At 43.2% G+C, this 288358-nt stretch overlaps 8 protein-coding genes and 2 long non-coding RNA genes across 16 annotated transcripts; 4 read left to right on the top strand and 6 right to left on the bottom strand.

The window, feature by feature from the left end:
• The first annotated feature begins 85693 nt into the window (after positions 1-85693).
• Positions 85694-87126, top strand: BHLHE23 (basic helix-loop-helix family member e23). Its single transcript, XM_031591379.2, has one exon. It carries the CDS (start codon positions 85748-85750, stop codon positions 86408-86410), a length of 663 nt encoding a protein of 220 aa, XP_031447239.1. The 5' UTR covers positions 85694-85747; the 3' UTR covers positions 86411-87126.
• A 33716-nt stretch (positions 87127-120842) lies between these two features.
• SLC17A9 (solute carrier family 17 member 9) lies at positions 120843-136098 on the bottom strand. Its single transcript, XM_031591570.2, has 13 exons — positions 135906-136098; positions 129836-130033; positions 128928-129067; positions 127727-127826; positions 127055-127185; positions 126239-126335; positions 125440-125536; positions 123777-123864; positions 123446-123480; positions 123245-123360; positions 122849-122904; positions 122509-122538; positions 120843-122427 (listed from the first exon to the last, which is right to left on the bottom strand). The coding sequence occupies exons 1-13, from the start codon at positions 136016-136018 to the stop codon at positions 122264-122266; spliced, it is 1365 nt and encodes a 454-aa protein (XP_031447430.2). The 5' UTR covers positions 136019-136098; the 3' UTR covers positions 120843-122263.
• Positions 136099-139551: 3453 nt separating this feature from the next.
• GID8 (GID complex subunit 8 homolog) lies at positions 139552-146164 on the bottom strand. Its single transcript, XM_031589993.2, has 5 exons — positions 146026-146164; positions 144790-144919; positions 143423-143619; positions 142726-142923; positions 139552-142419 (listed from the first exon to the last, which is right to left on the bottom strand). Exons 2-5 carry the CDS (start codon positions 144905-144907, stop codon positions 142246-142248), a joined length of 687 nt encoding a protein of 228 aa, XP_031445853.1. The 5' UTR covers positions 144908-144919; positions 146026-146164; the 3' UTR covers positions 139552-142245.
• A 3061-nt stretch (positions 146165-149225) lies between these two features.
• DIDO1 (death inducer-obliterator 1) lies at positions 149226-196551 on the top strand. Of its 4 annotated transcripts, none has more exons than XM_031589914.2 (18): positions 149226-150195; positions 160772-160959; positions 162253-162451; positions 163813-163923; positions 164214-165120; positions 165415-165733; positions 168495-168707; positions 169389-169614; positions 180271-180730; positions 181582-181741; positions 182412-182528; positions 182746-182853; positions 183071-183206; positions 183333-183879; positions 184758-184911; positions 185581-185670; positions 186355-186550; positions 192179-196551. In XM_031589914.2, the coding sequence occupies exons 2-18, from the start codon at positions 160795-160797 to the stop codon at positions 195547-195549; spliced, it is 7479 nt and encodes a 2492-aa protein (XP_031445774.2). In that variant the 5' UTR covers positions 149226-150195; positions 160772-160794; the 3' UTR covers positions 195550-196551. The 4 variants fall into 4 exon arrangements, with proteins under 4 accessions (XP_031445774.2, XP_031445793.2, XP_031445784.2 ...); XM_031589924.2 differs by lacking the exon at positions 149226-150195 and adding an exon at positions 150207-150895; XM_090152129.1 differs by lacking the exon at positions 149226-150195 and adding an exon at positions 151589-153365.
• Positions 196379-198081, bottom strand: LOC116226939 (uncharacterized). Its single transcript, XR_004166435.2, has 3 exons — positions 197797-198081; positions 196948-197031; positions 196379-196553 (listed from the first exon to the last, which is right to left on the bottom strand). It is a non-coding gene; the product is annotated as an uncharacterized LOC116226939 (long non-coding RNA).
• Positions 198082-198335: 254 nt separating this feature from the next.
• TCFL5 (transcription factor like 5) lies at positions 198336-203266 on the top strand. Of its 2 annotated transcripts, none has more exons than XM_031589983.2 (6): positions 198336-199083; positions 199718-199904; positions 200882-201044; positions 201634-201874; positions 202289-202430; positions 203102-203266. In XM_031589983.2, exons 1-6 carry the CDS (start codon positions 198470-198472, stop codon positions 203246-203248), a joined length of 1494 nt encoding a protein of 497 aa, XP_031445843.2. In that variant the 5' UTR covers positions 198336-198469; the 3' UTR covers positions 203249-203266. The 2 variants fall into 2 exon arrangements, with proteins under 2 accessions (XP_031445843.2, XP_031445837.2); XM_031589977.2 differs by having other exon boundaries at positions 201631-201874.
• An 89-nt stretch (positions 203267-203355) lies between these two features.
• On the bottom strand, positions 203356-237971 carry COL9A3 (collagen type IX alpha 3 chain). The gene is made up of 32 exons (XM_031589966.2): positions 236443-237971; positions 235173-235241; positions 230820-230855; positions 230069-230140; positions 229251-229304; positions 225793-225828; positions 224561-224584; positions 224026-224079; positions 223323-223376; positions 222551-222592; positions 221130-221186; positions 220458-220511; positions 219932-219985; positions 219318-219371; positions 218499-218552; positions 217838-217891; positions 217200-217253; positions 216850-216903; positions 216149-216202; positions 215372-215416; positions 214708-214761; positions 214410-214463; positions 213018-213071; positions 212318-212389; positions 210120-210155; positions 209101-209145; positions 208512-208544; positions 208246-208392; positions 207586-207640; positions 206832-207014; positions 206531-206608; positions 203356-205243 (listed from the first exon to the last, which is right to left on the bottom strand). The coding sequence occupies exons 1-32, from the start codon at positions 236506-236508 to the stop codon at positions 205068-205070; spliced, it is 2028 nt and encodes a 675-aa protein (XP_031445826.1). The 5' UTR covers positions 236509-237971; the 3' UTR covers positions 203356-205067.
• An 87-nt stretch (positions 237972-238058) lies between these two features.
• OGFR (opioid growth factor receptor) lies at positions 238059-249225 on the bottom strand. 3 transcript variants are annotated; one of them, XM_031589945.2, is made up of 9 exons: positions 248911-249225; positions 246996-247049; positions 244585-244632; positions 243903-243965; positions 243525-243609; positions 243083-243161; positions 242550-242616; positions 242100-242248; positions 238059-241594 (listed from the first exon to the last, which is right to left on the bottom strand). In XM_031589945.2, exons 1-9 carry the CDS (start codon positions 249130-249132, stop codon positions 240232-240234), a joined length of 2130 nt encoding a protein of 709 aa, XP_031445805.2. In that variant the 5' UTR covers positions 249133-249225; the 3' UTR covers positions 238059-240231. The 3 variants fall into 3 exon arrangements, with proteins under 3 accessions (XP_031445805.2, XP_031445814.2, XP_090008256.1); XM_031589954.2 differs by lacking the exon at positions 246996-247049 and having other exon boundaries at positions 248911-249224; XM_090152130.1 differs by lacking the exons at positions 246996-247049; positions 248911-249225 and adding an exon at positions 248663-248882.
• A 362-nt stretch (positions 249226-249587) lies between these two features.
• Positions 249588-254914, bottom strand: MRGBP (MRG domain binding protein). Its single transcript, XM_031591583.2, has 5 exons — positions 254668-254914; positions 253823-253944; positions 253212-253293; positions 252123-252197; positions 249588-250872 (listed from the first exon to the last, which is right to left on the bottom strand). The coding sequence occupies exons 1-5, from the start codon at positions 254897-254899 to the stop codon at positions 250682-250684; spliced, it is 702 nt and encodes a 233-aa protein (XP_031447443.1). The 5' UTR covers positions 254900-254914; the 3' UTR covers positions 249588-250681.
• A 171-nt stretch (positions 254915-255085) lies between these two features.
• Positions 255086-260629, top strand: LOC116226946 (uncharacterized). The gene is made up of 4 exons (XR_004166438.2): positions 255086-255628; positions 257042-257207; positions 257482-257531; positions 257957-260629. It is a non-coding gene; the product is annotated as an uncharacterized LOC116226946 (long non-coding RNA).
• The last annotated feature ends 27729 nt before the right edge of the window (positions 260630-288358 follow it).

Raw genomic sequence — 288358 nt, 5'->3', positions numbered from 1 at the left:
GCTTCTTTGGGAATGTGCTGCACTGAACCAAACTGGTGGCAGGGAGCTGAGAGAAGAAGGCTGTGCAGAGCATGGGGCAGTGTTGGGCATCAGGATGCCATGGGCTGCTTGCCCACTAAACTTTAGCATCCGATGCAGCCTCCCTAATTCTCTCAGTGTGGGGAGAGGGTTCCTTGCTTGTCCCCATCCCTCAACCTTGCTGGAACCCTCAGCTCAGGTGTCCTCATGCACTCATTTCCCTACTGAAGAAAACACACTGCTGCACCTTCATACTCAGCCCCAAGCCTCTGTGGGGACGAATGGAACTTGCAGCCAAGTGCAGGACATGGTTGGGGACCTGGCTGTCACCCACACACCAGGACCAGCATCCTGCAGCCGCCCCGTGTGCTGGCACCGTACACTGCCAGGCTTCGTGCCAGGGAGATTTTCCTAATGGTTCCTCTGCCTGCTCTGCTGGCTGCTGTGCTCGCCTGCCAGCTGGCTGCTGGGCTCCTAGGCTCACAGACAGCTGGGGAGGGCTTTCATGGCTATGCGGGGCTGGGAAGCTGCGTACAGGTGGCAGAGCATCCCCAGTGCGTGCTGCATGCCTCTGAGGTGCTTTTGGGTTTCCCACTCAGAATTTAGGGTAAAGAGAAGCAAGAGGCTGTGATGGGGAATTGCTGGTGCCCAGAGCTTGTGATAGCACAGCTGGCAGAGAGGAAATTGAGAATTCTTACAAAGGTGCTGCAGAGAGAGGTGGCTCAAAGACTGTGGGCAACTCTTGGAGTTGGATGCACAGTCTGAATGGTGTTGGAGTGGGCAGCACTGCATACCTCTGAATCCAGCCCACCAGGCCTGTTGGTGCTGTATCATCTGGATTTGCTTTGCTTGTTGTCCACAGATCAAAAAAACTTCGCTTTTGCAAAGCATCAACGCAGCCATGTCTGGGAACGATGCTTTGGTTGCCAAAAGAAAGTGGCTGCTTCCAGGGGGGATCCTTCTCCAAACCTTCTGCTTGCTTCAGTCATCATGTCTTGCTCTGAGGTGATGCAGGAAGAGAGCACAAAAGACATGCAGGAGCCATGTCCCAAAGCACGGGTTCTTTCAGGGTACAACTTAAACTGCAGCAGAGCTTTGCTCTTTGCTCATATGGAAAAAAAGATTGTCTGTGGATGTTGCTTCCTGCACAGCTTCTCTGACCATCCAAGAGGTCTGTCTGTGCAATATCTGATTCCACACTAGCACCAGATTTTCTCCTGACCTTTTCTTATTCTCATCTTTCTTCTGCCTGCCTCTACAAGCTGAACAATTCATAGCACAAATATATGGGCTTCCTCCTACCCCTCCCCAGCTGGCACGCATCGTTATGCCAATTGCATGGCAAATTAGATGCACAAGTGTGTGTTAAATGTTTCTGTGACTCCAAGTCCTAATAAAAAAGCTAACCTCCAGGTGACATTATTATAGCTGTAACAAGTAGAGTGCCTCGGTAAAAAGACTTCATCTCAAAGGACTTTCACTGAAGCCATCTCCTTCTTTGTGTGTTCCTCCCTCGCAGCATGGGTAATTAAAGGACCAGCTCAGCTCAGAAGATTCCTCTGCTTTGTGTTTGAGGATATCTTTCATTCTATTTTTTCCCTCTCCTCTGATGGCATATTAGATCAAGCCATTAAGCAACATCCTCTGTTTCTCCTGAGAATATTCATCAATAATAATGAACAGCGCTTGCTCCAGGGCTGCCCCCTCCTTGCCCAGTTGCTGGCACATGGTACCACCCTGCTAGAGTAGTGCTGGCATGTGGTTTTATTCCTGAAATTCATTTAATGTGTGACTTTTTTCTCTCTCTGGGATGGTGGAGGCCCTGCACTGTTCCAGGTTTAGAAGCAGTTGGCCAAAGCTGAGATTTTATCTGTTCCAGGGGGAAGGAGGGTTTGCATCAAAGCGACACATGAGTATAAACTCCTTAATGCAGATGGGCTGCAGTGGTGTACAACCAAACACCCTTAATTACACAGCTGAATTGGTGCATGTTCCTTTTTGTCCCACCACAACACACTTATTTAACAGGTTTGCACAAAGGCAACCAAAATATTTTAAGCAAAACTTTCTACCAGTGGGCAGCCTGTCCTACTCCTGTCTGCCAGAGGCTGTGGGCACAGCCAGCAATGTCTGCAGTAGGCAACGTGAGGAGGCTTTGAGAAACACCTATTCTGCTCCTGTCCAACAGGGGAGGGACAGAGCCTTGAAATGAGAACTCCATCAGTAAAATAAAGAGTTGGATCCAAGAGAGGTAGACAGCACTGCAGAATGAGGAGTGGAAGCCCATGTTTACACCAGCTCTGAGCACCCAAGAAGTTCATGCTGCTCTAACTCCCTTCTGCTTGCCAATCTTGTTTGCCCTAATAATGTCCTAGATTCAATCAGACCACAAGCAATGCAAATCTTATCTTGCACCCTTGCACAGTGCCCTGCTACGTAGGGGATTTTCAGGGAAGTAGCTCCATCAGTTACACCAAGGGAAATTAAGGTAGACAACACCTTAAGCACTGTTCACCTTGCACTAGTCATTCCTTCTTTTCTCCCATAAGCTCATCAGGAGGCTTAACTCACTGCTGGTGGCACCATTCCCAGAGATGACTGGGAGCACATACAGACTCCCCATCCCACCCTGTGTGCTCACTGCTGTGGGCTCAGCCCCATCCCATAGCACTGCACTCCTGCTATTGCACAGCCATCCTCTTCCCTCTCCCACGGCCACCTGTTGGTGTAAGGATGTCTTCTTCTACCAAGGAAAATCACACAACTTGGACAGCTACTGTAAAGCTAATATACAAATCACAACTCTGAGGAGCAGAATAGAAACATCCGACCATATTAAATAAGTTTTGTGTGTGTTTGAAAGCTTGCAAAAATCTAGATATTAAATTGATGTCCTGGCACTTGTGCAGCGTAACAGGCAGATTCAATTAAAAGAAGAAAATATGTCCAGCTTGTAGTATGAGCTAAGCAGCAATAAAAAAGCAAATCAATTTTGCAGGAGTTTCAAAGCCTGGTGCAGATTTCCAGGAAGCAGAAGCCAAAAATATATTTATTAAAAAAGACCCTAGGGGCTCAACAGTGTCATTTTACCCAAATCCTGCACCCTCAATATGATGAACTGTCACAGAATTTTGAGCAATACTTTGTAAATAATCCATTTATATGTATAGATGTAACACGTTATATATGTATAGATAAATGCATATGTTTCTATTGCATATGTTCAATGTCATTGATTATTTTATAGAGATGCACGCAAAGGAGTACTGCAAAAAAAAAATACCGTGCCAAGTAATTTGTGTTCTCAGATTTGCAGTGTAACACTGGCATGTCTATTTGTGTGTACTGCTAAATGAGGGTGTTGTGTTTGCATACCTACATATATACATGCATGCATGAGCATGCGAATATAATATTGTATATAGTATATATATACTATAGTGTATATGGCATATATACTAGTATATATATATACCAGCATATATATATAGCTATATATACTATAGTTTATGGTATATGATATATATTCTATGTTATATACTATAAACTATATGTATATACTATATATTATATAGTATGCATAGTATATACATAGCATATAGTATATAGTTTGTAATTTATACACACACACATTTCCATGCATATGCTGATGGATTATTTGCAAAAGATCCCAGATGCAGGTGTGCTTTGAGGTTCTGAGGTTTGTCCCTGTGTTGTTTTCTCTAAATGAAAGCTGAATACAGCAGATATCATAGACTGAGAGCTTCTCCATCCCACCCAGCACAGAAGCAAGGCTGGCAGCCCCAGTGGCCTTTAGAAACCAAAGCTGGGTGAGTCCCCAACTCCATTGTATCTGTCATAGGGTCATAGAGTCACAGTGTCATAGAGTCATACAATCATTAAGGTTGGAAAAGACCACTAAGATCATCAAAACCAACCACCAACCCAACAAACCCATCATCTTTCATTACCTTCTGCATGTCTCCTACTTGCAACATAGGTTGCTCACCATCCAGCAGAGATTGCGTGCTCACACGAGGGGCTCTCTCTGTCTCTTTTCTTGCTTCCCATTGGTTTTGTCACTGTTGGTGCTAGAAATAGGTGTCACGTAGTGTTTCACTGTGTTCAGGCTGCAAACCAAGAAATAAATCATTTTCTTTTGTCACACTGAGCCACAGTTTTATTCCCCTGAAGACACCTAAATGTGACTGCAGAGGTGATCAACGGAGGTGAGCAGCATGGGGGTGATGACCGAGGTGCCCTCCCACGTATTCAACAACCAGACCCACACTTCCAGCACTTTGTGGGGCCTCACCACAGCACCCTGTGTGCTCCCATTGGAAGGAGCTGGCAGAGGGACCTCTGGGTGCAGAGCTCAGCTCCTCACTGTGGGCTTTGTTTGAAACAGCACCCAACATACACAGAGGGAGAGGAACCCTGCAAAGCCAAATTTGCCTCTAAATCTATTTGTGTTTTGCAAGGCTCAAGTTCACCTTGAACCGTCTTTACTGTTTCCTTGCCTTTTCCCTTTGAAGTTCCAGGTTCTACATAAGCACATAAGCCTTTCAGGGGAAAAAAAAAAAAAAAAGAGAGAGAGAAAAAAAAAGAAGGGAAAAGGATTCATATGAAGAAGCTATTTGTGATACGTATTTTTTAATACTGACATTTTAAAAGGTTGAAATATTATGGCATCTTTTGCAAAGTTATGCCATTTAAACAAGATAACATGGCATTTTACCATTAAAGAAAAGACCTTCTTTTTTACTGGTACCTTTGAATAGTTTATCATTTTGCAATAATATCCTTCAGCTATAAAGCTCTCTGTTCTCTTTCAAATGGAGGACAACTTCTCTTCTAATTGTGCTTATGATGCCAATTAGCATTGGGGTTTTCTGCTTTTATTAATAAACAGCCTTTCTAAGAGCACTGTGACTGTCCTAAATATTTTTTTCTCCTATATGGGATTCAGGAGGAAATTGTAATTAATTCCTCTTTCAGTGGAAAAGCAAAGCTATTTTTAAATTGCATGCCTGATTGAATTAACAAACTGTTAGACAATTAGCAGTCTTTCTTATTTATTTTTATGCTCTTTAAAATGCAGATTCAATTTAGTACTGTTTTTGCCTCCTTTCGTTTCATGTGTCCTAATTGTTAGCTAAGTAGTGTCAGGACTGCGTGTTATCGGCCAAGGCAGGTGTCAGCTTCAATATTATTAAAGATGCAATTATTCCTTTCTCAAGCCCAGCTTGTCAGTTTAGCTCATCAATGTATATATCAATACATTTTTAAAAGAAAAAAAAGAAAAAAATCTGTTTCCCATCCATAATTACCTCCTTGGTATCCTGCCCCTTGTTTTGGAGCTGTCTCTCTAACCACAGTATGCGGGAGTCCCAGAGAGCATAATGAGGTCTGACAGCCCCACAGAGTGTCAAGCTGCACAGCCAAAGTCTCCAATGTACAAACGGGTTGCCAAAAATGCAGCCTGCAGGATTTGGAGCAGCCCTGTCCTGCATCACTTCTCACTGGAAATGAGAGCACGTGAAGAAAAGGAGCTGCTGCATGTACATCACATAAGGGCAATGGGAAAACTGTAAGGGAAAACGGTAGGATGTGATGCTCCCAGCCACAAAAGTGACAGTGAAGAGCTGGAGATGTGCTCATATAGCCAAGCAGAGCTGCAGGAGACCAGCCCTGTGCAGGATACACATGGCATCAGGAGATGAATTCTGCCTCTCCTGTTCTTTAAAGCTGGTTGGTTCCAAATGCCACCTCCCTGCATTGCAGCTTTAGGGTTGGGGTTTTTCTCCAGTCACTGCTGGGACTGAAACTCCCAGAGAATGAGCTGGAAGGAGCGATTTGTTGCTCAAAATGAGGTTCAAAGTTAATCAAAACTATTCACTGGGTATGGATTGAATTCATAATTTGTTTTGGCAGACGAAAGTGGAATGACTGAAATAGCACATTTTTTAGAAATTTCCTACATGATGTAACTCCAGAATTTCAAAATGAGGTTTTCTTTTCCACCGTGCCTAAATTCTATTTTAAAGCAAGGTTTAGGATCTATGTTTCATTTTGGATTGAACACTGTGTTCTATTTGACCCAAAGAGCAGCACACATGCACACATCCCTGCAATTTGGCCACCGTTCAACAAATCAATTATTCTCAGAGCTTAAAAGGTGCCCCTTAAGGGAAAATGTGAAATTGTTCCCTGAACATTCCTGGTCAGATGAACCATATCCTGAAGGTAGATAAGCCATGAACAGACAACAGTTTAACAGATCAGGTTATGGTTTATTCACACATCTTCTTCCAGCATCAGCAGACCAAAAGTATTTGCACTGACACTTTCTTTTCCTATTAGTCTCCAGGAAACTCTTTCTTAAGGCAGGTGCCCAGCAGAGCTGCATTCACTGCCCTCAGCCACTTCAGCATCGCACCAATGCATGCCAAGCCAGGTTCCATCTCCTCTGGAAAGCTGCAGATTTGCTCTGCTGCAGAGAGAAGACGAGGAAAGAAGGGGCTGTAGTATTTAAAGAAAATTGATTTCCACTGAATTTTTATTTGGTTCAATAGCAATTCTCAACAATAGCGTTCTTAATGCAGAATTTCACTCTGCTTTCATGTGGTGTCAGGATCTGGTGGTGTGGTAGGAACTATGGCTGTAATTAAAAGGGCTGCACATTCATCTCCAACTTAAATTCTCCAGGCTTAATTCTCTTCTCAACCCAGTACAAATCAGGAATAATTTCATTTCCATTAATACATCACAGCCATGTGAATCTGATGGAATACCACGGTCCTTCCAGTTCTGTTTACACAGAAGGCACTATGTATGTATGGCATTGCTGAGAGTAGGAAAGAAAAGATCATGAGATCAAAGCAATCGAGCTGCACGCTTTAATTATTATTATTATTATTTTTTTTTTTTTTTAGAGGGAGAGAGAAAAAAAGGAAAGAAGAAAGATTACGACTATTTTAATGAGAGCCTTTTAATACAGGCACGGCAACTGGAGACGTGCAGATAGAAGCTCTGGGTATGGCCATAGGGAGGGAAGAGGCTGAGGGCTGAGGGGAGGGCTGAGGGCAGGTTCTGTTGTTGTCCCCACGCACTGCTGGGCTGGGGACACTTCTGAGCACTGGCCAAATCTGCAACATGTCACCATGCAAAGAGCAAGGAACTGCCCCGAAGCCTTGAACTGACTTTGTTCCATCCAGGTCTGTGAATTTCTTGTTCTGGAAACAGTCACAGTGTCTCAGTGTGATATGTTTCCCGTTCCCATAAGAACTGGGATGTTAGATTCTGAAGAAAGCCCACAAAACAAGACTTGTTGGGGAGCCTATGGCATTGTGGAAAGAGAAGCAAGATGTCCAACGTCTGGTCACAGACAGCCAGCATCCAGAGAGAGAATGAAGAGCAAGAACAGAGAATGGATGCTGCCTGCTGACCCCCAGAGCTCGTACACTGGAGGCTGAGACCTCTGAAGAAGAATTCGGAAGGGTTGGAGGCTCTGAGACACAGTCAGCATTCATTTTTGCAGGAGTTATACAGCTATATCTTCTCCTCCCCTTTGAAAATCTCCACCTGTGACCTATAGGTCTGAAATCTGATGTCGTGAGGCAGTCGTGTTGCCGTTCTGCTATAAGAGCAGTTGTGTTATATTAGTAGTAGCATTTGATTGTTGCACTTTGATATAACTGAATAGGTAATCAGACCACTCTTTATTTTAGCCCGAGGATATGCCTTTGATTTGTAGAGGTTGGCCATTTCTTATCTGAGTTTGAAAATGGGATTATTTAAATGTGTATTGATGTTTTTCATGTGGTCTAACTGTGCGGTTCAACATGGTAATTCAACTCATAGCTATACCAGATTGTTATCTAATCTGATAAGATATGAACAGCACAAAGCTGAGATGATGAAACAATCAGGATTGTTGACTCACTGGGGTCCTGCTAAATCCAGTCTGCTTTCATAATTATCCTGTCAAGTTCCTCGAATCTTTGCTACTCCAGCACTGTGATGGCGGTGGTAGTGACACCACTTGGTGAATACGTAAGTTGATCAAAACAATTTCAGCAGATACAATGGCTACTTATGCCTCTGCCACAATATGAAAAGCTACTGATTCAAATACCCCAGACTGCAAAATTGGCCCTCTTAGCATTCCTCAGATGACTGAAGGCCATTATTAGAGGCCTCTGTAAGTTGGTGTTTTGCTAACACAAGCTGCCACCTGACTGCTTCCAGCCAGAGGGGGAAGAGGAGGAGGAGAAAATTCACCCTGAGAGCATCACTAAGTCAGGATCCTGTGGCTGTGGCAGGCAGCAACACCAACCCGAAAATGCTGGAATCCTTAGCTCATTCTTGTCATGGCTCGTGGCATATTTTATTAGTCCTATGACCAACACTTTTAGGAAAAAAAAATTAAGCTATGTTAATTACATCTAAATGAGACATTCTAAAGGCTTTGCCTCCTTGCAGATAGCTCGGTTTCAGTTTGTTTCTCCACCATCTAAAGGAGTGCTCATATAAGTGCTGTAATGGCAGACACTAAAGTGCTGTAACGGGTCAAAACAGGCAATTCAGGTATTCAAGGAAACAATCATTAAGGGTTGAGCAGAAACAGTGGAAATATTGTGAAGGTCAGAATTGAAATCACACTCCTTTGCATTTTACAGCGGTCTTTGCTCTTAATTTGGGGTCAGCATTTTGATATCAGACAGTATTAAGCTGTAGAGTAATCTGTGTATGAAGGAGGTCCTTTGGTGGTGATGCTTTCAATGGTCAGAGAAGGAAAATAAACATACAAATGTCCATGGAAATCACAAAGATCAAAGTAGTGCTGTGTCAAGCATCTTTTGCTGATTAGCTCACTGTCAGTTTACCTGTGGCTGCAGCTGGAACAATCATCAAGAGCTTTGTTATGGCACAGAGTGACCAGTTAAGCATCCTTGTATTTAAAATCAACACTAAAATATCCAGATACTAAAAGATGCTGCTACATTCGCTAGGTGTATTTTAAAGGAGAAAACACTGCTTCAATGAAAACCATTACCAGCAGAGAGACGGAGTGATTTAGATCAAAGTAATTAATGCTGCCAAGTAAAAATGCTAAATTTGCAAAGCTCTGAGCTCCTCACCATGAAGGCAGGCACTGACCATGTTGCTCAGCATCCAGACTGTGGAAACTTTCGGCCCCAAGTGGTACAAGAGCCTTAATCCTCTAGTCCTGCCTGTTGGCCCTCTTGAAAATTGTAGCTATTACATTTAAATTAATTATGCCATTTTTTTTGTCAAAATTGCGGAGTGCTGCACTGGAGAGCCTTGCCCAGCCCCTGCACACACAGGGTGACAGGAGGCCTTGCCCTGTTCTTTCAGCAAGGCTGTAATTAGCATGGAAAGGAAAGACCAACTGTTGTTTGAAAATGTTAATGCTAAAGGTCTCAGTTAAGCCTGTGTCTCTCCTATAAGCCCATGTCTCTCATATAAACTGATGGAAAAAATTAAAACTTTTCCTTTCTGTCTCTTCCTTTCTCCTTGTGCCTCAAAGTGGCTCTTGGAGATGGGGCTGTGTAGGAATCCTGCTCAGTGCCCTTCTTGGCACATCCATGTCATTTCTCTGGCCTTCCAGCCCTTTTCCATGCAGCCAGGAGCCCTTCCCAGCTCCTGCTGCTGGTTGCTTCCCTCCATCCCCTCCCAGTCCTTCCTCATCCTTCCACCTTGTTGGTGTCCATCGGGGAAGGATGTGTCTTAAGGCCAAGACTATCTCATGGGAAATCAGAAGGGATGTATCAATAGCTGCTCTGAAAAATAAGGAAAATAAGAGAAACCTCCCTGTTTAGGCATACATTAAACAGTGTACCACACCTCCTCTTGACAGAGTTACTTCTGATGGGACTCCAGCCTTACGTTTGTCCATAAAGCTATAAACTCTCCAGACAGACGGACAGCCAAGCGGACAGATTCAGGAGGGTGATTTCTCTAGGCTGTCTCTAGGAGTATAAACTCAGAGATCCTGTACAGCACACATGTGGCAAGGCTACCCAACAAAGGGCAAGGATGGAGACATGCTTTTCTCTGTCTGCATTCTTTACACAGACCTCAGGCTTTGAAGGTTGTCCAGGGCAGGACCCAGACCAATACATTTTGCTGCAGCAGATCTACATGAGCCCATACCCAGCCATCCCTCTCTAACCCACAGATGGACACCAAGCATCAGGTCTCCAGGTGCTGGGGCTGACCAAACCTTGCTCTTTGGGAAAGTGATGAGTATTTATTGCCCTCTGTAATACCAGCCCTCCATTCACCAAGTTCCTCATCCTCCTGAACTCCTTTGTATGGTCGCATCCCACTGGGGCTGCTCATCTCAGCCCCCCATTACACAGCCCCAGGGCCACCCTGAATCCTGTCCACACCTGGGTTTGCTGATGAGGTTCAGAATGCCTTAAACTAGGTTAATTTAGAGGAAAGTGAACGAAATAAATTGCTGGCACTTTTGTGTGCTGATAAGTTTAACCTTTTTTTTTCCCCGAGCGGCTAAATTGCCAATCATCCGGAAACACACCAGAGTTCACCCATTACATAAAGGAAGCTGTTAGTCTCATTTAAAACAATATTGACCTTTTTCCCGTCCTTTCCATTTTGACTAAATTACAGGGTACATTTTTTGAAATGTGCCTTTTGTCTGACTGTAACCAGGTGACCCTGATTTTCTTCCTCTTCCCCCATCCCCCCACTTACATCTTTCAACCTTTTCTTTCTTCTTCTTCTAACAGAGTTCTTAGCTTAACCACTGAGATTTTCAAATCCAGAGATATTTAAGAAAGAGTGTTTGTGATACGTATATTTTCCAGTTACAAAATCCACGCCTGGAAGCAGAAAGAAGCTTCACTGGTGCATGCATGGTGTGGGGTTAGTGGTGGCATTTTGGATACATGCATGGTGTGGGGTTAGTGGTGGCATTTTGGGTATGACAGAGAAGTGTCTCTGCTCTGCCCAGTTCAGATCAGCAAGTGTGTGTGAGCTTCTGGTTTTACTCAAAATTAACTTCAAATTCTGCATTACCCATAGATTAGCTTTTCTGAGCACAACTGTTCCTGCTAACAAAGCAGCTGATTTTTTCCTTGTTTTTAGCTTTTAATCGGGCTGTGAATGTGCATAGCTCCCATGTAAAACTATTGTAACTCATTCTGAGAAACTTTCCCTGCACAGAAAAACTTTTTTACTTCACCTGGGGCCTTGGGCTGAGCCTCAGATGTCATCATCTGAGAATATTACAAACCAAGAGTGAAGCTCCAATTGTTTTTCTTCTATCCAAGCTCTTTGTCGGCCTTGCAGATCTATCTGCTTTTGTTTACATCATTAGATCTTGAAAAAACGCAAAGAGACAAAGCCTCCCTGCTGAGATTCCTTCCTTCAGAGCTGGTGTCAGTTGGCTACTGGGCACCAGAGGCATTTCCAGGGGCTGAGCTGCAGCCTCATCTGGGGCAAACATCCCTACGACAAGGGGCAGAGGCTCACTTGCATCAGCTGAGGATCAGCACCACCCCCCTGCACATTTGTGAGCGTGCTTATGGCATTTGCTTCTTGTATTAATTTTTTTCTGGCTGAAAACTAAAAATATTCCCATGTACATTCTGCTAGCTCTTGGCTCATATAAAAATGTCTTCTGGTGCCAAACTTTTCTGAAAATTAATACAAGCTTAATTTAATTCGGAGCCATGTTGCTTCTTTATAAAATGTTCTTTTTTAAATCCTTCAAGTGGGCTTTTGTATCCCAGTGACTACTGCTTGCTGTCACCCAGGTGCTTTTCTCAGGAAGCTTTGGGAAGTGCTGGGGTTTCCTGGCAGGAGAAGTGCTGGTGTTTCCAGGAAGCTTAGGAAATACAGGCCTCTTCTTTTGGAGCACTCATCCCACAGCACTGAGAGCCTGCAGAGAACAGGCTCAGCTTTAACCCTATCTCTTCAATAGTTGATTAATCTGAATCAGTGACATTGAAAATGGCTCAAAATGTTTAATCGTCTTCTGTAGGAAAGAGATATTCAGGAGCGAGAGTGCTGTTCAAATCAAACTGCCAAGAGAGAAAATGATTTCTTCAAGTTGCTTACTGATACAATGTTCAATCCATCTGTGAAAATATTTGGGTTGCATTCCGGGGTTTTGATTGACTCTCCTGCCAACACCAAAATTTTAATAAGCTTTGCAGGGACGAGCTCTTCCAGCTCCCAGTTCTGTGAGCAGGCTGTGCCAGCAGCTCGCACTCCAGGCTTGTGCAGAGGTGGGAATTAAACAGCCCTACCTGCTGCGTACGGTAGCGCAACTTTTGGGCTCTGCTTTTATTCAGCAGCAAGATGGGACTGCACATAAAACTGCCCCACGCAATTATTCAATCTCATGACAGTCCAGCAGTTTGCAAAGCAAAAAGAATCACCCTGTAATTTGCTGATGGTTACTAATCAATTGCAGTTTGCCTTACTCTGAGGAAGGGCTACATGGTGTGAGGAAGGCATGGTGTGGCCTGTGCTATCCTGGTCACTGGGCAGGGCCTGGAGGGTAAACATGGCCCAGCATCTTCACAGGAGATGAGCAGATGAATTGGGGCACCTCACATAGCAGATAGGGCTTCACAGGGGTTGGGGTAGGGCAAGCACAATTTCATTATGGAAGATGAACTTGGAGCAAGGGGCCTGCAGACACGTGTTTGAGTGAGGCCTGGCAGAGTGAAGACAACAAACGCATTCCCAGAACATTTGGATATCCGTCCTCCTGCAATTTGTCATCTCAAGGCTTAGTGCAGCCAGAGCTTCTGCATTTCCTGGGATGGAGCAGGCACAGAAATAAGCACAAAGTATTACATGTTTTATATACATTTATTTGCCCTGATATCCCTCTTTTTCTGAAGAATTGTGCATTACAATCTACGAACAGACAAAAAAAACCCAACATTATTGGCAATGTGAATTTGCTCAGGAAATAAGGCAGCAGAGTCAGCTGTCACTTTAACCCTTAGCAGCACAGCCTGGCAATTTTGCACTTCCTGTGAAAAACGGGATCATCCAATACCACTGAAGAAAGACAAACATCTGGGACAACCCCTAATCCCTGGATATACACCTGTGAGACTCTCTGAGAGCACCCATGGCTCGAGGAAAGGATTAATTTGCCATATAAGGAGTAGTGCTGGGAAAACTGAAGGGGGAAGTGGGGCTGCAGGGGGAGTTGGAAGAACTGTTTGATAACTATTTCTTCTGTGAAAGAAAAAAAAATGAATGAATGACAAAGTGAGAGGTGTGTCTGGTTACCTGAGACCTGACAAGGAAAACTGAAAAGCTTGCACACCAGTGCACCAATCCCCCTCACCAATACATCAAACCCTTCACCAACGCCTTGCCTGCATCCCTCCCTTTCTATCTCCCAAAACCGCCTATTAAGAAAGATCCAACAACACCATTAAAATGTCTTGCGTCGATTGGAAATTCATTGTTCACTAAAAGCTAATCAAAGTGCTGGTAAACACAATGGCCCCCTTCTCCCCAACCTGACGTTTCATTTACACAAGAGCTCGAGCAGCCGCACCGGCGCTCTGCCACGCAGCCGTCAAGCACTGATTGTGCTATTCAGCAGGATGGCTCAATAATTACAGTCCCAGATCTCCAAACCGCACCAAAGAGCAGGCTTACCACTGCTAGCCTTTGTTACTAATTGTCCTTCAGGATACTTGAGATGAATTACCGTGGCTTACATTTTCCTGTTTTTCCTTTCTCTTCTATTGGGTAAAAAAAAAAAAAGAGAGAAATCTTTTCCACTTAGCAGAGCTGGACAGATCAGACAAGTGTAGCGCTGACTGTTGACAGCACTTCATAAGAAAGCCCTCTGAATGCAAACTGTCTCATTGACATGTTCAGCTTGACACGTTGGATTGATTTTTGATTGTTTTACACAGCTCACTTGCGCATGTTTTCATTATCGAGGCTGGGCAGTTTTCATACTAACACTCACAAAATGTTAGAGATATTAATATAATTTGATACCATCTATGCTGCATCTAATTGTAAGCATAATCCAACAAATGAAGCCTCTTTCACCAAAGCTCTCCAAAATGGATTGCACTTCTGATCACTCTTTTAGTTTATTTTGTTTGGGGGTGCTTGAAATAGCAGCAACATTATTTGTTCCAACTTAAGACTGGTAGATCAAGATAGAACTTGAGTGCTTTAAGTTCAGTGCTGGATCCACGCCGTTCCTCTATGCCTTGAGCTGGATCAGCTCCTGATCTGCAGCCTGGGAGCATTGGGAAATGACGCTTTGACCAGCATCACTCACGTGCAGACAGCTTGGATCAATGCTTGTGGTTTGTTTATTAAATCCACAGCCTCAGGCTGCTAAATTGCCAGTGTTAGACTCAAGAGTGCATGTCCCCAGGCAGCAAATAGATGCTCTGGGGGGATGGGGGTCAGTTTCTGCTTGCTTAGCAGTGAGCCCCATGCCTGGATGATGGTGCTGCTACAGGACAGATCCCCATGTCCCCAGATGTCCCTGCCATCACCCATGCCTTCCCACTCCCCACACCTGCCTCAAGCTCCTGATCTACAACTACTTTGCTTTTTCTCATCTCTCTCATTAGTTCGTCTATCTCACCTGATCTTTCAGAAGCCCCAGGAAGGACACTGAAGGCTGCTTGGTCTTTTCCATATAAATATCACACTCCCTGTGACAACCCAAACAGCAGTAGCCCAGTGCTAGTCCAAACTCCTCCAGAAATGTAGGAGGAACTTCTCTCTCTAAAACAGCTGAAGGTGCAGTTTGTGGCTGTGTAGCATGGCTAGTTCACACAGAGAATCAGCTCCTTCTGCAGGCCCTATTTATCATGGTAACTCCTTTAAATTAATACAACCTGCATGTAGAAGGAGGAATGAAATCACCCAGGCTCAATTTTAGAAAGAGGAGCCCTTGGTTCACATGGGAAACTGTGACTGTGTTTACTTCTGCATTCACCTGACCTGCGTGTGTGGCCAGAGCATCCCAGGAAGCTGAGCAGCACGCACTGACCAGACAGCCTCCATTTCAGAACTTTGTCCTCTTTTTTCCAATCATAGCAGAAAAAAATCATTTCCCATCACTTTTTCCTCCTTTTTTTCCCCCCCAGTAAATGATATTAAATATGTTCTGATGCCACAAATCGTTTTTCTGAGCCCTGATTTCCATCAGCTGGGCAGGCATGGGAAGGCACTGGTAACAAAATGCCCTTGTTGTCTTTTCATCAAACAGCATGGCCCTAACTAGAGTGTAAGCATTCTCCTGTGTCTGTGCACTCTCTTCATAACCCTTCCACTCACACAAAGTGATTGTCTGAACTGCAATTTCTTCGCCAAGATGATTAAATTAGTTCCTACATGCCAGAGATGCACAGAGGTCTTGACATTTATATTTGGGTACTAGAGTCTGACATCCAAATGCATCCGTGTTTGAAAACAGCATAATTTAGAAAGTAGCATAAAATCCATTAATATAATAGGGAGAGAGGGCGATGCTTCCATCCACGTGGGGCTGTGCAAAAGGATGCTTACAGGGCTGCAGGAGGGCAGCACTGTGGTGGGGCTGCAGAGCATTCCCTATGCACGTCCCTTGCTGCCAGGGGAATGAGGAGACAGCACAGAGCAGGGTGAAGGCAGATTCATGGCTGAGATGCCGCTGGATGAAATCCATTTGTTGTAGCATCACACAACCCACAGTTTCCTCCCGCAGGTTGAAGCTCACGTGCACAGGCTGAATCTCCAAAAAGGCCAAATAAGCAATTAATTACGCTCTCAGTGATCCCAGCAAGTGAAAAGCAGCAATGCGTGTGCAGGCAGCTTATTCCAAATTCACCCCAGCACCCCTGTAAAGAGCATCTGACCCGACATTGTGCTCCGTATTATGTGATAAGGTTGCTGTAGGCTGTTCATTGCCATTATTTAGAAACCAAAATTATATGGTTTTTATCATTCTTAACCCAATTATACAATTACTGAACTTGTATATTAAAGACCTCTGCCGAAATCTGAATCCCATTGTTTTATTATGGCTCGGCTACCCAACAGACACTCTCTTTTGCCTGGAAATGTAAATTTTTACTTTAACACAGAGCTGCATTGCCACTTCTCAGTGTTATTTTGAATGAGCGAATGCAAATGATATTATTCAATTTCAGAAGCAGTTTCATTCATGATGTGACATTAGCATCTGCTACCTAAAGGAAACATTCTTCACCAACTAAAATTAAAAAAAAGTCTGATTGATAAATCCCTGCAAACAAATCCCCCACTTTTGCACCTACACACAGTGTCTGCTGGGATAGTCTGATTTTTTCCCAGGATGTCCCTCAAAAGTTGAGGTTGAGGGTGGGTGGAAAGGACTTCAAAGGTCTGGTTTCAAAACAGTTATTATCTCTAGGATAGGGGATTAATATTATTCTGCAGCGTCTGTTGGTAAAGCTTTGAATTTGCTCTTTTTCAAGATGTCAGAAGCAAGAAGTCTGCCCATCAGGCTGGACCCCATGCATTGGGGATGGGGCACATGGCTGTGAGGCTGCACTGCTGCCTGGTACCTGCTCGGATTTATTACTGTCATCTGCAGTATCGATGAGTGAGAACTGAGCTCAGTGCGCATGCCTCTTTCTCCCGGTATCCATTTTCCTCAACTTGCACAGCAGAAAAACATTTAAATTTTTTTTCCTTTTTTTTTTTTTCTAATTATTTTTAACCACATGAATGAAATACCTTCATTCCAATTCATTTTCCCAGGTGGAAAAAAAAAAAAAATAAATCCAAATGGCAAACAGAGGGCGCTGGGCAGGACACTGAGATCGATAGCGAATAGGGCTGGGAGACGTTCTGGCTGCTGGCGGCGGGTCAGCAGAGTGGAATAGTGGAATACATTGTGAGTGCTGAGCCTTGCCTTGTGCAGGGGAAGTCTAATTTGAAAAGGAAAAAGCACCTTAGGAATTGAGATCTGCCTGCAAAACAGTGGAAACGGCCCGCATCATTAGGATGAGTCTCGTTTTGGAAAAATACCTCCTAATTAATTGAGAAAAAAAATTGGCAGAAGAATAAGTGAGGATATACATACGGGTGTGTGCACACATACGTATTGCACTTATTTTATTATGCACGTGCTGGAGTGTGCGTAGGGGTGTGTGTATGTCTGATAAGAATAATGAGCTGTAACAAAAATGAGAGGACAATTATTCTGATCTTCTGTAACCCATCTCGGCTGCACAAATTATCATTCTGAGCAGACTGAAAACAGAAAACTAAGTATAATAGAGGCATATTTAAAAAATAAATTAAGGAATAAAATGCACAGAGACAGAGTGCCGTGTTTTGTTGCGTCGTTCCCTGCCTGCCTTTCTTCAGAGAGAGATTTCAAATTAAATTCAAAGCCTCTACTTTTAAATAAACAATGAAAATTGAAAATAGGCGTCCTTGTTAAAATATATATCTCTCTATTTCCTCTCATATTTTTTTAAAGTCCTGCAGTACCGTGCGACCGTACAGGAAAAAAAAGGAGGGCATTGGGTATTAGGATTCCAAACGGGATACTACATCTTTAATGATACATATGATAATTAAAGAATACAATAAACACAATTAGCATATGTTTTAAACAGTTTATTAGTGAAGCTTACCATAAAATCAGAATATATAGAGCTCCAGGGTTTGTTGGGATAACAGCTTCTAATCCTTAGAGTCATAAAATCTCTGGCTTGGAAGAAATGGGCATCTTTAAAATGATTGAATCAGCAGGCCTCAAGTGAAAACACACAAATTAGCCACCTCCAGCAGCCGGGCACTGCTGCGTGGGGTGAGGGCATCGTGGGCTGCCAGGGATGGAGCGGGCATCCCGGGAGGCGGCGGCTCCTTGCATAATGGGGGTACACCCAAAAGCCATAAATAAATTGAAATATCTCCCTTATTCTGCAAATATTCATCGTGGGGAGGAAAGAATGCGTAAAGAAGCGTGGGTGTGAAGGAGATGGAGGACTTGAGATGAGAAGGGCGCAGGGCTCCCGGCCCTGCTCGCTGCAGGATACAGCCCTAAAAAGCTGCAGCCAGCAGGAAAGCAGCTCTCTGCAGTGCCACTTCGTGTTTCTGGCCTTTTTTTTTTCTTTTTTTTTTTTTTAAGATGCCAACGAGCTTGCTTTCTCTTTCCCTTTCTTTCCTTCTGACTTCAGGGCAATGGGAGGAATTTGGGCTTTTTCTGCTGATGAGGAACATACAGGCTCTGTACATTCATTGGTCTACTGTAGAGAAAATTTTTCCCTCTTTTGTTTTTTGTTGTGTTCAGAGGGAGCGGGGGACATCTAATCCCCAACTCAGATATTTCAGGTTGCTTAAGAGCAGCTGGAAGGTTTGGGTGAGCCTCTGTCTGAGCAGAGCGAGGTCCTGCTGAAGGGAAGGGGAAAATTTTGTGATGGATCCCTGTCAGCAGTAATGACCTGTATTTCATACCCTGGGCTTCAGAATGGCTTTCTATGCCTGAACTGGAGGGCTCAGGTCCAGGAGATGGACCTCCTGGCTTAGCAACAATGCAAACACACAGCATAAGACATTTCTCCTCCCATAGATTGGTCTAAGCACAAATTTGGAGGAGAAATGAAGGCCTGAAAAGATGAAGTGACTTCCCCAAGGTCAAACAGCAGGACAGTGGCAAAGGCAGGAGCATAAACATGAATTATATTGTCACTCTGCCAGAGGAAAAGGTTGAAATGCAGCTCATTTTTTTCCATAGTTTAGACCCAGCTTGATGTATTTGACCTCTATTCAGCTGGCCAAGGTCCAGGGAACAAAATATGAAAAATAGTGGTGGGTGTCTACTCTGGGGAGAGAGGTCAAGGCAAAGGGGTGTGTGGAATGGGTTACCTCAATGGCAATGCAATGCTAAGCCATGGGTGGGTCAGGGTCTGGTCCAGCAGTTCCCCATCAAGGTTGGTGGGTTTGGGTCACGTTTGGAGGGAGAAAGAAATCTGGGAGGAGAGAGGAAAAAACTGTGGCTGCGCCCATTCTTTATTGCAGTGCTTCACTATTGACATTCCCATACTGATTAATAGCCCGGGGAGCTGCCAGGCACAGACAGTGCAGCAAGGAGAGCCGAGCACCAGCCCTGAATTTTAGCTCCATCTCCAGCTTTTAGCAGAATTCAGCAGCCAGTGGAGCATTCACAGTGAATCGCCAGGGAAGCGTAAAGCAAAGGCAGGCTCTTGGGGTGCTTCTTTCAGCCTGTAAGATCCATACCTTCAGAAATCCATCCCCATGAAGGTTTGAAGGCTCCTTTTGGGGTAGGGTGGGCTGATGGTGGCACATAACACCTGCTGGCATGGGCGTGCTAAAGAGCAGTGCATGCGTCACAACAGACAATGAATGTGCCATACTTGATGTCCCCCAGCTCAGCTGCTGGCAATGGGGGGCAGAGCCCCTCCTCCCATGTCCCACTGCTGTGCCTGGCTCAGTCCAGTGCCACCAGGGCAGAACCCCAGGGCTCTGCCTTAGAGGAGAAGAATGAATCCAGAGCAAAATTAAACCCAAAATTCAGCAAGTGTCAACTACCTCCCCTTGCTCTTGCCACAATAAAGGCCGTGACATTTTCTAAACCTGAGGTTTGAAACAAAACATTTTAAGTGATAATTTGTGCACTGCTTTCTTCCTCATTCAGATGCAAGTATGAACTCATTTCATTGCGTTTTTAAACCAGCTAAACAAGTGCCACGAGCATTTTTGCCATCAGTACTTACATGCTGATTAGAGGGTCAATTTACCCCGTGCAAAATACTTTCCTGCACGCTTTCCTTTACCATTTTATATTTATTAGTGAGAAACTCAGAAATGGTGGATACTGGATTCAGCTTAAAGCTGATCCTGCACCGAAGGTTTGGCCAAGACATTGACTTTAAGCTGTGCTGTTTTTATAAGTGATCCAAAAATAATACTGTAGGCTTTATTACTGAGCCCATATCACACATAATTTGAAGGCTGAGGACTCCTGTGTCTGTTAAAACAGAGAGAAAAGATACACAGAAAAATTTCAAGCTGCCTTAAAAATAAAACTGAAGAATCAGAAATTTATTATGTGGCCCAAGTACATTGCAAATTGAAAAACTGACAGTGGTGGATAGCCTGTACACTGACATTTATTTGCTCAGTTCCTCTGCACAGACTTTTAGGATGTTCTTTGGTGGATTAATGTCTCTCAGCTAAGAACGTGCTATAAAAAAAGCAAGGAATGCAGCTGATAAAATTAATGAAACAAATCATTGCTGAAAAGCAGTTGGTGAGGTGTGAATTTGAAAGCTAGTTTCCTAATACAATATTTGTAAAATAAACAGAAATTAATATCCATTAATATTAACATAATTATCTTAGCTGAGAACGTTGAACTGTTGCCTGTTTTGTGCTTTTCGACTGCAGCATCTCACTGCAACTGTGTTTGTGGCTGGGGAATAATCTGCTTGTGTATGCTGTAATGACACAAGAAATAAAATGTGATAAAAGGAATAAAATGTGAATTCCCATCTCAGCAAAGAGTAACTCCACCACACATATATTTTTTGTGGCTTTCCCATAAGGTGAACATTTCAGCATGGCTTCCTTCCCAGCCCCATTTACACCGCAACACTGAGCCCAGCTCACATGAGAAACTCATCCTAGTTAACACAAAAACTTCCCCAGACCTTAAAACGGCTCTGATCACTCCTAAATTTCCTACAAGCTCACCCAACCCCCATGCTGAACCCAGCCAGCCAGGCTGCAGGGCCAGGAGCCCCCACTGCAGTGCTGCTGGTGGCTCTGTGCAGGTTGGGATGCCACTGGGAAGCATCACACAAGAGGTGGCCCTGGGGATGCATTTCCAGGTGAGCATCCCAACTTTCCCATGCATGGCAGAAGCAAAATTCAGGTTCCTCACAGCTCCATGCATTGCTGCCTTTCAGGCCAGATACAATTTAAAAAAGATGGTGTTTTCCACGAGAAATGTCTTATTTTTAGTCCTGCAGATACCGCAGTGGCTTGCTAGTGAAACCGGGCACTCTGCATGCTGAAATAAAAATACCAGCACCTCTTAAAGACAAAGCACAGAGAGGAAAAAAAGGGGATTCATCCTTTAAATCACCAGAGCAATGTGAAGCATGTCCACGCCCCGGCAGTTTGTTGTTGTGCTTTGCTGGATGCAAACATCTCCGTGTTGAAGTGGTGCCACTGAGTGAAGGGGTGAGCAGCTCCGGGCAGTGCAGCAGCCAGGATCCATCCATGTGCATTCCAGACATCCCAGTTATAAAACCTGCAGCATAAGGGGTGCCCAGCAGGCAGGATGGGGTGAGTTTTGTCTTTGGCTTCTGCAAGATCCATCTTTAATTTGTAGTTTGTTAGATCCCACACAAAGGAGGGAACATATGTTTTATAAAGGAGTCCTTTCTTTGAAGCCAAATGAAATGCTGAAGGTTTTCTGAGCACATATTTCCTTTTAAAAACCTGTATTCATCCACCTCAAGACCCAAAGAGTTGATCTGCAGGAGCTGGAGTTGTGTGAAGAACTCAACTCATAGGCGGAGCCACTTCATCACTTTGGCCTAAATCAAAACATTTTACCCAAGCTGAAAAAAAAAAGATTGTACTTTGCTAGATATGAATTAACCAACATGTATTAAAAAATGCTTTGATTACTTTCAAGTGCAGGTTGAACTTAAATACTGCCTTGGGGAAAAAAAGATCCAAAACATTTATTTTTGGAAGTGTGGAAACGCAACTTTTCTCAGTCTCTTTCCCAGCCTGCCACATTGCCGTGTTTACCATGGCACCAACAGTTGTCAGAGAGTATCTGGCTGAGTCACAGCTTTTGAGGGCTCAACTCCGGTACCAGAGATGCAAAGCAGCTCCTCTGCAACCCGGGGTTTGTGTTGGCACCAGTGAGATCAGAATCCGCCCTTCTGTTTACCATTTAGCTGAATCACCCCATCACAGACCAACTGTCATCTGTCACTCCATACTTTTAATGGTGTGTTGCACTGATGCTGTCTATTTTTTCCCCTCTCTAGCAGCCCTGTCACTCTGCTGTGTGCTAATCTCTTCTTCCAGGCTTCTGTTGGATCTCTTAATGACTACGCGACTGAAGTTTAGCTCCAAAAATAAAAAATAAAAGCAAGAGAGATTGTGGGGAGTGAGGGGCAGAATCAGATTTGTGCTGGAATTTAGGTTGAAGGCAAAATGCCCTCAGGTTTTGGGAAGTGCCTCCCAAGATGCATTCTGATCCTACAGCTGCAGGGACAGACGTAGCCAGGCTGCAGTTGGGGCTGCACCTCACTGACCAAATGCATGGTGGAGAATTAATGAATTTCAAAATTGCTTCCTGTTCTTAACAAGAGGGCCTCACCACAGCTCTGTGTTCCTATGGTCAGCAGACCTGAGCCTTACCTCCAGCTTTGACTGTGAGATGCTTTCTTAGCATCTGCAAAATGAATTGTGCTTTGTTTCTGGGAGGAAAAAATGGGGAATGCACCATGCAAAAGGTAATGATGCTAGGGGGAGAACTGCCCACCAAGCAATATCTCAACATCTCAATATCTCAATGTCTCAATGTCTCAGTAATTGAATATTATGTCCTGTCCTCAGAGGGACGTACGTGAGTGGGGGGGGGAATTTAAGCTACAACACTTCAGCAAGGCTTCCCACTCAGTCTCCATTTGTATGGTTGAACCACTCATCTAAGAACTGTAGCCTTTTATACTTTGCAGTATCTACAAAGCATCCCAACTTCATTCCTTGCCCTTTCCAAAATTACCCATATGTATGTGAAACAAGCATGAAAACTGAGCAGTGAATTTTGTGCAAGCTATCATTTAGCCATGGTGTGCAACACCTGTGCATGCTAACCCATGTGGGGATCCACACGTCTCCATATTGGCAGAGGTTTTTGTCCCTGCAGAATGCAAGTCAATGTACTCACCATTCTGATGAGTTGAAGGAAAAAAATTGCTTTGCTCATTCAATTGCTGTATGTCTGTGACATAGAGTATACCTAACTTGTAGAGGTCCATCTGGTAAGAGAAATAATATTGTGTCATTGCATTATATGTGTCTGGGTATGGATGTATTTCTCTGCACTCCTTCTTTGTCATGATTCTGTGGTTTAATTTAAATACGTGTTTCACTTCTCCCCATATTTCAGGTTTATTACAGAGTATGAAAATCAGGAAGCTTTTTGTTCACTTCATACATCTCTTCCGACAAAGCCAGGCATCAGAACTCGGCACAGACTCTAGAGTGATTATTGTTACACATGATCTATGGAGCAGATAAATTACAGCTTGATTTTTATAAGGTATGTTGAGCCTGCAGGCTTCAGCAGAAACAAAAACAAAACAAAACGCAAAACCTTGGTTTAACTAGTAATTTGAGGAAATATGACAAACTTGACATGGAAGTCACAGAGCAAATAAATATGCACATCCATCATTTTGTAAAATAATGCCTTTGCTAGAGAGATCTCTGCTTGCTGCAGTCTGCACTGTGAAATTTCTTTGTGGTTTACTGGTCTTGTATCTGCTATATGAAGGATCAATTTAATTATATTTGAAAGAAACAATTGGATGTATACAAGAAGTAGTGCCATACAGTAAAATAGGGCAGATATCAATCCATGTAAACCAAAATTATGCTGATTTCAGGGCATATTTCAGTATTCCTGAAATGTTCAGATGTGCTTTTTGTCTTTGCAATATGATTACTAAAATACTGATCTGAGAGTCTTCTCCTTTATTGTAAAATAATCCAGTTCCTAGAAATAAAATCACCTGATGCTTAATGCAGATATAAAATCCTGCTTTGTACAAAACCCAACAAAGGACAATTTCAGAGTCATCTTCTGAGCACAATAGTTCTGTTGGTGCGCTGGAAAGAAATTATTTATGAATTTCTTGCTTCAGGAATTGGCATTTTTTTGGCAGTTTGCCAATATTTTGAAGAATTTTGTCACAGTGAGGAATGTCTTCAATGCCATTTATGTGCGCACTGCCTTGTCAGCAGTCCTGTCATGGAATCATAGAATCATGAAGGTTGGATGAGACCTCCAAGATACTCAAGTTCAACCCCAGCCCACCCTACCATGCCCACTGCCCACGTCCCTCAGTGCCACATCTCCATGGTTCTGCAACATTTCCAGGGACAGTGACCCCACCACCTCCCTGGGCAGCTGTGCCACTGCATCCCTGCTCTTTTGGAGAAGCAGTGTTTCCTAATATCCAACCTGAACCTTTCCTGGCACAATGTAAGGCCATTACCTCTCTCCATCCTGTGGAGTTGGGTTAAGGCCATTGCCTCTCTCTGTCCTGTGGAGTTGAGGAGCTGCAGTCATCACTGGGTTTGTGCTCACCACACAGCATGTAAGTATTGCTGTAGGCATCAGAGAACTTCAGCATCCAAAGCTGGAGTGCCAACAAGAGGAGAATTTTGAGTTGAGAGATGAGGATGTAGGACTCGCTTCCCTTGTGATATGCTTTGTTAGGTACAATCCTTGAGCCTGCCTGGGCGGGCTGCAGGAAACAACCTGTGTTGGTCTACAAGCCAAGAAGTCACCCTATGTATACAGGAGAGATGGTGATCAGAAAAATAACTCTAAGTCTGACATCTACAGAAAGCTGTTTTGGTCTCATCTTGCAGTTTTGTCCATGTATCTGATCCTTTGCTTTGGTCTGATACTGTGGAGCTGGTCAAACAAATGTTATTTGAGCTACTTGGAGCACAGCTTGTTTGAAGAGACCGTGATCTATTCTGTTGTGTCTTCTAAGTCACACCTTGCAATTTACAAGTAAAACGTATTCACCACTCTTAGCTTTGCAAAGCCCAAACCACGGTTTGTGCTTCATCCATAAAATTGCCAGCTAAATTTCCATTCTGGAATCGTTACTCTAGGTGTTTGTCAAGAAAGATGTACAAAGCAGACTGAACATGTTTAGCATTTTGTATAACAGGTTGAGCTGCGAGAATGACAGGTTGAAAAATCTTGTTTGGACTCATAGACTGAAACCATTTAATATAGAAGTCACAGGTGGACTATAAATACAGAAAACCAATGTGCCATATTTTTATAGTATCCCCATTCTGGATATCTTTTAAACATGCTATTACTTCAGAGCAGGTGTAGAAACTAGACTCACCCATTCGCTTTGAACATCTACTATTTTTCAACGGGTGAACCTTCAAAAACTCCAATGTGTACAATACACAATTCATTTGAATGTGCACTTGTCTTAACTGACCCCACAAAAGCCAACTGTGTTCATTTAGGGTAGGAATTACCCAATTTGCTTACATAATCTCAGCAATTACATGTTCATCTTCTTTAAATATCAGACTTACGGTGCCATTTGCATAGTATCTGATCTTTTTAGTTAACCTCAAAGATATTAATCTTTATTAAAGGGGCGAGAGGCAAAGAGATGCTGGTGACAGATATTTTGACAGATAGGAAAAGCTGTTTATAAAGTGAACATCAGTAAACACTAGGAGTGAGATGTTGATATTAGCAGCAAGTAAATGGCTGGCCAAGAATGGAGAAGGTATTACACCTTGAATAGTAGAAAACATTTTTTTTCCCTGGAGTCGATTTTTTATATTTTTAAAAGAGAAATTTACTATGATGCCTCCTGCTTCCCCTATGGTAAAATGCCAGAAATTTGACTGAGATTTACCTAAAGTGACAGCAGTGCTTCATTTTGTCCAAAGAAGCTGATCACTAAATGTCACGTCTATCGGCTCTCATGTGGATCACTTATTTGACATGTTCATGTCTAAGCCTTGTAGTGCTTCACAACATGTTTTCCATTGCTCTGAGGCAATTTGAGATCTTTCTGGCACGAACGTGAGCTGGCCAGCAGCAGTTCGTAAAAATAAATAAATAATGCTGCTGGGATTTGTTCCCCTGCATCCCAGGGGTGTCAGGACAGAAGCAGGCATCCAAAGCCCTTACAAGAACAGACCAGCAGCGTATGCTTCTGCTCAGGCTGAGAGAAGGCCTTGATGGGCGGGATGCCGTCTGCACTCAGCTGGAGTCAGAGCACACAGAAGATGCTGGCATTTAAACACAGAAAAAAACCTCGTGCCATTTGCTCTTTTATTTTATTTTATTTAAGCAAGGTGTGAAACGTTACAAAACTCTGGAATAGGAAAGAACATGGGTTCTCCCACCTGTCTGCTGAGCCAGTTTCTCTCTTTCTCCCCCATGTTTCTCAGAGCCCAGAGAGGGGCAGATGGGGGCTGGCAGATACATGGGCTCCTGCAGCAGGGGATGTGCTTGTATCACCCACTGGCCAAGCCTCAGAAGTGACCTAATGCAAGTGAAGTGGAAAGCAAGGTGGAAGGCTTTTTGCACAACATGTAGCAGTAGTAATGAATAATGAATGAGTTTTTACCTTCTTTGCTGTTTTAGCTTGCTTTCCTTGCTAGTTATTGCCTTCCCATCCAAACGAGTGTCTCAAGGCTGACAAGCTAATTTGTGTGTGTTTTGGAGCTCGTGACGTGGTGGGTCAGGAATTAAAGCAGTGCTGGAATAGAGGATCACATCAGACCCAGCCATCTGCAGCAGAGAAGGCGAAGCTCAAGCAAGAGCCATGATCCTCTACCCTTTTAGCAAATCTAAGGACTCTTTTTCCATCCTCTTCTAAAAATTCCTATTTATCTCATTCAAATACATCTACTTCTAGTAGAAGAGAGGGCTTAGGTTCTGAACTCAAGGACGTGAAGGCTTCTAATGAGAATTATATACCTTCCTGTCCATCCCAGCAGCTGACCTGTGCACTTACCCACTTATTTTCAAACACTCAGGTGCAAATTCTCTTATCATAAAATACTGCAGCAATGTTGAGTAAGGGCTTATCCTATCAACTGTGCAGTGTTCTCTGTGCAGATGTAACCCCAGACAGGATCACACAGTCAGACTATCCCAAATTCGTGGCAGCTCTGTAAAATGTTTTCTCTTGTAGCTGCCCAGTTGACAGCTCACAAATCAGCACTCGCTCAAGTCACAGTTTAACTCCCAGAAAATCTTCAGGAGCAACAAAAACATCTCTGAAAGTATCCTATGCAATATGAAAACATTTTTATCTTTATCATATGGTGTAAGATTAAAGTCAATCTACATGAAAGCAGAGTGCGTAACTGGATACAAGATTCCCAGATAGGTGGCACGTGTCAACAGGCATTACATGGTGTCTTTAGGTGAGCCTTTGATACAGCCTGTTAAATAGTTCAGTGAGATAGATGCAACCATGAGAGGGTTTCATGGCCTTGATTTGTTTTCCAGCTAAAATAAATCTGAATAGAACAGACTTAAATTACCCGTGATTTTTCTGTCTTTAGGAGGACACATAAAAGCTCATGAGATTGCTGTACTCCCTGGGGGGAAAAAAAATAGGGGGAAAAAAAAAAAACAAAACAGGAAAACTATGAAAGATTCATTTTAATGGAATCCAGGTTTAACTGTTTCATATTTAATAATATTTAATATTTCATTTACTACTGGGGACTCACCTTTTTCAGAAGAATGTAAGATTCGAGGCACTATCGTGCATTAAGATTTCATGTCTGACTGCAGCAATATTGTAAAGGCAGGCATTGGAGCTGCTCAGCCTGGGAGCCAGGAGGTTCCTTTCTTGTTTCCTACAGCCAAAACAGGAACCGAAGCCCCAGAACGCAGTGGGGTGCATCTGCAAATCCTAGCAATGTGTGGAGACAGAAAACCATGTGTTTCTTCATAATGCTGTGGCTTGCAATGAAAACATGAGAATTAAAAACTCTCTTCTGCACTTTGCATTAAGGAAACTTGGGCATGGGAGGACCTGTGGCCAGTCTGGGCTTAAGGACAGGTGGGTGCTGGCAATCATGCACTCATAGAACAACTGAGGCTGGAAAAGTGCTGTAAGATCCCCAAGTCCAACCCACCCACCCCACCACATCCTCAGTGCTACATCTCCATGGTTCTGGAACATCTCCAGCGAGCTCCACTTCCCTGGGCAGCTGTGCCACTGCACCACCAGTCTTTCCAAGAAGAAACATACCCTAATATCCAACCTGACCCTCCCCAGGTGCTAATGAGGCCATTGCTTCTTGTCCTATTAATGTCCCTGAAGGATCGCATCTCTGCCACCAACCTGGGTGCAAAGAGCAGCTCAGTATTCTCTCAGTTTTGCCAAGGATGAGAGTGATTCCACTGAATCAAGAATACCCATGTAAGGATATTTGGGCACTGCCACGTAGCACAGGTTTGTCCCCGCTGAGAAAAGGGATATCCTTGCTTCTGACTGATACTAAGTGTCACCTTCAGTGACGTGAACGCAGCTTTCCCAATAGGAGAGGCTCCTTTTAAACATGCAGCAGCTCTTGTATTTCCAGTATTGGACTTGCTTTTCTTCCTGGAGGGTCTGTTGATACATTTTTACCTCTTTCTATGGATATTCCTCAGAGCCCGTAGCTCTCAGATAATCTAAAATTCCCTCCTGACACCAACAGAGTAAGGTGGTTTTCAGTCAACTTCCATTGCCCTGACTTCCACACCAGACAAAGAGTAGGAAGGGGCCTCCACACTCCTTGGTCCCATCATCCCATTCAGAACTGTATCACAAGGGGGCTGGACTCGATGACCTCTTGAGGTCCCTTCCAACCCCTACAATTCTGTGATTTCCCAGCTGATGCAAGCTGGTTAGGTTTTGCCACCAGCTTCCCTCTGAGGAGAAGCTTGTAAATTCTTAGGAGTTTTGCTTGGGTGCAGCCTGTGGGAAGAAGGACCTTTGGAAGAGCTGGGATGCAGAGCAACAGAGCCTGCTTCTGTTAAAAGTTTTAGTTTTGTAGCACCGGCGGGCTGCTGCCTTGGACTGGAGCAGATGCTACAAGGATGAAGCACAAACTCAGAAAGAAGTTGCATAGAAGGATTTTAGCTGTGGGTTGTTAGAGTTAGGGCAGTACGGTTTGGTTGCAGTTAGGCTTGATGATCTTGAAGATCTTTTCCAACATGAGCAGTTCTATGGTTCCATGATTTGGCTCCCAGATGTCACCAAAGCAGAAGGTGGCTTCTGCAAGTCCTTCTGTCTGGGGGCATGTTCAAAATGCACCCTGTCAGCATCAAGGTTTTATAAAAAGATGCTTTTCCAGCAGGGGGCAAGCAGGTTTTTACCAGCAGTTTCAGTTTCAGATCTTACTGAGGGGCTCTGGCATTTGCATAACTTCCCACAGAAACTGAATCAATGCTTGACATCATGGAACAGAATTTCTGGCATGATTTAGCATTAGTAAGCCGCTAGTCATCAGCATACTGTCCTATCCCTGTATTTGACATCTTAATAGAGTCGGCCTCATGCACACACATGCTCAGCAGCATCAGATTCTTGTGCTGCTTATGAACTGTTTAACATGGGCTTGCACGTATGGACATCCAAACATCCAAACACACTGGTCCAATACGATCAATTTTCAGTGCTCAACATGCATTTTCCTTTTAGGCAAGAAGGGATTTTTAAGCCCTCTTAAATAATTGAAGATACTACTGATACAATCAAAAGTCAAGCTCCCCAAGATGAAAATGTCTAGATGATGAATAAGTTAATGGAACTAAAATCCCAGTCGTAGCTGATTAGGGGACCAGGAGAGTTTATCAGAGATGGGAATGTACAAGCCCAGTCACAGCCTGACCTTGTAACGAATGAGAGCTGAAAAGCAATTAATTGAGAAATTATCGGGGAAAAGCAAAGTTGTATGCTTGGTTAGGTAAAGCAATGTGTCAATGGGCCAGGGATTGATTTGGCTGAAATACCTCAAGGTCTCTGTTCTGATGATTCAGGACTTGAAGGAACTGGCCCGAGCCAAGCAATAAAAATAAAACAGGATCAGCAGAGGGAGTCATCCATCAGCATGGCGGGTCTGTGTTCATGTATTATTTAGCTGATAGTTAAGGGAAGTTATCAAATGAGTACAGGCTTTCATCCCAACTTTATTTTCCCCGGGGGTGGGGAAATGGAGGGAGAGAAAAGAAGATGCTTGGCAGTGAGCACCCACTGCACTGAGCTGGGCACAGCTGCTGGGCCAGCGGATGGCGAGGCTCTCCCACTCTCTTTGGGGCTGCAGGGAGGCAGCTCACTCCATTGGCTCCCAGCCCTCCTCTTCCTGTCCCCAAATCCCAAAAGCCAGCACTTGACTTCTGCTTCTGCTTTTTGCTTGCCAGCTGACTTTCTGATGTGCCATAGAGCCCAGGAAATGTAGAGGCTGTTATTAAATCTCTGCTCTCATTCATTTTGGCATCATTTTCTACTGTGGCTGAAAAGTTGCCTGAAAACTGCAGCATGCTTTTCTGTTCAGTCAATATTTTAAGTTCTGTTTTTCTGGAGTAAGGTTTCCTAAATATTTCAGTTTTACTATTGGCTCTTTTTGTGTTTTCCTTAACAAAATCTCAATGGCAGTCACCTCTATGGCTGAAAATAGCAATGTCATTTCCATATCTGTAGTGGGGGGAGAGGCAAAAGGTTTGGTTGATAGAGACAAAATGTCTGGTGATGCAAACATGAGCTGGGTACATTAATGTCAAGCTAAGGAGTGCTGCCTGGAGATAACAGCGTGATCAAAGTGTACAGCAGGAGGAGAAGCAAGGAGAGGTGGTGGCCTACTGGTGCTGTCCTGGAGGAGGACCCCAAGTAGGAAGAGAAGGGAACGAAAAACCCCACTGATCAAAATCAGAATAGAACAGTGATTTCTGCTCTTTAAATGCTGAAGCGACCACAGCATTTCACCACAGAGAGCCTCAGCTGCTGCCACATCACAGGCACGGGTTTGTAGAAGAAAACTGGAGCAGCAACTTGGAGAGAAAGGAACAGCTTTATCCCACTGCCCATGGATTCTCAACCTGTGCTCATTGCTGGGACACAGCACATCACAGTCAGTGCGTGTGTGGCTGCTGTGAATCAGGGAATGTTCCTTGAAAAATCTTTGTACCATTTTATGCCACCACAGCAACAAGTCTGGGGACTTAACCTGAGTCAAGCACTTGCCCAGCACTTTCATAGAGGTGAATTCCACACATTTTTTATAGAAGAGCCAGATTTAGCACTCCAGAATCCTTTCAAAGCAAGGCTTGTGGTCACTGTTGGCTATTAACAGAGGATCTCTCTGAGAAAGGAAGATGGGATTCCCCACACTGGTGGCAGCATGGACTTTTGGTTCTTTATGGGATTGCATTATTTTTCACCTCCAAGACCATGCTGCACAGCATTGGAGAGTTTATGTGGTGCTGGAAGTGGTGGCATGGCCCAGCACTAATCACATATTATCACCTTACTATAATTATCAAAGCTGATTGAGAAGAAATCCTCCTGGTGAAGCCTTTGTCCTGCCCTTTGCTCAGCAGAGCACACGGGATGCAGCACCCAGCAGGGCACCAGCACTGCCAGCAGCACAATCACTGAGCTCCAAGGGGCAACGATTCCCTGCATGAAGCAGCAAGAGAGATGCTATCCTGGTGATATCACTAATTCATGCTTTCGAGGAACGTGTGTCTAGGAATATACCAAAATTCAGTCTCAATGAATTCTGTGATCCTCAGCTGCTCTGCGTGCACACTCTACGATCTGCTAATTTGGGGATGTACATTTGCATGCTGTGTAGCTACAAGAACCCAGAGACTGATTCCTTGCATGATTTTTCTTTAACTTCAGTGCGTTGCTACCTGAGATTTTTTTTTAATTATTTTTTTATTTTTTTGTACTCTGAATGCCACTGGAAATAAGACAAATGAAGGCAAAACAGAGAGTGTCCTGATGCAAAGAGGGGCTGTGCCCTTCGATTCTCTGGGCAGAAAGGGTGCTGGATTGCCATGTAGGTGGGAGCGGATTCTCTGTGGAGAAGGAAACCCTTCAAGTAGCAGTGGATGTCAAAGGGGATCTTCCTTACAAAATGCTGTGTATTAGGCTCATACAGGGCTGCTACAAAAGGCAGGGTTAGTCGATCCATAAATCTCCCATTTGGGCTTTTTGTTGTTGTTGCAAAGAGTTAACAGGCACTGAAAAACATTTCTAGGATGAAGTGCTAAGATTTAGTGCACTGAATTAATTCTTAAATTAGAACAGGGGATTTGCACATGATTTCTAAGGGAAATTATCTTCTGGGTAAAATTAATACAGGAGATGTTTCAACATCTGGGCTGGCATTATTACGAGCAATGATTATCCAGACATTGCCAAAAGAAAGAGAACAGTAGACTCTTTCTGTTCCTAACCAAAATAAGCAGCTCACCCTGAAGGAAGAAGACTATTTGCAGAAGCAGTGGCTTATTTGGAAATGCACAAGAAATATTACATTCTGAAAGAAAAAATGAAAGCTGCATGCCTGATAATGGGAGGTAGGAAACCAAACTGTGGGCTCCAGAAATGGAACCTTTATACATGGGCTCTGGGCATCAGTCTGCCTCACCTTCACACTCCTCATCAAGAAAGGTGCTTAATACAGGGGTACAGCTGTCCAGGTCTTTCACGTTCAGAGGTAAAGGAGAGAACATGCTGGCAGATGTGAGCTGGAAAAACTCAAGGCATGCTTTGTTGGCAGCCTGCAAAACCCCTCAAAACTAAATAGGGCACAGAGCAAAGCCAAAGCAAGGCCTGCTTGAGTTAGTTTGTTGAAACAATCACACTCCAGGAGGAGCTTATAAATATTTATCTTGCTTCAGAATGTTTCATTCTGTAAAGGAAAGGGAGAAGGAGCTGGAGTGGGGAAAAGAAGACCGGTGGCATGCAGGGCCCTGCTCCTTTCATAGGAAAAAACATCGATGTTTAATTTAAAAGGCCATAAATATAAGACAAACGCCACTTTACTTCCATGTTAGTCACTGGCTATTAAATTACATCACAAGCACTACGTGTGGGACCAGGAGAGTGCACAGTTATTTCTGTCTTCTAAACCAGAGTGCAAGTCTCAAGGTAATTACTTTAGATCCAAGTGTAATTACCAGCTGATCTGCGGGAACAGACACAGTAGTCACATTCATTCACGGCAGCATTAGAGCCTGTGATAACACAGCATCATTAGCACAGCTTAGCACTCCATCCGTGGCTGCAGGCCGTGGCTTTCCCCGGGAAGCACTCGGGTCTGACCCACCAGGAGTCACAGAGATGCTGCCCCGGATCTGCACATGAGCAGGGCAGTGCAGGCTGTGTCAACAGCAAACATGAAATTATGTCAGAACAGAGATTTTCTGCATTATACTTCTCCTTTTAGTGCTATTTCTGCAGTCTGCCCTTACTTTTTCCTTTGCACAGCACTGCACATCCTGGGAAGGAGGTGCTGCTTCCCCCCAAGTCACTGCCTTTCTGTTTAGCTTTGCTCTGCTTTCCTCTGCTCCACTGTGACAGCGTCATGCTAGGATTCAGGAATGTTTTCTCTTGAGCTCACCCCTCATCCATCCCTTTTGGATTCGCTTTTCTTTATTCCTTTATCTTCTTTTTTCAAGGCTGCAAGCATCACAGTAAACAACCCTTTTATTCTGATGGTCTTGAAAGCTTTCTCTGTACCTCCAAGAAGGTCAGAAAAATTCTTCAGAAAGAAAAAAGGAGGAAAAAAAATCCTCCTTTCCTTAAAAAATTCCTTGGCTTGTTACCATGCTTTCCTAACATTACATTGCTCCAGGGAAAATACAATTAACAAACTAAGCTTAGAAATTAAAGCATTTTTTTTAAAATACATTTTTAATTTAGCATTTGCAGGTACCTTTATTTTTATCAGTTCTAGATGATAAATGTGAGCAAATGAAAAGATGACAGAGCACAGCTTGACATAATTTCCTGTAAGAAATGTGGGACCTCAGATGACACAAATAAGCCAGGCAATCTCTCCCCGTTCCTGTAGGTAGCAACGCATTTGCACACCGTTCAGGTTCAGTGATGTTAAAGTGAGATTGGCAGGGTAAGTAACCCCTGAAGGAGGATTTCCATTTCGGGCAGCCCTGCTAAGCCATGCCTGATGCTTCCAATGAGCTCCGTTGCACAGAGATGGCTTTTTCCCTGCTTTTGCTTCTATGCCGGGTTTTATCAGAGCAGCTCCGCAGATGTCAGTGAGACACATTTTGTTTTCAGTTACATCAGTGTAAATCACAACTGATCTAGTGAACTCAGAGATACCCACTTTACAGCGATATCTTTGACATTAAGAGTTTGGTGCCGTGGTATTATGACAGCTTAAAGCCCCTCCATGAAGAAACAAAGTCAAGATCAGCACTGTCCTGGAACGCATTACAAAGCACGTTTGTTATTGTAGAGAAGACAGCATTTGCCTTGGCTGTGAAAAAAAAAAACCCAGATCTCAGATCTATAGCAGCGAAGATTTCATCTCTGCAATTTATCCAATGAGATTTCCACTCCTCTTGCACAGATACCCTGCTGCTAACATAGCAGTCAAGATCAGAGCACTTAATCAATCATTCACCGAGGACAAATATGCGTAATCTAAATTAGAACAAACCGAGGCATATTTTATATGACAGCCATACAGATTTTTAAGAAAAAGCACTGGCAAGAAAACTGCATGAAAACATTGTTTGTGCATGTACTTCAAGCAGTAGAACTCCTACAAGTTTCTATGGAATTAGGTGGCCTTGAATATACTGGGGGCAAACTGCTCTCGCCCATTTCCCTGCCACATTCCCTTTAAAAGCTGGGGCTGGGGCTGGCTCCTCTGAAGCAGGAAGCTGCAGAGCTCTATGTGACAGAAGCTACTGCTTAAAAACCTTTCATATTTTATGATCGCTGTTGATTCTCTTATGATCAGTGTTGGTTCAAGCTCTCATGAATCAAAAATCAGTTCGTGGTATGCATCTTAGAGCAACCTATTTGTCTGCAGGTAGCAAAGGGAAATGGCACTTTGAAGAATAAAAGTCCTTTGCCTTTAGAATGATGCACAGGCTGCAGGGAAGGCTGGGCACCAGGGGGGAGCTTGGACCTCCCATTCAGGCTCAGCCCTGGGCATGCTGGGTGACCTTGTGTTCTTCCGCTTCCCTCTGGGTGAGACAATATTTATCCATGATAATAAAATGCAAGGTTCTTTCACTGCAGCTCATGGGTTCATCCACTGTAGCAACTTGCACAAGCTCCCTTTGAAAAAAATAAAATAAAATAAAATATCAGAGGCATTAAAAGGAGCAAAGAGCTGAGCCTCTTTCAGTGAAAACACGCAACTTTCCTCAGAGGTCGGGCCCTGGTTGCCCTGCCTCTGCAGGGTGAGAGCTCTGTGGAGGAGTATCCTGGCAATGGCTGCTCCTCAGCCCATGGTGCACATCAGCTTCAGGTGCCCTTCGACATGCAAGGCACACAGCACACAGCAGGGCAGGCAGGCAGCCTTCTGAGTGACTCCTAAAGTGACGACTTCTGCAAAAATGCTGGCAATGGCCATGCAAGCATCCCTTCACCACTGCCTTCTGCAGTCCCTGTCTTACCCCTGCTTCTGCTTTCCAGGAGGAGCAAATGCTGCCACAATAATCCACACATCTCCAAAACCTCCCATAGGGAGCAAATTTCAGTTTATTGCCATGTTTCGATACTATTACATATGCATTCCCTGGATGGGAATGGGTCTGATCTGGCATGCAGCAGGGTTTGTTTTCTCTCCACTGTTACAAGTTTTTGGAAGAACTGCTTAGGCTTTCCAGGGACAACCGCTGAGATTATAGATTTTTCTACCCAGCAACTCTCTGAAGCAACACATTGCTGTCGGTACTGCTGATGTCGGCAGATTTGTCCCAGTTGGTTCAGGAAATGCTGGTAGAATCAATGACCCAATATCACTAGAATTAAAGACAATGGTAAATAGCCCAGAAATGCCTGAAAAATCAAAGTCGAGGCAATACCAAGGGCTTTGGAAATACCTACTGTGGGTGTCTAAGCAGGAATTTATACGCCACCTGCTTATTTTTGCATCTGAGTACTTTACTAAGTTCTCTAAGCATAAGAATTGAGTTTGAGCCTCAAAGATGAATTTTGATGATTTCAAAGGATGACACATAGCCTTCCTTTTGGTCAAAGATCATCATAGGCTTGAGGGAACTCTTGTTTCTCTAAAGTCTCTTGGACTTAAAGCCAAAAGTGCAAATAACATCCTGTTTGCATAGAGCAATCCCATCTTGCTTTTCTCTCCACAACAAATGGAGAACTCCTGCTCCCTCCTACCCAACCCAGATATATTTTTGGAGTGATGAATTCCTCCTGGTTTGCATCAGCTGCAGTCTGCCATGTCCTGACAGTTCAAGTATAGGTCTGCCCAAGCCTTTGAGCCCACGGAGCACAGCTCAGAGTGATGGTATCAGAGTCACACTGCAGATCCTCACAGTTCATCGAGTACTGGGTCCTCACCTGTCCATCCTCCTCCTCCTCATGTCCAGGATGGGACCAAGCACCAGGAGCAGAAAACAACATCCCTGCAGGCAGCGGCGACCTGCAAGTATCCGTATACAATTTGGAGAAATCCCTTTGAACCACCATTTAAATGTAGGTGTTTGTTTTATTCCCCTGCAAATCTCTACTAAAGTACCTCAATGTGTGATTTATTTTTTAACTTTTCTTTGTATTTTACACTGAGTTTCAACTCGGCCCCTTGAACGGAGGCTGTTGCACTGTGGGGCACAGGAATGGGCAGGAGCATCCAAATGGAGACCCCCAGACCGGAGCGGTTTTGCCTCAGCCTCCCCTCACTGTTGGGGATAATAATTCCTCACAGGGCTCTTGCACAGCTGGATTCATTAAGGCATATGAAGTGCTTTTAGCTCCTGCCCTGGAAGGCTCTGTGAGTGTTATTTTGGACTGCTCAGGTGTTGGAAGGAGAGGCGCCACAGAAGGAATACGAATAAATCAAGAAGAGGAACTGCCCCTTGCTGCATGCAGCCCCTGCCCCCCACTGCTCTCCATCACTGCCGGTGTCAAGCAGTTAATTTACAAGCCCAGCACTTTACAAAGCCCCTGGAGCACCAATTGTCCCTTTCTCATGCAACATCAGCTCCTCAAACAAGCCAGCTGAGTCTCAGGGTCACCCTTCTCCTGCCATTCCCAAGGCAACTTCAGCCCCTCTCCAAAACCACCCGAATATTTATTCAGGGGCAAGTCAGATCCCTCGGAGCGCCATGCCAAAAGCTCTGAAATAACCCCAGGGTGCAGGGTGGCTCTGCTCTGTGCCCTGTGCCTGCCTGGGGATGCAACATTCAATAGGCAAAAATGATGAAAACCCCACAAGTGGCTGCAGCAAGGCCAGCAGCATCCAAAGTACCGTGCCAGAGCTGGGCAGGGACAGAGCAGTGCTCAGGCTGCAGGACAAACCAGAGAGCACTGGGGAAAGAAACCAGCTTGTGGATCAGAAAGCTAAAGGCGGTGTGTAACTCTCACATGGCTTTTTTTTATTTCCTCCCTCCCACCACCTCCCTCCCCTCCTCCAGTCTGTTGCACCGGAGCTGTCGGCCATGCTGTTCCAGTTCAGGGGCTCCTGCAACAGAAAAGATCAGCTGTTGGAGAACCCATGGAAAGCCCTGGGGGAGAGCCATGGCCGCAAGGTAATCAGCAGGCAAAGTTATTACCATTATGCTGCTAATTAATTCCCAGCTCATTACGTTTCCTGTGGCTAATTTGTACTCGCCGCTGATTTGATTAAACTCATCTCTATGCTAATAAATGTGTTTTCCATTTGTTTTAGCGACTGTAGGAAGAGAGCCCAGTATTTACATATTTTGACGTTTATCAAATAAAACGCGGTGCCTGAATTAATTCTGCTCTGATTTATAAGTGGGGGGAAGGGGAGCGCCGGGGCGCTGGGGGTCAGCCACAAAGTGTGTGTGAATGGCGGGGTGTGGGGTTGCAGGGGTGTGGAGATACGTGGGGATGCTTCCCTACCAGTCCCCATCCTGCCCAGGGATGGAGTCCCACAGGAGCATCCTGCAGCAGCCCTGCTGTGGGGCAATGCCCATGGGAGTGGAAAATCCTTCGCTTTCCTTAAAGTGACCTCCCAGCACCTCCTGGCCACCTTCTCCAGCTTCTCACCCACCTCATCAGCTGTCCTGCTGCTGTTGATTTCCCCTCCTAGCTATGTTTTTTGGGGGGGAATGGATACACGGACACTCGTTGGGTGGATTTTTCTTTGTCTTCCAGAAATTGAGCTAAATGGAGAGGATATCACACTGCAGCACCTAATTATAAGCAGTGACTTTATTTCTGAGCTCCCTGTGGCATGACTCGCTGCAGTAACCCCATGCTCCCATGGGTTGGGACTCTTAATCAGGCGCATACGTACTCCTTGTGATGCATACTCAAATGTATACATCACAGGCACCTGCCTTCTCCTCTCTCCCCATGGCAAACAGTGTGGCAGGAGGCACTGCCCAGTCCCCAGCAGCTGCCTTTAAAACTCAAGATGAAGTCTTTGGGACAGATCTTCAGCAAGTGCAACTCCATTGGAAACAGCATTCTCTTCCTTATAATTAATTGGTGTAATATCATTCTTCTCTTTATCTGGGGCAAATCCTAACAGGAAAATAATCTGAGAGTATGAGTCAGTGAGATCTGTGCTTTTAAATCACCCAAAGACTTGTGAAATCCCTTCTTTCCTTTTGCTAGGAAAACTAGCCATTATCACCAAGCAAATTCTCTGTACCTACATGCGTGCATCACATTATATTTGTGCACGCACATTTATCCCTCAGCTTCCCCTCTCACTCTCAGCAGAAGTTTCCTGGCAAAGCTGGCCCCAACACATTGCTTCTCACTCTGCGATCCCTTGCACTGCCACCACTCACCCCAGGCAATCTGGGAACAGCTTGATAGCTTAAGTAACAATTAACTGCCTTGTCTTTTGGGAGCACTTCTGGTGCACTGTGCTCATCTCCAGCTCCAGAGCAGCATTACCCAAACTGCTGCCTGGCTCCTGCACATCTTTATGTGTGGAGGGCACTTCTGAGCCCACCCTGAAGCCTCCAGGAGGCTCCCTTTGCTCTCTTATGAACATACCTGTTTGTGTCACTTCTCAAGGTAAATGGGACAAAGATGTCATTTCCTCGGTGTCTTTTGGAGCCCTTAGCAGCAAAACCTCTGTTGGTTGTTATGACATCAGCTTCTCTCCTTCGCTGCCAGTAGAAGCCAAAGGTGGTTTTCCTTGTGCTGGTGTCCCTGCCCCCTGTCTCAATGTCCACCATCTTTTTCCGTTGTCCATCTCTTTGTCCCAATGTCCATCTCCCTGCCCCCAAGTCCATCACTCTGTCCCCAGTCCATCTCTATGTCTCCATGCCCATCAACTGTCTCCAACCATCCTCATCTTCCTGTCCCCACGTTTCTCACCCTACCTCTACACCCATCACCCTGCCTCCATTCCCATCCCCATGTTCCCATGCCCATCACTCTATCCCCATGCCCACCACCCTGTCCCCATGGCCATCTCTCACGCCTCCTCCCTTGAGCTCACACAGAAATGCAGGTGCAACTGCAAGTTCCCAGGCCCTACACAGCATTTTCCCCATTTCATTAGAATAACCTGCTAAGCCACGTGATGGTGCAATCTTGGGACTTCTCCTACAAAAGATTTCAAGCCTTTGCAAAAATGGGAAGTATTACAAAAAAAAAAAAAAAAAAAAAAAAAGCACCTTGTTTCACATTAACAGTCTTTGCTTTTCCTTGCAAAGGTGGGACAATAGCCACACGCTGCATGGTATCAGTGTCACAAAGAACAGACCCAAAAGGCTTCAGCTTAGGACAAATAAAAGTAACATTGATTCCTTTATATTTTTTTTCCAGCTAGTATCAATACATTAAACAGCCGCACTGGAAAAGTGAAATTGATTCAAGGCCTTCAGTGCTCCCTGCCAAAAAAGCCTCCTGAAAGGATCTATTCTGTATTGAATTACAGTCTGGAAAAGTTCAATAGGTTATTGTACAAACAGAGAGCAAAAGCTCGTCAACAATGGAGCAAGAGTGATTGTGAAGCTCCTTTGTGCTTGCCAGCCCCGAGCCCCTCGCAAACTCGGATGTTAAATCAGTTTAATTAAAATGGTGGGCTTCAAATGCCTTGGGTTTTTTAATGCATATCTCTATGTGAAGACACGTGGGCTGAGAGATGTAAACCTGCCTGCACTCACAGCCCCTTGAACCTTTCCTCAGGACCTAAATCACAGATTTGTACCACTGCTGGCCCAGGTGTTGGACCTGAAGCATCCCTCATATTGAGAGCCGGGGCTGCACGTTGGATGGGCACACAGTGCGTGGTCCCATGGCTGGCATCTGCTGCCAGGCTTTGGGGCAGGGTGACAACAGGTCCCTGTGCTCTGAAAACCTCGTCTCACTGCAGGGAGGAGGCACAGCCAGAGCCCCCAGCCAACACCAAGCACTGCTCTGAGTGGAACTGCTGCTCCAGGCAGGTGGGAGCAGCCCACAGCGCTGCGCTGCATCACGGCTTCCGGATCCCCCTCTCCATCTCTAATTAAGATTCAAATTGAGTATAGAAATTATGTGTAAGTAAGATGCTAATTATTAAAGTCATTGATCTCCCAGACAATAAAGCAGCATCGCTTTCCTGCACTGCCTGTTTTGAGGTAGCTCTGAGCTCTCGCGATTGCAAATACCTGCGATATCTGCAATGCACATTTAAGTGTGTAAATGATTGATTTTGTGGGGAGGAGAAGTCCTCATCTTACTTTGAACAGAATCTCTTCACAGCATCCTCAGCCGCAGCCAATCCCAGCCACACATCTGACTCTTCTAATAACTCAGGCATCAATAACAGCATGCACTAAACTTTCTTTCCCAGACTCACTGGACAACTGCCTGATATCCTTGCTCATGCTGCACCAAAAGAGATTTCCCATCCTATTTATTTTCTTATCCAAATGAGCAGGATTTGCTAGACTGTGCACACAGAGGTCTCTCATAGGGATTTTCCAAGCCCCGTTTTGGGGCCATCCAGAAGGGGAGCCCTGAGGTCTGCATCCATCACTGCACACAATTGGGGTCTGCACCCATAGAATCAAGGAATCATTAAGATTGGAAAAGACCACTATGATCACCAAGTCCAACTATCAACCCATCATCACCATTCAAAGCAACACAGAAACTTTTAGGTTGGAGAAGACTTCTAGTTTCCCAGAAGCACCAGGATATAGTGGGCATCCTCCCAAGGATGCTATCCCTCCCACCTTCTCTGCTCCAAAACAGTCCCCACCATTGCAGCAAAGGGAAGCAGTGAAGCCTGGCTGGGCTGTGGGGCCAAAAATGTTTCTTTGGGAATTCCAAAGCAAGCACTCAGCACAGAATGAATCAAGATTTCATCCCCTATCCCCATGCCTTTGTGGCTGAGCATCCTACCCAGGAGGCACAGGGCTGGGGAAAATGGTGTGCATAGTTATAAAAGCTCTGTAAAAGAACGGCTGAGAAATTGCAGAGAAAGAAAACGATTCAGAAAACAGAGCATAATCCACACAGTGCCAGGCTGCAGGCAAGAGAGCAAAGGCACCAGCTGGGGGTCAAGGTGGCCAGGGCTGGAGCGGCTGCAGCAGGGAAGAAAGGAAAGGCTCGGGCTGCAGAAGAGAGGGATGTCAGCCTGGAAACACATCGTGCAGTACCACACTGCACCAAAACGCTGGAATTAACATCAAAGCAATTCTGGAGCAAATGAGATTACAGTATGCATGTTAATGAGGCAGCAGAGCTAATCAGCAAGGATGCCTCGCTAGGAGGGCTGCACTGCCAGCTCCTGATTTGTATTGTCAGCCTGGACTGGGCTCCCATTTGGAGAGAAGATTTTGTTTGGTTTAAAAACCATCAGTATTTTTGGGGGTTTTTGGCAATCTCCGATTTGAACTGATTCCTTCAAGTAGATGTCTGGCCCTCCAGGGTATAGAGAAGAACTTGGAAATGGGATTGAAGTGGTCCCCAGAGCCAAGCTGAAAACCACTCCAAAGCCAAGGACCGGATAAAATTTGCCCAAAATATACTTTTCTCTATTTTTAAACGTCGTTATGTTTAAGCCAATCCCACCAGTTTGCACAGAGCTGGATGCATGACTTTGCACACAGCAAGCATGGCTCTGTGTGTGTGCTCAGCTGTCCTAAGGAACACGAAGCCACTCTAGATCAAGGGGTTCAGTTCTGCTCACATTCATCACAGGTTTTTTTCCAGTGCCACAATGCTGATGTATGGGTTATCTTTCACCATCAGGCACCTTGCCCCTTTTAAGCGAAAGTGTTCCAAAATTGGAGCTTTTTGAAGTCAAGAGCCCTAAAAAAAGCACTTGCTTGGGAGTCATGTGGCTGCAGGAGAAAAGCTGCAGGAGGGGCAGTCACTCCTCTCAACACAGGACTGAGCTGGGGTGGGGGAAGAATGGCAGAGGATGGGGCACAAAGGGCATTGTGGAATGGAAGGGGCTGAGATAAGCAAAGGCAGCAAATCTACTCACAGGAGCTCAAAGGGCAGGGGAAAGGCATCAGCTGTATATCCGCTACTGCAGAGCTGCCTGAATCCTGGGATGCTCCCGGAACTTGTGAGCAGATTCATTGCAGTCAGGGAAGCTTTGGAACAGGGTCAGGAATAGGAAAACCTTTCCGGAGCCCCTCATCTGTCTCCATGGCAAATTAACCTCTGGGGAACAGAGGAAGCAGAGCACAGCTGCACAGGGGGCTGCTGGGCACACAGAGCAGTGCTGGGGAACCCCTTGGCCCCTCATACTGCTCCTCCTGGGCCCTTTCTATGGAACACTGCCATTCTGATCAACACCCTTTAAAAGGGAGCCAGGCTTGTTTCCATTTGTTTGGTTTTTTTTTCAAACAGCCTTTCTTCTTGATTGGAGAAATTGGCTGAAATTGGCTTTCGCTCTCTTTTCTTAAGTATGGCTGCATTTCATTTCTGCTTCCCTCTCACTGATCTGATTTGCTGAAATTGTGAATAAACAAGATTTGGGATATGTGAGTGTTTATAAAGAGGAATTACACCCTTTATGTGAGAGTTTGTGATGCAAATGTCCCTTCTGCAGGTGGCTCTGAGCAAGGCAGAGCACCAGGATGTCCACTGCTCACCTCCAGCTCCTGTCCAGCTCTAAGAAAGCACCTCATGGCCTCCAGCTTCAGAGAGGGTGATGGTGCTGCTCAGGTCACAAATATATATCATGCATCAACGTGGAGGTGCTGCAGGAATGGGAGCCCAGCGCTGTTTCTCACACACTGCTCTCACCCAGTGAACAGACTTGGGCAGACCAACAGAGCAGCGGGAACCAAACAGAGCCCTGAGCTGCTACAGATGCACCTCCCTTCTGCTTCAGTCTGACATGGCTGGGAAAAGAAGCTGTTCGGCAGCGCTTTCCGTGCCAGGGAAATCATTAACAAATTAATCATTTACTAATTAAACGGCATGATCCCCATGTAAAGGGAGTGTGATTATCCTCTTCTGGAAGTCAGGAAATAAAATCGTGTTTCTGATTTTAGACCAGATTTGCCCTTCTTGCAACCCTGCAACTGCTGTTGCCGCAGCCTTTGCTGATTTGCACCAAGACAGGAACACTGCTGCTCCCAGGATCTTTTTAGGAAGGGTCAGAGGTTTGGGTATTTTTTTTTTTGCACGCTCGAAGTCCCAGCCAAGGAAATGTGGCTGCATCACATCAGGCATCACAGGGGCTGCCCGGGTGTGTGCATGCCCCTCCTCACACCTCCAGATGAACCACAGCCTGCCAAAATTATCCATGGAGTCAGAAGAAGTAAAAGACAGAGGCTGATCTGTTTATTTGCACTCTTCCAATTTTATTTAGGTCACGCATGTGAGATTAAGGCTGTGCTTCATCCCAGATGAGCAGCCTCTGGAAATAGGCAGAATAGGTGAAACTTCATCTGTGACATATGAGTATGAATTTATTTAAAAAGCAAGAAAGAAGGCAGAGTACAGTGGGAAAGCCACTGATCAGAGACCTCATCACATGCTTGAAGCAAGTCATTGGGGTGCACAGCAAGAAGCCCCATAGCCAAAGTGCCAAGTTACTGCATCGTAGGGATGTTCATCCTCTCGTAACCCCACTGCCACAACACATAGCAATGGAGTGCTTAGACAGAGCAGAAACTCTCCAAAACTGGAGCCAAAATGTTTTCCTTTCCTTTGTGATCCAAGCAGTCCATAGAGTTGTCGCAGGTATTTACTTTTGCGAAGTGCAGCTCATTATTATTGCCTCCTCCTGAGCTGCAGCGCAATGGAGATTAATTCCCCATAGCCTTGCCCAAGAACTTTTGGAACAATATATTTTGCAGTCTTCTTTGCTTTGTGTTATGGTTTCATACACTCAATCAATTGCGAATGTCAAGCGGTGCAGTGGGCCTGGCTGCCACAGAGAGAACAGCGCGCCGGACCTCACCGTGAGGGTGTTTGCTTTGTGTTGTATACACAGAACAGAAGTCAATTCAGGAGCAGCTAGAAAAAAACAAGGGGATTAGGAGTGCAGGGATGTAACAGTCTGAAAACCAAAGCTTTGCTGACTCTAAGAAAGCAAGAGACTTCTAAGACTGTTCCTTTCCCCATCATAACTCAATACAAATAAATAGAAGAAAGTGGATGGAAATGGAGTAAATTATTTCACTGCCTATAGCGACAGATGAGCAAAACCAACTCAGCTGGTTTCTCTGGTCTTTCAGCATTTCTGTATGACTTAAAAATGCCATGGTCATCCAGGAGATCTTGCTCTGTGTGGTGGCCATCTATCCAAGGGCTGGGATCCTCAGGAGGATGAGGAAGCTCAGGAGATGACCAAGATCATAGAATCATTCCACCTATTGAGTTGGAAGGGACCCTTAAAGGCCATCTGGTCCAAACCCCCTGCAATGAGCAGTGATATCACATCTCCACCAGTGCTCAGAGCCCCTCCAGCCTGATTCTGAGCATCTCCAAGGATGGAGCTTCCACTGCGCCTCTGGGCAACCTGTGCCTGTGCCTCACCACCCTTACTGTAAAATACATCTTCCTTATGTCCAATCTAAATCTCCCTTCTTTAATTTTGAAAACATTTCCCCTTCTCCTTTCACAACAGACCCTGATAAGGAGTCTGTCCTCTTCCTTCTTTTAGCCCCCTTGTGGATTCTGAAAGGTTGCTATCACCTCTCCCTGGAAATTCCTCCTCTTCCTCAACCACCCGTTGCTCATGGGGGTGTGAGGAAGCTCCTGCTCTCTGGTCACAGCAGCAAAATGCAGCTCTGAATTTCCCATAAGAAGTGGATTTGGGATTTTGCTCATTCCCAAGGCTCCTGCCCCCAGCCTATGCCAAGGACCAGCCCTGTTTTTCTAAGTCAACGCACATCTCTAATAGAAACACAAAGTGAAGGGACGCCAGAAAGCCACTGGCCTTCATGGTTTATTAAGCTTCTTGTGCAGGCATAATGTTGGACTTTCTTTTTTTTTCTTTTTTGTAGATTAGAGCATTTCACCTCTGTGCTGCACTTCACAAAGCCTGGCCCTCCTTCAGAATGATGGAAGGAAGGTTGGGAAGATCCAGCATTTGTTGCTGAAAGATTTTTTTATTCTATTTTTAAAAAGAATAGCAGTCACATTTCTTAACAGCTCTTTATTAAACCGTCCAAACATATCATCTGCACTCGGGGGATGTAAGGGCTGACACAAGACAAAACCATCAGATTGCTCTGAGAAAATGCATTGGCTTGTCTTGACAATTTAGGGCTCTGCGGAATACTCTGTTCATATTTGCTGTTGATTTTAAGACTGAAATTTGCAGTATGAAAACAGACATGTCCAAGAAAGCATTGCTCAGCTTAAACTTAAAAGGACAGAGATGCAGGATTACAGCAGAGAGATGCAGCTCCTGGCTCGCAGCCCTTTCTTAGGAACCAGCTTTCACTTTGCCTTGGGCTTTTGGTCTATCAGCATCTAATGAGAGATGACAGTGCAGGCTCCCTTAGGGGCTAACGTGGGCAATTTCAGTCCTGGCATTTTAATTTATCTGTAACCAGCAGTTTTCAAAAGGGTAGAGCTAAAAAAGAACTTGGCTTGGTCACACACACAGACAAAAAAAGGGAGAGCTGTGACACAGAATGCAGGAGGAGGTTTTGCTTCGCTTTAACTCCTTGGGCTCCTGCAAGGCAGACGTGGTGCGGCCAAGCCCACAGCCATGGCTGCTGGATGCTGCCAGCCCCATGCAGCAGACACTGGGATTCCTCTCACCAAAGCGTGCTCCTCCGTGGTTTATGGCTGTTGGTTTTAGTGCCGGGCACATCTACTATAGTCATGACAGCTCAGGTCCTGACTTTTCCCATTTATTAATCCCCAAAGTTGCATTCAGACACCACGAAGGCAAAGGGTTAGCTGAGGATCAGCAGCGGCCGTAAATCCACAATTAAAGGCTGTGGGTTTGTCTCCAACCCACCCCACGGAGCTGGCTGCAGGCGCCCCGCACTCATTGCAGGCCTGCAGCCCCCGCACCACAGATCCAAGGTCTGGATGCCCCGGGGAATTTTCCTTGCTGGGTTTCCACGTGGTTGGGTGCACACGCAGCACTGAAGCTGCTCAGGACAAGATCGGTGCTGACGCAGCGGTGCTGCTGAGAGCAGTGTCTGGCACCGGCTCACATCCGACCCTCATCAGGAGCTGTTGACATTGCCTTTTATTTGTTCCACTGCATTTTCGATACACCCTGCAGGCAGCTGGCTGACCTCGGGGCACCTCACAGCATCTGTGTGCTCCTGAGGGATGGCTCCGACCCGGCCTGTGCCTCAGCTGGGTTGGAGTTGCAAAAGCTTTACTTGGGCTTGAAAGGGTTAATTTTATATATATATATATATATATATATATATATATATATTTTTTTTTTTTTTTTTACTTCTTTCCACGGCAGAATCTCACGTTGCCTTTTTCTCCCTGCTGCCTCTAGAGGACCAGGCGATTCCAGACACAGCTCGAGCAGATGGTTTTGGTGATGTAAAGCACAGGGGGATCACTCCCAGGAGCTGCTGAGGCACTGAAGTCAGAAATGAACTGATGCATGCAGCGTGCCACGTCCCCTGCCCCTCTGCCTTTGCACTGATCCCTCCTGCACAGGCAGCCCGTGTTTCACAGCATGCTGGTTGCTGGGTGCTGCACTGAGTGCTGGCTGCTGCAGTTCAGAAGTTTTACAAACCGTAATGTAACATAAAACCTCAACCTTTTGTCCATAGCAAACATTGTCAAAGTTGTCAAAGAGTGATGGAAGCAAATCTGTATTTTCTCAAAAATCTGAGATCCAGAAGCATTCTCTTAGCAAACGGGAACCAATTTCTGCTATATGAGAACCAACAGTCTCTCTCCAGGAAATTTTCCTTGCTTCAGTGAGATATACGGGATCCACATGGAGAAATCCAAACATCTTCCAGCAGAACTATGCATCCACTGCAGACAAGCACACCTGAACCACACTCAATGTTGCACACAGTCCATGCATCTCTCACCAGCACAATTCTCTGCAATGAAGCTGTGCTGTGAAACTCCCCCAGAAACAGTTAAACGCAAGAAAGCAGAAATGATCCATAAATTAGGTCTGGCTATAGGTTCAAAATCATAAGCTATGGCCTCTTGACCTCGTACTCTGAGGGGAAATCAGAAGCATTTTTCTGAACAGCCACCACTGGAGGAAGGGAGGTTTAATATAAGGCACAGCAGAGCACTGATGCAAATAAACACAGTGCTGCATAATTGCAGGGAAAATCAATAGGTAGCGTGTTGGTTAAAATGAAGATGTACTTATTGAGGTATTTGGTTTAAACGTGCGAATGGGGAAAGATTTTTTCCTACCAGTACAACAAAGGCAATGGCTCCTCTGTAAAATGAGCAAGTTTTAGCCATTGTCTTCCTCAAAGCAGCTATCTGAAGAGTCATGATTATTAGCATAATTAATAACCCCAGTTTGCTCATTTGAAAAATTCCAGCAATGTTTGCAGCTCAGACACCACGTCAGTGCAACGCACGTGAAATCGCTGTGACAACTGCTCTGCAAGTTAAGGCTTTATTGACGAGCGCCGCAAAGAGAGGAAGCCCAGAGCAAATCCCTTTTCACTTTAATATTTAAACCTCCTTTAAGAGTACGTCAATATTAACTCTCATAATTGATGCTGACAGTTGACTGTCTGGTCATAAAGAAGACAAAGTGAGACAATAAAACATGAATAATAGCAAACGCCGCACGCCGGCCAACGCGGCGAAGGGCATCGAGGTCCCCACAATGGCACAGAGTGATGCTGTTGGGTGGGAATGGGTGGGACCCTTCAGGATGCCAATGGGCTCTGTAGATGGACTTCCCCTGAGGGGGCTACAATGAGCTCAAGAAATGTGCCCTTGCTCAGCCCAAAGCCCGGATGGTGCTTTTAATAACCAAATACCATTTGTAGGTAGTTAACCTCCAGATTTCCAGCATTAAAGGTATTTCCCACAGGAGCCAGAAAACACTGCAGGAATGGAGAAAGGCAAAGTTCATGGAAGTCGTTGGGAAACAGCATACAGCCCTCTGCAAATCCCAGCGCGTGGGGAAAGCATCCAGCCAGCATCCAGCCAGCGTTCGGTGCACCGGGGTCTGGAGATATTTATTTATTGGGCAGAGCTTCCCGATTTCCATTACTCTTATTCTGCAAAATGAGTCCGTTGTTTGTACTTAAACTCTGGGATAAAAGTAGTAAAAAATGTAAACAACGTAATGCGGAGCTTTAATGCAAAGTGCTCATGAGGTGAAGTGTGGCTACTGGGGATGTGGTTTGTAACACGGGGGGAACTGTGCAGTAGATCTCCATCTCTGTTTTTTGAATTAGGTGTAAAACGGTTTTGTTGGCTTCGGTTTCTACTGATTCACACACAAAAAAATCAAAACCAAAGAGATTCTGTTGTTACTGAAGTTGATACAGCAGTTTTAATATTTATATTTTTAAAACTTTTTAAAAAATAAAGACAGGAAAACAGCTAAACTATCTTGTAGATATTAAAGAGTGGTTTAACCTGATACATTCCAGCCAAAAATATTCCATATATAGAAATTTGGTGTTTCGAAATGGTAAGGCTTAATTTAAAAAATTATCCACAAGAATAATTCCCTTTTTTCCCCATACATGTTCAATAGGTTTAGAGACAGAAATCTCCCTGGACAAGCATCCCTTCAGCTAAGCCATTTCAGGTACCTCTGCTCTTACCTCAGCCCTAATCTGATTCAGTGGGACTCCTCCCGAGCACTGCTCTTGCAGCACTTGCAGTCCCAACCAAGAGTTTTCCTTCTGTACCCAATGCTTTGTCTCTGTTCTTTGGGGCTCCCTGGGCACTTCTGCTCCTGACAGAGGAAGATGACAATGGAGGAACTGGGATTAAGGAAAAAATGAGGAGCCCTAACGGCTTCCATGCGGTGGAGAGCTGGTTACGGATCTAGCACAAACAACAGAAGATGGGAAAGCTTTGTACCAATTAAAGCTGGACAAAAGGCAACAAACACTGGAGAAAATAGGAGGGGGGGGGATGGGGAGGGGGATCATTGCACTGTTCTGAGTCTGAAAAAAAGAAATAAATTTCAACAAAAATCAATACCTTCATTGTTCACCACAAGAGCCGCGCGAGGAGCGAAGCGCCGTGCTCACATCTCATGGCTGAGTGCAACGTCAGACATCAGCGCTCAGATCCTCACCAGAAACAGCGATGGGAACCTTTTGTTTAAAATGTCTGTTTCACAGAAAGCTCTCCTGACTGATGACTGTGGTTATATTTGGAAGAAAGGCAGCCACTGACACCAACTAGCTGCGGTAATTGAAAGCACTTTAAGAAATTATATCACTTTCCACAACAAACGTCGCCAAGCTAGAACTGCATCTGTGTGCACACGTGTGTGTGTGTGTGTGTGTGTATACTGGGTTTGTACGCAGGAAAAAGGCTGCTGGGGAAAATTTGGTGATGGATGCATACAGCTCCATCCTTAATTGTGACACTGCAAATCAAACATCGTGTGCACTGAAATCTGCTCCTCCTTACAGTGATGCATTCGTTACCACCACGGCTCTTGTTTAAGCATCTGACTACAGTAATTGTTCTATGCATTAGCTATGTTCCCTGATGCTTGCACTGTTATCTGTATCCAAAATGGATGAGCAACCCAATTCCTTGCTTTGTGGGTTGCCTTGTGTCAGTCCCAGAAGGGGACAGGGTTCGGAGTTCTCCCATAAATTCTGCTCTGCACAGCTCCATGTGGAGCTCAAGAAGGCACACCCAGCCCTGCATGGGTTCTTATAGCTGAGCAACTCCCAGTGCTGGTGAATGTGAGCACAGGGTGCAGCATCCCTGCTTGTCCCCTGCAACAAAGACGGACACAGAATGCACTGCAAGCATGCAGGACCTTTCATAGGCAGCATCAGCGGGCAGGAAAGGTTTCTGCATTGTAACTCGCTCTGTGTGCTTGCACATGTGTCACGGAAAGTAAAACCAGAGCCCGATGCCACCCATTAAATATCTTCATTATAAGGGCATCCCTTCAAGCTGACTCTCAATTTTGCTGCATCTCAAGGCCGTGTGTTAATAACTGCGCGATAGGGCAAGCGTTCTTAAAAAACACCGACTATTTAAATTCTTACCAATAATATGCAGCTTCCCCTGCCTGACTGATGGATATACGGCTCAGCCAAGCCACCAGAAAGGCAATAAATATATGTACTGTTATGGGTCATGAGTTTAAAAATTAAATCAAATGCAGAAATTGAGTCTTGACAGAATCTGAAGGGATAATGCCTTAGCTTCTCCAATTACGCAGTTCAACATTTGGATAAATCATATGAAAGTAAGTATTTAGCCCCATTTTTCATAATCACTATTAATGAGAACAAAATGGGAGCTGAGGGCAGAGGGAGAGAGTTCTGACAAGATAAATAGCATATGGGGTGTGTTGTCAGCCACAGAAAATCACGGCTGTTTAAACCCCCTAAACAGCAGGAAGGGAAAATGCAGTAAAAAAAAAAAAGAGAGAGAGAAGAGTGGTCCTGCCTTCTTAACATCCTCTGCATTAGGGCGTTCAGGTCTGGCTTCCCAAACACAACACAGGGCTCCTCGAGCGCCCAGCATGGTGTGAGCAAGCAGTACCTGAAGCAATGGGGTGGAAGGTTGCCTGTCCTGCACTGTAAGAGGCATTTAAAGCCTTGCTGCAAAACTTCCCATACAAACACACAGCTTGGCTCCATGGGCAGGGCCCTGCAGGCTCAGGGCAGGAGCAAACCTCCTGGGACCGTCTCTATGAGTGGAAATAATGGGAGCAGGGAAGAGATGGCTCTGCCTGGCGCTCAGTGCTATAGCACACACAGGATGTGCAGAAGCAAATGAGGAGAAAGTGCGAATCCTGCAGTCATTTTCTATTATCCCCATCCTTCCTCCCTTTAATATCGAAATCCCTTTAAGTGCTGGTGCTGGAATTATTCTCAGAGATTCTCATATGAAATTTGATGTCGCCGAACTGAATTCCTTCCTACCCCATTCTGCCAGCTGGGGTGCTGACCGCTTGGCTCTGATTTTCCTCATCCTGTGTTCACGCATCTCAGGAGCATCTCAGGGTTCCTCCTGGGTGGGTGCTGAGCCCTACTGCCTCCATGTATCCGTGCTGGCTACCACCTCCAGGTACCCACAGCACCCCCAGCACTGGTAGTTTGTGCCATCAGACACACGCGGATCTGCAGCTCTGAAAACACGAGTTCTGCTGCAAAGCTCTGCATTAAGCTATAAATACCGCAGCAATCCAGGGGAGCAGGGACCGCTCCAGTATCTCATGCAACATTAGCAGTGAACAGATTAAGAGCGTGGGGCCTGGGAGATTATCTGCTCGGATCAACGCGAAGCGGGGAAGCAAACAAACAGCTGGCTGGGTTCCCCCCAAAATGCAAACGTGCGATGGTGGCGAGCTTCAAAGCGTTTGTTTGACACCAAATAGGTGGGGTGCCCACAACTGCCGCGCCCAGGGAGAGGGCAAATAAATAAACAGAGAAAGAATTCTGCTCCCTCCTCCCCCCTGCCGCAAAAGAACCTCCCATGGAAAAGCAGGAAAGCAGCAAAAACCGCCCCAGAACATATGGTGGAATCAAGCGCGGGATCCCCGTAGGTTTGGGATGTACAAGTAAATATTAATCTGGGGGGGATACGGGGGGCTGAGATCAAAAGAGCTGCTCTGGTTTCTATAGGGAAAAGGAGTTCTTTGATGTCCCAGCATCTTCCCCGCGCCGCCTAATGAACTGAAATTGTGACACAGTGACATCCTGCAAGGTTTGAAAGCGCTCAGCACAATGACACGTCTTTGGGGTTTGCTGCTCGCTTTTTCTCCCTCTCCCCAAACTGCGGAGCAGGGGGAGGCAGCGAGCAGATTGCCCACAGCAGGAGCAGAAAGGGCCTCATCCCACTGCAGACCTGAGGCTGGGGAGTGCTGGGTAGGGATGCAGAGGGGAGGAAGAGTAGGGCACACGAGAGGGGAAGGGGGCAGGAGCATCACCTACAGGTACCTGGGGGTGCCTAGGAATATCTCCTCATCCACCCTGCTGCACCCACAGCCACAGTGCAAACAGCCACCGCAGAGTTAAATCAAGATAATCCAGGGATTTTCTCCAGATTAATCCCAGCCCTGTGTAAAAATGAGCGGGTTTGGTGGCAGAGGGAAACCAAGCACATAAACCCAGCCGGGGGTCATGGGGATGCTGAGGGCAGAAGGTAGGGAACACAGCAAGGTGTGGAGAGTGAAACTTTATTCAGTCATCTGCTGTGCTTGTTTCAGAGTTGAGAAATTCCTTTTTGCCTTGGATTCTTTGCGCTGCAGAAGCTCTGTGTTGCGATGAGGCAAAGGAACCGTTGCAGAGAACAGAAATGGGGATGCTCAGCCACAACCCTGCAGCAATGTGAGGGATGAGCACAGGGACAGAAGACGGAGCCCCACAGCTCTCACCAAGCTGAGCCCGGGCTCTGAGCACTGCCAGTTCACCAGGATTAGGAAAGCATTAGCGGGAATGACAACTTGATGGGGTTTAGCATCATGACGCTGTGACATCTCCTTTCCAAAACACAGCACTGTTGTGCTTGTGTGTACAGAGAGAAAAACGCATACAGCAGCATGAATCAGTGCAGAAGGAAAGGCTGCAAGGACTGGTGGTGTCCCTACAGCAGTGAGCTTCCCAGGAAAGGACATCACAATGCCCTGAGTCGGGCCTGGGTGCCTCAGCAGCCATTTTCCCCATCCTTCTCTTACCACTAAACCCATTCACGACACATTAAAGAAACAGTGTTTGTGCAGCATTAAAGGTGTTGCACTGGTTCGTAATAGGAAAGCAGATGTTCACCTGCAATTTTCCACAGATGATAGTTGTATTTTACTAATGAAGTTCAACAATGAGTTTATCCATGAGTGACTTAAAGTAATTCCTGGTTATTTCATGCCTGCATTGGGCTGACAGCAGGTATGGCCATTCCATTTGCTGGGGCAGAGAGATGGGACAACAGAGGCCCCAACTCTCCACCACCTTCCTGGTTGGGTTGTGCTGGGTGCCCCACATCTGCAGCTTCAATTAAGGCTGAGATGCTCAAATTAAAAGTTCAAAATCGGGATGGAAGAGGAAGCTGGAAGTGATGAAGAACGGGTTGCATCACCAGGTGCTGACAAGTCAGTAACTCAGGCTTGATTCAGAAAACAGCTCTGTCACAGGAGGTAGGCTGCCTGCACCCTGCATGCATTCTGCCAGCACCTAGCCTGGATTCTGACTGCAACACACCTGCATGCTGCCTGCACCCACCCTACGCCAGGCTGCCTCCTGGCTGCACCCAACCTGCTTGCTGCCTGCACCCTACCTGCACCCTGACTGCATTTGCTTGCATTCCGCTTGCACCCTGCCTGAATGCTGCCTGCACCCTACGTGCAAGCTGAGTGCACCCTGCCAGCACGCTGTTTGCACTCTCATCACCCTGCCTTCATTCCGCCTACACGCTGCTTACACCCAACCTGCACGCTGCCTGCACCCTACCTGCACCTTGCTCTCACCCTGCTTGCATTCTGCCCGCACCCCGCTTGCACGTTGCACGCACGCTCCCAGCACCGTGCCCGCATTCCGCCTGCACCCTGCACGCATTTGCACAGCCCGCCCCCCGCAGCCCGCCCCGCTCCAGTCCCGTGCCGGTGCTGCCCCCTGCCGGTCCCGCCGTGCTCTGCAGCCGCCGTTCCGAGCTCTCGGCTCCGCCTCACGGCCGCGGTTGCCGCGGTAACGTCGGGGGATGCGGAGCCGGAGGGACACCGAGGTGCGGGGACCGGGAGCGTACGGGCTGCGCTGCGGCACCGCGGTGTGATCGTTGGGAGAGCAGGGCTGGAGGTGGGGGTGGTGGAGGTAACGATGATGATGGGGATGGAATGGTAGAATCGTGGAATATCCTGAGTTGGAAGTGACCCACTGGGATCATTGAATGCAACTCTTGGTTCAACATAGGGCTGAGCAAAAATCAGACTTTGTGGCTGAGAGAGTTGTCCGAATGCTGCTTCTGTTCTGGCAGCTCGGTGGTGGTGGTCACGGTACTGGTTCTGGCAGTGGTTATGATGGTGATGATGGTAATGGTGCAGGTGATGGTTAGAGTGCTGCTGCTGCTGACAAGAGTGATGGTAATGATGGTAATGATGGTAACAGTGCTGGTGATGATTATGATGGTGAGGATGCTGAAGCCCCCATGCAGCCCTACCAGGTGCTCTAAGGATCAACCTCAGATCCACAGACTCTCCAAAGCTGCAGCATCCCAGCCCAACACCGAGTGCTGGAGGCCCAGATCCCCCAGCTCCCCCTTCCCAACACAGGGGCTGCAGCCAGCACCCCCCTCCTCACTGCCTGCTCAGGACTCCCGCACACACAGCTGGACAGCTGCATATCCTGGCAGGCCTTGTCCCAAATCATGGACCAGACTGGCAAACAGGAGATGCTCATGAGGGTCTCGCTCAGAGTGAGCATCTCCCAGCTGCTTCCTTCCACCTAAAATCTCTTCCGTTTCTGCACTTATTGCTTTATATAAACAAACATGAGAGCGGTTCATTCTTAATAAAGTTATTTGTCTACTTAAATTAATATATCATATTCTCTCCTGAAATATAGAGAGCTATTTGTCTCCAGAGAAATCATGTTAAGAGTGACATAGTATAACCCTATTCATTTGCATATGCAGATATGTCTAATTATTCAACTTGCAATTAAAGGCTTGTGTGTCAGCAAATGAGACTAATTAGATACATTTATCTATGATAATCAGCTTTATTACAAACAAAATAGATTTCCCCTCTCTTCCTGGCCAATTGGGATGCGTTGGCTGGAGGTGCCCATGGACAGAGGTTGTGCACAGGTCCATCTCTTCCAGCCTGGGCAGAGGCACACAGTGGCTGGTTCCAATTTGGGATCCCAAGCACAAACACAAGACCAATCACTTTTAATTTTTTTTTTTTCTCTTGAAAACATCCCTTTGGTTCAATCTGTTCTTCACCATAGGACAAGGCCATAAATAATTACTAGGAAAGCCAGGAAAGCTTCTAAGTGATTTAGGTTCCATGTTGAAATAAATTACGAGCTCATCCCACTGCTTTCAGCAAAGGCTCAGCAAGGGGTGAGCTGCACAAAGATGGGCTCTGTGGGCTGACAGCAAACTCCAGGGGCACTGAGAGGAAGGGCACTGGTGGAGCCACAGAAACTTTTCACAGGTACAAAAGGCACAGCTGCAAGAAGGAATTATTTCTATGAGAAGTTGAAATGATCTCATTTCGATCATCTTCAAACCAGTGCCTTTTCAATGCCTCTAACCTCCAATGGAAGCTTTCCTCTCCTTAACTTCAGCCGTTCTCAGAGCAGGGATCACAGGTTGGTGACTCCTGGAGCTTCTCAGCAATGTGGGACAGCAAACCGTGCATTTCAGACCAGTATCCTTCAGTGAGAGAAGTTATTTTCTGGTTGCATTTCAATATAATTCAAAGAACGAATTGAGTCTAAAACAAAAGGAAGGGAAAGGAAGCGGCATCCTCAATACAAAGATTGTTCTATTCTCTGTTTTTCTTTCGTTGAAAAGAAGAAAAAAATAATTTATAAGTAATCCAAATCTGTTTTGTTTTATTTCTCTGTTGGGAGGAGGGAGCAGTGGAAGAGAGCTCTGCCTCCAGCAGAACCTGGAAGTGCGTTTTGTACTCATTGCTGCATTTCTAAACTTGCTCCAACATTTCAAGGTTGGAAAAGCACCTGCACAAAGCTGGAGGAACACTTCACACCCCACAAACCTGGCCTGGAGAATTCAGGATCTGTTTTTCCTAGTGACCCAAGTTTCCTCTTACGATGCTCAGTAAGAGCTCTGCTATCAAAAGAGCTCAACTTTACCTGCTCTTAACGTAACACTGATGGCACCTTTCAAAGCCCAGCAACCCTGGGCACTTTGGGGCTGAAAATATCCTTTTGTATTCCATATTTTCATACTACTCAGCTTGTTGGGATCTCCTCCATCCCCAAGGCTCTCAATGCTGTTGGCAATGGCCAGCTCTCCCCTACCCCCCCCAGCACTGAAGGTTGAAGGGCTGTTGCCCCCAGCATGATGAATGGGTGGGGGTTCAGCATCTGGGTGTCACTGGCAGGGATTAATAAGTACCATGTAGCCCCCCAAAAATCACAACCAAATAACAACAGGAAAGCAAGGTTCAGTGAAACCCTTTCAATAATGTCAGAAGCTGCTTTGAATCACTGAAAGCTGGGAAACTCAAGGTCTTTCCAGGTGATCATTTCATTTCAGCTCCATCCACTGCTGAACTTCACAGAGCTATGAGTGGAAGATGGAGCAGCAGATTCACAATGTGGCTGTAATGTGTTTTTTGTGTTTAATATTTGCTGAAATAGTTGACTTTGCTGGGTTTGGTTACGAAGAGGAATGATAGTTTTTTGTTTCATTGAAGCAGAAGACATAATTCCATTTTTTTTTTTTTTTTTTAAATATATATATATATATATATAACAGTCTGGAGAAAATAGAACAAAATGCGAGAATAAATGGTTCTATAGACCCTGTTAATTATGTATCCACCATATAAAGTAGCAATAATGGCATAACATTTTTTCATTAAACAGGGCATGGGAATATTTGCAATCTCAGTAACTAAAGAGAGCCTATAAACAGGAGGGGAGTCAAGTTGAAGATGGGAAGATTTAGGTTGGATATCGGGGGAAGTTCTTCACGGAGAGAGTGGTGAGGTGCTGGAACAGCTGCCCAGAGAGGCTGTGGATGCCTCGTCCCTGGAGGTGTTCAAGGCCAGGTTGGATGGGGCCCTGGGCAGCCTGGGCTGGTATTAGATATGGAGGTTGGTGGCCCTGCATGTGGCAGGGGTTTGGAGATTCATTATCCTTGAGGTCCTTCCCAACCTGGGCCATTCTGTGATTCTGTGATCTCGTTCTGTCAGGGAAAAATGGCTTTAAAAAATTTCACTTACATATTTCAATAATGCTAACTAACTTTGGGACAATTAACACCAAACACTGGTGTCTACTATGTAGCAAGAAAACAATTCTATAGTTCAGAATCAATTTAGGTGTTGGTCTATACCAGCATCCGTACCAACATGGACTGGTGGACATCACAGCCCTTTCTCATACAGATATATCCCACTTGTCTGTCAAGGAATGCTCTGCTCACGTGATGGGAAAATCCCCTTCCAGACACGCAGAGTTGTTCTCCCATTCAGAACAACCCCAGCAGTGCAGAGCAGACCCACACTACAAAATGGTTTGGTCTTCATGGAGGTGCAGCGTTAAAAAGGAGAACAGGTTTGCTGGTTGAAGCAAAGAGAGGCAATTTGATAAAGGGCATGGGAAAAAAGGGGGGGAAGCTGCTGCTGCTGCTGCTGCTTTAAATTAAAATGCTGTATCAGCCAGTCCCTCGGGACCTGATAGAAATCTAATTAGTCAGACAATCTGGCACCAAATGTCCTAATTTCCCCAATCCATGTGGGATTTGTGTATTCTCTTATTCACTGCAGTTCTAAATTTCAACCTGAGCCTTTCTAACCCCTCTCTCTTTTCTGTGCAGACATGGGACTCGAGAGAAGGTGATCCCTATCAAAACCTAATTGTTTTTCATAAACCTTTAATTAATTAGACTCGGGCTCATGAAAGACACTTAAAATATTAACAGTTTGTTTAGAGATGAGTGTTGGATGAGGACCACGGCAGCGCTGTATTTCCATAGGAAATCTGAATGTAATTACTGTGAACGGGTGCTCAGTGTGGGGTCCGGGGCTGTTTGCCCCAAAACATGTGGGGCTGAGGTGGGATGCACAGTGCTGCCCATGGCCTCCGAAGGACGGAGGGAATGCCAAAACAAAGGGTTAACCACGGCCACAGCCCCACGGTGCTGGGTTTAAGGAAAGCTCTGAAAAACAGCCCCAAAAGTTCACTATGTAGGGCATGATGGGAGCAGCAAACTCCATAAGGTTCCCTACATCCTAGGGGACCACCAGCTGCTGGCACATGGTGATGGGCATCTCTGCATCCCCCATCATGGGCTCACACAGGATTAAGCCGTTTGGGAGTAACAGATTTGATTTTTTTTTTTCTTTCCGGAGCGGCTATGACCTGTCATGTCAAAGCTTTTTATTAAAGTCTCTTAATCCCCAGATTATCACCACAATAGTTCCACAGGCCCAGGCCAGATAAGGCAGAGCCCATTGTGGAGATGAGCGTTGGAGGAGTTTTAATCTGCAAATTATTGGCATGCAGGACCACGAGGGGCTGCTTTGCTGTGTTGCGTCAAAGGGAATTGAATATTTATAAAGAAGACTTCAAATGGGCCACGCACTGCGTTCCTCCCACACATGTGCAATCCCTGCACAGCCAAGGGCCCTGGCTGGAGGGAAAAGCCCCCAGTGCTCCCAGAGCCGGGGGGGGGGGGGACCCCTCCAGAACCCCCCACTGCAGCCAGCAAAGATAAAGGATTGGATTTATAAGAGAGAAATTGTATCACAGAATCACAGAATTGGGTTGGAAGGGACCTTTGAAGACTATGTGGCCCAATCCTGCTGTGGTGAGCAGGGACAGCTACAGCTCCATCAGAGCTCAGAGCCCCTCCAGACCGACCCTGAGTGTCTGCAGGGATGGGGCACCACCACATCTCTGGGCAGCCTGTGGCAGTGCAGAAAGGCAAAGCTGGTGATGGGAACTCCATCTCTCTTTTGAATATGGGAGAAGATCAGCAAACAGATGAAGTTCCTGAGAGGGGTCCATTTCTTATCCAAAATTTACCTCATGGAGTGAAGGCTTGCACTGTATGCAAAATTAATTAGAGGTTACTTTCCAAATTAAGGAACAACTCAAGCATCTGTTTTGCTGTGACATTTCCTAAGAAAAGATGGATTTGGAAATGTTATCACTGAGGTCACAGACGAGGTGCTGGGGAGCCCATCCCTCTGCACAGCACTGCTGGGCTGCAGGGTGAAGCAGGATGGGTTCTCTCTCCCTTTCCCAATTCTTGTTGTCCCATCCCTGCAGGTGTTCAAGGCCAGGTTGGATGGGGCCCTGGGCAGCCTGAGCTGATCCCCATGGCAGGGGATTGAAATTAGAAAGTCTTTAAGTTTCCTTCCAACCGAAGCCATTCTATGGTTCTACAATTCTGATTCCTTTGCTTCACCCACCAGTCAGGCGACCAAACCAAAACGAACATGGAGCAGTTGTATGAGCAGATAGCAGCTGGGAGCATCACGAGATGCACAGCCCATGGCACAGGGCAGAACTGCTCCAGGAAAGAAGGTTGTACATGCGTATATATGTGTTCCTTTTGAGATCTCAGACCTCACTGTACACCAGTGCAAAGCAGCCTCAGCCTGCAGGAGCAATCTGGGACTCACTGTACCAGCACACAGGGCTGGGGACAGTCTGGGCAGTGGCTCAGCTCCCTGCTGCTCCCAAGGCCAGGACGTCGTCCGTCGCTGGGGATTTGGCTTCGGATCCTCTGCCTTGGACTTGGCAATGGCTCTGCCACAGCCTTCCTGTTCGACCTTGGGCCAGCTGCTTCGTTCTCCTCCATACCTGTGTCCCATCTGTTACAAAATGACTGGGTATATTAAAGGGATGGTGCGAAGATAAGGAAACCGCAAGGCTATTATTAGCTGTTACACTAATAGGACCCAAATGTTCCTGTTTTCTTTAGTAGCTCAAGAACTTAAGCAGGCAGAAAAAGGCTTCAGGAAAACAAAGCATTTCCTCTCAGGAGCCCCCTCACAGAGGAGAGGTGTGTCTGCCTCTAGAGCTCTTCATGCATTTTATGAAATTGCAATGCCCACATTTTCCTTAACGGCCTTCATTCCAGCCCGTGAAATGGCCCCAATAGCCTTTGGCTCATGGAAACCTTCCAACGCACTCAATATTACCTGCAATGCCTGCATTAATCATAGCACACAGGTGCCAGAGCCACCGGGGGGAAGAGGAGGGGAGAGGGCAGGTAATTTATCGCTGCACATCCCCAGCAGGAGCAACTGCATCAGTCCAAAAACTGCTCTGCTTCCTTGTTCCCAAAGTTCTTGGCAGTACAAATCAGGAGACTCTCTGTGACTCTCTGTGACTCATCCGTCATCTCTAGCTTCAGGCTGCAACCTTTTCGTGACTGGAGGGGAAAAAAAAATTATAAATAAAGTGTGAGGGTGGGGGAAGTGACTAAGTGCAAAAAGTGGAAAAGGAAAGCGGAGCGCATTCCTGCAGCTCAGCATCCTGAGCACAGGGTGGGAGTGCTTCTGGGATGCTGAGGGGCATCGAGGGGAGGGACAGCATCGTGCGGAGGGATGCAGGGTTGTGATTTCATGGGGTGCAGTCAGTGCACTGTGGAAATGCATGGGTTTTTAATGTGGCTTATGGATAGGGCAAAAGGGAAAAACGAATTTGAATTTGGGGGGATAAGATGGTTTTCTGGCTATCTGATAGGTCAGTCTGCAATCTCACAGTCCTGCTGTCCTGGGCTTTCTGGAAATGGTTACTAGACTGAGGCCAGCTCTGTGCACTTATCTGGGCCTCCAGATCTGTATCAGGGCTACCAGCCTACCCAGCACATCATGGCATGCACAAAGCTGGGTTCCTGCTTGGAAAGCTTCACCTCCAGCTAATAATGCAGACACAGTAAAATAAAAAATCAATAAACCCCACGTGCCAAACGTAACTGATTGTGCCCACTTGTCCCCCTTCGGGCCCATTAATGGAGGCAGCTGAAGAACGGTGAGCACATTTCCTTTCAGAAACGTCCCCAAACTTAGTGACATTTGGAACCACATAAGACAGCTGCACGGTGAGATAACTTAAATGATGTATTCAGAAAGGGCTCAGTTCGGAAGGTTGCATCTTTCATAGGAGCCTGGCAAAAAATTTGTGTTGTGTTCTTAAATGTGGAATAACTCTTCCTCCTGGTTTACATTTATTGATGAGCACACTTGAAAGATGGCTGGATTTCTGTACAGCGCAGTGCTTTCTTTTCCTGACACATGGATCCATCTGCCAACATCACAGACCTAATTAGTACTCTTATTTCTATTCACTGGCTGGCGAGCATGTGGCATCTTTCCACAAGCCTATGAAAACCTCACTCTACGCAGACATACACCATATTGCAGTGGGTGGGTTATGACCCCCACGAAGCTCATGTTTGCAGTTGCTTTTCCATTGAGGCTTAATGTCATGATAGCCAAAACAAGAGGGACCATCACCCAAAACACAGCCTGGCACAGGGACATGGATGGGAGCTACCAAGTCCCCGTCCCCTAACAGCCACACATGCTGCACCTGGGTCACTGCAATTGTTTATAGGGACCTAATTGAAATTGGGCTTATGTAATGATGAAAAAATAACCATAAAAACAGCACAGAGAATTGGTTGTAAGGGCAGAAGAGATTTGTGCAGTTTAATATGCCAAACGCAAGGGCTAGGAGAAGGAAATAACAGGGATATGGCAACCCCACAGAGGCCCAAATCTGAGAAAAGAGAATCAGAAAATGCCTTAAATAAAGCACAAAGAGGGTAGAGACATATCTGGCTCCATTTCTCCTCCAAGAAGAGCAATGCACACAGACCCCAACACGGTCAGCCTCACAGGCCAGAAATATTGTGTAAATATGCACGAGAGGTTATTTCTCTTCCCATGCTGGGGAGAGTTATTTGGCAGCCTCCTGCTGGTGTTAAATTAAATTACCCATATAAATAGCACTGGAGGTGATGGACAATAGCTCCCACCGGTTTACACACAGGCTGCCCCATAGCAGGCTGGAAGGTAGAGCTGCTGCAAAGTGCCCTGGAAGGTGCTTGTTTGAGTCAGAGCTCATCAAGCCTCCCCCTGGTTTACGTTACTTTGCAGACCTCCTCCTGCACCAATAAGCAGCTTCTGCTGTGCGAGAGCCCAGCTGATCCACTACCTGAGGAGTTGGTAGCAAAGTGCCTTAATTACTCTTAGTGTTATTCTGCATTTCCTCTAATTGTGCTAAAAATCCATAAAACAGTGCTTCTTGTGTACAAAAATTGCCTGCTCAATGACTCCCTTTCGCCTTCTTATTTTTTTTGTTAAGTATCTCTTTCTTTGCGGGGCTACTCCCTACCACTCCTGTTGTTAATTAAAACAAGCCCTTAACACAAATGAGAGAAGGAATTGTCCCCAGGGAAGCCATCAGAGCTCACATCCCACCGAGCTTACAGCAAACAGCATCTCAGAAACCAGTGATTCCAGGTATGTATGCATGGTGTAAAACGCATCATGAGGACTATACACAGTGTTTGGTTTGCCAGGAAAATAGCAGCAGAGAAAGGTTTAGCCCTGCTATTTTCTGGCAGAGCTGTGGGTGTCATTGCTGGATTTGCACCCAACAAATAAAGGCATGGATAGGATCAGAGGAAAACTGCAGGCTTTGTTTCTTAATATCAAAATCTCTCCAAGTGAAATGAACCCCTGGTGTGAGCACACTGAAGCTGATGGTGCTGTTGGGTGATCCAAGTTAACCTGACTTCTTGGAGTGCTCTGTAATTACTGTGCTCATACACTGCTGGCCAGGAGTGAGAGCATGAGGACTAATGGCCAGTTCCAGGCTGGAAAGTGCTACATTGCTATGAAGTATTTAATTTTTATCCTTTTTGTGTGTTTCTGGGGATGGAGCCCAAGCTATCTACAAGAAAAAAAAAAAACCAAAGTGCAGCCCAGAACCTGCAGAGTTGTTAAAAAAAGTAAAAAAAGAGAGAGAAAATAAACCAACAAAAACCCATCAGAGAGTGTGAAATTCACCTGGATCATCCCTGAAGGTTTGCACTTCTGTATGATGAGAGCCACGTTAATAGGAAAATCTTGCTGCTTCTCCTCAGCCTTTGTGGGTCTGCACGACGCTTTGGGGTGGCATGTGAGGGCTGGAGGAGCTGCAGGAAATAGAGGAGTGTGGGGTGGATGGAGCTGTGCAGGAGGGCCCCCATTTCTGCTGCAGGGCATCATTGCAGTGAGACACCCACATCCCTGTGCCAACTGCACTTGGATGGGGCTGCACAAGGTGAAAGGCTTCTGGGTGCCGCTCCAGGGGTTTTGCTCCCTGTCCTGAGAGGGAGCTGGGAACAGAGGGAGCCCTTATTCTGCCTCTGGCCACAGTGGTCAGGGCAATAGCACTGTCCAGAGGGTGGGGGGTGGCTCTTTTCTCACCTCAATGCATCCTGAATAAAGCATGAAAGCAGCATTTCCTCCTGGCACTGACCTGCAAGAAAACAGCTGGCATTAAAAATAATAATTAAAAAAAAAAAAAGAATAAACAAATACTATTATAAGCATATATGGTGAGGATGTCCAACAATTTAAATTCTCAATAACAGGATTTTGTGTGTTGACTTAAACCACTGTGGTCTCCAGAAGGGCTGCACAATGCAGCATGTGCTGTGGCTGGTGGCTCCCCAAGCACTGTGAGGGTTTGTGGATAAAGGGGAGCAGGAGGAGAGGTAAAGAGGTGAAATGAAGGAGAGGAGAGCCAGCCATCTCGCTGCTCATCTAAATTGATATTTGATTTCTGAGCGTACCCCAACGTGGCATTGACAGATCTATTTCTCTCACAGGGCTGTCTGGTTTTATACATTTCAGGTTGCTGGTGCTACGCTGAGAAACCTCAGCCGACCCATTTTTTCCCAGCAGGAGCTCCTCAGGCATTAAAAAAGGGGGGATTTCTGTTTCCAGTTGTGGCAGGGATGTGCCGGGCAGCTCATATATATACATTAAAAAAAGGGAGGGAGAGGGGGGGCATGCAGAAACCCACCAGAGCCCTGAACCAAAGATAAAAGCTTAAATATGTGCACTGAAGTGTAAGGTTAAACAGAAAGGGAAAAGCCATTAGGGACAGCAGAGCTTCAGAAAGGAGCAGGAATAATTCTCGAGGAGAAAGTGTTGGCAAAGTGTATCTTCAAGACAAAGAAAACAGAAGTCAGAAAAACATGGCGAGAGGCTGCTGGAGCTTCAGGCAATACAAATGTTTTTTTTTCTGCTCCAAGCTGACTCTGGATGAGATCTCTGGCTCTGGAGGACATTGGCATTCCTCACTGCTCTCTGCCCCATGAGGACCAGCTGCCAGAACACAAACAGAGCAACGGTGTCGTGGCAAGATAATAATAATAATAATAAAACACGGCAACCGTTTTGTTGGCTTGTCACCTATTGCAGCTAATGATTTAATTACTCTAATTTAAAGTTTTGCTAGATTCCATATCAAAGAATAAAAATGCAGTGATTGCAATGTCAGAAAGGAATAATATAATTAACGTATTTAGTGGTAACATAATAAACTGCTGATTGCACTGCATTAATCGGCAGAGATATGAAACATGGAGGCTGTGTAAGTGCTGGCATCGCCACAGGGCTGAGCACAGCTTTGCACCACCTCTGCAATGAGCCCCAAACCAGGGGGGGGTAGGAACCCTGCAGTGCTCTTTGCCCAGCTCAGTCCTGGTGTTTCCCCCACACAGATTCATGCCCCAGTTAAATGGATCAGCGTCTGATTCCCTGAGTTATCTGCAATGCACCAAGTCCAGAAGCAGTCACGTTCTTGAAGGAATAGGAATAGTTTGGTGATGTCCTCCACAACTTGCCTTGCTGGCCAGCAGCCAGCTAGAAACAGAGGAATTGTTTCTGCCTGACAGAACCTGATAACTTTATTTTTTAATTTCGTTGCTCCAGAGCCACACAGCCAACAGAGGGAGCCCAAATTCACAAGCAATCCACACGGAGCATGGAACCAGGGAGCTGGATGCACCATCATCAGCTCATAGGGCACCCACTGCAAGCAGCAGCCAAAATGCAGACAGGAAAGCAGAGCAGCACCTCAGTAAGGAGACAGAAGGCCAGGCTGGAAAGAAAGAATGTGAAACAGGGAGAGAGGATAAGAGTTCGTATTTTTAAGCTTATTCTGCAAAAGGCTTCCCTGCTCACAAAGGCGGAAAAGATATTGGATGACATACGCAGGCAAATATGGATGTATGTGTATAATAACTACATGGTGCATCAATTTCTTTCTTCGGATAACTTTCTGGCTGAAAAGGAAGGCTGTGTACCCTTCTTCCCCCGTCGGTGAGCATGGGTGCCTGTTTGCATCTGATGAGACAAGTTGCATCGTGCAGCAACGTGCAAAGACAAGCACACACAGATACTGCCTGCCCTGCCCAGACCCACATCGATCCCAAGGCATCTCTGTAACCACTCCATCGTATGGTAGCTTTCTTTTTGTCCCAGCTAAAAACACTGCTATGCGATAGTTGTACCTAAAAGCCAGAAATGATTTAGCTCACAGGCACAGCAGGTCTAGATTTCTCAGCACAGGGGCTGGGCTGCGATGCTCAGTGCTGAGCAAACTGTGGTGTTTCAGAGCAGCAATGGAGAGGTGTGTTGTGCAGTGCAGGGATGCCAGCTGATCCTCCATGCTAAATTCAGCAGCTGTGTGCTACATCTGACCCGAGCGCAAATGAGGCAGTGCTGCAAAACCAGCACCAACCATATCTTCAAATTAAAAGAATTCAGTTATCGAGTGCCATTTTTTCTTTCCCTCCCAAAATAACAGAATTTGAATATATTATTTGAAAATAGACATTTTTTTTTTTGTTTTCCACCTCGCTGCACCTAATGATTGTGGTGTGATTATTAAACACTTCATAAATAATAATGTGACATTTTCAGATGGTGCGTCTGATTAAGCAGCCATTCTTCTCCCCCCGACTGTGGCTGCGGACAGATGAGATTGCTGCAGACACAGCAATCTTTGCGCCTCCTTCCCTGGGGAGTGGGGATCAGAAGTTGGCCCTGTAACCCAATTAAATCCAGGAGGAGATGAGCTGATCGCATCAGGCCAGCTCCAAAACTCACAGCCATCGATGGGAAGACTTGGCATTAACTTCTCTGAACTGCAGATCTGATTCCTGAGCACAGCGTGATGCATTTTCTAAGAAGGGTGTTTTACACTGTGAGTCACTCCCTCTGCAGTGGGCCGTGGCTTTATTCAGTTCTGGTTTAGTATTAGGAAGAGTAAATTCGCAGTCCCAGATGGAGACAGAAGTAAATCCAGGGAACTCAGATACAAGCACGGGAAAGCAGCCTCATCACTGGAGAAAATGGGTTTCATCTGCAACCAAAATAGCCTGAGAGCTCTGCCAGTGAGCAGTCAGAATCCTTTGGGGATCAATGCACTGCAGAGACACTCCTGGAGGAGTTTACTCCAAAAAGCATTTAGTGAAGTTACTTATTAAATAAACAGCCCAAACCCAGTGGGGTTTATCCCCTGGTTATTCCAGTCCCCAAATACAGCTATGGTTCTCAGAGCCATCACACAAAACAGGGGAGGTATCAGTGAAAGGGACAATCTCCCAACCCACATTCTCTCCTGCCTTGTGCTGCATTAGGATGAGTTAATACCACACAGAAAACCCAAATGTTTTCTTTTTTCCTGAGCACAACCACCAGTTCAGAGAAATGACCAAGAAAAGCAGCCCTTTTCCGTGAGCCCTCCCAGCCATCTGCCTGGATATTGCTGACCTTTAATATTCTGCAGGCGGGAGGTGGGAAGGATGGGATAGAAATGGGGGGAAGGCGTGGAAAAAAGTCACTGCAGTAACAATGGCTTATTGCTTTTGGATAATCTCCCTCCTTGTACTGCTGCTAACATGGTAATATTTCTCCACCTCCTGGACGTCAATAATGCACTAACCCCTCTCTCCCCCTGCATCAATAACACAACAGCCACTCTCTGCTTTCAGTGGCACTGATGAATTTTGGATTGCAGCAGCTCAGATGGTCCATGCTAGCTCTTCCCTGCCTCCCACCCTCACTGCATTTTAATTCCACTTTAAAGACAGTTACCATCGGCATTGTTTGGCCACAGCTTGTGCAAAACAAGCTCATGCTGTATCCAAACTCAGCATAGCACAGGTGGCAGGATGTTTTCTATCAGTGTTGTTCCTTTATCTTTGTATATTCTCACTTGGTAAGATTTGCTATAGACTCTGTTCCATGTGTCCTCCAAGCTTTCTGCCCTAAGCTCAGTGCTTCTGAAAATCTGACACTTAGCTTCAAGACACAGGGAAGGTTCCCAGCTCACTCCTTGCATTGCAGCCAATTGCACTTACACCAGTTCACAAGTTATTGATTGATCAGTGTTGGTTTAAAACATAAACATACACAAGTGCTCTCCACAGGCAAGTTAAGAAAATTAGGGTTAAAGAAATCGATATAATAACAACAGCTAAAAAGTAGTTAAAGCAAAGTGATGGGGCAGGCTGGGGGGGGGAGAAGAGAAAGCACAATCGAGGGAGCTTAATATCAGAGAGCATATGGCAAAAATGTCCTGTAAGAGAATCCTTAATACTGGAGTGAGCTTCACATGCTGGTGAATATCACCTCCACTGTATTTCCAGCATGGTTGAATTCAGGAAGAGGCTGATAATTTTCAGAAACGCTGCACCTCATAATGATAGTAGATGAGGTTTTGTGAGTTATGTTGAGAATTATTGGCAGGGGTTAGGTGATTTCCCACTGGTGCTAGAGGGAAAACATTGCTTGCAAATTACCAGCATTTGTCAGTACTAATACCACATCCCCCAGCCACCCAAACTGTCAACATTAATAGGTGTCTGTACAGCAAAACAGGGTGAAGACAGTCAGACTCGATCAGACCTTGAACTGAGAAGAGGAGTGTGATACCAGGAATAAAGGGATGGGAACGTGCTCTCAGTGCTCCTGCCTCACCCCCAGCACCCACCCATCGCTGTGTGGGTGGCACAGCTCTGCCAATTAGCACATTTGCCTCCCCATTTGCAATCCTTCCCATCACTGTTTCATTCACCAGGTAGATCTCTGTAAGCCTCTGCCATCCTCCCTCTTCCTAGTGTTTTCCCCCTGTCTGTCATCAGCACAGCATTTCCTTTTCCACCCAAGAACCAAACACAGGGTGCAATGTGGGGAAGGCTTTCCGCTCCTGCTGGGCTCCTCTCCTGGTCCCCATGTAGGGCAGGCAGTGAGAAGAGGGATCCTGGGGACAAGGACCTGGCCAGGGCTCTGGGAATCTCCCTCCCAGCAGCAGTGATGTCTGCCCCTTGCAATATCTTAGCCCATACATGTTCAACCCAAGCCTGGTCTGGTGGTTGGCAGCCCTGCACATAGCAGGGGGATTGAAACTAGATGATCATTTTCAACCCAGACAATTCTGTGATTCTGTGATTCTATGATTTTCTGTTTTTCTTACATACGTTAAATATATTTTATATTTTATATGCGGCCCAAGGCAATTTCTCTTTACTCTGTGTGATCCAGCCAAGGCAAAATTTGAGCACCCATTCTGATAATTAGCTAATCTGAATCTTAAGAATTTGAAGTACTACTCTGGGTGTGGATAGACATGCAAATCCAGATAAAAGCGGCAGAGATGAAGGGTGGCTACAATGCTACACCATTGCCAGGATAGCAATATGTGTTTTGCTAAACTGTTGCTTAGAAAAAAAGATCCCTCTATATGTAGAATCATGGAATGGCTTTGGTAGGAAGGGACCTTAATGATCATGGGCTGTCCGGTGTCCCATCCAGCCTGGCCTTGAACACCCCCAAGGATGGGGCATCCATGTTTTACAGCAAAGGAGCTGCCATCCACTCTTCCAATCCTTGAAATTCAACTCCAACTCCAGCCTTTGTTTCGAGCAGGCAAAACAAACTATGACTTTGTTTCCTACATCTTCATCTTCCAGGCTGCACAACCCATGCAGATGGGGACACAGCTCATCCCTGTGTCCCTGTGCAGCCCAGATCCGGGCTGGGACCGCCATCCCCCACCGAGCATCACACTCAGAATGCAGACATCTGCTCTCCTGAGCCCTTCAGCACCAGAGGTAGCATTAATTTAGGTCGGCCACAACCAGAGAGAAAAATCATTTCCATTCGACTCCTCCTTCTGTCAAACTGCATAAAATATAGTTCACTTCTTCACCTCGCCTGGCCCCTTGGTGATTAACATTAGCAAATGCAATCAGCCCGTGGCCACGACGCAGCTCCGTATTAATGCAAAGCTGGGGGAGGGCCTCGGCTGCTATCAGCACAGAGAGCCTTACCTTGTAATGTGCTCATCCTTCACATGGCTGCTAGTGATAAAAGAAGCCATCAAAGCAGATGGACAGGCCGGCCTGGGCAAAGATAGGAGATTTCTGCTGATTTCTCAGGGAAAAAAAAAAAAAAAAAAAAAGACAAAAAGAAAAGCACTCAGTGAGTGCTATAAGCATCCCAAGCAGTTCCCACTCAAGCAGCAATCATGATTGCAGCAGAGCCCTGAGGGCTGTAAGTGGAAATGGGTGAAGGGTGCAGGGTTGTTGTCCCTGGAAGCGGCCGTGGGTCTGTGTGTGCAGCACAGCTGAGATAGCCATGTAGAAGCTCAGCCCATGTTTTAAAGAAATTTTCCTTAGAAACCTTTTCTTTGATCCACACTTGGGAAACAAAAGTTTGTGTTTTAAGGCAGCTGAAGTCATTATTCCTCTCATACAGTGTTAAATGCTCAAATATTTCTTCTTTTTCTCTTTCCCTCTTTTTCAGTAGCCCTTCTCTTTGGCAGACGGGGCTCCTGAGTCCCTTCTGATCACTACCAACATACCCTCTTGGAGCAAATGAAATTTCTTTGACATCTTAACTTCTCACAAATAGATTTTAATAAGGGAATATTACCTTGCCTTCAGCTAACTCTCTCTCTTTGCTTTTCCAAGGCTTTTACAGTCATTTCCTTACAACTTCCAGAACATTAAGGTTCAACACCACTGTACAACATTTCCCCAGGAACTCTGTTTATTTGGGAGGGATGTGCTTCCACAAATGTAATGTAAATCATGCAATGAAAGAACATCTTCTGCAGCCCTCCATTGTCCTGACATGGTCTTTCATGTCTGCTTGGTGGATTGCTTATAAGAAATACCTCCCAGTGGGTTACAACCAGGGTGATGCTGTTAATATAAACAAGGATCTGAAGAGGAGAGATGTGGGAAGCCCTGAGTATAACCTGAGCAATGCAGATGTGTTGATGGGATCAGGAGAGCAAAAATAGATATGGAAGAGAAGATCATAGAATCATCCAGGTTGGAAGAGACCACTATGACCATCAAGTCCAACCATCAACCCCTCCCCACCATGCCCACTAACCATGTCCCTCTGTGCCACCTCTTGCTACTTGCCAGAGGATGCATCAGCTCATGCTCAAACTTGCTATAACCTTAACAAAAACAACTAGGAAGGACATCAGTTTCCATGCTCTGAAATCAGAAGGATGTGAATCCAGAGGTAGGAAATATTGTGCTGTTGTCAATTTCCTCTCCATGCTTCTCCCAGAGCACGGAGATCAGACAACAGACAGAGGAGCTGTGCAATTCCCAGGCTGTTGTTTTGAAGAAGGCTCCCAGCAAAAACTAGCACCTGGGATGGATGTTCTTGGAGCAATTGTCTTCTGAGGTGGAGCAAAGTGTCACTGTGAAGCATGGCAAAGAACTGAGATCCTGGGCAGATCACTGAACCCATGAGTGGGATTCAGCTGTCCCCTTGCAAATTCTTCCCTTTGCTGATAATTTACTGTAATTAAACCATATGTAAAGTTATCTCACTCTATCAGAAGCAGAGACCTTCTGCTGCCCATATGCCAGAAAGACAAATGAAGGGCAAAACACACATGAAGAAGGCAAACTTTGTTTTCTTCATTAAGGGACATCAGGGACGCCTTCTATAATGCATCAGTTGGTGCTCAGATGGTGTTACAATATATGAGTGAGATCCACGTATTTGGACTCAAGGAGTCCCTAAGAACACTTGGGAGCCAGTCAATGACCCAGCTGCTTGAGTCACGCAATTAAATGAAAATTGCTACTTATGCTTAAAAGCAAAACCCTCTATTTGTTGAGTTCATGGCCTGAAAACCTTCAGAATTCTTCAGATTTAAAAATCAAGAGCATGCAAACCCTCACATGTGATCTCTGCTTCCAGTGTTCTTGAGCCTGTTCAGCCACAAGAAGGATAAGGGAGGATCTTATCAACACATAAATACCCATCTGGAGGCAGGGAAGAAGATGGAATCTGTCTTCTCTCAGTGGTGGTTAGTGAAGGAACAAGGGGCAGTGGACACAAATCAAAGTACAGTAAATTCCATTTAAACACATAAAATAAAAATGTCCCTACAAGGGTGGCAAATCTCGGAGCCATTTGCCCAGAGATGTTGTGGAGTCTCCATCCTCAGAGACATTCAAAGCCTGAAGAGATGCAGTCCTGGGCAGTTGGTGGCCCTGCTTGGAGCAGGAGCTTGGACTGGGTGATCTCCAGAGGTCTCTGCCTGTCCCAACCCTTCCGTGATGCTGTGAGATGAATTCCTGATGCTAGAGAGAGAGTACGATGGAGGCAGCCTGGTATTTGAGCATTTGGAGCTGTCAAAACTGAACTTATTCCAATCTCCTAAAATACAGCAGAAAGGTGTGTTCTTACCTACAGACCATTTATTTCCACAGACCTGCCAGGCAGGAGAGAGGAATTCTTTGCTGTTGTTGATCTAACTGCACTTCAACAAGGTAAAACAAAACAAAACAAAACCACAGCTAAATAAATCCAAACCTTCCACAGCAACTACAGTAAATTGGTAGCTGATATGTTTTTTTTTTCAAAATTGTAAATATATAAATAAGGGCAAGAATCTGGAGTTCAGTGCAATCGAAACAGAAAGCTGATTCAGCAGAACAAGGCACAGTCATAAAAGATTTATTATGCTTTATCAGCAATATCCACAGTCTTTCTGTGATTAGAGTTGCATTGTGTGTAATTATCTTATAGAAATTCTGCTCTTTGATGTGCTTTATCCACCATGCTGAAATACAGTTCAATTCTAGTGGGTTTTCATGGTTGGCTGGAATTTACATTAATTCCTTTGGGCCTGCAGGGCCAGCCTGGTCTGTCACTAGCAAGCTTGTCATAAATATTCATATACATATATATATACACAAACATTTTTCTGTACAGTCCCAGAGACTCTGGCCCAATAAAATAAGGGAAAACAGAGATTCTGACTTCCTAGAAAGGGCTTTTGATTGATATTCCATACTCCAGCCTTCTATTACTAGGAATTAGTGAGCAATGGAAATGTTTGCAGCAATTTGCAAACGGAAGTTACGCTCTGCTTTTTATTTAAAATGTCCAAACAAATTGAGGAAAGTTTCCCCCCATTTATTTAGGCTTGATTTTTCCCCCTTTTTTTTAATCTTTTTAAAGTTCACTGATTATTTCCGTACCCCCTAGGCCCATAAATGGTTGCTATCATCCAGAAAAACTACAGGTGTTTGCCAGCCAACCTGTATAGGATGCAAATGCTCAGAACTACCTTGGTCGTGTACCTGATTGTGCTTTTGTGGGTTTCAGCAGGGAGGAAATAATCACCTTCAATGGGAGCAGAATCAATTTTCTGAATAACTGCCGAATCCTTAGGAGATGCTCAGCACCACGCAGGAAGGAAAAAAGAATGGAGAGCAATGGGGAACAAAGGTTTGTTGGTTTTTTCAATAAGCAGAGCTCATTTTGTTCCCTTGTTTGATAACTAAGTGGAGGCTGCTCTTATTAAATATGTCAAATAACTCCTAGAATTGTAGCTTTGTGCTATTTCAGGCAGAAGATAAAGCGAATTTAGAAGATGTAAAAGTCTATCTGGCACCAGCCTCTCCTCTTAGTCCATCTACAGGTGTTGTTCTGTGAATACAATTTCAGTAGTTGATATTAGAAGAGATGGAAGACAAACAATTGTTATAATTCAAAGTCGCAAAAAAAAAAAAAAAAAAAAACAAAACACAATACTTATGAGAGGAATCCAGCATGAATTAAGAGACAGACCAGCAGCAGGTCTGATCACTTCCCAGACCCTGAGACATCACCAGAAACCATGACTGCGGTCCATAGAAGGCTAACAGTGTCATCACGGGGCAGACCTTGGTTTTGCAGGAGCCTCTCGCTGTGTTCAGGAGGACCAGCCCTTCGCCAGGCTTCTCAGCCCAGGGTGTGATTCTCCCTGTCCTGTGGCACTCCAGCATCTCCTTGTGCTGAGCCTGGGAGCAATCGCACAGCCAGATCTCACCAGCTCCAACATATGCTCAACCTCTTCCTTTATAGCTGCAGGGAACGCTTCATCATCCACCCATTGATTTCTAAGGTGTACATTGAATTAGATTAGATTCCAGGTCAGTTCAAGGAGGGAATAACATCCTCCATTATCCACTTGACCTGATCCTCCCCTCTTTCCTCCCAGCCCTTCTGGATTCATTATGTCCTCCTTTTCAATTCTTCCGATGACAGGTTTCCTAAACAACACAACATCATCAACACCCAGATAATTAATTTGCCTTGTTATTGTTGTTCACGAGATCTTGACTTGCTCGTGGGAGGGAGAATTCTAAATCCCATTTCCTAACTGTGCATCCACGCTGCTCCTCAAGAGCTGAGGGGCAACAGAAAGAAACCTTGGTGCAAATTCTCCACCCCGCAGTGTTTGTTGAGCTGAACGGAAGGCTCTGCAGCAGGGCAGGGAGGAGGGCTGACAACCAGGAGAGCCAGCGAAAGTCCTGTGTTGTGAGAAGAGAGGGAGAGAAGAAATCAATACATTTGAGTAAGAATTGAAACAAGTTAAGAGCGGTATGCTTATTAGCTCCTCACAGCAAAATAATCTGCCATTGAAAGCAGACGGGGGAGAATATCAGAACGACGGTAATGGAACACAGATTGGTTTAATGGTATCACAAACTCTTTTGAAGGCAGCCGTGTAGCTTAGAGCAGGTGGGTGCAACTCAACGGGGAGGCCTATCTCTAGGTGGTGACTTTGTTAAAGGGAAAAATGGGGGGGGAGGGAGGGCAAAATTGAAATTCTGTTGTCAAGTAACATCACGCTTTAATTTCATGCCACATTATGACAATCTGGTCTGCAAGGCACTCCCAGTGTGTGGCAGGAGGGCTGCTGTATTACAGCTCCTCTCACACAGCTGATAGGCCAGAGACCTGCAGCCCTCAGCTAATTGTAAACCCGATTAAACTGCAGTGTGGAGAAGTTTGATTAATTCAATCTATCTCCATGCATCAAGACCAGAACCAGACGTGGAACAAGACCCAAACCTTTGGATTTTCATGTACTTTGTTCTTTGTGCTTAAAATAAATTGTTGAAAAAGTGAAGCAAAGCAGAGGACAATGATGAAACTATAAAGCAGTGACACAGTGAAATGTGACAGTCCTACCTTTCTTCCTAGAAAACTCCCAACCTTTTATTATTAAAAAATAATGCATTAAAAAACAAACAAACAAACAAACAGCATTTCAATTAGCGTATTTATGTGCTTACCCAGATAAATTACCATACTAATAAACTTCTGATAGACTTTCAGGAGCTGCTTAACCAAGGCTTCTGATCCAGCAGCATTCATGATCTCTTGGATAGGAAGGATTTGGACTTGGTAAATTTCAGTTGTTTTAATGTGAACAAAACCATCAATTGCTCTCTCTGTTGTGAGTGCACATGAGACAGAAAAAGAGGATAAAAGAGGGGCTGTTCCCATTAGCTTGGTTGGCTCTTGTTCTTTCAGTCCCTGTCTACAGAAATTAAGACAAGAAATGGTTCAGTGGAAGATACTGGTTTCTGTGTCTCATGCACTGATCTGCATACAGGTGTCTATAACTCCCTCTGTTACAGCCCAATGCATCTGAAGTGTTTAGTTCCTCCTGCACCACGTATTAATGGAATGATTTGTAATAGCACTGGTAACACAAGTATACAAAGAGTAATATTAGATTATTTCTGTTGTTCATTGGTAACACAGTTGGACAGAATCCTCTTAAATCTACCTAAAGTGGCTTCCCATGGCTGCTAGTGCTACCACCAAAAAATAATACATTATGCACACACGTATAGCTTCTCAGCTACCCAGTGGCTGCTTTTTGTGAACGATTATAAAATACCTGCATGACCCTCCTAAACTGAATGCGATTTGATGGCAGAAGCTGAACAACTGCAGTGCTCAGAAACCTTAAATATTTCAGAAGCCTTTTCCCTCCTCCTACCAGCAAACACAGAGGACGTCCCAGGCCTTGCTACGCTTCTGGAATGCATTCACTTAAAAAAAACACACACATTGAACCCCAAATTATTATTCTGTGGTGAGAAAAGCAGTGAACAGTAGAAAATGACAGTTTACCCAAATGGAGGTGAAAATGCACTTTCTTCTGTACTTTAGAGAAATAACAGCTTTCAGCAAAGATCTAAATCCTAGCAACAAGCGCAACGTAAATGCAGGAAGGTCAGCTCTTTGTTAGAGGAAGGTTACTTTGCTGAACACATACATTTTAAAAATAATCTACTGGAAGAACTAAGCTTGGTAATACTTCTGCTGTATTTGTACCTGCAGAGAACAGATCTGTGCACTCACTTCCAGTGCAAGAACGCAAAGATTGAGTAGAAGCAACAGTTTTCTTCTTTGAGAGGCAGAAGGAGAAGAATCAGAGGTGTGTTTGAAACAGAATTTGGGCTCTGCTGAGCCAAGAAGTTGGTGTCACCTGATTTGCAAAGCCTTCTAAAGAGAGGGAGGACCCCACAGTTTTAGAAGGGCAGGGCTCCAGAGCCAGGAGCTTCCCGTTTGAACAGAAAAATAGGCAAGAGGTATGGAGAGAAACAGAGCACAGAGGGCTGAGCTGCTGAAATCCTTGTTAAGTGGGAAAGTACATAAGAATATGTTTAATCTTACTCCTAGTCAATAAAGTAGGAGGTTCTGTAAGCAGGTTGGGTGAGTTGATGTTCAGCAAGAATTGTCACGAGGAGCAGGGAGGAGTAAGATGATGAAGCCAAATTTTCAGGGGAGAAAGGAGAGAATTCATAGCAAAATAAAACCACTCAAAAATACCCAGAAACTCTGGGTCTTGAAAAGGAGAATATAACAAATTCTGGGCTGCATGAAGCAATTCTGAATGGATCCAGACAGAACTCCTGAGTCAAATTCAGAAGGACGGGAGTGGAGAAAATGAAGCAAGGAAATGTCCGAGTGGTCTGTCATCCTGTTTTAGATCCATGTAATTTTTATGTGCTTCAGTACAAAATCATCTTTCCATCACCTTCCCTTGGCCGAGGTGCATCTCCAAGACAACAGCTGTTTAGAAACAGCCAGGTTTAAATAGATATACACAGCACTGGTCTAGGCTTCATCTCTGGGTCTCTTCTCTCGAGTGAGACTCTGCTCCCTTGAAATCAGTCATAGACTTTTCCTGACTTCCCTGGGATCTCTTAATACGTCTTCTTTCAGGGAAATAGAAACACTTCGCTTCAAAGGCATTAAAATGAAGGAGGATGGAAATCTTCGGTCAGTAAGAAGATAAGCGGGGGGAAATAAAAATACAATCCTATGGCACCTTGGAAAGACCAAAATCATCCATCCTGCGGTGTTTACTCAGCAGAACAACAACAGCATTTGTGCTTTTACAGGGAAATGAAAGGACAGCGCGGCAGGAGGGGGGCATGGGGGAGATCTGAGCACAGGAATGTTCTGCCACTCCAGCCTGCTATCATTAAACCACATCAGAACTTCATAATCATGGTGTTTAATTAAACAACAGAGGCATGGGTTTATGCATTAATAATGAGGCCTAGCACTTTAGCATGTCAGGCTAAATACAGTTTTAAATTAATAATGTAGCACCACAGCATTAGTGAGAAAATGAAATCTTATTAACAACCCTTATTTGCTAAAGTTCTAGCTCTCAGGGAACAGTGTTACAGCAAAGCATTTGCTTCCCTTAAGGGGGCAGATGGGAGGAGGTGCTGCTTTCTCACACCCTCTGTAATTCCATTATATATAGCTAGCAGTCACTAAATATTGCCAAGTGTCTGCCAAGCAGTGCCGTATGCTGCTTCTAAACCTAGGTGTGACGTGGTGGATAATCTGCACAGTTTGTTTATACAACCAGGAAGGGCATTTACTCACTTTTTTTTCTATTACTGTACCATTCCAGCAGGCAGCACCAGAGAATGTCTATAGGGCATCATCACTATCTGCAGTATCAGTGTTTTACAAACATTTGTGTGCAATCCTCTCAGACCCCAGGACTGCAAACACTGCTATTTCGAAGATCATGAACCGAAGCACAGAAAGCAACTGAGAGGATGGGAAATAAGAGAAAGCAATTGATTTACTGTGGCTTACAGGGTTACCACCCATCAGCTGATCCCTAATAACTGTCCACACAAGCATTCTTGGACCACTCTCCAATGCAATGTGTTTTATGTTCAGAGCAGATGAGGAGTGCCTATGATTAGGTACTCCAGCCTTGCTGACAGACTGTCATTTGTTATGCCACAGAAGCTCCAGCACTTTATAAGCAGGGTCTCACAAACCTTTAGCTTCCTGACTCCCACTGATTTCAAGGACCTGGATGACCTCAGGCATGTAGCAAATCTGCAAAGGACTGAAAAGTGGAGCCCCATCTGCTCAACCCTACAGCAGAATCTGAAGCCCAGGGCATCCATTTCTTCATGTATTTGGCACAAAACACTGCCAAAAAAAAAAAAAAAAAAAGGAGCCAGCATCACAAAATCACTCCAGAATCCCCCACCAGGACTGTGGAAAGTGAGGAATCTGGTGCAACCTAGTTGCCTGCAACTGGAGCTTGAAGGCTGAGGGATGCCCATGAAATCTGCAATCTATTATGCTGTTCTTGGAAGTAAGAATGCTGCAATGATACAGGTTGACAGGGAAAGCAGTATTATTCAGGGAACCATCAAGTTCAGAGCTGGTTCCTGCAGTCTCACATTCTGAAAGCAGAATTCCCCTTTCCTGTGAATACTGCAAGTGCTCTAGAGACAGAAAAAGAAGGGGGGGAAAAAAGGAAAATATAACAGATTGTGCACAGATCTTATTTTATCTCTACTGTACAATGCACAGTGGCAGCATAAGCAACCTTTTAGGGTACTGGGAGAGATCATGAATGATGGGTGGCAGACAAATATATTGCTACAGCCTTTGCAAAAGACCCAAGCAAGCCCTAGCAAGTTGTTCATGATAGCAACTCCCTTAAAAAAGAATGGTCTTCCATATTTAATGCCTTCAGACTTTTATTTGCATATTCTATGTGTATCCTCTGCAGAAAGAATACTGAACTTGTAGAAGTTGGATGGGATATTCTCATCATGCTCTTTTTCCATTCATTTACTGCCCAGCTTGCCTGGAATAAGGAAGGAGATGAGGCATCAGGAAAACTGCAAATCTCGTATAAGCAGTTTTCCTTGCAAATTCTGCACATGTTAGAAGCCAACGTCACCTGTTCTCTCCTGCTTCAGGACCTCAAGGACATGGGTTTCACTTGGGAGCCACAGGGCTCGTGGGAAGCAGCAGCTCAGTATTTGTGAGAAGTGAAATGTCTGGGGCATAAAAATCATCTCGGTGTGCCTGGACATCCATCTCTTCTTGTTAAATAATAAATAGACACCTAATGGAATTTAGTCTGACTGCAGGGTGCAGTGTGAGTGAAGGCAGAGCAGACCTGCACGTTTCCCTTTACTTCATCACCAGTGAATAAATGGGTCACTGATGAATGGGATCTGAGTAAATCTCCATCCTTTCTGTTCTGTGGCAATGGGATGTGGCTCAAACTCACATGACCTTGCTACAAAACACTACAGAGAAATATTACAAATGATCTCACCACATGTTTCTACTCTGAGCTCAAGAAAACTTGAGGAAACAAAATTTTTCATGCTAGAAATCCTTCATTTGCTTTTTAATTGTGCTGCAGAATGTCTTGGGATCCGGTCTTCCCCCACCACCCCCTTTTTTTTTTTTAATTTTCTATTTATTAATATTTAATCTCTGCACGGTGCAGAAGAAAATCATTTCTGCAATAACATCAGAATGGGAGGGTTAGAAATCAATAGCCAAGCTCTCACAAGACACATTCAATCCCTTCTTAATCCATTTTCGACTGCTCCCCTGTCTTATTAGAACAGCCAACTTTTCCCACACTCGTTAGGTTGGGATATTCAGATTGCAGGAGGGAATTGAAAGCACCCAGCAGTGCAGAAATCTCCATCCTGTGAAAGTCAGGAGAGGGAACACATCATTTGTCTTTGGAAAAGAAGTCTAGACCTTATCCTGAACCCAAATCCCTACTCTGAAACTTTTCCGATAGATAGCTGTGCCCCATTTCTGTGAATAGGAACGAGTCTGGCATCCTTTATCAGCTTGGAGCCACACTGGGACATCTTTCCCTCTCCATTTTTCCTAAAAGACACCTGTCACATCCAGGCCTCTCAAGCATCACCTTTCCTAATGCATGGGTCAGTTCTGCAGAGGGGGAGAGCCAGGCAGGCACAGCTGGTGGGAGAAGTCAGTGTCTTAGAAACAACGGAGTGCTGCGCTTCCCCTATGGGCTCTAAGACTTGAGGACATGACAGAAGTCTCTCTTCAGCAGCAACCTGACAGTGCATGTATATTCACCTTGTATACCCCACTATCCAGACCATGGCTGCACCCTCATCCAGCTTGGCATGTCCCCTCCTTCTGCCTGCCATTGCAGCCATCAGTGCTTTTTCACCAGCACACTGGTGGCATGCAGCCCCTGGAGCCAGGAGAAGACCCAGGAAGGGACATCTAGTTAGAGCTTCCAAAAGCCAGTGACTTGATAGGAGAGCTGCTTGGAGGCAGCCAGATTTGCAAAAAGCAGAGGAAGGCAAGCATTAAAAAAGGGCTGAGCTTAGCAGTTGTTTTAATTTCCACAGAGCAACCTTTTTCTAGGGCTCTTGGGGTCCTCTGTGTTTCTTTTTGCTCTTTAGAGGACGTTTCGTGTCCTGGGATATAGCTTTGCACGAGTATTCAAACTTTTCCTGAAAAGTTTCCTTCTCCGTGCGGTGATGCGTGGCAATAAGCATGCACAGCCCTTTCCTTAGCAAAAGTAACGATGAGAGCTGTAGCAAGAATGCAGAAGGTGCGGCTCAGCCTGATCCTGCCTGCTGCAAGCAGACGTTTTGCCAGCAGAGGGAGCTGCAGACCGGGTAATCTTCCCCGAGCTGCACACCGAAGCCCGGAGCTGCGCACAGACTTTTCAGACACCATTGCTGCTGCACTGGGCGAATTTGCTCCGAGGGTGGTGTGTGTGCAGGGACGGCTCAATTAATGCATTCAAACAGGAAGTCAGTTATGAACTCTGTACGCTCTATCAAAAAAATAATAATAATTTTTTAGAAAGCAATCCTCCAAATTGTTATAGCCGTCTCCTTGCTGCCACCTAGCGAAGGGGAAGAACTATCTGAATGCACAAGTGAATTATTTGAGCGCGGAAGCAAATTGTATCCCAGAGGCTTCTACTTTTACAACAAATCTTGGAGGAAAAAAAAAAAAAAAAAAAGAACAGCCTCAAAATAACCTTCCAGGCTGCACGGAGCTCTGCTTGCTCACCCTGCTCTCCTGAGCTCACCCGAGCTCTCCTGCTCGCCCTTGGGGAACTGCTGCTGGTGCTCACTCGTGTCTGAAGAGTGACACAATACTGCCCATTTCGTTGCGTTGAAATTCTTCAGGGTGCATTTATTTAACTCTGATAATTCTGGTGGGCTTTCCAGGATCGAGTAGTAAAGGAAGATTTCACTGTCCTTCATAGTATTGTGAATGAATAATTAGCATAGCCGCCGTGGCTCTAAGCACAGACTCGTTGCACAGCATCAGACAGGTTTTACAGTCAGAATCAAACCTCTTCTTAGCACCTAAGTGAGCTTCAGGCAGGATCGAGATCAGGATCCTCATGCCCAAAGCCCTGTGCCTAAACCATAAGATCTTCCCTCTTTACAACACAAAGAGCATCCCTGCATTTTCGGGGATCTTTTCCCAGAAGACTCAGCAGCACAATGGACAAGTGATAGTTCAGAACTCAGCAGAAATAACAAACCAGCAGACCAGCAGGCCGAGCTCTGCCTGCTTTTTCCTGCTCTGAGTTTCTGTCCTCCGCTGACCCACAATTTGCAAATAGCCAGAACCAGCGCAGCATTGCCATAAACTGTGCTTTTTCTCCCGGATTTTTCTTGCCCATTTTCTACCACTACACCCGAGGGAAGAAGTGGACTGTATTCACTCAGCAGGGCAGAATGACTCCACTCATTTCAGTACAATTTTTTCTAAGCACAAGAAGATCTCAATCCCACACCTTGGTGCTCAAACACATTCTGCTGTCCATATATTTGTTTGAATAGAAGGAAAACCTTCAAAGACTGCAGTGACAGCAGCCACTAGGAACAGGGTCTTATTTACAGGGCAGGTATGCAAAATTCAGAGTGTGGAGTTCCAGCCCCAAACCACTCGTGGGGCTTGCTGTACCTGTCAGGCTTTTGGGTCTCTGAGCCTGCAGGGATGGGTGCTGCTGGGCTCTGCTGGTCGCTAGGTGTCACCGTGGGACTTTGCAGCGCAGGGCCATACCATTTCTATCGAACACACTTCTTTCCGGTCTCTTTTCAAGAGGTCCTGTTTTGTTACACTTCTAACACAAGAATCTGGCTGGTAAGGATGGACGTGGAATTTCTCTTTTCTAATAGAACAATATCCATTTGTGAACTGATCCCCTGTCAAAACACTGCTAATGGAAAATAACTACTGTTTGACTGTGGCAGTCACTGCAACTCTTTTAATCTCTTTAGTAATAGATCCTAGGCAAACCCTGAGGTCTATCATGTGCAGGTAACACGTGGCTCTGAGTAAAGATCTGTGCTTCATAGCTTAGCCCTATCTCACTTCTGTTCTCAAGGAATTCAGATGCTAGCCAACGTAACCATTTGGAAGAGATATGATTTTCTTCAGTGTTCTTCCATGAGTTACCCCTTTTTGCTATTTATTTTGTCTTCTCTTTTTGTTGTTGTTCTAGTCTGATGTGACTACAACCCAAATCAGATGTTCCTTTTTCTTAGATAGCAGCCAAAGCAGTTCTCAAAGAGAAAACACTGAAAATTTTCATATTTACATCTTCACAACTTTATTACCTATCTATTTACATATTCACAACTGAAGCTTCCATGTGCATTTGATTTCAGATTCATACAGGCTTCAGATGATTTCTCTAAGACATGTATTCTGGGATTACAGTAGACAACAATCCTGTTCTGTTCTCTTGTAGTTGATAAAATCCTTAAAGAACTCATCTATTTATCAAAGTACTACAGAATCTGCATGAAAAGCTTTTACTTCTAATTTTCAGCCCACTCCTTCTCTCAGCATTACCCTTGTTATACAAGACATGCTTAGAAAGTCAGCACTCTTGTCCCGAGTCTCTATCATTAGAATTCCTATAATGCTGTCACACGGCTAGTCCTTCTCATTGCAAGATCTCAGCACATTGCAAAAAAGGTAAATCATCTCCAGCAGGAGACAATCCGCATTTAGCAGTCCCTGCACATCATTTTCATGGGGATGATTTATGCCAGTGATAATTTTCTAGTACCTCCTCTGTCGTCTGTTGTCACTTGGAGTCTTGGAGTGATCCCAGAGGTGAACAAAGTTACGCTGTGCTCACCTGTATTTGAAAGTCACCGTGAATGTGTACAGTGATCTGTCCCAGGAGTAGCTGAGTGGTCCAAACCTCATAAAACAATTAAGTGACTAAAACCAGTAATTGGTCTTCATGGTCTGATAAGTCCGATAAGGGCAGCAAAGAAGAGACATGACTGTAGATTCAGACACCAAAGGCAAGGGAAGAGAAAATCAGTAAAAGTATGATGGTCAAAACATTTGTGCAGATTGAGGGCCAGGCTTCACAGCACCTAGTCTTACGTGCTCTGCCATTCTGAAATGTGGAAACACCATCTTCCAGATTTACATGCACAGAGGGAACAGCCTCATCCTCAGGAGGCAGCTCTGCTACTGCGGGTGAGTGCGCATCTGTCACTGCAGATCTCGGCAGTCCTGACTCTGATGTGGAGAAGGAAGAGAGAAGCTCGTCATTTCATGTTAGCACATTGCAGAAAGGGAGGTGATGGAAAGAGGACAGGCTAACTACACTAGGTAGAGGGCCTGATAAAAACAGAACACATTCTGGATAATCCTTGTGTCGCCTTAACACTCAAGCTTGTGTTTATTTCTGTAAATAACCCACCAGGTACATCAACTGGTTGCATCTGCCTTTGGGCAATATCCACCTGCTGTACCTCTATGTCAGCACACATGCTGCATCCCATCCAAGCAGGCACAAGACATGGCCTCAGAAGCCTCAAAAAAAAAAAAAAAAAAAAAAAAAAAAAAAAAAAAACACCAAAAAAATTGAAACTGGAACCTCTTCCTGGTGTAAAAATTGGGCTTTCTCTGTCATCTCAGTGCAGGAACACAGGACAAAACACCCTCCTTATCCCTCTCTATGCCTGAGGGTGAGGGGTCTGGAGCACAGGTCTTATGAGGAGCATCTGAGGGAGCTGGGATTGCTTAACCTGGAGAAGAGGAGACTCAGAGGAAACCTCATTGCACTCTACAACTTCCTGAAGGGAGATTGTGATGAGGAGGGGTTCGGCCTCTTCTCCCAAACAACAAACAGGACCCAAGGAAGTGGCCACAAGTTGTACCAGAGGAGGTTTAGGTTAGACATAAGGAAGAACTTTTTCTCTCAGAGTGGTCAGGCACTGGAATGGCTGCACAGGGAGGTGGTGGAGTCACCGTCCCTGGCAGTGTTCAGGAGGCATCTGGATGAGGAGCTATGAGATCTGGTTTAGTGCTTGTGGTAGCAGTGGTAATGGGAGGGCGGTTGGACTAGATGATCTTGAAGGTTGTTTCCAACGTTGTGATTCTATGATTCTATGATACACAGCTCTCATCACTGCCAGTGCCCACCTGGTATTCTCCAGAGGATTTCCCTGTGGACCAGACCCTCTCCCAGTCATGGCAGGGCTGATTTCTCTCACTGAAGGCCACCATGCAACTGAAACAGTTAAGAAAAAGGGAGTTGTTTCCTTTCTGAGCTTCACACTCAGTTACCAGCACTCATAACAGGGAAGGACAGAATCCCTTCAGAGTTGGACTGAGTCACAAAGGATCACATTTCTTTTCCCGGTACAGGGAACAAAGGAGCGCAGTGAGCCTTTGAAGAAAATGGAACTGGATGGGGGCTCTGCCTTGAAAACCTCTCTCCACATCAGGTGCCTCCTCTGTCATCCTCGCCCACATCAGAGCCACCAGACCAGCACGCCATGCCCACCGCTGTCAAGACCTTGCAAATTGCCTCCAATGCAACACCTACCACTTAGTGACTGGTGGTCCCAAGTGTGAGGATGGGGGGGGTGTTCACTTCTCTGGTTTTCTATGACCATGACACTATTTCTGTTCCCACTCACTTTTCACTGCCTTTTTTTAACCCCTGTTTTTCAGCCCAGGCTGTCCCTGGTGTGGGAGGACCTCCATCTCCACAAGTACACTTACCAACTCCTTGATAACACTCCACTTTGAACTCTTGAAAGGGTAGATAACTGCAGGACGAGGGGAAACAGCTTTAGGTTGAGGGAGGGAGGATTTAGGTTGGACATCAGGGGGAAGTTCTTTACTATGAGAGTGGTGAGGTGCTGGAACAGCTGCCCAGAGAGGCTGTGGATGCCCCGTGCCTGGAGGTGTTTAAGGCCAGGTTGGATGGGGCCCTGGGCAGCCTGGGCTGGTATTAAAGGTGGAGGTTGGTGGTCCTGCGTGTAGCAGGGGGTTGGAGATTCATGATCCTTGAGGTGCCTTCCAACCCCGGCCATTCTGTAAAGTACAACTCCCTTACAGCCACACAGTTGAGCGCAGCCTCTGGAGTATCATGAGCGCGGGGCTGGAGCTGCTTTCCCAGCTACGTACCCCGCGCGTGTGCCCTCCTGTCACGATTTGCGCCAGGGGGCACGGCGGCAATGCCACCACGGCGCCGCAGTCCCGCACGGGGCCGCGCTCCACCCACAGCCGCCCCGTCCCGCGCTGCCACAGGCGGCGCCGCCTCAGGGCTGGCGGCCGCGGGGCGCTCGGTGCCCGCAGCGGGGCGCTGCCCGCCGCCCCTCGCCGCCCTCTGATTGGACGGCGGGGGAATCCCGCCGGGCCGCTCTCCGCTATATAAAAGGGCGGCGGGGCCGCGGTCGCCTCACTGCCCGCCCTCAGCGCGGAGCGGCGGGGCCGCCTCCTCTCGGTTCTTTTCGGCGCTGAGGCGGCGGCGATGGCCGAGCTCAAGTCGCTGGGCGGCGAGGCGTACCTGGCGCTGGCCCCGGGCTACGGCCCGTCGGCTTTCGCTTACGGCGGCGCCGAGGGCCCGCGGGGCGCCTACGCGGGGGGCGGCGGGGCGGACTTCCACCCCGGGGCGCTGGGCAAGTCGGCGGAGAGCAGCGGCGAGCAGAGCGGCGACGAGGAGGACGGCTTCGAGGCCGGGGTGAAGGGCGGCGCGGCCTTCGAGAGGGAGGGCAAGCTGAAGGCGGCGGCGCTGGGCAAGAAGCCCAAGGAGCAGCGCTCGCTGCGCCTCAGCATCAACGCGCGGGAGCGGCGGCGGATGCACGACCTGAACGACGCGCTGGACGGGCTGCGCTCCGTCATCCCGTACGCCCACAGCCCTTCGGTGAGGAAACTCTCCAAAATCGCCACCCTGCTGCTGGCCAAGAACTACATCCTCATGCAGGCGCAGGCTCTGGAGGAGATGCGGCGGTTGGTGGCCTACCTGAACCAGGGCCAGGCCCTCAGCGCCCCGCTGCCCGCCACCCTCAACCCCTTCGGACAGACGGCCGTGTATCCCTTCACCGGCACGGCCTTGCCCGGCTGCCCCGAGAAATGCACTGCCTTCACAGGAGCCGCCTCCGCGCTCTGCAAACACTGCAGCGACAAGCCTTGACTTCTGCCTTCTCCGGGCTTCTTCTCGGGTTTATTTTGCTTTTTTTTTCTTTTACTTCCGTGCTTTCTTTCCACCACCATCAGCCCCGGCTTCCTGCCATCAGTTAAGTCTGGGTTTTCTTTTTTGTTGTTCATTTCTCTTATACCTCCCCCTGGACCTCATATTGGAAACATTTGGCCATTGCACCAACCCAAAAAGCACACCCATTACTAACTCCGTTTAGTTCTCCCCCTGTGCAGCTTCATCCATAGAGTCGTTTCCTTCCCGCGCTGTTAGTGGACTGTGCACATAACATTTCTGCTTGTGAAGTTCTTGAGCAGTTCTTAAACTGAACTCCAGAAACACAGAGTGGGGGGAAGATCTGGAGGCGGAAACCTCAGTGGGTTTTTGGGGGGGCTACGATTGATCTGGGTTAAAAACAGCTTAGAAGAAACAAAACCCAGCCCCAAAGCTATGCAATGTTTCGGAATCGCACATAAACTAGAGGGGTTTCTATGTAGCCAGATGGGGTTTGACTGTGCCCACAAATCCCAATGCAAATGTCATTTGCTCAGTTTGTGGGAAAGAGGAAGCTTGGTGCCCCTGATAAAATTACAGATGCTTCAAAATAAGATGCAGTCTTGTGCTTTAAAAAAAAAAAGTTCTTGAACTGAGGGGAGTCTTGATTGTATGCTAATGCCTGCTTTTTGCCTGTTTCTCAGCGTGGTTAAGTTTTTCCAGGTTTTCCAAAGCCTTTGCTCATCATGATAAACAAACAAAAAAGTCACTTAACATATTTATATGTATTTATAATAAATAAAAGACATGAATAACTGTTTTCTCTGTCCTACATGTCTCTAAAGCCAGCTGGTAGTTAGAGCACAGCCCCTGCTGAAGTCAGTTAAAGAGATGCTGCAGCAGTGCTTCCCAGGGCACCGGTGTGAAGTTAGGTGAACAATAGTACTTTGAAAAGCTTTTGGACATTCAGCTCCTTATCAGCAGAGATTTGGGATTTCTCTGCAGTTTGTTTCATGAATCCCACGCGCCCAAAAGGTGCTCACACCTGACCTTTACAGTTAAGCAGCCTGTAAGTATGTCGGATTTAGGTTGTGTATTTCAGCTCTTGCTGGAGAATGCCTTGCCCGCAGCACTGGAGCTGTGTTTAGAAGGGGTGCTCTAGCACAGAACTTAGCTCCTAGGGTGCTCGTGTGAAACGTGGCAGGGAAGGAAGGTGCTGAAAGATTCTGCACATCCCTTTGGCTTGGTTTTCTGTTCTGTTCGCAGCTTGATCCTAGACCTGTGTGTGGCTTGGGCCACTTAACGTCACGATTAATGAATAATCTTGCCAAGAACTGACTGTGTTAGTACAAGTTACCAAGTGGGTACATTGCTGGCCGAGTTTTTAATGTCGCCGTGCTGGTTTACTCTGGTTTTGTTTTATTATATTCAATGCTTTGGTGCCTTGTGTGCTTCACTAATCATTATATAATTGTAATTGAAGTACATTCAGTGATTTCTGTTCAGATTGGAATACCCGCCCTGTGTCAGAGCAAGCACATAAACTGGTACAGTTGCAGCCTGAGGGGCTCGAGCTGTCCGTGGCCATTTGTGTTAGGAGTGGGGTGTAACTATTTAGGGTTATTAAACCAATTTCCATGGCTGTCGTTAGTGTTATGCTAATTTGAAAAGGACTGCCGTCCCTCTCAAGCCACTTGTCTGTGGCACTTCATTTTAATTAATACCTATCCAAAAGACTTTCTGTTTTGGAAAATGAATGTGTGATTAAGCTTCATTCACAAACGCATACTTGAAATTAGTTCTTGCTCATTTCCATTTTTGTACCTTCGTTTCCTCTTTTTTAACAGGAAAGTTTCTGTTGTACCTCATTCAGAAAAGTCTTGAAATTATTCTTAAAAGGCATCTGATGAAGTGAAAGTCAACCAAAGCCAATACTGAAGCACAAATGACTGGAAGCTGCAAATCAGCAATGGTCATTCGATACTTTGCAGACTGAGTTGTGGTCAGAAACTATTTGGAGGAGAGAATCATGGTTTTTACCTAGACATTCATTAATTCTGTTTAAAATTGTTGAAAATTGAACAGTTGTGAATATTTAAATGGCAAATTGTTGAACTGTTCGGTTTTCACCAAAACTGAAATAGTTGGGGTGTGAAATACTCAACAGCTTCGTATTAAATATGAGTTTGTTTTGGTTAAAAAATTATAACAATGGAATTTATAATTGCTTTTTTTCTCAAATAATTATATTGAGAAGTGCTTCATTGTAATTTCTGAGCTGAGAAAAGTCTTCACAGTCTTACAGTTATTTTTGGAACAATGATTTTTAGTACGGTGATCAACCTCTGCAATTTCCATGAGAAAAAAAGCCTGCTTATATTACCATATCTACCTAGAATCCTAAAATCAATCTTCAGAGGGTCCTTGGAATATTCAGAAGGCTCTTTGAGAACCCACTTTGAATTAAGTGATTAATTAATTTCAAATGCAGAAGTTAAAGCCTTTATTTGAGAAGGTTTTAATAGAGAAAAAAATAGAAAGCTCAACTAAGTACAGTTAAAGGCAAGCCATTAAAAACAGAAATGTAGAAATTATCAAAGCAATGCTACAGAAACTCGTAAATAATTATTAAAATCTACTTTAAAAAGTAATTAATTTCAAAATGGAAGGAAACCCATTCATAGTCCTGCCTGTAACAAAGTACTGCTGAACTACAGCTAACTGGCTTCCAGCTTATTGTGAAAGTTCAGTTCTGGGAGTTGTTTCCAGCTGCTTTGGGCTTGCAGAATTTTCACTCTTATGCAGAGCTGGAGCCCATACAGAGCCCTTCGTGTTTCCTGCTGACAGGAAGGCATCTAGATGGGTATGATGCATGCTTTGTGTTGAGCTGCTGCTAATGCTGCTGCCAAATGAATGCCCAGTACTGCTTTGCTGAGGGGGGGTAAGCCAGGCTTCTGGCTGTTGCATTTGTGTGTGTGAAGCATCGGTGTTAACCTTGCAGGTGTGCATGGTTATTGTGAGGAGATCCCACGGCTTCTCAGTTGGTTTTTCCCCACTGGCATATGAAAAAAATATATTGTGTTCCACAGAAGGTTTTGTGTCTATTTTTTCAGTTAGTGCTTCAGAGGATATAAAGGAAGAACTTCAAAATGCTGAAATCTCTTCTTCTGTTCTCACATCCTTGTTAAGATTCCTGCTTGCTTTTTATAAAGGACTTACGGTGTGTGCTCGGATGGAACTGAAATACAGATCATGTGTTCTAATCTACTTGTTATCCTGCTATGTTCATACTTGACAGAAAAAGACAATGCCAACTGTAATTAAAGATAATATATTGTTTTCTAACCTCACTCAGTTTTTCTTTAAATTCCAAAAACAGCCAGATTCAGTCTCATTAGGAAGAGATGGAAGGAGATGCTGCCCTGCTTGTTGCTTCTGTAGTTCTTCCAGTCACCGACCACAACTAATGTTTTACCAACCAGTGTAAGGTTACTAGGAGGAACTTAGAAACTGCTGTCAGTTTGTCCTGCATCAGCCCAGGTTTAACATTAACAATGTGATGATGTCTTGAGCTTGTGAGATAAAATGTTGTTGAACCAAATGCTGCAAAGCAACGGGTTTAAGGATGCTGCACCTGCCTTTCTTATGTACCAGCAAAAAGTTAAATCAGTTGTTGTTTCTAGGAAGAAGCCGTGGGAATCCTGCAGTTTTCCGTGCTCTTCAGTCCTTGTGCTGTTTTTCTGATGGGCCATCATAATATCTGTGTTGTTGCTTTGCTGATCTCATTTCCCAGGCTTTACAAAGCAATTGATCGTTATTCTCAGATCATTTGCAGGGTCGTTCTTTACATCTACTTTTCTATTTTTTTTCCACTTTAGAAAAGAAGTTGACACATTACAGGAATGAAACAAATGCAGGGTCCAATTCTGCTGCTGTGTTACTAATTGGTGATATTTCTGGTGATGTTAGTGAAAATAAGATAGGACCTGATGCTGCAGAGCTCAGTGGCACTTTTTGAAACCAGCATAACGCTGCCCTCTGTAAGAGGCTCCACAGGACCAGAAAAATCTATGCAAGCTTGATCCCTTTACCGCATTAGCCTTGTAGCATAACTGTAAAGCATAGGGCACGGTGGATAAAGACTACACTTAAAAGCTTCCACAGCTCGTCAGCAAGCCTGCTTACTGCCAACACAGGAGCAGAAGAGCTGCAGTGCACGATGGAAGGCTGAGCTCTGGACAGCACTTTGTTACGACTCAAATTACTGTGCTTGCAATTCAGGAGATGCACTCAAACAAGTGTTTCCTGTGCGTGCTCCTGAAAATTTGAGCTCGGATGTTGCAGTGTTATTTGAACTTAGCAGCATGATTTTTACTTATGCTTGTTGCCTACCATACGAACCATCAGCAGAGCAAGCACTGCTCACATCTCAAAGGGAAAGATTTTGAAAGAACACTGGAATGCACCAAGCCATATTTCTAATTTTCAGTACTGCTGTTACTCCTTTGTAGTCTGGTAGAATTTTGATTAGTATTGTACAGTAAACTCTGTTTTGTTTTCTCTAATCCTGATTAAGGCTAGAAAAGACTCTTGATTACAGTAATTTTAGTAATGTAAATTTGGTTGTGATATGTCTTTATCTGTAATCCCCTTTGGCATCCCGTTCAAAGGGAGATGAAAAATTCAGGGATTTGTAACGTTTAAATCAGTCCTTCCACGAATGCTTCTCATTCAGTTGTTCTCCTCCATGAAATAAATTCATAACGCATACATAACAAAATGTTTTGCTATCAGAATAGGTATGTTTTCCTGCTGCAAAGGTTTTGATTTCTTTAGAAGAAAAATAGTTTGATAGCAGACATTTTCTCTTTATTAAGGAAAAAAAAAGAAAATGGAACCAATTATCAAAACAAAGAATATATCTGGAAGATCTCCACCATTCACTCAAATGTTTTGAATGGTTGCTCCCCCATCACCTCTATATATTCTTTTCAGAGTCAAAATTTTCATTTTACCTTTACTCTTTTACATTACCTCAAGCTCTTAATGTTTTTTATTTATAATTACACTGCTTTTAAATTATCCAATTTATTTTAAATGTTTCCTGCAATTATGAACATTAAAACTTGAGTTAATGTTTATTCCTGAAATGCTAAATGCTTCCCAGAGTAACTCCCAGCATTTCTTCAAAGCCAAATATATTAATCTTAAGTGTTAGTGATGACAGACAGTAATTTGCAGGGATCTTCAGCTGAGCTGTTTCAGACCAAAAAAAAAAAAAAAGGTTTTAATATTTACTCTACTTAAGACACTGAAAGCAGAATAAAGATTTGCAGCAGACAAACCACAAGTACATAGCATCTCATACATTGGAACAAGAGCAGGGCTGTCTGCAAACTGCCTGCCCTCGTGGAGCAGTTAAATGTATGTTTATTATTTAACAGCTTATTTTAACTGTAAATATTTAATTTCACCAGTGATTCATGTTCATTAGAGTCTGCCTCATTAATGCCAGTTGTGTTTGCTTAATTTCTGTCTCCTGACGCTGGCGCTGATGTTTTGTGTGTTTATATACAGCGATATGGAACTGTACCGTGAATATAACCCAACCTTCCTCAGCCACCAATGGGAAAAAACTCTTTGCTCTTTTGCCTGGAGTATTTCAAAGGGAAAAACATGGCCGAGCAAACAAACATCACCCAGTTTTTTCCTCCAAGCCCACTTTTGTCTAAAGTAATGAGGCCATAGTCAGTTGGCTCCAAAAAGCGTCGTGATTTAGTATGACGTACAGTGAATCATTGCAGATCCATTCGGACTGCATTCGTTATTTTAATGAGACAGAGGCAAATCTGTTTTTTGGCCGCAAACCTTAAGATGCACGCATAATGCGAAATGTTTGCTGATTGCCACAAGGCAACTGACATGACGGATTTTTATCGCCATCATTACGTGGCTTAAAAACTCACTGCCTCCCAAGATATTTAGCCCCTGCTATTTTCTCCTGCGAATGACACAGAAGTTGCTGTGCTGACATTTAAAAGCAAAAAATAAAGCTTATCTATTTAATTTCGGTGCTTGTTAAAGCCTCACACCACCTCCAAGAGTCTGCACTTCTTTATTCCTGCTTTCACATAGAAGTAGGGAAGCCCCCGCTGCAGCGCGGTCACCCAAAAAAGGTCACAGTCAGTTGGGCGACAGCAGTGCAAGGTCCCCACCAGCCTTTGCTTGATGTAGGATAAGACATGACAATGAGGCAGGCATATCTTTGCACAAGCAGTAATCACAGTAATGGTGTTCCTAAGAATTTACTAGTGCTGAACTTTTCTGTGCGCTGTAGTACTATTTCCTCTGCTTCTGCGGTACCAGTAAGGAAATTTATTGTGCTTGTGTTTGCCTTCAAGCAAGCAGCAGTCAATTGATTATTGATGGAAATCTCTCTAAAATGAGGCTGTGTTGATATATGCAGTTATTATGTGGAGATGCTATATCTGCCTAGAATGCACATCCACATGCATGTTGTATTGAAGTGTGTTTATAACGCTTTCCCCTACACAGGTGAGCATGCCTATACCTGTGGTTTATTTACCTAGCATGCCTGTTTTCCCCCAGCTGTCAGTAGCCTTGCTGGAATGCTGTTATGTTTGCATGATGGTTTGAGCAACATCATCTGGCTGCGGCACCAAGTGCCATTGCACAAAATCCACGCGACCAATCCCATGCAGGCCAACCAATCAATGAATTATATTTCTCATCTCATTTTACCCTCTAAAAAGAAAGCAAAGTTTTGGGAGGGGATGTGAGAGGCTGTTTGTTTCCCATTCTGCAATTGGCGGTTTTGCAGACAGAAGATGGAGAGCCAGCGTTATCTTTGCTGTTACTGGATTCCAAACGGATGCATCCTATTCTTATTGATTTGCTTGATACCAGGTAAAAGTGTCATCCATTGCACTATTGACAGAGATGTCATCGAGAAGTCTTTATGCCGCTGGTTTGAGAATTGTATTACCTTAAGTGTTTTTTGTCTCCTGGCAGCTTCAGTGTAAAGGAAACCACGCAGCTGACAGCCATAGTGGGAGTGCTCAGTGTTTACAGCAGAACTGGGGCTGTAGGGGAAAAAGATGAAAATCTCTTGCAAAATGTTAAAATGGCTGCTGACTTGGAGGCCTCTGGGTTAGTTTTACATCCTCCCCAGTGTCCAAGAAAATACAATTTTACTTGTAACAAGTTTTCTCCCCTTGGCTTATTCCCTCTCGTGCCTCAATCAGCTGCCTGAAAGATTGGAGGACAGGAAACACTTTAGTTACAGGAGCTCTATTACTCCTAACATTGCTTTTTGCAATTGAATGTGGCACTGCACAGAATAATCTTGGTTCTGGAGACTGCGCAGCAGGCAAATGTGCTCCTCAGTGACTTGACTCCTCTCCGCGCCTGCGGAGCAGCACCGAGTCGCTTCCAGCAGTTCACAAATAACCTTTGGAGAGGTAAACAATGCAGCAAAGGTACCTCTTCTGAAACGTGTCTCGCCTTTGCAGATGCTTGAGGTTCTTCATATCCAATATGTCACTGAAATCAAGACTCAAGTATCTTCTCAGGCGACTTTTTCCTTTCCTTTCTGAGCTTTTGTGTGCACTTGTTAGGACCGTGCTCCTTCTCCAAGTAATCCCTTAATCACAGGATCCCTCAGTGGGATTCTGATCCAGCCTGCAAACAGAACAATTTCTATATAAATATGTGAATAATAACTCTCAACCACATTGAATGCTGTATGCTAGTATCTCTATAGATATTTATTTGTTTTTGTCTTTAGAGTTAAGCCAAATTTGGAAGCACTATCTGATCCTTTTAGTGAAATTCTGTTGCTTTTTATGTCCTTCCCCAGTTGCCTTGCCCTGAGGCATCGAAAAGATCAAGGCATTTGCCTATGGACACACACTGACTTGAGTGAGCAGCTTGCCATATTTGAACTCGGCTCATCCTAACTCGCTGCTTCCCTGAGCAAGCTGCACGTAGGAAGCACCAGCCCTGACATTCGCATGCTCTGCAGGCTCAGGGTCCCTGGGCACACAGAGTTACTCTTGTGGCAGTGGTGTCACCCAATTCGTCTCCTGATTCCTTCTGCAGCAGCCACAGCCGATGGATATGGAGGCGCGGCTGCACTGTGGCTTGTTCTAGCGATATCCTGGTGCCGTGATAGCCTGGGGCAATGTGAGCCTGCTCCAGGGATCAGCCGGCCCCCAGCTGCTTCTGAGGAGGGGAAGCGTAAAGGTGGCTCTAAGCCACCTTTGTTTGCCAGCCGTTGTCTTGCGCTGAGCACAGCCGATTCATGGGGGAGAATCTGGGCCAGGGTTTCTGAAATGCAGTGCTATAGAAACCTGCCCTCTGCAAAACACTGCTCGCGTCTAAATGCCCTCTGCTGGAGATGGCAAAGGTGCTGCCCAAGATCCTGGCTCTATCTGTGAGAGCACCAGGCTATAACAGTAAGTGTCATCACCAGGCTGTCCTCCACTGCTTGCTCTGCATCTCTGTCACTGCTTCAGCCACAGGCTTATGCCCTAGGAGGCCTGCTCAAAGCTGATAACCCTGGGACAGAAGACTGATGTGCCTTCGGAATAGGAGATGCTATGGCTGAACTGGCTGAACATCTCTTCATTTTTATTTTTACAAACAAAGCAGGCGTTTGGAACATTTTCTGTTTGTGTTACATGCATTCTCCAGCCTTGCTTTTGTGCTTAAGGCTGCCTCTTTTCTGTTTCTTGTCCTGATGTGGTTGTGCTTGCACACCTCTGTTCTCCCTCTCTGTTTGACACTGGAGACCCTCTGCTCCCTTAAACCTGTCTGTCACAATTCAGTGATCTGTCCCATGGCATAGCGAGCAGAGCGTCTTCATTCATTTGGCAGTCAAGTACTGGCAATTACACATCTTCCCTCTTCATTCTCTGCCTCTTCATTTTCTCTGGGAAAACATTTTAACTAATTTATGGAGTAGTTATTCCGGTTTTGCATGTGTGCGAGTAAATGAGCATGTCATTTGTCTTTGTAAGCAAGAGAAAAAATTATTTTCTGATGGAAAGATAATGGAAACATACTGAGGTTGAGAGAAGGGCTTTATTAGGAAGGTGCAGCTTGACAAACAGGATTCCTGCATCCCTACAGACCAAAAAGGTCTCTGGGAGTCAGATTGTTGTACCGAATTCGGCATCTAGAAGTCAGACATTTAATCCAGCCTAGGCTGCCTCCGTCCTGAGGAATAGCAGACAACTGTTTCCCAAGGGTTTTTCATGTCACTATGGAATAGGTGGACAAGTCACCTTCTGGAGCTGCTCAGCTCTTGACATTGGCTGCAGAAACTATGCAGGTAGTGTAGAATAGATGTACTGTTTTCAGACATCAAAACCCTGCCGTGAAGCCTCCTCCTGGAGTGAGGAGAGAAAGTGGGAATTTAAAAGGTTGTGATTTTGCAGCATTTAGAATAAACTGGCCCCCTCCTCAAAGCAGCCCGTCAGCAGTAAGAATAACCCAAGGCAACGTGAAATTAAAAGCAGCTTTCACGAAAGCCACCAAGGGAAAGTGTTTATATCTGCAGGGAGCACTTCTGGTCAGTAAATAACGTGGGATGATAACAATGAAAGAGATTAATGAGTAGGGGTAAATGGGCAAATCATACCGAGTAGCCTTAGACTGAGCTCTCTGAGCGGGTTGGAAAGCCCTGCTGTATAGCACACGTTGGTTTTGTGGCACAAGAAATGGGATTGGGTGAAGTTACAACTGCACCTCCCTGCTGCCCAGCTGCTGTGAGCTGAACGTGATGCTGTGTGATGCAGTAAGAGAGTGATGTGGTAAAAACCAACTAATACCAACAGTGATAAATCCCAATAAATAACTGCACCTGTAGGGTGGTTCTGTACCTGAGAACACAGCAATTAGTAGAGTTTCCGAAATCTATAGTATGGCATTGCATTAGAAGTTTAATTCTGGTTAAGATAAAGTGAAAGTGGCCTAACGCAGTACGTTATTTGTCCTGATAGATTCTGGGGCTCCTGCAAACAAATTTCAAGGAAGCTGTGAAGCTGTCACGCTTCGTAAAGGTTACGAAAAGGTTATAAATTTGGTTGCTACCATTCTAAGCGCAGTCGTGTTTTTAAGGTATTTCCTTTCCCTGGATGGGTAATGTTCTAATTGGTGTCTGTAACTTCCTAGTGTTCCATAGGGCAGCAGAGCAGGCGCTGACCCATGACGGCACCGTATTTTACTGTCGAGTCTTGATGGCAGCATCCCATGGAAAACATCCTTAATGTCCCCAAAAGCACAGCAGCTCTGCCACCCGAGCTGCCTCCAGAGCATGAAATTCAGTCGTGGAGTGAGGGCGGAGAGAGTCATCGCGTTTAACCCGTGGCTGCCCCATTTTTCATCCTTACAAGGGCGTTAGATGCAGTAAAATGAGCTGCGGTGGAAGCGTGCGTCTCCCTGAAGTGGGCAAATGATAGGTTAAGAGAAAGCGAATGAAAGATAAGATTAATAGCATTTATCGTGGCAGATAGACTTGCAGTTTGCTAATTAAAGATGTTAGAACATAGAAGCAGCCAAGGATCAGTGGCTTTTAATGAGGATGTTGTAGGGTGATTTAGGTCTAATTTTCTGCTTAATAAGGCTGGTTTAAAAAGTAATTTTGTTGGGATGTGACTCTCCTAAACCTGTTCATTATCAGTGATGGGACTTCACTTCAACACTCCAGGAAATGTTGTGTTTAATTAATATTGTGTCGGCAAGTGGATATGCTGACAGATGAGAAAAAAATTGATGAAGAACTTTCAAGGACATTGACTTCATTACGCAGCTTCATTATAGCCTGAATAACTGGCTAAATATGTCATTGGAAAGATAATGTCCCGCTTTTAACTCTTCTCTGTATGTTGTTTGTGTGAGTAAGCAGGGCATGTTCTCAAAATATCTCTTATTGGGGGAAAAAAAGCAATAACCAGGAATCCATTCTGGAATATTTTCTCATTGCTACATTCTCCTTAATAGATTTCCAACTGATGGTAGAGCATGTAGAGCAAAGTACTGTTGATTATTTGCATTAGTTTATTAATAATTTTGTTTGACTGAGTGATGTTCTTCACCTTAGGGTAGTTTTACACTGCACCCCTGAGATAAGGGTAGAGATTAATTTGAAAGGTTTTATTTCTCAACATAAAATACCACCCTAAGGTATATTGAGTGATCAGAGCATCTGTTAATGGAGATTTATTTACCTCTATCTGGCTGCTTTGTCAACAGAAGGGCAATGAATGTTTGTCCGTTTAAAGCCCATAATCTTATATACAAAAAATGTTCACTAACTTTATGCATCTGGGCTTACTGGAGCCAAATTAAGCATCTAAAAAGGTTCTAAATACTTCACCCTGGCACGGAGGAGAGGTCGCAGCAATCTGAGTGCATCATAGCAAAGTTGCATATAGACATGGAAAAGTTCCTTACCCCGTGATGAAGGAGGAGGTCCTGACTGTTACTTGAGCCAAGAAAGATCTTACTATTTCCCATGCAAAACTCAGGTGCCTGGGGGAATGACAACTAAATCTTTTCCTCTAGGCTTAGAAGAGAAGCGCTAATTCCAGCCCTGACAGAGCAGGCTGACCTGCCAGGCTCTCCTCCTGCAGCATCCTTTGGCTCTTTGAGGATTATCTTTGCAAACAGACTCTCATTTTTGCCATAACTACAGTGAAGCTGTGAGAAAGTCACCCTAGGAAACAATTTGATGAGGAGAGACTGCTAAGTTTAATTAACCTTTGGACCAAGGGCTGCTGTAATAACTTGCTTGTAAGATAGCTTGTCACCACACTTCACCACCTCACCAAATTTTCAACCAGAAAATACAGCAGCAGGACCCAACTGTGACCTTAGAGAAGTCAGACTGGGATCTGCCAATCCATAATGTGAGATGTTTTGGAGCAAGAAAAAAACCTTCAAATCTGATCTTTTAGGCAGACTGGGAGAGAAGGAGAGAAAAAAAGAAAAAAGAAAAAAAGAAAAAGAAAAAGCACTGAACACATGGTCTGGAGCAGTGTTTACCTGGAGGATACATAAAGGCATCCAAAGGGTGTCTTACTGGCTTTCTCAAGAAAAACAGGTCAAGCAGCAAACCGCTGACTTACCTTGTGTTTCGATTACTCCTTCTTTGAGAAATAAGAGTGGGTAAAGAAGGGGAGGAAGAAAAAGAAAGAGCAACCTTTGAGGCTGAAAACAAAAGCAGAAAAAAAGTGTTTTCAGCCCTAATCATTAGGATATCAGCCAAGAGACGCGGGCCAGGCAGGGGAAGAGGGAGAGGCGCTGACTGCAGGCGACAGCTGGAGTTTATCTGATGCGTCAGCTCTCTTTAGCACCTCCATTTTGTGGCTGCTGTCACCTTCAGATGACGACTTTTACGGGATGGGATTCACTAAAGCATCCTGCTATATCAAGGCTTTGTCCCCATTACTGTATATGCCTTAACGTTCTTATTCCCCATTGCTGCAGGGGGACAGGAGAGTGTCTGTGTGTCCACAGTCCTTGGGCATGTGCTCCATTTGGCCCTCACCCAACACCTTTCGAACTCTGCCCACATGGCAGTTACCACTAATAATGACTCATTATTTTTCTACCCTCAGTAATAAGGCAGGCAACACTCAGACCAACTGTTCAATGAAAGAGTAGCAGATAGCATCCTGTCATCACCACAAATCTGAATGCACTCTGGCACCTTATGCTGTCTGGAGAAACTCAATAATATATCCCAGGTTTGGAAAAGGAGAAGGGAAGAATGAGAACCGTCAATCCACACGTAGGTTTGCATCATGTGTAACAACCTCCCTAATGGGTCGTCGTGGGATTGAGACCTTCAGGTTTCAGTATGGCACAGAGACACCTGTCAGCAGAGCACACTCAGGAGGTGGCTGTGGTTGAACACCTGTAGGCACAGTCGTGTGGTTCTCACGCATCACCATGGGAAAATGGCATACAGAGCTCTGTGCATCACCTTCACCACGCACGCCTTGGAATAATGCAGGGATTTTGTCCCTTAGAGACAGCAGGAAATAGCTGGGGGTGTACTGTAAGGTGCCGTTGGATGTGCTGTTATCACCTGTCAGGTTTTTCTGATGGAAACACTGTTGATGGAGTGGCAGCAAGGGCCAAACAGCTCTGAGATGAAAGATCAAGGTCTTACCCACCCTGAACCCCACAGCTTCTCCTCTCTGCTGTTGCAGGGCAGCATCAGGGCTATGTACCTTCAGTAGTAGGAATTTTCAGTATTTTGGATAGCTTGACAAGCACAAACCCTTAGCTGTAGAGGAGACCACCCAGTTCATTCTTTCATACTTACCCCCATTAAAACTCTACTGGCCAGTGAGGAACTGAGCAGCCTGTGGGTGAGGCCCAGGGGATATTTTGTGTCTGCAGGACAAATCAAGTTGAAGGGATGCTGTCGAAGCATTGTCGCTGCCTATGGGGCTCCCCATCCATGTGGTCTGCCAGCACCCCAACACACTGCATGTTCATGTCCTAGGGCATGACAACCATGTCTAACTAAGGAAAGAAGTCCACCCTGTGATCAGCCTCTAAGTGCACTTTGCTGTGATTTAGTTGTTATCTGCCATCCTGGGGATTATCCCAATGCATGGGCTTTGGTCCTTGCTTTTCCAGTTGGCTAGATAGCTGGAGACATCAAAAGGATTTCAAAAACAGCAGCCTTTGCTACCTTGGCCCATGGAGAGAAGCCATTTACCCGTTTGTCTGCGTCTGATTGCACTGGTTATGTATTAGTGCTGTTCCATGCCCTGATTTAAATTATGTCCAGTCTATTCTTCCCATCCTTTGAATCTAATATAAGCCAAAGCAATGTGCAAAACCTGCCCTTCTTAAGTGATGTGCATCCATGGGTGTAGCTTCCTCCAGCTCCACATGGTACTTACCTATAGAAGACACACGTTTTTTCCACACAGCATCCCCACTTATACCTTGATAAATATATCCCTTGGGTTACAGCTTCACTTGCAATGTGTGCACCTTGCATCTACCTCCCATGAATTGCTGGTGCAAAACCAGAGTCCTTCCCCTTCTGGTTGTCAAAAAGGACTGCAGATTTACTTGGCTACCCATGGTCTGCAGATACTATCCCCAATTAATGTAGCTCTTCAGCTGATGGAAAAGTTTTTCAAAGGTTTAATGTTAGGCTCACAGCGGGCTGAGAGACACATAACCTCTGCCCACATGGACATGTATCAGCTCAATCTGGTACCAGGTGCTGTTTGAAAGGTGGGCAAATCCCTGCAATGTGGGGAGCAGAGCCAATCCCTTGCTCACAGCCCGCTTTCCCCCAGCTCTGCTGCAGGATGCTCAGCTCAGGCATTGCTGGCTCCCACGGGTGGCCAGGACGTGGCTTTTTGTTCTGCCTTTGCTATTCATGTTCCTGAGCTTGCCACTTAATTATTCTCTGACAAAGGGGCTAATTAATTCGTACACAGGGCAATTAAAACGCATTGTGCGTGATCGGTTTTGCAGCACCGACAATGAGGTGGCACAGAAACCAACTCTTCTGTGGAAGAGAGGAGGAGCAGGAGAAAAGGCACATTTCCCATTTGCTTTCTGATCTTGCTCCAAACCTGTGGATGGCGAAGAATCTTCAGGACACGTGAAAATCTCACACAAAGCTCGGGCTACTTGGAGGAGAACGTATTTTTGCATCCTTCTGGCAGCCTTCCAGGGCAAAGGAGCAGGTGTGCATTTGGAGGTGTGCATCTGGAAGCACAGAGGGTAGCAGCACATGTATGTCAGCAGCACTTGCTCCCACCGGCAGCCTGTTGCTCATTTGTGTGGTTTCTTGAGGATCTCAATTGAGAATTCACCTTCAGGGTTGGAGCAGCGCATCAACTTCATAAATCACTGAGTCCCTCCCTTTGTAAATATCTAGATGGGCTTTGGGAGCCAAATGCCATCAGAAATTTGGGTATTTGTAGCCTCTATTCTGTTGCAATGCAGAATTATATAATTGCCCAATATCCACAAGCTGAATAACTTGCAACACCAAAATCTAAAACGTGTTCTTATTAACTTCCCAAATATGTGAAGCGTTCCAGTAAATAATGGAAGATACATTTCTTGCCCCAGAGAACACAGTCTGAAAAATTAATATTGGTTCTAGACAAACCAGTGTTTGCTCACTAAAATCCTGTGCTAAATACTTTATAGCACCCACAGAGCTGCAGGGGCACTGCGTGCTGCAGCTCCTGCCATGCCATGGAGCACAGAGCAAGGCTGCATTCAGGGCTTCCCCTCACCCTGCAGCTCAGAAATTGTGGCAATAATGTTCCTTAACAATGTTCCCTAACAGCATCTCCAGTGAAGGTAAAAAAAAAAAAAATCCAACTTTTCCTGCTGGTCCCCAGTGGGTTTCATTTAGGCGAGGGCTATGTACATTAATACAAATCATATTTTATGTTGCTCACAGGACACGGAGATAATCAGAAAGCTATCTTCATAAACAGAGGGTTATTCATAATCCCTCACATGGCATTTCAATTATCAGTCTGATGACGATGTGACATTATGGATGAGGTTGTGATTAAATTTTCTTGTGTAATGACCCTAAGTAAATCTTTGCAATTTTCATTTTGCAGAGATTTAATATAGATTGGTGGCCGGTTGTTTGGCCCCCGTTTAATCCAAAATCGCTCATTAAATTGGGACCAGTAAACATCTGATGATTGCATTTCATGGGCTGAGCTATGAATTTAGCATATTAAATCTACATTCCAGATGGATATAAGCATCTGTTCTCATTATGGTTATTGGTGTTAATCTGAAACCCTGACCTGTTTCTCCTGACATTACTCATATTAAATTCAATCCCAAATTCTAACAAATACTGGCATGAGGACACAAGGTAGTTAAAATACCTTCACGTGCACGTAATCCAGGGAAAGGTTAACTGCAGGAATTAGGGGGCAGATAACACGAACTGCTTTCTTGTTCTCGGAAGGCGGCTTTCATCACTGCAGCATGTAAAGCAACTGCTTTTGTTTCCCAGAATAATAACAAAAAAAAAAAAAAACCCTGAAAAATCCCAGTAGCCAATTCCATTTGACCGTGTAGTTGCTAATCACCCGGCTTGAGATGTATTCTTTACCGAGTGGCACATCCCTAATTTGTAAATCTGATTTGTCACTAAATCTCTGCAGAGTTTGACCCAGCGTCTTGCAAGCACCCGCCTGGCTGTGCCTTCAGAGCCAGTCAGCTGAAAGTCAAATTAATCGGTGACTTCCAAAGACCATTAGGAAGAAGATATTTGTTACAGGACTGCTGAGAGCTTCTCCGCACTGAATGATTCATGTTTATTGCAGCTCGGGCATTTATTTATTAGATTGCTCAGTGTAATGGGAAATTTAAAATGACACACATTGTATTACAGAGAGGCTTAGCAAAATATTATCTCCCTGTTATTGTAAATCAAACAATTCTCAATGTCAGCTTGGATCACCTCTGCTCAATGGTAGTTTTTTCCAGGGGTTGTTTGGCTCCTGAGTTTTTTTTCTCTTTCCTTTAAGCAAGATCTCTCTCTTCCCAGCCTGGCATGGGGTGCTGGCTGCCCTCCTGAGCTGAGTTAGGTTCTCACACCCAGGTCCCAGCTGCAACAGCCTGATCAGTGCAGCTGATACTGTACAGTTCCCCCGATCCAACCCCACTGCTGCTCTGGAAGAGCTCGCTCCTGCATGTAAAGGGTCTGAGAATTCAGCCCTGCAGTCAAACCAGAAGACATGCTCCCATGATTTTAATATTGCAAAGCACAGAACTCCAAATACATTCCTTCTAACACAACCTGAAGATGGTACATAAAACAAGAGAAAAAGATTTAAATATACTGAGTATTAGACAGCATGTTGTCTTCCTGTACCCACTTCACAGTGGGAGGAAAGTGATCTCTCATGTAGCATCTACAAAAAGAAGAGGAGGAAAGTGCTGCAGCATTCAGCAGGTGAGAGTACCCATCAAGGTTGGTGTTTACAGTCATTCGCAGTTGTAACAGAAGGACACACACACACAAAAAAAAAAAACCCACATCCCTGCCATTAGTAATTAAGCTTACATCATTCATGGCAGAGCCGCTGTGTACATGCAGTGAGGCTAATTATTTCCAAAATGGTGTCTAATTTAAAAGAGTTTGGTTTGTGCCAATGCATAGGCAGGCTCATCTTGTTCTCAGCAGCCTGGAATGGCTGCAATCCCATGGGGACAGGGGACTGTCCTGAGGCTCCAGGGTTGGTGCTGCTCATCAGTCGCTGCAGATCCCGGAATGAAGAAATGCTGCCTGATGTGTTCAACCTGAATTGCTCCCAGGTGGGAATGTTGATTTTTCACCGCCTTGTTTTGCACCTGCTTTTTGCATGGGTGCTCCTCAGATGGGGAATGGCATCAGTTCGGGTGTGGGAATGGCACCATGGGGTCACCACCACCAGCTTTGCAGTGGGGAATGGCTGAGAGAGGAATCCTGGAGGAGCTTCTCTGGCAGAGAACAGACTTAGTGGGCTTAGCCATGGAATAAGGCAATATTTGAGTGCTTTTGTTTTTGGTTTTTTTTTGTAATGGTGCTTCCCACTGGCTTCTGTGCAGTGCTGGCAGTCCACGACCACAGACAGACACATCAGTGTGGATGCAGGTATCTCCTTGAGACTATCACAGCACAACCGTGGCGAATGTGAAGCTAGAGAAGATCAGAGTTAGCAATGCATGCACTCACACCATTTTAAAAAGAGGAAGAGACCGTGCAGGGCAAGGAGGGCAGATCCTGAATTCCCCTCAGCCTCCCAGTCAGGGTTTGCAGAGGGGATGATGCAGAAGGACAGCTCCAGGAACTCTCCCAGCTCTTCCACCACTACGGATCACAGATTTTAATTGTTTGTTAACTACTATTGTCACCCGTAAGTTAGCAAAGCTGGAACCGTCTGACATAAATCACATGTATCAGCCCAATAAATCTTCTCTTGAAATGACAGCTTTGCAGACAGCACTAAATGAGAGCGGCCATCGCACAGACCTGTGCTTACAACTGCCGGCTGCAAACCGGTGACAGATCTGCTGAGACCAAAACACTTGGCATCCTGCTAATGTCTGTCATTACCGTGATGGATACAGCCCCTCTATCACATTCTGCAGTTGTCTACATTTGCAAAGCTTTATTAAATTACTGCGATTCCCAACTGTTATCCGACATCAGTACAAGTATATGACCAAGAGCAGTCAGGGACAATTTGAACTTTTCTAGACCCAGGGAGGTGGAGGGGTTGAGAGCTGGTTTCGTTGACTTTTCTAGTTCTATGCTAGAAAATTCCATGCAGAATCATCACTGATATCATTATGTCAATGAATGGGAGCTAGCAGTGTCCTCACAGCAGCAGAGGGGTTGCTCACCTTTATGCATGTGAGCACAAGGATGAATTTGGGTCAGGGGCTCTGCACCCTTCCACCTTCTTCCTGCTGAGCCCTGATGTGCAGTCAGCAGGTCTAGGGAGGTGGTGATCCTTCTGTACTTGGTACTGGTGAAGTTGCATCTTGAGTGCTGTGTTCAGTTTTGGGTCCCTCACTACAAGGAGGACATTGGGGCCCTAGAGCATGTCCAGAAAAGGGCAACAAAGCTGTGAAGGGTCTGGAGCACAGGCCCTGTGGGGACTGACTGAGGGAACTGGGATGGTTCAGTATGGAAGAGGCTCAGGGGAGGCCTCATTGCTCTCTACAGCCCCTGCAAGGAGGTTGGAGTGAAGTGGGGGGTCAGCCTCTGCTCTCAGGCAACAGCAATAGGACAAGAGGTGATGGCCTCAAGTTGCAGCAGGGGAAGGTCACATTGGGTATTTGCAAAAATTTCTTTTCTGAAAGAGTGGTAATGCAGTGGCACAGGCTGCTCAGGGAGGTGGTGGAGTCACTGTCCCTGGAGGTGTTTCAGAATCATGGAGATGTGGTGCTGAGAAACATGGTGTGGTGGGCAGGGGTTGGACTGAATATTCTTTGTGTTCTTTTTCCTTAATGATTCTGTGATTCTGCGGTTCTGCAAAGGCTGAAGGGCTCATTCTGTGAGCACTGGTGCTCTCAGGGCCTGGGGTTCTTCAATGACCCCACCACAACTTTTCCCCTTGATCTGCCCCCAGTGGAAACCTACTAACATGTGCCACCTCAATGTATTCTGCCCCAGTGTGAGTCCTGTCTTCACGTAGACTAGGAGGAAGAATATACAGATATATTGTTTCTATAAATCCCCTGATATTATCTTTTATCGGCAGTAATAAATGTCCATATTAATTAACTTAATGGTTTTAACTGCAGTAATGACTTTGTATTAAACTAGTGTGCTTTCATGTCCCACATAAAAGCTGCAATAATAAAATTCATCTGCAGTATTTTTTTTCAGCTTCCATTGTGCTGAAACAAAGCAAACCTACTGCTGGAATATTCCACATGCCAAGGCCAGCAGGTAAATGAAGTTTTGTGTACATCACTTCCATTTTGAAATAAGACTATATTTTTAAATTGGAAAGTTTGGGGCAAACTACTGATAAAATGAGACTGAAAGTGGGCAACTGTTTTTTTGTTGTTGTTTTTCCTCTATTTTGCCAGTAAGCAAATGAATCTGCACTCAGTCCTCTTTCATCTGTTGCTCTGAGTATTCTGATTATTTCCATAAATATCTGAAATAAATTCATGGTCTTTTGCAGTCATTTTGGAATACATTCCTGCCAAGAAGGCTATCAGTAATGGGGCAGGAAATACTGGGTGCGATTCAAGTGGCAAGGAAATATCAATGAAATATCTTCCAAATTTAATTTACATTTTCCAGTGTGAAGTTTCTTCACATTAAATGTGAATTTCTGCAGCTGGAAAAGTGGAAACTGGTAACTATCTGACCCAAAAAACTTTAGGGCTCTTGACAACATCTTCAGGTCTTGACATTTTTGACCCAAGGGCTGAAGTTGGCAGTAACAGGTCACAAAGCCAAGCCCTGCATGCTCTGAGGACACCAGTTGGCATGTGCATCGCTCCCTGTGGGAGCACTGGTTATTCCACGAGATTTATGTAAATATTTGTAAGTGGCACATCTGTCTGAATTACAGCCGTGCCCTCCTGGATTGCTAATTGTAGGTTTTAATTCAGCTCAGACGACCAGTTTACATAAATTAGGGAGCTGGCAGTAAGCAAGCTTTGAGGAGATGGGATATGGATGTAGTGAGGGTTGTTTTTTTCTCTAAAATGCTTCTACCCAAGCTAGAGCCTCGTCCTGCGCCTTGAATTGCTGTGGGATAAAAGCAGAGAGGACCTCAGCTCTCAAATGCTGAGCAGCCTCTAAGTCATCCCTAGAACTCTCCCAGCCCTTCTTCAGCTGTACCTAATCCTTGCTCCCATGGTGACAGATGAAGTCCTAGGGGTAAAATGGCCCTCTAATATAAATTAGTGCCCAAAGGACAAGCAAAGTCTAGAATACAATATTTCATTTTCAGAACTGAGCCATCTGATTGTGTATCTTACTGCCAGAAAGGTTGTCCCATCAGAGCCCGCTGAAAGCTTGTGAGCTGCAATTGCACGTTGAGATCTCAGCATGAATGCTGCAGCTTAATGTTCAAGCAGAGATTAATCAAGCAGGTGAGCATTAACTTTCTCCAAAAACTGTCCTTAGGGCTTGAATGTCTTTGCCTGATCCTTATCCACATCATCCCCACTCTTCTGCCTGAAACTGATGTGGTCCTGAGCCATTTTTCCTGTCATATTCTCCTGTCTTCCAGGACATCATCCATTTAACACCACATCCTCTGAACATCAAGACACACAGGATTCATCCCAAAGCACATCAAATGTCCCTGGCTTGGCTGGAAGTATTTGTAGACAGTGAAGTCAAGGTCTCCTTTAGCAGCATATGCTTGCAGATAAAGTACTGCTGCCTTCAAGAAGCAGTAAACATGCATTGCCAGCTAGGAGAAAAAATCAGTGCTCTCCCAATAAATACACGTATTCTGCAAATGAAACAGAGATTATTTTTTTGTTACTGTCTGCCTATTGCTTCCTTGAAGTCTCCTTTCCTCAGATGTTTAACAAAACTAACAGTAAATTTACAGAAATGCCCCCAGACGTACTTGTAAGGAAGCAACTCACTGTGCATGCTCAGTCACCTGCCCAGCACTGTGCAGGAACATCATCCTGCACCCATGGAAATAGGCTATGGAAATATCGCCTGCCCCCTGGAATCTCCCACCACAATATTTACTGCACAATTAGAGGAAGGTCTGAAAGAGAAAGAGAGACCCATGATGAATAATCTATCTCTGGGCAGCTCTTTAGAAAGGCCAGTGGTCAGGTAGGAAGAGTTAGAACTGGATTTGGATTAAAGGAAAGAAAGAATATGAGCAGGACAGACTGGAAATCTGTTGAGATGACCAATCTGTTCAGATGCACACCTGCTTAAACTGTAATTGTCTAATGAACTCCAATAGTTGCTGCCAGCATACTTTGTGCTGTGACTTTGTCGTGTCTCAAATTCCTCAGATCCTCTAGAAGCTTGAGGAATATGTCTTCTCCTTGAAAAAATGCCAGCCCCCCAGAAAAACCACGAATGATAAATTTGGAGAGGTGGCCATTCACACCACTCCATCCAAAACGAGGCTGCCAGCTCCACAAGGCACAGAGCAATGCTTGCTTCTTTTTCCCTTCTGTAGGATGCCACCAGGCCTTGCGGTACTGTCAGAACATTCTGATCCTGATCCCTTTCTTGATGCCACTTTGTGCTGTCTTGCATCCCGCTCTGAGCCTTAAAGCAAGATATTGTCTCAAATCCAAGCATCCAAACCCACCACTGATGCAACGGATCTGAACAGGGCTGCAGCCAGTTGAATTTTTGGCCATTCTTTCTGAATCATATGCTAAGGACGATGAGTTTATCTGCTTCTGTGACGATTCAGATGCATCCAGGCTGGTCCATAGCCTGTTAAAGTTGCCAGGAATCTTCCCATTGCTCCGTTGCCACTGCTGCTGGAGAGTATTGGTGACACATCACTAAATTCAGCAACCAGACTTTCCAGAACAAAAGCCTTAGTTTTTGTATTTTGTTCTGGCTTGCAGATACTTTTTTATGGAATCACTCGAGGGCCAGGTTATAGTTGTGTATTTGTACAGGGCTGTCATCCTCATAAATATTAAACACAGCTTCCAAGTGAAGCCGCAGCTCCTTTTATTGCACAAAGCAATGGATATCCCAGCTGAAACCATTCTGCTTCCTTGCTGGTGCCTGCTGAAAAGTGACTGGGGTTCAAAATATTTATCAATGCTTTGTTGTATTGGGAGAATGCTCAGTGACAGATGGACACTCTCTTTAAAACCTCAACGTATGCAAATCTCCATACAAAAGAGCCCAGGATGTTTTTAATATCACACACTTGCCTCAGGACATGTTTTTAAATCCCCACTTACCAAGGGCCCTGGCTTTTTATCAGTCGAATGCCTTAAGCACTATGTCAGTGTGGACATCTGGCCGCGTGTTTAAAAAATTTTTTATTTGCTAAAATATTTAGTGATGTGACAGGGGTTTTAACTGGGGACATCAGGTCCAATGGCATATGTTCCAACCCAACTGCTCAGAGAGGAGAAACTAACGAGGTAGCTGTTTGGAGCAGTCTACCATTTGGAGTGTACAAAGCCAAAAAAGAGGCAATGGAGATGAAGTTAAACCAATGCAGAAGCGAAGAGAATGGAGGTTAAATACATCAAAATATCTCACTGGGATTATTCTGATCCCTCTCCATCACTCCGATGTGGAAGTCTCGTAATGATGTGTGAGGATTTTAAGGGCTTCCCCTCATTTTGAGACCTTTGAGATTGGCCAAGGAGGCTGACTGTTACTACGTGGGAGCCAAAGCAGCCATGACTGGGGGCTGGGACAGGTGGGAATGGCAGAAACACAGGTGGGAGAAGAGTGCCAAGAAATGAGTGAATGACAAATCACGGACAGGAAAGTATCACAGGTTTTCTGAGTTTCTTTCAAACTGCTTATATTTAATGCTTAGTGACACAGCAGGGGGAATTCCCATGCACTACCAACACAAAGAGCAAGTCTCAAAACTTCCCACAGGTTTGGGTGGTCCGTCAGCACCCAGTCCATGAAAAGAAGTGACAATGCCAACAGTACCAAACATTGGCTTGTTTTGGTCCAGTTATTCCTGGTAGGTACTTTTCATGGAGGCTGCCTTGTTGGGAATTGAACAGAAGGCCCTAAGCACAAACCAACATCCTATTGCTGGGAGTCTTCTGGGGCAATGGGTGCCAGCCCAGCGTGGTTCCAGAAGCCCATTTCCTTCCAAGGCATTCATCTTATAGCTTTAAAATTTGATATGTAGCAGTGATTTCCAGCCTACTATGCATGCACGAGCCGTGGTAAGCTTTGTGAAAGCCAAAATGTCAGCTAATTGTTACTCACCTGCTAGCGTTATTCTATTCTCAATTAACATCCCTTATTATTAGAAAGTCACCACATGTGAATTGAAATCTTAGGCATGTTTGCCTTCTGCATGGGCAGCCAGGCAGCCTAAACTGCTTAGAGAAACCCAAGCTTCCTCACCTCAGTGCTGATGCTTAATTCAAGGCTCATCGTCATGCAGTGCCTTAACCCTTTGGCTGCTGTCATCTCAAAAGGGGTGGATGTGGCACTGCAGCTGCTACAGAATGATCATGTGAAGGAAGGAAGTGATGTGGGTCGTGTCACCGTTGTCGTGTTTGATGGTAAGGACTGCAAAACCACTTCATTTGAGGGCAAAAGTTTCCACTTCCTTCGTTCAAGGGGAACAATCAGCCAGCAGAACCAACCCACCCCCTGACCCTTTGTCTCGCTTTGATGTGATACCTGCGTGTTATGTCACTGCATTATTCATGTTTACATCTGATTAACTAACACCCCTTGGGGTTTACTGATATTCTGTGCAGCTGCAGATATGCCAGCATGCCGTGGAGTTTCAGGTCAATATGTTAGAATAGATGAGGCCACTATTTCACAAAATAATGCTGCCTTTACTGGCTGGTAAATGTTGCATCCCCTCATTTCTCTTGCAAAATGAACGAGAAAATATGTCCAGTGGTTGAGCTGCATATTGCAATGATGATGTGATGATGTAAGGCTAATGAACGGTGAAATCAATGAATTTCAGCTCATTTATGCAGGAAAGACGAAACTCCATCCATACTGGTATCTCATCTCCATTGGAGGCCAAAACCAGCTGCTCTGAAAAGTCCAATAAGCTGCAGAATGCTGATAAGTCGAGGCTGGATGAAGCCTGAATACACCATCCCTAGAAGCAGGCTTGAGTCCCAATGCATGAGCCTCTTCTCTCTTCCAAAGTGCAGTCTGTTGGTATCACTGGGGGAAAAACGTGATTTAAATTGAAGATCATCAAAAGAAGGCACATGGCTATTATACAGAAGCCTGAAAGGTCTGAGATGCCCAGGCCCTTATCCAGCACTTTGTGTGATTGCAGAGGTGTCCTGCAGGGATAAGCCGGCCGCAGGCTGACCCCCAGGATCCAGTCCCCGTATCCCCAGCACTGTGTGACTTCAGTGTCCCCCCAAGAGCTTCCCAGCTCTGCACCTGCTGTCTCCTAGCAGGGAAAGGTCTCTGCTTTCCCCATTTTCTCATCTGGAAAGACATAAAATATCAGGTGTAGAACCAAGTCTTACCGAGAGGATGAGGCACAGCAGTAAAGCACTGAGTGCTGTGCTGGCTTACAGCGTGTTTTCCAAATGAGAAGGTGATGGAGCTCTCCTAGAGCTCGATCTCTGTAACAAACTCCTAAATTGTTTTGTTTTTTAAATAAAAAGTTATTTTTCTCCTGTGTACATTACTTTCTTTGTGTCGTGTGCTTGTCTTTGCTGCATTTCTCCCGAGAACACTTGGTCACTCTATTTCTATGAAGTATTAATACCCCACCAGTGATATCTATGTGCCCAGATCTTTTTTTTTTTTTTTACCTTTAGATGTTCAACAGCATGAATATTCTTATTTTTTATTTAAAACTAATTTGGAGTTCTCTCTCTCCAAGGGGTTTCTAATCACCAAAAAGTGCCCGAGGCTAAAACTGATTGACAGGAAAACGTTGTGGCTTCTGAAAAGTAAATTGGCTATTGACAGAGCAGTATACAAAGGAAAATGCTAAATGCTTATTATTTATGAGCTATTAGGGAAAATGTTATTAGCATCTGTTTCCCACATGGGCAAAAACACCTGTCAGACATCAGGAAACTATAAAACGATGCACAGTTAATAGTTACTTTGTTTAAAAAGTCATTAAAATTGAATGTCAGCTAAAACTTAGGAAAACATTATTCTTCAAACAACTTTTAATCTCGCTGTTCAAAAACAACAGAAAAAAAAAAAAAAAAAAAAAAAGGACCTTGCCACATTTTAATTTCTGGGAGCAGAGAGGCAGAAAGGAAGACAGTGTTTGATTTGAAAGCGATGAGGCGACGTCTGGTACACAACAAACATGGTGTGGGAGGAAAGCAGAGGAAGAAAGGGACGAGTCGGCTCCATCCCGCTGCGGCACGATGCGGGAAAGCAGAGCAAGGTCAGGTGCTTCCACAGGATGTTGGCATACAGGGAGATGTTGGGATCTCATGTAAACCTGTGCCTTGGATGCGTCCATCTGTCCTCCCGTTCGTCTGTCTGTCTGTCCTGTGGCCACGACGGACTCTGCCCAGGTGGGGCTCAGATGCGGAGCAGCGTTGGCTTCACTCCAGAGCATCATGTGGTTGGGCTGTTGTTGGCATCCCACCACAGCCGTGTTCACAGAATCACAGAATTGCCAGGGTTGGAAGGGACCTCAAGGATCATGAATCTCTAACCCCCCTGCCACACGCAGGGCCACCAATCATCCCACCTAATGCTAGACCAGGCTGCCCAGGGCCCTATTCAATCTGGCCTTGAACACCTCCAGGGATGGGACATCCACAACCTCTCTGGGCAGCTGTTCCAGAACCTCACCACTCTCTCTGTAAAGAATTTCCCCCTGACGTTCAACCTAAATCTCCCTTCCCTCAACTTAAAACCATTTCCCCTTGTCCTGCTGTCACTCACCCTTTCAAAGAGTTGATTCCCCTCCTGTTTGTAGGCTCCCTTTAGGGACTGAAAGGCTGCAATGAGGTCACCCTGCAGCCTTCTTTTCTCCAGGCTGAACAAGCCCAGCTCCTTCGGCCTGTCCTCATAGGGGAGGTGCTCCAATGAGTTGTTAACGAGTTGCACCTAACGAGCCAACTAACAGCCAACTCTTCTCCCTGGGAAACATCAGAGTTGCAGCACAACCATTACTTGTCCATGTCCAAACTGCTTTGCATGGAGTGGGTCACCTCCAGGTGGGACTTCCTGGCCATTTGGGGCCAAAAAAAGGGATGTTGTGGCCCAGATGCCCCATGATGCTCAACCATGCTCCTCTCCCCCCATCTGCACTGAATTAAAACAGAGATTTGACTGCATTTTATTGAATTTGAAATCTCCAGAGTTGCAAAGAGCTGCATCATTTGTGGCACTGAGGGATGTGTTCAGTGGGCATATTGGTGATGGGTTGATGGGCTTGGTGATCTTAGTGGTCCTTTCCAACCTTAATGATTTTGTTGTTCTCTGAAAAATGCCTTGAGCATCTCTCTGCCCTGCATCAAATGGGATAAGGCTGGAAAAATGCAAGTATTTCATTCTTCATGTTTTTAGGCACGGTCTGTCAAAACCAAACCTAAATCAGGATCATTTTTTGTGAGAATTTTTGAAGGAAATTAAAATTCTATTATAATTTTTTGTTGTTTTTCTTAAGGTGAGTCCTGCCAACATCACCGATTGAATAACTGGCAAACAAGAGGTTTTGGTTCTTGTTTTTTTTTTTACAAAAGCTGTAGCATCTTCTGCTCTTCTACGTGCCGCCAACATTTATTTACCTAAGCAGCCATTTTCCTTTTAGCCATTCCTATCTGATTTTTCAAGCAGCTTTGCTCAGGAGGCAAACCTGGTCTCTGTGCTTTGCACACAGCTGAGCACACCAGCAGCATTTCAGCAGCCGTATGAACCATTGCAGTGGGACCGAGGGCGATTTCTGACGCAGGCTGGGATGACACTCCACCCTCCAGCTTGGTCGCAACTTTAGCACGGGTTGTGAAACCAAACCCAGGGGGTCTTGGATGGATGTAGAGGCTGAAAGGTGAAAATATGCTTCAAATGTACTGTTTGTAGAGTCTGAACAAACGTAGCAGCAAAATGTATATATAAACCTTGCTGTGAACCGCAGCGTGGTCCGTGTTCCCAAGACTGCCCAAATATTTGCTGTTGGAAAATCAATATATCTGTTGTGTATGTACAATCTATGTTCTCACCTTAGTGGGAATCTCAAACCTGGAGTTATACTTTGGAAAACAGAAAAAAAAAAAAAAAAAAAAAAAAGATTGTCTTTAAAATTCCCTTACCACCAAATAACAGCGGTGGAGAATAAGATCTCCCTGATCCAGGATGCAAGGACAAACGCTGTGTGACACCAGTAAAAACGCCAGAGAAATACCATGTAAAATATTGCTTGTCCATTTAAATTATTTAATGTTATTAACATTAATTACCATACTCAGATACCCTGAGTGATTCACACGTTTTCCCTCCCCCAGCTTTCCTTGCAAAGTTTAGCACTGAGTTTGAACATCCACTTGTCTCCATCCATTCCCTCGCCCATCCCTCATTTCATGACCCCAGAGAACACTGTCCCAGACCTCATCCCCTACACTCTTCCTCTTTGGCACCAAAGTCACCTGGTCTCAGTTCAGCACATAGCTGAGTGTCCCAGCTTCTAGCTGTCCCTTCCATGGGGCTGTTGGTGGCATCAGCTGAGGTCTGGCCCATGACAGGGTGATGATGTCTTGAGGCACGAAGCTGGAGGCATCTGACCCTCGTGGTCCTCACTTCACTATTACTTCCAACAGAACTATTTTTTTTTTTTAATGGATGTTTTAATGGAATTTCTTCTGCAGCTCATAAATTGAGGCAGCATCTCAACACTGAGGGAAACAACATCATCACCATGCAATAAACTGAGGACTCAGGCTGTGTCTGCAGGGTTGACCATTGTAAAGAACCCAAGATCTAACAGAAATAGCCAAGTAGGTAAGGTGGAAGATGCACTTCAGCTGCATAGTTCATTATTAAATTAATTTCTGCAGTTGGTTGACAAGATCATGCCTTTGACCTGCACCTCGTGTGAGCCCCCTGGGGAGCACAGAGCAGAGAGGCAGGTGGGACGTGAAGCATCACAGCCCCAAACAGAGGAGGCTGCCTCCTGGGAACCCCTCAGCTGGAGGACGCCAACAGCATCATTAGCTGGGAGAGGCCTGATCCAGGCCCAGCTGCCTTCAGAAGGACAGAAGCTCCCTCCTGCCCTTCCCACCTTCTCCTTCAGGACTTTCGGCTGCCTCTGCCTTGCCCAGGTCTCCAGGCAGGAGCCCTCCTGGGTGAGGACTTCAATGTCTCTCTCCCACATGTTTGATGTGCCGTTTTTTCTTTGAAATGCAATATCTCACTCGTCTAATCCTCATCACATTTGGGAAGCTTCTTTACAGGCTTTCAGATCGAGATGTCAGGGGAGTAGAGTTTATTTTAAAAAGAGGCCATTTTGAAGTTTTTGTTTTGAAAATGTAAATGCTCTTTTCTTGATAAAAATATAAAGTAGCCTTTTTGGTTGCTGTTTTTAACCTGTTTCTGGTTAGGTTGTTTTTTTTTTTCTCTTTTTTTTTTCTTTCTTTTTTTTTTTTTCCTTGAGTTTGGTTTTTTTCCTTGGGACTGTATGCATTTCTCTTGCACCCTGGGTCTGTGTACCTACACTTTCCCTCAGCGCTCAATGTAAAGCTCATATGAACATACAAATTGTGTTTTTGAGCATTAGCTTGGGATCACTCCAAAAGAGCTGTGTGTACAGCCAACAGAAACCAAAACTGTGCCCACTGATGTACTAAGGAGTAAACGCTAGCCAGAAAAATTTGAAAAGACAGGAACTTGCTGTAATTTATGTCCCTTGGCCCACTGAAATGATCTCTAATTCCTGTATGTGTCTCAGGAGCAATTGGCACATGCTTTGTGGCCCTGAGGGATGTAGTTTAGTGGGCATTCTGGTGATGGGTGGTGATGGGTTGGGGTTGGACTTGATCTTAGTGGTCTTTTACAACCATAATGATGCTATGATTCTGTGAATCCCTCACTCACTGCTGTGAGGGATTGGAGCCATGCCTGAGCTGTTTCAAAACCCAGCAACAGCATGGCAATTATTTCCCCAACCCTTAACTCCCAAGCAAGGCACTATTACAACTTGCTGGACTCGAGGCACTGGCGCAAGGCATTGGGAACAAAGTGCTGGGTACAAGACATTGATGGAAGACTGGTACAAGGCACAGCCCTCAGCCCCACGTCCTTGGAGCCCATCTGGACGTGGCAACTACATGGACTGAACTTGGGAGCTCACACTCAGCTTTTTTCCCCGATCCAACCTTTACTCCTCCAAGTCCTGAAAGTTTAAAACATCTTTTGTATTCCAGAGGCCAAAGGGCCAAACTTGCCTTTAATTAAAATGCATATTCTTTAATTAAAGGCCCCATAACACATGAAGGGCATTCATTGAAATACGATGTGTGACATAGTCATTACCCTGCTGTTAATTACTAATTAATGAAGCTATTTCAATTAATAGCTTCCCCACTGTCACTCCAGCTTTGACAGGGCTCCGTGCTGAGAAGCCGTGGTGGAATCACAGGCGATCATAACTCCTGGAATGGCACCAAAAGGCATCAGCTGAATATTCATGTCGGCCGGCGTTAACACTTTTCAATTAAACATAATAAAGCAAAATCTCTGTCAAAAGTGTATATCAAACATGCGTCAGCCTTTCCCTCTCCCCCTGTTCTCTTCCAGCTTGTCAAAAATAACTAGAAAGAAGGAGAAAAAAAACTAAGTGGGTTTTTTTTGTTGTTGTTTTGTTTTCTTTTTTGTTTGCTTGGTTTTGTCCTTTGACACCTCAGGCTGGAGCATGATTTCTATAGCAAGCCGTGCTGGGTGAGGATTTACTGTGTGTCCAGGCTGTGCTTCCAGCACATGCTCTCATGGCTCATTTCTTCCTAAGGGCTGTGTGTGGTATCACTGCCCCAGTTCCTCTCCTTTCCTGCACCAACACTGCTTTGGGCCTGGGCTGGATGGATGGTTTCCCAGCACCATGTTGGAGAGCTGGGTTTAATGTCCAGAGGTAAAGGAGTCATTTCCATGCTCAGGTTATAATGATGGAGCTGTGCCACTGAGGCACGAGGGAGGAAGCGCTGTGCCATCCAGAATAAGTTCTGCAAGTCCCAAAAAAATGCAAACTCTACTGGGAACTCTTGGGCGCCATCTGCTTGAGGTTCTCCATGTGAAAAAGAAAGATGGAAATGGAAAAAGAGAAAGAGAGAAGAATAAGGGAAAGGGAAAAGGGAAAAGAAAAAGGGAGAGGGAAGGGAGAAGGAGAAGGAGAAGGAGAAGGAGAAGGAGAAGGAGAAGGAGAAGGAGAAGGAGAAGGAGAAGGAGAAGGAGAAGGAGAAGGAGAAGGAGAAAAGGAGAAGGAGAAGGGGAAGGGGAAGGGGAAGGGGGAGAAGGGGAAGGGGAAGGGGGAAAAGAAAAAGGGAAAAGGGAAAAGGGAAAAGGAAAAAGGAAAAAGGAAAAAGGAAAAAGGAAAAAGGAAAAAGGAAAAAGGAAAAAGGAAAAAGGAAAAAGGAAAGGGGAAGGGAAAAATGAAAGGGAAAGGAAAAGGGGAAAGGAAAAGAGGGAAGGAAAAGGAGAAAGGGAAAGGGAAAGGGAAAGGGAAAGGGAAAGGGAAAGGGAAAGGGAAAGGGAAAGGGAAAGGGAAAGGGAAAGGGAAAGGGAAAGGGAAAGGGAAAGGGAAAGGGAAAGGGAAAAGAGAAAAAACTCTCACAAAACGCCCTCCATACATTTGTATGGGAAATGACAGTGTTACTAAAAGCACTGAAGCTCAAACACTGAGTACTTCTGCTGTCTGTTACAGGCATTCCCTGTGCTTGCTAAAGCAATAGAATGATTCAGGAAATGTTAAGAGAAATAATACTTGAGATGGGGGGTGCCCTTCCCTGGAAATGCTAATCCACCCAACACGGATGAATCTCCTGGAATAATCCTCTCTAATGCACGCCCAGGAAATCAATTCTGTGCTTTATTCTTTAATCCAGAAATCTCCAAGGAGGAGGAGGAGTGCAAGGACAGATAGACACCAACAAAACAAGATAAAAATGGCATTGTATTGCATAAAAGACAGGAAGTGGGGTCTTTATTGAGAGCGATGACTTATTCTTGCTACAAGAAAGACATGGAGGCCCTGCAGCGTGTCAAAAGAAGGGCAGTGGCGATTCAATGGTCTTTCTTCTCAGAAAGAGCAGTGGCACAGCAGCTCATGGGGTGGTGGGGTCACCATTTCTGGAGGTGTTCCAGAGCTGTGGAGATGTGGCACTGAGGGAGGTGGGCAGTGGGCACGGTGAGGTGGGCTGGGGTTGGGCTTGGGGATCTTGGAGGTCTTTTCCAACCTCAGTGACTCTGAGATTCTATGATTCTATACATGGCATTGCAGGGACAGAGGTTTGGGGTGAGCTCTTGTTGGTCCAGGTGGCTCCCAACTATTCCAAAGAGCAAATTTGCCACAGATGGGCTGAAATGAAGTGAAATTGAAAAAAGAGATAATGATAACTTACTCAGCTGAAGACCTCCTGCCTGCTATCTGCCAATATCCTTGCTCATGATACTATCTGCTCAGGGGTTTTATTCTGTGGAATAACCATAAGTAGCCAGGGCTTGGGGTGTCAAAGAAAGCAAATGCTCTACCCTCAGAGCACAGGAATGCAGGGGACCTCATCTGTACCCCAAACCCACTGAGCAGATGAGCAGAAGCACAGAATGGTGCTCATGCCCAGCTCAGCTTCACCCCACACCAAACACCTCAACAGCACTTCTGGAGAGCAGAGGACAAAAGCATTCACCTCACACAGGTACATGGGAGAGGTTATAAAACAATGGGTTTGTGTCAAATTCAGTAGGAAAAAGAAAAAAACAACCAACAGAAAACACATGAAAGGAATTTAACAGCTGCAATGAACCCCCAATGGCTGCACAGGAAAATCCCCCGCCAGCCACAAACCGCTCCTGTAATGAGCATGCAGGACATGCGCGAGCAGCTTCCTAATTCTCTGTGTAAAATCCTACAGATAATTGCTACACGTGTACTTTCCGTTGTCTCCCATGCAAGGGGTTGTGGTTTTTTTTTTTCTTTCTTTCTTTTCTCCTACGGAGCTGAAATTAAAAACAATTTATTAGAGAATAATTGATGCCAAAGTGCCAGGAGATCGCAGCAGGAGCTGCGTTTGGATGAACAAGAGTGAGTCACCAGGATGGGCAAGGCAGGGAAACACAATTTGGGAAGGGATTCAAGGGATCAGCTGAAGCTTTTCTGGCAGCTACTTCCACAGTCACCCCATTAGTTGCTGTTAATCCTTACAAAAAAATCTGGCAATTTGGAACCAAAATTTTGCAAGTGTTTCAGAACTGCAGTAGGAGGCCAAATCCTATTACTGGAAAATGGAGCTTTGGCCTCTCAGGAGCAAAGGCACTTTGGAAGATGTGGATTTATGGGCGAGGGGAGGGGGTTCTTCTCATTTTATTATTGGATTAAAGCCTTCCCCACCCTTAATCCCACACCACAGGCTCGGAGCTCCGTTGGTATGGAAAGGAACTGAAGCACAAAGCCCCATTACTGATGATCACGATGGGATTTTTGGTTATCCCAGGGCTCTCTGTGCTCCAGAGGTCTCATCCCCAGGGATCATCCTGGCCAAAGACACCCCACATCTGCAGGAAAATGCTTTTGAGGGAAGAAACAAAACAGAGCAATGGAAAGGGGAGAGTACATAAAGCTGCTTGATGCTCTCAGCTGTAACTCCTCTCTTCCCTCCCATACCCCCCGACCCTGCTTCTTAATTACAAGCAGTCAAACTGTAAAGACCTTAATGGACATCTTAATTATCACATTAAAGTTTGAGATGGAAAATTCCTCATTAGGTGGCATGCAGTAGGTCACGGCTGCAATAAATGGTGGTATTTTGCTTGTGACAGCGCAGAGCGCGGTGCCCTTTGCAGAGCAGTGATGCCTTTGGGGCACATCCCGACCCTGGGGAGCTGCCAGGTGGGTGTCAGAGCAGGGCTTTGCTGTGAGAGCATCTGCTTGTGTTTTTCATGAGGAAGTACCAGTGAGAAGTGCTCTTTGCTATCTCTTTTCCCCTCCAAAAAGTGCTGCTTTACTCCTGTGTTCTGCTTTCCACCTGCTTGAATGATTACATTGATTTACTGTTAGGCAAACAGCAGTAAAACAGTGCTCTTTCAGTGCTCTCAGGCCAATGCCAACTACTGAATGTGCCCTAAACAACTTAAATACAAACTGACCCAGCAATTCTAACTTACAACAGCAGTACAATGTACCTGCAATTAATCAGCACAGCTGCAGACTTCCAGTCCCTTTCACACGATGATGAGGAACGGGGCAGGATTTGGGGTGATTCGTGGCTGCTCAGAGTTCCTCAGGCCAAAAGAGTTCAAGTGTGCCTACCAGAGGTGGTTTGCATCTTTATATACAGAGGAGCAGGACAGGGAGGGCTGAAGACAACACACACGCTATTCAATTGACTTCAGCATCATTTTGATAGCACTGAGTTCTGTGATCTCTTTTCTAAGCATGCACCAGAAGAAAATTAGTAGATCCCACAGTCCTCAAAGACATCTCTTTGACTATGTGGCTCTGCTCTTCAATAGTGCTCAGAGGGGTGAGCAGCTCTGCTCTACGCCCAGCACAACCAGCCGTGCCAGCAGTGCCACGCGCAGCGCCTGCTCCAGCTGTGCCAAGGCCAGGAGCAGCAGCTCTGGGCTGGCAGCAGTTCCCACATCCCAAATCTAACAGCTCCCTCTGTTGGCATCTGAATGAACCTATAACAGTGAGGATGCACAAAAGCTGGCAATTTGTGCTGGTTTTTTAGGCAGTCTCCAGGCAGAAGATGGTCTGTGTGCAGGGGATGTGCCATCCAACAGCAGACTCGGTTCATTTGTGTTATCACTTCAACAGGTGACCCCAAAACATGTCCTCTGATGCTGGAGTGTCCAGAAAACAGCTTGTTGGTCATTTTTCCAATATAAGTGGGAAAAAGCACACACGTGTGAGGGTGCTGTGATCCACCAGCCCTGCTCTTCTCCCAGCAAAGCCTCCCACCCCCTCCCCAGCCCCAAGGGGTTGGTGACACTGAGTGCACTCGAGCTCTGCCTCATCGAGCATCTCTGCATTCCAAGGGAAAACACACAGTGTGTGAACAACTTGCTGCTTTTATTTTTGTAGGTCCTTCCATAATACAATGTCTGATAGCAAGCTTTGGCAAGGCTGCTTAAACTAATAATTGTACAGCTGTGGAAAAGGGGTTCAATGCTTTGCTGAGGATACCTGAAGGTGGAACCTGGCCTTAGATCTGTAACTTTTTTGGCCAGTTTACAGAGGCAGATAATCCAGTCAACCCACTGAAGTGCTGGGTGAGCTGTGAGAGAAGGGTGGGAGAAAGAGCAATGACTTCCTTTAATGTGAAATGTCAAATGGAAAATAGATCCTACAAAAGCAGAAGCTGTAGGCTGATAAATCCTTCCCCTTTAGAAATCCCATGGGCTTTGCTGGGAGTACCACAGAAAACAGGCATGCAGAATCTGGCCTCAAGTACGTAAAATATAGAATTTGGTACTTAAATTTAAAAATATTTATAAATAACTTAAGACATTCAGGCTCAGAGACGTGAACAGCCAAGTATTTCCCCCTGACACAGGGAAGTGTGGATCCACATCCAGCACTATGGGTCACCAGTGCAGGAATTGGCTTTACACCTCATGCAGACGCCATGCCCACTGTGTGCTCTTTGGCAATGCCCCCAGTGCTTCAACAGCACATGAAGGACACCTCTGATAGAGCAGGGAGCACAGATCCATAGCACTGCACATGACCAATTCTTCACATTCACGGCATACAGTGAAATGGCTTTGGAGGATTCCTCAGCTGCCCCTGCACTATGAGGGCAGCACAGCCCCATGTCCCCCTGGTGAGGGGTTTGAGCTTTGAGGTCTCAGCTGGAGCGTGGTGAAGGCAGTGTGGATGGGATGTCCTGCCCAGGGCTTCCAGCTAGAGATCCTCAATTGCCCTGAAGGAAGCCTTGAATCCATCTCACAACCTTTTCACAGGTGCACCTGGGTTGGACCTGCAGAGCAGATTGCAAAACAAAGGCACGCGAGGGGCGGTTAAGGTCAGAGGTGCATTCTTTTGGATTTTGCTTTTAGTCCAGACAAAAAGCAATGCGTTGGAAATACCCCACACAGTTGCAGGATGGCCAAGCGCAGCCGTTCCCATGCTCTGCACTCTGTAAGCAGAGAGTGCAAACTGCAGCCCCGTCCAGCAGGACAGCCACCAGCATACATGGCCCCTGAAAGGGACCTGGGCAAACCAAGGCCACGTGCTCACTGTAGACTTTGAACTGGATGGCCCCACCAACCACCAGCCATGCCCTGAGCAAAACAGGAACTCTACCTTTCTCTTCTGCTGTGGGTTTCATTCAGACCCACTGCATACACGGTCCCAGTTATTTTCATCCCATTAAAACACCCACAACACAATAATGTTCTTTGGCACTTGTGCATCAGTGGCACACGGACATGACACACCCCGCTCCTTCCACTGCTCCTCAGAATCATTGCTACATGTCAATGTAGGCAGAGTCTGTGTCCACCCTCTGGGCCTCTCCAAACACCAGGAACGCACAGAGACCAACACTGTTGACAGCAGCCACCAGGTTGAAAACAGAAATCCAGGAGCCTGTTGTTTCCATCAGATATCCAGCCAGGTACACGCAAACCACACCTGTGCACAGAGGGAAGAGATGGAGATGCAGAGGGGCTGCATCCTGCTTGCCCATGGGATGAGCTGCAGGGAGTGCCTTACCTAGCAGAGCTCCGCCTGTATTTCCAACACCTGCAAAGAGAAGAGAGGGGAAATGCCCTTTTGCTTCATCTCACAGGAATTGGGTATTAACAACATGAAGACATGCACATCTCCACCTGGCTTGCCAACCCGACCCATTCGTTGTGTGTGCACAGCAAAATGCCATGCAAATGGTGGGGCCAACCAACACTTCACCCCTCCTGCTGGCAGACAAACAAAGCAGCACGTCTGTGCAGCTCCACGAAGGCAGCTCCATGCACAGAAGGGAGCTGAGGCTGCAGGCACACAGCTCAACACCCCAAGCCCTGTCTGTCCCCACACAGCCCAGAGGATTCCTTACCGAACAGCAAGCCAGCACAGGATGGGGCCAGGTCTTGCACATTCACTGAAATACCACTAGTGAGAAATAGAGAGGGAAATGGCAGCTTTAATGAAATAGGATTTGCTTTGTCATCATTTGCACTGAGTTTAGCTGGCCCAACCAAAGGAAAGGATCCCAGATAATAATGGTGAGAGAGGACAAGGAGGGAAGAGGCTGCAAGCAGAGCAATATAGAAGGATTCAGCTCCAAGCGCTCAGAGGGGATGAAATGCAATTCACCCCCTGCTTTGTGCCCTCACAACTGCAGCACACAGATCAGAGAGCAATGCTCAGGGCTAGCACCAATGGTGGGATGGAAGCAGGCTGCTCATAGAGCCCCACCAGTGTGGGGTGGGAGCTGAGGGGCTATGGGTACCTGTGGTTAAAGGTCTGAAGCCCAACAGAGGCTGAGGCAAACACTATAGCGTTGCAAAAACTGGATGTCTGGCCCAGGCACAGGGCAAACATGCTTGAGACTCCAGAGCCAATGACCTGGAAAAAGAGAAAAATTAAATACCTCAGTGAGTTTTCCATGAGCAGGTAGCTCAAGCTACTCCCATGGCTGCAGCTCTCTTACCTGCATGAACTTACGAACGGTGATGGTTTTGTACCCTGGAAGAGAAAGAAGAGCCTCAGTTAAGGCAGCTCAACAGGTCTCCTTGTTCCCAGCCAGGAGAGCACAAAGTGATTTCAGATGGCCAGAGCTCATTTCTGGATGGATCTTGTAAGACCAAAGAGAGCTTCAACAACACAGATGGGGCAGCACTCCCACTGCTGTCATATCAGGACTGCATGTTGTTTGTTTGCTGGGACTTCTCCTTCCCAACAAGCCTCTCTCATTCCTCCTCCCAGTTCTATTCCCACAATACATAAAATAAGAGCTGAGGAAAAGCCAGAAGGGCTCTTACCCTGATTAATTAAATGATCGGACAGAAATCCACTGAACAAGCTTGTTGGAATTGCAACCAGCCAGGGAACTACATTGAACACCCAGCCCTGAAAGACAGCAAAAGTCAAGAGAGGGCTGCTGTCAGAGCTTGTCTGCAAATGTTTTGCAAAAGTCTGCAGAAAGGAAACACATGAAGGGAGCAGAACTTCTTACAGGCCTCTACTGCCTTCCCAGAGCACAGCCCCCAGGCCAGGCAGCATTGCTATCTCTGTTCCTCTGCAAATCTCAGCAGTGAGGACTGAGCATGACAAACTTTGGTGCTCAGCACAGCGATGTGCAGGGAGCCAGGGAGCTCCGGGTGTAGCTCTGCCCTGCAGGTCAGCAACAAAGAAGCTGGAAGCATTTTCAGCAGGGGCTTCAGCCTCGTTAGCAGCATTAGCAGGAAGCTGAGGGAATGTAGCTGGACTTTGTAATGCCAGGATTAGGTAACATTATAGCAACAACATGCCTTGGTCTATTTTCAATTCAGCAAGCTTGCTACGTTTGTAATCACAGATGATTGCTGGTCATCTGGATTACTGCTGCTCAGATTTAGTGCCCAGATCCCATGGGGAGCTGAACTCGCTGTGTGTTGGGCTGCCTTCATCTCGGCTCATCCCCTCCATGGCCCTTTGCTCAGAACCACATGGACACACCCCGCAGCAGCAGAGGGATGCACAGAGGGCTGAGTGCTCCTGGTTTGAGTAATCCTGTTCTGGCTGCTCTTGGAAACTGTACCCACCTGCATCTCTCAGCACCACTGGAATTTTAGTTCTTGGTCACTTTCAAAAATGTACCACCATAGGGCTTGCAGGTCTGTGCATCTTGTAGCACCAGCTGGGGTTACTCAGCACACTCAGTCCCAACACATCAAAGCCACCCTTGTCTCATCCCACTGCCAAAATGCTCCTGCATCTCCATCCACCCAGGTGGGCTGGGGGTGGGTGAAGGCATCTCACCTGCAGCAGGGGCATCTGACCAGCAGGTGACACAGTTATACCACACTAAGGATTATCTTTTAAAATCAAGCATTGTCAAGCCCCAGTTTATTAAAATATATGAAGCAGGAGCACTGTATGGAGCATCTTATATAAGGGATCCATGATACAAGGCATAGCAGGTGGTAAATTACAGCTGCGAGCACATTACAAGAGGTGCACAGATCTCGTCACAACAATATGTTTGCTGGTTTAATACATGATCGTAATATAAATACCAAGGATGCCATAAAGGACTTTATAGATGTAATAATAAAAAGCATGTTTAAGCTCTGAAAATTACAAAAAAAGAGAAAGAACAAACCCCAACCCTAACAGAGGTATTGTGGAAAAGGCCATGTCAGTTTCTGAGCACAGGATAGACAGCAGCACTCAGCCCAGGAGTGCAGGACTCTGAAAGATGGGAATGCTTGCACTGGGGAGAGGGAAGCATTCCCAGTAAGTGCACATTATCAATGGTAACAACCACTTCTGCAGGTAGCTCTGAGCTATGCAATATAGCTAAAATCCCCATGAAAACCCAGTCATGGAGTCACTGCAACAGCATGATGTCCCAAGCCCTGCGCCATTCATTAGAAAACCACCCCACTCTCTGAAAGCAGTGCAGGGAGCCCAGCCCTCCTCCCCCACCAGCACTGTGCTTACCTTGGACTCGGGGAACGATTCCTTAAAGAAAGTTGGCAGCCAGGAGAGGAGGGTGAAAAATGTGCTGGCTGTGCACAGCTGTGCAGTGATGACAGCCCTGGGAATACACAGCAGGGAGGAGGCAGTGAGCAGCGATGGAGATGCTGGGTGAGAAGGACCAGCCCAGCAGTGCAGTATTACAGTTCCAGGTCTATAATTAAATCCCTCTGAGTGCTGCAGTTGCTTCCAGAGATCTTTTCACAGATAACTGCAGCTCTCCGCTCACACCATGCATTCCCACACCCCTCTCTCTGTGCCTGACATCAGAGCACAGGCACGGGCCAGGTTCACCCACCCTGCTGCAAGAGGTGTCACCGAGGGCTTCCTAAGGCCCTGCCATCAGCACATGGCCCATGGTTGTTCAGGGCAGCGAGCCCCTCTGCCCTGCCTTTAGCAGCCCCTGGGAACCCACTGCTGTGCTCCAATGAGCCTCAGTGCCCAGTGCAGAATCCTCCCCTCCAAAAAAAGGGCTGTAAAGAGATGCCTTTCCAACAGCAAGAACACAGGGCCCCTGCACTGCACTGCTTAGGAACTCACTGAAAGTAGTGTTTCTAACAAGCTACTTGGGGAATGGTGCTCTGGAGAGCACAGGACTCATCCCGGGAGCAGCCTGCAAACCTAGTGATGTTTTCCAAAAGTAAAAGGGCAAAGTACAAACCCACAGAACAAACAAGCACACTGAGGTGAGAAGCCCTGGCAGGAGGATGCTCTCCAGCCCTGCTGTCCTGGCACAGCACTCAGAGCTCCATCATCTGCCTACCATATCGGCGCCTTCTTAAACAGCTGCTTCCAGGGCACTTTGCTCTGCTTCGAGATTGAGATGCTTCTCATTAAATAGTCTATGGGGATGATGAGATCTGGAGGGACAAAAACAGTCAAAAGACTGTTGCTCTGATCAGCAACATGCTATGCAAGCTGGACCAGATTTGACAGACCACTGTACAAGCACTTTGATCTCCTCTAACTCTGCAATGCTGGCTCTGGATGCTCATGTTAGGTTCACCAAGATCTTCCACAGCACCCACCCACCACTCCATCCAGCCACCCTCACCATTTGTTGAATTTCTGGACAACAGCTCTTTGGGCAGCTCTGGATTCCGTGCAGCACCAGGCACAAGGTGAGCTGGGCTCCTGCATCCCATGTGCACTAATAACACTGTATCCAGGTGTCACTGTTTGCCCATGTGTGGATTTACACCCAGAGTTATTTGGAAGAGATATTCAGGATTAACTGATTTGTAAAAGCTTCGTGTGTAGATGCTCTTAGCTGGGAATAAGTATCTTGCCCTGCTTTAGCTTAATCCACTTAGCAGATCAGGCTCTGTGTGGTGTTTTCACCAGTGCTTAAAGGAATGGAAGAGTCAGAGCGGACTCTTGTCAGCAATATAATCCAGCATGGGACTGGGAACAGAAACTCAGCAAAGCAAAAGCTCAAAATCTTGTTTCTGGGTTCAGCATCATCAGGCAGACGCTGCATACAACACAAAGAGACCCAAGGAAAACCCACCATGTAACACGCCCTTGGCAATGCAGCTTTGCTGAAAGCTGCCACTCGAGGCAGGAGGGCTGATTTTACCTTTCTCTGTCAGCAGGTACTTGCAGGTGCAGTAAACCCAGAGCAAAGTGAGCAAACCAGAGAAGTAGAAAACACTCTCCCAGCCGTACCAGTCCAGCAGCAGAGATCCTGCAGCTCCGATCACCAGCGTCCTGTAAGGCAAATCACAGGCTGGCTCATGTGTCTGCATTTCTAACCCCCATAAGCGAGTGATTAAACACATAAAAATTGCTGTATGGCTTTGAAGCAGCCCTTCCATTTAGAAAGAAAATTAGCAGAGACGGGAAAGTTCTATTATTGTCATCTGTCAGAGGACAGTGAGCAGTTTTGGGCTGACCCTTGCTTTTCCTACAGGATCAGGCTGTTTCCCAGAGTAATTAAATGTTGCAAACGCTCTTCAAAGTCTGTCTTGGAAGGAAAGTAAAAAAAAAACCAACAACACAGAAATCTTTGACATGCTCAAGAGCAAACAGCACACTTCAGAGAACACACAGTCTTCAGCAGTGTGTGCATGAGAGCACAGACAGCAACTGCCTGAGGCTTCCCCAGCTGCAGGCAGCATCCTCAAGGACCCAGGCACCTGCCTGCACTACAGGCTGGAAGTTTTGCCTCCAACTATTTAATGTCCTTTCATCATCAGGATGTCCTGAGACTGTCACTTGCTGCTCAAAGCCATCTGCCTTGTGAACTTACCCGAACTGTGAGCCGGTCCCCACTGTGCTGTACGTGAAGGCTCGCTCACTCTCCCGGACCCTCTGAGACAGCAGGCTGGCCAGGGATGGGAAGTAGACCCCTGTGAGCATGGGAAAGGAGCTGTCAAGGTAAGGAACCTCACCAGCAAGCTAAAAGCAAATTTACAAGATGCAGCAGGAGCTAAGCACTGAGATAAAGTAGTAGAACTTTGGAGGAATTTGTAATAGAGGCATAGCATAAACTAAAGGAACCCGTGGCCATGAAAGGTTTGCTTGTGCCTTCTCCATAATCCCATGTCATTGTCACTGCTGCTAGCATCAATTATAGAAAAAAAAACATTAAGGTTGGGAAAAAACCTCTAAGATCCCCAAGGCCAAACCCAATCCCAACCCACCCCACCATGCCCACTGACCCTCAGTGCCACATCTCCATGGCTCTGGAATACATCCAGGGACAGTGACTCCATCACCTCATCAGCTCATCAGTGCCAATTACATCCCCACAGTGCTGCAGTTTGGCAAGAGGAAAGGAAAATCACCCCAAATTATTCAAAGGCTTTGGGAAGGACCGATTTTCACCGAGTGCTTTGAAGGAGTTTTAGAACCCCGCAAATTCCAATCCAATTTCAGAAGCCAGCTGTAGTTTCCTATCGTGGCAGCCCATGTCCTGCAGAGAGGTTACTGTGGGGAATGATTTGTGGGTGACTTTATCTAGAAATGTCTTTTTTTTCCTTCCTATGGACACTGTAGGTGCAGAGGCAGCTCTGAGGCTTGCTTGAACACCCAGGAGAAGAGCTCATGCACTGCAAACCACAGGACTTAGCCTGGAGAAGAGAAGGCTCCATGGAGACCTGATAGAGGCTTTGGGGATGGGCATTTTAGCAGGGTTGGTTGTGATAAGACAGTGGAAAATGGTTTCAGACTCAAAGAAGGGAGATTTAGATTGGATACGAGAAAAGTTTCTTACGATGAGGGCAGTGATGCACTGGCACAGTTTGCCCAGAGAGATGGTGGTGTCCCATCACTGGAGACAGCCAAAATCAGGCTGGAGGGGCTCTGAGCACTGATGGAGCTGTGGGTGTCCCTGCTCATTGCAAGGGGTTGGACCAGATGGGCATTACAGGTCCCTTCCAACACAAATGATTCAATAATTCTTTGAACTTGCATGCACTCACTGCCTGTGCCAAGGACGTGGCTCTCACCTTGCAGCAGCCCCATGAGGAACCTGGAGCAGGTCATGAAGACGAGGTGTGCCGACGTGATCTGGGTGAGCAGTGGGGTGATGAACGTCAGGAAGCCCCATGCTGATGCAGAGAGGAGGAGGACTTTCTCACCCCCTATTCTGGAAGGAAAAGAACATGTATAGAAAGTGAGCAGAAGGCAAAAGGGCAAGACAAAAAGGCAAAGGCCCTCTGCCAAAGCTCAAGCCTTCTCCCCAGCTCTGCCAGTTTTTAAGAGCAAATTCTCCCCTATGCAGGGAATTCCAAGCTGCTGCTTTGCTTTTTTTACCACAGTTACTGAACCAGTGACAAAAGCCACTTCTGTCACAAAAATTATAGTGGTATAAAAGTGGTCTTCACTGTCTAAAGGTGAATAGAAACCACACTGGTCTGTGTGTCCACGACCACCACACTGGTCTACATGTCCATTAACATACCCGTAGGTCTCTCTGGCAGCTCTGTGGGATGGTTGGGGCACTCCCTCTGTTTGATGGGGATTATGCCTGTGCAAAGTCCTTTGGTGCATGCTGTGTTATAACCACAGCACCGATTTTAAGACCCAGGTGTCTGAACAAATAGTCAAAACTGCATGTGTACTTTCTGAATCAGGGCTGTAGACCCTGGGTAGGGCTGATAGAGAAACCCATCAAGCCTTTCCCCACAAACAGGTTTCAGCCTTTGCTCTGTTACTGTCCCAGGGTGAAAGGTGGCACTACCAAAACTTAAAGCGAGAGGTCAAAACCAAGCTCTGTGCTACTGAAAAAACCCAAGCAGGGGAAAATAGAAATGGAAGCCAAATAGAAACCAAAAACGGAAACAGAAAAAGAAAAAAAAAAAGGAAAAAAAAAAAAAAAAAGAAGATAGATAGAAACGGAAGTAACTCCCAGTACTGATCACTGATGTGTCCTCCGATGACCTGCGTCAAGCAGTAGCCCCAGAAGAAGCTGCTGAGCACAACTCCTGACTGCTTCTTGTCCCAGCCGAAGTGCGCGCTCAGGGCGACGGCGCAGATGGGCACGGTGACGCGGGCGCAGTACAGCAGGCACGTCCCCAGCAGCAGCATCACCGTCCACACGCGGCACTCGGGCCTGAACGGGGCAAAAAGAAGGTGGGGAAATGGCTGAGTGGATGTGCCTGGCAGAGCTGTCTTTTTTCTTCCCAAACAAAAGCTCCAGGAAGTGTTCTTTAAAGGGTAACAAAGGAAAGGTCAGCACGTGACACACCATGTTGGAAGCAAATATTTGCTGTTTGGCACTCAGAGTAATGCCCCCACGGGAGGTGACACGTTACCCTTCATAAATGTGATATGGATGGAAGAGTGTTGTAGTGAGAGATGGACACCGTGGGGCTGAACAGCCCAGAGCAAGGAGCAGAGTAACCCAGCGTAAAGGCAAGGATGGGTTTGCAGCCCATGCTTAGTTTTGGTACATGAGCACCCAGCCCCAAGGTAAGTGCTCCTGTAGAAGGGGATATTTACTCCTGCCTGGTCTGCAGGCTGGGTCTCCCAGTGCCCATGAAAAAATAAGCTCAGTGACAACACACACTATTCAGAAGGGCTGCTCCGAAAGTGATGCTTCCTATTTTATTATGTTGACCCATGAGAGGTGGATGTTGGTGGTATGGCAGTAGAGATTCAACCTTCTCAGCAATATTCCATTCCATGTGAAAGATGGCAGCAGAAAAGCACCTCACATGGAAGCGTGTATGGAGCAAAGGTGTGGAATTAAATTCTCCCTGTGGAAAAAATGGCACCCAATGACGTTCATTGATGCTTGCTGAATGTTGATGGAAACCAAACAGTGGATGTATGCACAGCGAGGCGGTGGGTAGTGCAGACTTGTCCAAGTGTGGCATACAGACTCTTGTTCATCCTTGGCAAAAACACCTACTGGTGGTGACTATGTGGGAAATGCTATTTTGTAGCCGAGCGTTTGCCCTGTCAAATGGTGTTATTGTGCCCTTTGTAGCTGTTGTATCTTCCATGGAAATAAATAGGATGCGACCCTCATATGTTAAATTACGTTAATTTTGTGCCCATTGAGCAGAGCACAAAGCATTGGGCAAACAAGCTCTCGCCATTCCAGGGCAGACTGGAATTCACTGTACTGGGGCACTGACCTCTGTGCTTTCCACCCCACTGTCTGCATGGGAAACAACCTGCACCCCTTGTATTGAAACGAGCACTTATTCCCCTGTATTGGATTTATGACCAACGTAGGTTAATCCCACACAGCACAAGAGCATTGATAAACCTGTCCGTCAAGGAGGGAGACAAGAGAACAATGGAAAGGAAAGCACTCAGAGCCTCTGGGCTGCTCCAGGTGAATTTATTGCTATTTCCTGACCAGGCAAACAGGCAGCTCTGTGCCAGCCCTGGCAGGGAGGACTGGGAGCTTTGAAGGTTGGACCTGTCCTGACTGTGTACACACACTACTAAATAGTTCAGGAACTAGAAAACCTCACTTATCTTTGCTGGAAGAATGAGTAACCAAGGGTTGAGCTGCCTCGGTCACTTGAATCAGGTGACATACACTCTCTTGGTCTTATGCTGTTAGAAGGACATGTGCTGTAAGAGGGACATTGTCACTCTGTACTCAGCACTACTGAGGCCTCACCTTGAGTGCTGTGCTCAGTTTTGAGCCTTTCACTACAAGAAAGACATGGAGGCCTTGGAGCATGTCCAGAGAAAGGAGCTGTGAGGTCCCAGGGGGGTGGTGGGGTCACCATCACTGTCCCCCCAAGGGACACGGTCAGTGGCACAGTGGAGTGGGTAGGGGTTGGACTTGGGGATGTTAGTGGGCTTTCTTCCAACCTAAATAATTCTGTGAGTTTATGATCCAATGATCACACTTTAACTTGCAGCGAAAACAAAGGCTGTTTGTTCATCACCTGCAGAGCTGTGGCTCCTATCAACCTCATTCTGCAGCCAGCCTGGAGCCCTAATCTCCCCTCTTATCTGCAGCAGCACGATGCCAGTTAATTCGAGTCAATGAACCTGAACAATTGGGGTGACCAAGTAAAGCACCTGCAATAAGTGTCAATATTCACTATCATTTGGCTGCTGAGACAGTGCACGTTTTGATCACTGCTTCACTGCATTTATACCCTTTTCCTATATTGTTATCAGTAGATGCTTCCATTCAAAACAAGCATGGACTGTCGCGAGGACTGCAAATTACCACTTGCTCCATAGGTAGCATATCCAGCAAGGGAAATCCACTCTGACAGCCTGACTGTGCCCACACCCACCTGAAGCACGGCAAGAATTACTTCTCTGCAAGGACAATGATGTGCTTACATCAGAGGAAAGAGCTTTGTAAACGCATTTTCTCCTAATTATAGTTATCACAGAGGCTGCTGATGAGTCAATGTTCTGCTCAGTGCAAAACAACAACAGCAAAGGTTGCAGGAGAAGCCTGGGCTAGCAGAAGGGAGAAAAAATAAAACTCTGCTTTTAGAATGAAGCAGTAATGACAAATCAAATGTAAGGTTTTGGAGATTATAACTGCCCTCTGAGAAGTGAAGCTTTACCAGCGTTAGCAAATTTACCTAAATTGCTTCTCTGATGAGGGACTAATAATCCATGCTGGAAATAACCAAACCGAGTAAGGCTGAAGCACATCTAAGCCTAAACCTATGGCTTTGCTCAGCAGCTTCCTTCGTGCAAGGAACAGCACCTGCAGCTGCATCCCCTTCTGGGACCCAATTTGCAGACAGAGCAGCCATGCAGCAAGAAAACACTTCCTACTTCACAAACCTTCAACCACCATCCAGACAGACTATAATTAACATGAGGACTGTAATTGAGCCCTAATGACTTTTTCAGGGCAGCTGTCTGTATGGCAGCAGCACTGTGGTGGAGCAGCCCTGGTGATGTCCCCTGGTTCTGCCCCAGCACAGCCCCAGGCAATGGGTCACCACTTTGCTCAGAGGCACCCAACGATTCCGTGGGGTTCAGATCCCACCATGCCCCATCCAAGGGCACAAAGGCTGACATCAGTGCTTAAGGAAAGTCACACTGGAAAGAGAACCAGCAGCACAGGGTACCTTTATTTGCAGCCTGTTATCCCGCTGGAGGAACTTCTGCAATAGGTGCCACAAAGCAAATATTGATTCAACTTTTATTTCTCTTGACATGCCCCCCTCCCTTCCCTCAGCCCGTTGCTCTGTTTGCAGGCACTGCAGGTCACTGTTGAAATGAACTCGCTGGAATTTGGGCTACCTGAAGGGACAGACCCAGCTGCCAGCCACACCTCAGGGCCACCAAACCATGGGACAGCATCGCTGGCACCAGCATGGGGCCACCTGGCAGGAAGATGACAGCTCCATAGCAAATCTCAGTCCCAGCTCAGCCACCGCCTGCTTTGATTGATAGCAATCAACACAATTGCGCCTGCCTGCCGTGGTGCAAGGAGATAACACCCAGGTGGTTATTTTTAACTCCATTCAACAACCCTCTCACTTCTCTTTGTTTTTCCTACCAAAAGTTCCTCCCTCCCTCAAAAACCCAACACGGGTATCCAGGGAACGCTTTTTCTTCCCTCCTCGAGCTGACACTGTCATGCTGCAGACTGGCTCCACACCGGTGATTTCTCACTGTCAAAAGCAGCGTTTTGGTTCAGAGAAAGCTTTTTTCCAGCCAGAGCACAGAGGACACAGGGCTTTTTTTACTGGGAAAGCTGCTGATTTCCTGTTCGCCTCCTGTGCACAAACTTCTTGTGCAGAGCCACAGATGGCAACAAAGTGGTGTTCAGCAAGCGCAGCTCTCAGTTTATTCCCTCTCTTCATTTCTTGCTTTCGGCAAAAGCAAAGATGAAAATTAGATTTGAGCCGCTCTCATGAGCTGGAAATAGTTGTTTAGTCCAGGTGGAGGAGGTGGGAAAATGTAATAAAAAAGCACACACGTGCTTTGCACACTGATACAAGATGGACATGGATCAGCCATAAATGAAATGCATTTCTTGCTTACATACTCCACGTGAAAAGTTCTCAGCAAGGGCACAGTTAAAATCAGAGTGAGGAACTTGGATAATAAAACAACCAGCAACTAAAAGAAAGAAGCAACAAAAGCTGCAACACAGGGCTGACAAAAGATGAGGGTACAGAGCTCAGGAACACAATGTGATCTCTGGGGCAAGAAGTGCAGTCAGGAGACTGGAGAGCAGCACGTGGTCATGGTACAGCTCCTTTCATCTGTGAAGTTAAGAGAAACTGCTATAATAATAATCACTTGTCTTTATGTGTAGCCAGAGGCTAGGAGAGGCAGAGTGGTTTCAGGAGCCGTTTTCTTCCCAGGACACGCTGCCTTTCCTGTGCTCTATTCCTCTTCTGGAGGCACCATCCAAAATATTGTCTCTGTGTCACTGGCTGGATCTGCCCATGGCTTTATTTCTAACTTTTGGCTATAGATTTCTCTTCTTGGACCTTTAGCCTTCCCATCAGTCCAACCAGAAGGCCCTGCTTGGCACATTAAGATCTCCAACAAAAAGCTCTATCTAAATGTCCAGATGTGCTACAACACAAGCAATCTTTTCAAGCTTTGTTCTTGGATGAGAAAGACAATACAGATAATAACATGTAATAGCACAGTCATGGGAAACTACCTACCAAAAAGTCTGAGAAGGTCAGCTGGGGAGGTAGGGTGAACCACGGGGAAAGAACAGTGCAAGAGGAAGGAAGAGCTGGATGAAAAAAGGGAGGACAAGAGAAGAAGCGGCACGAACAAAGATGGAACAATAAACCCTCCGAGATAAGTGCTTATCTCTCCTTGCACTGACAGTGCAGGCAGATCCTGGGAAGCAGCCTGGCAGAGCTTTTGTTGGAGAACATGGAACTCATGTCGCTTCCTCCACTTGATAAAACCTTGCCTCCACGGCAATTAATCCATGCATTGAAATGTCAAGAGCTATTATTCAATTGCATACCTTGATCAAAAACTGTCCACTATGCTGATTTTTAACCACCTCACCAGCTACATTCCACCCAGACACCAACCCGCCCATATAACGTGGCAGAATGCTCCTCTCCCACTTGTTTGCTTGAGACCCCCAAACAAGAGAAGGTATGGGTGTGTGTGGGTCTAGCACAGACCCAATTCTTTCAATCACTAACAGCAACGTGGCCAGAATTCTCTAAAAATGCTTCTTTCTTGATACTTCACCAACAGTCAACATCAACCATCGCTTTTGTTTACACCCCAACTGCTGGAAGTGGTCACTTTGGCCTAAGAGGAGCACTAAATATTTTCATAGAAATGTAGGATACCCTGAGTTGGAAGGGACCCACAGTGATCAATGAATGCAGCAAACCCCAAACTCAAACCCTACACCTGAGAGCAGCATCCCATCGCTCCTTGAAGGAAGGAAGTTTGCAACCAAACTGTGACTCCCATGCAGAAGTTCATCCAGGTGGGGATGAGGTAGAAGCACGTTGTTGGAATCGTGGTGTAACACAGGGAACACCATAGAGACAGCATGGAATTTTTGGGTTCTGAAGTGCTGGAAATTCAGCATGCAGCCCACCAATGCCCAACCTTGTCCTCCATGGCACTGTGCCGAGGCGGTTTGGGGAAAGGAAAAGAACAGGAACAGTTCTGAGCTGGTGAGCTCCTCCTTTTCCAGACTTCATCTTAATTACTCGCTATCAGCAGTACAAACATCCCGGCTGGAACACTATGATAAACCTCGCCATAGTTTCGACGGTTGTTTAAATAACTGACTGCAGGCCAGAAATAGATCGGAGAGATTTTTTTCCCCCCCGCGATTCACAGCAATTCCACACCTCGCCCATCGGTGGTTTTCCTCCACCGCCCACCACCCAACAGCCGGGTGCCCTCCGACCCCCGAGCATCTCCGAAACCACCCGTCCGATATCCGGCACATCGCAGGAGCAGCCCCAGGAGCTGCGGAGAGGTTTCCGGCTGAGCCTGCCCAGCTCGCCAGCGGAACGCCGCAGCCTTACCTGGACCAGTACGGCTCCCCGCCTCCATCCCTCCTCATGCCGTCGTGCTGCGGGTCCCGGTGGCCGTGCTCTCCTCCGCACACCGGCGCATTCCTGCCGCCGCCCGCGGCCATGCGGGCAGCGCTTTCCGGCCCCGCCGGCTCACATCGCCCCGGCCGCCGGCTCCCTCCCCCTGCCGAGCCGCGGCCACGTGTCAGCGCCTCCCCGCCGGGCCGTTCCGGGAAGTCCCGCCGCCCTCCACGATGCCGGGGCCGCCCGCATTGCTCTCGGGGCGGGCGGGGTCCCGGCTCCGCATCCAGCCCCGGGGCAGCCCCGAACTCGCGGTGCCCGGGGAAGGCGCTCGGCCGGCGGTCAGCGCGGAACGGAGCTTTGGCATCTCCATCCTTTTCCTTCAAACTTGGTCTTTGTGTTACTGGTTTCTTTTTTTCCCCTCTTATTGTTTTTTGTTTGTTTGTTTGAACTCCTCCTCCAGTAAATAATTAAATCGGCAACATCATGGGGGCTTAACAGAAAGAACATCCTCACCCTTCAACATCCAAAAACTGCAGTGCTGTTTGCACTACTGGTGGGACAGCCCCTCGTTCCTCTGCCTTTCATAGATGTGCCAGCAGGAATCTCTCTCGCTCTGGATTTTCCCACCCAATTTAAGGAGAAATTGAATAGAAATTCATATTGCTGCAGCTTGATTTAACCCTGCCGGACAGAGCTGCTGCTATCCTTAAATGTCGGATACAATCAGACTTCCGTATGGAAATAGATAATTAAAATAATGGTTATCTCACTTCAAAATAAGAGCACTGATGAATCACCTCAGGAATATAAATGAGCAGCTGTTAGGACATCATTGAGGTGACTGTAGGACCAGTAGTAGCTTGGATGTGGGCATGGCAAAACTCAGCCCAGCCAGGTGGTACACAGCCTTTGGGGAAGGTGCTGAAGCTCCTGGCTGCACCAAAAAGCACAATGAGCAGGTGTGCATGGCCAGTATAGCCTGCCTACAATCAGGAAAACCAGGAGCCTGTGAACGCTCAGTAAAAACAAAACTTAGCTCTAAAGCTCACTTACCCATTCTTCTGCTAGAAAGAATACTTTTCAAGTCCCTGAAGAGCAGTTAGCTTAAATCAAGAGGACAATATTGAGCTGAACTTTAGAGAGTGAAGTAGCAAAAGGTTCTTCACACACGGACAGATCCAGACCAGAAATAGGAGGGCTCCAGCAAAAGACATACAGTCACGCCACGTTCACTGCCTCTGCGTTTCAAGGAAAGAGGTCTACCCCAAAACACCCATGGCATAATCACATACAGTCACCTGCCTACCCACAGGGAAAGGAAACACCAACAAGCTTTGGTGTAAGTGCAAACTGAGGGGAACTATGCAGAGTAACCACAGGGCTCAGCCTTCATCACGTTGTCAGCTTTCTTTCAATTATTTGGACACACGACTGGAAACCATGCAAAGGAGGTGTTTTTATTCACTCTGCTACTGTGACTATTTCCAGAAGAGGGAGCCAAGGCATGAGAAAATGCAGCCAAAAATCAGAAACATCCTTCAGTCTGTTATGAGAGATGTGTATGGATAATAATAATGTGTGTGTTTAAATCTAGGTAGGAGGGGAGACGAGAGCTGATATAAGTACAGAAGTGAAATGTATCTCATGGGCCCAGGAGAGTACAGAAGAGCTGAGGGCTTGGGTATGATACAGCAATCACAGATAGAGAAAACCCACTTACACTCATCTGAGACACTGCTATGTAAAGTTTCAGTTCTGTTGTAGGATGCATCCGACACTGCAGTGTTGGCTATTTACTAAAGTTATAACTGAGTCTCAAAATTGAGTATATCATATCAAGTGTTCTGATTTTCTACTCTTACACTTCCTCCTTACTGCTCTCAGATGCTCTAACTTGCTTCTACAGTAGGGAGCTAATTTTACCTTGAGAAATAGCTGCAGTTAAATATATATATATATATATTTGAATATAAAATTAACAGCAAACTTGTTAACATCCATTTAAAAAGTGAGAACACTGATACCATTCTTTTCACTGCTGCATTACTTTCTGGAGGCAAACATCCCATCAAGGTGATTAAATGGCAAACAGAAACAAGTCAGAAGACAGGTGCTGACTTCAGAAATCAATCAAGAACACAATCTCCTCTTGTTTTCCCTGTGTTCAGTTTAATCTGCCAAAAGATTAAACCAAACAAAAGATTACTGGGATAATATATGAGCTGACATCCACCAGCACTGAATTTTATCCACACAACAGTTGCATTATTTGAATATTTTAGGAAGTTCAGCACAAATTATGTCCCAAATCTCCATTTTTTGGAGCATATGAGAAAGAGTAATAGGTTCACATATTCCATAAAAGGCAACTGCCATCTTCTGAAGAGAAACTCCAATTGATTTGCAGGAGACAACACTGCTCACAAAGTTTTCTGGGCCATTTTCACTAAGAACTTAACGGCAGAAACTGATGCTCACCAGTCACAATGTTTCTACGTGGAAGAAAGACGCACAGCGTGGCTCAGGAGCCACCACATGTTGCTCTAGTGCTAAAGACAGGCTTAGAGCAAAACATGACTCCTTCTCCACTGATATTCAGGTAATTACCTGAAGGGTGCCTTTGGCTGCTGCTAACAGGAGGTCCATGAAGATCAGACACACAGGGATCACGCTCCAACTCAATTTAATAAAGCTTCAGAATGAACTTGGACAGAAAATGGTTTGAAATAAGTTGAGCACCACTCACCTACTAGTCAAGGTGTTGTTGTTGTTTTTTTTAAAGTAGTGCTTTTAAGCTTAGACCCAAGCGTACAAAGCATAAATGTTGTAAATTAAAAACAATAAAATCATCCTAGAAGAATGTAATGGCTTCACCTATATGTACAAGGAGTGGAAAGGAGACAGAATTATGTCCAGGTAATTTCACACATTTTTAATGCTACATAAGTGCTCTCCACATTCATTTCAGTGTTTCTTTTAATGCAGGTGGAAGGAGCAGAAAGTGTTTCAATGAAATCATCTCAAGATTGAGAAGTGCTTGTCCCAGTTTCAAGCTGTGTATGTGTTCTCTTCTTCAAAGGTCTTGAGAGGAAATGCTTTACTTAATATTCTGCTGTTAGTTTCTGGTTTCAGCAGCCTCTGGTTTTCCAACTATATAAATTAAACAGTTTAGTAACTTTTTCTCAGAAAGTACTGCCAGTATTTCATCTTCATGGAAACCCATTATCCCTAACCCTCCACAAATGACTCCGTTGTACAACAGAAGCAACCAGTTTAGCTTAGATTGGACAGGCAGAAAAGAAACATGGTAACAGCCAAGAGACAGCTATAAAGGAGACAATTTTGGAGAAGGAATGAGATTTGTAGCCTAATCAAAACACATTTCCTATAAAGTCTTTTGGCAGAGGCATGTAAGACAAGATATTTTACAACTCGACTTCTTCGTGTTCATAGCATTAATGAAAAGAAAATAATCTTACTTGCTTTCAGCAAAAGAAAGACTGAGAGAAGAATGAGTGTAGTGTACCACATTTGTTTGCCACCGTTGAGTTTGGAACAAATCTTCATACAAAAGTTATTCTCATATTATTCTAAATTAAGTGGAAAAAAATATATGTATTTTAACGCTAAAGCAAACTGTTCAAAGTGGCATTTAATAGTATTTGTTAAAGTGGTTATCTAACAAAAATGGGTTGACAAAATCCCATCCATTAGTAGTCACCAAATAAGACATTTCTCATGCATATGACAAAAGTCCATTCGTGTACTGACAGAGGTCTGTTTACTGTGTACAATATTTCCATAAATTATGTTTCACAGCCCCTACCATCCAAGAATATTTCAAACAGATTATATATTATATTTGTATATGCAAACTATTTTATATACACTAATATAAAGATCCTTAGAAGTACCGTTATGACTACCTTTACGCTTTCTCTAAAATGCATAGCTTTCGAATATTTTCTTGCAGTTACCAAAAAACTTTACAGATTAAAGCTGCTTATCAATGTGGCATGTTCATAAAAACAAAGTGAAATAGTTCTATACTAACTTTATATTAAACCCCTTAAAAAACATGTTTTTTTAATGGAAAAAAAAACAAACAAGCTAGTGAAAATTCAAGTAATCTATGCTCACTCTTTGCTCAAATACTATGTGAAATTAACATAGCGTTCCAGAAGTACAGTAAACTTCTCAACCAGGACTGTAATACTGCATTTCTCATGGAGAAAAATGCTAGTCATGCAACAAAACCACACTGCTTTCCACTTCATCTGGGAGAAGCTTTAGATGAGATTTAGTATGTAAGCATCAGAACAGAGGAAAAGCTGATCAGTTACATATGAAGAAATTAGAGCTATTCCAGTTTTGTTTCTGCAGTTTGTTATTAAACAAAGTGACATTAACCACACAGTTTCTCACAAACTAAAAGTTATACATGGTTTTTAGACATCAACCAAGTGGGGAAAAAAAAAAAAAAGGAAAAAGAACACAACTGTTAAAATGTTGGTGTTAAAATAACCAGTCTGGGAGAAGGAAAGCCAGACCACTGCTGTAACTGGGGGCAACTGATAGCTTGCTTGTTACGTATAAACTTCGAGACCTCCATGCCACAAAATGCCTTAAAAGTGCAGAACAAAACTATCAGTAATAAATGAGAACAACTCATTTTGTTATACCCATCATCTAGCTTAAACTTAGTGCTCTGCATCTCTAATAGCTGCTTAACAAACAATGGATTCCCCTCACAAAAAAACAGCTACACAAGTAAACAGTGTTCACAGTAATGCAATCAGTAACAGGTTTTTTTTTTTTTTTTTTTTTTTTTTTTAGTTTCCATAAGTCAGGTGTATCTGCAAAGCTTTATACAGTTTAATGCATAAGTATTCCAGTAAAATTAAGTGAAAACTAAGTTTCATTCTACAGGGTAATATCTACCATACAAGACTAGATTATGTACAGTATGGGACTGGTATGACAACTGCCAGTGCATCGTGATGTTCAGCTACTTCACCCACCAGATCGGTCTTTGTTCAACAAATCATTAATAACTTGATATACAGACCTAAAAAACCTACAGATTGATTTGGCAAGATTAGTGCTTCCTACCACTGGATATACACCAGTGAACAGTGCTGCAAAATTAAGTTGACCTGAACATCCCATACCCACAAGATTACAATTTGTTGACTTGAAAGTCTGGACTTTACATGTAAAACATTAAAACCAGAATCCTAACTGGAGTGAGGGCAGTCAGTAAACAAAGTAATACAGGTGAAGATGAACTGCATCTCTTCAGAAAGGTATGGAAAGAATCGAAAAGAACTGACATTTCAGTCTTGAAAGACAGCCCTGCTCTGCTCTGCTCAAGGCATAAAAACAGCCCAAGTAGCTCTAAAACTACAATTCTTATTCAACAAGAGTAAAGGCAGATCCTGCACAAGAAGATGCATCAGAGGCTTCCGTAAGTCTCTCTCCCCCCGCTTTATTTCCTAACACAAGTATGTCTTTCAGCTTACAAAAATCCAGTGGCCCTCCAAGCTCTACTAGCCTGCTGGAATCACTGCAGTGTCTGCAGCTGCAAACTCAATATGGAGGGGAAAGGTCCCCTTTAAGAAAAACTCTCAAATGCCTCTGAGGGCCATTTTGGTCATTTGTGAAAATTAAGAAAAAACTTATTTCCAACAATACTCTCATGAAAAAAGATGGGTCACTGATCCATTATGAACATAGCTCTCACCATATAAAGCACCAAAAAGTCAGAAACAAGGAAAAAAAAGTTCTTAAATTAAGATTTACAAGTTTGTACACTATTTCCTAGGCAAAAGGTTGACCTTACTGCAAAGTTTATAGATGAAAACATGACCAGTTACTCTTAAGGGGAATGTATATCTTGCTATAACTTAAAGGTAGAAAATATTCACTGTTCTATATACACATTTCAAACAGGAGACAGTTAAACTTAACTGAATAATTGCCAATGTAACTCCATATTAACTCACTGACCACTCAACTAAGTATCAGTAGCCAATTAGAAAGCTTGAGTTCTGTACTTTTAAAAACGTGATTTTTCCTGTCCTGTTTAATTGTTTTTTTCTTTAAAAATGTATTATAGTGCATAGCCTAAGTCAGACTTCCAAAGAGATACAGCGCCTTTCAATGCAGTTTTTGCAGCATTCAAAAGGGACTTTTCTCCCTTCAAATTAGATGTTCATTGAAAAATCTGAATTGAGTGCTGTACTGTAGTAAAAATATTTCAGTCACAGACTGATATAAATGTATACTGTGCAGTACTATGATTGTTTGATGTCCATCTGCACACATTTTACTTGGGTTCTTCAATTGTCCCCTTGCTGAGGTCTGTCATTTTGGGGTATTTCACTTTCTTCTGGTCTAGCTCATTCTGAGCCCACAGTAGTAGTTTCAGTAATTTTGCCAACTTGGGTGTTGATTCACGATTTTCATAGTCTAGAACAGCTTGATTAACCTCACTCCATACCTGGAAAAGAAATACTTGAGTTTAGTAATAGTTTTTCTATGATTAACACTTGTAATGTCACACAGACATGGATAACATCAACACAGCTTGTTAATTCTCAGAATGAGGCAAGGGCAAAGCTCCACATACCAACAGCCTAGAGAAACAAAAAAGAAAATCAAACAGTTTTTTGAATGCTGCTTAAGAAATATTTCTGCTCTTTTGCATAATGCTATACACATTTTTATAAAAATTTCAAAAATATTTGGACATTGTTTTCACCACATACGAATAAAATACATCAACTTCCTTATGAGCAAATTCTACCTTCTGTCGCTGCATCATGTTAAGCAAGTCTCCAAATGGTGATTCTTCAGGATTATCGAAGGCAAGCAAAGCCAGCGTGCGCTCCATTTCTGTCAGGCATTCCCGGCTCTCCTCGCCTTGTTCTGCTAATTGGGTCTGAGCAAATTCCAGAGCTGCTTCTGTCTCACGCTGCCGAATCAGTTCAATCAAATGCTGCTGCTACATACAGAAAAACACAGCAATGTTAGCTAAACAAATCAGCAAATCTTCAGTATTTCAAGACCAAAATGTTCAGTCATTAGTATGTAATTTGAGACAAATACTAATCCATACTATGAAAGTTTAAGGTCAATGCTAAATATCTGAGACAAGAAGTAATAAACTTGCCAAAGATTTACTAGAAAAGGTAGTCTGATGTTTTTAAATAACATGTTTTGAAAATGTGTGTTACTAAAAGAACTACTAGAAACCCAGATTAATAGTTGGTAAATCACAGATCATTCCCACTGTTAAAAGTTTCCAAGTTACTAATTAATTGTATATGACTGTTGTACCATGCCACAGAATTTCCCACTGCTATAAAATGATATCAAAAACAAACATTTCAAACTGCAGCCGTGTTCAGCCACAAATCCCTTACAATACTCTTAAACCCACACTTTTTCCAGAGTTTCTTAATAACTTCTGAAACAAAAATAGAATTTCCACTTGTTCTTACCTGCAAATGAAAGTAAAGATATCTGTTTGTATCTAACAGTTCTGGATGGAGGCTGTTTATTAATGAAATGGCTTCTTGAATCTGTCCTTTCAGTATCATTTCTCTGATTTTTATTCTTTCATCAAGTGTCTCTAAATCAACACTGGGTTCAATTCCAGACTCCATTCGAAATTTCTCTGCTGCTTCTTTAAAGCCCTCTGAAATACAAACGTTTTACCTACAAATCAGTTTTGTAAAACACCTAAAAAAAATCAGTTTCACTGAAAAGATGAGAGTATTGCTTGTACATTTTTTGATTCAAAGATTAACTCTGAAAACTGAATTGTCAACTTCTGAAAAATTCTTATTTATATAAGCATCTAATCCAACAGGCACCTGGCAGTACATGCTTAGTTCATTTGTAACTCAAGTGCCTTCATTCTCTAAGGATGCAAGCATCATGTAACTTTACATGTTCAATAAAGCACTATTGTTTTTTCCAAAACGGGCTCATATTTGAAGAATTTGCATGATTTTGATTCTCCTCCAGTCCCCAATTGTGTTTTTATAATTTTACTGACAGGAAAAGAACAGAAACAAACAGGAAAAGAAAACAAACTTTGCTTTTCTAAAACAAATATAGTGTTGGTAAAAGTTTTTAATGGTCACTCTGAATCTTAAGTTATATTTCTGTACATGCACAAATGATTTAGCTTACTTTATTAAGCCACTAAGATGCTCTTCTCTCATCTCAGAAGATCCAGTTGCACACCAATGTAAACAGGGGTGTAGATCAAATATAAATGCCTCCACCCTAGTATAGCTTATGGTGATGGTATGCATCATAATTGCTAGGGACAATTCCCAAGGGTTTTTGATTGCTGTAAGTATAAAGTTAGGCTATATGCTGAAGAGCTTAATAATTGTCATCAAAACAGTTCAAGACTAAAGTGTCCTTTCAGAGTCTACCCTTCTAGACAGTTAAAACTTGCTTCTGATAAATGCTCTGTGAAGCTTTATGAGTGCTATTTAAAAACAGCTCCATATCTTGAGTTCTGTCTTAACGGCACAAAAAAAGGATATCATAGAGAAGCAGGTTATTTCTGTTTACGGCAATCCAAAAATACTTTCTTCTCTATCTTTTAGCATAAGAATTAAGGGCAGAGTAATTTCTTTTTCAATATATCTGCTAGGTCCCTGTTTTAATCTAATTGATTCTGTGTCCACTTCAGAGAATAAAAGAGCACCTGTACATTGCTAAAAGTCAAAAGCAATCACCAAATCCTTAAAGTCCTTAATTCCACTCTTTATAGTACCATATTCTAACCAAAGTGGTATGCCCCAACAAAATACAATAAAAGCCTCCTAGCATTACAATGCACTATTACCTGTAACAAGGTAGTTCATGATAAGGCGGTTCATGTCTGCTCTCTGAATATGCAAGTTATTAAGTTTTTCCATCCATTCATCTTTTGTGATTTCATCAGGTTTTTCTGCATAACTCATCCTGGTCTCTTACTACAAAGAGAGAAAAGCATTTTATTTAACACAATTCAATTAAAAGCAAGTTTAATGTGTGTAAGCACTGTGCTACTGCTATCTCTGTATCTTTCTAATGAGATCTCTTAAATATTCCAAAAGACACTTTTATCTGCAGGCATTATTTTACATTTTCTTTTCCTCCTTCCTGCACTTTCAGCCAGTTTCTAAAGCTGCTTTCATCCATCATCAAAATACAAATTCAAATACCATTTTCGCGTCGTTAAATCCAGTCGAAATAAAATCTTGTCTAAAAGTTATACAGGACCCACAGCATCACGAAGTAAAACAAATGAATCAAAGTTTTACAGCTAACCAGAAAGCCTGTAACAAATTTCCAAAGCAAAGTCTATATAAACAACATTTGCTTTAAAGTTTTTTAAAAACAAAAACACTGACTGGATAGCAGTGTATGTCACACAGCCACAAAAAAGCAGTGAGTGCTCCCGCGCACAACCAGACGGCTTAGTGTGACCGTCCCAGAAGCCCTCCTGCCAACGCTACTAAATTATTTCCCGGTGTTTTCTCTCAGATTCGGAAACAGTGCACTCTGCTAAAACCGAAGACGGTATTTGTCCACTTCTGACAGGGGCAGCGGAAGGGGGAGGAGGGGCGGCAACAACAGCAACAGGCACCGCCACCCCGAGCGGCAGCGCACCGCCTCCCATCAGAACGGCTCCTTCCCTCCCTAGCTCTCACCAAAGTCGCACCGACCCCAACAGCACCAGGCAGCGGGGCACAGGACGGGCCCGGAGCCACCCGAAGGACCGAGCGCTCCCGGCCCGCGCTCCCAACCACGCGGCGTTTCCCCGGAACTGCTGCGGCGCGAGCCCCGCTGAGGGACCCCGACCTTCCCCCGCCTCACAACACCCCGCTCGGCTCCGGCCCTCCGAGGCGCAGTCCCCGACCCGGCCCTCCGCGGGCCCAGGCCACCCAAGCGCACGGCTCCGCTCGCCACAGGCCCGGTGCCTCCCCGCCGTTCGCAGCGATCGGCGACGGACCGAGCCGGCGAGGCGAGGCGAGGCGAGGGCCGCGGCAGCCCCCGTCCCCCGGGGAAAGGAGCGGCTCCGCTGGCGCCATCTTACCGAGCGCGCTGCGATACCGGCTTCAACGCACGAACGCGGACTCCACCGCCGCCTCTGCCAGGCCTCTGGCGCGCGGATCTCGCGAGAACTGCTCTCTCAGCCAATCGGCGTCAGGAGAGAAGCGAGAATACGCAACCATAGAGATGGGCCGCGGGACAGAGTGTACACCATGTATGTACAGACACATCCAGTGGGGCGCTGGTACCATAGAGAAGACTTGAGGCGCCTCAGTACCGCTAGATTGAAGCCGGTCCCGCCGGGAGTACCATAGAGTTAGAGCTGTCGAGGTCAGGCCGCAAGATGGCCGCCCTGCCAGCAGGGCGAGTGGCGCTGGAGGGAGCGAAGCTGCATGAAGTGGGGCTGGGGAGCAGTTGTCATCTGTTCCTTGTCTCCCCTCTTTGGCTCTCACCTGTCAGGCAGGGCCTTTGCTGACTCCATCATACTGCCTGTTCCCGCTGCAGGCCCGCTGCTCCCTGTCTCCTGTTCCTCCTTGATATTTTAGTGCCTCTAGCGACAGTGCAGGCCTACTCTGGGACGGCCAACTTGCAGTCTGCAGACCTTCTTCAGTTGCCACGCTGGACTCTTAAATGTAGTGGCTGAGGGCTCTGATTTACAATCTGTAAAAAAAATCTATACTGGCTCCAGTGAATTAATAAACTTGCTGCAACTAGATGCAATAAGGTTTATGAATCAAGGCACAAAGACAATAAAACAGTTCTATTTGTGTATTTAAATAAGAGAGCAGTACATTTGCATATGAAATATGGCAAATGATATTAATTGAGAGCATATAATTTCACTTATACTTAGTGGGAATATGGATACAATTACTCATTCTTCACTCCATTACAGTTGTTCCTACATTGAAATTGATACTCTCTATAGTTCAATTTTTTATTTTTATTTTTTAATTCTCAAAAAACTCTCATTGTTTATAAACAATAGAAAGCTTTGGACAAAGAACTTCAAATATATACTAATACACACCATTAGCTGTTAGCCACAGGACAGAAAGCTACAGCACAGCAAGTATTCATACTGTTTGGAAAAAGCTTTTCATCTATCTTAAATCAAAGCAATCAGTCAAACACAAAAAAAACCAAACAAATCAAAAGAACACCCAACCCTCTCAACAAATTTGACACTCAGGGAAAGACAAAACATTCCAATTCTATTTCTTATACATCTGAATCAGCTGCTTTGTGAGTCTTTCCTTTAGACTCCTGTTCCTGATTCTTGTCAGCTCCTCCCCCAAAAGGTGGAGTTTCTCAGGAGATTTCCATAAACACAGAGGGAGTAGGAGAGTACCCCTCTTTTGAAGGGTTTCCTGAGCTTATTGTTGAGGGAAGTGCACCCTGGGTAAAGAGGAGACACGTGAGAGCAACTCTAACTGCTGTTTACAGGTGAAGAGCAAAGATTAGCTTGTAGCTGCTTTTTAAAGAGTAGAATAATATACTGAGTAAACTGAAAATGTGTGAGCTGCTATTTGGTGGCATGCTTGATTGTGCAGTGATGGCACTGTTTTTTTCACAGATTGGGATATTCAGTTAACTGCAACAGTTTGTCCCTTTTTTTTTTGTTTTTTTTGGGTTTTTTTTTTTTTTCTGTCCTGTTTTTGTCTCTAAGCTGAAGAAATGCAAAAAAATGAGCCAGTAACTATTCCTGTTTTGTAGCGTTGATTTTGTTAAAAAAAAATACTGCTGGCTTTCTTTCTGCCCAGACGTTTTCAGGAGTAGGCCTTTTTTATGACTTTTATGTTAACAAAAAGAAATTTGTAACCTATTTGCAGGGTATTGTGATTTGCTATGTTCTTTTTTTCCTGACCTATGCTTCCCCAGCATTTTGAGGGTAATGTCAAACTGGTTAGAGACTGAGCTTTTGTTTGAGAGAAGAGGCTTTGTAATAACCTAAATTGTAATTTGCATAGCTCTTCTTTGTTAAGCCTCACAAATCTGAATACTCCTTGGTAAAGTATTTCTCTGTTCATCCAGTCTTTATACAAAATGATATAAGGGGAGCCTTGCAGAATTAAGTACCCAGAGGATATGCTACCTTGACATCTGGAGTATCTGTACTGGCTGATGTGCTGGACTCTGGGACACAGGCCTTTTTCTGTAAACCAAAAAAGGTAAATCTGGAGCACAGCCAACGAAAACTAGTCTCTTCTGACTTGAAGTGATCAATATTTATGTTAAAAAGCAATGGAGTAGGGATGAGAACTTGCTCATTAGCTTTCATCCCTACTCTTTTACTGGGCTAACTCTGTCTCTAGTTTTTACCTGTTGTTTTACCTGTTGTTGTTTTCTAGTTCTTAACAAATAAATAAAAATGCAGTTAGAGAAACCCCAGGGATAGTCAAGCACAGATGTATTAGCTGCAGAGGAAAGTCTCAATGTATTGACTGCCTAATGGTAGACAAAATCTAGGAAAGCAATGGAAAAAGGTTTTAAGTAGTACTAAGGGCTTGGTAGATATCCTAGCATAAGCTTTTCCGGTACTTAAGGATAGATGGGTAAGGTGCTTATTAAACTGTTTTAGAAGCTAATTGATATGCATTAATCTTTTTGCTAGGAGTTCTCGGCAGATTTGTGAGGTTTTTTTTTTTTTTCAGCTCAAACTATAATTACCTTTCTGTTAGAAGCTACAGTTACATTATGTAAGAGAAGACATAAACCACCCAGGAGTAACTTCGCTAAATGAAGGGAAATCAGGCTTTAAAACAGGAAAACAATGGGGAAGGGAAAGGAATCGAGTGAAGTGGAGAAAAAGCTGAGGTGGTGAATGTACTGGTCAAGTGAAGGTGACACAGGTGTTTAGTCAGCAAGGACAGATAACGGACTTGGTGAGAAGGCAGTCTTTAACACAAAGATGTTAGGGGTTTTGTGGGATGAAAGCATTATTTAGTTGGTATTCACTGGGTGTGCAGACTGAGTTAATTATCACATTAAGATGAAACAAGCCTCTTACCAAATGTGTGTAAGAACAGATTAATACTTATTTCACTGCTGGGTCCCCATTCGCTACTGATGTGCACCTCCCTGTTTTCCACATTCCCTTTCCCTTGGTATAGATTCCTTATTATGAGCACTCACTGGATGCTAGATGACCATTAATGATATCATTAGCTTTTTTTCAGGCATAAATCACAGAGGGGCTCGATCTACTACATCAAAAGGTATTTATTTCCATTCCACCTGCCTTTGTTTTCTTGTAACTCTGTAGATGCAGAACAAAAACTACTGCTTGTCTTGTGCTTTCATACAGGAATCTGTTTCTCACATCTTGGTGTTCCTGAGTGGAGTAAGTATTAATATATAGTCCTGTTTTACAGGTGGAGAGGTTGCCTGTGTTGTTAGAAGAAAAAAAAAAAAAGCTAATAGTAACTTTAAAGTCATCATCCTTAGCTTTTATTCCCATGAGTCTCATACTGTGCTCTTGAATGTAGATTTCTATAAAATCTAATTGCTTGTAAAAGTTTGGCTCCTGGTGTTTTTTAGGAGCCTAGACATTTTGAAAGGGTGTTTATTGGGATAAAAGGGTGTTTACTGAGCAGTCTTTGTGCATTAAGCCAGTTAATGCTGTGAGCCCTTCCACAGCACCCAGATCCACAGGTAGGCATTAATGCAGCAGCTGCTACTTGATTTTTCTGAATCAGATTAAGGTAAAAAATGGAATAAGCGGAAGGCGCGGAGCATAGCTGATGGAGCAGTTAGGTCTGCAAGCAGTAGGCAAACTCCTCTGCCATAGAGCTGATTCTGCTCTGCAAGACAAGTCGCTGTGAGCAAAGCAGTGCTTAGGACTCGCTACAGTTCAGTTCTGCTTGGCGCTCGGACGCGGGGCCGTGCAGGAACAGCTCCGCTCCCCGCCCTACGGCTGAGGGCAGGCAGCGAAGGGCCGCGGGTTTCCCGCCCAACGCCCAGCTGTGAGGGAGCGCGCGCGCTGCTGGGCCAGGGGGAGGAGCTTGTATCGGCCGAAGTCCTCCGGGAGCCGTGCGCAAAGCGAGGCGCGGTAGCCGTTCTAGGCAGCGGTTGGCCGCCATATCCGTCTCTATGGTAGCGGGGGAGGAGCGGCCCCGCCCAGCGCTCTGGAGCCGTTGCGAGAAGGAAATGGCGGCGCGGCGCGGCTGAGACCTTCGGTGGCGGAGGCGAGATCCCGCACCCACTCCCCGCGGTGAGTGAGGGAGGCGGGGGGAGAAGCACCGGCGAGAGGAGGAGAGCGGGAGGCGGGCAGTCGCCGAGGCGGAAGGGTGGCGGAAAAAGGACGGCCGCCACCTCAGGCCTCGGGGCTCGGCGAGAAAATGGAGGCGGGCGGGCGGTGCGGGCCGGGCGGCCGCAGGGCTGCGGGGAGGGACGGGGGCGGGGGGGGCGGCGCGGCCTGTTTCCAGGGGACCGTCGGTACGGCTGTGGGGCGAGGGCACATCGGAGGCCTGGCCCGCTTCCAGAGGAGGTCGGCGACACATTGCGGGGGCCCCGGAGGAAGCCCCGAGCCGCCGCCCCGTAAGCTCCTGACGTGGTTGGGCCGCGGCGGAGAGGACGGCCTCCGCGGGCGGAGCGGGCAGGAAGGCGGGCTCCTCCATCTTGGGGGAGAGACAAGGAGAGGACGGGCGTGCGATGAGCCGATCGACGTCACGGGTCAAGCTGACGGCGGTGAGATTCTCTGTGACGCTACAACCGACATAAGCGCCTTTTCGGTCCCGTACAACGAATCCCGCTACCGGATGAGGGTTTCTCCGCCGCTGGTCCGTTAGGCGGCGGGGTGCGGGCGGAGCGTTGCTCCTCCGGATGCCGCCTGAGCGCCGCCGGGGCTCGGGGTGGGTCCTGGCACGAGGTTACGGGGTTTGGCGCTGGGTGATGCTGAAGGCTCCTCCGTGGTGAGTTCAAGGAGAAAAGCAGGATTTTAAGAAGTGCTGGTGTCTTGTAGAGGAAGGAGAAGGGGTTGCATCGTTAGGTAGTTAATGCCAGTATTGTATTGAATGCTTATACTAGTCAACGTTTGGTACTGTCTACCTTCCTCCTTCCCCATTGATGTACTTCAATACTGTCCCTTGGAGGTAATGATGTTTTAGAGCTGCTTATGTGCCTTGCACGAAGCTGTGCTTTGCATATGACTAAACTGTTTCGTACAGTTATCCAAGCAATAGCTTCATTTTAGTAGTGAGTGAATAAGATCCTATCATCTTAGCTTGTCATTTTTTACTTGGAAAGAACACTTCAGTTTCTTTAATAAACTGAAAAATATATATGGATTACACTCTTCTATATATTCAGTACTTTAAAACAGTATAATGTTCTTGTTTTTTTGCACTGGTTTTGTTTCCTTTTTTTTCCCTGGGAACTTCAGGATGGGAAAAAATGATGATTCCTTTTATTTAATGTGCAAAGTTGTGTGTAGCATTCTTAAGATAATTTTTAAAAGTTATTAATATTTTAGACGTGGATAATTTTAGACGTAGATAATCTTTTTGAAACTGCAAAAGTAGTCAGTGCTTAACCATCACAGCCTTGTTTAAATATATTCTTTGGCAGTTGATATTCAACTGTCTTTTAATTTTATAGAAACTTTTCCACTTCTTACAACTATTTTATATAAGAACTTTTTTTGAAGTGGTAACATCAAGAAGAATAGCTTCAGCTATGTCTTGTTGATACATTTATAAATGAAATTTAGCAGCCATTTAAGCAGTTGCGTTGCTGAATAATGAAAAATGTCGATATGTAGTTAGTTACTGTATAAGTGTAGTATTTACTGTGTTAATTGTAATAGATATTTTGGGTTGTGCTTTGTGTTTTATGTGCTAAGTGCTTGTTATCATTCTTTGACGTTTCAAGCTTTCTATAGGAGTAAATACACAAGTATGCTCCAAATAGCTGTTAGGAGATAGGCCTTAAAATGTTTTCCTTTACGGTGCCAGAAAGGTATTGCACAAAACTTTGGTGGAAGAGTAGCTGTGTGTGTTAGCCTTCAGCCTGCTTTGATTTGCACAAGTCCAGTGACTTGCACATCGGATAACAGTTGAATTCAAGATTAGAGTTTAAATATTTTTTCCAAATGTTTTGGTTTGATTTATAAGGGATGTTTTAATTTTTGTTGGTGTGCAGATGAACATGGTTTTCCTGCTGCAAATTTGTATACTTTGTATACAACAAAGTATTTATTGATTTAAAAAAAGATTAAATTGTAAGTAGATGCATACAATTCATATAATACTTTTCATGCTGTACTGTTCTTTGAATTTAAAAAACAAAACAAAACCAACAGGAAAATATGAACAAAAACCTCAAACTTTGAAAAGCAATGCTAATAGAGCTTAAAAGCACAAAATAGCAAACAAAATTTCCAGTGTACGATGGACTTGACAAAAGATGTTGTCTTAATTCTGTTTTAAGATTTTTCTGGGAATACATTCTATTATTTAATTTCAATTTAAGATTCTGTCTTTAGAGTTTTAACTGCATGCTTTTAGTTCTGTACAACCTGAAACTTCAGCCAGAAATATTAAGTGGAGAGAGGAAGGGGAAGGATTACAAGGATTAGGCTGGAAGATTATGAAATGTGACTGACAGAAATGGAAGGAGACAGGACTGTACTAAGCAAGAGTAAGACTAGGTGGTTTCTTGTTGACAGAAGTGGTCTGTCTGTGTTAGTTTTACACTCTGAGGTTTTTTTTCCTAATGTCTCCTGTAGTACTTCTCCTGTCACTGTCCTGCTAGTTGAAGTAAATTTTACCCTGTTTATGCAGGAATTGTTCTGAGTCCTCCTCCTTAGGACCATTTTAGATCCACTGTCAAGTAAGCTTTGAAGGAATTGCTTTAAAGGTTATATTACTATCATGTTTTTATATAATACAACTTCAGAAATAAGTTAATAAAATAATGAGTTTCAGTAGAGTTACTCTTAAAAGCATTGATAGACTTCAAGGTTAACCAGTATCTTAAAATTCCCACTAGGGAAGACACAAAAAATAAATGTGTACTTAGTGTGTTCTTGTGGTAAACCCTAATTGAAATTGGTATTTGAACTGTTGACTGTGTAGTAACATAATCAGTATGCTGTAATTACTGTACTTGACTGTATGCTGGAGGAAAATCACGTGTTTTTTATGTTATATAATGGCACCTTTTTGATGGTGTGAGAATGAAATTGATCACTGGTTTCAGATGTATTTTAGCTCACTTTCTACTTCATATTAGAAAGGGAAAAAAGTGTAAAAACAAAGCATTTTTCTTCAACAGCTGGGCTGGTAGGATCAGAAATTGTAATCCTGCAGTTGCTCTGAGTCTATTTCTGTACACTTGGTTCTGCTGACAACTGTGATTAGACATGCCAGAGGATACGGATAGGTTAGTGTAAAACTAAGGGTTTTTACGTATATTTTAGGACATATAACTAGTTTATGTATTGTAATAGTACCAATTTGAGAAAAAGCTTGCACAGCTTTACTAGCTAGTATAAAATTATAGAAGGAGAAGAGGGAATTCTAAGTATAGTGTAAATATTCAGTATTGTTATGTTTAAAAATAAACAAGCAGGGGGATCTTGAAGAGTTAAACTGTTTCTGTTCACTTAACAGCCCAGTATTCATAAGTCACAAGAAAGAACTGATTTCATTGGTACTTCAGTGCAGGGATATCGGATGCTGTGAATCAGTTTTCCAAAGCTCTTTGTTTCCTTTGCAGTTGCTGAAAATATATTTTCAGTGGTGCTGAAGAGGTGTTTAAAATGTTTAAAAAAAAAATAAAAGATTGTGTATGTATTTGTAAAATGTTTCCATTCAAAGTGGTGGAAAAGGAATGGTAAAGATTATTATGTAGTGAGTAATAACCAATGACAATTTAAGTTTGTAGCTGATATCTCTGTTTGCTAAACATAACTGTGGCTTACAAAATTGGCTTCATGGTTTTGAAGCCATAAAGAGGCATTTTTTTTTCTTGGAATATGAGCTTTTGAGCACAGGAAGGTGCCTTCGCCCTCTCCCCCCTTTTTTTTTTTTTTAATATAAAAGGGAAAAAAGCAGCACTGTCTGTGCTGCTTGGGGTTGTGCTTACAGTGGTTCTTAATGTTTTGTTTGCCATGCCATTTTTGCTTGTACTGTTTAGACCTTGAGAAGAGAGGTAAACCTGATCAAAAATTTCACGTTTATTTTTGTTGCTTTGGGTAAACTCTCTTGGTAGATGTGGGGTTACCTTGCACAGAAGAAAAGCTTTAGAGGGTACAGATGGTTACAGTAGTAACATATTAGTTGGGTAGTAAGCCATTGAAGTCTCTTTGCCTCATGTGTGAAGCTGTGGGGTAGAAAATACAAATCACACTCTATATTTTTCTTAGTTCCCATATCCTTAAATTGGAAACACTAAATTATCAACTCTGTTGAAGTGATTATGGACCTACACTTTGGAAGATGTGCACAATATATCAGAGTGCCTTAAGTTGAGATTTGGCTTTTATTAAAACTCTGTTGGTATCATTGTTGGTTACAGTTGTTTTCCCAGCTGTTAACAGTTGGCAGATGCTCTCATGTACATGGATACATTGGACTCTGTTGATGTAGCTTTATTCATTCAGAGAATGTGTGAACTTGCTTCTTCCTGAGATAAACCCCTTCTTTACATAAAAGGGCCAGTACTGATGTGTCGGTAGAGCTTTCAAATTCAGTGTGCAGCTGCACTGATGAAGCTGTATTGCACTGAAATGGTGCATACCTGCCACCCCACCCTGTAAAAACAACATACAGGTGAAAGTACAGATTTGATGGTGCCATTACCTTTGTGTGAGAAACATATACCACTGCTCTGTTGATTAGGACCTTGTACCCCTTAATGTTTCTGACTTGTGCGATTGTGATGGTGAAAATCTATAGTACAGATATTTTCATAGTTCTGTTAAGTAAAATTTTAATGTTTGCCAGGACTCTGGTGGACTTGCTGCTAAAGCACCTTGGAAGCTTCTATGAGAAATGGCTGTTGAATTTAGGTGTGAGAAGTTCACTTTGATTCAAAGAAGAGTATTTCTGCTACTTGTTCAAGAAAATAAACTTATAATACTTGGTGCTGTGCTCATTCTGCTAAATTACAGAGTGGCTTATCCTTTTTTTTTCTTTAGTGTAGTCCAGTAGAAGTAGGATATTTCCAGTGTTTTTCATGGGAAAATTATTTTAAAGCCTAAGACATCCAAACTTAAGTCTGTCTTTTGTGTTGCATAAGCCAGGGAGCTGCCTAAACCACTTGTTTTAGTTAGGTAGCTGTATTATACTCTGCAGCTGCTCATTGTCTTTTCGGAGTCTTACTGTTGACTGGAGTCCACAGTGTGTCTGTGGTAATGTGGTTTTATGCTTACACATTAAATTCAATGCCTCCAGAGGTGCACATTTGCTGCCTGTGTGCAGGACTGCTGTCCTGTTTGTGGCAATGGCTTTCTTAGGCTCATGTAAGGTAAGTGAGTAACCTGACACATCATGGGAGGGAAGGGATGATGGAGTAGACACACTGTAGAGGGACTTAAAATAATGAATGACTGAAGCGGTTTTAATTTGGAAAGGTTCTTTATTACAAGAGCAAACACCACATGAAAGTATGTGTTCTTGTAATAAATGTTTTTTTTACATACGCTGCCAAATTGGTTTTGTTTGCTGGTGGATTTTGTTCTGTTTCTTGATACCTTTCTTAAGTGGAGAAACTGATATTCCAAGGGTACAAATTCTCCCCTAACCTGCAGTACATCAGTTCCTGTCTTGGATCAGCATAATCTCACATTATCATCTCACATGTCATGTTTGTTCTCTTCCATTGCTTTTGTTAGGAATTTAGATAGGGTGCTAATGCAACACTTTCCAGTTACTGCAGTTGGGCTTTGTGAATATTGTTGCTTGTCTTCGTAAAGGTGGTGGGCAGGTGAAGCAGAATGACAGGAGCTCTTAGTAGGTGTAGTATGAAACTTGTTATTGCTGCCATCTCTGACAAATAAATATTGTGTCTTGTACGTGGGATTGGAATACTTCTGTGGTAGTAAATACTACTGTGAAAGTAGATCTTGATGCTTTGTGCTGTTGTGTGCGGTTGATATTTGCCTAGATATATTACAGCTTCATGCAGCTTAAATTTCTTCTTCAAGAAGGGTCTATTCTTCGTTTTATTAGTGTGGGGGTATTTATGAAGAATATGGCTGTATTACTGAGCTGTGTGTTACTGAATATGCATTGTTGAAGTTAGAGTATGATAATGTCTTCATATTTTTAACAGAAAATAATGTATTAACTCTGAAATAGGAAGAAGTTAACTTCTATTTCTAAGCTGTTAGTACTGCAATAGATTTTTGCAGCATTATTTTTGATTGCTTTTTATACTCTTACATCTAATAATAAGCAGTGAAGAACTCTTGAGCGAATTGTGTTTTTGACCAGTTTCAAAAGCTGAGTTTTTACTGGTATAAAATGTATTTACTAGGAATGTCTAGTCTTCTGACCTTGAACCACAGTGTATCTGTTGCAGTCAAATATGAGATAGTAAATTGTTCAGGGAGTGAAGTTGAGAAATATAACTCAAATCAGTTTCCTCACATGTGGAGTTGAGCACTGTGGTCACTGCCTTTCTCACTTTGCTGCATCTCTTCTGTTGCAGTGTTCCGACTTCACAACTTTTGGAAAGGTAATTTCCTTCTTGCAGAAGGAAAGTATCAGAACTAGTAATCAGTGGGTACATTTTATATGAAAGTAGACTATATTCTAGTTGAACATATAGGGGAAAAGATGGTACACTGTGCAAAGCTTTCTTAGCATAGGTGTATCTGTTTTGTCAGATCTGTACATGTTGACATACACCTGCAGATGTCAGGGACTCTGTCAGCCTTGTGGTAGGTGTAGACTGAGTGAGTCCTCAGAAGTGGTGGAGCACATCCCATTTACAATCATTATCTGTTGCTTCTCACATGAGTAGTCTGCTCTTGCATCTTTCCCGAAGGAGCAGGTGGAGAGAACTGCACTGCAGCCATGTGTGTATGCAGCTTTTTCCATTGCTAGTGATGAACTTCTTTCCTGCTGTTCTTAGGGATCAATGAAGTTTACCTTTTCTCTACTTTCTGAATAAAACTTCTGATCTATGTACATGATAGGTTTTGCCCTACTGACTTCCTCCAAGCTGCTTTTGTGATGCTTGTTGATGCAAAGAATTAATTTTGCTAATGTGAAGTAGAAAGAGTGCAAGTTTTCCCCAGTGTTACCTTTGACAAGTTGGGGGCAAAAAGTAATTTTCAGTGGAATCAAGCATCCAACTGGGAGTGACATTAACTAAACTATACCAGCAGTTTTTTTTATTTGCATCAGAAATGATGTCCTTATCTGACTTCTCATACAGTCACATGACAATCACATGATATGATGTGATAATGAACACATTCACTTAAGAATTTTTGAAGTCTTCTAGTTGAAGCTAGTATCTTAAGTCAGAGTCAAGACAAGACTGTTTTCTTGTCTGGATATAGAGTTGGAATTGATCACTGATTAATGATACTTGTTTTTAATAGCTTTTAATAAAAGTAAGACTTCTATTATGCTTTAAATTTCTTTGTGGATGAAATATCTTTCTGTGTTCTGATTAGCTCTAGCTTTTGGAAAGTTGCTAAACCTTATGTTGGTCCTTGTGATTATTGGAGATCTGACCTGTCTTTGGGTCCTAACATTGAGTATTAATAATGTTTCTGAAGCATTAACTGGTGTTTTAGTGGACTTAGCAAAGCAGCCGAAGCCTGTGAATTCCTGTTAGAGCAGAAGTAAGCTCCCATTGTTAAGTAACAGTGTTTAAATGAATCAAGTCCTGCAGCTGCTAAAGTCTGTAAATGTGTCTGAGTATGCAGTTAACCTCGCTTTCTGTGTTTATGTGGGGTGTGTTGTATGTGAGACATTTCAAAATGAAATACATTTACGTATGGAGATATAAAGGCACGTAAAGAGATGAGAACTAATCTGGATGTCAGCTGGATGTCATTATTTGGACTAAAACACTTATGCAGGATATTTGTATAGCCTGTAAGTTAGTAGGTTAGGGAACTTGTACAGATCACAGCATATTGTTTTAGCATAGAAAAGTAGCTCTCATCTAAGAACATGCAGTAAGGTGCAAGACACTTTGCTAGGTGAACCCATTAATAGGGACTAGCACTAATGAGAAGATAAAGAACATTATTCTTAATAAATGAATTCCTCAGGAATTAGCTGATAAGCTTGAATTGGAGAACTTACCCAGAATTTTGTTTTTTCTTTTTGTTTGTACCCAAGTCCTCAGATGAAAGAGAAACTCTTGGTTGCTCTTAATTCATGTTAAAGGTAATATTACTAAGTTGCCTTTCAATGTTTTTTCAAGTCTTTGAATATCTTCTTTTCAAGTGAGATCTTCCCAGTTAATTGAGTCAGGAAATTGATCATGCAATTAAAATAAGTTCTGAAAAAGGCAAGGTCTTTATGCAGTCTGTGGACACATTGAATGCTTATTACCTCTTTAGGGCCAGTGAATTGGAGATGATTAAAGTAATTTGTTAAATGAACCTTTGTATAAAAAACAAACAGAAAAGGTGGGGAATGATAGCTGTTCTTTTGAGAAGTTTGTAATCTTCAGGGTTAAGATGATAGTTATATCGAGACATCTAAAACAGCTGAATTAAATTACCCTTCTGCAGTCACAGGTATCTCTCTGCAGTTCTCTCAGCCATAAGTAACTTGCTGTGTGATGTTTGTGATCTGTTTGGTTACAGAAATGGCAGTACACAGCAGTATGCTTTTGAGGTTTTGTCTGAATGTGAGAATGAGAGTGGATTTACAGAAAAGAAAGAGGAGATTGTAGACTTTCCTTTTTTGTTTATTTTTAATGTACACAGTGTGTTTGTGAACAACTGCTGTCACAGCAGGATCTGGAATTTGGGAATTTCTTTTCTGCCTCTTGTTAAATCGGTTTCTGATGATTTGTAGACTGAATGATAGTGTTGCATCTAGAAGGATGCTGAATGTGAGTGCTGGCTTCCCACTGTTCTCCTCGCTTTTTGAGAGTAGTTGATCACACTGGAACTGTAAACTTCTATCAGATAAAGCTGTGATGCCATAAGGACTTCCGTGGTTTTACTGTTTTTTTCTTCAGCTGAAAACTTCAGCTTAGGGTTTTGCATGTTTTGTTTAGTGATAGTTGTGTGTGTTTTCTTAAACAAGGTTATTTATTGTTCTTAGCTTAGGATACTTTGCTTCTGAAAGTAAGGTCCAGGATGAATTCAATTATCTGACTTATTCAGGAGATAGAGCATTTTCCTGCGCAGTAACGGAGTATGAAAAAACCTGTTTTCTTGACCAAGATACTGTGTCAGCTTTTTGCTCTACTTCTAGACAAGTGACTGTTGTTTCACTGGAATGCTCACACTGTGGTTTGCAATCTTAATACATTGATTACGGTACTATGGTTAGACTGCAGTTGGACTTGATGATCCTTGAGGTCCCTTCCAACCTGAGTAATTCTGTGATTCTATGATCAGAGTTTGAAAAGGAAATCTTGGCTGAGGGGGCAGCTGGGGAAGTACAGCTGGTTAAGGTGTGATGAGCTCTTGCTGAGTGGCAGCTGAGCTGTTGTTGCTGCTTAAAAGGGCTCTTGTTCTCTTGCATGTCTTTGCACTAGTTTTGATACTAATTCTTCATTCTTTCACCAAGATGGGGTGGCTGGGGGGATGGCAGCACAGTAGAGCAGCCCAAGTAATGTTAGCATTGCTCTTTGTTCTTCATGGTCCATAACTGTGAATTGAATAAGCATTTGAATCCATTGTTTAATGAGGAACAGTTTTGTTATGTTACCATTTTAATCTACAAACCTTGATGTTCTGTTGTCAAGGCTTGTTTCATCTGTGAAAGGGAAAGAGCTATTGCCTTTTAAAGAAATTCATAACTTGTCCAACTTTATTAGTAGGTAGCCTTAAGTATTTTCAAAATGAGGATTGCTTGCTACAGAAGTTCCTAACCTAAGCAAAAAAAAAAATTATTAACAACTTGTTCTCCCAGTCTTTTTTAAAAGATGGTCTAAAGTTTTCCAAAGGCAGGTGGTATCTCTCTTAAAGGAGATGTTGGGGAAAGGCAGGAGGATACTTTATTAGAAAACCAAGCATTTTCATAGCAAATGTAGGGGATAGTTTAAACATTAAATTCTTAAGCCTTCCACCTTGGAATTATTTTAAAATTATAGTTTTGTTAAGAGTTTTTTATCTGTGTAATAGTTATCTGTGTAATAGAGAGAATAATAGGTAATAGAGGTAATAATAATATCATGTCTTTATTTAAAACAAAAAACCTCACCCACGTTATTGCATAGAATTTCTTGATTTAACATTGTATTAAAAAAAAAATGTTAAACTATAAACTGTGTGTATACTGTATAGCCTTGCCACGGGGTGGGGTATGACTGTCAGACTGAAAAAGATTGTGTTCAATGAGCTGGAATATCTCCTGAGAAGATGCTGATTGCACTTGGAGAACAAGTTAATGATATCAGCTCTGTGGCTCAACATGAAAATTGTGAAGAGCATGTTGCTCAAACAGCCCTTCATACACCAAGGTGTGACTGTAGAATATGAAGGCAGCATTCTGTGTAGACAGTTCTTTTTAGTATATATTAGATAAATTATTCAAATAATATGCTCCTTTTGAGTGTTTAAGAAATATAGTTTATTTTCATAGTTTAATGTTAGAGTTGAACAAGAAGTGATTAGCTGACTTTCCCTCTTCCTTTAGGATTTTCACTTAAAAATTACGTGATGTGTGATGATTTGGAGATTCTGAACAGGGAGATTGAAAGGTTATTACAGAGCAGCAGCGTGGAAGGAAGCACTAAGAGTAACTCAGACTGTCTTCAGACATCACTGACAGACTCGGATGTAATCACTGGTTCAGACTCTGGAGCAAAATACGAATTAGAGCAGGTATTCAATGTCATGAGATACAGTACTAGGGTCTCTCAAACTAGGTTATTCTCCTGTCTTTTTTTTTCCTTGAATGGGAATAGTTGACACAATGTATATAATGTATGGAGTCCTCTGTAGAGAAGGTGTGGAGGCAGGAGATGCTGATGTGGATCTAGCTATGTAGTATAGTTCCATTCCCTTCCCTGACCCCAGAATTCAACTTTCCCACAGTTGTGCAGATTATGAAATTTACTCTTCATCATATAATAGTGGTTCACTGAGAATCACATTTTGGGTGGGGTTCTTTTTTCACTATGTCATTGGTGTTCTACTAGAGATAATTAGTGTTTCAGAAGTAAAAAGTGTTTCTAAACAGCAGATGGTTATCAGAATCTTTTTTACTGCTTTGAAGCAATTATTAGTGTATTAGAGATTTCCTACACCTAGTATGGCTATTCCCCTCTGTTTAATTGCAGAATCCTAACACACAGACTCTGGCCTTTATCACTGTTCTTTACAGGCCAGTTGAAAAGTGACTTTTTTTAATCCCATTCATCAGGTTCTACTTTTCTTCCCAAATTCTTTTCCAGTGTTGCTCTAGAGTGGTGGAAATCATGGTTATTCCTTCAGATTTTTCAGCCTACTTAACTCAGAAGCAAACAGTCAGTGTTTGTGTTTCACTGTGAACCCTTGGACTAAACATTGGTCTTGTTTCAGTACTTTAAATGAATGCTTTGTTTCTGAAATGTTTTCTGGGCTCATTTTTTGTGGGGCTAAAAAATGTGATTATTAATGTCACCTTCTGTTCTTTGAAGTTTCTGGAATGCTGTGCATTGCAAATGTCTTCAGCAAAAGGGACAGCAGAGTGATAGGGAACGCTCCTTAATTCTCCTGTGATGAATTTCACAAACTGGTTAATCTTCCCTACTGGTAAACCTTGGTGTACTGACCTAGTTAAATAGTGTTTCTGTGTTTTCATTGCGTAATATATACTTAATAAATTTAGCTCTCAGAATACTTTTAAATACTGGAAATGGATTTGTCAAATACAGCTTTTTACTGTTCTGAATCTTGATGGACTCTCCTTGAATTGGTGAGTCTCATCTGTTGGTAAGCAGTGGAGGTAGTTTTCTTTACTTAAACTTTTTATTCCTGTTTCAATGTCTTTCTGAAAATGGAGAACTGATAAAAAGGCAAAGTAAGAAAAGTTGGTTTGTAATGGAGATAAGACAATTCCAAGCTGAAGCATTCAGTGGTAAAATAATTTCATAAATATATTGGTGTCTTATTTCATTTCTCTTTTTTTCCCAGGAGTTGTCAGAAAAAGAAATTTTGGTATCTGCTTCTGCTGACAACTCAGAGAGACAGTCTGGTGCTTCTGAATCAGGCAATTCAGCATGTGCTGGAAGGATAATGCTGAATGACTCTGATCCTTTGCTGCCCTCTTCTGGCTCTCCTTTTAATTCAGCTCAACACGGAAAAACTGTTCAAACCTCTAATGCTGTGTCAGGTAAAACACATTTTGAAGAGACTTGTTTCTTTTCATTTTATTTGAAGTTTAAATCTCAATTTAAGTTACCTCTGCCTGTAATTTTTAGCATGTCTTCACTTTGCAAAGTAAACAAAGATGTGAATTTTAACTTGTTCTGTTCCTGCTTCCATGGCAGCCTTTTTCTGATGTGGGTCTAATTTTAGTGTTGCCTTTAAAAACAGAGCAAGAAACTATAGTTAATGATAAGGGATTGGGATTTAAGGATTTAAAGGGATTTCATATTTCATACTACAGGCTTAAATTCTTTGTATTCTAATAGGAATTCTAAATTGATGATCTGTAATTTTCTATCTTTATAGCTAAATTTGTAGTATTTTACTGAATGACTTGAGTTGCAATTTAAATATTACACTTTTAACATAAATATGGGCTTTAAAATTCTCTTTTTTTGCCTAGTAGTGATAGTTAACCTTCTGTTTTAACACCGTATTAAATATAATAATAGAAAACAAGGATTACACCATAGAGAGATCATATGTGATACTGCATTAGTTGCATTACTGTTGTGCCGTGTGTGAAATGAGGCATTTGTCACCAAGGTACACTGCAATGCTGGAAACAGATTGAAAAGTTTAATATAGGATGCCTCTGAAAACTTATGATTGTAATATATACAGCTTTCATGCTTTCAGTAACTACTGTTAGGTGAGAATTCTTTAAAGTGCCCATTGGGATTAACTGTGCAACCCTTGTCCCAGGAAAATATAGATACCTGCTCCAGAAACATGTTTGGGAGATGGCTAGCTTTTCTTGGTGCTTTGAAAATACTGTTTCTGTTTATCCATTTCATTTTGGTATACTTAGTACTGCTCATTATCTTATGTGAGCAGTGTAATTGCAGTGACTGCAAAATGAAGTTGCTGAATTCTAGAAGTGCAGTTTGCATGGCATATAACTCACTTAAAAAATGACACTGTGGTATAATACTAACTTTAAAAACTTATTTGAACTAGATTATTCCTGATGGCTCAAAATATAGTCTCAGACTTGATTTGTTTATTCCTGTCACTTGCTGCTGCTTTTCCTGTAGAAAAGTCTTCTAGGACACTGGGGAGAACTTGGAGGTTTTTGTCCCTCCCCTCTCTCCTGCATTCTGGTAGATCATGTAGACCAAAAACCTCCTTGCAAATAGTGGAATTAGTGAGCAACCTTTCTCAAGTATCATTCAAATGATTTTTTTTCTCTGAAAAATGCTTCTGAAGATGTTGATTTTTGTGCTGCTTCTTATAATTTCATCTAGCAAATAAACCTTTCTAGGGAAGTAGTGAAGGCTGTATATATTTTTGGATCTAAGTTTTAAATCTTATGTTTGTCTTTAGTGTTTCAAGGTGGGGAGAGTGGTGTCTATACTATGGAACAAGCTGTAAGCCTACAGCCAGTGTCTATGGAATCTGAATCTAATACTGACAACATGGAAAACAGTTCCCCTGGTAAGATTTCTTCTTAAGTTGGGCAGAAAGAAAGATTATTTGTCCATCATATATGTATGTTTTCAAATAACGCGGGAGACCATAGTATTTGGGTTATTTTGTATGATGTATAGTTATGTAATTAACTGCCACTGCTGTGGCAGTTCACAGGGAAATATTCATCTGTTTTCAGGGCCATAAAATGAGGTGGAGATATGTTCATCTGTTACTACAAATGAAATAATACTGTGCTGTTTAGGAAAAATATTATTCACCACTACTAATTCAGTAAGTTTTCTCTTGGTTTTTAGCATCAGCTTTGGATGAAAAAGATGAGCAAAGCAATGAGGAGGAACAAAAATCTATCAAGCCTACAAGCAAAGAGTTCAGGAAAACCTGGGGTTTTCGAAGGACTACAATTGCCAAGAGAGAAGGTGCTGGAGACATTGATATGGACTCTAGTGAACAACAGCCGCAACAACAGCAACAAAGCTTAAATCTCAGGCGTAGTGGGCGACAACCAAAGAGAACAGAAAGAGTGGAAGAATTTCTTACAACAGTGAGGCGCAGGGGGAGGAGAAATGCTCCTATTGCTTTGGAAGATTCAAGTGAACCTGCATCCTGTCCAGCTACAGATGCTGAAACTGCATCAGAAGATAGTGTTGAAAGTGCTTCAGATATAAAGCCTGGAACTCGCAGAACTGGCACTAGGAGTAGTAAGGATCAGAAAGGCTCTAAAAGCAGACGCACAAAAGAGGAAGAGGAGGAGGAGGATGAAGAGGAAGAGGAGGAAGATACTTCTGACAGTGACAGTGATGGGTTAACACTGAAGGAACTGCAGAACCGACTGAGAAACAAACGTGTTGAACAGAAACCTACACAACTGACACTGAAAGAAATACAGAATCGCTTGAGAAAAAGAACTTCAGAGCAAGATCCTGCAGAAACAGATAACGTCCAGTCTGATCAACCAGTTAAGACTGAATTATCTGTGAAACAGGAGCCTGAGATTGTAGATAATACTGAGATTGCAAGTCAGGTTGTTGTGTCTGAAGAAAACACCGAAGATCTTCAGGTTCAAAAGGAGATCAAACCTACTGTTGGAGCAAAAGGAATTACAGATGAGGAACCTGAAGAATTGCCCAAAAGCAAACCAGAGTCTGAGATTTATGACCCCAATGCACTATATTGTATTTGTCGTCAGCCTCATAACAACAGGTAGGCAAAACTTTCAGTTTAAAAGTGCAGTGCAATTTGTGATTGAAACAATAAACCAAATGCTATGGCTTACTTTCTGAATATGTGTAAATAAGCTACTGGGTTTATTTGCAGTTTTGGGGAGAGCTTATAACAAATATTCAAGGGAATATATTAATGAAAACAAATGAATGGCTAGACAAAACAGTATGCTGATATCTTAGCAGGAAAATTAATATCTACTGTTTAAAAAAAAAAAGCAAGTTTTGACTGTAGTCTTCTAATGTTTTACTGTTGGTTGTTTTTTTTTTTCAGGTTCATGATTTGTTGTGATAGATGTGAGGAATGGTTTCATGGTGACTGCGTGGGTATTTCTGAGGCTCGAGGGCGGCTGTTGGAAAGGAATGGTGAGGACTATATCTGTCCAAACTGCACCATCCTACAAGGACAGGATGAATCTATTTCAGAAACAGACCAGCAGGAAGCTAAAGCAGGGCAAGTAAATGTGGATGGTACAGAATTCACGAGCATAGGAACAATTGAACACAAGTCTGTTGAGGACCAAGGCATCAAGGGTAGGATTGAAAAAGCTGCAAATCCAAGTGGGAAGAAAAAACTCAAGATATTTCAACCTGTAAGTATTTCAGGTTTTCAGTATTTTTTGTGCTTTGTGTGGAGTACATTGAGGCAGTAGCTTACTTGTATAGCAGTAAATCCAATTTTGCTTGTAAAAGTTAAATATAAATCTGACCAGCTCTCTAAATGTTACTGTTCAGCAATAGTTTATCCATAGTTCTATCAGTGTAGGAGCTAACTAAAAGAATGTTTTTGGAAGAGGTGATTTAAAACTTCTATTTGGGTGTAAGTGATATTTGTGCTCTGTGATATTTAACTTTTTAAAATTCTATTTTGGAAATAAAATAAAAATCAAAGTTCTGGACTATCTTACTTGAGCTTTAAAATCTCATAATTTTTTACATTTTCAGTAATAATGGAAGTTTTTACTTAATGTTGGCAAGTGTCTGTGTTGGAGTTGGTACCAGCTGTTACAGTTACCTCTACTTCTAGTTGAAGTTCTGGTATTTATTGACATGATGCTTCTTTAAGTTACTAGTATATAGAAAATTGGTTTATATTGCCTTTTGAAAGGGTAATATAAAAACATGTTTAAAATTATTATGAATTCTGGTATGAATTCTTGTAATTTTTAATAGCTAGTTCCATACTCAAATCAAAATAGAGCCAAAGAAGCTGCTTCAGCTCAAGCCATGTAGATTTAAAACTTTGTGCAGCAGTGAAATCATCTCTGTATTACTGAAGCTACCATAATAATGCCAATGTTTTCCTTTTCTTATTATGCCTTGAGGACCATGTTTAGTGTATTTGTTGTCAGAAGGCTACAGCTGTTCAGATTTATGTGAATTTGTTCTTTGACAGCCTTTGAATTTTGGTGTCAATGACTTGGATTATAATCTTTCTGTTGTAGAAAATTTTTATGCAGAATATTTGTGAAAGAAATACTCAGCAATTTAAATATCAGAACTATTAATATCAGTACAGTGATCTTAAGTATAGATGAAAGCAATGTAAGCTTAGTGTATACTAAGTACTCTCTTAAGGTAAATATATTAAATTTTAATTTAAATTAAATTTTAAATTAAAGTTTACTCAAATGTTTGCAAACAATTTCAGCTATGTTGAATGTACACTTGTACATACTTGTACAGAAAGAGTTCAGAGTTTGACTGCTGGGGTCTGCATTTCTGACAGCATCAGTATTAATTTTAAGTACTGCTCCTACTTATCTTTGGTATTAGTGTGCTAGCATGTTACCTGAATGGGGTAAACATCTCTTTTAGTGAAAGAAAAAGATAATTACAGTTGCCTGGTATGGAAGAACTACTAACATTTTAGATATTCTTCTGGTATTTTGAAAAAGAATGGAACTGTTCTGGTCATGTTTGACAGATGACTCCACCTTTTGAGATAATAGACTTGACTGTCCAATTTGTATGTTATCCCATGCTGTCCCTCATACCTCAGTGAGGATCTCTCTGTGAGGAAGCAAGCAGCCCATCCTCTGTGCAGAATTTCCTGCCCATTCTAGGGAAAGAAATCATTGCTATTTCATATGGGCTGAAGCCACTCTGTGTTACAGCTGACACAGTTACTCTGTTCTTACACCAGTATTGTAAGCACTTCACAAAAGACTCCATTTTGTTGCTGTCCATAAGTACCTATTTACTTAAGAATTGTAGCTTGTGATTAAAACTCCTAGGAATTCTATAAATAGAAACATCAGTGATGAAAGTTTTGTCATTATCTGAGTAATAGTCCTTAATAGTTGATGATGGCTGTTAGCTGAAGTTTGAGATGCTTCCTGGGGAAATTTCTTCCTTCTTTATTGAACTGCTTAGTTAAGTGTATACATAATGGAAAAGAATATAAATTGTAATGTCAGTTTTTATGGGAAAAATCCCAAACTCAGGTTTTATCAGACCACAGCAACTAGCTAATCTTTGACTGTGGGGGAAAAAGATGTTAAGCTATGTAAAGATTATTTATTCCAGTGGAAATATTGTTTAGAAACTGTTACTTTGGTAGTTAGAAATCACAGTTTATGGAAGAGGAATGAGAGACTGTCTTCATCCACAGCAATTTCAAGTATTAGGTCAGTTGTATAATTGCAGTTGTATAACATTTTTATGAGTAATCTAGAAGATGGAACAAGTGACACTGACCTTACGTACTTTGTTTTTGAGGGATGTGCTATGTTTTCCTCTCCAATGTTAAGATTTAAGTGACTTTGAGAGTAGTGTTAAGGAAATGTAGATTTCATATGTGAACTTTTAAATATGTAGAAAGTATTAGAGTATGACAGAATTGTGTAGGAGAATGGCTGTACTTATGCCAGATGAAGACTTCTAATATTAAAATTGGTAAGCCTCTTGAGCAAGAATTACCTGTACACCACAGTAGCTGAGTGCCTTTTTTTGCATGTGGCTGGTGCTGAAGACAGCTGCTGGTAGTGGTATTTAAGCAAAATGTGATTTAGAAATCTTTATCTTGTGAAACCAGCTCTGTGATGCTAAGGAAGTTCCTCATGTTATGTGGAGGATCAGAGCAAAAGTATTTCTGGTTCATGGGAGCTGAAAATCAGTGTCCTTTGGTTCACTGCTAGCAGAATGACCAGTACAACACATTCTAAAAATACTGTTGCAAGAATGAAATGCTTTTAATTTGTATGGGTTGTTTGTGGCATCTCAAGGATGAAAACTATTCTTATGTAGATAATTGCTCAGGTCACTGTCATAGCTGTAGTCTGAACTTTTGTAAATTCTTTATGTTTAAAGGTTTCACATTCATTTTTGAACTTGTTCTACTTCATTCTTCAGGTAGTTGATGCTCCTGGTGTGTCAAAGTGCATTGGTCCTGGCTGTTTCAATGTGGCTCAGCCTGATTCTGTGTATTGCAGCAATGACTGCATTCTCAAGCATGCTGCAGCCACCATGAAGTATCTGAGTACAGGCAAAGATACAAAACCAAAACCTAAAGAGAAGACCAAACCAAAATCTGAAAAACCTGGTGTGACAAAATCTCATCTCCAGGTAAGTTAATATTCATGATCTGAAACAGCTGTGTCGAAGAACAGTGGCTTGTTTCTGCGCTCTCCTTTTTGAGACAAAATTGCTAAGTTGTACATTAAAGACAAACATACTTTTTTTTTCTATCCTGTTTTCTGTTCCTTTTGTTCTGGTGAATTGCCCTCCTGAAGTAGAAATAGGTAGGTAGAGTTTCTGGAAAGGACTTTCCAGACAGGAGCACTCTTTATATAATTTAATACAGAAAGTAGTATATCATTTTATCCTAAAGTTAATTGCAAGTTTTTCCTTGTTTAATTCCAAATTACTGGATTGGGCAATATTTTTTAATTACTATAAACTGAATTGTTGTGTTACTGTATTATATGTGTGGTTTGGGAAGCAAAACAGTGAAATTAAAGCCTCTCTTTCTTCTTGAAGCAGCTATAGAGTGGGTAGTAGTTTTTAAAACAAAGGAGAGAAAACGCTGTTACAAGGCTTTCATTAATCATTCCCTGCTCCTGAAGTTGCAGTGTATTATGTTTTACTTTCAAGATTTGGATTTGAGATTGCATAATGTCAGCTGTATTTACAGGAGCTTACTATGCAATAAATTTGCTTACCTATATGTAACTATATCACTACTTGTTTGTGAAATACAATATATTTGAGAAGTATTAGTAATTAAGCTTCTTTCAACCATTACAGGCAGGCGCTAAGCCACTTTCAAATCAGAAGAGACAATTTCCTGAGAAAAAAGAAACGAATGCGAAGAAGACTGTTTTGTCAGCTGCCAAGACTGAGGCAAATGCTCAACCTATTGCTAGAGAGCCAGCAGCAGAAAACACCACACCATCATGGGCAAGCGATCATAATTACAATGCTGTAAAGCCTGAAAAGACTGCTGCCATATCATCTTCACTGTTGTTCAAATGTATGTATCGCATAGGGATATTCATGAATAACCACATTTTCTTTGAATACCCATCCATTCTTGGCTCTGCAAGACGAGGGAGTTTAGGGTTAGGGTTGTTTAACAATGGCACAAAGCTTTTCTCCACCTTCAAAGATTCACACGCAGAGATAAATGGAGTCACTAGCAGAAGTTTCATTTGTATCGTGGGACAGTTGTATGATTAAGAGCTGATCTGTGAATGCAAACTTCATGATTAAGCTTTACATTTTTCCCATAAAGACAATACCGTTTGTAATGTAGAAAAGGTAAGTATTGCAACACTTTTAAAGTTTTAACAAAAAGGCTGCATAGTCTGCAGCTTGAATCAGCAACTGACTGTACTACTTTGAATTGTATTTTTGTGATTTAGATTTCTCACCTGTCTCTCAGGTCTTACATTTTCATTGTTAGTGACGAAAATGAAGTCTTCGACGTGGTATCCAACAGCACTTTTACACTTCTGCAAACAGCTTTTAACTGTCAAGTATATTCAAGCTCTTCCTACTGCTTTTCTTCTTTACATGAAATGATTTAAGGGCCATTCTTTACTTTTAAGTTTGGGGGGAGGAAGTACTTTTTTTTTTTACCTTTCTATTTATATGTTCATACTTCACACATTATCCACACACACAAGAACACATCTTGAATGGGTATTAGGCAGAAATATTGCATATTTTTGCAGGTTTTGAATAGCATCCTTGTAACACACAAAGGTAAGTAAATACTGCTTTGTAGCCTAAACAGGTGGTCTTGAAAATGTTCTTTTACTCAAACTAAGTAGTTCTGTGATGCAGTGATGGAGCTTCAAATGAAATCTTACATTGCACATTTATAAAGCACATGTCTTAGTATCTAATATTTTCCCACTTGAAAATTAATGAATTCAGGAGTTCAGTGCTCTCAGCTTGCTTAACCACATTTCAGCCAACTTTTATATTTAGAAATAAACATAGTTATTAAACCCTTTCTTTATATATAAAAGTAACTAGTAAGTTCATAAATTTTCTGAGTCTAATTTTTAAATACAGGGAGCACTGTGTACCTCATGTTGCTCCATTCTACTATAGCAGTTACTAGGTGCATTTTAATTTTGTTTACCCAAATGGAAAATTTAAAGGGTTATAATTTTTCCTTACATATTTTTATACTATTGGTTGATAAAATTCCCTGTGCCTTTTTCTATAATGAAGTCTTAAATACAAATTTCTGTAAAATGGCATTTTGAGTTTCTTGTAAAGAAACTTGTTTTTAATCAGAAATTATCAGTTACATTTACAGTACTAATTTGAAAAGACCAAAATGAAACTACAAGGGCCTATTTTGCATGCAAATTCCTATCACAGCTCTATCTCAGTATAATTGCAAGTGTTGATATAACCACAGTACTTAAAATGCTCTTACTACTATAGTTCTATTTTCCTTGAAGACAGGAATACAGATCTTGAGACAAGAGCTTTTTTTTTTTTAAGAGGCTTGCTCTTAAACTTTACAACACAGAAGTTACACGTATTGAACCAATTCCAGTAGAAAATAGGACTCCCTTAACTAAACTGTTAAACTAGTGCAAAAAAAAATCTGTTTATACCAGACTTCAGTAATGAAAACAAGCTAGTCTGTGTGATGACAAGCTCTTATATCAAGTGCAGTGAAGAACTTCACATTGCTGTCACTAAGGTAAGCTGTGCTAATATGTGGACACCATGGCACTACTAAAATACCAGGTAAATTGTATGTTTGGGTAAAAAGATTGTCCTGCTTTTTGATTGGACTGGTGTATTCTATCATCATCATGAAAAGCTGCTGTTGCATCTTCTTCAGAAGTATTTTTTGTGGTTTAACCTGGCACTAAAATGATACCAGTACTCATATTTCATAGAGCTGTTAATGAGTGGGACTCTCTGGGGAGATCTTCCATTAAGAAGATCCAAGTTCACGAACTGTGGTACACCTGTACTGTTTTACAGCAGTGCTTAGGGAGAAACAAATGAATGCTGCCCCCTTCTGGGATAGAGGTAGCAAGGTTTTCGAAGCACTAGTTCTGGTGATTTTAAAAAAAAAAAAAAAAAAGGCAAACAACAAAAAAAAAACACTTTGCTTTTGTTATCCCCCCTCAGTTTTCTTCATTTTTTTGTGCAGTCCATCTTCTGTGCATCTAAGAACTAATCACAGTCTGAATGGTGCTTGCTTGTGTAACTTATGATCCCACATTCAAAGGACACCTGGACTGCCTTGTTCCTATACACCTCCAACAAAACATGGAGATTCTCAGGACAATACAGTAATGCTAAGATCCAATAGTCAGAAAGTTTGGTGTATGAAAATGTGATTTTTGTAATGCTGTGTCAAGGCAGGAAAGATGCCGTAACACATTTTCTCTCCTTAATCTTTATACTCAAGACCAGAGGAGTTATCACTCAGGTGGTAGAATTAATGTTGGAGTATATAAGAATCACTGTAGAAAGAAAAAACAAGGCCATTTCTGCACAGACTGCTGCTTGTTCAGACGACTTTGTACCTGCTTATGTTGTGACTCTGCAGTTGAGTATGTAGAAACACTGGTATGGTTCGGCTTAAATGTTAGGAAAGGATTTTACTTAAGTCATAAGTATGTTTGACTGTGAGGACTACGCTATTTATTGTTAAATTTTATGCTTTTATTTTTGTGAGTACTCCCTTATGACATAGAGTAGCCTTGGGCCAAGTTCCATATTGTTAACAACTAAACTACTTCAGATACCTCAGTTAAGACCTTGAAAGCTAAGGTATCTTGCTTAATACTACATTTATTCTGCAAAACAGGCCTGTTCTATGAGGCATTAACTATTGAACAGCACTAAAGGAGTAAGAAGAGCTCCTACTTTTCTGTTACTAGCAGTTTCCTAGGATGTGGTTGCTGCATATGTGGTCTAGGCTTAACCCTTTGTAACTAGAGGAGCTTTCAGAAAGGCTGCTGAGGGATCAAATAATGATCTGAATACTTAACAATGAAGCTGCCAGATCTGCTGAGAAATTCATGTTGGAGTTGGCTTTGGAAAGATAATAGAGCAGAAATTTCTGGTGTAGCACAGCTCCCGTGCCAAACTTGCATCATGAGCATGGTGGGGGCTGTGCTGGCACAGGGGCTGCTGGACAGTCTGAACCCTGGCTCTGGAGTGAGGCAGACCAGTATTGGCTGCTGAAGCCAACATCCCCTGGGACTCATCCTCTTAAAAGGAGCAGTGGTATCCTGGGGGAGCAATTACCATCTCCTGCCTGTGAACTCCTGGAGCTCCCCTTCCTGCTCTACCAGGTATGTTACATCTGTCCTGTGGTTGTCAGCCACTTGAAGATTTTTGCCATGTGTCTTATGTTAGGAAGGCTGGTCTCTGCTGACAGCGTATTTTCTATTGTGCCTTTCAAGCATCCAGCATCCTTGTGGCACTTGGATAACAGAATGCCAGCAGGATTACCATAAATGGGTGCTTGGTTTCAGGGTGAGGAACTGTCACAGGAGGGATGGGATGGGGGAGACACATGGTACAACCTACAGATGCACTATGACTATCAGGGTGGTTTACCTCTTGTCACCAAAAATGAAAGTGATGCAAGTTTGATTAAAAAACCTCACCACCCTCTATTGCTGTTTTGCGTTCTTTTACTAATATTGCTTTAGTTCTCTGAACTTAACTCGATTGACTGGAGAGCTGGTGAAAAAGATCTTCCTCTGATAGTCCCCAAATAAAAGGGTTTTATTGAGACCATCTCCTTGCACTTCGAAGTCGAGTATTGCTGCTGATACTGGTGCTGATGCTTCGCTGTGCTGATCTCTATACTGAACTTGGAACCTGAAGATGGCCTGTCCCTACAACGAATGATGGTGCTGATCCAGAAAAGGTTCTTGAAAACAAGGAGATCTCTTGTTTTTAACAGTGCTGAGGATGGTGCCTCTCTTTCTCTCAGGAGCTGACATAGTTGTGACGTAGTTGTCTAATATAAATCATAATTTCATGTAAATTAAAGCAAAGCATTGCACGTCTATGTTATAGGTTTGCATGAGGATAGCTACAGTCCTGGCTTCAGTGCAAACAAATCGCCACTACAAAAAAGCCCCTTCTTGGTTTCCTAAATTAAGCAGTTTTAATGGCAGTTTCACTTTGTGTGCCTGAATATGGAGGCTTGACACAGAGTTTAATTATGAACTGCTTGTGTAGATCAGAATGGATAAATGCTCTTGAAGGAAAAAAAGGGCTTGGTGATAAGGTTTGATTTGATCTTAAAAGTGAAAATGGGCAGAGTTCACATTGTTTCAGAGGCAATTAACAGTTGAAACTAATACCCAAACCTGTTTAAAAATAGTTCAGCTCTTCTGAATGACTTGAAACTAATCCTAAGCTATCTGAGAGAAATGACAAGGCCAAAGAAAAACCCCTCAAAAAAAAACAAACCTGGAAAAGTGCCAAGCTTCAGGAGTGCAGCAATTGCACAGCCCTGTAATAGAAGCTGTTACAAGCTACACCTCACCTTCACAGCCTTGGGCATTGAGTGCTCAGTGCCACAAGAGGGTGCTTCAGTGGCACCTAACAGGATTGACTCTTCCGACAAATTTCTGAGGCTCAGATGTCAGGCATGCATCCCAGCAGTGTGACTGCAATGGCTGCATATGAGGAGCGCTTCTTGACTGGTAAGTAACTTCCCGTTGTAGAGTGCTTTATAATTGACATCGAAAGCACCAGCTCACCCATGTATTTTGTTTTTAGTTAGATAATGCATCAGAAGATCTCAGCTAAACTCATGGGTTAAAGCTCTGTAAAAGCCACTGCATTGGAGTACAGAGCTGACATTCTGCTCTAAGATTGTTTCTGTCACTAGTCATTCAGAAAGGGGTTAGTCATACCACAGCTGCATGAGACAAGTTTGTGCAAGACATGGGCTGAATGAAGAGAATGAATGAAGAGAAGCTTCTAGGAAAACAGTAGTTCCAAATGAGGCTGGGGAAGTTTTTTTCCCCCGTCTTCCATTTCAGCATTTTAGAAAGGTAAACTTGCTGTTCCTGAACTCTTAAATATTGATAAATAGGGGTGAGATGTTTAATCGCTGAGCCACATTCAGACAGGACAGCTGCAGTGCTTAAGTGATGCGACAAAAACTGATGGTGTAGCTGCTGCCTTCCTCTTAACAAGGAGCAGCACGACCATACGCAACTTCACTGTTCTGTAGGCTAATGCTGGTGTATGGTTTTTTTTAATTTTTATATACTTCATTTCACAACTGAATTTCTGTCAGACATTTAAGCTGTGGTTAAGGCGAGTGCTGTGTCCAGCCTTTAGAGATAATGTGTAATTACTTGGCTCAGGGTAATCTTCACACAGGTGATAGATTCTATTTCAGAGAATATATCTTGATAGATATTCTTGCTTTATTAACTGCAAAACTTCACTAAGATTGTGAATTTGCTGTAATTTTTTTTCTGAAAAGGATGCCAAATCCTTTTGGATATAATAACCAATCCACTTCCAAAGGTGGATCCCAAGTAGCTGTGCACTTTTCTAAAATCCTTTATTTTGGTGAGCAGGGATAATTAAGAGTATCCATAGAACCAGTGCATGCTCCAGCAGTCTCTGCACTGTGGGCACATAAAGGCTCACTGTTCTGAAAGACAGTGCTGTGTTAGTGAAGTCCTGCTTGTCAATATGTTGTGACAGTAAAAAGTTCTAAGCAAGCTGAACGAGATGCACCCCCTCATCCCATCTTCCCTATCCTTTGTTGAGGGAACTCTTAACGTGAAGGAGGGCAAAGAACCCAAAACATTAGTGTAGGCAGGGGAGGAGGGAGAGCACACGTAATACTAGACAGTGTAGATGGTAGAGGCAGTAGTTCTGTGCATGAGCAACCTTGTGCCATGGTTTTCAATTCTGTAGCAAGTAACTTCCGTGACTGCAAGATGTTTTTCACAAACCAGAGTTTCTGTAGTGTTCTGGACTGCTAGTTGTGATGCTTTGTTGTTGAGAGGTTTTGTTTTAAATTTAAGCCTTACAAACTCATTGCAAAACACTTCAGTTGCCTGTGGTTCATCTAAAGCATAGCTGAAAACTTGAGCAAGAAATTTGGCAATCTTAGTTGTGATCCAGTTAATGTTAAAATACAGCACAGTTCTGCAGATGTTTAAACACTGGAGTAACTAGACGTCTTCAGCAAAATAATGTCACAAATGAGATAATTTAAATATAAGCTGTGAGGGGGTGGTGGGTATCATGAAATTCCAAACTGTTCCAAAAACTGGGAGGAGAAGAAGAGAGACCTAAAATAGGCTTGAGCGTTATCTCTGCAGAAAAATTTTTGAAGAGGCCGGGGGAAGAACAAAGTTTCCTGTGGATAGCTTTCTCGGTGGTGGTGCAAAACAACTTCCCCATGCAGGTGAGAGATTACAGTGCAAATGCATCCTGCAAATCCTTCACTGAAAGGCAAGATTCCACAACTGCATTGTGGAAATCATTCTTGAGTTGGATTTAACCCATGTTATGATGCTGAAACATCAGTGCTGAACCTTAGAAGTATATTTGAACATCTGACTTTCAACCGGCTCATCTGTAACACAGCAGATAATGTGGCAGCTCTGCACCACTTAAAGGAGTTTCGTTCTTAGCTGCGTGTTGCAATATTTGGCTAAGCTTTAACAGGGATTTCCTTAGGGGAGGTGTTCTCTATCTGATGACATCTAATGGGAGAGATTGTAGTAGTGTCTGTAGTTAAGATAACAGTAATGCTGTTTCATAAGCCTTAAAAACAAAACAAAAAACAAACACCTTTCTAGCTTTGTGCTCATTGGGTCTCACTGGCAATGAGCTGACTCATTAGCTCCATCTGTACCTCAGTCGTCTTTAGCCTATGCCTCTCTTTGATCAGAAAGAATTCTGTTGCTGTCTAAGTGGTTCACAAGACAGAATGGGTAATGTGGGAATGTACTGGGGGGACATGGGGGAGTTGGTTTGTTTTAAGTATCCTTAACATCAAGCCCAGGAATTCAGAAGTGTTGGATGGAAGAGTCACCAGATGCTTCCTTCTGGCACTGATCTTTTGTCTGGTGAAACCTTATTCAGGCTGGTTAAGCTGATGTTCTGTAGTAGTCTTTATTTTAAAATTGGTTTAAGAGCATTTATTGTAAGTATGCTGGAGCTGCTGATTAAAAAAGGACTGAAAACATCACAGTACAAAGCACAGCAGCCCCTGTGTGTAGTAGGCATTGACTGTGTCTTCAAGCTGTTCGTGATCTGCAAGGCGAAGTGATTTGAAACTCGTGGTCCAAGCAAATACCCAGTTGTTATTGTTCCATCAGTTTGCTGAGCAACGGTGACATCTGTTCAGAAATTAAATTCCACGAATGTTAACATACTGCTCACTGGAAGGAGTACACATTACTGTACAAGTTTCCCAGACATGCTCTTGTCATAGCACGAGTCCTGGGGCTGTGCTGACATTGTGACTAAGCCAATAGGGCAGTGAGCTGCTGGCAGAAGAGGCAGTCCTGCTCCCTCCCTGAACTCGGCTGTGGCTCCTGCCTCCTGGGCATTGACTGCAAGACCTGTCCAAAGGCAGAGGGAGTTGGTGCGGCTGGACTGTCTGCAAGTGGAACCAAAACCTCGATAGGTCAAACTTGCTTTCTCAAAGTCATTATGAAATACGAGTTTGTTTTAAGATAAGGTTCATCTGCTGACATTGCAGGTTATTAGCATATAAAGGATTTAAGTAACCATGGTTTGTTGTCAATGCACACATCATTTTAATAACCTTCAAATACAGTGAGATGTCCACAGAATCAATACCATCAAGTACTATTAGGTAGACAGTGTTTGGTGGTGTAAGGTAATATTTTGGCTTGTGAAACCATTAGTCTTTCACAAAGCTGAAATATTTGCACGTTCTCTATTGGCTAAAACAGCATGTGTGTTATGCTGGAAACCTTTTCAGTGCATCCGTTTCTGCACTGGGAATTTCAATCTACCTTTGCGCTAGCACCATTTATGTATGTTACATGTACATATCTCACCCATGATGTAGTTATTTGGATCATAAGGTTTGGAGTATGGATGTATTTTTATTTTTTTTAACATATACAACATCTGATTAACACATCATCTTGGCAGTGCTGTAGTTAACTTTATCAGCATGCTTCTTGTTAACCAATTGGAACAAATGACTGGAGACGATAGGGTATTAAATATAACTTTAGTATTTAATGGTTTGTAATTATACTGTGCACAACTAAAGCTCTTAGCACTGAGGACTGGATCGTACTGTGGTCACTTTGTTGAAACCTGAGCTGTGCTGTCCTGCCTTCCAGGACACAGAAAGGTGCTGCTGTCCCACTTGACTGAAGAGATGCAGAAGTCTGTGCAGAAGATGCAGTAAGCTGGAAAACAGAAATTCCTGCTGACTTATCATGCACACATTCTGGATATTCATCTTCTCTCTTTTCAATAATGTTAATACTGGCTTTTTACCTCTTTTAGCTCTGGATGCCTCATTTGACCAAACCAAACCCATCAGCAGTAGTTTCTAATCCGTCTTGGGACGGCTGCAGACCTCCTGACAAATAATGTGGGGTTGGTGGAGTACACTTAGTGGGGGGAGCATCAGAAAAGTCAGTGTGGGTCCTGCTGGGACTCTCCCCAGCTCCATGGTCAGTCTGACAGTGAGTGAGACAGCCTCTAGGGAATAGATGGAGAATAACAGTCCACTTTAGAGTAAGATCTCCACGTTCTTTGAAAGGTTTCAATCTATTTTGATAGCTGTCTCATTTTACACCTCAGATAAATTTCACTCTGAAAAACAGAAATAATACACGTTTCCAAAACAAACAAAAACACACACTAAGAAAAGAACAGGGTAAATGATGCTTCTGCGTCTTCCAGCTTTGCTTTGTGTTTCCGTTTAGATGCACTTCTGCACTTTCAGGTGCAGCGTTTATTTTTAGTTGATCTGAACCACCACTTTCTGTATTTGTGGCGAAACTACGATGATAAGAGCCAACATAGCAAAGCTGCTAGAAGCATTCTTTCTGCTGGAGGAGTGTACGCGTGCTCAGGGTCAGTTAGAACTGAGTTATACAGAAAAGTCAGGAGGCGGTTTCATTCACAAAGGGAGTATTTGCAGTGTGTTTCTTAAATAATCCAAACCTTCCCTTTTTGTGGCTGTATTTCCATTCAAAATCTATGCTGTTCTGAGAAATCTATGCTGTTCTGAGGTTTCTTGGATCAGGCTTTACAGCTGTGCTTCCACCTTTGTCCATTTCAAATCTATTTCAGAACACATGAAAATTGGATGCAGCAGGCCCTTCCTGATGATTTCTGCTCTCATTGTAGCAGATGAGGAAGGTGAAGAGGGACTTATTTGGTCTTTGGTGAAGTTATCTAAAGTTTTTGAATCCTTTCCAGAAAGCATACAGCTTTTTGCATCTCGAGCTTCAGGACCAATTCTTCCATTGACAAATCCTTACTAGTTGAAAGTATCAGATAAAAATTAATGTGTTCATTGGCTGGTAGTTAACAGCAGGTTTGTGAGAGGAGAGAAAAGACTTTTGTGGGAGTATGTTTGGCTTTTTTTAATTGGAAGTGCTGTATTTCAGTAGGTAGGTTCACTCAGAGTCCACCGTTGTTTGAACTGTTGTGATACATATGTTAGTGCTGGCCCTCTGTAACCACAATATTTCTAAATGATTTTTCTAGTAAGCTGAGGTGGAACAAATCTTGTTTGCTGTACAAGGAGCTGTTTTTAGATTATTTTGTTATTCTGAATTGTATCTGTTGATGCCAGAAGGTGGGTGGATGAAAAAGTAACTGAAGGAATGGTTGGCTTTGTGTCCCTCCCAAATCTAACTTAAACATGAGATTATGTCTATCGATCTGTTTAGTAATGGTAGAAAGAATAATTAGTTTAAGCAGCAGTTTTGGATATGGTGAATGAAATGATGGGACTTAAATGGCCACAGCCTGAGCAATGATTTTAATGTTTAATTCTGTGAATCTAGAGTTTGGCTGGAAACTGAACGGGAAGATCTAATCATAGTTTATAATTGTAATTGCGTCCAAGTAGATGGAGAATGCAGTAAAAACTCTCAGCAACTTCTGCGTTATGTAACTTGGCTCTATTTTCTTGCTCCTTAAAAAGTCTGTAGAATGGATTTCTTAAACTTCAAGAATATTGAGCTTGGGGTAATATTAATTCAGTCACAAACTGGTGGAATCTAATCAAGTCAACCTCTGCAATGAAAAGGTTCTACAAGTTACTATGAGAATTTTTCCATTTAAATATAAGATATGGATTGTTTTGACTTTGTGTAAGTGTGGGGTTTTGAAGCTTGATCATGAAATCCAACTCGGGGATCTTTGAAGGTGGTGCCTTTTTCAGATTTTTTGCATAGTGCGTGAATAAGGTTTTCAGTCTGTACAGCTGAAGTGGAACTGTTAAACTCTTCAGTCTGGCAAGATATATTATTTTGCATTCAAGGCAGATTTCTTCTCTCAAAATTTGTATCCTGGGTAGTTATTCTCCAGAAGCGTCGTTTCACAGACTTCTGTATAGGTTGATAAACGGTCTTTGTAAATAGCAAGTTATAAACGTAAGTATTTAGTATTGTACTGTTCTTCTTTGTTTTGACAGCTCAAAAGGGAGATAAAAAGAAGGAAGACAAAGCAGCAGAGCACACCGTGGCGTCAAAGAGAGCTGTTGCTTCAACATCTGTGGCAGAGAAACAGACATCTTCCCTCACTAAAAATCTTCTTCCCAAGAAGGCCTCAACCTTCTCTAGCTTGTCACTAACCAAACAGCCACTGAAGTCTTCTACTGGGAGTTTCAAAGGCGTGATTCCCAAGAAGCCGTGGCCTTCATCAGACAGTGTTCCTTCAAAGCCTTCAGCTCCTCCTCCTACCTCCTCGCTTCCCAAAAAGCCAGTGGCATCTTCCAGTTTGGGTGCAGGACTCAAAAGGCCTGCTCCATCTTCTGTTCCTACTGCATCTGGAAGTAGTCAAGTGAAAGTATCGGCTGTCCCAATCCAGTCACAGCCCAACTCTCAGATTCGACAAAATATTCGGCGGTCCCTAAAAGAAATTTTGTGGAAGAGGTGGGAATTCAGAGTACTTATGTTGTATAGGAAGCTATACCTGGAAGTAAACGTTTAGCCTGCAGTTTTATTTCTTGATAGGCAAAATTGAGGGATTTAACTTATACTAGAAATTGGTGAAAATACATTTAGCATTTCAGGTTTATTAAAAATAAAAAATCTGGATCTAAAATCAGTGTGCATGTGAAAAAGCTTTTTAAAAAAAAAAGCCAGGAAGCCACTATCCCATTTCTGCTGAGACAGTGACATCTGAAGAATTAAACCACAGCACAGAAGCATTTGAGGTGCTGTGATCTGAAGTTAAAATCTGGTGATGGCGGTGTTTGCAGATGTAGAGGTGGTACAAAAATAGTATTGGGAATGTCGCAGTGAAAAGTTGGTGACTGTAGCACGTACACGTATAAATAAAATTAAAAAAAGAATGCTGAAATGTTGTCCCACAAGTGCTGTTAAAGCTGTGGTCAGCTGCCATGGCTTACACCCCTGCATTCTGGTAGCATCTCTGAACTAGAAGTGTTCACAGTGGGAAGTCTGAGCTTACAACTCAAGAGCTTAAGCTTCCTCTGTAGCTCATGGCAGAAAGCCCCGTTTTGGTACCAGGAGCAGTCACAGAGGCTGACCTCAGCTCATCCAGGCTGTCTTTCGTGTCTTCTGTAGACAGTTGCCATACTTCACAGCTTGAGGTCCTGAAACAGGCTTTGGTTTTGAGATGTCTTAAAAGAGACTTGAGTCCCTGCTGGATGCAGAGGGGCTCAGGTTCACTCCTTCCTCTGAAAGGTTATTTTTTAATGAATGCTACCTGAAGATTCACGCCTAACATAAATGCACGGACATTTTCTTGTTCTGAACAGAGTCAACGATAGCGATGATCTGGTCATGACAGAGAGCGAAGTAGGGAAAGTAGCGCTAAATATTGAGAAGGAGATGTTTAATTTGTTTCAAGTTACGGACAACCGATACAAGAGTAAATACCGCAGCATCATGTTCAATCTGAAGGACCCAAAAAATCAGGTTTGGAATTTCTTTAAATAGTAAATGTACTGAAATATATCGTTATTTTTTTAATGTTAAGATCTATCCTGAAAATTTTGAGTTTCAAGACAGAGACTTAAGAGTTACACAATACAGAATTATTTTAAATCCTTCCAAATCTTAAAAAAAAAAATAAAATCTAGTAGGAATTGAACTTCAGTTGGATCATGTTTATTAAGTCTGGGCCTTTGGAGTGGAATGTTCACTGAATGGCATTCTTAATTATAGACTTCATTCTTCCTCCTGTGACGTTCTGTAGTATGTATCAGATACTACTTCTGTACGTGATTGTTTTAAAAGGAAATAAACCTTTTGCAGGTGGAAATATTTACTAGAAAACACTTCAAACTTTGTGGGATTTTTCCCCCTAATTTCTGTAGTAGATATAAAACAGAAGTGGCCATTCAACTTCTGAAATAACTGTTCAGTTAAATTGACTTTTTTATGATAATGAGGGAAATTTGTACTTGATGTTTCTTTCATCTTTGTTTTCTGATTGCTGTACCTGTCCCACTTTGCTTATAATTAATTAATATTTTTAATAAGGAATTAATAAATCCAAACGTGTTTTGACAGTTCAACACTACATATCTTTTTTTTGTTATCTGACAGTTCTCTTCAGCATAGCAACAGTGTGTTTTGTTTTTAGGGACTTTTTCATCGCGTTCTTCATGGGGAAATCTCTCTATCGAAACTTGTGAGAATGAAACCAGAAGAACTTTTATCTAAGGAACTGTCTGTATGGAAAGAGAAACCAACCAAAGCAGTAAGTGATGTACAGTTTCCCAGTATGTCCTTAGGTATGAATTAAAAGCAAGTTCACCAGCCCTAAGCACTCCTATTACTGTTTTCTTCCTAATGAAGTACAAATACTTCTAAGTTTCAGTAGGCTTTTTCTCTTCCACTAACCAACTAATAAGAAAGTACAGAATGCAGTTATAAAGTATGCAGTCTTCTCACTGAAGTGATTTTGTTTCTCTCAGGTGATGGAGTCAAGAAAAAAATCACATGAGGTCAAGAAGGTAACTGTGAAACGAGAACATGCACCTGATCTAAATATGGAAGACTCTCCACCAGTGTCTGATTCTGATGTAAGTATTAGCTGTTGCTTTAGCATGAAGACCTCAAAGGAGGTCAGTGGTAACTAACTAGGGCCTCAAATTTTTCCTCAGAAATGTGAATTGTTTCATTGAGCTGTAAGAATATTACCTCGTAGGTGTGCTGTGAGCATTTTCTTTTAATTACATTCCCAAAGTATTTCTTTGTGGTTGAAATTGATGATCAACCAGAATTTTTTTTTGTTTTTAGGAGCAGCAAGAGTCAGCACGAAGTGTACCAAAATCAAACAGTGCTCCTTCTTTGGATGTTTTTAGCAGTATGTTGAAGGATACGACAAGTCAGCACCGAGCCCATCTTTTTGATCTAAACTGCAAAATTTGTACAGGTATCTACGTGTTGACTTTGTGTGACGTTAGAAGAATTCTGAAGGGCTTTGCATGTTTATTTGTTTTTCTCCTCAAACATTTTCAGTGTTAAATAGTAACCAAAAGCATTTTAAATGAATTTATAGGTCAGATTTCAGCATCTGAGGATGAAGTACCAGCTAAGAAGTCAAAGTCGGTGGCTTCTGTTAAAAAGGTGGAGACGAAATCAAAACCAGAAGGTCAGCCAAAGTACGAAAGTTCTGCACCAGCAGCAGCAGCAGAGCCTGCCAAAGAGGCAGTACCTGAAGATGCAATGGAAACTGATGTTGAACCTGCAGCAGAAGTGGTTTCCCAGTCAAACACAGAAAGATCTTATATTCCTACGACTCAAGTCCAGAACAATACTGACTCTTCTGTCCCTGAAGAAGCTCCAGCTCTTCCTGCTGTTTGTGCTGGTGGAGTTGTCACAACTGTAACAGTTTCTGGCAGAGACCCGAGGACAGCCTTGGGCAGCTCCTCTGGTACTGCAGCAACAACCCCACGTTCTGGTCCTGCATCTGAGAAAGTTTCAGTGGGAGAATCAAAGCAGGAAACATCAAAACCAGTTATGACTGTCCCCAAATCGATATTAACAAAACCGTCATCTTCACCAGATCCAAGATACTTAGCTGTTCATCAGTTACCTGGTATCAAGTGCGTATATTTAATAGCAAGCTAAGTTACTGAATCTTTAGCCTAGTTACCTTCAAAGTCAATTTATCCTCCTCTTCCTCTCACCCCCCCTCTGCCAGTAATCAAAAGGCACATTCAACTTGAAAGTTCAAATAGCTTGTTTCAAAATTTTAATTAATAATCTCCTCATTTACCTTCCTTTGTTGGTAAATTTTTTCTGAGCATCAGTATATATTGACAGCAAAGATACTACAATGTGTTTTAACAGGAAATAAAACTTAAAAATATTTATTGGTAAAATCTCCATATAGATTCAAGTATAGAAAGTGAGCGTATATGAGAGATGGTTTAAATGTACTTCAGATTTTCATCTATTAAAATAAGCATATGAAAATAAAAGTTACATCTGACTTTAATTTATATTCATAAAATTAACCATTTGCTTACCTTGAAAGGAAGTACGTTGTTAATGTATTCTGAATACATATATATCATAGAAAACATAAGCGTTGCTAAGGATATGCTTATGGAACTGCAGTTAAAATAGTTTTGTTCATACCCACTCCCTATAGATGAGATTCTCTCTCAGATGCATATTGTTGTCTCGTTTAGTGGAAGCTACATAATTCAAATTAGTTGTTTAATACTCAGGATCATAGTACTTCCAGTGCTAACCCTAATTCTATAAACATCATGACTTTCAGCATCATTTTGCTTGTCTGTAGCTACAAGTATATTTTCAATTATTCCGCACATTTCCCATTAATACCTAGTTAATGGAAAACATTTACAAAACAATTACAAAGGATTCTGTTACTTAGGAGTAGGCAAGAAAAGAAAAAGAAAAGAAGCATTGTTACTGTGATCTGTAACTTTCCTGTTTTGGATTTGTTTTACAGCGTTGCAGAGCCACGCTCACCTCAAGACGGCGACACTTCCCTCTTCCTCTCTCGTCTCAACACCATTTGGAAAGGATTCATTAACATGCAAAGTGTGGCCAAATTTGTCACTAAAGCATATCCTGTCTCCGGGTGCTTTGATTATCTTAGTGAGGTTAGCACTGACATGCTTACGTGTTCAGAATATGTTGCAATTCCAGTTGCTAGGAAAGCTACGGTCACTGTGTGTATTATATTGGAAGTCTGACAGTGGTAAACAGGCATCCCTTTAGAAGTAGGAATAGTAGCTAAAGGAAAAAAATAGCTTTTAAAAAATTCCTCACAAATTTGTGAAGAATTCTCACATCTTTTATTAAATGTATGTATGTATATGTGAGTATCTGCCATGGAATTATAGCTTTATTTCAGGTTCAGGTTTTGAAAAGAAGTTTTATAGCTAGCGTTTTAAAATAGGTGCCACCTTCTGCTCACAACCAGATGGATCACTGATGTGATCTGTTAAAAATATTTCTTTAGCCATTTATTAAAAATACTGTCCTTAATTTATTAACTGTTATAAATGACAGCTTTCCTATAAGACAAAGCTGAGATCTATAGCTGGTGGGTGAACAAAGGTACTTGGCCTTCCACTGCTGTCTTTGTTTGGCAATGATTAACACTTTGAAATTTGGAAATTAGAATGTTTGAAATTAGAAATGTGTACGTGCAAGTCCATTAAAATATAGTAATGCATTATCCCCTGGGCTGCTGGGATGGGGCAATCTGCACTATGTTAAAGCTAAAGTCTCTTGGCTTATACTACCATGTAATACTTCTTGTTTAGGATTTACCAGATACAATTCATATTGGTGGGAGGATCTCACCGAAGACAGTCTGGGATTATGTTGGCAAACTCAAATCTTCGCTTTCTAAGGTATTCACTTAAAATCCTTTGCAAAATACAGAAGAAATATGCAGCAATGAAAAATGACAACTTTTGATAATATAAGTTAATAATCAGGATATACTAGCACAGATCAAACCTAGAAAACTACTGACACCACTTATTGCTTTGAAATTGATTCATTGAAGAAAGCTTTGCCTATTAAGCTGCTGATCATCTTTCCCCTACATAGCAGCTAAGTCTTCATACTACTTACTGTTTTTTAATGATTAACTGTAAGCAATTACATATTCAGTATCGAAGACAGAAACTCAAAAAAAAACCTGAAAACCAGGACATTATCATTAAGTGTATGTATTTAGTTGTACTATTAAAACCACTTTAGAAGTGGTAAAACTTGAAGCACAGCATGTAGATATAATTACGAAACTAAGACTTTCCCATTTCTTTCATAATTATTTGAGTATTCAAAACCTCAAGAGGGATAGCTTGAAGTGAGATACATAAGTAATTGGGATTTCTGAAAAAGACAAGCCTAATTCTGTTTTAATTTTGCTGATTGAACAATAGCATTGTCTTAAAGATAGTGTCCCTTGAAAAAATAGTGGATCAATAAGTACACAGCTTATTTTTAACCCTGGAATTTACCATTTACCTTTTTATTTGCTGATATGCTACAGGTTGAATTTTTTCCACTTTGCTTTTGTATTACAGGAATTGTGTTTGATTCGTTTCCACCCTGCCACAGAAGAAGAGGAAGTGGCCTATATCTCTCTCTACTCCTATTTTAGCAGTCGTGGTCGTTTTGGTGTTGTAGCTAATAACAACAGACATGTCAAGGATCTCTACCTGATCCCACTGAGTTCTAAGGACCCAATACCTTCCAAACTCTTGCCCTTTGAGGGACCAGGTAAGCACAAAACATAGGGGAGATTAAACACTAGGTAAAATCACAAAAGAAGAATCAGCAGCAAGTTGTTGAATGTTTAACGTGTTATTAAAAGTATATATTTCATACAAAAACATTTTTACAGACTATACAGGGAAAAGTTGCAAAGTCAACCGTCTCAAAGTAAAATAGTGTGAAACTCACATAGCCTTTCCACCAAGTTGCATACATGCTATTAGGAGGATGTTTTTGCTATAAAATTGAGCACGTAGAACAGCCACATTAAACAAACAACCTAACAGTGACAACAAACAAACAAACAAAGAACACAATGAACCCAACCTACTTTCAGCAAGCCATAAATCCACAAAGCCTTAGGTCCCTACAAATGGTGCACTGTCACTTACATCAAGCGGGAAACTCAGCCCTCAGAGGAATCTGTGAAGACAAAGGTAATATTTACAGTGGTTTCACTATATTGGCCGCTAGGCTGCTCTGCACTGTGCTTCATGCAACACATATGCACAAGCTGTTTGAAGTGTCCCGTGCTTGGCAGAACCAACCAGATGAATCACTGACTTCTGACAGTCAGGCTGTTGGGACAGGGGAAATCATATTCCTTTGGATAGGCAGTAGACAGCAGTTGGTGTAGGTGAGTTACATTCCATTCTTCTATTTATAGTTTAAATTATCGGAAGTAATATTTGGCTTGAAGTTTCTCTGTGTTTGAGGCAAATAGAAGTCTGCATTTGTTAGGCAAAGTGCGTTAAAGCACTGCGATAGATGCAAGGTTCCAAAGGTACAGACAGCTTTAATTAATGGAAGACCCACTTAGACTTCACTCTTTTTGGAAGCTTCTATAGAAGGCTTTACTTCATAGTTGTTCTCAGTTGTATTTTTTGTATTTAAAACCAGAGTCCAGTACATGGGGGAAAAAATATCAGGTAAGCTGTTCTTGCTTTTTTTGTGTATGTATTCAAACCATAGCATAAAATACATGTAATCCATACTCTTTAATGGCGTCTGATGGAATTCACCTTTTTTTTTTTATACTCAATAAAAATATTTTACACAAAGTGGTCATTGTCTCCTTAAATTTAATTGTGTGCCTTCTAACAGAAGACTTGAAAGTACTTTAAAAGCATTATGCTGTAGACAGTGTAAGATGTGCTGGTTAATATAGCTGGAGGGGGGAGGAGGGAGAGGACAATAAAACCCTGTCACTCCAGAAGTCCTGGTTAGTAGATATTCCTGCTGTCTCAGCCAGTTCCATCAGGCACATACGGATTATGAATTTCTCCTGTTCTCTGGTGAACTGGATTTGGAACGGGACTGAGGACCTCTGAACTGCTATAGTGCATAGAAGATCTCCAAAAACATTGACGTGGGTGATTTAAAAACAGAGGAAAATGGAAGAAAATTCACATTTATTTACGTCACCTCAAATATTGTATTACTGGATATAACGTGTGTTTGGGATACTCTACGTTGTGTGTTAGTTTCCTGTATGTGAATTTACTTTTCTGTTTCACATACACACTTAAGTTATTCAGCACTTTTCACGTGTGGATGTCAAAGCAACTCGTGGGAAAAAAAAAAAAAAAAGTAGAAAGAGTGATTTATTGAGGGCTTTATTGGCAATACTGGAAATCTAGCAAGGACCACGTATTTAAAATAGACTAATTGTAAGAAAAGCCCTTTTGTCAGCAAAGGAGATTCCACAAATGTTATCTCTTTTGACAGTTTAAAACTGGAGGTGTGTTTTCTTACAGAATGAAGACCTGGAATATCTTCATGCTATTTAGAATGCTCTTAAAATTGCAACAAATGGGAGAAAAAAACAACAACAACAACAAATGAACTAGATAGAATATGTGGCCATTATACGTATAAACGTGGCAAAACTGACCTTATGAAAAAATGTATTCAAGGACAAGAAAAGCAAATACATGTCCAATGCTGATATTTAGTATATAATGCTTTAATGGCTTTAGTTACAATAAAACCAGCATGTGGACTTCAAATCAGAAAGAGTTAAATATTTTATAAATAATTTAGCACTGAAAGTTCTGCCAACTTAGCTTGCAGCACTTAAAATGCTGGCTTGTAAGAGAGAGTTACTGAGCAGTAGTTGGAGACTTCAGCCAACATTTTCAATATTACCTAAAATTAGGCGTTCAGCCTATTTATGGATCACGAAACCTGTTTATGGATGTGGAGATAATGGAGATACAGGTAGATCAGCATTCTGCTCTGTATTTCCATCCAAATTAAGCTCTTCCTGTTTGCTCACTCTGGAATGAATGAATGTAGATAGTGGGTTGTGCCAAACTTCTAATGTAAAATTACACTATCAAAATTTTAAAACGTGATTTGTTCTCTGACTAAACAAAACAGATTCAGTTGTGGCTGTTATTAACTTACCACTGGAATTTGTCTTGAACTTGTGCTTAAATTTTACCCTATTAGTGATGATCTCTGATTCTTAACCAGGATTCAGAAATGATATTTTGGATTCGGAAATGATCTGATGGATTTTTTGAAACCTGCCTGTTTGAATAATTCAGTGTTTGGGATGCGTGTTGTGATCAGTTGTGTAAATCACAAGTCTCTGTGTAAAGGTAAATGAGCTATATATTAATGACAGAAGAACAATGAATGCCTGCTAGGACTTTTGAGAAGATTTGTGAGCTACTCTGCAGTGGTCAGCACTGACCAGATGTGGAGTCATTACTCATGAACTGATAAATTCACTCAGTGTGAACTGTAGCTCACTACTGAGTCCATTCAGGCTGTAAGCTGTGGATGGTCTTTTTCCCACTGAAGTTGTCTTTTGGACTATGCCTAGAGATTTTAACTTAACGTGCATGTAATACATTGTGATCAGAATGGCTGGAGCTGATTTTAGGCAAAGGATGCAAATGGATTTTAATTGGATGAGCCAAGAATTCATACGGTGCTTTCCAGGTGATCTTGGATTGGCTGAAGATAATTATTTGTTTAGTTCCTGTCCTGCCTGCTTTCATTGTTCATCTCGCCATCCCTGCTCTCCTTATGGTGGCAGATCTGTGTATGTACTAAATGATTAGCTAATCTTAGTTCTGGTTAAGATAGTCAGTTCACTTTCTTCCTGTATTTGCTACCTTCATATACATTTTTCTAACTGAAAGAAAGTAAAAATTGGCAACACTTAAGGAACACCAAAATCTTTTATCTGGAGGATAAAGATAGCACTGAATTTTTAAATCTACAAATAGGAAATAATATACATTGCAGATTGGGAATGATTACAGAAAGCAGCACATCCAACACCCTCTCAACCACAGAACTATGTCAGACTCAAACGCTGAACTGCAAAATCAGCTATGGATATCTAGAATACATTCAGTCAAATTTAATTATTCTTGTTTCTCGTCATACTTAAAATGAGAGCTGTTTCTGATAGGAAGTCTTGAGTAAAATTTAGGTTGGCCTCAATTTGTTTCTGACCTTTTGTAAAGAGTACTTCTAGTGCCTGTCCGGATTTTGCTGCTCTCCCCATTACACTCACTGTGTTATACCAGTTACCATCAGGAGAACACAATTTCAGAGGAGAGATTGTTCCTCAGCTGTGAAGAGATCTCATAAGACTTTCAAGTTAATTGCCTTTATTTGAAAAAAATTACAGTCCTTGTTAATTACAGTTAAATTTTTTTGGAGAGTGAGGTTTAAATTAAGAATTGAGGATAAGAAATGCAAGCACTGATGACGATGGGGCAAGGCTTTGTTGGCAGAAAGAAAGGCTTAATGAAATATATAATAAATGCTGGCAATACAAGGTTTAAAGCAGTGGTAGTTTTGCAGTGTTACTGCAGCAGACTGAACAGTTCTTGCAGTACAAACTTTCGCAGAAGAAGAAGTGTTGACTTCCCTGGTCAAAATGTAACTCAGGTTAATCTGTATGTGATGGTATCTTCTCACCTAGAAAGCTTCAGTTAAAAATAGCTAATCTAATTTTAATGGTCTCTGAGTTTAATCTTAGCAACCATAACTTGGAAAAGATGAATTCTATTAAACACAAATAGAAATTCAGCTACATAAATAAAAACAGCTGATACAATTTTCTAATTAGTGAATTTAGGAGTCCCTTTAAAGCTTTGCATTCAGTTGTTTCACCGAAAGTACATACATAATGCCTGTTGTTCACAGATAATATTTATCTGCAGCTATGGGATTTTTATCTATTTATTTATATATTGCTGTTATCTGGAAGCTTTTTGTGGTGTAAACTGTTCCTTAGTGAGCAGAGGGTTTTGTTTAGGAAGAGCAACAAAAGATGCACGTAAATTAGTATCTTATGCTTTTAAAACTGTGAAACTGTTACAGGTTCGTGAGTGGAAGGAGCAGCGTAGGTTTCAGATTCCTTGCCATTTAACTACACTTATGTTACTTGGCCATTTGTTTTGTGTTTTTGTATTTCTGCTTCCTAGCTGGTTGCAGATAGTAATTAATGTGGACTCTAAAAGGGATTCTTTGAAGTCATTAAATCCAGAAGATAAGAAAGCCTTTCTTCATACAGTTTTTCTACGTTTGCCTCTAAATGTTTGTTAAAGGATTCATTCCCTGTCCTTTATTCTGGTCATATTTATTTTCCACAAGTGCCAGTGGGAATTGTGAATGTAAGGGGAAGAAACACAATAATATGAAACAGACGTACGGATATTTGTGTTTTCTAGAAACTTTCTGGTCATTTTCGGATAAACACTTCCAGAGATTCAAGTCAGAAGCTTTCACAGTGGAGCAGTTCTGCTCTCAGTGTCTGTAGCATCAAACTGAATCCTACAACAGAGGGTTAAAAAACAACTTGCCAAATTGCCAAGCATGCCAAATTCATACCCAACTAAATGCTTTCTAGAAGAGAAGGCAAACATACCCAGTGTCCCTTTCTCCCACATACTAAACTCGTATCTGCTTAAGCTCTTGTGCTGGATTGCTATGTCAGTTATCAGTTTCCCTACTTCTCAACGTATGTTAAAATGATATCTAGCTGGGGAAAAAAAGAAAAGTAATCGGAGTCAGTTACAAGCTTTAATATTGTTTCCAAACACAGTTTGTTTGAGGTTGTTGTTGTTACGAAGTTTAATAGTGCCATGTGGTTTATCTGTAAGAAAAATCAAAGGAAGGTTTTCTAATAGCATTAGAGCTTTCTTTTTGTTCAGCTGTGCTTCTTAAATTCTAGTTCAGCCCTACAGAAAGGTAGATTGCTTGTCCAATATATCTGTGTATACTACATTATTACAAACTATTTTACAGGAACTGTTTGAGGAGGGAGTGGGAGCGGACAAGAATAAAAGTAGTAATACAAAAATGAGAACTTCAGTAGTTGAACAGTAGCAACATTAGCAAAGTCTCCTGTTACTACAATATTAAAGGAATATGAAGGAAGGGATTAAAATGTTTCTTCTCACATATAAGCAGATACATAAATAGTAAATAAATGTAGATACATATGTTTGTGGACTGATGGAATCGCCGATCAGTCATCGCATGAAATTCAGAAGAACTTACTGTTACGACATTTGTAGCTACCACTGTATAATGTAATGAGTTTCTATTGAAAGCACTGATAAAAACAGTTTTTACATATACAATCTTTCTGTTCTCTTTCAGGTCTTGAATCATCACGTCCAAATTTAATTCTTGGATTGGTTATCTGCCAGAAAGGGAAACGTCTCGCTACTGGCATGGAAACAGACAAAATAGAGGAAAAGCGAAGTCGGATTCAGTTGCAAGAGGAAGCAGAACCATCGCAGTTCTTGAAGGGGCCAGTAGCTTCTTTTCAAGAAAAGAAAACTCCAAAATACACACTTTATTCTGGAGACTCAGCTGTAAGTACAACACCACCTGGGTCTCCTCCGCCGCCTCCACCCCCGCTTCCCGTTCCAGAAAGCTCAGCAGTTACTCCTTCAGTATTAAAAATACTGTCCTCGATTAAAAGTGGAACCACAACTACTGCACCACCTCCGATTTCAACCACTGCTTCTCCAAGTGTTACTGCTACGCATTCTTCATCCTCAAAAACTGCCACACCTCTCGAACACATCCTGCAGACACTTTTTGGAAAAAAGAAATCTTTTGAACCTGTTGCTAAGGATTCTGAAACTGCCCAGTCTTCAAATCAGAAAGCTCAGGCAGCTGCTGAAGGAGGTATGGCAGCTGTTCCTTTGTTAGATCCCATTGTACAGCAGTTTGGACAGATGTCGAAAGACAAAGCTATAGAAGAGGAGGAAGATGACAGACCGTATGATCCCGAGGAAGAATATGATCCAGAGAAAGCTTTTGAAATGCAGACAGGTGAAAGTGAAAAACTTTATAATGTGGAAAAGCCGAGTAATACAGCAGTACTAGAGGATGAGGCCTATGATCCAGAAGATGAAACTATCTTGGAAGAAGCAAAAGTTACTGTTGATGATTTGCCTAACAAAATGTATACGGATGCTAAAAGCAGTGCTACAGAAACATCTGCTCCATACGTACCTGACTTATCTGCGTCCTCATCCTTAGTGGAACAGCAAAAAATGTTGGAAGAATTAAATAAGCAAATAGAAGAACAGAAAAGGCAGCTAGAGGAGCAAGAAGAAGCCCTCAGACAACAAAGAGCAGCTGTTGGTGTTTCAATGGCTCATTTTTCAGTGTCTGATGCTTTAATGTCACCACCACCAAAATCTTCCTTAATAAAGACTGAATTATTCCAACAGGGCCAGCAAGCTGTACAAAAAGTAGATTTACCTTCATCTGCAAATCAACAAGCACAAGTTTTAAACCAGGCCTCTGACCCACGGCAGACTAGAGATCCTCGACAAGCCAGAAGAATGGCAACAGAAATAAATGACAGTACTGATGCTCGAATAAAGCCGCAGGCAGTACAGAATGAAACACCCGCAAGAGAAATTCTTCCAGCAAGTTTTCCAAGTGCTTTGTCAGCTTCACTTGGTAAGGAAGATAATACATTAATGTCTGCTCCTCAGCTTAGTTATACTGGTGATAACTGGGTTTCAAGTGAACAGGGTTGTACAGTGTCACAGAAAGAGGCATCTAGTAGCAAATTTGAAAACACTGCTCCAGTTAATGTGGAGAATGTAAGTCAAACAGTTCCTGGCGAGCCCTCTACATCCAAACCCTTACGCAAAGTGCTGCTTCCAACGCCTCCAACTACGTGTTTTCAGCCTAATTTCTCCGCATCAAATGACGGCCAGTCTTTGCAAGATATGCATCAAGTATCATGGTCAAATGAGCCAAAGGAAGCAATAGGAAGAGATTCTTTTTCAAATGCAATGTTTACTTCTCAGGAAAATGCAGGTGGTCACTATGAACCAGAGAGAGGTCTGTCTTCACTGCAGTATGAAGAACAAAGAAACCCTCAGCCTCATCAATTTGTAGAACAAACTGAGTCTACATCAATTCAGGGTGAGGGTGGGCCTCTCCCACAGCACTTTGAAGAAAACAGACTTCCATTTTCTTTGTCTGGGCAGAAAGGAGGACCTCCACAATCGTCAATACACAATGCACCTGGAGGACCTCATGGACCTAACTTTAGAGGGCCGGCACCACAGTTCTCAGAAGAGCACGGTTCTCCAAATAGTGATGGGCAAAGAGGACCTGCCCCTGGGAGATATGGAGGTCAGAAGGGTCCCATCCCTTCCTTATTTTCTTCACAGCACGGATCTCCACTTTTTGGTGATAATAGGGGCCCTGCCCCATCTTATGGTGTTTCAAGAGGAATGTCACCATCTCAGTTTGAAGATCACATGGAACCTCACATGGAACAAAGGGAATTCTCAGATTCCCAATACAATGAGATGATCAGGCCTCCAGGACCATTTGAAGGATCTGATCAACCTCAGTTTATGGGAAACAGAGGACCTTTTCCTTTTGGAGGTCAAAGACGACCTCCACCAGCTCAGTTTAAGGGACAGAGAGGAGGCCCTCAGTTTGGAGGGCCAAGAGGTCCATCCCCTAGCCATTTTGGGGGACCAAGAGGGCCTCACACAAATCAATTTGAAGGGCAAAGAGGTCCAGCTCCAAATCATGGACCTGGCCCAAGAGGACTTTTGCCACAGCCATTTGAAGAACGGAGAGGGAGTCCCCCTCCCAGATTTGCCAACCAGAGAGGTCCACCACCACCTCAGTATGGAGGACCAAGAGGACCCTCACCTGCACTGTTTCCAGAGCAAAATGAACCTCCTTCTAGATTTCATTTCCAAGGTCAGTCACAACAAAGCATGAAGTCAACCCCAAGACCACTCCTAGACCTTCCAGGCCATCTATCAGCCCACAGAAAAGACATGTGGGAGGAGGCTGGACCATCTGCATCTCTTTCCAATGTTTCTGGACAAGGGCATGAGTCAGAAGGACAGTGGTCAGCACCTGACTTCCGAGAAGGCAAAAATATTGAATATAGAGGCCAGACATTTGAAGGGAGACAGAGAGAGAGATATGAGGGAGGAAATAAAGACAAGGGTTTAGATCAGCCAGAGCCTCAGCAAGCTGATAATCGACAAGGTAGACCCTTTGAGGAAAGACGACGGGATCGTGAACATGGCAGACCTTGGGAAAGAGACCGTGGCAGAAACTGGAACAGAGACAGGGACTGGGAGAGACACAGGGACAAGGAATGGGATAAAAACAGAGACAGAAACCAAAACAAAGATAGAGAGAAAGATTCCGAGCATGCTAAAGACTGGGAAAGAAGCAGAGACCGAGACAGAGCCAGAACCAGAGACAGAGAATCCTACAGAAGACGTGACAGGGAGAGATCAAGAAGCAGAGACAGAGATCGGGACAGAGATAAAGACAGGGACCGGGATCGAAGCAGGGAAAAAGAAAGGGATCGAGAGAGAGATCGGGATCGTGAAAGAGGGAAAGATCGGAAAGATCGGAGCAAAACCAGGGAAACTAGTAAAGAGGTGAAGCCAGAAACACCTAAGGAAAGCCAGAAACCATCAGAGGCAGAAGCTTCATCTTCCACTACTCAGTCATAGAAATGTGACTGCAATTGTATTTTCTATAAATAAGAAGATACTTTTACAACATAGCAAGGACCGAGTCAGTGTCTTCTGTATATACTGTATATTCTCACCTTTACAAAAGTGCTGTTGTAAATCTAGCCTTATAAAACGTACTGACAAATTAGTAATTTTTGAAGAACTGTGAATGAAAATACTCAAATATGTAAACAGCAAGAACATACTGGACTTTCACTTGCTGCATTTTGTGCATAACGTTTTTATTACAAAAATTCACAGCGTTACCTGTTCTGAAATTTTGTTTTTTTCTACTTGCATCTTTATCTTAAAATTTCCATTTACGGTACAGAAATGGGAAAAGTCTAAGAAGAGCATATTGCTTTTTAAAATTATAAAGTTATGTTTTCCAGTAACTTGAATTGTAATTTTATAAGAGAATTTAATCAAAATCCTAGGAGCCATACCTTTACATCTCATTTATGTGATACTTTGATGTCCAAGTTGTTCCTACAGCACACGCTTTAAAAAAGGAGTCCAATATTGCTGTCTTTCTTTACAATGCAAAGATTATGTGTTTAGGAAAAGGCTGCAGAAGAACAGTGTTATTATTTGACAGAGGATTTGGAAAAGGAATGTTAAAAGCTTAAAGTGCACTATTTTCCTTTCTCTATACAGTTATTTTGTGTTTTAAAATCCATCTGTTAAGTGTACAAGTGAGGAGTTTTAAATCCCACATATTTACAAACCCGTAATTAAAGAGCATATATGAGTAGCACCTTTATAACCAGCAAAACTTTTAAAAACATCAGAGATTTATTGGCAAAGAATCAAGACTACAAAAGAATGGGGATACCAAAGGAACGAAAAAGAATTTTATTGAACAGACCATTCTGTCTGTTCCTTTGAGCTGATTCATGTGGGGCATTTTGTGGGTTTTGTTTTCTTTTTGCAGAAAGCTGCCAGAGATTTAAGAAGTGTCACCATTTTCCTGTACTTTCCAGTCTAAAAGTGTTCTGCTTCTGAAAAAAAAAAAAAAAAGACAACACAAAAATGTCACTGTTTTTGTCAGCCCCTGCTAATACTGGCACTGTATATAAGACTGTCCATTGAAAATGGTCTAAATGCATTAAGCTTGGAAAGAAGATTGGTAACACCTGATGTCATGATTCAAAGGGAAAGTTCTTACTGTGAAATACATTACACAGCTACTTTTCATGTATTCTTCAAGTACATAATTCTGAAGTATGAAATAAGAAAACCCTGCTAGTTTACAATTTGACTACATAAATTAATAGTTGCTTAAGTATTTTCATATTTTTATAAAATAGTTTTGAAAAAGGTAAAATTAGATTCCTACAAACATTTGCACCTTGAATTCTACATTACAAGTAGCGTCCATGTCATGTATCTCACCATAGGTTATACAGTTCATATTGGTGTGTCTTACAAGTCCTCACACGTCACGGGTTTGCTGGTTGGAATGATTGCAATATGAACCTGTAAAGAACACGTTAACATGCAGAGAGGTGTTATTAAATACAAACATCTACTATGGTGTAAGATTTTTTCTTAATGAGATGTTTCTAATTTAAAGACATACATAAAAGTATGCAAAAAGCAAGTGTGTTTGTTTAGGTTTACTTGATAGAAATTTCTGTAAATTGTATTTTATATGGCAAAATATAGCACTGTACATTAAGATATGGGAGTTCACAGGTTTTTGTTACTGTAAGTAGAATAAACATCTACAGTTAAATTTTGTCTGTTTCTGAAGTGTGTCTGTGTCCATCATTTCCTGGTACCTGATCTCTGGTACCTCTCAGCAAGCCCAGGGGAATCACCACAAGAGGCTGATGGGCCACAGGTTTCATTTCCACCCCAAAAGATGACATTTTGCAGGATGTCACCATTATTAATGGATATTTATGCGTAGCTGTTCCAAAAGGCGCACGAAAGTTTGTTCTTAGGATTTTTCTCTCACTGAGAGAATTTTTCTCGTGCCCTGATTTATTCCGAAGGTTTTGTTATCTGAATTAGGACAAAAGGCCCTCAATTGAAGGTCCTCTGAGCAGGGACCTCAAGGATCACGAATCCCCAACCCCCTGCCACACGCAGGGCCACCAACCTCCACATTTCATAGCAGCCCAGGCTGCCCAGGGCCCCATCCAACCCGGCCTTGAACACCTCCAGGCACGGGGCAGCCACAGCCTCTGTGGGCAGCTGTTCCAGCACCTCACCGCCCTCATAGTAAACTTTATGAACCTCCTGAAGGGAGACCGTATGAAGGATTTCGTACAGCACGGATCTATATGTTCTAGAATAGCACTTCTGCGCCTGTGATCAGGCTTGTTTCTGGAGCCTGTCACAACAGGTGTGTGTTCTCAGTACCGCAGCACACGGCCACGAGCGGAGCCGTGTCAGAAACCACCGCACAAACCGCCCCAAGCGTGAGGCGCTGCCGTGGAGCGAACGCTTCCGTTCGGGCGGGCGACGCCCGCATCTCGGGCAGCGCGCAGCCGCCAGCACGGCGGGGCGGTTGGCGGGGCGCAGCGCGCATGCGCGAGGCGGGCGGTTGCGCGCGGCGGTTGGCGGCGCCGCGTGCCGCGCGTGCGGGTTTGGCCGCTGCCGTCCGACCTGTGAGCGATAGGGCGGGGCGGGGGGCGGCGGGCGGCGCTCCGCTTCCCTTCAGAGCGCGGGGGGTGAGGGACCGCCGCCCTCCGGCTGTGGGCAGCTCCGCGCTTCCCCGGGCTGCTGGCGCGGGGGCTCGGCTGAGGGAGCCGAGCGGAGCAGAGCAGGTGAAGGCCGTTTCGGCGGTGCGCGGGCGGGGAGGGCCGAGCCGTGTGCCGGGCGCTGCCCTGCGGCCGTCGGCCGTGACGGCGGCGGGTTCGGTGGTTGAGCGCGTGGGACGGACGCGGCTCCGTCAGGTAGGCGCGCCATGGCGGGGCCCGCCCCGCAGCACGGAGCGGACGCGTCCTTCGGCGAGCAGAGCTTCGGCTTCAGCGCCGCGGAGCTCAGCCTGGTGGAGATGACGGACATGGAGTACGGCCAGCTGCAGCACGCGCTGTACGCGCACGTGGAGCCGCGGGCCGCCGAAGGCGAGGCCGAAGCCGGGCCCGGCGCTGCCGTTCCCCCCGACGAGGGCTGCGCCTCCTGCGGCCCCGCCGGCCCGCCCGCCTTCCCCGGCCTCGGCCAGGCGGGAGCGACCGCCGACGGCGGCGGGCCCGGTTCGAACCCCTGCCTGGGCCGCGCGGACTTCCAGGAGCTCAGGATGATGTTGCTCGGTGAGGTGAACCCCCCCGCCGGCCAAGCAGACAAAACGCCCAAGGGCGGCTCTGAGGAAGGCTCGGGGCGCGGCTCGTTGAGGGCGAAACACGGTGAGAGCTTTGCTGGGGTGAGCAAAGGGAGCGTAGTGGTTGAGCACGTGGCGATGGCAGCCGAGCCCAGATCGAAATCTGCAGTCAGAGTTCGATTGGAGGACAGATTCAACAGCATCCAGACAGAAAACCCCAGATGCCAAGAACCCCAAGAATCTGGAGTGACTCTTAACAAGTGTGTTGTGCTTAATTTCAGTTTCTGTCGTTAAGCTATGTATTTTCGTAGAGTTCGAACTGCTTTTCTGACGTAAGCCTACGATGGGTACTTTAATGCACACGATGTCATTGTAAGTTGCACTTTTCTAATCTGTAGCGCTCACACGTGGCTGCAGCTGCGCTCTGCCCTCCCGCAAATCGCATCAGTGGCACTGAATGTCATCACAAAATTAATTACCTTACAACTTTATTATTGATAACAAGCTGTGATTTAAGTAAAGGTGAGAGAAGAACGTTGCCTGGTTTTGCAAGTTAAAGCAAGGCAGCTTCTTGATCCTACCAAAATGATGTGGGGCAGTTGATTGTTGTAATGAACGATACAACTTAGAGGCTTGGCTCTGATAAACACTTTGAGTGGAAGTCTTCTTATACACTGTAAACAGTTTGGCCCTGTAACTGTATCAGCGTTCTGCTAAGCATTTCCTTGAGGCTGTTACTGCACTGAATAAAACACCTTCTCAACTGATAGATTATTATTATTTTGCAACAAATGAAAGCGGTTCCTTGATGTTAACTACCGAAGAATATGTAGCTGTGATTGTTTTTCTGTGCACCTCATTTTCAACTACTCACCTCAGTGTGTTTTTGTGTAGCTTGGTAACGTTGATTCGGCAGCCGTCAGAGCTGGTCGGCGTCCCCCTTCATCAACATCAGAACAAGTGTGCAGCAGTGGTGAAAAACAAGAGCACACCCACCACGCCTTCTCCACAGTTCACACATCCACTGTTTGCCATGAATGCGTGTTCTGCTGCTGGAACTGCTAATTCCTCACAGGCTCAGGTAGGTCGTATGTTCTCCATTAACTGTACTCTGCAAATGTCAAATGCTAATGATGTTAATCTTCCAGATGTAGTAGAATTGCGAAGCTTTATGTTAAAGTGTGACTCGGTTTGGATAGACATGAGCAGTACAATTTATAGTTTGTGCATCTGTTAATCTTAAAGTTATCAAAATTATTCAAACTGACTGTTAGTGGTTCAGTCATGCAGTAATGTGCATGAGGTAATGAGCAGTAGCCATTAGATGTAGCAGAAATGCTGAGTCACATCTGGGAGCAGTGATGGAGCACCTGGTGGGAAGGCAGAGCTCAGGTGCATGCGGTGTACCTGAGTGGCTGGAAGGGGTGGAGCCAGGATCCACTCCTTCTCAGACCTCATTTAAGGGCTGGCAGTGGAGGTTGTGTGTATCTTGCTGGAGATCCCTGCATACCTGAGGCCTTCCAAAGGTAAGCAGCTTTATTCCTTTGTTTCTGCATCCATTGATGCTGCACTTCAGCTTATCCTCACTTGCTGCAGCCTGGGACTCTGCCACTCCACTGTCATTGCTGTGTTTTCCATCACATTATAGTGTTATGAGTATCTTGGAGAAAGATATCTATATGTATGTTCTTTTATTGTATCGCTTATTCTGTACAAGAGCAGGAGGAGATGTTTAACAAATAAGATTTTCTATTGTTTGTTTATTTTCTAATTTGTTTTGATGGGAAAAGTGGTGTTTTGTTTTTCTTTTTCCCTGTAACCTCTGAAGCAAAAGAGGTGGTGTGGCACTCAGGAAATGCCAGAAGTGTGTTAAAGTAGAACTAAAATTCAGCAGACTGATAAAATGCCATGGTTGCAGTGTGCAGAAGTAATTGAGATTTATTTTCATACAACGCATTGACTAATGAAGCTGAAATTTAAGATCTTCATACAAAGATAATTAAAATTGTCTTTTTATGTATGTAGTCCTCCTAAATGTTCCGTTTCTGATTTTCACAGGCCTCTGGAACATCTTGTGCTATCTTGGAATCTGCCAAACATCAAGAGATTGGGATTCCCAGAACATTCTCTTTCTGTTACCATCAGGAAATGGAATCCACAAAACAGACAGTAGGTGCTATGAATAAAGCTTTGCCCGAGGAAGTTTGGATTAAAGTTGGAGGTAAACCATCTATCTTTGTTTAGCTTTCTCTGTCCTTCAAATCCTTTGTAATGTGCATATGTTCTACAATGAATATGAGTGCAATGAATCATACTAGGTGTGGTCTTTGAGATACACAGTGGGCAATATGGAAATAGATTAAAGAAAAAAGTTGCCTGTAATTTTAGCTATATTTACAAAGGTGTTTAGCTCTTCTGGCTTGAAGTGAGAAAACCTGAGGCTGTAAAATATCTTTGAAATTCTGGGTCTAGAGTAAGTAACTGGTTTCTTTCTACATTTTTTGACCCGAAAGTTGATATAGCAGATCCAGTTATCAAATTGAAGAACATTTGAAGGACTTCTTCAAATGCTAATTAAAGGTAGGCATGATCTCTGTATGTTCTCTGAGCAAATGGAAGTTAGGTGGATTATGAATCAGCAAGTGGTGCCTTTGGGTTTAGGACACGTAAGAGTCAATCTAGATTGGCCATAAAGCTTCCAGGATTGTTCCACATAAAACAACAACAAATAAATTTTCTCTGCTCAGTATTTTCCATGACCAGTAGGAGGATTATCAATAGGTTCTTTTCCTCTTTGTTTTGCAAAGAAGACAGCTTATGCAAGCAAGCGATAAACAAAAGAAGTTGCAGCCGAATAAGCCCAATGGATGCAAACATAGATCGCAAACCTCTTAGTGAGATACAAAATATGCGAGATAGCCAGAGTACTGCAGCTGCCCAGGGCCCCTGGCAGTCAGCACAGTCACATTCCAGTGTGCAGGTACAGAGTGGTACGCAGGAAGGAGTTACTCAGCGAAGAGAAAGACATAACCGCATGGAGAGAGACAGAAGGTAATTTTTCTATGAGGAGCTGCAATGCAAAGTTTTTTTGAAGCCTAAGATACTGATACTCTAACAGTCCCGTCGTTTTCCAGAGTAGAAGGTAAATTTGATGTATTCTGTTTTACTTGCAAGAAAAAGCAGTGCAGGTGGTGAGGGTGTGGTGTTTATTAGAAGAAAGTGTATGTGCCTCATTGCAGGCTGCTCTAGAAAGATGAGGTGACTAACTCGTATATAACACCACTAATATGCAAACTTATAAGTTTAGACTGTAGGAAATTAAAGACAGTTAGCTTAAAATAAAACAAAAAGCAGTTCCCAGAGGTCATGGCTTGTGTCAGATAAGACCAATTGTCCTTTAAATGTTATTATTATTACTTTTTTCCCTTCTCTTTCATCTTGCTGATCTGTTGAATTTGTTTGTAGGCGCAGAATCCGGATTTGTTGTGATGAACTGAATCTTCTGGTTCCGTTCTGCACTGCTGATACTGATAAAGCAACAACCTTACAGTGGACAACTGCATTTCTGAAGTACATTCAGGAAAAGCACGGTGATTCTCTGAAACAGGTTCAAATCTAATTTCATTTTTGTTCTTGATCAAATAGTGAAACACCTCTAAAGCTGTCATAACATAGCTGAAGTGTATGGAATGTTTCTTCTGGGTGTTGTTAGTAAAAGACCACTGTGTCACTGAACTATCCTTTATAAAGCTGTTTTATTTGACCAGCTCTCCTTGCAAAATTTCAGTTCAGTAGTATGGTATCGTAGGCTGCCTTCAGTTAGAATTTTCAGATTGGGTTTACTTTTTTTTTAGTTAGTATCATACTCAGGAATGGGGCTGTCTGTAGAATTAGGGCCTTCTTCGGTCATTCCTATTCTTCTCCTTTCTTTTTTCTCTCTTCCCCACTTATTCACAGTGGTGTTTCTAGCTGGCTGCTGTGAGCCAGTGGTCACATGATGGGATTCTGAGCTACATATGTGCCCATGCTCACTTAAAATGATTGAGTAGTAAAGGGTTGTATGTCCCATAAGCTCCTGCACTACCACAGCCCTACTTGCAGCCCAAGAGCAATTCTGTCTCTTCTAAAAGTATCATAGGAGAACAGATGGAACACGGTCCCTCGGTGCTTATTGTTAAAGGTACATTAATTTTCTTCAAGACATCAGTGAAACAAAAACAGATGTCTCAAGTAAATACCTCCATCAAACTTCGTTTCTTTTTGTATTTTGATTTTTAGGAATTTGAGACTGTGTTCTGTGGCAAAACAGGCAGGAGACTGAAAGTGCCCAGATCGGATTCGTTTGTAACATGTCCAGTTCAGGAGAATGTGCAGCATGGCTATGGAGACCAAGTAGCCTTGAATTGTCTAAGTGTGGATAAATAAGGAATGACCCAAACTGTATTTATCTCTGTTTACGTGCGGGGCTTTGGTTTATTGTGATTAATTTATGTGAGAAGCTCTGGAAGTGACTTGCTAAACTATAACTTGTAAAAACACATAAATAGAGCTTTAAAGAAAACATTCATCATTCAAAATGAAAATGGAAATTGACTGCCAGCAGTATAAATCAGTGTTCTGTTAAAGGGGCTTTGGGACTAGAGAAAACAAGAAAATGCCATGGCAGCTATTAATTATTTTTCTCCTTTTGCTCCTTTTCTGTTTGTGGTTCTGCTTTGGATTTTTTTCCCTCTTTTCTTTAAGGTGATACAGTACAGTTAAGAATTGTTGTAGAAGATCACCCTATCCTGTTACTTTAAGAACTATGTGCAAATATATCCTTTAAGTGTAAAAAAGAAATATAAGGTACTGTATTAAAATGCCCATTTTTCTCATTAAAAGTTTGAAAGTTACATAGGTTAATTGAATAAGTGCATAGTTCCTAAACTGCGCTGCTATGATGGAGTTCGTTTGCTGTACTTTAACATTTTTGACCCCAAAGATTAATACAAAGCTATTAGCATTGTTTTTAGAGTGGTGCATTACTTTAATGCATTTCACACGACTGTCCAACAGTTTCTTGTATTGTTTAGTCCAAAAATGGCATACTGTAAACAGCGGATTATTTAAATGTACAAACTATCTTAATATTTAAAGACTAATAGGGCTCTATTGTTGATAAGCTTCAGCACTTAGAGCAGAAATAGAATAGGGTCTGAGCTTTATTAATTTCAGTGATAATAGATGATGCCAGCAGGTTTTGAAGTACAGAAAGGTCTCCCAAAGTAAATACTGTTTGAAATCACGGATATTGACAATTTTGCAGCAATTTATTTCCAAACAATCCTAGGAAAAACAGTTTTGGAATATAGAGTTCATTTTCATGTGTATAGTGACATTTATAACATCACAAAGAAAGGTTTAAAAAAAAAATCTCCTTTTATTTTTACAACACTTCATACAAGTCTTTTTTGGCTGAACTTTAGAAGAGCATCCTTTCTTACTTGGGGTTTCTTTCATGATTACTGTGCAAATAGCTTAAGTTGAGGACATGAAAATGCTGTTACTTAACTTCCTTTGTTATCATATGGAAATACAAAAACTCTCCCCTGTAAATTAAAATACATACATCACACCTTTTGCAGAATTTGATTGCAGGAGGCTTAGTAATTACTAGGCTGGGCAAATATTTGAGGTGCAGTCTGAATACTGATAATAGGCAGCATATACCTAAGCTATGGTCTTAGCCCAGAGTGTAAAGGTGTTAAAATACTGGATGCTTAAATGCCTCCTTTCCACTGCTGTAAGCAGCAGTTAGGTGCCTGAAACCTGAACAATGTGGATGTTAGTGCACAAACCTGCATGGCTGAAGTCAGTGGGAGCAGCACCGAGGAATTCAACTGACAAAGGCTCAAACATTTATATGGAAAAGCTGCACTAGTACAGCTTGGAGATGATGGTAAAAAGGAACACTTCCTCTTGCAGGTCTCTTCAACATAGGGAGGCAGGGAAGAAGGTGAGGTGATTTAGAAGTAAAAATTCTGGAAAAGTGTTGGGGAAGGAGGAAAAAAATGCTCATAAAGCATCTTTAGTTACAGTTTTCATCTGATGCTTTCTTTTTCATAGAACTGAATTATTGTGTCAAAGTCTCCACTTAAAATAACAGAAGGAACATCTGTCCATTTATCACTAGGAAGATTGTCTGTTTTCTTACAATGCACTGTTTATTTAAATATTCAGTCACTTCTCCACTTCTTGTACTGTTTTATGACTTTTTGGAAGTCGATGCTCCGACAGCTCCCATGCAAGCTGATGTGTCACATATGCCTGGAGTTCCCTGAGCCCCAACAGCTCCAGGAGTACCAGGATCCCCTGGAAGACCGGGTTCACCCTGAGCACCATCCCGACCATTTTTACTAATTCCAGGTACACCAGGAAGTCCTAAACAAGAAGGGGGAAAAACATTACATGTAATATTTCCTGACTTTCATTGAAAAAAAATTATAACTCTCTTAAAGTTCTTAAATACTTTGAGTATCTGTATATCAGACTTGTTACGACTTGTTGAATACAAGATGTTGAATAAATTTACCCTGAGTCTGCAGTATCTGTGTTGGATTTTTTTAGAGTACCTTTGGTTTACTGGAATTACCTGAGTGTAGTTAAAGGTGGGTGTTTAATATTACACTGCATGTTTAATATTGTTACCACATGTGTCTCTTTTAACATTTGCTGCCCACAGCAGAACTGGATTCCACTTTGCTACTATCTTAGTCCATGAGGGACAACTGTTAATTTGTAACCAGATTTATTTTGTAGGGTCCCTGAATAGTTTGCTGAAGGGATTCTGTGTGAGCCCCTGCCCACCCCTACCTCCTGTTCTCCAGGGCCCTCCTTAGTGGGAGGCAGTGGCATTCAGCTGCTTCAACTCACTGCTCATCCCAAAGTCTGATCATCATTAAGACTCTGAACAGGGGAAGGAAAGTGACAATACAGAACACCTTGTTGACATTAAAGATAAGGAGTTTCCTTCATAATGTGTCTAATTTCACAAGTTTTCTCATGGTGAAATACACGTTTTGTTTATTGGCAGAAACAATTTCGGTTTTCGGCAGGCTTGAGCTGTTCTTTCTTTTATTCTTTTTCTTTCTCATGCCAAAGATAATTCACAAAACTCTAATTCCCATAGAATCATAATAACAAGCTTTTAGAAATATTGTAAAATGAGCTTCTGTCTCCCTGAGGGACAACTGTATCTCTAAACCTGCATTCCTGACTGAGTTATGATACAGAAATGAATGCCTGATCCTTTTTATTTTAGTTAAAATTTGCCTACTGTTGATATCACTCAACCTCATAAATAGAGAAATGCCCTCAATACTTAATATATGAAAAATATTTTCTAAAGCATGTAAAAAGATGCTATTTATGTATTGATGGAATTATTTTACAGAAGAATGTGAGAGACAATGGCATATAAATATTCTGTTTTTATGAAAGCATGTGAATGCAGAGCCTGGTTTTAGTGCCTGTAACTTATTCAATGTGAAGATGTAATCACAACTAGAAAAGCTGCTTTAATAGGTAAGCAAAATATTCTTTCAGACTTTCTAACAGTGCTTATTAATCTGCAGAAAAGAAATTTTGAATCCTCTGATAAAATAGGCAGAGCTGTCCTTCTTAGCTTTTACTTTAGTTATGACTCTACATTATTTGCACAGGCTTTACCTTGAGGTCCTTGATCACCATCAGGCCCATCAATTCCTTGTCCAGCCGGTCCTTTATCTCCCTTTTCACCAGTGTCACCTTGAATCATAAATAAACAATTTCAGCAATGAGTTGTAAAATCAAAAAGCCTCAGGTCAGTGCTAAGATCTTTGCTTGCACAGCATCCTAAAAGATGCAAGCAAAACCATCCTCCAGAATTCTGTCTGTCCACTGACTGATCTATTCTCTACTGCTGAAATCAGTGCAAGCTGGTCATTTAATTCAATAGGCATAAGATAGGAAGTGCTTGGCTCAGTCTCACCTCTGGGACCAGGATCACCAAGCTCTCCTGTTGGCCCTCTGTACCCAGGGGGACCACGAGCACCAGGATGGCCAACGCTCCCAGTGGCTCCTGGAGGACCTGGTGGACCAGCAGGGCCAGGGCGCCCCGTCATCCCAGGAGATAAAGGCTTTCTCAGATTAGCAGCTAACTGTGCAATTTGATCTGAAAAACAAAAACAGAATAACAGCACCTACATTAAAAACTGCACATCTAACATTTTCACTCTTTGCCATCTGGTCAGAAACCTGCTGGCACCTTATGCCATTTTCTGTTTCCTAAACCATTTTGAAACATGGCAAGGATTCTGGAAAATGATAATTAAAAACCAGCAATGCTGCACATAATGTCTCTAGAGGCAAAGCAGTGACATCAAGGAAAGAAAGACACTTGCTGGGAGGTGGCACCTGTTTGGAGTCCTGCTTTGAGGACTGGGATGTGCCACGATGGGGAAAGGAGAGCGAGGAGCTGAGGTTCTGAATGACACAGGTAAGGGGATATCAGAGCTTCTGCCAGCATGTTTTGTGTGTTGCTCCAGTGAATCATTTAAAAATACTAAACTCAAGAAAATGAAAGATATCCCAAACAAGTATTTCCTGAAGAGTTCCATTAACAGCCAATGTATTTTTCCTACTTAAAATAAAAAAGAACAAATCTCAATAGACATCTCATGTTCAAGATCTCATCTTCAGCCAAATACAGTAACTGAAATTTGCTTTCTCCCAGCAAAACTCACCGTTTATCATTTCCCCACAGAGTTCTCTTATATGTTGTTCACTGGCCTCTTTGCCCTGCAATTAACAGAGAATTCCTGCTTTATACAAACCACATTATTGATAATAATCACTGACAGATACGTCATGACTTGAAACTCACTTCCAGCATGAAAATGAGATTTTTTCCCCCCTCTTCAGAAGATGACAGCTTCAATTTAGAAGCTGTCTCACAATATAAATGGCAGAGATTAACATTAGCATTTCAGAGCAGCTATTGAATCTGGGCCTTGCCAAAGTGCCAGAATGTGACCTGGACCAAGGTAGAGTTCTGACATCTGGAGCACTGAGTAGGGGCTGTATTTTTAAATGACAAGTTTCTAACTCACTTTTGTAATGACAACAGCATCTTACAGCCCATTCCAATGGACAAATAATCTGTATGTCAATGAGATTCATTCTCCAAGGTAAACATCTGGGGCGTTTGCAACTCTGAAGCCTGCAAACCTCTGATCTTTTTCCACTGCAAAACTCCTGATGCAAGACTGCTAGCTTGCCTGCACAGTTACTTTTGACTGCTCAAATGCAGGATGCCACCTTCTTTTCTGGACATGCATCCAAAACCTGCAATCCTTCCATACAGTGCAGTGAACAAATGCACCACAGAAGCAGACAATACTCACAGGAGGCCCCGGTTTGCCTGTGATGCCAGGAACGCCCTGCTCCCCCTGATGGCCCATGGGCCCTGGGTGTCCTGGGATCCCTGGAGCTCCAGCTGTCCCATTGGGTCCTTGAGCACCTTTTGGACCCAGTTCTCCTCTTTTTCCTGGCTATAATAAAGAAAAATAATGCAGCATTTGGAGTTTAAGGAGATGCATCACTGAAAGATACTGTAAACATATTTATAGCAAATGTTACAGGGCACGAGCCTGCAGTGCCTGACACGTACCTCTCCTTTTTGTCCAGGAGGACCAAAGGGACCCTGTTAGAAAGAAAATGAAAAAATGAAAGAAAGATCTTATGGAAAATGTCCATTGAAAGTCCTTTCTCCCGCTCTGCAATGTCTGGGAAGCAGTGTTGACATGCACATGGCATGCAATGGGCCACTCTAGTAAAGGGGCCAGGAACGATCTTGGGATGTTGCAGAGCAGATCCAGCCCTGGCTCCAATGGACTTGCCCCAGCACCAGTGCTGAATATAAGCCCAGGCAGCCTGGAGAGTTCTGGAAATTGACAGAAGGACAGAAAAATGTCCACCTGTCCCTCAAAGTAACAACGAGTGCTGATGTGCCACTGCTGCGTGAAGCCCACATCATCTACCCTGTGCCTCCTCCAGGGAGCAGCAGGGCCAGTGCACTCCCAGAGGGCTGTGGCTGGAAAGCTTGGCTTGCTGTCCCCTTTTTGCTGCCAGTGGTGCAGTGATGGCCGCTGGAGCACTTGCATGGTTAACACACACTGATTGCATTAGTTCTTCATTCATAGTTCTGTACATTGCTCTATTACTTAAAATCCAATTCAACTGAACTCGAGGACACTTACCAGTTCTCCTTTGTCACCTGGGAGACCATCTGCTCCAGCAATGCCCTGAAAGCAGATGACAGAATTAACACAGCACCTAACAATGCGCACAGGTCACTGGCCAGAAAACTCAGACACTTGAACAACCTCAGGGAGATGATCTCCTAAAGGAGATGGGGGCACTTAGCAGCTTATTATCCACAGTCCCCAAGTGGCAGCATCACCCAGGAGCTGCCCTGCTGAGGCAGCCTGCACAAGGACAAAGAGATGCCCCTTACCACGGGCTGTCACTTGGATGCCTGATGGAAGGCACTGGAAGCAACACAAACCATTGCACATTGCTGCTCTGGCACCACTCCACGTGCTGTGCAGCAAAGCTTGCTTATTGCACAGTAATTGGAGCAGATAATGAACAACGCTATGATGACTGTATGGCTGGAGAGAGAAAGTTAATTCAAGACAAACAGAGGACAGGTTGGCTTTTCACTTAGCAACAAAATGGAGACCACACAGACACTGAAACTGGGAAACAGAACAAGCAAAGCTTGTTGGAAAATCACTTATTTTCTGCAAGAACAAAGTCAAGCACCAACCTAATTTACATATTCAATGCAATTTATCCCCAAAAGCTCAGCACTGAGATAGGTCCAGCTATGAAAGTAAGCAGCAGGGAGTAAAAAATGAAATAAACGAGGCTACCAGGCTGCCAAACCCTGGGGCTACAATGAATCCTCTTCATTGGTCTCAGGGACCGCCCCAGTGAAATGCTGGTGTGCAAGGAGCTCACATGCAGCACGCCTCGTGGTTGCAAAATGAACAGCAAGAATCCAGCATTTCTAATCACAGCATTTTCATAAGTTTCCATCAGAACAGACTACATCTCTCTCACTATCACAGAAAAAAAAAGATCAAAAAGTCAGTGCCTGCTCCAGACTACTGACATCCCAGGGAAGGAAAAGCAGTCTGTGCACCTTTGGCACAGTTCAAATGCTTCTTGTCTGCAGGAAACTCATCACAGAAAGAAGAACAGTGTCACTTACCTGGTTACCTTTGGCACCAATAACACCAGTAGGACCCTGAGAATAAGTAAAAGAAGGCCATGAGCTCAAATTGTTCTTTCCTTGTGAATTCCTGGTGTGTCATACATGCACTCACACAGCAGTGAGTCAGCCTAACTGCCAGTAGGAGGGATCAATGCTCATTCACCTTTCTCAGACATAAGAAAAGAATTAAAGCATCCTACTACTCTTGCGGCACACTCTGCAGCCAGCAGCTCAGGCCTCAGCCCATGCATTTTATACCCTAAGAGCAACAGGAGGCATTTCAAGGCTTTAGAGCATCAGTTCTCTTGAAGATTTAGAGTCAGGTGCTCCTCCACATACAGGTTTACAGAATGACACGGCCACAGGAATAAAACACATCCTGATGATGAGCCATTTTGCCCTTCAGATGAGGTTTCTACAACACATTCATCAACCTGGCACCTTCAATCTGACCATTCTTTAATAACCAGACCCACAGAAGGCTCAGCAGGAGGAACCTGAGAGGCAGACAGACACAGAATAAGGGCATGTCATTCTGCTCAAGTCAAGCACTGAATACATTTAAAAAAGAAGGGGGAGGATTTCTACTAAGGAAGAAGTAATTCTTGGTGAAACAGACAATAGCACGTGGAAATGCAGAAATTGCTATAGCTGTAACTCCTGTTTCATGCTTGCCAGTGACAAAGGCCTTATATTCTTTTCTGAACATCACCACCTAGATCTATGCCTCCAACTTTCTGGAGTCCTGAGGCTCCACAGAAGTTCATGGCAATGTAACACATCTTAGCCCCCAAAGGGGGCCCTGAGAAGAACTTTCCCTTAGAAAAAAGCTTAAATTGAAAAGACTCTGAATCAAAACTGTGGAATTCCCTGCAGCCATAACTCCCAGCAGCAGGAAGAAGTGACCTTCGTGGCCCTGGGGACAGCCAGCTCCACACCCAGCACCGTCCTCACGTGGCTGTCTCTACCCATTGACCACAGCCAACATTTCTCAGCGAAGGACTGCTGCGAGATGCTGCATACAGGATCTCCAGGAATCTGATTTTGACCTAAATCCTGTGAAGGCACACCTGCCTATTGCTGCCTCAGACTGCAGGCACAGTTAAGGTAAGCTGCATAACCCCTGGTGTTCTCACACCCAGTGGGCAGCAGGGCTGTCACCAACAGCAGAGGCACGGTGGAAAGACACTGCATGTGCCAGCTGTGCACACGGAGGTGAGAAGCTCCTGGGTTACCCAGCACGTTCTCCTGGGGAAAACTGTTAATGAGCTGCGGGGGTTAAGAAATAATCAACAATTACATCTCAAAGCAACCACGCTTAACTTCAGAGCCAGAAATAAAACCTTTTTTTTTTTTTCCCTTAAGCAAATAACTTTTTTTTTCCCCCAGAGCAGCTCTCCAGATAACGCTGCTCCGTGCAGGGCCTCTGGAACATGCATTTCTCATGGCAGCAAAGCCCTGAACACGGGTAGGGTCACAATGCTGCTCCTGTCTCACACCTCAGGCTGCACTGAGGGCCTTCTATAAACCCATACAGAGGGGCCTTTGTGAAACCCATCGTTGACACAGAAAGTTCACCTTAAAGCTGGAGTCAGGGCAGCTGCCCAACACACGGCTGCTGCTCTCCTGCAGGCCCTGAGCAAATGCTGTTCACTTTGCCCTGCTGCCTTCTTTTAAATGAGAAGGAATTGGTTTACATAAAAAAAGTTGGATTTATTCTGAGGTGTGGGGCCCTATGGTGCTGTTCAGAGAGAAATCACAGAGCAAACTGTAATTAAAAATAAAATCCTGAAACCCTAATCAAAGCATCTGAATGACAGCGTGAATCAGCTCTCCTGTGCTGCTGGGGGGTGGGGGGGTGGAGGAGGAGTGCATGCAAAGCAGGAGACAACAGTTGTCTGCTCTGGCTCTGATAGGATCCCATCCTGCTTGGAACTAGCAGGAGCTCCTGCACTGGAAGGGAAATGGGCAGGAATAGGAGCTGAGGCAGAAAAGAGGCAGATGCACGAATCCTGCTGCTCAGGCATGCAGCAACAGCAGGATGGGGGGTGGGGGGGCACCCCATGTGCCAGCCTGCAGCTGAGTCTGCATCCACTTGGCGTGATGACATCAGCTGTGCTGTGTCAGGGACCTGCTAAGCTCTGATTTCACATCTCCCAAACAGGAAGGAGTTACAAACATCATCTTCTCCTTACCCTGTCACCAGACTCTCCACGAATTCCAGTCGGACCAGGAAGGCCAGGTTCCCCACTGGCACCTTTGGGACCCTGTTAGGAGGACAGGGATAAAAGAGAGCTACAACCTAGAGGAACAAGAAACCCTACATGATATCCCCAGAGCTCATCACGTTTGAAAGCATTGCCTTGGATTTCCTCTCTCCTTTGTTCCCCAGGGACCATTTGCTTGCTGTTGGCATTGCTTTTACTGACTGCTCAGCAGTACAGCCTGCTCTCATTTCTGGTCAAGCACACTGACAAGGCACTCCAGCTTCTTGTTAATAAAACCACACCGCCTCAGCCAGCTCTCTGGGGACAGAGAGTGGTTGTAAACCAAGAAGGGAGAGGGGAGGAATAAAGAAGAGAATCCTCCATACAACAAAAGGGAAAAGGAGCTTGCTGATGACACCAGGTGTCCAGGTGAAGGAGGAAGCAAGCAAGGGGCCTCTACATGGTCAAACTCAAACCCTCCTGATATAAACACTAAACATCAGTTCCAGCAGGCAGCTTGTCCACCCTGACATTCTTTCTATTGTACTGTGTTAATGACGGTGCTAATCCAATCCTGCCAAGGGGAAAGACACTGCTTCCCCTCATTTGCTGCCATCACACAATGGTGAGCACAATGCAGCTGACCAGAACACGATGTGTGTGAAGTGACCCTTGTCTGCACACTGACCTGGAAGCCTCGGACACCGGGGGCTCCAATGGGGCCTGGGAGACCAACGGGGCCCTGAAAACGTAAGGAGATGATTCAGGCTCAGGTAACTCACCTGTGGCTCCATCTAACAGAGAAAACATGCAGTTTCATGTTGCGGAACACTTTTCCCAGTGGCATTGTTGCTGAACAGCCATCACAGCGGTGCTTGTGTTTTTACTGACACTTTTTAATATACTGTTACTATTAACAAAAATGCTTATTTGTATATATTTGTGGTTAAGAACCCATCATACTCATGAATGGTACAGATTGGTGGCAGCAAAAGATGAAAGTACACGATCTGTTCACTCTCCCAGAATAGCCCAGGCTATTTGTGCAAGTTAGAACTCTAATAACACAAGTCAGAAATTAGAAACCAATATTAAAAGTAAGCACGGGTTCAACTTTTACTGCATCCATGCCGTAAGTCTGCAGCAATGTAATTAGCTGAATTGCACTTCTTCTTCAGCTATCACACCATGATACCTGTTGTGGTACTGGCAATTTTGATGAAAAATTGCAGACATAAAAGCAAATATTATGAATAGAGTTCATTTCTAAGGCTGATTTCCCTCTCCTTGGGCATCTGAAGAGCAACTGCATGCAAACAGTAAATCATTATCCTGCTCAATTTCTTCCAAGTGGCACATACCAGAAATCATGTCAAACTTGCTGCAGGCTTCTGGATTTCAAAATGAGATTAATGGATAAAAAGAAAACAAAAAAGTCCATAAGAACCACTAGAAGGTCATGTTCAACTACAGTGGTAGCACAAGGTGGGGAATAAGACAATAAATGGTTACTTATGCACCACTGAGGACCTCAGAGCTCTTCAGCCCAAAGTTTTACAAAGCTGTCAGTACAGAAAGCAAAAGTGAAAACTGACAGAGCAGTACCTGTTTCACACCCACAGCAAGATAAAACTGCTGCAATACCAGGCACGGGCAAAGAAATGTGAGAACAGATTCCCACCTGAGAAATGCTTTGGCTTGGCACCATATGTTGTGAGTGTTGGGGTCTTTTCAAGCACTGCAGTGCTGTGCCTTTCTGGCATAAGATTCCCAGCAGGCCTACCAGCTTTGTAGCACATGTTAAGCTCCTGTCACTCAGGACTGCGATGCACAGCTCTGCAGTGCTGCTGCTTGGATAGCTCAGGTTTTGCAGTGCACCTCTACTGGGACGGGACAACATTGCTGGTGGCAGCATGCACTGAAATAGCTTACAGGACAGTGACTGCTCAGCTGCTGAACTGAAACTGCCTGAGAGCAATACAGTTAGAGAACAGTTAGTGGCCATTTGTTTTAGGCAGAGACTGTTTGCATGTCCTGAGCTCTCCTTTGGTTTCTGGTTCACAAGCAGCACGATACTTACAGTTGCTCCTCTGGGTCCCGGCAGACCTCTATCACCAGGAATACCAACATCGCCCTGAAACAACACCAAAGTCATCCCTGGCACTCAGGAGCAGCAAATCCACCTTCCCCAGCCCACTGTAAAGCCTCTGTACACTGGATCCCAGGTTACTGCAATCTACTGGGCCCCTCTGCCTGTTATCTTGTTACTGAGTGCTTTCCTTGTGCAGGTAAGCAGCACATCAGCTCCAGCTTCACAGATTGGTTTAAAGCACACTCAGCAGAGTTCACAATAAAATGTAAATGATGGGGATACGTACGGGGATACCTGGCTCTCCAGAGGGACCTGCCTCTCCCATCTCTCCAGGACTGCCCTGCAGAGGAAAAAGCAACACTCCATTAAGGACCAGTTTCAGAGAGCCATCTCTGTCCTAGAGAAACAAGCTGGAAAACAGAGTCAGAAAATAAGGACAGCTTTCAGATTTTACAGTTTCAGAACAAAGAAGAGAAATCCAAAGAACATTTAAAGAATGGAGGACAGATACACCCTGTGCTGGGACATAATGCAGGTGTTACTCTAATGCTCCATGGAAGCTTTTCCCCTGAGGTAGTGGTGGAAAGTCTCCAGAAGGAAAGATGAGATGATAATGCTAGGAAATGCTCAGTCCTCCTAAAGATGAACCTCACTTTCAGGACCTTGACAAAAAGGAACACACTTCTGAGCTTCACTAAATGACTGGTGAGACTCCTATGCATCTGGTACACGTTCAGTGAGCCAGATACAACAGCTGTCTCAGCAAGAGCAGGGTCACCTCTGTTGCTTTACCTCCTCAGTGGCAGGAACACAGCCTGGGCAGGAGCACAGACACCCTCACTGAGGGTCAGCCCTCCCCCAGGGCGCACCTGCAGGCACCGAACCTTTTTGCTGTTCAGGTTAATGGCTTTCCCACCAGAGCCCATCATTAGAGAGACTGACTCACTTACTGGTTCACCTTTAGAGCCTTTAATCCCTGCTCTTCCAGGCAGTCCCTGAAAAAGAAAGAAAGGAAGGAAAAAAAAAAAAAGCAGTGTCAGAAGCAGTCAAGCTATGAAATGTATTATTCTAGTCTGATTTGTCACACATGAAGTGTGGTTTGCTTGAAGCAATGGAGGAATTTACATTTCTGCAGTTTTCAACATGGAAATGATGCCTTCCATTTTCCTCTTGTCCATTGTAATAGCTGCTCTACACACACTACTCCTTAACAATTAGAGCAAAGAAGAGAAATACACAAATAACACAGCAGCAACATTTTGCACAGTGGAAAGCTCCCTCCTGGGTGTTGAAAATATTTTGTGAGACAGGAAGAAAGAAATGCTTTATCTCTATGTAAGTGGTTGGAAGTCTGGAGACACGAAACACTTTGCCAATGCACACCAGTAGGGCAGGGATCAGCACACTCACGAATCATGGTCAGCTGTATGCCCTGCATAAGGGATGTTCATCACTAGGATGGAAAAGAGACAATCCTTCTCGGATTCAGATTTTAAATTAGGCCAGATGGTCAGAAGCCAGGGCTTTACTATGCTGCTATTTGGTGCTAGTCCAGATGTTTCCCATCCCGTTTTGTACATCGCTCCCTGTCTGTATGTTGGGGAAATCACACTTCCTCTTGCATTAAATGGGTCCCTTTGTGAGACAGTGCACAAAATGAAGCTCCCCACTCCCAGCCATGCTGCCTTAATGCCTCGGAGGCGAGCAGTCAATGCTGCCATACTCACAGGAAGTCCGTTTGGCCCCTTCTCTCCAGGAACACCCATACGAGCTGCATCACCCTGTGGATATCGAGAGGTTAGGAGAGAGCTTCTGCTACTGGAAAATGATCTGACACAAGGAGGGGACACATTCCCTAATAGGCATTTGCAATCTTCTCCCTCCCCACGTGTGCAGGACCAAGAGCCTGTTGTGCCCACAGGAGGTGGGTACCCTCTGGACACAAGGGCTGTTAGATGCTTCTCGAGTTCCCTTGCAGCTCCCAGCCTTCATAACCCAATAATTTTCATTCCTTGGCAGCACATGGTGCACACTGTTCCTGTGGGATCACTATTTGAAAAATCAGGCAACAATTACCTGACAGCACTTTGTCTGCAGGCAATTAAAATAAACATATGTCTCCGTCAGCAGCTCTGAAAAGGCATCTCTGAAGGCCTAAAGTCAGTCAATAGGAACCACAGAGCACTGGGACATAGTTTAGATCATACATGCATGGCCCTTACTGTGCATCTTCCTTCTTTAGGGAATTTCCTTGGGATTAATTAATATAAGTAACTCCCCTCTTCTTCACTAGTCACACTGTTGGAAAACTAAAAGCAAAAGCTTTCCAGCAGTGTTTTATCCTTGACAAGAATCAGAAGCTTTGCAACACCCATGGGACAGTAACAGAAGTCTTTCCTACACAGTGTGTAAGTAGAACTTTACAAACCTTCTCACCATCGAGTCCAGGAGCTCCATCCCGCCCATCCTTGCCAGGTATGCCCTACAATCATACACAGTGCAGCTTAAGGTTACAAGGCAGACATTGGGGTCACAAAACACATCTACAGCAAAGAACCTTTGGGCAATGGGATCTCCAGTTATACTAGGAAACTGGGAAATCTGTCATGAAGAGCAATACAACTAGAGTCTGGTCCAACCAGGATTACACTGAAGGTTATGCAGATTCACAGAGCAGAAGCTTGATAACAAAACATTTAAGATGCAAGATTTCTCCTATCATGTTTCATCTTGTCATCTGCAAGACAGAGAGACTTACATCCTACTTAATTGACTTACAGGTTCTCCTATGAGCCCACGAGCCCCTGGGTTTCCTTTTGGTCCGGGTCTACCCTAGAAATCAACAATAAATCCTGTGTTATCCAGGACACAACCCTTATGAACAATCAGTAAACCATGACAATATTCAGACTCTGCGGGGATATTTCATTCAGTTTGCACCAACTCTTGTCTTGTTCATATAATTATGGTGTTTCCTTTAGCAAGCACCAGAAATGTGAGCCAGTGCTGGCTGCAGTGCCTGAGACAATTCCTGACTGTTTCGAGTGACAGAGATACAAAATCAGATCCCCACCATTAATTCCTATTCACAGCACCTGCAGTATTTTAGAAGAATGCATAAGAACAATTATCCCCTTTTTATAGACATAATTAGATAAAAGATCAGAAAACATATAGCACTGAGAGCAAAACCTTCTCCAAGGCAGGATGGCCAGTTAGCCCCTGCCACCTCCCTGCAACAGCTCCTCAGCCAGTAACAAACAGGTTCTCAAATTCTACTGTGCTTTAGAAATGGACAGTGCAAAGTGCTAAAAAAAAAGCAAACCAAGGGGGACAAGCCATAATAAAGCTGTCAGACAGACTGCTCTGAATGTCACGCCCAATGCTGGAGCACATGGAGGTTTTGCTGCACTTACAGTATCGCCTTTGGGCCCTCTGAACCCTTGAGGTCCTTTGATTCCTTGGTCTCCCTAAGACAAAAGGGGAAAAGCCATTAAGTATTTCCATCGCTCTCAAAGACTAATGCTTCCAGAGTGTAAACGATGAAGGGTTTTTTGTGCTGTTTGCAAGCATTAGCAGAGGTGTGAGTGTACACACTCCCCTAGGAGCTGGGCTGTACTTTCTGTTACACTCTGTAATTCCTGACACACGGGTGAATTGCAGCAAGGACTTCACAAGCAATCCCTCAGGGCAGAGACAGACTTCCCCTTCATTTACTGAAGCATTTTCTTTCACCAGAAACAGCGTAGGAGAAAAACTAATGGAAAATGCTCTCAGAGAGGCCATAATTCTGCAGATGCAGATCTGGTCTTGCATTTGGGCACACTAAGGTGGCTCTACAGGGGTCTATCCGCAGGCAGGTCTACAGAATAGGCACAAGGCACGACAGAGGGAAAGACACTGTGAGATCTGGGTCAGGTGAAATGGCACTGCTTTAACTGCAGGGAAAAAGGTGATGGGAATAATTTGCTGGAGTTGGTATATCTCCTTTCTGCTCATTGGCAGTGGAAGGCTCTGTTCAGAAAGGATAAACATTAGGCTTTGGCTGTGGAAGGCAGGCCACAAAGCAGCACATACAGCTCTCCCCGGAGGTCCTGGGATTCCAGGTGGCCCTCTGAAACCGATGTCACCCTGCAAAGAAAAACACATCCTTCTAATGCTGCTGTTGGCAGAGGGGAAGTAACAATATCCCTACCTCATCCCACAGTCTCAGAAAACACACAAAAACCTGGAAGGCTACCTCATATCTCTTACTAGTTTGTAATACAGACTTGCAAAAAGATCCCTCTCTGGACAAGCAGGTTTTTACTCCGGATCTCCCCATCATTATGTTTGCAACACACTGATATCATTCACAGCCTTGATATCTTGCTCTCGTTCCTAAATCAATGCATGATTTTATCAGACTCAAAACCATTCAGCCTCTAAGACAATGGTCAGGGGACACTGGTGAACCTCCAAAGCCATGATGAGATATTGACCTCATTCTCATTGAAGAGACTCCACATCCTGAAAATCTTTGCTCATCAACAGTTCTTTGACTCTTTTTTGGAAAGAGAGAACAGAAAGAGAAATGTTCATGATAGATTTCTCAGTTGTTCTTTTTTTTTTCTTCCAAGATTCTTTAGCACTGTCAGTCCTGCAAAGGCAGCACGTTGTCCCTGTCTGAATGTCTCAATCAACACCAGGCCTGATCCTGCCAATCCCCCAGGTATGCAGATTCATTCTGCCCTTGGAAGGTTATTTTGTTCAGTGGGCGTGCAAGAAAAAGGCTGCAATCTGCATCTCTACATGTTTCCCAGTGGTCTTCATTAAAGATAAATGGGCACCTGCCATCCGGACTTCACATGGCACAAATCAATGGTAGAGGGAGAGAAATCAGGAAGTTTTTCTTACTCTGTCACCAGCTGGACCCATTGGACCAGGGAGACCTCTTAGTCCTCTTGGGCCCTAATTAAGAAAACAAATCAGTTAAAACCCTATCACTGTTAAAACACAAAACAATGAAACAGAATGGCACGGCGGTTCATGAACACAAAAAACCTTAAGAAACTCCAGGGAATGGCAGAAAGCTCAGTCTCCTGTTACACAAAAATGACTCTTCCCCCTTCAGTGATGACCTCAGAGTAAGTGACACAGTGGAGATACTCCATGTGGTCCAGCTTTCAGATTGCCTGCTTCCTCTAGCCCAATTGCCAGGCTGTCAAGCCATCCCAGCACTCAGCATCAGAAAGGGGCAAAGCATCCAGAGCTCTATCAGAGTCCCAGGACAGTGGCTATTTGTTTGGATGTTTCATCCAAGATGAGGTGCCAAAACCAAGACCTGAACTAAAGCTCTGTCAATCTAATATGATTTTACTTTTATTTTTCTTTCCTTCCCCCCGCCCTGCAATTTTTCTCATGTACTTTTATAGATGCAAGAGCTGCCTGTAAAATGTGAAATGATCAGTTGCAGCATTCAGTTTCAAAGCAAAAAGGACTTGGGAACCAGTCTGAAGAGCAGGTGTTACCTGCAGGCCAACGCTGCCAGGGATGCCTGGAGGACCCGGAGGGCCAGGGCTGCCCTGGAAGAGAAAAATTAATTAGCAAGAGCAGAGGCCACACGAGCCTGCCCCCCAAAGCCAGTACTTTCCCGTCCTATTCCTTCCTGAGCTCTCTTCTACCCACATTTCTGCTGTAGTTTTTGCTTCTACATCATCTGCAATTTCTTTTACATGCAAGAACACTCCATCAGCCAGGAGTTTACCTGAACGATCAATGCATGGCTTTTTCCTGAGCTGACATCCCTGCATACGAAACAATAGCAGTTAACTTATAGAGCTGATCTTAACGTGATGACTGTTGGAAAGATGAATTGCCTTGAAGTAGTAACACACAGACATACATGCAGAGCAACAGAAGCAATTAGACTTCAGGCATAATTTCCCGTTGCTGTTCAGATCATTGCCTTACATCTCCCTGTCTCCTCAATAAAACTGTTTGCTGTGGTGTTTTTAAGTACCAAAGTCCCTCCCCACCCCTTAGATTGAAGCTTACCTTCTCTCCTTCTTTGCCTATTTCACCAGGTTCTCCTTTGTGACCAGTGTGTCCCTAGAAATAAGAGCTCATTTTCAATTACCCCATTTCCAGTACAGTCTTATTACAGAACTTAAAGTTTACCAGATAACTTCAAGACCTAAAACCACACAATGGAAAGAACCAAGGAAATAACATATACATGTAATTGTGAGAATTCAGGTCAGTTCTGGAGCCAGCCAGCCCTGCCCTGCTCCTGTCAGTCCCGCTTGGCATCACTGTGTCAAAACTGACCTTGTTTCAGGAAATACCCAGACTTGAGTTGCATGGGGAACAGGTGTCCAGGTGCAATTTTCAGTTACAGGTCAGTCACCAGAACTCAGCTCCCATCACTTCTGAACACGGGGCTGAGATGTTTCTGAAAACCCTTTTTCTGCATTTTTTTTTTTTTTTTTTAAGTCACCTTTAACATCTGCATCATAGGGCTTGCTGGAGTGCGTCTGCTGTCCAGAATTCACACAAATTGTGGAGTAGGGGGCACAGAAAGAGAAGTTTAACTGCTGAGTGTGGTTTCCTGAGTGCTGCAACCTAGAATTTAGGTACCACAACCCAGTAAACAGAAAGCTGCCTCGGGTTCACAGTGACATCTGTTTTGGGAGACACCTTCGTCTCTGCAGATGGCATTTTTCTTACCTTGAAGCCTGGCATTCCTGGAGGACCAGGAGGACCTGGTGGGCACAGAGCTGGGCACTGCAAGAAACAGGAGCACTTTGGGTTAGTGAATACACACAGTGCATCCATGGAAGTGGGTTTCATTACTAAAGGAAAGGAAAAGGCCATGTCTGGAAGCAGGTGTGGCTTTAAATCCACTAATTCACACATACCATAACATGGTCAGTGGTATTTCCCTATGGGAAAGGGGTCCTAAAACAGGTTCTCAGGCCCATAGCAACCCATAAAATAATGATTTCTGCTTGGTCAGCTTCACTCAGAGCATGCTTGCATGGACTGTAAGGAATTCTGAAGGCTGAGAGTTGTCCACAGCCCAGAAATAATGGAGAACCACAAATCCTCAGCAAAGTAGCACAGATACATTAGAAATCATTAGGAACATTTCTATGCATGCATTGACCCCTATTGATTTCCATGAGGCACCTCATCTAATTGAAACAAGGGCAAGCATTAAGGCTTATCAGAAGGGGATGAATAGCAAGTTAACCCCAATACCAACAAGCTGGTGCCTGCAGGTGTCTAGGGCTGGCTGAGCCCCTGATGGGGACTCTAGCTTGAGTGGGAATGAATCAGAGCATGGATGGAAATGTAATGGGGGTTCCAAAAGCCCTTCTCTAAGAACTGTATTGTTATGAACAATATTTTTTTTCTGCAGCTTTTATTTTATTTATTTTTTCTTTTAATAAAACTTCAGGCTACATCTACGTGACAAGAATTTAGTTTTCTGGTATATTCCACAGCGTAACTTAAATTAAAATTGCAGAAATAGTATCCTTTCCTATTAACTTCCATGTGAATTGCCATAAGGTAGTCTAAACTGGTTCTGAGTTTTTTGGGACACGCCAATTAGGAAACCAGAGATGTTGTCATAACAACAGATGTGAAATCAGAAAATGTCACTTCCATCGCTCATGGGCTTAACACTCCCTTCATTCCCTTGAAAGAAAGGAATGAAGGCGTTCTCATAAAGAAGAAAGTCTAAACAAAGCATATGCCCAACGGAGCTCCATGCCATCATCCATAGAAATAAACAGTGCAACACGCACAACCTTTTCTCTTGCAAAGCAGGATTGGGAACAGATGCATGAAAATCTGTTCCTACTTGCCAAATGCTAAAGTTGTTTTGTAGAGGAAGAATGTATGCAAAACCTGCACTTGGGAAGCAAACTAGAAAGCAAAGATCGTGTGAAAAAATCAGTGCTCATCTATCTACCTCCTTGCAAGAACATTTCAGTCTTACAAACACCTACTCATTCAACACTTATGCTTCCTGCAGTATGGCAGCATGCTAGACCTATGTCTGCAGGTCTGAATGGCACACGTTGACCTTCCTCCAAGTATGTCAACAAAAATATTCTCATGCTACATCAAGAGAAACCTACCTGAAGGTCCCCACCGCCTTCGGGAATGATGCCTGCAAGACCCTGAAATTCATAACAATGGTCTTTAATCATATCCAGGCAAACAAAAAGAAGAAACATTATCTCCAGAAAATGCACCTTACAAACCCAGCTCAGCTGAATTAGCACAGGGCAGATACCTCACCACACGGTGTGAAACAGCCCCTGAACCTAGCGTTAGTTATGAGCTGCATGTCCTCAAAATGGACATGGCAGACTTGAACTGGGGATGCACAGATTAGTCTGGGAAAGGTCCCTGAGCCTCAGGCCATGAGGGCAGCAGTTTCAGGAGAGCAGCTGTACCTGGCCCTCTTTAGGGACTGGGGGAAGGCTCTCCTGAGGCCAATTTGACCTTCCAAAGAAACTCAGCCAAGCCAAGTCTTGTTGGTTTCAAGACCCCTTGCTGGCACAACAAGAACACACACCAACAATTGGGGCTCCTGTGGGAATCTGCCTGTGGCAGGGGCTCCCAGATAGGGATCATTTCTCTGGCACACACTTTACCATCAAGAGACATGCAAGCAGTAAACAAAACAAATAATAAACAAACAGGAAATGATCCACACGCTGAAGAGCAGCTAGTGAAGTCATTGCTCTCCCGGGGCACAGTGTTTACAGGTTGCTGAAACTCAGCCCAGAGAAGGAGTGCTCATGGTAATTGCAGCAAGTAAAACGCACACGTTCTGGCAGCAAGATGAAAATTCTAGACTCCCCATGGGAAGTTTCTCACATTCATTCACAATTCTCAACTTACGGGAGGTCCAGGTGGTCCAGGAGGCCCTGGGAATCCTGGCAGACCAGAAGGCCCCTAAAAAGAGAAAGAATATAAAGAATTTATCTTCTTAACCATTTAGATGAAAACATGAAGAGAGAATAAGGATAGCTACCAAATGCCACTGCAGTTTGTGAATGTGAGGCAAGATATCTCAAATTAGCCTAAATGGCACCTTTCTGTCTGCAGAGGATTCTGGTGCTAAAAGAGAAAAGCAGATGCACGTGCAAGTATAAGGAGCAGGATGGAAGAATATATTCTGTATCTACACCCCTGCTTCTACTGGCTCTGTACCTCTCCAGTGGAGCCATGGGCATCCAAAAATGATGGTATGCTTCTACAGAATGGGCTCCCTCCAATTAGACTCTTTCTGCTCAACAGCTTCTTATTGAGGGTGCTGAAAGTACATGCCAGTGGGGCAGATCTCTCTTCTCGTGGCACTGACTGCTCTTTGGCTGTTACTCATTGATGGTAAAAGATCTGTCTGTAAGCAGCTGCACACCAAAGCACTGCACTGTTGACAAGGTTGATCCTGCACAAGCTGATACAAGGGATAGCATTGCCCATGTGCATTTGTAGAGCTTGCATTGCCTCGTGCATCATGCTTCCAGAACAGAGTAAGAAAACAGAAATGAACTTCACTCTTTTATAGTTGTGGCATGTTTGATAAGTGGGAAAAACTTACAGGAGGACCCCGAAATCCATTTCCACCTGGAAGTCCACTGGGTCCTGGAGGCCCCTGTTGAACAGAGAAAAAAGCTTTACACCTTGGTGACCTCACGTAGCTGCCAAAGCCCAGGGGCAAACAGTCTGACTGTATTCATTTGTCTAATCACCCAGAGAAGCCCAGCCCCACACACATCAACTGTTTTGCCAATGCACTTCTTTCTTCTTGCTCCACCTTCCCATAGAGTTTTCTATTAGCATTGCCACTCATAGCCAACATCTGCCCCATGCTGATCAGCTCTGAGGCACTCCAAGAGCCTGCTGAACAAAAGCTGCTGCTCCAGAAATGGCCATTTCCAGCAATGACAAGGCTGCTCGGCCTTGAATCAACAGCAGTGATCAGCTGCATTAGGATAAGGATACACAAAAATGGTCCACAAAGCTGCCAACCTGCAGGACTCCATATCCTGTCCAGATTAAAAAAAAAAAAAAAAGCCCCATCTCTTAAATAGTAATTTAAACCTCTTTTTTTCAAAAAGAATCTCATTACTTACTGGAGGTCCTGGTAGTCCTTTACCCTGGAAACAACATTTGAAAGAGATCACTTAGAAATTGAACATATAATAGGAGGAGCAATACCTCAGAAAATGCTGCTTAATTTTAATTTTCCTTTCAGTTTTCATAGCACTCTCCTGCCCCCACTTACTGTAATTCATACTCAGAACACAGCTAGAGTCTTAATGAATCCTTTTTATTGCCTCTAGTAATTTGTATTCCTTTTACATCCTTGTTACCTATGAGACATCTCTAAATAAAGCCACATGTGGTGGTGACACGGTAGTGGGACAGGGACATTTATGAAGAAAACATTCGAATTTATTCATCTGCTTTCCCTATCTTCAAACATTTGTTTGCTTCCTGAGACCTCATCTCAGCTGACACCCACTGGCTGTCCTGTGATGTGAGATCCAGGGAAGTGGGGGTACTGAGTTAGCTGTGGCCACCCACCAAAATGAGCACCTATGCACGTCGTGCTGCCACTTCAGGGAAGGGCTTACATCTGCTGATGGCATTCGAATCAGCATAGCAAGCTCTGCAGTTGAGCTCAGCTTCATGAAGAAACAGAGATACTGATAATTGCTGGGGAAGAGTGTTAGCTTGTTTAGCATTAATTCAGTGTTTTTGTAAATGCAACAGCAGCTGTATTCAGAAACCCTTAGGCTTGATGCTAAATATACAGTATATACAGTATAACTGGATATATTTATATATACAGTTACCACTTGATTTGATGGAAAAGATTTAAGGGGGCTTTCTTTACAGAGACATCACTTCTGGTCATTATGAACTTACATGACTCTTCTATTATTCCATCAAAGCTAAATACGACTTGCCAGTAGATACTGAGATGTTTAACATAGCAATACGGATTTCAAAATGAGCACAGAATGGTCAGTGATGTTTGTGCAGCAAAATAGCTTGATATATGAAAGTCTGTTTCATTTACTTATACAATACAAAAGACATTATCTGACAGAAGGAAGGTTTGATATGTTAGTCTTCATCCCAAGCTAGGTGACCTTATAACATCTCTGAACTAAGCACAGGCTCCACGTCACCAGAACAGCTCAAACACAGATACTTAAGCACCTAAAATGATATTTTCACTCATTCAGGTTTAGATCTCTTGATCTGGGATACAAGGCTTCCCCCCTCTTCTCTCAGGGCAGACTCTGGCATACAATGACACACCACCCTTACATGCAAAGATCTGGGAGTTACTTACAGCTGGTCCAGGTGGCCCGGCAGGTCCTAATGCACCCTACAGAAATAAAACAACAGAGTGCAAATTAGCAGGTCAATCAGAAACTCCCATACGGTAAGACATCAGTGTCTGCTCTGCTTGATAGTACTCTGCTTGGAAAATCCAGCAGCATCTGATAAAAACAGCACACAGCTGGGGATGCTCGGCCAAATTTACAGTTACAAGGACAGAAACCTATGGGTAATAATGATACTGTTGTTATAAATTACTTGATTGAACAATATTCTAAGATAGTAGGGAGCTAAGCTCTGAACTTGCCCCAAAAAATTCCTCCCCCACTTGTTGGCTATGAATACCTAAACATTCACAAACTGTACATCACAAACTGTAATCTCATTCATTGAAATATTCTCATTCATAGTACTTTCATGATGTAGATCCAGTGATGAAATTATCTGGAATCATTTACATGATTTGGATTTGTTCTAGTGTACATTATCACATCATACATCTCCCTGCAGGCAAAGGTTTTGATGGGGGCAGCTTCTGCCTTCTCACTGGTTTCCTTGGCAAATAAATTCCCAATCTCCTTTTTGCCATTTGCATTCTTCCTCTTAAGATCACCAAACTCTAGTCAAGCTTACGTCTTAAACTTGAATCATCCTTGAAATTGGTGAAACCACATTTGCTTAACTAAAGGTGACAAGCTAGCCAGCTTACTCTCAGCCCCTCTGCTGCACTGCAGAGCCTTCCTCAGCCTCTCACCAGCTGGACTGCCTAAACCTGCTCTCCAAAAGTCCTCAGCTCTACCAAACACATCTGAGGAATGATTTCCTGAGCTGGAAATAAGTCACATCCATCCCTACAGCCACAGAGACAAGGCACGGACAGACCAGGAAAGGATCCCAGCACAGGGCTGCTCACTGTGATCCCAAGGATGACTGCAGCCTTTCTTAATGTTGGGCATACCAAATGAGATTAGAAATGTTTTCACTTGTTAAATCTAAAGAGAAAGATACTGAGGACCCAAGTGCCTCATTAAGAATAGCCTTGTGAGGGAAGGAGTGTAATCCAATCAAAATCAGCTCTGCTGCAGATGTCAGCTCATTCATTTTTCTTGCTGCAGGTTACTCTGGTTTTCATCCGGTTGCTTTTATCTTTAGGCTGAAGTCTTTATGCACAGTGCCTATGGGATGAGCTGAGATCTCTCTTTGTAAAAAAAAAACAAAACAACAACACAGAATTTCCAGCATCTACTGATTTACACCCTTAACCCTGCTCCCACCAAAAAAAAAAAAAAAGAGAGAGCTGGATAGGCCCCTTCTGCTTTGCCATTGCACTCAAAGTACCAAGTGCTGGTCTTTTCCCCTCCCTAATATTGAGGGTGTGAGGTGTAGCACTCAGTGGTGAACATTTTTGGTGCAGTCATGGATCACCGAGGCCCTGAGCAAGCTGATGTGACTCCATTAAATCTTAATGAAAAACTCTAATTTACACCTCTACTTTAATAACACTGACTCAACTCATCCTCCTGATAACAATGTTCTTTCTCTATTGAAAACAATCTTACCCTGATTTTCCATTTTAAAGCCATATGCTTTATGAATATACAACTATTGAGAGCAGGAAATTCTTGATTAATATGGCATTATGAGTTCATAAATAAATAATGCATAGCTAAAAACAGCCTTCCAGGAGCCCACTTCCATTTGCCAAACAACTTCACTCTCAAGCACTTCAGTTCAGAAATACATGTCTATTCATAACAAGGCACAGTGCTACGCATGCATTCAATCCCACAGCAGTCAATGGACATCTGCTGCTTTCAGTGATTCCCATAGGAGCCTGCTGTGTTCTTTAAACATGTGCAAAAGAAAGAAAGTCAGGATAACCATGCTGCCCTTTTAGAGTGATAGAGCTTTTAGAGCTTCTTTTCTTTTTCCAGGCTTTTATTAGTCCAATTAAAATGATTTTCCAGACAGATCACTGACCTCGAAAAACTCCCATAAATGACAACATGCCCCAAGTTTGCCCCATGCTGACAGACTGAGTTAAGAGACAGGGGAAATCATGTCAAATCAGAACACAAAGTTACAGTAACTCTGTGTGCTAGAACACTGTTTGTGTGCTCCTACCAAATACTTGGAGGGGAAGTTCTCGTGCCCAGGAATTATCTGCTCCATTACCCTGCTAACTCAGACTTCACAAGCTAAGGTAGGCATGGCCAAATGTTACCAGTGAACGTGAAACAGGGGAACAGAACTTCTCAGTTTTAATATGTGCTCCTCAACATTTCAATTTTAAAAATCAGAGCTCAGTTTCCTGAGGGAAGTTTCCTGGACTCTCATCACAGTCTGAGATGGGACTCTGGGGAGACAGGTTTGTCATAAGAAGAGTGCAGGATGCAAGAGTTTTAGTGCAGTGCTGATGGACAGAAGCTCAGAGCTGTGATCAGGATGCTTGGGTTCAATTTTCCCAGAGGCCAAGTTAATTTTGCCTTGCACAGGTGAAAGGAAGAAGAGCGTATCAAAGACACGTGGCTCTACCACTCAATGCTTTAACTAAGACAACTCAGAGTTTTGTGCTTTGGTTGAGTCTCTGGGGCAAAAAAAAAAAAAAAAAAAAAAGATTGAGAAATACTGAACATGGTAGAGAAGTCCACCAGCAGTACTACTTTCTTTTTTTAATCCCTACACACTGCAATCTGTGTTGAGCCCATCACTGCAGCCCCAAGTTCAAGAGAACTGTGGACCAGCTCCTGACTTGTGATAGAAGAGAGGAGGATGGCCATGCTGGGTAAAATCTGTGCTGAATGCCTCACCTACGCTGTGTTCCCAGTGTCATCACAGAGGCATACGTATCTTTCTGGCCCCATTACAGATGACCTGAAGGACACCTGTAGCATCACAGACAGCCATTTCTCCCTGTGATGTCCTTCTGCAGAGCCATAATACATAAGTAGTAAGAAAAAAACTTTTTTTAAAAAAATTTCTATATCAACTAGGGAAATCTATTCCAAAGCAGCTAATAATGTCAACCACATGAACAGCCTCAGAATTAATAAAAGGCAATAGTTTGAACAGCTAATGTAATTATATCCATAACAGAACTGCAAAATCAGGCTGAAAATAAAGACCCAAATAGCTTCACTTTGATGAATGTTTTAATTAAGTCTATGGATTGCTCTTTTGGATGCTCAAAATACCACAGGAGATGTTCTGCACTGGTATTTGCACTGAAACTATCCAAAACTCATTCAAAATCATGCAAAAGAAGGATGGATCCCATGCCTTGCACCTACAGAAAAACCATTTGGGTCTTCATTTCAAAGGCCTAAGCATTCTGCAAGGGTTCACAGATAAATAACCCGCCATCATCAATACCCCAGTGTCACCAATTCAGAAAGATAGGAGGAGTCATCAGTGTAAGCAATGACAAAGTCCCATTCCAAGGCACGGGGGATGCAATGTGGTACTCACACGGTCTCCTGGAGGCCCATTTGGGCCAGGAGGGCCATCAGTTCCTGTTAAACCCTGTGGAAATACAAGAATAAATGTAAAGACAGAGAAACACAGAAACAAGAGCTGTAGGAAACTCCTGTCACTGTCATATACCACCCTTCAGGAAAGCCTAACCTCTTCAATTCTCCCTGTAGTTAAACAGAAGACCAGAAGCAAATTACCTGTATTGTTCCCTATGCATTTTAAGTACAGATGAACACCACCAAGAGATCTTGTTGTTGGAGTTTACTGAGTGGCTGTTCCTCAGCTCAGCAGTAGAAGCTGCCTAAATGCTTCCTCTTAGCCTGAAGTAGAAGAAAAAACGCTGGCTATGCTCTGTTGTTATGGCAGTAAATTGTTAAGCTAGGAAGACTTCCCTATATACAGTCACCTGTCCAGGTCTGAACAGAAAAATAAAAACAAAAAACCAGGCAAGAGAGCAGCAAGCTTCAAGCAAATAAGTAACACTGGATTTCCAAAATCAGGCTCAACTGGTTTGCTTTCAAAATGCCAACAGATGATCCTATTTCTCCAGCCCTGCCTAGCACACTTCCCAAGAGCTGCAATGTTTCACTGTAACTGTGCTGTCCTATCAGTTCTGCATCCCAAAATCACTCTCATACTGCTTAGTTCAATCTAAAGATGCCTTCAGCTCTTAGAACATCTCCTAATTTATAAGATGTAGCTTCAGTACCCGCTTTTCTTCTCCAGTAGATGCAGAGCAGGTTGATGAGACGCAGGGCAACATTCATGTACATGAAATGCTTAAACAGCTTAAGAGATGACAAAATACTCACGTCTACTCCAGGAAGGCCAGGCAGCCCAGCTTCACCAGCTGCTCCAGGCTTTCCTGGTGCACCCTTTGGTCCCTAAATGAGAAAACAGGCAATTCTTTATACCATAGCAAATGAAATGCATCACGTGTTGATAAAGACTACAAAATGGAGGTTCACCTGTTGATGTGTTAATCTTACACCACATAAGGTGGAAGAATTACTCCCGAGAGGTGAAATTTGTCATGAACCCATGTCCAAATCCTAAATGTGTTTCAGTGCTTTAGCTCAGTTCTCCACAACCCTATTCAGACACAGCTACCCTTAAACTGTTCCTAATAGAAGAGAAAGGGATAGCACATGCAACACGAAGGAAGGGACAGAATATGTGACCCAAAGCAGAGCTGTGCCACACTTTTCACCACCACGTGACAGACTGGGAGTTGAAGCAGACCTAAACTGACACCAAAAATAAACATGTATACATAGCTAGGTGCCAGTTTTTGTTACACTGGTGATGGGTGAGCTGTATTTCAGGTATAGAATCATAGAATGGCCCGAGTTGAAAAGGACCACCATGATCATCTTGTTTCAACCCCCATGAATTCAACCCCCATGAATGCACGTCCTCCTCTAGCAATGAAACAAAAGAATCTGTTTCTCCCCAGAACCAGTGCTGAGTTAACTTATGGAAAGGGAGCCATAAGACTTAGCTCCTGTGCTCCGCTTCTTCCTAAGAGAACAAATAAGTTGACATCAGCCAGGTAATACTTACTGGAGGGCCTGGCAAACCAGGAGGGCCCGGCTCACCCTGAATAAAAAGAGAAAAGACATCAGCATTAGCGATGAACTTCTCCTTTCTGTTGGCTTCTTGTGACAGCAGTATGCACAACAGCCACGGTGCTCACACCTCCCTCCGTGCCCACTCCAAGATTTACCATGCTCATTATGAAGAAGGTAAATGCTATGGGATCCTGTTACCTCCTAAAGCAAGATGAACCTGGATTAACCCTTTTCACATTGCCAGTAGCAGTCTGGGAGGCTGAGCACGTGGGTATCACTGGAGAGTGTTCTGAACCACCACCACCATCTGCATTTCTTTCCACATATGCTTAGGAACTGTTTGCACTTTGACTTAGCAGCAAGTGAGGCGCAGAAGAAGCCGAATGGCTACTATAATTTTCAAGTATCTTCCACGACAAAACAGAGATGCTATGAGATCCAGGTACCCAGGACACACTATGAAATGGTGGTGCTACCAGAAGTTTGGGACTAAGAGAAAGGGAAGAAGAGTCTGCAGAAACTTTCTTCATGTGACTAAACCTGGACAGGAAAAGCAAATGAACAAAACTCCCAACTGATTTCAACCTGATCCCACTGCACAACCTGGATGAAATCCAAGCTTTACTTAAAAAAATATTTATTTTAAAAGTGCTCTTTTTTTTTTCTTTTTCTTTTTTTTTTTTTCTGATCCTAATGGAAACTGAATTATTGCCTGGAAGACAGTATTTAAAAAGCCTCTGAATTGCTCCTTTCAGCTCAGCCAGCCACAGTGCCATCCAGGAGCTCACACAGACCCCAGACAAAAGATGTTTGTGTTTTATTGTCAGTCCCTGTAAAAAAAACCAAACAATTGTCTGCAAAAGACAGCAGCTTGCTGAAACTCAACAGTCTCAGCTCATTCCTTGTTTTGTCCAGAGGCAAATTGCTTTGCTCCTCCATGTCCCAGTTTAGGTCCCTGGATGAGGACCTCTACTCCTGGCTTCAGGGTAAGTACTTTAGTAGTGTGAGCAGCTCATTTCTTGTGGGTGAGGAGGGGGCACGGGGCACGTTGATATCCTGGAAGAGGAAAATCTGTATGGAAAAAGACTGCTTGCTAACTGAGCAAGGTTAGAAATAACCCAACCCTTGCCATTGGTCTGATAATTAAGGGTTATTAGGCAGTAAACAAAGGAGTGCAATTTATAGCACAACTCTGTGTCGGCACTGTGAAGTCCCTGGGCTGTCCCATAGACTGGCTTTGATTTGCTCAGCCATGGGTTTACACACTGTGCTGGTGGCTGATCAATGCTCAGACCAGAGGGACATTACACAGAGCTGGCATTGTGCTCCAGCTTGATGAAGAAACTCTTTTGCTGTTCATTACCCACAGACTTTCCATAAATAGTTATCGTGATCATAGGTGGGGAAGGTCCCTCGCCAAAGGAATGAAAGGAGCAGTTCTTCTGCAATGAATGGCTTGGAAAGGCAGCATCCCTCCTTCACCACACTGCATTTCCAACCCTTTGCACATTTTTTTCCCCCCTCACTCCTGTGACGGCAATCCATACAGCAAGGTCATGGCACTTGTAAATGCTGTCTGGGACCATCTTAGACCTTGATCCTGCCATCGAGGACCCCTGTGGGACTCTGCAGGAGCTCCAGAACTTCAGTCAGATGAATCAAAGGCCTAATAAGTGTTTATGCCCTTAATGCCAGATCACTGGGAATTAGAGGCAAAGGTTGTCAGCAAAAGGAAGTGCTCCCCTGGGTGCTTCATGAGAAGGAAGTCAGTTTACTCTTGCTTAGCAAGCCTGCATTAAAGTCAAGCCATGAGATGAAAAGTGGGGGAAAAAAAAATAGAGCTTGATTTTTGAACAGCGACAATTGCTTATTAGCAATTTGGGGAATTACATTCCTAGAAATAATTCACAGGAACTTGGCACTAATTCTTTTGATCACAACATGCTGTTCCTATTCTTGGGAGGGAGATTTTGTTTGGTGCTGCGTATGAAATGTGAAGCATGTTAAAGGCTGTAATTACAAAGATTTCAGAGGAACTGAATGCTGCAGCTCTCAATGAAAGGAAGGAACAACAGCAACAGCTTCCAGAAATTGTACGTATGGGGTTTATTCCAAGATATTCTGACTAACTCAGTTGCATTTTGAGCACCACTCATGGCTCAGGACTTATGGTATGGGACCACCGAGCACGTTGGCACCACTCATCAATCTTAAAGCGACTCTTCCCACACAGCATCCTTCCAAAGCCATCTGTGAAGCTGATCCAGCTGGAGTGGCCTACAGAATTCAGACAACTTGTGTAGATAGGGCCAGAAGAGTTCTGACTGCTTTAAAAATAATTGCACTATCACAGAAAAACAATGAAGTGCCTTCATTCCTTGCAGAATTCACAATACTACTCAGGCTCCATCCATTGCTGCATTTTATATAGCATAACTTTTTGGAGGATACTGCCAGAGAAACAGTAGCCCTTCAACTGGAACACTGCATGAGCATCCTCAACACCAGCCACAGCCACAAGTCTCTTTTTGTGCAATTCTTTAAAGGTCTGACTGCCTGATTGAACTACAGAAGCTATCTCTGAACAGCTGGCTTCATCTCCTGTTAACAGAGCACCTGGCTCAACCTGCATCTGGATGAGGGTTGTAGTTTGTGCCTGTTCAAATGGCAGATTGCTCCCATGCAGGCAGAATTTCACATCTGAAGGTGGGACTGCAAGACTTGGTGCTTTAAACACTTTACTCAGCAGTTTGATTTATTAGGACTCAGTTCTTCACATTAATTAGATGTCAGTCCTGTCCCACTTGGAACTTTCTGAAGCTGTTAGCAGTGGATAAAAAGGTGTAGATTCACACTATAAGTGTTTCCCCAGGTTCCCATTTCCAACAACCATCAGAAGCAATGCTGATGAAGCTCTTGAATAAGGTGCAAATTATGCTGTAGAAAGGAGCAGAACAGCAGGATCACAGAGATTTGTTTCCTTCCAAACGCTGTTACCTAGAAGTTGGTTACAACCTGAAGTCTGAAGGGCTTTGTCCCTCCCAAATTCCTCTTCACACAAAATAATTATACAAAACCAGTCCCTATTCCACAAAGCCTGCTGGCCACAGACTCCGTGGGCTCCCTGCAGCTGCAAGGAATGTGTTTCCTTTGCCCTCCTCCCCTTAGGCCTTTTATCAAAAAGAACAGCGGGGAGATATCAGCTCTGAACTTCATGTGCTACAAAACCAGAGTGAGATTTCCAGTAAAACAGCTTCCTTTAGTTGAAAGGACACTTCAGAGGGAATAGCTGCAAATCAATGAGGTTTTCTCTTCAGACCAGCACTGCTCACACAGCCTCTATGAAAGCTCACCACTGCAAACAAAAAAGCTCCTTGTTCACCGCTTACCAGGGAGCTAACATATATCTTTTTTTTTTTTTTTTCCCCTTTACATTCTTATCCAAAAGAAAATGACCTGCAGGGACTGAATAGAGTTTTTCAAGGCTGCTAAAAGGCCCAATTGCAATAAGCACTACTCAAAAGGAGCAACAAAACAGGAAACTGGTCTTCTGTATTTGAAACCATCCTGCTTAACATTTATCTGATACTCTAACCCAGTGTCATCTACAGAGCAAATACAGTTCTTCTCTAACAGAGTCACAGAAGCAATGTTTAATTTCTATGGAGACAGCTATTAAAGGCAATAGGACAAGATTCTTTTCCCCTCTCTGATATCTCCTGGGATACACAGCATTCTCCCTGCACAGGACACCTACAGAACTGCCCCCTGAAATAAAGGGTTTTTTTGCTGTTTGTGCCATTGAAAGAAACACATGTCTGAAAACCAGTGGGCCAGATTCTGACTTTGCACATCTCAGTGTAGATTGGAGATGCCACACTGACTGTTGAAATAAAACATAAGTAAGAGCAGCATCCATGTTGAGTTTCTTCAGGCTCTCCATGAACATGGATGCTCTGAAGCATCACAAATCCCTCTGAGCTACACAACATGCAGTAACACTGACCCACATCACATTCATGCACTCAACCTTCCACATTTTGTTCCGCCTCCTCTCCAGACAGCAAAAGAGAAAGACACAGCTCTGCAGGCACAGCTGTGAATTCTTGTACACATGCTATCTTTATCCTGAAGTCTCCCAATATAGGATATGGATCCTACAGTGAATAAGGCCACTCAGTGCCTCCATTCTCCATTCTAAGCATTGCAGGACAAGATCTTGCTCTCCACATCCATCCAGCCCTGCAGCATGGCCCAAAGGCTTAGGAGGACCAGCAGCACCTCTCAGCTCAGCTCGCTTTGCCTCTGCTCCACCCCCTCCCTCCCTCTGCCATGTGGCACTCACATCTATGCCGTCCTTGCCAGATGGTCCAGGGGGTCCTCGGGGTCCAGGAGGGCCTTGTGGTCCTACTCTCTGAGAGGATCGGGGGGATGAAGAGGAAGAAAGAGATTATTTTTCCATCAGAATAAATACACAAGCTAAAGAAGAAAGCAATCACTGAGTTCCACAGCTACTTCACCTCACAGGGCCCCACACCATCCTGGGCAAACTTGGAGGAGCTCAAAGCAAGGCTCTTTGGAAAACATTTTTAAGCGAGCACAGCCTCAGGGTCTCCAGCCCATTCAACAGATGGGGAAGGAGAGATGGGAAGTAAACGGGCTTGGTTGTACAGGCTGTGTTCCTTACTGCCTATAGAAATGATCCTTATGGGGCAGAGGGGGGAAATGCAGGGTCCGTGGAAAATAGATGATAATGTGTAGCACTAAAAATGCATTCAGTCCCAGCCTGATGGCGGTGATGGGGACAGAAGGACACTGCTGAAGTCAGAATAAGAAAGGGAAAAAATCTCCCGAGCAGGATGTCATTTGAAAATCTGGGATTTTGGATGTGTAAGGTTGGGGGAAGGAAAGAAAGGTCTGATAAATGACTTCTGTATTGAGAGGACTCCAGAGAGCAACTTGCTTTAGCGCTGGCAAAACAAAGGTTTCATTGTGGAAGCAGCTCTGCTCACAGCAGATGAGGGCAGCTCTGAATTTCCAAGCCAGACTGCAAAAATTCCTTACTGGCACAACAAAAAAAACTCACTGAGGAGTTATTTCCTCAGGCAAAAATATTAACACCACGCAGGGAAGTTTAATATGGCTTCACAAGCAAAGTGAATAAGGATTCAATACATTATTTCATAAATGTGAAGTTTCAAAAATTCAGAGGGAAAGAATAAAACATTCTCTGACTCATGGAGAACCAGATCAGGAGATCCCAGGCTCACGGGCACCTCACTGCTTCACTGTGAAAGAAATCTATTTCTCTTGTAACAACAACTCTTCCTTTCCTAGGGCTTTATCTCTTGCAGCTCTAATTGAAAAAAAACCAGTACTTGCACAGAAAGCATAAGCAGCAGCTCCTGCACACAAGAACACGAAGTAAAACCTACTGATGCAGGTATGAAAACAGCTCCTCGCTAGGCACAGAGACTGCATGCTTTAAATAAGCTCTAGATTAATGACCTGCTATTTCCACGTTTCATCCTGTAGTTAGAACATGCACACATTGTAACATAACTTTCTCTTATACACTCATTTCTTGAACATAAAACCAACGTGAAAATTCTTACCTGAGCTGATGTTGTGGCTAATAGCTGACAAAGGAAGAGAAGCCCAAGAGTGGGGAACACAGTCATCGTGCCCAGGCTCTGTCTCTCCTTTTTACTCCTGGGCAGCCAAACCGTTTCTATCCCCCTGGATCTTGGCTTACAAATGAGACTTCTTGCCTCCAGATAAACCTGCAGCTCCCACTGGAGGGGCAGAGCTCAGGAGCACAGGCAAGAGGGGCTGAGCCCAGAGGAAAGAGAAGGCTTTGCAAGGAGGTGGGAGCAGGAGGGGGAGCAGCAGGCAGTCATGAAGAGAGGCTCTCATTCATGCCCTGCTGGGCAGCCCCAGCAAGGAGGGAAGAAACATAAGGAAAAGCTGAACTACAGACACACACAGGAGAAAATTCTGCAAATACAGCTGGAAATACATTGTTCCCTAGGTCTCAGCTGAGACATTTCTCAAAGCGCATCATCACTTCAGTGCTGGACAGATGAAAAAGTAACTGTCATCCACTGCCTGAGGCTACTTGAAAAAATTATTATACATGTAACAAGTGCAAGAATTACAGAGAAATGCACTTACTGCTTTGTGAGATGGTTTGTTAGCTCTGCCACAACTGTTTTTTGTTTTTCCTCGAGGGAAACCCAAAGAAAACCAGGCTTATTTCTTGAGGAAGTGATGAATCCTGACCAGAGGACAGATGACCACAGAGAGACGAGCACAAAGAAAGGAGAAATTTTTGGAACTACAAGGAACTAAGGAAGAATTGCCTCTGAACAGTGCAACCATTGCCAAATTAATCCCCAGAAGGTGATCCCAAACAGCAGCCTGTTCACAATGAAGCAGACAGCTTCAGGCTTCCCTTTATTAATTAAAGACAACTTCATCGAAAGCAATACTTGGAAATGGAGAGACTAAACCGGAGGACTCATCAGGACTGGAATAAAACAGCTGATTTGGTTAGCAAGAGGAGAGCAGTAGAAAACCAAGGCTTTACAAATTTAATCCTAGACTTCTATTTGACATCCTTACGCCAGGTTTTATGAGCAAATAGTGCATGTCTGCCCAGCTCTCCAGCAGCCCATATTTCACCACCAGCTTTTACAGAGGGTTAGAGGGCTCAAACATTTACCAGCATCTACAAGGATTTTTGGAACAGTCAGCCAGGGACAGAAAAGGAGAGTGTGCCTGTCTGTGTTCACATGGCTTAAAAGTAAATGGAATGCTTTTTAGACAGCTCAAACCCCACAGGAACTCCACAGCTCATACCTTCTTCACAGAGACCAACCGATGGCAAAGCAAATCCAGCTTTCCCCAGCTCCTCTCAGCAGCTGTGGCATGCATTTGTTGAGCAAGATGAGGGAAGGGTGATGTTTTCAGCTCAGAAAGGGTTTACTGAAAAAGAGTTTTATCTCGTGTCCCAAAGGGAGAGGCCCTACAGCTAAAGCTTCCATACGCACACTGGAAACTGCTCAAAAAGGGAAGTTCTGGTTTATTCTACTGAGCATCACCGTAGCTTCCCACCACATCCACTTGGGAGGTTCCAAAGCAACAGCAGATGGCTACAAGATGGGTTGATAGGCCAGATCCATGGTCACATCTTGTCCTCAAAGATGAAAAACGTAAGTGGAAACTGGTATGCATTAAATACATGCTTTAATAGGTGATGTTAATGCAACAGACCGTCATACAGCTCTGAGTGCTGAAAATACATCCTGTGGACTCACTGCAAACACCTACAGCCGAAACTCTAAACTGAACACAACAGAGAATGGTTTGTTTTGAGCACTCCAGACTCACTGTGAAATCCCATTAAACAGAAGACAAACTGCACATCACCATACAAGATTTATGATTGATGCCCCAGCTGAGCATATATTCACAATGAAAATGTCATTAAATAAAATACTTCAAATCTGTACAAAAAAACCATGATTAACAATTCTTTATGAACCTTTCATGAAAGAATTTTTACTCAACATCTTCAAGCTTTTATATCTGTAGAGCTAAGTGCATTCTTATTGGCTATTTAACACCACCTTTTCATAAGAAATAAAATATTTTAAAAACATTGAAGCCTGTTTCCAGCACGCGTGTGACCATCGCCATTAAATACTAAGCTTGCAGACTTCTGTTCCCACACATGAGGATATGATGTGCTGAAGCAGGGCCTGCAGCCTGGGGAGGAAAATCACAGAAAATCACAGACCAAATTCCTTGAAAGATGAAGCTTCTAACAAACAAAAAGCTGTAGCAGAGAGGCCAAACGCTGCACAGGCTGCTGCACTGCTCTCTGGTGAGGTGGGTGAGCCTCTGTCTCCTACACAAAATAAAACACCAGAAGTAAAACAATCTGAGCAAACACTATGTTGGACTTCTCTGTTCAACAGCTGGTGAAAGCGTTTCCTCTGCTTCCTGAAATGGGTCCTCTGCTGCAAATCTCTCTGAGCAGAAGTGCTGAATTGTTTAATATTCCCTCAGACTCGGTTGGACCCTACACAAGTCAGGCAGAACAGCCAGCAGAGAGGTCAGTAGCATAAAGGCAGGAGAACAGTGGGCGAGGTCTGAAAGTAAATTGTTGATGGCTGTAAATGAATGAAGCAGACAAGCATATCCCCTCCAATTAAAGCTTCAATTAACTGACCCACAACAAAGCTCCAGCAGTAACCAGACATGCTGCACTCAAGCACGACCTCACAGTCTGACAAGCTGATCATTAATGGTAGAATGATCCTGCCACAGCTGGGATGCAGGTTAGAGCTGAAACATCCAGCTTCATCCAGCAGGCCAGCAGAAAAGAGCCCCTCGGGTTGCTTCAAGTAGCAACAAAATCAGAGAGAACACAATGACAGAAGCATTTGTTCCATTTTAGCAATCAAGGAAGAAAGGGCTTTGCATCAGCAGTGGGTAAGTTTATGCGGAAGACTACCAAGCTCCTGAACACAGTGGAAAAAGCTGGGGAAGAGGTGCTCCAGACAGCTTTATGCAAAGTCTGAAGGTTTTTTTTTTCTTAGAAACCCGTAGACAATTTGTATTCTCAATAAATTCAACAAGCACTATGAAACAACAACTGCAGAGGATAAAGGAAACAAGTAGCCCAATGTTTTTGCACCATGGAGAACATTATCTGTACACTAAGGTTAACACTGGTCAGAGACATCAATACTACACATTTTATCCTGGTCTTAATTCAAACTTGTTTTCCTACAGGAGGAGAGGCAACAAAACTCTTACATGATGCAAAATCTCTCATCTCTTTACATGATGCTCTCATCTCTTTCAGGTAAATGCCCCAGGAAAGAGACACCTCTGCAGGAGTAAGCCTTCTGTGAAGGTGCTGCCTTCCAAAACAACCAAGAATTTATATGGCAATAGAAAGGTCTGGCAAATTAGATCATGCTATCTTACATTAAAATTCATGTATTTATTAAATACTAATTCAAACAAGGAATCTGATTAACGTTCTCCTTCTTTAAAAGGGACATACCAGAAGCAAAGCAAAGTGCAAAAAATCCCTGTTGCTCCAAGAGAATTCTGAACATCAGATAAAAAATAGGAACACAAACAACACAGCTTGTTGAGGAAGATGACTAACAAAGTTTTTCTCTGTAGGGTAACCAAGTGCTGGTTCTCAGCAAAGTCACTACCGATGACCATCTTATCAAAGTGAGGAAGGGTGAAAGTGAGACAGGGGTGAGCCTGAATCAGTCCAGTCAATGTTTATTTTCTCCATAGTGTACAGCTCGCAGAAGTTGGCTCTCAGCAGTTAGGGCAGCACACCTCTGCTTGCTTGAGTGCTCACCGTGCTGCTCTCATGCTGTTGCTATGTGCTCTTCACCAGCCTCTGCCACACGCTCAGAGCTGTCCGTTCTTTGTATTGCAACCTCACCACTGTCTTGTTCAGTACAAGAGGATGCAACGCTCTGCTCAGGACTCCCTGGAATTTGTTTGTTGCCTGTGGCTTTTGCACCTTCTTTTTCAATTGCATCTGCTGTGTTTTTATGCTGTTCTACCCCACTCGCCTCACTGTTGCTTTCCAGGAGGGTGATGTTACAGGTGTGCTCATCACTCCTTGCTGTGACTTGATCTGCACTTGACTCCATGCCATCGCTCAGTGGAGAAGGCTGAGCAGTGCTGGGAAGCACAGAGGCAGCCGAGGAGTTCAGAGCCCCACCATTTGCATTGCCCTCAGCCTTCTCACTCATCTCCTCCACAGCTGCCTTTTTCTCACTGACTTTTTCATCTTCAGTCTTAGCGTTTGGAACAGATGGATGTGACTGGGCACTGTGAGCAGGTGGGGCCATGTTCAGATTTATGGCCAAGTTGATATTTTTATTTCTTTGTGTTCTTTTATCAACTTTCCTCCTCTTTATGGCAGCATCACCAGCCTCTGGCACCGTTAAGTCTTTGGGGTTTGCATTTTCTTCTTTTGGTGATTCTTGGTTCTGTCCTGATTGTAAGAGCGGATCCAAGGGGATTTCTGCATCAATTGCACATTCTTCCAGATTACTGGAGATTTTTTCAATATCAGAAGGGCTTTTTAGTTGTCCACTCTTAATGGTGTCTGCCAAATTTGCATCCAGTTTTCTCTTCTTGCTCTCCTTTCCACAGTCATTCTCTGTTGCATCTTGCAATTCAGCCTCACTGTTGCAATCGTTCTCTTGCTGGGCACATTGAGTTTTTTTCTCATCTTCATCATCCCCACCTTTTGAAACACATTTACTTGTCTTCTCCGTTGTGTCCTCTTCATTTGCTTCAGTTTGCAAGTCAGCATCTCCAGCCTTCCGCTCCTCCTCCAGGGACTGGTTCTGACCCTCTTCCACTGAATCATCAATCTTTTTACCAGGAGTTTTCTGTTCATTTTCAGCCTTTTGGTGCAGCTTTGACTTGGTGGAGCGGGGTCTGTACTTCAAGAGTTTGTCATGGGGCCCCCACACAAAGCTGCCTTGAGGTTTGTAGTGCTGCCAAGCATAGTGGACTAGTTCTCTTCTCTTCTGTTTGCTTCTGATAGTGAACAGGAAGTAGTCCAAGGCACTTCTCTTGACATTTGGTAATGTCTCATTAACAAGAGTTTCTGTTAGGAAAAACTTTACCAAGTGCACTTGATAGTGTTCATATCCCAACTCCCCCAGGCACTTCAGGATGCGAGTAATCCGTAAATTGTTGTGGCTAAACCTGAGACAAACAGATGATTAAAGTTAAGAGAAACCCTTACAATCCTGAGGTCATAATGAACCTCTGGGACATCTGCAGAATGTTTTGTGTACTGCTGACAGTGATCTGTAAAAGACTATTTCACAAAGCAGATGGAAATACAGGCTTGTCCTACTTCTAATACACTTATAGCAACAATCTTCAGCAGTACCTTCCTAATCCCTCTTGAATTAACTCAATTACCTGGAAACTTTTTGACTTTCTGAATCACTCACCAATAGAAAACAGCCATCATATTGGGTCATACATACAAGACCATGCAGCCCAATATCCTGCCCCTGACTGTGGTAAGCCTTGTGTCAACAACGCCTTGATTTGTCAGGTACAGATTTTCTTGACTTTGACTTTTTTTCTTCTCAAACAAGCATATGGCTGTAGGTAAATGATCAGTAGTACAAACAAGCAGGTAAATGATCAGTAGTACAAACAAGCAGGTAAATGATCAGTAGTACAAACAAAGACTCACCGGTTCAAGTTTAGAAACCTTTCAGCCCAATTCTCTGCTCTCTTGAGTTCTCCAGTTTCCTGGTTCACGAGAATTATTCCATAAAATCTCAACATGAGTTGATAAGCACGTATAAACCTTTCCATAACTTCCTCTGAGTTCTTCAAGGCCTGAAAAAGAGAGACCAATGAGTACAAGTTGCAATTCCCTCATAACCTACATCCCTAAGCAGGATTTAAATGTTAAACAAAGCTTAATTATATCATTCATCACTTCATTTGCTGCTGCTAGCAACTGGCAGACACACAAGACAGACAACTGCTTATTAGTGCTTGAATGAGACCTGTTCTCACCAGGGCCCAAAGAAAGCAAGGGGGGGAAAGAAGTCCTACACTTTAGACATAAGTCATTTAGGGAAAATTCTAACACTCTTCAGATTTCAAAAGAACAAGGCACGTATGCTTTAAATACCTGAATTTCTTGACACGTGAGTGGCTTCGCACGAAAATTCATCCCATGTTCACGTAAAGGAAATAGCCTAAGAAGAAAGAATTTTTCAGCCCAGCTGAGCAAAGATGATATCCAACCCAGGGAACCCACTTTCTTAAAACTCAAATGATTCCAGAAACTGTGAGATCACAGGAATCTCACGGAGAGTTCATATTCCTATGAACACAGAAATAGTTAATTAGAAGACAAATCCCTTCCATAAAATAATTGTACACAAAGGTGATAAATAACAGCACACTTTGCTTATTTCCATCTCTCACTCCAATAAAACTTTGTTCTGCAGGATGTTAGAAGACCATGCATTACTGAGACCTATTACCACAGCTGCACTGGGAACCTGTGTCTTCAGGATTTCCAGAGCATTGCTTCCAAAGGTACGGAGAGAAAAGAAAATCGGCAAGTTTTACTTAAGAGTAATTCTAGACTTTGTGGGAAGGTGAATTCAACAGCATGTATACAACTGACACAGGCACAACATTCACGCAGTATTTTACCACTGTATGTATGAATGGTTTTCTTCCAGAACCTCATAGTTGTCCCACCAAGATTCAAGCAGATCTTCAATATGCAAACCTGAAGAGAAAATACAAGACTGAGGCAAGAATAAATGAAACCAAATGAAAACTGAAGTAGCCAGTCATTCAAGATAGTTCATTACCCGTAGCCAGGGGTTAGCATTCAGGCATTGATTTATCTACTGCACAACTATCCTGAGAAGTCAGAATAATTAAAAAAGAATCATGTATTTTCTTCAAAGCAGCAAACAGAAAATTAAAGAAAATGCAGCAGGAACAAAGACATTTTAAAATGGAAATTGCAGAGTGTTTTTTACCATTTGGTTTTTGTTTTAATGGTTGTTCCACATGGATTATACTTCCACCAACTCCAACAGCTGCAGTAGAGCTGCACTGAGCAGTCATCAAGCAAAGTACTCACCATGGGGCATAAAAGCAATCTCATTTTTGTAGAAGCTCAAGTTCCACATATCTTCTTCCTCGTCAGTTTCTGATTCTATCAAACCCTGGAAACAAGAACAAGAAATCAACAAGCAGCAATAATGCAGTACTCACCTCAGCACTCCTCCTTCCCTCATATTGGGAGCACAGGCTAAGTCCTTGAAACCTCTAGGAAATAACAGCTTGTTTTTGATGCACCCACGTGAACATTACCCCTCTCCCTCATAAATTAATCCTTTAGAGCTATAAGCCTCAGCGTAAAGATAAAAGGGCATCTTCAAACCTAGAACACATTCCTAAACTTAGCATGCAATGAGGAAAAGCCACGAGAGCAGGTGCACTATCATGAAGTCCATACCGGGTAACAATGCCTGTATCTCTGCAAGTCTCTTGCTGCATTCCAGTTGCGCCTGCTTGAGAACTAGAGAAAAGTGACAGATCAGACACCAGAATAACGTGGTCTTCTGAAAACAAAAATCCAGTCTGAACTCAGCATTTCTCACACATTTTCCCCTGTGCCCACCAGTCTACAGCTCCAGCACCCCAAGAACAGCCAGCTCCTACTGGAGTCAGCCAAAAGATTTTTCTTCCCAGTTTTATTAGGCTCCTCATGTTTGATGTCTGCCTTCTATCCCAGGCAGGTTTTCCTACAGAAATGGTCAGAGCTAGCTGGAAAGTCCCTGAATGATAAATCTTATTTTGTTTGTTAATTCAGAAACTTTTAAGTAGACAAATTAAGGTCTGTCTACCTGTCCCTGAATCACTACGTGCTTCAGTCAAGAGAGATCATACTTTAAACTGTAGAATTCAAGATGCATAAAGATCATTTAAATTCAGGACTCTTCTTTCCTCCAGACATTATTCAGCATGCATTTTCTTCATTTTTGCTTTCTACTCTACAGCAGTCCTGCTGATCTGTCACTGTGCTCCTTTAGATAACAGCCACATGTTCACATTAGGTATTTATTTTACTGCCATAATAATCATCATTTTCATTGCTGCCCATGTCTCCAAGAAACCTAACTGTGTGCCAAGCCTACCTTAAAAGCCCTCTGAAATAATGGTGACGAATTGGATCTTCTTTGTCCCTACAAAGAGAAGGCATTTAGAAGGAAACATACTGAAACAGAACAAAATAATACAATAACACCAAATGAAGCTACCCACAGAAGTAATTCACATGATCCCTATTCGTTGCCAAGTGACAGATTTACCTAGTTACAGCTGAATTAACATGGCTTTATTAATATTTAAATCACTGTAGAAAAAAAGTCTGTGCTGCCACATTTGCCTGACAGCGAGATATCAGGCTCTCCTTGCTGGATTCATCATACTCATCACATGCACAAAGAAATCACAAAGAACACTCTTGTTTCTTCTGAACTTCGTGGAAGTGAAAGTTGCAAACCATTTTTTAAAAATATACATTTATAATACATATATATTTACATTTAAGTGCATCACTTCCACGGTAGGAGATTTTTGTGACAACTTGTAAGCAACAGAGGCTGAATCTTGCTGAGTGCTACACCATCTTGTCTCAAACCACGACAACACTGAAAAGCACTCGCAAACATCAAGGCACAACCATCAAAACAAACAAGATTACTTGTGAATAAAAGGATCCACCCAATGCAAAGCACACAGGAGCTTAGAGGGTTCAGCAATAGCCAACAAGACCGAGCCTTTGTGAACAGGGATGAGGCAGGCAGAATCTTGCAAAACAAGCCTTCTAAGAAACTCAGAGGAAAGAGGCAGCAACTGGTCTCTCAAGTTACTTGAAAGCTTCATTTGCTACTACTTAACTTCCTCTGCCTAGAGAAAAATGAAAAGGAAAACCACTTTGCATTAAACAGTAAACAGCCATAAGTGGTTCCACTAGCGCAGGAGCAGGATGAGATTTCCCAATTTCCCAACAGCTCCTTGTAAAGAAGTAATCCCTCCAACTGTACTGTCCACTGTTAGCACTTAAAATTAGAATCAGGTACAGCAGTGGGGAGATGATCAATGTAGAATTTTTAAAATTACATTTAAATATACATTTAGTTACACGCTATGATCCCCATTCATTTGGGTGACAGGAATTAAAACACAAACAAACCTCCAGGTTTGTGTGGTTTTGTTGTTTGTTTGTTTGTTTTTTTAATGTAACAAGCTGTGATGTGACCTAAAATAATACCTGCCTACATTGCAATACATTTCCCACAGCCACACACTCCACACTGGATTAGAAATCAAGCACTGGTATCCCATTGCTGCAACATCCACTGCCAATAGAGCAGCTAGAATCCTGTGTAACTACAAAAAGCTGTGCTATGCAGTTAATATTTGGAAAATAAATGTGGCTGCAAACATAAGACTGAGATATCTACTCAGCCAAAGCAGAGCAATATTGTTCTTTCATTCAAGATGTAAGCACTGACCAAGATTTAGAGCTCTGAGATTCATCAGTGCATTTAACTGTAAGTTTTGAGCTCCACAGATTAAATCCTGACACATGAGGAATTCATGACAACTGCCAAATACAGAGGAATCAATTTCAGACGTTCCTTACACTTCAGAATCAAAAACTATGTCCTTTAACACAGTTAGTTGAGCTAGATTAACAGGAAAATAGCTTTAATTCTGAAAAATGACTGATCTGCTGAAGAATAAGCATAAATACAGAGACAGGCACAACACAGTGGTGTAAGGTGCTATTGGGCTGCTTCAGAAAGAAGCTGGGTCAAGGAAGAAAGCAGGCTGTAGCACAACATGAGGAAAAACAATATGGGGAAGCAAAGAGCAAGAACTCAGCCCTCTGCCCATGGAGGTGTTGTTCCTGGATTTCTACAGACTTCAGTAGAAGCCACACAGAAATGCGACCTTCACTTTCTTTCCAGATTATGGAGACAAATTTGTACGCCTTATTTCTCACAACACTCATAAGCAACTTTAGGTGGGATTCCACCTCCAGCACTGCTGAAGCATCAATCAGAACGTGCACTGCTTCACAAAGAGCACGAGGAGAGCAGAGAACAAAGCTGGAGAGAGTAACACCAACTGTGTTTGGCTGGAAACTGGAAATCAAATCCAACTGAAAGGGCTGAAAGGATGCAGAGATTATCAACAAGAAAGAAGACAGTCCTAGGGGAGCGATGGAAGCCTTCCATTTGGGGATGGTTAGGAGATGGCAGAACTGCAGGGCTTGTTACGAGGCTCTGAGCAACGCAGCACAAACCCCATGCGCTACAGCAAATGAAGAGGTAATCTCTGAAGATGAGCAGAAGCCCTAAGATGTTCTGTGGTCACTCTTAGAAGAAGCTTAAAGTGCAAAAGAGTTAAAAAGACACCTGCAGAAATTTGTAATTACAAATATGGGGTATTTGCAGAGAAAAAAGTGGCATGCAAGCATAAAAGAATGTGAAGGTTTTGAAAGCGTGTAGTGAGAATAATAAAAAAAACCTCTAACCTCAGAATTGAATAAATACATTAGCAGCTTCAGGAATATAGTATACCATCTAGGCTGAGGGGAGAAGAATTAAAGTTAGTGTAATACAAGGAGAAGTAGGAACTTATTTTGGAAGCTGACTCCTGGCTTTGGCAAGTTGCAAAGGCACAGACTTATACAAAATGATGCACAGTTTCTTTTTGTGCTCATTCTCACTCCCTTTAAAAAGGAATCAGGCACTGTAAGACAGGTGATTATACATCCATCACTGAAGGAAGAGCTCCACTTTAAAGGTGAAGAACAACATTCCAGGGGCATAAGTCCCAGAGACAACATCTTCCTCAAGGCAAAGCGAAAACAACGGTCCTTGCTTTTACTGCTGTCACAATCCAGAAGTTGCTCTAAGAAAATAAAAACCTAAAGAACAAACATCAGAAAGCACAATCTGAAAGTTCAAGGGATTTTATCAGGTTTTAAAATTTGTAAACAAAACCAGAGCCCTAATCAAGAACAACAGAAAATTGACCGTGTGCCATCAAACAACGCAAACCACATAAAGGAACAGGCAAGGATCTTCCGTTCCACCTAAAACACCTGTGACCTCACAAAGATCTATGTAAATAGCTGAGGCCTCACTACATCCCCATGAAGATGTGCGTGCCCAGCTGCTCTATTTAAACTTTGATTTTGTTTGCAAAGTGTAGGGGGTGTGGCTTTGTACTTAGCCATTGGCATTTGGAATATTGTGTTACATAGAAGTTATATATTTTTAAAAAAATAGGGTTATTTTATTCACTTAGCGTTTATAGAAGAAAAAAAATTAAAGTTTAATACTAAACCCATTTAAAAGTTTATTAGAAAGCTTTATCTTGTTCCCACCCTGAGGATACAGATGCATCCCTGAAATGAAACCAGAAGCAAAAGACCAGTTTTCATTTCCCCAAAAGGGGAGGAGTTAACAGATAACAGTGTTTCTGCTGGATCCTTAAAAGGCTGAAGAAGAGTTTTGCATTTGCAAAGCAACGTTGTAGAAAAAATTACTGACACCCACTGTCCAACAAGAACACTGATGCTAAAGATAGGAGCTTCAGATTAGACAGGCTCCTCATAAATTAAAGTTGAATCAGTGTAAGAAAATGGAGACAAGTGTTAACGTTTTGCAGAATATAACTGCAGTTCTGAGAACATCAATGGATCTTCTCAGAGTTGCCATATAACATCTCCCATAAGAAAAATAAAAAAAGGCTAAAGGAAAGAAAAACTTACAGCTCATTTTAGTAAGTGAACAGGTCTGATGGTTCTCCACGACACGAAAGAGAAAGGACACTGTAGAGCACATCAGCATAAAGCAAGGATCTGTTGCAGACACCATGCTATTGTGCCAAAACAGCGTCCATAAGAAATGGAGAAAACATGCTGGCACCACGTAGAAGGCAAAATGCTCTTTATGGGGTAAAGCAGCCGTACCATAGGGTGTGAGGGCAAAGAAAATACGAGAACCCTGCATGTGGCAGCCTACTGAAAGTTAGTTCTAAAGCTCCAACACAACCCTGCCACTGCTATCTGAGTGGCAAAGACATCATTTCCAAACGGGCCTCAGACTGCCTCTTCTCTTCAAGTTAGAAGATTGGTTTCATCGAGATGAGGACAGAACTACGTGCTAACGATTGCTGCCAAAACATACAAACCTTCTGACTTATTTTAAGTACTTCACCTGCTCCAGTCCCCGGCTGTAAATCGGGATAGGAAGAAACAGGGGCCCAAACTACAGGCAGAACGAGAAGCAGCCGGGCCAGGAAGATGCACGGACAAGGGAAGACGCGTCGAGGAGCCGGGGCCGGAGGAGGCGTTCGGACAGGTGCACGCAGGGCTCTGCCGCCCGCCCCGCCCGGCATCGAGCGGGCTGAGGCACCCACCTGGGCCTGCCGGCACCCACCTGGGCCTGCCGGGATTCCCGCGGCGAGCTCAGCACAGACTTCTCCGCATCCTCCGGCTCCTCCCCGGCGGCCGCCTCCGCTCCCTTAGGCTGGCCTTCATCGCCATCCTCGTCCCCCTCCTCCTCGTCGTCGTCTTCCTCCCAGGTGGAGTCATACCTCCAGAGGCACGTCTCGTCCCCCTCCTCGTCCTCCTCCGCCCTGAAACCGAACCAGGCCGCCATAGGAAGCCGGGCAGGGGAAAAGGAAAGCGAAAGGAACGCCGGGCCGGCCCGCACAAAGCCGGAGCACGTGGGTCGGGGCGGAGGAGGTGGAAGGCCGGCACGCCCCGCTCCCTTCCTGCGGCGCGGCGCCCCATTGGGCAGCAGGCGGCTCCGCGCGGTCCTAGCGCCCGCCCGCCCGGCCCGCCGCCATGCTGGGATCACCGCCTGCAGCGAGTCCGCCTGAGGGAAGAGGACGGAACGGCATCCTGCAGGCACCGGGCGGCCTGAGCGGGATTCGCTCTCCTTCCCATCCTAGCTAAACGGTGGTGGGAACAGGGTGCTGTAGGAGTGGGAGCTGTTCTCCTTCCATCAGCAAGACTCGGGTGAGAAAACACCCCCGCTGCTGCAGCACGGTGCACGTGAACGCTCGCACACGTGGGGTGAAAAGGAAGCTAGGAGATTGTTGGTTCCTCACCTTAAAGACAATACTGATAAAGTAATTCTTTTTATTAACCGCTGGTCAATACGGTGAGACAAATTCAGCAATGTTTCAGCTTCTTTCAGTCACCATTTCACACGCTGGTTGACTGCAGTCCATCTTTTCACAACTCAAAAATAGTAATTTCTATCAAATCTTACTATTCTGGTATATAAAAGATAAGCGTTACAACATCAGTAACATCTTAAATTACAGAACAGGAACAATGCTTTGCAACACCAATTCCACATCTAATAAAACTGCTTAAAAATAAATAATGAAGTACAAAACCTGCTGTTACATACTACTGTAGTACAGACAGATGAAGCAACATCTCCAAGTTTAGGCACAGCTCAGCTGATCCCTTTCAAAACCATGTGACACCAGTGGATATTTAATTTAGGACACTTGTTAATAATCCTCCCTTCAGGTGTTGTCATTTTCACTTCAGTTACGGTACTTAAGCTTAGCAAGATTGAAAAAAGTTACATCACTGAAGTAAAAGTTGACTTTCCTCCAGCAAATGGTGTGAAAAAATACCTCAGCACAGTAGTCGTATTTAAAAGGATTTTGGTTTTACTGAACCAACAGATTCAGATATTTGATACAAATGCTATGTTTGGATAAATGGCCAAACAACATTACCCACAGAGGGTCTGTAATGTTCAAAGACAGTAACCAAGCAAAGGCGAAAACAACCAATTCAAAATTTATAGATACAACCTCTATTTTTCATGAATTGAGGCTCTGTGTCTCACTGAACACTTCTTTCAGGAGCTGTTCCAACACGGTGTGTGCTACTTGGAAATACAAACACTGCAACTGTTACATATGCATAAACCCTCCCTGCTGCCAGCTTTCTCCCTGAGTGCCCTGAGCAGGTTGCCTCCGTGCAGCTTGGTGCCACGGCACAAACAGATCAAGGACAGGCACAAAGTCCTGTATGCATAAAGGCAACGTGCAGGTTCTTCAAATACCTGGCTCAGATATCATCTCTTTTGTGAGAAATGTTCACGTAATAACAGTCCTACTATTTGTTTTTAATATTCCCTCCTCATGTTCCATAGTCAGTTACTTCTGTTGTTCACAGTTTTATGTCCTGCGTCGTTTTGCAGCACTGGGGCTGGAAGGGTTGCTGTTGGCATTTAAGACTTTTTCAGTGACTCTGTTGCGTTTCCTCTTATCAGATCCTTCTTTGGACCCAGAATCTGATGAAGTCTTCTCCTTTTCTTTGCTGCTTGGCTTCTCAGTTGTTTTTCCTAAACTTCCAGAAGGTGTAAAAACTGAAATAGGATCAAAGTAATGATTCCAGATCAGACTCGTGGCACGTAGGCAAACAAGAACTGATATAAAATCTCTTTATATTACATGAAACTTTTCAAATAAATACATTCTCAGCACCTTTGAAGATCCTTTAAGTATTACTTTCACTTTTTAAAAGGCATGGCTTTCTTTTATTATTTGATTTCAAAGATGGGCATGCATGTTGACAGGACAGAAATGACATTCATTAAGTGGAAACAAGCAGCACTTAAAATACTTAATGGGAACACTTTACATAGGACCAACCTGTGAGATATATGAGCAGTGGTCATTACATTTGGGATTTTAGATAGGTTTTAAAACAAAACACCCAAAATGTGAAATTTCATATATTTTTAAAATACATTTTTAGACCTTTATTACACTCATCCTTAAAACACTTATTCTGCAATATTATGACATTATACAGTTAACAGTTGGCTTGGTCTGTTAAGGTAAATAGCAGGACCTCTACTGTCTGTGGGTGACTTTGTTCTATAGCAAAATATTTTTCAAAAGTAACATTTTCACTCATTAAAGAGGCAAGATAATGCATAACAAACACAGCCAAACCCAACCTCACTCTGCTCTCCTTCTCATTTAATTATCTCAAGTTTTGATTTATTGGCCTTAATTTCTAATAAAGAAATCTAACAATCACAGAATGGCCCAGGTTGGAAGGGACCTCAAGGATCATGAATCTCCAACTCCCTGCCACATGCAGGGCCACCAACCTCCACCTTTAATACCAGCTCAGGCTGCCCAGGGCCCCATCCAACCTGGCCTTGAACACCTCCAGGGACGGGGCTGCCACAGCCTCTCTGGGCAGCTGTTCCAGCACCTCACCACTCTCTCTGTAAAGAACTTCCCCCTGACATTCAACCTAATTCTTCTCTCCCTCAACTTCAAACCATTTCCCCTTGTCCTGCTGTTATCAACCCTTTCAAAGAGTTGACTCCCCTCCTGTTTATAGGCTCCTTTTAGGTACTGAAAGGCCTAACTTAGAAGCTATAGAACTGCACACATGAATTAGGAGTGAGGCAGAATTCTCCAAAAGAATCAGATTCTGTAACTTCCTACATTACTCTAGTTCTTTGCAATAGGCACATGCTCAGTCCGAACAGAAATAACAAAATACACTATGTATGATATTTACATTTTAACATTAATTTTTCAGAAACACGGTTGGTTTTTTTTAATCTCATTACACAGCAGAGAGTTACAAATTTACCTTCTTCTGGACCTGCATGTGTTTCCATCTCTTCTTTTATCTCCTCTTTCATTTCTTCTTCAATCATCACTTTTCCTGTGGAATTGGTCATTAAGCAATGGTTAGATGGTTTTCAAGAACCATACAGAGTCTTTCTCCATTAGCAACCTCAGCATATGTGCAGTGTGCACAGACATTAGGCATAACAGTAATGCTCTTAGAATTAAAGCATACAAACTATCCTAAAAATAAGCATGTCCTAACAGTAAAAATGCAACGGTTATACCAGCAATAGGTATTTGCTACAAGTCCAAGTCGAATGGAAGTTTCTTCTACTACTGAAACTGTAGATATACAGTAAAAGTACTTTTCTAATGTATGCTTTGAAACATTTGCTGAAGTGCTGTTCAGTGGCCTTAATCATTCATATTCAACATACAGCCATAGAAATATTATATACAAAGTATATAGAGAAATGTTATTACACTCCATAGACTGCCCCATAGCTTCTTTCTGAAAAGATCTTGCTACAAAATGAACCACATAAAAGTGCACAGATGATCTATTTCAGCAAAAAGGTCCACCTTAATCCAACAGAAGTCTCAACAAAATGCAAAACCACGCAATAAACAACTAACTGCAAAGAAACACAGTCTGTTTTTCATTCTGAAAACAGGCAGCAGTGAAGCATGTGGATTTTTTGCCCAGAAGCTGAATCTACATGGTATAAACAGAACCTGCTTGTGCCATATTAGCATTCATCTTTATTATATTTAAGAATACAAGGAATACTGTGTGGAATTTGACCAAAGGTCTGTCTTGCCCACTAGCCTACTTTCTACAGCAGAGAATCAAAGAGGCTGATAAATGGGGAATATGAACAACACCAGCAGGGTGATCCTTTCCCCGATTATTTCCTTCAGCCAGCAGATTCAAGAGAGGTATCTGTTCTCTATCATCAGTACACCTAACACACCAGTCTGAAAGAATAGCGATGTATTTATGCTAGTAGGGTACATTGTTATGTTCTTTTCTGGGAGTTCTGTTAAGCTATTTGTTCTGTGATGGGCCTAGAGCAACAAAAAATAAAAGATTTTTATCACATCTTACCTTCTCTCACTTCTTGAATCAGTTCATCAGGAAGAATAAAATTCTTCTCTATATTTGGAAATGGAAGAATCTCAGATTCATGCTTAGTAAGGAAATAAAGATTTTTATGATTGATCTTGGTAAAAATAAAAAAATATACATAGAGAATAGAAATGCAATCTCAAGCTCTATTTTAAGTGCACTTAGTAGCTAAGTAATTCTTAACAATTCTCAGATACTAGGGAGTAAGGATGCTCCTGATGTCAAACTGGTTCCTAAGTTGAGATCACGACTCATGACCATTAGAGACCATTTCTGGAACCATGCTGTGGCAGATTCTTAAAGATATATATAAGCTGTCTGTTTGGTACCTAAATACCTGTGTAAATGTTTGCTGGATCAGCTCTTAGGCAATTAAAAATAAAAATAGAATAAAATCACTAAAAAGTGAGAACTCAGTATGGCAAAAAGGAAAATGCAAACCAAAACACAGTAAGTTTTATAGCTTCCCACCTAATGCACTTTCATACAGGAAAAACTTCATCACCTCACTGAAACACACACAGTGTTCTGTAGCTTGAGAGCTGTCAGGTGCCAGGGATTACGGCCAATCAGGACTTCCTCATACTCACAAGAGCCTGCATGTCATACATGGTGCTCAGATGGTCCCAAATCACTTTGGAAGAAATCTGCCGTCCAATATTCTGGCTGAATTTATCTCGGATACAAATCATGTGAAAATGGCGATTCACACCTGGGGGGAGAACTCAGTGCAATTAACACTGCCAACAGCTTCCTGTGTGTCACAAAATAATATCAATCATCAAAAAAACAAACAAACAAACTATAATCACAGGGAAATCACAGAATGGCCGGGGTTGGAAGGGACCTCTAGGATGATGAATCTCCAACCCCCTGCCACACGGAGGGCCACCAACCTCCACATTTCATAGCAGCCCAGGCTGCCCAGGGCCCCATCCAATCTGGCCTTGAACACCTCCAGGCACGGGGCAGCCACAGCCTCTCTGGGCAGCTGTTCCAGCACCTCACCGCTCTCATAGTAAAGAACTTCTCCCTGACATCCAACCTATATCTTCCCTCCCTAGATGGGGCCATCACACAGCACGGCGAGATGAACGGCATCCCGTCAGCACTGCCCGGCTGTTTCTGCACCCTGCACCGCAGGCGCCGTTCTGGAGATGAGCCGCGGTTGCCCCACTCGGCGCAGCCAGAGCTTTCAGAGAAACGGTGCGAGAAAACAACCCCAAGAGGACAGGGAGAGAGGAGGGCGGGCCGTGCGGGCCGAGAAGCGCGGATCGGGAGGGGCGGGCACGGCTCCGCACGGCGCTCGCGCTGCCCGGCCCGGAGGCCGCTGGGAGCGGCGGCCCAAGCAGCGCCCGCCCGGCCCCGGCGCCCGCCTCCGCAACCCGGCCAACGCCGCTACTCGAGGCCGAGGCTCGGCGCGGCCCGCTCTCACCTACGGGCTTGTGGCCCAGCATGGCGTGGAAGAGGCAAACCTCCACTTCGGGGCTCCACACCACCACCGCTTCTTCCGCCGGCACGCCGGGTTCCGGGGCGGAGGCGGCCGCCGCCGCGGCGGCCGCAACAGCAGCGGCGGCGGCAGCGACCGCCGCGGCGCTCCCGGGTCCGGCCGAGGGCAGCGGCGGTTTCTCCGCAGCGGCGGCCGCGCCGCCCTCCGCCTCGCCCATGGCCGCGCCGTGCCGTGCCGTGCCGTGCCGTGCCGTGCCGCCGCGCGGCGCCCTCTGCCGTTCCCCCGCGCCGCCTCCCGCAGCGGCTCCTGGCGGCCGGAGGAGCGGGCCGGGCTGTGCTGGAGGGGGGGCAGTTTTGAGCGGTTTTACTTCAGGTTTTCGCTGGAGCTGCTGCCGAAAGGGAGATTTCGCGTGGCACTGCGCGCCTCAGCACCGCAAACCGCTCCTCCTGTGCTCGTCGTTTAAGGCGTGAAAGCGTTTCATTTGGGTAGAAAGGACACAGCGATTCCTCTGTAGTGTGGATTGGTGTTTTTTTGGCCGCTTGGCCGTTATCACCACGTGTGATACCAGCACAGGGCTTCTGTCGCTCGCGGGGTCAGGTTTTCCAGTTGCTCGCTTCAGAACTTAATCCTTTAGGTGACATTAAAATGAATTCTGTAACAAATGGCAGTGATATACGTAAAGAACGACCGCTCTGAGTCAGTAATAAAACAGCGTGGGCAGAAACTCACAAGCAGAAAGACATCTTCATGCAAATTGTCCAAACAATAAGAAGTAGGAAGGTGAAAATGCTACTGTCAGAAATGGGAATTTTCTGTACGTCTGTTACTCAAAGAATTAACTAACTCATATGGCCCCATACCATGCTTATACCTCAAGCAGATTAACATTCAGGGAGCATTTGAAATGAGTTGAACCCAAAACATGCAAGCCCTGGGAGGTTTGGAGGTAAGGATGGGGTTGGAAATGGATCTCTGAGGTTTCTTTCCAACCCAAACAATTCTTTGATTCCATGATACAAATTCTGGTTTCTACATGGGTTCAGGTGGAAAATGGAGAGGAATCTCTTACTCAGTCTGGTTTAGATGCTGTTGAAATTTTCCAGGAATCCTGTTTCTGTGACAGCCTGAATCACTGTGACAGAAATCTTGATGTGGAAAAGCCATGCCTGCAAGTCGACAGGGTTCTCCAGAAAAACCTTTTCTGTCTGCTGTCAGCTCCGTACCCACAGCCTGCTTGTGACAAATTTGCCTTCACACAGTTTTGCCTTCACAATAGTTTCCTCATTTTGAGCCATAACGTGGTGTAGGGAACCTGCTTTGGCAGGGGGGTTGGACTCGATGATCTCTGGATGTCCCTTCCAACCCCTACAATTCTGTGGTTCTGTGTGATTCTGTGATAATTATACCGAGTGATAATGTGATAATTATTTTGAGTTGGTGTACCAACTCGAATTTGCTGATCTTCAGTAGAAATCCACATACTTTGCCGTTAAATCCAGCCCTAAACCCAAGAAAACTCTCAGACCTGTTTAGTCTTCCAATGTTTATTTGATCTATGCTGCTACCTAGTCTTAATCTGCTATCAAGAGACAGTTATGTTTTCCTGTGATGGCTGCACAGCAGGAGTAAATGAGTTCCTGAACAACTAAATTCCTGCTTTATACACATGTTTCTAGGCACAGAAAAATGAAGGACAAAATAAAAAGAAAGTAAATTACAGAGTAGAAAAATTGTCCCCCAATAGAGTAGTTTTCAAAGTTTTACAGGAATAATTTTTTATTTTTTTTTAAGTCTGTATGAAATGCTGAGCTTCAGCAATCTCATCTGTCAAATTATGCTTCTGCTTAAATGCTATCATCAAGAGGGAATAACTGTATTAACTCAGATAGCAATTTTTATGTCATTGAGTTCCGAGGATTAAAAAGAAGAAGACTGAAACAGTAGAACATATGGCTACCTCTGAAAGTACAATAGCATATGAAAATAATTTAATTCAATACAATAACATTAATTCAACAGGAAGAGTATATACATAAATTGGTTGCTATTTTGTTTCAATCACAAATAATTACATTTCCCTGTGTCCAAATTTCCTTATTTCTTCAAATGCCTCTAGGAAACATATGGGAGCAGATAATTACACCATGTACAGCATCTGCATGGATTAGGACTAGAGTTAAATTTTTCTCTTCTTATACTTTAGATGTTTATTTTTTCCTCTCGTTGAACAGATTTTTCAGATTCTGACAGTTTTACCCTTTGCTTGTTCAGGTTTAAATCTCACTTGCAGTTTTAAGTAGGCATCAGCAATATAAGGCATGCGTAATTTAGATTTTCTCCTTTTCTTCTCACATTTTAGGTGATTCTCATTCTTAGAAATACAGCTGACTGTTGTAACAGCTAAGAGTGCTCAGCCCTTTGCTCTCCCCAAGAGAGACATGATATGTCATAAGGCATTGAAGTCTGAACAACTGAGAATTGTGTGAAGCGTTTGGCATTCTCTCTAGAAGAATCAGATTTCTGGGGTAAGCAATATAGCTGCAGCCATTTCTGTCATTATCTTTGAACACCATGTGTTAGTGCTTGTAATAAAATTAAAACTTCACTCTGAATACCCAGTAACTTTTGGTACATCACATAGACATTTGTAAAAGGAATAACATTTGAATACTTTTGTATTAAAATCAGTTTGCTAATTGATTTTAGTGCATCTTTGGTATAGAATCTAAAATAATTTTTCTAATGTAAGTAGGTGAAACCTCTTGAGACCCTTACTGAACATTACCATTTATTCTATAGATACTGCATTTTGCTCAAGCCTGTGGACAGATGTCACTGCCAAAGCTGAGGTATATGCTCAGAAATTGCTGTTTAATGTTGAGTGGGTGTCACTGGCCATAGCTGTTTTTCAATTTTGACAGAGTGGGTTATTACCTATGATATTATGCCAGTTTTCATTACATACATAGATTTCTACATGCAGAAATACATGCATTTGAGGCCCAGTTCTGCACCATATCACTCAGGGACCAGTAAACCTTCCAACAGGAAAAGTAATCTCAGTGCCTTGACATCTTTCAATATTTCCAATAAAATATTCTTTGTGAAAAGGACCTCCTGAAGAGTTCTGATCTGATTTGTAAGCTTTTCCTGTACTTTCAAAATCTGTTATTTCAGTGTGAAATGTGTGGGAAGTTTTGCTTTAGCAGAGCTGGATAGGGAGTTGGAACTATCAGTGGTAGTAGTTTGAAATAGATCTGCTTTTCTCCCATAGGACCTGTCAAGAAGGAAGAATCAAAAGGATGAGAAGCCTCTGTGTTGTTGGAGTCCTGTCACACAGAGCTCTTTAGAGAAGTGCTGCTTCTTCCAGCTGAGAGCCAAGAAGATGCTCCCCAGGTTTCTTCCAATTACCCAAGTTCTTAGCAAAAAGCTGTGTTTGATTGTTTCAAACAAGAACATTGAACAGGGAGTGCACTCTTTGACTTGGCCTACCAATCTTCTCACAGGGGCACAAATACTGCATTTGGTTCTAAATAAGGTGGTGGTGGGGAAGCAGCATAAGAAAGAGAAGCAGCTGTCAGACAGAGGATACATTCTGTTTGATGAGACATATGTTCTTCAGCTGAACTTTTCCCTTGTGATCTGTTGTGCTCATTCTCCCAGCAGAGAGAGGCTACATATTAGATGGGCATCAGATGGCAAGCCTTAGAAAAATAGATTGAAAAACAGCGCAAATAATTATCTCTAAGCACGCACAGAGGCATTCATTATTGCTACTGTTATGCTTCGAAACATCACGGTGCAGAGTGAGGAGTGGGAAAAGAAAAGCCATCTCACTTATTTTTCCGTTTAAAACATACATCATGTCCCAGGCTTACAAAGAAGCTTTAAAAAAGAACCAGCGAATGTAGCATGAACCAATTCCAGGTGAACACAAGAATCAATTCATGAATGCTTGGATGTCCCAAGCCAACATCAGAAGACTTCACAGCACAATTTATTGAAGGTGATAGTGCCTAAATTGCCTGCCAAGCTAAACGCACACTATCCAATCTGGTCAGTATAAATTTAAGGATGTTTTTTTTCCTTGACAGTTACATTGCTGCAATCAGGATTGTTCTAATAACCATTTTCTTCTTTGAGGCACTATTCAAAACAAAATTACTACTTTAAAATAAATTAAAACAAACAAACAAACAAACAAACACACTTGCATAAACATAAAAAGAGTCTTCAGAAGTACAACAGACAAGTATTATACCTGACCAGCTCACAATAAAACAACAACAGCACTTCACACTCAGCCTTATGCTGTGGAAAAGGGTGGCAGCAGATTTTCACACTCCTATAGGCACATACAAGCCTTTATGGGGATATGCAAGTCAGGGATTTAGGGGTTTATGTTAAGGCCTTTTCTTTTGCATTTCAACTTTGAATACCTGAGGACATTCACAACTACCCTTCAGCAGCATCTGTTAGGGAACAACATCTGGGTAATAAACATTAATAAGATTACTTCCTAGAATGGATCCCATGCATTGGCAAACAATGATGTGCCAGGAACAGGCTCCAGCTGCAGCAGGCCAGGCAGTGCTGTTACAGAAATCTGTGGAAACTGCAGGCTAGTTTGAAATTTGCCTTGCAATGATGATGTCAGTAGCACCATTCAGGACTAACATGAGTTGATTTTTCAAAGAAAGTCTGAACTTGCCCAAAGCATAGAAATATGGCTCTATATGTAACGTGTCTCAAAAACAAGAGTCTACAAACTGTTAGTAACAGTATCTCTGTTCTTCATTAGAAGTGGAGAATGGACCTGTCCTACCTCCTGTGGTGTTTTACAAACACTGCCATTTTGATTCCAAAATTTTAAACCTGATGTTCTATTTACAGACCCAAGCCAGAGCCGTATAATTCTCAATTTGTCCACACATATGAGGAACATAACTACTCACATAAGCAAATACTTGATAAATCAGCTTATTTGATAAAGGGGCCAGACCTGTTGAAGCAAATTCCTCACTGTGTATGAAGTAAAGTCCATCACATTGAGAAGGAATTGAATTCCAAGAAATCAATATGTCTGCAGTGGCTCAGTTGGTAGGAGATGCTCTAACGTAGGTCAGAGCTTGCTTTCAAGCAGACAGATGCTACTGTGTCAGATTGGGAACAGCTTCAGCTGGAGTTGCCTAAGGTCTGTGAGTTTTGGCCTTCATTATTGCCAATGAATCCACCGCCATCTTTAATGAATACAAAGACCAACTGCAAAAGTTATGCTTCAGTGTTAAGGGGAACAAAAACCCACTGATATCGGCAAAGGTGGAATTTCATACAGGCTGTATTCTTGTCTCTACTTATTCAGCAGGTAAGGCGACATCAGTAAGGAGAGACAGGAGACAGTTGGTTACTATATTCCAGGCCTGCAGCTCTTACTTTTTTGTTGCTGTAATTTACAGCACATATTTCAAAGCCAGTTATTCCCTCTAAAACTGCACAGAAACGCCAGAGAACCCATAGCAGTAATTTAAGTATTTGGATTAGATTTGAAGCATAGAAGTGTTTTCATCTTCACAGCCAATGAAATGTCATTTTGCACCATGTGCATGCCTAGGGCATCTCAGGAAGAAAAAACCCTCGAATAAATAAACAGGTTTAAAGAAAAGCTGCAGTCAACACTGTCATGACTGATATCACTGTATGAAAATATTACTTAAATACAAGGAGTTCATTCTTAAATCCCGTCTTTCAAAGCTAAGATAGTCTGTCATCCAATGTGTTCTCCAGTTGTCATTCATAGAAATCAGAAGCTATTACAGGCTGTACCTGTCTGTAGTTCCCCAGCACCTCCTGTGGCTAGAAGACTTTGGGTAGCAGCATCCATGACATGAGGGATTTGTATTAGGGAAGCCTACCATGTTTCTTTTCTGATTCAGCAGGCAGAACTTTATTCCGGTGCTTTGTTGCTTGTATATTAAACCAATGATTTTATAAATTGTACAATTATGTACATATAAGCTGATGTAAAAGTCAGTGATGCCAATAAGCTGCTGCTTAAGAAGTCTGACAAATCCTGTCTTACCTTCGTGAGAGACTTATTTGCATAAGCCTCTCATTGGATCAGTAGTTTTTTACTTCACTCCCAAAATTTCAATTACCACCTTCTGCACTGTTTCCTACTACAAGAAGCACTACATAATTAAACTCTATCCTTGGTCTTGGAAGAACATAGAGTGGGTTGATACACACTGATTTGGCCACAGTGCTCTACTGCTTTGCTATGATCACTGTCTGTCTTCGAATTACTGGTTCTAGTTTGCCAATTATTAATTTTCTCAGCATTCCCTACCCCAAAATTGCTATTTAAAGATAGAAGCAATTAGAATTAAGTCCAACCCCCATCTCAGATTCCTACCAAATGCATTATTTTCAGTCTGTAAGCAGTTTTATGTATGTATCATAATTCCCACATGAACACAAATGTTGAGTATTCTGGGACCAGCTGAAATTTACAGACCTCTTCTTTAGAATAGCCTCAATTTTCTTCTGGAATGAAAGTAACTTGCACATTAAAATACATTTTTTCTTTTTGCATTTTTGGAATAACCTTCCTCCCTTTGCATAATGGATAGCAGCCTTAACACATCCTGTTCCTTCAAGTGCATCAGTTGCATGGAATAAGGATCTCATTTTCACACAAATTCTATGGCAGGGCAACCTGACGGACTGAAATTCAATGAAAATCACATAAAATTGAAAGAGAGCAGATGCCATTGTAAGTGATGACAGGGTAGCACTCTCACTATCATCTACTTTGCATAATCACATTAGCAACAAAGCCAGTTAGCACATTTGACAGCTTTTCCCAGCAAGCTGTAACTGCAAGCTTTTTGGAAGGAGACAGAACTACTTCTCCTATTTAGGATTTCTCAATTGCCTCAGCCATTCACACTGGTTCTATGTTCCTTGACACAATATCAGAGGTAAAGTACCATATTTAAGCAATTTTCTAAATGATAGGAAGGCCCCAGTTTCCATCATCATCTGTAACTTTATCATTTAGCTCTGCGATAAATCTACAAAAATTATCTATTTGGCTTTATCTTGTGTGTGTAGGGCATATGTTTAAAAGCTCAGCTATTCTTTGTTTGGAGCAATGATGTGAGACATGGGATACTAAGTTTAGGCTGGCTTTGGATCCCACCTACACATCCTGGTGCTACTGACTCATCCTGCAGCTCGGGTAAGAGTAATCAAATACCTCTTTCTCTTACCTCATTCATAAAGCTTGCACTTTTCTTACATTCCCATTAGAAAAATACCTCCTGTCCAAAAGAAATGCTGATACAGAATGTGCTGATATCTGTGGGTGTCATTCTCCTGGCTTCAGGATACTTTAGATCAGCCCTTTAGGAAGCCATTAGGAATGGGAGATAAAGGAGTAGTGTTTGCTACATATTGTCCCCTTACCGTTGGAGGAGAAAAGTAATTTAAGAATTTCCTAGGCAACATCGAGCTTTGTGATTCTCTCAACCACTTTGTACTTATCTGTAAATCTCAGGCCTGGAGGTCATTTAGCATACAAGAGATAGTACTGTACGGGCAAAGAATTAGAGAGGATAAAAATCTCTTTTTTTTTCTAATCTTCCTTCACTGGCTAGTTTTCCTATTGGCCAAGTTCCCTCTGTCTGTCTGCATGAGATAATGGCAGAGCTGACCCTTCTTCCACACAATATAAGTACATTCATTAACTACTAACGTCATCCTGGTTGAGGGATGTTTTGTGAAGTCACAAACCTCACATCAGCTATCTGTGTATTTTGGAGACTGTACATTTGTGAAGGAAAACATGATGTCTTTCATTTACATCCATGAAATTTACACTCAGAGCTAACTCCAGGTGTCTCAGAACACAGTTCTTTTCCCAGCTCTCTTTGCTGCTAAGAGATAACCAAACCTAAAAGAAACAGTTGTTTTTTGTGGTTTTTTTTTCCCAACAGCTTCAGAGACACTAAATTAGGCCCCTAGGTTTACCAGCACTGCCAAAATGGGAATTATTTAATCAATTTCTGACTTTCAAAAGTTTTTCTTTTCCTATTCACTATTAGAAGCAAATGAAACTTCATTTGGAATCTCTATGCATCTTGCTGTATAATAGATTACAGTGTACTTTAAGAAAACAATAAAAATAAAGAAAAACCAGTGTTGCTGTAACAGTAGGGAATTTGGGGCTCAGGTGAACTATAATGGGTCCTATTAACATTGCACAACAGAATTCTGAATTTCTCCTGCAATGATGATAAATATTTACAAGATGAAAAGAAAGGCTTTATTCCCAGGGTTTTATTTATCCTCCTTGGAAGCCATTACCTGAAGTGCTTTCTACTTTTGGTGATGTTAAACATAATCATTTCAATTTTTCAATCCAGTGACTAAGCCTCCACTAGAAAATATTTACAACTGTGATAATTTTAGAATAGAATTTATGTCTGCTAACGTTTTTTGATGCTTTTAAAGGAAGAGTTGTATGACCTTAGAACTATCACCCGACCTTGGTGAAACCATCCAGCTCTGCTGAGTACAAGCCTTCCACAAAACCTGCTTGTCAGCTGAATTTCTCTGAAATTCCCTTTTTATTTTGTCATTTTTCCCCTGTGTCTGGCTCTGTTGTTCGTTTTATTTCTTAATCCAAAGGCCAAATGCTCAACAGTCAAAAAGGAGAAAGATCTAAAATGAGGAATGGAAAAAACAAGATTTGCAGCAAATTTAAAATGCTGGGTTATTTACCGACTTTGTTAAAGGATCCCCTGCAAACTGCTCTCATAATTGGCTTTTTTTTAATGGGAAGAATTTTCCTCAATGTTAGAACATGAATGTAGAGTTAGCTCTGGGGCTAACATGACTGCTGTCCTTTTACAGCTGCCTGATTTTCATCCTCAGAGGTGAATTTGATGTTACTCTCATTTCAGAAGTTCTAGTCTTATACAGAACATTTAATCTGCTACTGCCTTTCTGACATTGTCCGGCTGTGATGATCTGTGGTGGCTTTCCAACAAAGGCACAGCACAAAAGTGGCACTTTCTCCCCATTTTGTATATAGGAATTTCTGAAGTTGTTTTAAAGATTCTTTCTTTATTCATTTAACTTATTTCCAGTCAAAGGGAGTCTAATTAATTCCATCTGAATATTCTCCATGATCAAAGGGGGGTCGTAAGGGGCATCTTTCTACCCTTAGAAAAGGGTGTTCAGCTGTTTCTGTACCTCCGTATGGAAGTCAGGTAGGAATGGCAGGCAGTGCTGACATCCTTTCCTCTACACCTGCAGTCAGAATCTGAGAACAGAATAAGATGCATTCACCACTTCAATTTTTTTTTAAGTTATTCTTCTTTGAGTCAGCTTAGCTGGGTCATTAAGAAAAATAACCCTCTTTTGTTTTCTGTTTTACCTTTTATCTCTACCATTCACTTCAGTGTATTAACTTATTTTTATGTCTCAGTGGGATTATTTCTAAATTGTTCAAATTCAGAACCATTTCTGTTTGCTCTCACCATGACCAAGGCAGACATATGCAACGCTGTGCTCTTCTACTCAGTGCTATTGCAAAGAATTGCTGATTAGTTGGCTTTGTACTTGTCCTCCAGACTAATTTATAAAACTAACAACAGCTATTTGAAACTTCTGACTCCAATACAAATAAAATTCAGGTTCATAACAGAAATTTCAATAATGAACAAGTTTCCAGATAATGAATTTAAAAATCACGGTCTTACTGGAACAATGAATACCCTATATATGCTTCTCTCTTTACTCTTTTGTTAAAAACATGCTACACATTAATCAACAGACAATTGAACATGATGATGATCTTGTGTTTTATGACACTGAACTTAATGAAGTAAATTCAGTGACTGGATTTTCTCCTGATTCATGCTAGTGCAAACAGAAAGAGGCATTGTGTCTATGTGGCAGTACAGTTCATAGCATATAGCTATTTATTTTATACAACGCTTTCTTTTGTCTTCAGTTTGGAATAAAAATTGCTATTTACATTGCAAAAAAAAACCCACCAATCATTTAAGATAATGTAATTTTAAAACGATGCGACCTATTATAACTAGAGGGCAGCTGAGGGAAAAAGCTTTTCATTACGACTATTATTGCATTGTGAGTCTGAATTTTTTCCTCAATTTACTGTTGAATTGAGTCTTCTGCCAGGAGATACTATGTTATGCTCGTTTTTCTCTTTAGAACATTAATGGAAGTTTATAACTAACATAATTGAGATCAAGCATCAGATATCAAATGGATATTGCTTGATGTAAGAGATGCCTTTTTGGCTGCTTTATAAGCTCTGCTGATGTCAACAACTGAAAACCTGACTGTTCTTCAGAATAGTGATTACAAGCTTTTTTGTGCATTTGCATTCAGCCTCAGAACGTAAACACTCTGTAATCCACATGGCTTGAGCCAGTGTTTACATGGATTTCAGAGCTCACATGACATACAAATTCAGGTCCTCTTAGGAAATGAGGGCAACCAAAGCTTAATGCAAACTGATTACTTGTCTTCTTTCTATTCCCTGACAATTTCTTCCTTCTTTCAAAATTCAAAATTTAAATTTTGTAAGTAATTAAACATAGCTCTGACTTCATAATGTAAAAGTGGCTTTCTTTTAAGAATGCCATGGCTGCTAAGATGATAATGGATGCTGGATACCTGCATACCCGAATTTCAGTGCATTTTAAAGTTCTCACAGCATTTCTTTCCTTCTCTGACACCATATCTCTCCTGACTGAGAAATTAGCACTAGCAGCATTAATTGCATAACTTTACATTCACTTGTACTTGTCCTGTAGTGGTGTTGTTGTGTATGATATAGCAAAGCAGTAATATTTTCTAGTCTGAAAGTTTCAGTTCTCTAACCTTTTCACAGGTGACCACTGCCCCACTCTGAGGACAAGTACTGTTAAATCAGTCCTTTGTTTTTTGTTTTTTTTTTTAGCATACATTTTGTATGCCTTCAGTCTCCATCCACTCTGGCTTACACACGCAGATATGATTATTAATCCCTTATTAATATAAAGGATAAGATTGAAGTGCAAAAGGTAATGGGGGTAGAAATGACCCCAGGGTTGTTGGGAGCTTCATTTACTGGAGTTATGCTCTGGTTTATATTCTTGCTAGAATAGATTTTAGTAATGCAGGCTGAATTTGGACTGCAATTTCTTCAACATCAGGAAGTGCCATTATTGGCTGTAATCATAACTGGAAAATATTTGGCTTCACAGTGTTTAATTGGAACTGCCTGCGACTGCTGTTTTACAAACAAAACACTTATTTTTAGTGTCCTTTATTGCATTAGCAATCATATGGAAACAGCCTTAGAGGTGTAATTGCTTCCATAGCAGCAGGCTTTGCAGTATTGAGTGTTACCTGCCTCTGGGCTGGCTCCTCACACCTTGCCCTGGTTGATGGATACAGCTGGGACTTCTGCAAACTCGGAGGTGACAGCTGCTCCTTCCTTCTGCACACTGAATTTGGTACCTTATAAAAAAGGGCCTTAGAGCTGGAAGGAGCAGGATCTGAGTTCTGAGTTGTATTTCTTTTTACATTTCTCCTTCAATTGTGTACATTGCAATCGCAGTTGATTGTATTCCTGGTCCTGCTGGACTGTTACTGTTTTACCACAAACAAGTTGTAGACAAAAAAACTTCCTTACAGGATTTTAAAATAAATTGTAGTAATTAAAAATTCATAAGAACAGAATAATAGAGGAGTTTCAAATGCTCCACAGATAAGAACATCTCAGTATTGTATAATTGAGCAAACAGAAGAAAACACATAACTGCCTTTTTAATACCACACCAAGTATTCAAGTGAGACAGGATTCAGGTATTCCCACAACCCCCATTTTCATTCTTGCATCCCCTCCATTTCTTTGCTGAGAACACAGTGTTTCTGTTTCAATTATAAATCCCTCACAGACACTGATTTTGCATTCTCTGCTCCTATGGCTGGCTAACAGACCATAGACCAGAATCCAGACAGACACATAGCACTGAGCAACAAGTTCAGTATGCAGGGGAGATGACAAAGTGCAGAGTCTAGATGCGTTGTGAAAACAGCAGGCTTTAATGATAGTAACTTTCTGCTGGGAGCTCAGTAGGCAAATCTAAAGCCCTGGTGTGGCAACAATCGTTCTACATTTGCTTTCCCACATCCGCATGGCTGATGTACAGCACAGTGCAATCAGTGACAGCAGCTCTGTGTGTGGCAGTGGGATCCTGGTCAGCAGCAGGAAGGTGAATGAGAAAAGTGTTTCCAGTTCTGGAGATGGACACCAGGAGGAGGCTTTGCTCAGGCAGGGCACCTGGGCTCTGACAGCAATTGCTGACTTTACATAAAATGATGGTTTTGGCAGGCAACTCGTGAAAATCATCGAATCCAAGTCTACTTTATTATACCCTTTATGATGAGCAAGATAAGTGCTGCTCATCAGGCTAAGTGGGCAGTTAACATCACTTGCTTTTATTGTTTTGTCTGCCTGACTGGTGATTTATATCTACATTTGCACTGCCATCAGGGCTGGAACAGAAATGCTGGTGACGCTTTGTAATGTTAGGCAGCTAGCACTGGTATGAGCACAAGATGCCAAATTTCAAAAGGAGCCACATCACATCAAAGCTTGGGATCAAAACCTTAATAAAACTGTTGATCGGACTGTTTATGAGGGAGGTGTCTGCAGATTAGGTGCTTTTATTTACCAGCCAGATGGCAGGGGGGCATTTCTATGTATGTTTCTAAAAGCAGGCACAGTATGATACCTGCTAATTTGGGCACTTCCCTTCAGAAAGTCCTCTAATTCCAGTCCTCATAGTTCCTGCGATGGATTAGTGATGTGGCACTGAGCAGGAGGAACCCACGCTAATTTAGGGAGGAAAAATTGTTACTTGGTCATTTCCTTTTTCTGAGCCCTCTAAGTAGAGAACAATGCCTGAGAAGTCAAGATATTTTAAGCATTCAGGTCCCCTGAAGCCAAATGGTTTGAAAGCAGTCTGAAAGTTACCTGGAAGCTGGCTGGTACTTACCTCAGCAAGTCAGCAGCCTACGGATAGACAACCATTGATGGAGAGATTTTCTGCTTTTCAAAAAGAATCAAAACCTGTAAAGGCAGTACCTTCCATAATATCTTCTGGAGTTAGACTTATTAATTTAATCTTCAAGTCTGGATGTTTTGCAAAGCAAATATTCATTAGGGCATTAGAGGCATAGATGTAATTTTTTTTTCAGCTGTAAAACTTGGCAAGAACTGTAATTTCAGAAGAAAAAAAGAAAAACAAGAAAACACTGCTAGTCACTGTTCCTGTTCTGCCTTTATTTTCAGTCTGATCCTATGTTTCATTCCATATCCACATGGGTGCTTGAATCACTGTATAGAGAACAGGAATAAAAAATTAATCATGCTGCCAATTAATTTGCAAAGAAACTTATTGAAATGTTGCTAAGTGCAATAAGTTTTGTAAATCTAATATAGAAGCTCACGGGGTGTCCATTATTTAAATCTGAAGGACTCTCGTGAAATCTGGTAAGCTGATTCTGTAGTGAAGTTTCCATGCTGAATTTCAAGGCCTGGGGCAATCAAGAAAGCTATAATACTTTGTTTCATTAGACTACTGAGTTAGGATATATTTGTAAAACTGAATTAAATAGACTAAAGAGCTTTAGTCAAATGCCCTGGCAGGAACTAGAAAATTGGCTATTATTATACATGTGTATGTATCTATAATTCTGCTTTTCCAACAGCAGTATGACTCACTGCATCTGCCTGTGACACATAGGAGGCAGAGCTTCCTGTGTGCACTGAATACTGTCTCTGTCAGCTCTCCTACAGCTTTCCTTATTCTTTTTTGCCCTGGGTCCTTCTAACTGTGCTCACCTGCCTTATGGGATGGTGCTCTGGACTACCTGCATCTTTTTCCCACATGCACATCATAACCCTTGTCCTGTCTGTTAGTGATGGGATTCATCCTGCCCTCAGTCCCAGAAGATACGATCACCTTTACAAAACAATATTTCTATTCAGTAAATCCCTTTTAATCAAGCAATATTAAATAAAGAAATAGAAACATCTAAAAATAAAATTAAAGTCGAACTTTTTCCTTCACCACCACCTTCTCCCAGCAAAGGAGTGAAACAACACTTAGAAAAGCTGTCTCGCAGCCCTGGAAAACACAGCCAGTTTTATTAGGGCAGAAAATCCACAGGAAGGATAGGAACATTCGGATAATAAGGCAGATGGTGTTTTCCCAGTTCGGAGGGTCTCTGCCCAGCCTGCTGTACTCAAGGCATTTCAAGGCATTTTTTTTTCACTTTCTTCCAAAGCAGCTGGTACTGCCGCTGTTGGTGAAAGAGAGTGGAGTAAATGGACCTTGGGGGTGATCCAACCTGGCAGTTTTCACATTTTTGAGAGATACGATTACAAAATCAGAGCACAGGTGTCAGAGGGAGGGCTGTGTGGCTCTACCTACATCTTTAAAACGTACAGAGTCTTGGCAGGGTTTCCTGCATGCAGAAGGCCAGACAGGGGTGGGTAACACACGTGGCCAACAAAAGAGCAGATGATTGTGGTGTGAACTCCATGGAAACCCATCATTCTTGGAAAAAGCATACAGCTGCATCCTCTATGTCACTGTCATCTCCAGATTTTGAGGCTTTATGTCCCTCTACTTCCCCCTCCTCTGCAAGAGACAGAAAAAAATGCTTCTTTGCATTTATTTCTCACTGTGCCAAGATCCTAAAGTGTCTGGTGTGCTAAAAACACTTAATAGCGCAGAGCAGAGCCGGCTGCCTTCCATTCTTTCAGTGTGCTGACAGCTCACTTCTGAAAGTTTTAACTGTAGAAATGAAGCAATTTGTCTGCAGCCTGTGATTATTATTTTTATTATTTAGCTCCACAGAGTGATTCAGAGTAAAGAGTGGTTCAGAGTTTGAAGCTTGGGAGAAAACAGGTATTTTCTGTGAACTTAGGAGAGCATATATGTCTTTTGTTGAGTTAATGTCATTGCTCAGCTGACCCCACTTGGATGGAGGATCTCAGGGCGCAGCACAATAGCAATCTGCTTGCACTCTGTACCAGAGGATCAGCAACGAAATTAGAGATATTTTTGGACTACTTGAGATAGCTTCCTCTCCCATTCCCACCCACCTACACAGTTTTTGAGCATTTACTTGTATAGAGGGAAGTTCTTTTCGTGCAGTTCAGTTTGTCATAAAAGCCATGTCAGAAGGAGACTTGCTTTTTATTTTTTAGACCAGGCATATTTCAAGGGTAACTTTCAGAAGGTCAATCCAAGGACTGGTATCTGCCAACAAATTGAGGATGTTCAGATGAGTGCTAGCCCTTCTGAGGGGGTAATAACCTTTGTGACTGAAAGTATTGCTCAGCTGCTGGGAGAGTGGATATATATCTGGGGGCTGGAATAAGAATAATCCTCTAAAAGAAGCTAAAATAACCTAGCACACCTCTCTCAGGGACTGGGTTTCAAACTATTATAAACTACAGATTATACATTTTTCTGTTTCTGCAGAGACAAAAGTTTTGTATTTAGTTCAGTATCTGATTCCTGTGCTTTTGAGAGACTTTCTGTGTTGTGTGACAAATTCAATCAATGTGATGCTATTTTTCCAGCTTCTGCACTTCTTTTTCCCCATCTTTTGCTGTAGCACTCTTGGTATTTGGGATAGACTTTACAGAAGGCTAAAATGCCCTCTTCTCCATTTATTTTTCATCTTTCTGCTCTTGCCAGCTCCACAAATTACCCTGATGGTATTTCTGCCTTCTTTTTTGCCATTAACAGCTATATTTTGTGACAAGAGCTATAGCTGAACTCAGCATGCAAAATTTTGCTGTTATTTTAAATAACCATCTGCTCTCCCCACAGTCTGCTACCTCATCCTTAATTTCTTTATTTTTTGGATGTTTATTTTGATTAGCCTTGTCACATGGTGCTATAAGGAAATCTTGCTTCGATTCACACGCTGCTGCCATCTTGATACAGAAAACTGGCTTACGATCAAAATTATGTTATTTTGTTCCATCTTTCTCTTCCCCTCCTCTTTAAAACAAAACAACAACAACAAAAAGTTTTATATAACAAAGTGTTGTGTAATGAGGAGAACAGCAGGGAGTGCATCAGGACTTATGGATTTTCTTTTCATCTGTATCACAAATCCACTGTGACACGTTGGGCAAGTCAGTACACTCCAGATCTTCTTACTGGGATCAATGTGATAGTTACTGAAGTCGCCTAAGTAGATCCATAGTCACACCTGTGTAATGAAGATTGAACTCCAAATTAGAGAAAAAATAAAATCTTGCCAGAACCATCTGCTATCAGGGAAGAGGACATGCACTAAAGTAGGTTGCCTTTGTTTTCATTAAAATCACTGGTGCAGGCAAGATTCTGAGTTTCAGACCAACACGCATATTTGTATGTAAGTCTACATGTTTAAGATATTATATGTATTGATGGTAATATATATGCATGTTTAAGGTGATATATAAGCTATACATACTGTAATACACAATTCTGAATGGGGAACTTGCGCATGAGATGGAAATGTGACATACCATAAGAAATTTGTCTTGGAAGAGCAAAAATCATGAAGAAATGGGTACTCATTTTGTGAATACCAATTTAACTAATCTGGGTTAAATGAAGAAATGTGATTTGGCTTCCTGGGGGAAATGTTTTCTGAGTAAATATGGTCCCACTGAGTGTTTTGCCTGTATACTTGGTGGTTTCTGTGCATCTGTGGGGAACACACCGAGCATAGCTGTACTAATACTACTCTCATGCTTCTCAGTTGTACTGTACTTTTCCTTGGGAGTCATCTTGAAGATGGCTCTGGTGGTATCTAGCAAATGTAGCCCTGCTGCCCTTGGCTGTGCTGGTCTATATGCAGAAAGGAGTGAGTGAGACTGGGATCAGGCCTCTATTAAACCACAATCAACTCAGTAAGTCTTGGTCAGTGTTACTGTATGACCTGGGATGATTAATTCTCATCTCTTTCATCAGTATAAATCGAGAATGTAGGGGTAGAACAAGAACAAGGTCTTTTGGTTTCATCAGGGGTTTCAGAAGTTCACCTAAGATGTAATTTTTATGCTACGAAACACAAAGTATTCATTCAGAAGCTTTAAAAAGATAACAGCTGTAACACCACACAGTGCTTTCAGTGGTGTATGACAAGAGCAACTCAACTGAAATCAAAACAATTCTTAAAATCCTTGCTGAATTAATGATATCCTGATTTCATTGCGAAGTTTGTTTGTTTGTTTTTTAAGATGAATTTGAATGCTTTTATCTTGCTTTCTCTTGGGCTAGGCTAACTCATATTATTACAAATTTTTTTCAAAATGAACACCAGCAGAGGAAGTTATGACACCAAGCTGAGTGGTGTGGTTGACACGGTTGAAGGACGGGATGCCATTCAGAGGGACCTCGAGAGGCTGGAAAGGTGGGCCTGGGTGAACCTGATGAGGTTCAACACGGCAAAGTGCAGAGTTTTGCACTTGGGCCGGAGGAATCCCAAGCATCCCTACAGACTGGAAGGAGAGGTCCTTGAGAGCAGCCCTGTGGAGAAGGACCTGGGGGTCCTGATGGATGAAAAACTTAACATGAGCCAGCATTGTGCCCTTGTGGCTCGGAAGGCAAATGGTACCCTGGGCTCCATCAGAAGAGGGGTGGCCAGCAGGGACAGGGAGGTGATTGTTCCCCTCTACTCTGCTCTTGTGAGGCCCCATCTGGAATACTGCGTCCAAGTGTGGAGCCCCCAGTACAAGAAAGGCAGGGAGCTGTTGGAGAGGGTCCAGAGGAGGGCCACGAAGATGATCAGGGGACTGGAGCACCTCCCCTATGAGGACAGGCTGAGGGAGCTGGGCTTGTTCAGCCTGGAGAAAAGAAGGCTGCGGGGTGAATCATTGCAGCCTTCAGTACCTAAAGGGAGCCTACAAAGAGGAGGGGAATCAACTCTTGGAAAGGGCAGATAAGAGCAGGAGGAGGAGAAATGATTTGAAGTTGAGGGAGGGGAGATTTAGGCTGGATGTCAGGGGGCAGTTCTTTACAGAGAGAGTGGTGAGGTACTGGAACAGGCTGCCCAGAGAGGCTGTGGATGCCCCGTCCCTGGAGGTGTTCAAGGCCAGGTTGGATGGGGCCCTGGGCAGCCTGGTCTAGCATTAAATGAGGAGGTTGGTGGCCCTGCGTGTGGCAGGGGGTTGGAGATTCATGATCCTTGAGGTCCCTTCCAACCCCGGCCATTCTGTGATACTGTGATTCTGTGAAGTTAACAAGAATATTCCATGTGTATCTGAGCCCAGAACTGTGATATTAACGTGTTTCTTTGGGAGCCAGAGTGTCCTTAGGATGCATTTTTCATCCCTTCACTTATCTTAAACTCCATTCTGTATTGGTTTTAGACAGTATTTATTCTCACTACCATTTCTAATACGTTTTTTTCTGGAAAAAATAATAATAATTTAAAAAAAAAGCCAAAAAACTCAGAGGTGATTCACTGGCCTGCAGAAAGGAAAATCTTCATTCCTTATGACAGCTAAGTAAGAGATACTTAGGTTATCTACACAGTGCAGCCACGGATTCAACACGAGAAGTGTCCTTTTCTATACAGTAGCCCTTTTCTATGCTGCTATTGACCATCCATGAATCCCTATGGGAATTCACTGAGTTTATGTGGTGAATTAACACACAAAGGACTAGAAAGCACATTATTTCTTACAGCAGTAGGATACACACTTGCTGCTGCTCACATTACTCAGTGAAAAGCAGTGATGAATGACCAAAAGAGGCTCACCTGTCCAAGGCAAGTGAAAGCCACATAAATCTTGTTACTGCAGAGCCACAGAAGGTGAGGCTGAAAACACTGGTTTGTAAAAGGGTTGAGAGATGTCCTGGGGAAAATTTCCTGACTCATCTGCAGAACGCTCTATTCTGATTATTTCACCTGAGGTAACATCAGGCAATTCTGAAGCAACTGGAAAAAAGAGAAGCTTTACAAAATCCTTTAGTGATTTGATCATTTTAAAGCAGTGGTGGTGGTAAAGTAAGCTGTAACTGCCCCGATGTACTTGTAGTCCCTCAGAGCTCCAAGAAGTCAGAAAAAGGGGCTGTCTTTTAGTGGATCTGAGATCGTTTTTTTTTTTCCCAAATGATCAGTTTTGGTTACATTTGAGATGACAGGAAGAGTTCCTGAAAAAGTCAGTCTGACAAACCTCTCAGCAGAAGGTAACTGGCAAAGAGGGTGGACTTTATTGGTGCTCTTAATGAAGGGGCAGCTGTGGTTTGAGCACGGCTGACAATGGAGAAGATGCACAAGGGTGATTATAAGTACTGAAATCTTTGTGGAAGACTTCAAATAGAAAACATATCTTAATAAATGTAGAGAATTCACGTGTGAAACACCAGTTTGTAGGAATTCATTGCTCACAGAGCAATGTGTTTATGAGTATCCTAGCAGCATCCAGTTTTCTTTTCCCTAGCTGTCATCACATGCCTTGACCTATAAGAGGCTTGATTTTGTAAGTGAGCTCCTCATGGCAGAGGTGTTAGGTGGGGGAAGAAGAAAGCAGGCTGAGTTAAGCAACTTTCCTGTCTGAATACACACTTCCCAGCTGAGCTTGAAAGGCAAAACCTTATGTATCTTTATAGACTGCTATAAAATCCACAGTGCAATATTACTTGCTGTGAAAGTCTTTAATTATGAAGCAGATATGGGAACACGGTGTGGTTTTGTCATCTTCAGCTTGCTGGCTGTGATTATTCTGCCCAATGAACAGCAATAGAGATGTTCACTTTTCCCTGCTCCTCCAGGATCTCCCACAGGGCTCTGTAACTTGGGAATCTTCCCCCAGCTGTATTCCATGGCCCCAATTTCTGACTCTTTCCCAGAATTCATGGCTTTCAGGCTTGGGATGGCTGGTCCAAGCCAAATTCCAAACCTCTCAGCATCACTCCTGAGTTAGCCAAGTGGAAAGCTGTTAAGTGACATGAGTTAACCCCTCTAGCCATTTTGGCTAGTGCTGGGCATGTGTCTCTGCATCTTCTGCCCCAGAGAGTAGAGCACAAGAATCATCAATCAAGGCAGAGCTTGCAGAGCAGTGCAGGCAACTGTCCAAAGGCAGAGCACTGCAATGGCAGGAAGGCTACAGTAAATTGAAAGCCTGCGGCAATGCAATTTGTTTCAGTGCTTCATCTCGTTTTCTATCTTTAGATGGCATCTACCAACCAGCATTCCTCTCTAGAACAGAAAGATATAAGGACAGCTTTAATAACCTATGAATTTAGTTAGTTATACAGAACTGGCGAGACTCAAAAGGTAAACACTGGATGAACTGGAGTATGAAATTTCAGTGCACTGCAGAGATGAATGCACAACAGAGAGAAAACAGTTAATTGTAAAGAAGAGATTAAAGGACTGACTGACATAAACTGCCCTCTTCTTGTTCAAAATGGTTTCAACTGATACCTATGTTTAAATCATATCTACCAGCTGTCATTTTTTCCTAATTATGCCTAATTATATTTAGACTACGAAAATTGTCAGGTTATACAGTTCTAACCAGATTACTTTTTAACTAGCTAACTCAGGAGTAATTGGAGGCATTGCCCAAATATATAATTTACTTGACAGCTCAAATACTTACTTAACTTCCGCAAGAGATTTTCCAGCCCTCAGTGAGTTCCACTGTGCTCATGGTACTTCAGCATTTTAATGACAATTACATAGCACAAATGGTACCGGCCATCAGTGCCACAGCTCCCCTCTGTCCATCCGTCTGTCTGCAGATAGATCTGCCTCTTTATCCCCTGTGTTTGAAGGTTCAGAGTATTGCTTGGAATCAAGGAATTCTGATTCTGATCAAGCAATTCTGTACTTCTTATTAATTAGAATACCTACAGATGACTGAGTGCTTCGTAGGGCTGCAGCTGCAGTGGTGGCACTCAACATTTTTGTGGTAGCACTCAGACTTTTCACTTACAGTTTAATCAAACTCCTACCAAGTTCACAACAGCCTGAATTTTGGCAGAGCGAAGGTGACATCTACTTTTTGTCAGAACAACAGCATGAAATTCCTAACTAATCAGTGATCACATTTATTTACTCATGAGATGGCAACATAGGCATCTGCAATGCAAGAGAATCTGAGAATTTTTAAGGGACAAAAAGGCAGCTCTCTTCATTGGAATTCTCATATTCAGTAGTAAAGGTGACCAAACTTTCTGCTGCAAAAACTGACCTTGGACTGGGAGTCAAAAAACCCATAGGACATCACTCAGCCAAACTGAGAGCATCAATCTCAGTTTGCAGTCGCAGCAGCTCTGAAAAGCCTAGACATCTAAGTTCAGGATCTGGCCTATCATTTTTTATTAGCATCTCCAGCTTTTAGTTGTTGTTCTCCTATAACATTCAGAGATCTTTTAATTCTGCATGGAGAATATTTAAAATAAAGGCACATACGCCATAGCTGGAAAAACCCTCTTACCCTAACAGCTTGGTACTTTATCTGCTGCCGTCATTCCTGATTACATAATTTTAACATTTCATAACCTTAATCCTAGACTGGGGGCTGAACTTGATCTCAGTGTAAGAAGTTTAAATACACTCTGATTTCAGGCAGCCCTCAAATCTACACTTTTCCAGCCCCGTGCATCTCCGAAGTAACAAAAATTTGCACTCAGCACATGATTTGTTGCCAGGTTTAGAAGACTTCTTTCTTTTTCTGCTGAAACAGATCCCGGTACTGATCTTTTGTACAAAGCAAAGAATGGGGTTGTAAGATGCATCAGAATACAAGTACTTCCAAATCCAGCTCTCTCTCTTTTTTTTTCCCCATATATTTACCTCCTGCAGTATGTGGCTTTGATGACTTCAGTATTTATAATTTCCTTCTGCTTCTATATCCAGAAAGACCGAAGATCCATGCACCTGTGTGCTCAGCCATCCTATATGGCCAGAGTTTTTTTACGACCAAGTTAAGAATAAAAGCTTCGAGTAATTAAATACAAGAATGAAAATGAGTAACCAAAATCAATGGGAACCAACTCCTCATGGTTCTGATTTTTTTCCCCTAATGTTTTATCCTAATTTTTCCAACCAATAATTTTTCAATATCATTCAGAAAAAAAAAAACAAAAACGACCCAGCAGTGTATTAATAATTTAATAAGGCAGTGCCTCCCTAATGGCAACATTACGTCTCTTCATCTCCTTGTCAGTCCCCAATACTCTGATTGCTGAGGGAGATCTGAATCAATGGAGATGAGGTCTGAGGGCAGCACGGGCAGGATGACTGCCTTGTACCTTTTAAGGACCGGGGAGGCTTTAGGAAATGTTCTATCCATAATCTGTAGGTAACTGTAGGTACCTGTAGGAGCATTCCAGTTAGAAGACCAACCTTCAGTCCCCATATACTCAGTGAGAGAGCAATTTGAGCGACTGCATTTTGGGTTAAACCTAACAGTTAGATTTTCCCTACAGCTTGCCCTCTGGAGAAATTCAGCTCTTCCCACTGACCCAGAGCCCTGCCAACGTGAGCCGATGGCAGGAGGTGCTTGAGACGTGCAGTCAGGTCTGCCCCATCTGTGTACTTTCTTGGTGAGTAGTACACTGCAGTGATGAAGTCTCTGCAGAGTTGGTACAGGATATTGCACTCAAGAAACATAACTTAAAGTACTTCAGGGGATAATATTGATAGTGAAATTTTAAGCTCGTGTTCATTGTAGTCCTTAATAACCTATTTAAAAAATGCAACCATCTTCTTGCTCTAGCCATCTGTACATGGTGAAATTAAAGAACACTCAGAGCTCTTGCCCTGTATTGCCAACAGGTTAACTGTTTTGTTGTTGATTTCTCATTTGTTTTGCGTTATTTAGTGGGTTGCTGACCAGGCTGCACAGGGAAATTGTCATTAATTATTAAGAAATTGTGTCTAATCCACCAGGACATCAGTACTGTTATAATGTTTCCACTGAGGAAACAAAAAGAGCCCTGAGTAAGGAGCTGGAGGTGTTCCAGTGAGAACACCAAAAAAAAAAAACCCACAGTCTTTCTTCTCAAGTTCATTAATTGAAATTTCCATATGTTTCCTTCCTTCTTTGCATTGGATGCCAGAAATGTACAGCAGTTCATTTTCAGAAGCTGAAATTTATTTTCAGGGAAAGAAAAGTTCCTGAGCAGGAGCTCACAGAGAAGGTCTTTGGAACCAAATTCCTCTCCCAAGACAAATTCACCATGTCCTTAGGGCACTGCCATGGTATCACACTAGAAGCTCTGTCCTAGAACTACTTTATAGTCATAGGATTGCAGTATGGTTCTACTGAAGTTAAAGTCAGTAACTGGAACAACTGGGGGCATTTTTGGGTGCTCTGTATCTGGTTGACAGAGCAGCAGAACTTTTTCCCTCTCATGGCCATTATTGTGAAAATTCTGGCTTTTTTATGCATGTTTGGGACATGAATGCAGGTTTTTTTTCTTTTTGTAAAGGAATGTTTCACAAGAACAGAAAAACAAACAACAGTTTGAATAAAGCTTTTACCAGAGATTGTTTTTAGAGCTCTAAAAAACTAATTTTTGGTTAAAATGAAAGAGTATCTGTCTCCTCAATGACTTTCAGAGCAGGGAAGATATTTGTCACGATCAGGGCTTAATGTATATCCCAGACTTTCAGAAAAATATTGCTTCTGTTCATCATGGCATCAGCATTTGGTGATTACATTTTCAAATATTACAGTAATCCTGGTCTATGTTAGAGACTAAACTAAGGTGAGAAGTTTGAGCATGGCAAATAATATTATCCTGGCAGAAGAAAAGAGCTTTCCAGGGAAAGTGAAGGGATTTTGACTGTTCTGAGCTACAGTATCTGGCAAGTTTACCAGTAATTAAATACACTGCAATTCAACTACTTATTTGATTAAGGGCAACTCTCTAGACACTGTAACATGTCAGTTTTTTGGTGATGGAGCTGACAGATTAGTCTCAATTCTTTGCTCTAATGCTATAAATCAGAAAGCATGAATTGCTAGGAAATCTGAAGTATGGAAATGAGATACAATGAAATGCATAACCACACAGAGGCTTTGGTGTTTACATTTCATTCTAAGCAATAAAGCAAAAGAGAATAGCTAAGACACAGAGAGCCTTTTTGTGCAAATGGGCCCCTTACAAGAAGAAATATGCCTGACATAATTACAGCAATTATATAGAGGCACAATTATGTATTACTTTCTTTTTTAATGAATTCAGTGAAAATACACTTTGTTTCATCAAGAGTTCATAATAAGGAAGTGATGGCAAAAGAAAGGAAGGTAAAAGAGCTTGTATGTGCAGGTGAAGGAAATGGCTGTGAACAGAACAGCAACAGCATATTGTCATCTGTTTCTGTTGTGAGAATGTTTGCAAGGATCTCTAACGCAGAAAAGTGATTCATACAAAGAGAAATGACTGCTACCATTTTATTAAGTCATTTATTCTCAAGGCATAAACCATGCCACTGGAAGCTGATTACTGCTGTGTTATTTTGCAAAGTACCATTCTGCTTTTCATGAGTCTGAGACCAGCCTGGGAATTGTCCTTTTGTCAGCAGGGAAGAGACTGTGTTCCCTCTTTTGGGTATCTCTGCTTTTATGAACACAGATACATAGTCTGTGTTTTATTTTTTAATAAAAGCAGTAGAACAACTGCTTTCAAGGACTGTTCCCATTTTCTACAGGAAGTCTGACACTGCCTTTATTTAAAACCCTGGTCTTGTTTTGTTTCCACAAGCCGTCCTCTTTCTCCACTAAAGCCTGCTCTGATCCATTTCTTTTCATAGATATCAATGCCTTTGCCAAGTGCCTCAATGGTTTTCAGTTCTTGGAATTTCACTGTTTCTATTGTCCAACATCTGAAGTAGTTTAGATGCAGATCTGCTCTTTAGAGAGAACTGGAGCATCAGCCAAGTGGATTACAGCGAGGCTGGCAGGTTCCAAAAGCTCTATGAAAAATACACTCCTCTTTGGTAGGCAAATAGCCCCTTGAAAAGAGAGTTCCATCAAAGCCAAACTTGTCTGGAAACCATGAGTACTTCTTTTTCCCCACAGCATGGACACATGTGATGAGAAGAAATTATTTCTCTTTACCATTACTTAATGTACCATAAACTAGGGAAGAGCTCTAAACAAAATGAGAGTCCATTATCACTTATTATTCCATAATCTTTCCATTCAGACACCGCCTTTGAAAAACTAATTAAGGAACTAGTGGTGGCTAATGCGAGCGCTCCAAATAGTGAGCATTCACTGCTACTTTCAGCGAGAGCAGCCGAGGTTCATTAACATTACACACAAACAAATGAATTCAGTTTGGGTTAATGCCACCCTATTAAACTTTCCACAGCCCACTTAACTGGAGCTTTGGTGTGTGTTTGACAGACACTTTAAACTCTCTGGAGATCCCATGTTTTCCTGTTTTAATTCCGTCTCCTTCTAAAGACCAGATTTCGTCTTTGCTCTCTAGTTGATTAGTGACTCGCTCTTTGCATAAAGCTCTCTGAGTTTGAAGGAGATGATATACAGAGTTCAATTATGTCCCGTATCAGGAAAGTTAACAGAAAGGGATCCAAACTGATGAAGTTAACAAAACAGTAGTGTTGCAACCTCCAGCAAGTGTTTAGAAATTGAACCAGCTTTAGTGGTTGCCATACACCAGTGCTGTGCAGGATGGATGTCCCTCAGTACATTCTGTGTGTTTCACTGATTCAAAAATTCAGAGATTGAAACAAGGACTTTGTTTCTTACAGATGGCAGATGTATACAAACTTAAAAAAAGAAGTCTCAATAAATACATGCCCAAGGATTGCCTTTATCACGCGTTTCGATTTTATCACAGTGGTACTGCAGTGTCTCCTCAAAAGTGAAGGAACTAATCCTGTGATAATAATGGGTTAGCTAATAGAGTTGCTGCCAATTTCACTGGTGTGACCAGCTAATAATTACAGCTTTTTGGAGTTCTTTCCAGTAAGATGAGAAGCGTTTGATGCCTGGCTTGTGTGTTCTTTAACATTAATTTACTAACAATATAGACAAAATTCCAGTGAATATAGCAGAAACACTGAGCAAGCAGTCCCCTTGATGAGAAATGCCTTTTCTGCCCCTTCTGCATGTGCTGTCTCCAGTGACATCTGCCTTCCTGTGTATTATTTAGAAACCGCAGTAAACCAAGACTCTGAGAAAGCCCTGCTTTGTAGCAGCCCTGTGCAACGTGTGAAGTGGAAGCAGCAAGAGGTTCTTCAAGATACAGTCTTGCTAAGGGCAAGCACAAGGTGCTACTTCTGTCAAAACACTATTAGCACATTTTAAGTTGGAGAAGCTCCTCAAGCCCCTCAGACCATCTCTGATTCACCACGTACCCTGGGTAATTTGCTCATTGCCTGAAGCCATTGAGTACCTGAACGGCCTTCATTGCATCACACATGAAGCCTGGTGGTGCAGGAGCACGCAGCCTATCCATGCTCTTCATGTTCATGCAAAAAACTATCAGCAATCAGCAACAACTCCAAGTATAGCATGAATAATGCCCATGAGAATAGAGAAAGGCATGTGGGGAAGCTGAGTCTGTTGAGCGAATGCCTTCTATTACTCCATTAAAAAAAAAAAAATAATTCAAACATGTATTTTCTAATCCAATCTCTTTGACACAGCACTGTTTTCTCTTTGGGCTGATTTTATGTGGATGTGAACCAACACACAAACACACACAGACCCAAACATCCACGTTGTGTATGTCGATGTTTATATATTACTTTACATACACACACACACGTGTATAATCAAGAACGCATAAAACGTTAATGAATGAATAAAATAAAATTACTTGCTTTTTCAGTGCCCACAACTGAAGCCACACTTTCACTCTGGAGCTATGTGACAGGGTTACCTGGACTTTGAGATGCCCTTTTACCTGCCAGTAGGCACGTGAAACCAACATGGAGATAATGTGCCCAGTGACTGAACACGTATGTATGTGGCAGTGAATTAATTTGGACTGAGACAGCTCAAATGGCAAAAATCCTTCACTTATCTGCCAAGAAAACTGAAAATGTGCTTCAGATGAGATCTGTCAACATGAGAGGAACAGAGGGTTGCCCAGTCAGGCAGAAGATGAATTCATGTTTGTTCTCTCAACTGTTGGAGATTGGAATATCAGTATAGAACCTGATTAACTTCTACTTTCTAAAGAATGAGCTGCTCTGAGATCATGTTTAGTAACAATTTGGTTTACCTGAGGTCACACAGTCATCTGCAGCATTGTCTTCAGGCTGGTAGTGTTGCCAACACACTGGCTTATCAGGTCTACTTAGGTGCATGATCCAACCAAATTAAATTTTCAGCCTCTGGTGGTTTCTTTTCTCATGTGAAGTATAAAATAAAGGAGATAAATAAAGACAAATGCTAAGGACTAGAGACTGAGGGATGTTTGATTGGATTGCTTCAGAGAAACTGAAACAGGGGCTGGGTGTTGACAGCACACAAGCAAATGTTCTCAGCAGAAGGGTAAGATAAACTTGAGGGAGTGTTTCTAAAAGGTTAATAAAATATTGGTAAATATTCAGACTCTTAGAACCTGAAAGCTTGAGGTCAGTGATGGGATATGAACACTGTATGGTGCAGAAAACTGTTTCCCATGTAATTCACTCAGCTGGTGGGACATGTGGGGCTTGGAAGGCCTTTGGAGGAGTAGGGCAGGGAGTGCAGATGAGTGTCTGGGTAGCAAAGTGCATCGCAGCACTCTCATCTCCAATGTTTCACAAAAATCAGTGGGATACACAATGTTCAAAGAAAATGCTGAATACAGAAATGTTTTTGTTTTATTTTTGTCTTGACTGGATTAATTAAAGATGTCATTGATCCTGATAGGTGCCTTGGGGTAACATGGCTGATGCTGAGCTTGCGACAAATGTCTGGTGATGGAAGCAGATGCAGTGATCTTTTTGAGCTGTATTATTCCATTTGAGTCTACTTGAGTTCCTTTTAAACAGTGTTTCTGTCTACACTATTATGTTCTCCTTCCATTTTTTTGGCAATGTAGGGCAACGTATTCCATTCCACAGGAAAAGAAATGGGTTGTTGGGTTTCCATTTGAATATTCTTTAGAGCAAAGCAATAATTTAGATAGAATTACAGAGAAGACAAGAGACACTTCCCACCCTACCACACTGATAACTTAGCACTGCTGAATTAGAATAGTACTCTTCTTTCATCTATTACAAACTAGTTCTCTAAATATTTCTTATTCAGTTGTCAAATGCTGGCAGTTTGAAGCTGGAAAAGATGGGGAAGGATATAAAATATAAAATAAATGTATTTGTAGACAGAGGCTGGGCGATAGGGGTGAAAGCACATGACAAATCCGTATCTCCCACAGCCTTGCAATTGATCTTGCAACAGTTGCTTCCATCCATAGGGTACAAATTAACTTGGTGCCCTGTAGGTAAGTGGTGGGCCAAAGCGTGAAGCATCTGTCTTTGTTTTAATATAGCTGTAGTCATGGCATTAGTTCTGCGCCCTACAGGTCGGAAGGCATTTATTATTGTAGTACCCTTTGCAGATCAGGAAATAATATTAAGATTTTTCTTATTTTATTTCTTCTCGAGACAGCAGAAGAATAAATGAGATGTTAAAGGTCAAAGGGAGCATTTCGTGCAGAGCCAGGAACGAGCTCATAGTTAAATATCTTGACCTCAAGACTCACTCACCCGGTAGCACACTAAAAGCCTGTTCTGTTTTCCCAGTTCCTCCAGGTTCTTCTGAATATACACACTGTTGAAAATATATCTGCAGAAAATATAGATCAACAGATTTTTCACTGCTTCTCTGAGTGAGATCACTTTAAAATTAGCTGTGTCCTGTTTTCAGTATTATAAATTATCTCTAAAAATTTTCAGTTGTGCATTGGCTGTTACTCCATCTCCATTTATGCTTGATATCTCTCTAAATCAGTGACTGCTAAATTACAGGTGACTCATAGACAGTGATTGAACATTAAATCAAGTTTTTTTTGTCTGATGAGAAACCTAGAAGACACAGGAGAAATAAGATGGTTGAAACTTAAGAACTTTACCAAGAAACACCACGTTCTTCCTATAAACTCAGTGAATACTTTTTTTTGTTAGCAGGGAAGAGCTTCTCAATGAGACAATTTCCAAAAAGCATATTGATGAATAGTTATTTACCTGCTGGCATGTGATTTCAGGAAGACAAAGTAGGACCTTTCCTAACTTAAAAAGAAGAAAACCTGTCTCAACTTCTGTAGCAATTCCTTTATCCCAACATTCTAAATTCCAATAATTGGCCCTTTCTTGCTGTGATGTACATGCCACTCTCTAAGCCCCAGATGACCTACAACAAGATCTACAAGTTGTAATTATTCCTTCTCTCTCTGATTTTGCTATTTATGTATTAACAGCCTTCCCCTTTCAAACAACCTTTGCTTACAGCAAACCATTACCATATGATGCACTTACACTAAGTACAAAACAAGTTAATACACAGTAATGCTGTGTAATACACTATCCTGCAGCTGAGTGTAATCTAATACAATGTGATGTAGGAGGAACCATGACACAACTCAGTATTTAATACCAGGATAAATTATCCTGGAAAATTTTGCACAGGGCTTATTTGAAAGCTCTCATTCTCCAGCAAAATATGTTAAGGTGTTGCAAAGAGGCTGCCTATTGCCTGCGGGATGGATTTAGGTGCCTGCTGGTATCAGCTGGGTAGCTGCTTGCTTCTGTACCACCCACTCTCTTGGCCATCTATCAGCAGAGCACCAGGGGAAAAAGAGCTGTCTGAAGAGAATCCCTCAGAGCCACCAGCACAGCCTCTTGCCAGTGAGGTCATTAAACTTCTCTGTTTACTTCTTTTACATTGGAAATGAATAGCTTGGAGGTCGTGGAGGATGCCAGGGAGAAAGGGGAGATTCTCTGGCTGAATGAAGCCACACAGACAAGATTAAATTAGAGGTGTGAGCACAGAGTCTGCATGGATCCTGCCAAGAAGTTTAATTAAAGCCACTTGCTGTTGCAGAGTGACCCAGTTTCATTCCTAGCTATCACATCAGATGTAATGTTTTATGAGACGATCTACAACAGCAGAACAGCATTTCTATCTTTTTTTCCCCCCCTTGTTCTCCTCCCGCAGAGGAAATAACAAACGAGTATTGCAGGCAAAGATGTACTTTTTGTGTTGTAGGCCTGATAGAAAACACTGACATACCACAGGGTTCCTCTGGATTTCAAGCTGTCAATAGCTCCTTTCATTTCATATTCCCTTTTCCTTTAATCATAAAGTTTAAGTGACACACAACTCTACCTGGAAAATTTGGGTGCCTCTATCTTCCATTATGACATGCCCATTGTATTTAGATTTACATTCTAAAGACTCTAAATATGAGTCTTGATTAGTCATTAATTCACATTCCCCACATCGTACTTCTATGTGGGACAGAACTGCGTTACTCCTGGCTCTCCAGCGTGGTCATAGTAAAAGATCTCTTGATTTTGGCAGCTTTCTGCAGATCATTGCAAGTCATTTTCATCTATGGCACCATTATATCCCTCTACAATGAGGGATTTTTCCCCCACCTGCTTTGATCTGCCAACAGAGGAGGCAATGAAAAGCGATTCACTACATTTGTTGAACTGTTCCACGCAATCTCCTAGAGCCATACAGACCATCAACTTTCATCCTGTTCTTCTTCCTCAGAATAAGGTGAGACATAAGAAATAGCAAGGTGGAAATAGTTTGGCTGGTAATTTTTGGATTGCAACGGGATTTTTTTGGCTGGGAATTAGGTTTGTATCCTCTTGCCAGTGCAGTTACTGCTGTTTAATTCACTGGACCTCAGCATAGCTCCATTTCTCATACTAGTCTGAGACTCCTATCTACCATCTGCAAACCAGCAGCAAACCTCTCTTTGCTTTTCATGGAAAGACAGATTTATGACAGCTGCTGCAATCTCTTCATTTTTTACAGCAAATTGTTAATTCTGATTTTTCATTCAGTTCAAATCCAGAGAAGATGCCAGTGCACAGCAGCACTGACAATCACTCCTTTTCTAAACAACTAAACAATAAAATCTGCATTGTGAAGTTTCAGTAAAAGTTATGCTGACACTTGAATGAAAATTGACTATCCTTCAGACCATGGGAGAAAACTTGTCTGCCTGTCACAGTGGCAAGCACAAAACTTTTAATCTGATGCTCCTGTGTCTTTAGATCTTGGGGACAAGGAAATCCTGGTGTTCCAAATGTAGGCAAGGAACTGTCTGACTTACAGCAACAACAAACCCAGAGGCACTCTGGCTTTGCAGTTAGCTTCAGATTCTATTGTCATCTAAACGGTATTGGCAAGGAATAACTTCTACCAGCGGTTCGATGTCCATAGCACGAGAGTTCTTTCAGTTTTTCTTATTAACTAGGTATAGCAGGAAGGATACTTCAATTTTCTACTGCTTATGTGCATTTCAAGTCTCTGCTTTCCAAAGATAACAGCAGTGCTTTCACATCTGATTGAGATGCCAGTTTTACACAGAACAGAGCCAATACAAAACTTATGAAGCAAGCTACTACTAGAAAAACACCCTCATCAAGAGTGGGGAAGGAGAAACAGTGCCAGGAAACCCAGCCATTTAGCCGAGAGACTCAAGCACAGATGCTGAAAAAAATACAGACACCCAGAGAGATTTCATTTCCTCTAAAGGAGAAAAAATAAAAAATAAAATACGACTTCCAGCTGATTCCACACAACTGCTTAAGTTTAAATGGCTTCATCATTGTACGAGATTGATTGCTAATTGCTTCTCTGTCCTGAACCTTCCGCCAGGTTTGCCTGATGCAACCAATTCATGTCAGAAGAAGAATGTGAATGGCAGAAAGCTCAAGGGTTCTGCAGCTCTTGCTGTGGATGTCACTATAAATCTGGCAGAGGCAAGAGGAGAGAGAGACAGGCCTAATAGATGATAGAAATTGCAAAGGGCAGCCCATTGCCCTGGTACAATCTGGCCACTATGGGCCAACCTGTATCTCTATAATTACCTACAACTATCTTTGTGAAATGGAGGAAGTCTTTCATTGTATTCAGCAATTGATTCTTTTTGCTTTGTGCCTGTTTTGTTTAATCAATATAATTAGAGCTGAAGATGTTGCAGGTGCCACTGATGTAATAATGGTTGATAACCACATAGATAACATTAGTATTTATAACTTGCAGTAAATCTCTATGCATATTAACATGAACTTGACATTTTGCAATCATATTTGAAACCTGGTCTATGGGACCAGATTCAACAAGAGAACTGCTTTCACAGGCTCTTGAAACAGGCTTTGATAAGGCTGTGAGCTGTGCTCGCATTGTTCCACATGAGAGATTAATAACAGTAAGAGGGATTGTATCACAGCCAGATTATCAACAAGACGTGACAGAAACTATTTGTGTTGCTGAGAATGAAGAGGTTTTGAAAGCTGAAGATAGCAATGAAACAGAGTAAATAGTAGGGACAGCCTTTTCTAGCTAATATCCAGGGGTTTTTATGCATCAGCTGTCTTGTACCATATTGCTGACCCCAACTGGACACATGGGAATGACACAAGGCTTCACCAGGGGTTGTTCAGAGTAGGTATCAGGAACAATTTCTGTATCACTGATGGTGGCTAAACACTGGAACAGGTTTCCTTGAGATTGTTGATGCCCTGTGCACGCCAGTGTTCAAGTGGTATGAGGATAATGCCCTTAATAATATGCTTCAACTTTTGGTTAGCACTGAAGTGGTCAGGCAACAAGACTTGATGGTCTTTGTAGGCTTCTTCTAATCGAACAATTCCTTCGTATGCCCCTTCCAATTGAACTAATTCTAATTATTTAAGTGCCAGATGCCTGATTTAAGGCAAATTGGGCCTGTTCCCAAAGCCTGTTGGCAGTGATGGGAAATCATCCTTTGAGTTCAGCTGGCTTGGTCTCAAAATTGCAAGCTGGTCTCTCCCAGTAATGTTTGTACTACATTCAGTGTCACTGACCAACAGTTATTATGTATTTATTACTAGTCCTCTCCTTCTATTTTGGATTCAAAGCTTAGTCTATGCTTGCTAACACTTGTGGAAACTTGTAAAGGCTCTTTGTGTATTTGGCCTCAGTTTTCAGTATGAACTTGTGGCAGTAGTGCTATTTTGAGGCTTCCACTTCTGAGTGAACATGCTTGAAATGAAATGGTGTGAGGAAAGAAGCTCATTATGTAATTGTGTGTTACAAAATCATGTTGTCACTCGCATTTGGTTCCAGCCTATGATGGGAACTTCAAAAAGTGGATTGTAAGGCCACAGAGAGAGGGAGGAAAAATCACCAAACAATTGAATGGGCAGCAAAACATGGAGGCTCAGGAAATATGCAACAGCTGACCTTGATGAACAGGCAAATATTATAGGAAATCTGTAGGCAATAGTAAAACAGGTGATCATTTCCCCAGAATGACTTCTCAGAAGAAAATCCTTGCCTCATTTCTTTAAATCCTTATTGTCCTACACCCTGATGTTAGGACACGTTCTTTCAACCACAACATCTTATTTAATATAG

Source organism: Phasianus colchicus, chromosome 17 (genome assembly GCF_987193195.1).
Source record: "Phasianus colchicus chromosome 17, bPhaCol1.hap1.1, whole genome shotgun sequence".
In the NCBI taxonomy this organism is placed as follows: Eukaryota; Metazoa; Chordata; class Aves; order Galliformes; family Phasianidae; genus Phasianus; species Phasianus colchicus.
The sequence above is the reverse complement of the archived record's forward strand: the minus strand, read 5'-3'. Positions and strand labels throughout refer to the sequence as shown.

Coding starts and splice junctions, on each gene's coding strand:
- BHLHE23 (XM_031591379.2), top strand. CDS start 85,748: ATGGCCGAGCTCAAGTCGCTGGGCGGCGAGGCGTACCTGGCGCTGGCC.
- SLC17A9 (XM_031591570.2), bottom strand. CDS start 136,018: ATGGCCGCGGGCGGCGGCAGGAATGCGCCGGTGTGCGGAGGAGAGCAC. Junction 129,068..129,835: donor GGAGGACACATCAGTGATCA/GTACTGGGAGTT, acceptor TTTTCCTTCCAG/AATAGGGGGTGAGAAAGTCC. Junction 122,905..123,244: donor CTTCAGACCTTTAACCACAG/GTACCCATAGCC, acceptor ATTTCTCACTAG/TGGTATTTCAGTGAATGTGC.
- GID8 (XM_031589993.2), bottom strand. CDS start 144,907: ATGAGTTATGCAGAAAAACCTGATGAAATCACAAAAGATGAATGGATG. Junction 143,620..144,789: donor CATGAACTACCTTGTTACAG/GTAATAGTGCAT, acceptor TTTGTATTTCAG/AGGGCTTTAAAGAAGCAGCA. Junction 142,420..142,725: donor ACATGATGCAGCGACAGAAG/GTAGAATTTGCT, acceptor TTTCTTTTCCAG/GTATGGAGTGAGGTTAATCA.
- DIDO1 (XM_031589914.2), top strand. CDS start 160,795: ATGTGTGATGATTTGGAGATTCTGAACAGGGAGATTGAAAGGTTATTA. Junction 162,452..163,812: donor AACCTCTAATGCTGTGTCAG/GTAAAACACATT, acceptor GTTTGTCTTTAG/TGTTTCAAGGTGGGGAGAGT. Junction 180,731..181,581: donor AAAGAAATTTTGTGGAAGAG/GTGGGAATTCAG, acceptor TGTTCTGAACAG/AGTCAACGATAGCGATGATC.
- TCFL5 (XM_031589977.2), top strand. CDS start 198,470: ATGGCGGGGCCCGCCCCGCAGCACGGAGCGGACGCGTCCTTCGGCGAG. Junction 199,084..199,717: donor TCTGGAGTGACTCTTAACAA/GTGTGTTGTGCT, acceptor GTTTTTGTGTAG/CTTGGTAACGTTGATTCGGC. Junction 201,875..202,288: donor CGCATGGAGAGAGACAGAAG/GTAATTTTTCTA, acceptor ATTTGTTTGTAG/GCGCAGAATCCGGATTTGTT.
- COL9A3 (XM_031589966.2), bottom strand. CDS start 236,508: ATGACTGTGTTCCCCACTCTTGGGCTTCTCTTCCTTTGTCAGCTATTA. Junction 212,390..213,017: donor CCGGTGTCCGAGGCTTCCAG/GTCAGTGTGCAG, acceptor TCCTCCTAACAG/GGTCCCAAAGGTGCCAGTGG. Junction 209,146..210,119: donor TTGGTGCCAAAGGTAACCAG/GTAAGTGACACT, acceptor ATCTGCTTTCAG/GGCATTGCTGGAGCAGATGG.
- OGFR (XM_031589945.2), bottom strand. CDS start 249,132: ATGGCGGCCTGGTTCGGTTTCAGGGCGGAGGAGGACGAGGAGGGGGAC. Junction 243,162..243,524: donor GATTGCTTTTATGCCCCATG/GTGAGTACTTTG, acceptor TTTTCTCTTCAG/GTTTGCATATTGAAGATCTG. Junction 242,249..242,549: donor TCACGTGTCAAGAAATTCAG/GTATTTAAAGCA, acceptor TCTCTTTTTCAG/GCCTTGAAGAACTCAGAGGA.
- MRGBP (XM_031591583.2), bottom strand. CDS start 254,899: ATGGGCGAGGCGGAGGGCGGCGCGGCCGCCGCTGCGGAGAAACCGCCG. Junction 252,198..253,211: donor GATTCAAGAAGTGAGAGAAG/GTAAGATGTGAT, acceptor CCAATTCCACAG/GAAAAGTGATGATTGAAGAA. Junction 250,873..252,122: donor ACATGCAGGTCCAGAAGAAG/GTAAATTTGTAA, acceptor ATCCTATTTCAG/TTTTTACACCTTCTGGAAGT.